The sequence below is a fragment of the Limanda limanda genome, chromosome 21, assembly GCF_963576545.1.
Source record: "Limanda limanda chromosome 21, fLimLim1.1, whole genome shotgun sequence".
In the NCBI taxonomy this organism is placed as follows: Eukaryota; Metazoa; Chordata; class Actinopteri; order Pleuronectiformes; family Pleuronectidae; genus Limanda; species Limanda limanda.
The window spans coordinates 2,995,396-3,279,992 of record NC_083656.1 but is presented as its reverse complement, the minus strand read 5'-3'; the positions used below and the strand labels follow the sequence as shown (position 1 = coordinate 3,279,992).

At 43.9% G+C, this 284,597-nt stretch overlaps 19 protein-coding genes across 20 annotated transcripts in view; 7 read left to right on the top strand and 12 right to left on the bottom strand.

Moving 5' to 3' along the window:
* Window positions 1-21,309: 21,309 nt before the first annotated feature.
* On the bottom strand, window positions 21,310-24,493 carry sost (sclerostin). Its single transcript, XM_061095481.1, has 2 exons — window positions 24,247-24,493; window positions 21,310-21,752 (listed from the first exon to the last, which is right to left on the bottom strand). The coding sequence occupies exons 1-2, from the start codon at window positions 24,491-24,493 to the stop codon at window positions 21,343-21,345; spliced, it is 657 nt and encodes a 218-aa protein (XP_060951464.1). The 3' UTR covers window positions 21,310-21,342.
* Window positions 24,494-41,493: 17,000 nt separating this feature from the next.
* On the bottom strand, window positions 41,494-50,905 carry dusp3a (dual specificity phosphatase 3a). The gene is made up of 3 exons (XM_061094753.1): window positions 50,724-50,905; window positions 45,350-45,582; window positions 41,494-41,723 (listed from the first exon to the last, which is right to left on the bottom strand). Exons 1-3 carry the CDS (start codon window positions 50,903-50,905, stop codon window positions 41,494-41,496), a joined length of 645 nt encoding a protein of 214 aa, XP_060950736.1.
* Window positions 50,906-54,830: 3,925 nt separating this feature from the next.
* On the bottom strand, window positions 54,831-58,534 carry LOC133027777 (tripartite motif-containing protein 16-like). Its single transcript, XM_061094894.1, has 2 exons — window positions 58,507-58,534; window positions 54,831-56,509 (listed from the first exon to the last, which is right to left on the bottom strand). Exons 1-2 carry the CDS (start codon window positions 58,532-58,534, stop codon window positions 54,831-54,833), a joined length of 1,707 nt encoding a protein of 568 aa, XP_060950877.1.
* A 5,969-nt stretch (window positions 58,535-64,503) lies between these two features.
* LOC133028165 (E3 ubiquitin/ISG15 ligase TRIM25-like) lies at window positions 64,504-72,174 on the bottom strand. Its single transcript, XM_061095360.1, has 2 exons — window positions 70,498-72,174; window positions 64,504-66,334 (listed from the first exon to the last, which is right to left on the bottom strand). The coding sequence occupies exons 1-2, from the start codon at window positions 72,172-72,174 to the stop codon at window positions 64,652-64,654; spliced, it is 3,360 nt and encodes a 1,119-aa protein (XP_060951343.1). The 3' UTR covers window positions 64,504-64,651.
* Window positions 72,175-89,069: 16,895 nt separating this feature from the next.
* Window positions 89,070-89,897, bottom strand: arl4d (ADP-ribosylation factor-like 4D). The gene has a single exon (XM_061095100.1). It carries the CDS (start codon window positions 89,781-89,783, stop codon window positions 89,178-89,180), a length of 606 nt encoding a protein of 201 aa, XP_060951083.1. The 5' UTR covers window positions 89,784-89,897; the 3' UTR covers window positions 89,070-89,177.
* A 1,451-nt stretch (window positions 89,898-91,348) lies between these two features.
* tmem106a (transmembrane protein 106A) lies at window positions 91,349-96,639 on the bottom strand. Its single transcript, XM_061094787.1, has 8 exons — window positions 96,497-96,639; window positions 94,953-95,136; window positions 94,700-94,763; window positions 93,751-93,904; window positions 92,892-93,032; window positions 92,768-92,811; window positions 92,601-92,654; window positions 91,349-91,910 (listed from the first exon to the last, which is right to left on the bottom strand). The coding sequence occupies exons 2-8, from the start codon at window positions 95,116-95,118 to the stop codon at window positions 91,793-91,795; spliced, it is 741 nt and encodes a 246-aa protein (XP_060950770.1). The 5' UTR covers window positions 95,119-95,136; window positions 96,497-96,639; the 3' UTR covers window positions 91,349-91,792.
* Window positions 96,640-97,227: 588 nt separating this feature from the next.
* On the bottom strand, window positions 97,228-108,150 carry nbr1a (NBR1 autophagy cargo receptor a). Its single transcript, XM_061094385.1, has 22 exons — window positions 107,952-108,150; window positions 107,528-107,590; window positions 107,389-107,407; window positions 106,714-106,736; window positions 106,326-106,508; window positions 106,061-106,144; window positions 105,708-105,961; window positions 105,321-105,440; window positions 104,791-105,090; window positions 104,285-104,444; window positions 103,659-103,907; window positions 103,469-103,570; window positions 103,177-103,252; window positions 102,913-103,023; window positions 102,629-102,808; window positions 102,332-102,499; window positions 102,092-102,234; window positions 101,344-101,816; window positions 101,010-101,095; window positions 100,817-100,904; window positions 100,542-100,641; window positions 97,228-98,792 (listed from the first exon to the last, which is right to left on the bottom strand). The coding sequence occupies exons 1-22, from the start codon at window positions 108,051-108,053 to the stop codon at window positions 98,604-98,606; spliced, it is 3,273 nt and encodes a 1,090-aa protein (XP_060950368.1). The 5' UTR covers window positions 108,054-108,150; the 3' UTR covers window positions 97,228-98,603.
* A 1,034-nt stretch (window positions 108,151-109,184) lies between these two features.
* On the top strand, window positions 109,185-113,517 carry psme3 (proteasome activator subunit 3). Its single transcript, XM_061094774.1, has 10 exons — window positions 109,185-109,325; window positions 110,467-110,499; window positions 110,611-110,673; window positions 110,790-110,894; window positions 111,008-111,056; window positions 111,179-111,297; window positions 111,549-111,685; window positions 111,835-111,889; window positions 112,553-112,639; window positions 112,762-113,517. The coding sequence occupies exons 1-10, from the start codon at window positions 109,284-109,286 to the stop codon at window positions 112,840-112,842; spliced, it is 771 nt and encodes a 256-aa protein (XP_060950757.1). The 5' UTR covers window positions 109,185-109,283; the 3' UTR covers window positions 112,843-113,517.
* A 1,333-nt stretch (window positions 113,518-114,850) lies between these two features.
* Window positions 114,851-117,896, bottom strand: g6pc1a.1 (glucose-6-phosphatase catalytic subunit 1a, tandem duplicate 1). Its single transcript, XM_061094718.1, has 5 exons — window positions 117,602-117,896; window positions 117,395-117,504; window positions 116,055-116,160; window positions 115,853-115,968; window positions 114,851-115,656 (listed from the first exon to the last, which is right to left on the bottom strand). The coding sequence occupies exons 1-5, from the start codon at window positions 117,817-117,819 to the stop codon at window positions 115,154-115,156; spliced, it is 1,053 nt and encodes a 350-aa protein (XP_060950701.1). The 5' UTR covers window positions 117,820-117,896; the 3' UTR covers window positions 114,851-115,153.
* A 1,289-nt stretch (window positions 117,897-119,185) lies between these two features.
* Window positions 119,186-121,947, top strand: g6pc1a.2 (glucose-6-phosphatase catalytic subunit 1a, tandem duplicate 2). The gene is made up of 5 exons (XM_061094557.1): window positions 119,186-119,509; window positions 119,604-119,713; window positions 120,183-120,303; window positions 120,632-120,747; window positions 121,036-121,947. The coding sequence occupies exons 1-5, from the start codon at window positions 119,277-119,279 to the stop codon at window positions 121,536-121,538; spliced, it is 1,083 nt and encodes a 360-aa protein (XP_060950540.1). The 5' UTR covers window positions 119,186-119,276; the 3' UTR covers window positions 121,539-121,947.
* A 1,070-nt stretch (window positions 121,948-123,017) lies between these two features.
* LOC133028043 (zinc finger protein ZFP2-like) lies at window positions 123,018-126,596 on the top strand. Its single transcript, XM_061095237.1, has 3 exons — window positions 123,018-123,201; window positions 124,602-124,784; window positions 124,867-126,596. Exons 1-3 carry the CDS (start codon window positions 123,093-123,095, stop codon window positions 126,405-126,407), a joined length of 1,833 nt encoding a protein of 610 aa, XP_060951220.1. The 5' UTR covers window positions 123,018-123,092; the 3' UTR covers window positions 126,408-126,596.
* Window positions 126,597-126,947: 351 nt separating this feature from the next.
* Window positions 126,948-203,502, bottom strand: LOC133027532 (ankyrin-3-like). The gene is made up of 51 exons (XM_061094556.1): window positions 203,386-203,502; window positions 187,404-187,505; window positions 186,934-187,032; window positions 185,174-185,272; window positions 183,416-183,514; window positions 180,495-180,680; window positions 179,656-179,679; window positions 178,363-178,461; window positions 177,542-177,640; window positions 177,218-177,316; window positions 176,817-177,014; window positions 175,533-175,631; window positions 174,425-174,523; window positions 173,373-173,471; window positions 172,982-173,179; window positions 172,441-172,539; window positions 171,219-171,317; window positions 170,144-170,341; window positions 169,163-169,261; window positions 168,645-168,743; window positions 168,418-168,516; window positions 168,079-168,174; window positions 167,591-167,663; window positions 167,187-167,246; window positions 165,820-165,855; window positions 162,628-162,751; window positions 158,804-158,906; window positions 158,206-158,250; window positions 157,669-157,775; window positions 157,152-157,184; window positions 155,801-156,025; window positions 152,552-152,706; window positions 151,703-151,914; window positions 151,416-151,623; window positions 151,187-151,283; window positions 150,865-151,093; window positions 150,636-150,761; window positions 149,984-150,106; window positions 149,437-149,463; window positions 148,756-148,837; window positions 141,320-147,565; window positions 138,108-138,182; window positions 136,461-136,592; window positions 136,211-136,354; window positions 131,740-132,403; window positions 131,445-131,622; window positions 131,086-131,169; window positions 129,939-130,022; window positions 129,450-129,698; window positions 128,640-128,711; window positions 126,948-128,433 (listed from the first exon to the last, which is right to left on the bottom strand). The coding sequence occupies exons 1-50, from the start codon at window positions 203,500-203,502 to the stop codon at window positions 128,664-128,666; spliced, it is 12,474 nt and encodes a 4,157-aa protein (XP_060950539.1). The 3' UTR covers window positions 126,948-128,433; window positions 128,640-128,663.
* A 24,886-nt stretch (window positions 203,503-228,388) lies between these two features.
* Window positions 228,389-235,710, bottom strand: acsl5 (acyl-CoA synthetase long chain family member 5). 2 transcript variants are annotated; one of them, XM_061094930.1, is made up of 20 exons: window positions 235,555-235,710; window positions 235,354-235,465; window positions 234,255-234,319; window positions 234,071-234,172; window positions 233,892-233,991; window positions 233,419-233,597; window positions 233,144-233,176; window positions 233,009-233,060; window positions 232,847-232,920; window positions 232,683-232,760; window positions 232,460-232,594; window positions 232,232-232,366; window positions 232,048-232,143; window positions 230,929-231,001; window positions 230,647-230,735; window positions 230,368-230,484; window positions 229,783-229,926; window positions 229,594-229,695; window positions 228,989-229,060; window positions 228,389-228,526 (listed from the first exon to the last, which is right to left on the bottom strand). In XM_061094930.1, exons 1-20 carry the CDS (start codon window positions 235,708-235,710, stop codon window positions 228,389-228,391), a joined length of 2,052 nt encoding a protein of 683 aa, XP_060950913.1. The 2 variants fall into 2 exon arrangements, with proteins under 2 accessions (XP_060950913.1, XP_060950914.1); XM_061094931.1 differs by lacking the exons at window positions 234,071-234,172; window positions 235,555-235,710 and having other exon boundaries at window positions 235,354-235,456.
* Window positions 235,711-238,342: 2,632 nt separating this feature from the next.
* On the top strand, window positions 238,343-247,890 carry gucy2g (guanylate cyclase 2g). Its single transcript, XM_061095359.1, has 22 exons — window positions 238,343-238,693; window positions 239,721-240,069; window positions 240,158-240,267; window positions 240,666-240,848; window positions 241,794-241,938; window positions 242,068-242,203; window positions 242,289-242,392; window positions 242,482-242,648; window positions 242,761-242,901; window positions 243,285-243,368; window positions 243,497-243,601; window positions 244,187-244,258; window positions 244,384-244,540; window positions 244,622-244,777; window positions 245,401-245,578; window positions 245,855-245,995; window positions 246,125-246,317; window positions 246,438-246,612; window positions 246,725-246,823; window positions 247,418-247,509; window positions 247,592-247,699; window positions 247,795-247,890. Exons 1-22 carry the CDS (start codon window positions 238,343-238,345, stop codon window positions 247,888-247,890), a joined length of 3,342 nt encoding a protein of 1,113 aa, XP_060951342.1.
* Window positions 247,891-248,270: 380 nt separating this feature from the next.
* On the bottom strand, window positions 248,271-251,767 carry tectb (tectorin beta). Its single transcript, XM_061095591.1, has 11 exons — window positions 251,701-251,767; window positions 251,414-251,604; window positions 250,992-251,143; window positions 250,809-250,881; window positions 250,559-250,662; window positions 250,359-250,442; window positions 250,119-250,281; window positions 249,923-250,001; window positions 249,587-249,619; window positions 249,151-249,192; window positions 248,271-248,290 (listed from the first exon to the last, which is right to left on the bottom strand). The coding sequence occupies exons 1-11, from the start codon at window positions 251,765-251,767 to the stop codon at window positions 248,271-248,273; spliced, it is 1,008 nt and encodes a 335-aa protein (XP_060951574.1).
* A 2,282-nt stretch (window positions 251,768-254,049) lies between these two features.
* On the bottom strand, window positions 254,050-254,903 carry LOC133027537 (dickkopf-related protein 3-like). Its single transcript, XM_061094563.1, has 3 exons — window positions 254,757-254,903; window positions 254,361-254,535; window positions 254,050-254,255 (listed from the first exon to the last, which is right to left on the bottom strand). Exons 1-3 carry the CDS (start codon window positions 254,901-254,903, stop codon window positions 254,050-254,052), a joined length of 528 nt encoding a protein of 175 aa, XP_060950546.1.
* A 5,798-nt stretch (window positions 254,904-260,701) lies between these two features.
* LOC133028163 (plexin domain-containing protein 1-like) lies at window positions 260,702-271,093 on the top strand. The gene is made up of 13 exons (XM_061095358.1): window positions 260,702-260,810; window positions 265,811-265,977; window positions 267,925-268,065; window positions 268,137-268,206; window positions 268,812-268,934; window positions 269,035-269,153; window positions 269,242-269,341; window positions 269,968-270,063; window positions 270,154-270,235; window positions 270,315-270,375; window positions 270,459-270,582; window positions 270,705-270,865; window positions 270,968-271,093. Exons 1-13 carry the CDS (start codon window positions 260,735-260,737, stop codon window positions 271,091-271,093), a joined length of 1,446 nt encoding a protein of 481 aa, XP_060951341.1. The 5' UTR covers window positions 260,702-260,734.
* A 72-nt stretch (window positions 271,094-271,165) lies between these two features.
* LOC133028162 (BTB/POZ domain-containing protein 17-like) lies at window positions 271,166-278,192 on the top strand. Its single transcript, XM_061095357.1, has 4 exons — window positions 271,166-271,322; window positions 273,894-274,034; window positions 275,735-276,029; window positions 277,118-278,192. Exons 1-4 carry the CDS (start codon window positions 271,166-271,168, stop codon window positions 278,190-278,192), a joined length of 1,668 nt encoding a protein of 555 aa, XP_060951340.1.
* A 2,550-nt stretch (window positions 278,193-280,742) lies between these two features.
* The window catches only part of LOC133027914 (dual specificity mitogen-activated protein kinase kinase 6), a 17,721-nt gene continuing 13,866 nt past the window's right edge, over window positions 280,743-284,597 (top strand). Inside the window, exon 1 of the mRNA XM_061095081.1 lies at window positions 280,743-281,056. Within this exon, the coding sequence (XP_060951064.1) occupies window positions 280,843-281,056 (214 nt within the window). The 5' untranslated portion in view covers window positions 280,743-280,842. The remainder of the gene's footprint in view (window positions 281,057-284,597) is intronic.

Genomic DNA, 284,597 nt, shown 5'->3' with positions numbered 1-284,597 from the left:
TGTTTATATTGTTTTATATTGTTGTTTAATGTATGATTGTTATTTATGTAAAGTGCACCAACCACACCAAGGCAATTTCCTGTTTGTGCAAATATACTTGGCAATTAAAAGAATTCTGATTCTGATTCCAATTTTAGAGTCTGTTAGCATAGGGGGTTGGATACCATGTGATTGACAGCTAGAACCATCCAATGGGAGCAGGCGTAGCATCGTGACTCGATGCCCAAACCACCTCCACTGTCCACGTTCGATATGAAGAAGCAGCGGTTCTACCTCACCCTCCCTCTGGAAGTCCGAACTTTCCACCCTATCTCCAAGAAAACACAGAGAAAACTCCACTTGTGTCCGTGACCTGGGTCTTTAGGTCACTGAGCAGAGCGGCTGACCACAGGTGACGGGTGGAACGTGGATCATGAACTCAATGTGAGACTGGACCACACACAATCAGCAAAACCCTCATTAGCAACAAATAAACACAGAGGAAAACCAGGTTTGCGTTGGTTATATATCATAAAATCTTATTCTGTTGTGTTTTACATGGGAGACACAGTGAGGAGTTTGCTGTTCTGTATTTCTAACGGCCTTTCTCTTCCTGTTTTTTCACCCAAATGTGCAAAAACCCCCTCTGGTGATTTACTGAGTGTCACAGAAGTCGTGATCTCTGGACTTCACCGACAGCCAGTGGCAGTAAAACACACTCCCCACATGTAACCCACCTCCTCCGCTAATGAAGCCCATAAACCAGACTGTTTGACAAGCAGCAAACACAGCTGAGAGCGCAGGCCGCTTTTTAATCGGGCCTCTGGAGGGAGAGCCTCACCTACGGGGTGGGGGGGGGAGAGGACCCCGGGACACTCGGGAAAATACATCAGGCACGACAGGGACGCCCGAGGTGCACGGCGTGAACCGGGACCTCGGCTGCACAGGTGCAGGATGGAGTCACCGGGACAGAGGTCAGAGGTCAGAGTCAGTTGGCTCTCGAGCTCTTTTCATGCCGAGTCAAATCGTGGAAGTGAAAAGGAATGATGTCATCCATCAGATGTGGTTACTGACCGCTGTTGTTACTGGGTTTGTTTCTCCGTGTGTTTATCGCTGAGGTAGCCGAGCAGCTTTTGTTGGAAGAAATGTAAAATACCTTAATAACCTCATATTTTAGAGCAGCTCTGGTAGCAGTAATTGCTGAAGTTTCAGATCAGACCGAGAGGCCAGCTGTTATTTATTATTGCCCTCAATAAATTTGTCTCTTCAGTTGCTATTTTATTACTTGGTTTTATCTTTTTTTTTTTTTTCCTGTTTTACGACTCCTGTGTTTAATTGCTGTGATACTAAAGTAAATTTTAACGAGCAAAAACACGCAGAGAAGAGAGGATTTGACACCGGACCTGAACCAGAACCGGACGTCATTCCTGTTTATTTAAACAAGCTCATTCCATTTCAAATGTCCCGACCTCGATCACGCTGCTATCGCCGCAGGGTTTCGGGTTTCCACTGATGTGAAGACATTTCTCCAAATTGTAGTCGAGATTCAGGACGTTTTTCAAAATCAAGGCTTATCCCTGCTATTGTGAAAGATTAATCAATTTCACATGGTGCAACAAAATCATTTAGAGCGAAGAAGAGAAACTCAGAGCTGCGAGATCCATTGGAAAATAAAGCACCAGATGCTGAACCACTCCGAGTCGCCGGCTGCCAACCGAGGGTTTAGGAGAATGATTCCCCGGCCGTTTTTCCCCCCTGATCTTGCAAGGAAAATAAAATCTCTCCTTGGCTGCAGATTAAGCATAAATAGAGGAGGGGGGGTCAACCTTGCTGAGGCCTTTTCATCATAATTTATCCTCCATCTGCCAAATCAATCAGCACCTCAGAGACACCCTGCTGGCCCCAGTCGCTCCTCATGCACATCGCAGCACCTCCCGATGCCCGCGGTGCAAAACGACACAACAAGCTGCTCTGACTTCACACCACAAGGTATCAGGGCCGAGCTGGAGGAGGTTTTAGTTTAGTTGTTTGAGAATTAAGAAGTAATATTAAGAGGAATGGAGCCATAATGTTAAGAGTCCACAACAAAGAAAGAACCACACAGACCTGAGGGAAACTGCATCTTTCCTGTAGGAGGAAATGTTTGGTTACAATTGTGACTTTACCTTATAATAATAAGAGTTTATTCTCAATTTTGACTTTATATTTGTTATATTACAAGTTAATTCTTGTAATATGAAAACTCTTTTTCGTGACACTGCAAGTTTCTTCACAATTACAACATTATGCTCATAAAATTACGAATTTTTCCCAAAATCGAAGCATATTTTATTTCACCATGGCCCTAATTCTCTTTAAACATTAATGCCTTGTCCACACTAACGCAGATATTTAGCAAAACAAACTTTTTCACCTTCATTTCAAGTTGCTACAACTGAGATTTTTACAAACCTCTTCCAAAGAGCAGATTTTCAAAAACTCACCCGTGTGCAAGAACGATTTTGGACAAGGTGACGAAACAGATGTTGAACAACTGTGAGCTAAAGACACAAGTAAATCAAAATGATGAGTTTGACTATTGTTTCCGTTTTGAAGTCACTGTGACCGAAGGAGAATGAGTTCACCGAGCGTGGGCCCAATCTTCTTCTCTGGTATTTGTCGGATTATTAACGTAGAATCATCGTGAGTTGGGGTTTTTCATCAATTGTGTGTGTTGAACTGGTTCAGTAGAAACAGGAGGAATCCGACGGCCCCCTCTTCCTCACGATGAACATACTTGTGTGACCCTGGATCCAACAGGGAGACAAACACACTTGCAAAACTCTTTTTCCTCCTCCCTCCGGTGATCTAAGGTTTCGACATTTGGACCGGGCTCTGTTGCTGCTCACAGGAGGACGCGTGTTTTTAATGGCGCAGACATCAGAGGTGTCCTGCGGCCTTTTGTCTTCCCCCCCCCCTCGCCTGTTGAACTTGTAACATGAAATCAGATGTTTGCGGAACGGAACATGTCGGATACTTTTGGCGAAACGATCCTCAGTGTTTCAAAGTGGATCCATCATGTTGAGCGTTTCAGAATCATATCCAACAGAAATGTGTCATTACAGCTAGGATTTATTAAATTGTGCTGATTCCGTCCTCTGGGCTCCTGGTGCCTGTGGGCAATGAAATATCCCAGGAAATATTTGGATTGCAGCCGGTTTGAAAGCAAAACATCGTCCCAACAGAATAAGACACATTTCAAATGTATGGGTTGAATTACACAGTGAGATCAGGTGCTATTTATCTGACACACAGTAGATTTAAGCGACCTATTGACCTTACATACGCATATAGACACAAATAAATATGCAGAACACGTATGAACACTGTTGGATAATGAGCCTCAGGGTCTTGGACTCGTTTGTATGTTTTACCTTTGTCCCCTTGTTGTACCCTCTCCCTGTAAGTGTGTGTGTGTGCTGGCTGGGCGTGACCTTCAGCTCAGGCTCCTCCCATCCATTGTCCTCCACACCTGTTGAACATCTGGAACCAGTTTGATCGTCACTTCTCTGCCACAGCGTCACTTCACCTCATGGAGCTCAGGCTGCAAACAATCCTGTTGTCTGCTCTTTTAATGTCTTTGTTTTTCGGTGCTTGCCAAAAATGTCAGCTTCTTCTAATCATATCGGTCTGTTCGCTGAAATGAAAACTTTTCTTTACAGGATAAACGATGCAGAACAGGTCTATTTGTGTTATAAACTGGAATCAAAGGTTTGATTTCTATGTTAATTTTAGGGTTTGATGTATTTTAAACTCGTTGTTCATCGTAAATCTTGGTTAAATTGTGAAATATCAAGCCTCGGTTATATTTCTTTGTCAATAACATCTTTAGAAATCGTATATATATATATTTATACGATCTGTTTCCATACAGTATCACTGCAGCTCCACTCTGGACCCTCTGTTCTCTGGACGCTCTGTTTCTCCTCATCCTCGCTTGTGGGTCATTTTCTCTCTGCAGGACATTCATTGTTTTATTACTGAGATTCAGCTTGTGTGTCTATAATCTGTTCTGCACATTGAGTCCAGCCATTCCACTAATCATAACACACACACACACACTCACACACACACACACACACACACACACACACACACACACACACACTCCATGCACTCTATAAAACCACATGCATGCATACAGACCAAATAAAGTATAACACGTGAAGCTGAGTGAAATTCAATGTTTTCTTGCCTCCTGAATCACATCTGCTCCACCAGCTCGTTCTTTCCTCTCCGTCCAATCACAACCTGACGACCTCACCTGCAGCCAATCACCTGTAAGCTGTCAAAGTTTAAAAAACGTCCTGTCATTCAGGCGTCGGCTCAGAACCACGATCTTCTGCACTTAACCTCCTTATTTTTGTTTGTTGCATTTCCGTGAAAGCTGTGATTTCCCTGTTACAGTGCTGAGCAGCTCTTTGCAGGCTCGGGGGGGCGTTTGCCTTCTCGTCTGCTGAGTGTTTGGTCTGTTTCATAACAAACCAGATTTTACAAGCGGAGCCCAATCGGCCCCCCCGGCAGACACACACCGTGCCAGGGAGTTGATAAAAAGCCTCGGTGTTTGGAGAACCCCTGAGATGCACTAATTGTTTGTTGACCTATTTACTTCATAATCATAACCCTCCTGTTATTTGAGGAATCCCAGCTGCGGAGGCATCGAGGGGAGGAGTCAGGACGTTCTTTGGGGACAGCTGTTCCAGCGCAGAGAGACGAGGGGACGGCGAGTCCTCTGCACTTTGTCTGTCAGGTGATCAGATCACAGACCAGAGGGTTAACAGGTCGCAGGCCACAAACCAGGAGCAGCATCAAAACAATAACTCATATTCTACCTTTTTTTAATTTGGTCTTATCACAATCGGTGGTTTCTTTTCTTTCTTTAATGTTAAGTAATATTGAAATATATTTAAAATTTGGGGACGCACTTAGATATAAGGTCTGTTTTCCATCCGTCCTGCGGAGACACCAGGAAATCAGTGTTCCCCAGTCAAAGAAATTAAATAACGTCCTGTACTGTAAAACGATTCTGATTTACACTTTGTTTTCAGATTAGATAAGATTTGTATAATTATTGAGCTCTGGACGTGTTGGCAGGACGGAGCCAGCTGCTTCCACTCTGTATGATAAGCTAAGCTAAGCAGCGGCTGGCTGTAGCTTATTTAGCTAAAGTAATTAAGATGGACGACGTTATACATTCAAAAGAGTGGAGCTGGGATCTTTTGACCGCCCCCTAGTGGCTGGCTGCAGTATAGGTCATATACCAGAGCTTTATTCTTGTAAGGGTATTTCTTCTGACTCACGATTGGTCGAGTGCTTGTGGAGTCGGACCCTCGCCTCTTCGGCTCCACACCACGATCACTACCGTGCAGATTCTGACTCCACTTGATGTCAGGGTTTCGTATCAGGGACATTTCATCTGAACTTCTGGATCGTCGGAGGAAGAGAAGACGTGTCCTCCATGTTTATTTAGTCTGGTTTATACGATCCCAGTACTTTACTTCCTTTTACATAACACCAAACGCTTATACATCTGACTTGATGCCAGCAGAGCTCTTGATGTCGTACTATCAGACGAAAGTGGATTAAACCAAGTATGCTCTTCCCTTTGAACCTTCTCCGCTTCACTCTCGCACACATGTGCCGGTCCTCTCTCTAGTTGCTGTCAGATGTGACATCCGATACCGCAGAGCCACTAAACATGGCGTCGTGCTCTAAGCCGCTGTGTGGCTGTGGAATATCTCCACTGAGTGACGTGATGGCGCTCAGCTTAAAGAGGACGGGAGACGGAGGAGGAGACGGAGGAGGAGATGGAGGAGGAGATGGAGGAGAGCCACTTAGGCGGCAGGAACAGGAGGCACCTGCACAGAGTCATGAGACAGCCTGTCCCGGGGCCCCGGTGGAGACTTATAGGTGCTGTCACGGGTCCAGGGCCGTGTCCTTAGTGTCACGCTGCATGATGGAGCCCAGAGAGAGGAGCTTTATCATCAGGCTGTTCCCCTCAGAGACCTGCCCTCCCTCCTCTCACTGGGCTGCAGGGAAGTGGTTCCACCAGAGGTTCAAACTATTGAGAAGGAAGGATGATAAGAATATATATATATATATATACATACAGCAACTATTAGGGACTTTTCTATTTTTCTTTTTTTCTTTTATGAGAATCTAAATCATTAGCATGGCTGTATTATGTTTATAAACTATTATTATTATTAACTAAAATTTTTAACTGCAGGCATGATTTAAAATGTTTAATTTAAATTAATAAAAACTTTTTAGATTTTTTCTCACTGTTTATTTATTCATGACTTATAACTGTGGACTTAAATTGTATTACTTTTAATTGATAACTTATTTGGCTTTATTTCCACTTATAACAACACACGTTATATGTATGAGATGTATTCTTCTCACTTATTAAAAACTGCAAACCTATTAGTTTATTGAAATGTGAGAAGCAGCAAAATACTATTCTCAATATCTTATAACTGTTGTATTATATAAAACATTATAATAATATGATATTAAAACATTGGTGCAACGTTTTGTGAGTTTTCATGAATCCTAAAGGTCTGAAATGTGTTTGTAAAATGAAAAGGTTCTAATACTTCAAGTTTCAACTACATAATGATGATGTCATAATCTTTCCTGATTTGGAAAATGATGCATTAGCTCTTCAGTAAATCCATTATGATTGATAGAATAATAAAAAAGTGTGAGGTGAAACCACTCGTGCGTCTAAATCGTTGCTGTTTACGAACGATGACTTCAGCCTGACGCCGAGGAGTAAAAAAAAATCCCCCCCGATATTAAATGTCAGGAAAGTGAAAGACGCAGCAGTTGTCTGAGGATGGAAACAGACTTAATGAAGCGTGTTCATTAATCAGGCTCCTGCTCCTGCCCAGTGGTGCGGTCCCGAGGAATCCCGGGCATGTGGAGTGTGGTTCTGAAGGAGTGGAAGCAGCCACCTCTTCACTCTCAGCAACACAAAGCCGTCAACTCCCTGAAGGATCCCGCTCCGCCCTCTGGGACCTGAAACCCGGGGAGACACCGAGAGGCCGTGGCATTCTGGGTATTTAATTAATCAGGACGAGGTGAAGATCAAACGGACGCCGCTGCTCCCACGACTGGGAGGGAACACACTGGAAACACACTGGAGGTTTGGAATTCAACTGGTTGAGATCTTTTGTTTTTCTTGCAGCCGCAGCAGAAAGTTTCTCTTTTTTTGCTTGTGATTGTGTTTTTCTTTGAGGTTTTTTTTTGAAAATAAAGTGATAAGTGATGATAACCAAACACATATCTGGGGCCGGCCCCTCTCCTGGTGAATGTTGGGCTTTATTGGTCCAGATGCATGTGTTTAAAAAGCTTGGGAATCTGCAGCACAGTCTAATTTCAACACCTGCGCTCCACTCCCTCATAAAAAGCACTTGGTTTCGCTCCCAGAGGTGAAGCCAGGGCACGGCCGACACCATCGCATCCCGTCGGGCCGCGAGCGCCGGCTTCACCACGCGGCCGGCGGACATTCCTCCCAGAAGGCATCTGTGATTGTCGTCATGGGCTCCGAGCGGCTCCGAGATGACCTCATGATTGCCGCGGTGATGGATGCTGAAAAGGCCTGAAACGGTTCAAGAGAATTGCTGCTTTTTTTTTCTCCTTTGTCTTTTTTGTGTCTAATTGATCGTGAAGCGATTCCACGTTGAGCTTTAATTGTTCAAAGATCTCAGTTCGTATTTAGCGTACGATTTTAAATGAGTCACAGCTGGAAGTCTGAACCCAAGCTTTGTGTCTTTGTTCCGTTGTTTCCATTTGATCTGGTTCGTTTTGGTTTCACATTGTCATTCACTAAATGATTGTATGAAACATACGTCCTGTCGTCATTACTAGGGTTGCAAAATTCCGGGAATATATAAAGTTGGAAACTTTCCATGGGAATTAACGGGAATATACGGGAATTAACGGGAATATACGGGAATTAACGGGAATAAACAGGAATTAACAGGAATAAACTGGAAATGTTGTGGGTAATTTATACTAACTGTATTTATCTTGTCATATACAGACATAAATATAAACATTTTGTATGTCATAGGCTGATTTGAGCCCTGAGGAAACTTTGGGCACTTGACTATATGCTTCTGCATCGTTGTGTCATTCTTAACATAGGTCTTTGCACAGTATTTGCAAATGTACACAGCCTTTCCTTCTACATTGGATGGGGTGAAATGTCTCCACACATGAGAGAGTGCACGTGGCATTGTTCTGTAGAATAAGATGAGAATAAAGTTTGTAAAAAAACACTAATGCAATGCCAGAGATATAAATAGTTAGCCAAACAATTGGAATCGTCTGTAAACATATTTTACAATTGATGGATGAATGAATGGAAATAGGCTAGATGAACAGATGAACAATCCTCAATCAGCATGCTAATATATTTTCCCAGTAATATCATTGAAACTTACCTGACTAGTCCTGCACACTACAGCAGGCCTCAATAGCCCTGCTGTAGAGTGAAGGATGCTGGGAGTTATCTGTGCATGTGATGGAAGAATGCACAGTGGAGGGTTGAAACTCAACGTTCCATACATCTTTAAAATAGAGTTTTGAATGATGTTTTTATTGCTCAGCGTTTAATTTGAGTTTTTTTTTTTTTTTTTTTCAAAATTCCCAAAATTCCCGAGCTAAACTTCCCATGGAAACTTTCTGGAAACTTTCCAGAAATTTACCGGAAACGTTCCGCCCCTTTGCAACCCTAGTCATCACCCACATGCGCTTCGTTTATCTCTACGAGTAATTGATTGGTTTGTAGACGGCTTGTGTCAGATGCTGTAATATCATGCTTTCTCTTTTTCATCTTTTGTTTAATGTCTCAACCGCCTCCAAAAAGTAACTATCCAAAAAAACAACACTGCAATCAAACCAAACCCCGGCTCAGTCTGATCCGGACCCTCGTGACCTCAAACTTAACTTTGGTTCCATAGAGTTGAGGAACCTTTCAGATACATTTAGAAAACCCGATGACCGACAATCCTCCTCAAATCCTTATTATTCTCAGCTGTAATAATGTTTTACCGTTTACAGACGATATAAAAGTCGCTGAGAGTCGAAAGTTCTTCTGATCCGATCGAAGCTTTTGTTCTTCACGATCTCGTCCTGCATCGACACCTGTGTGGCTGAAGATGTGTCCTCTCCGCCTAGATCGGCAGACTTATGTGCCCGAGGTGTGCACTAAAACTTTAAATGAAAAACCTGTTGACACGTCCACGGGGACCAGAAGGGGGGGGGGACGATGGGGGGGTGGGGGGGGGTCTTGAGGGTTCGCTGCTCTCTCCTCGGCTCAGCTGGTCCGATGGCTAACGGGCTGCCATGAGGTGTTTAATGGCTGTGTGAAGTTCCCACAGGGGGACGGCTGCTGGGAACATGGATGAATCCACCCCCCCAACCCCCCCCACCCTCCTCCTCCTCCTCCTCCTCCTCCTCCTCCTCCTCCTCCTCCTCCTCCTCCTCCTCCTCCTCCTCCTCCTCCTCCTCCCTCCTCCTCCTCCTGCTGCTCCACAAACACAGCTCCAGCCCAGTGATGGATGAAACAGGCCGGAGTCTAAACCTCCTCTCCTTATTTATGGGAGCAGAGAGCACTCCCCCCCCCCGTCTGTCCGCACACGGCAAAGTGAATGCCATTACATGTTGTGTTGGGGGGTGGGGGGTGGGGGGGGACATCTGACATTGAAATGAACTACACGCTTGTAACAGTTCTTCTTGAGATGGGAAGTGATCGCAGTTTGTAATGTGGACATTCCAGAGGTGGAAGCCGTGGAGCAGACCACCAGAGCGACCCGGGTCTGTTGTTCCCATCATCTGAGTCCTGAGGGCCGAGGACCTGGAGTCTTCACCGGGTCCTGGTGGACGAGGACCTGGAGTCTTCACCGGGTCCTGAGGGCCGAGGACCTGGAGTCTTCACCGGGTCCTGAGGGCCGAGGACCTGGAGTCTTCACCGGGTCCTGAGGGCCGAGGACCTGGAGACTTCACCGGGTCCTGAGGGCCGAGGACCTGGAGACTTCACCGGGTCCTGAGGCCCGAGGACCTGGAGTCTTCACCGGGTCCTGGTGGACGTGTGACTGTTAAACTTCTGATTCTAAACACACGTAAACAAGCTTCCTCCGCGACCTGGAGTGGGTTCTGACCCAGATAATCCACCGTCTGCACCAGAAGCCTTCAAAACATAGATGATGGTTGATGGCAGATTCGATAATCATGACGTTTTACCACGTTTAAATTGTTGTGGTGACTAGGGTTGCAAAATTCCGGGAATATTCAAAGTTGGGAAAACGGGAATAAACGGGAATATACGGGAATTAACGGGAATAAACTGGAAATGTTGCGGGAAATTTATAATAACTGTATTTACCTTGTCATATACGGACATAAATATAAACATTTTGTTGTGTCATAGGCTGATTTGAGCCCTGAGGAAACTTTGGGCACTTGACTATATGCTCCTGCATCGTTGTGTCATTCTTAACATAGGTCTTTGCACAGTATTTGCAAATGTACACAGCCTTTCCTTCTACATTGGATGGGGTGAAATGTCTCCACACATGAGAGAGTGCACGTGGCATTGTTCTGTAGAATAAGATGAGAAAAAAGTTTGTAAAAAAACACTAATGCAATGCCAGAGATATAAATAGTTAGCCAAACAATTGGAATCGTCTGTAAACATATTTTACAATTGATGGATAAATGAATGGAAATAGTCTAGATGAACAGATGAACAATCCTCAATCAGCATGCTAATATATTTTCCCAGTAATATCATGGAAACTTACCTGACTAGTCCTTCACTCTACAGCAGGCCTCAGTAGCCCTGCTGTAGAGTGAAGGATGCTGGGAGTGATCTGTGAATGTGATGGAAAGTTTCCAGAAAAATTTACCGGAAACTTTCCGCCCCTTTGCAACCCTAGTTGTGACCTTTCTAGCGTTGGTAAGTCAACAACTGTCTACTGAACAATAGCATTTTCCTCTCAAAGGTGTTGAATGAGGCTGAGGTCAGGGCTCTGTGCTGTTTGGATTATGATCTATACCAGGGGTCTTCAACGTTTTTCAGTTCAAGGACCCCAAACTGATGGAGAGATGGAGCAGGGACCCCCTACTATATATATATTGTAAAAAATTGTGTTTTATATTAAACTGGGCCTAGTGTTATGTATAAACACAGCTACCCTGTTATTGTGCATTCAATACTAAGCTATTCAAATAATACACGGGTTCATATATCCATATTTTTATTATTTTGTGTCGCTGAATGAAAGATGACGTCTTCTGCCTCCATTTATCCGTTCGCTACAATATGCTGGATTCATGTTAATGTGTATTTAAAACAATTTAAATTTGTCGAATTTTTTTTTTTACATTTAAAAAATATAAAAAAATTGTCTAATCAACTAAAAATGCAACAAGGACATTCTGCATTTTCTGGGTTCTGGACCAGATATCCACCGTCTGCACCGGAAGCCTTCAAAATATAGATGATGGTTGATGGCAGATTTGATAATTATGACATTTTACCACGTACAATTTGTTGTTGTGACCTTTCTAGCATCGGTAAAGTCAACAACTGTATACTGCACGATAACCTGGTGGTCCGCGACGGCATTGCAGGGGGTCCACGAAATTCGCTTTGATACTTCAACACATTTCCAGATTACTCTTGAATATCGTGAAAAATATCTAAAATAAGAAAAAATATGTCTAAAATAATATAAAGGTGCTGGTGATCATGAGGTTAAACTTAAGTAGGCCTCAATTGTTTGTGTGATATTGTATGATTATCATTTGTGACATATTCTGCATTACTTTGTCATCTTCCCTCTTCAGTTGTAGCCCCAGTTTATGTTGATTGTTATTAATCACCGTTACTTTAAAGTTCTCTCAACATGTCAGATACATACGTTATATATTGATGTTCATATGGTTCTGAGATGCAGTACAACTACAAACTGCATTTTAATTTTGTTTCCAATTCTTAAGCACTGAAAATCAACCGTTTTTGATGTTTTTTACACCGATTTTTCTAGATTTGTTTGAGGTTTTTAAATAAAACCAACATGGAAAACCAAATGTTAAAACTTCCTTCTATCCACATGCACACACAAACACACACACACACACACACACACACACACACACGTAGGCACATCAGTGGGCAGCAGATTACTTTCTAATAAGATGGTCCCTGGGACAAAACCAGTTGAAGACCCCTGATCTAAAGCATGGTGGTCTGATATTCTCCTGTGGCTCCATGTGTATTAGGAGGTTCCTCTAACCGGGACCTGGAGTCTCCTCACTCCTCCTGATGAGGGACTCGGCTGCAACAAGGACATTCTGCACTTTCTGGACGACACCAGAATCTGGAATTCCTTCACGCTCTGCAAATCAAACTATTGTTTTCAAACTTGGTGGAATGCGAGATAACAAAACACTGAAATTTTAATCAGAAAAGTATGACTGGAACTGTAAATTGTGCTGCTCTCGCTTATGAGTTCCAGTTCATCGCTTCAATAAGTGTTTCATCACCTTCCAGGCGGAGGCGGAGTCTGAAGCAGACGCAGAACACATCACTCACGTCGCAGCGATCGGGGGGGAACACGCTGTCTGTGCTCGGTGATGAACTGTTGACACAACAGCAGTCAGGTTTAATCCTCTGGATATATATTTTTGAATGTGCGTCGTTCGTGCCAAGCTGCGACAAAATATGATTGATGGTGTCATAAAGAGCTCGCTCCCATTGAAGTAGCTGTTCTCTTAAAGAAGGTGTTTGGCCTTGATGTCTGGCAGCCATGTTTCAACTGGCACTCAGGCATGTTATTCAGATTTGGTGGATTGAAAAAAAGAAAATGCTCGATTTCTGTAAGCAAAAATACTGCAGATGTGAGCGAGTTCTCTTCCAACGTCAGTGATACTTTGGGTTTTCTCTTAAAGTGCAGGGTTGTTTTTTTCTGTGATATTTGCTCAATTGAGGCACCAGTAGCACGAGATGGTTTTGTAATGAATTTAATTATCTCTGCTCCTCGAGGTCGCTTGCCCAGAAGCATCTGCTGAGTGGATCAGCTCGCTCCCTCCTCGGTGGAGGTAGAGGACACGGCGTTTCCCTCGTTCTCCTTTTCTGCTGACTCGGCTCGCCGGGACGAGAGACACGAGACGAACCCGAGGCCGGTGACACTCGGGTTCGTCTGAGGAAGAGTTAAGGAAACGACTGGAGCTCTTTCAGCCGTGTGGGAATAATATATCATGATTTGGGTTTTGGGTTTTTCGAGCTGAGAATTTGGAGACGATGCGAAGAAATGTTGTTTCAAACGGAAAAGCTCGACGAAGAGTAATAAAAAATACATTTTCTCATAGAGCCATTATGAACAATTAGGTTTAGCTGTCATAACTAATAGCCCTGCCCTCGCCTGAGAAGGTTCTCCCACCGCACGTTTCCCTGTGAGGAGAGTCCACTCGGTGTTTGATAGCCGTGCCCGACGATCAATTACACTTATGTCAAGACAATTCAGAGCTGCCAAGCGCAAATTATATAATTTTTTTGGTGGAAACAATTGAGTTTCTTAGGAAAATGTGATTTTACAGCATCATAAGTGTTGACAGATCCTCCCAGAATCATCTGTTTCACTCAAACAACCCCGACTCATCATGGGTTATTATTTCTAACCACAGAGAAACGACGTCGTCTCGGGGGCAGCTCCGTGCGTCCCGGGTCAGGACCGGGACACGGAGCCGAGGCGAGCGGATCCAGAGGCTCTTTGACATCTGATAAGGGCGGGAGAGCCGAATTGATCCCGATCTTAAATTTTCCTAAGCTGAGGAGATTGTGGAGATATGAGCCTCGGCCTCCGCTGGGTCGTGCACCCGTGGCCACACAGATAGGAAGCAATTTCCACTGCACTTTGGAGCTGATTGCACCGAGTTGGTCTGAGGGAGTCAGAATAACGGAGGAGGGGGGGGGATAAAGAGAGAGAGACTGTCGCCTGATAAATCGACAACAGGCTTCGCAAAGAAAACAGCTGGGGGGGGGGGAGTCCAGACGTAGTGACTTTGTAAATCTGTGCATGTATGAGGGTGGAAGATCTCAGGGATCTCACGACCTCCTCAGCTGAGGAACGATGGTACAAACATACAAACAGGCAGAAAGTAACCGTCCTGTTAGTGGGAGGAGCCATGAACCCTCAGGGGGAGGAGCATCTTGGGTTTGTTGTTCTGGTACGGAGGACGAGTCAATGTTTACTCCTCGATCCGGAGCTTCTGCGATGCTGGTGAGCAGAGCGTGGTGTCTGTGGGGTTCTCCAGGTCGCCCGCAGTGTAGCTCCTCCTCCAGGGGCCGTAGCCCCTCCTCCAGGGACAGTAGCTCCTCCTCCAGGGAGCGTAGCACCAGTGTGCAGCAGCGTGGTGATATAATACCACAGATATTATTTCAATTCCAACGAAGACAGAGATGCTGCTGTCGTTGGCCGGCTCCGGTCCTCAGAGCTTTGTCGTGATCAGAATCAGATGTAATGGCCCGAGACGGTTTTTAAATGAGTGTCAGCGAATGGGGGGGGATGGGGGGGTTGGGGGGGGGGATCACACTGCGATCAGCATCATTGCGGTTAGCGATGATGACATCGAGAAATTTGGGTTTGATTCACGATTCAGGATTTGAAATTGCGAGGAGAGGTTTTGGTTAGAGAGCGACTACTGCCCGTCGTAAATCAGTTTCTCATGGGCGGCGCAATCGGCGACGTGCCACGACCACGACCACGACCGCCGCCCACGCACAGACTGAGCTCCCGTTTAAAAAAAAAAAAAAAAAAATCAAAATCATACGCAGCAGATTTAATTGTCTGTCTTGCAGGAGGCCGGCTTTAACGACGCTCCTGTTCGGGTTGTTTTACAGAGGTGCCTGAAGGAAACCTTATTGAAAACATGCTGCAGGGTAAGTGTTCTGGGTGACCACCAGCATCGTGTGTGTGCGTGTGTGTGTGTGTGTGTGTGTGTGTGTGTGTGTGTGTGCGTGTGTGTGTGTGCGTGTGTGCCTGTGAGTGAGCACACGTGTGTTGCTTCGAGCATGTTCTCTGCAGGTCAGGCCAACGTGTGGATTTGTCGCTAAATTTGAAAACACAACTCCTGCCATTGCTCAATAAATTAGCTCCAACTGGAGGAGAATAAAAACAGACATTTATTTTTTTAGATTGTGACGAGAAGCAGCACTCAGAAGACATTCTGGTTCTCCGCCCTGGGAGGCGAGCGCCGGCTGGGCGGGGCTTGTGCGTAAAGACCCCCGGGTCAATGTTAAGTCACCTCATTAAATATGAATTAAATTAAATTTGCAGACGTCAAACGGCGCAAATTACGGAATCTGTCGTCAGCGCTGTAAACGTCTCGAACACGACGGGTCTGTGGTTTTCTTCGGTCGGACGTAATTCGACAACAGTTGTACGACCAGTTTTGTGATTATTAGCACATTAGAGTTTTGCTGTGGTTGAAGGGAAATTGTTGAATTTAGCTGTCACTGCTCGTGCTGCCAGATTCAACTTCTGATTGTTAATATAGAGATTTTAGTTTTTCGAGTTCGACTCATGTCCTGTCTGCTGACGTGGAGTAAACCCAGAAGTTTCCCTCCTACGTCTTCACTGTTCTACGTGTACGACAACACGTCAGATGTATACACACACACTTTAATTGCTTGTGTGTGTGGAAGGATCGAAACTTGCTTGAGTAAGTTTTCCTTGAGACGTCAGATCCGTTGACTTGAAGCTAATCACTGACTGACATGTTGTGCAAAGTCTTGTTGCTACACATGTTCTCGACTGGCCTGGACATGCCCTCTCGAAATAACACACATACACACACACACACACACACACACACACACACACACACACACACATCATGCAGTGTGTGGCAGTTACACCTGACCCTAAACTTTATCTCTTGGATTTCAGAGTCGTAAGAAGTTTACAAGACACTGAACCTTTGTGATTCTCCCATAAATATTTACACAGTTGCTTTTCATTCCTCGATTTTTTTTTCTATATCTCCGACTGAATCTTATTGTTTTGACATCGACTGAATGTTTTCATCGATGTCTCTGCGAGATGCATTCTCCAGAAGGTGCTGATTAAGGAAGGAAATGCCTTCTGCCTCCAGAACCTTGGAGCGCGCCGTGGCTGTTTAGAATTGTTTGTTGACGACGTGTGTTTCCTATCCTCCCGCACCTCCTGTTGTCCCGAGCACATGTGGTTGGCTCCCCCCCCCCCCCCCCCCCCCCCCCGGCTGCATGCCTGGCCTCAGCTGAGGGACCGAGGCTTACACGGCTCGGTAGAAGCGCCTGACCCGTGCCATGCTACCGTCCATCCCTACAGGAGAGAGAGTCGCCCCGGTCTGAATCCTCTCACAGCCCTGGGAGAGTCGACTCTCAGATCGGAGCACATCAGTGAGATTCATCTACGTCAGGGGTTTTCAACTGGTTTTGTCTCAGGGACCACCATTCTTATTAGAAAGTAATCCGCAGCCCACTGATGTGCCTATGCCCGCGTGCCTACGTGTGTGTGTGTGCGTGCATGTGGATAGAAGGAAGTTTTAACATTTGGTTTTCCATGTTGGTTTTATTTAAAAACCTCAAACAAATCTAGAAAAATCTGTGTAAAAACAACAAAAACGGTTGATTTTTCAGTGCTTAAGAATTGAAAACAAAATTAAAATGCAGTTTGTAGTTGTACTGCATCTCAGCACCATATGTTCATCAATATATAACGTTCATGACTTAAATGTACAGACATGTAGCTGACATGTTGAGAGAACGTTAAAGTAACGGTGATCAATAACAATCAACATAAACTGGGGCTACAACTGAAGAGGGAAGATGACAAAGTAATGCAGAATATGTCACAAATGATAATCACACAATATCACACAAACAATTAAGGCCTACTTAAGTTTAACCTCATGATCACCAGCACCTTTATATTATTTTAGACATATTTTTTTCTTATTTTAGATATTTTTCACGATATTCAAGAGTAATCTGGAAATGTGTGGAAATATCAAAGCGTATTTCGTGGACCCCCTGCAATGCCGTCGCGGACCACCAGGGGGCCGTGGACCCCCGGTTGAAAACCCCTGATCTACGTAGAGAGAAGCCGGCCGGACTCTGAAGTTAACGTAGGAGGACGTCTTCGGTCTCTCCTCCGTCCTGACCCCGGCTTCTCCCTCCTCTTCTCCCTCGGCTCGGAGGAAACTCGATCCACCTTCCAAAGCCGGCGTCGGAATCAGTTGAACTTTTTTTCCGCGTTCCTCGTCCCTTCAGGCCGCCAGACATCTCTTCTGGTTTCCATTTGTTTTACAGCTATTACTGCTTCATGACCTGATACGGGAGTGGTTGGCGACGCACACAAACATCCGTCTCTCTGATGACATCCCTCACTGTCCACATGTGTTTGACTGTAGCAATAATATCCGCTCCCGGAGAAGTGGGGCTGAAAAGGGCCTGGATGTTGAACTACCCCGGGTTGCTACCAGGGAGTGACTTTATGTAACCGGGGGCAACAAAGGTACGAATGTTATGTTTTTCTCGTCCTCCTCACTGAGAATGTTCTGTCTCCGGAAACCTCTTGGACTCTGTGCAGCAGCGTTGTTAAGCAACTGAAGTGCACGGGCAGCCGAGCAGAAACACTTAAAAGACGTTTATGTGGGTTTCGTTTTATTTGGTAGAGAAAGTGCTTCACATGCTGTGAATGTCACCTCCAGTCAGTTTCCACTGGAGCTTTCCTCAAGCCTGTTTGCACGACAGATACGTTCTGGAATTTAAAAAAAACACACGCATGCATCATCCAGCGTCTCTTTATTTGCAGATGATGAACGTTCGAGTCTCTGCGTCGGGCTCGTCTGAATCTGGCAGAACATCAGTTGAGTCTGTGTTGACAGAGGCTGAGTCCTTCAAGTGGCTGCTCCTCCAGAACAATGAGCTCGGGCCGCGTGAGGCCGAAGGGAGAGATTTCACCCAGCGAGTTCAGACGGGGGGGGAAAGCGACCGAAACACAAGTTCAGCCGGGAGACGTGGCGACAAGTCGATTATCACACGTTGCTGCGGGATTGCTGCTTCGGGGGGGGGGCGATTATCTAAAGAGCTTATCACTTGCAAGATAAAATAATTACAGATCGCACAGAGGGGTTGCTCATCTGGTGCAGCACTGACATTTCTCCCACTCCCACTTTAAGACAAAGGAAGCCACTTATAATTTGCTGTGGTCACTTTTATAAATACTTGTTGTAGAGTCAATTGTTTGAACTCTTGTCGTTGTGTGTAAACTAATTGAATCCTGTTTCTAGCACTTGTAACCCTGCATGGATCCAAAGCTCCGGACCTGTAACCTGCAATTATCTCCAAGTCAAATCCAGACTCGACCCGTGAACTCCCGACCCGTCAGCTGTGATTAAACACAAACTTAAACACTCGCATCCACTGGATTTCGGCCTCTTCCTTGTCGTCCAAGTCGTGTTCCTGGAAAATAATCCGTCAGAATCAGTGCAGCTGTCGTTGTGTTTCCTCGGCAACGATGTGCCTGGCGTGTTTGGAACATTTTGAACATTTTAACTTATTCACCACTTTTTGTCTTTCTGATCCATTTTGATGGACTCACTACTTCGCTGTTAGTTGTGACAGGTTGTGGAGTGAAGGGGTCAGAGGTCATGTTGTCGGCTTTTAACACTAAAACTACTTCTTACAGCTCAATCGGCTTCATTAAGGATGATTTTATATCATTAAAAATTATCATTTCAATTTCTGATCTCTCCAGGAATAAATAACATACTGTAATGTCCGTCCGAGTTTAATTCAATTTTACTTGTGCCATAACCATGAATTAAATTGAACTGGGTTGGGAACCAGGACCTCTGGTGCACCTCAGATTTGTAAGGGTCATTTATGGGTCGCAGTGTGTGTGTGTGTGTGTGTGTGTGTGTGTGTGTGTGTGTGTGTGTGTGTGTGTGTGTGTGTGTGTGTGTGTTTGTACAGTAACGCAGGGCAGATGCTTTGTCAGCATCGATATATTTAGTTACCGTTCACGTCCCGTGTTCTTGAGTTTCTTGGGAAACTTGTTGGGCGCTCGCTGCCTGAGTGAGAGCTCGGCATGTGTGTTCTCTCCTGGAAACCCGTGTTCGAGAACGACATGATGACCACACATTACGGATGATGTAGTGAAATGTAATACCGTCTTTTCTGCAGTGGCACAAGTTCCCAGTCAGTTTCTGCAGTGACTCTCTGTTCTGTGTTCACAGTGAGTTTATCCGACGCTCCGGGGGGAGCCTTTGTCCCTGTAATTAAAATTACACTTTGCATATAAACACCTCATTTAGCCGGTTACATTCTCAGCGCCTGGATCGTGTAACTCCAGTTCGACTGCTGCCGGCGAGCAGATATGACAAATAAAGCGAGGAGGGGAACGCATTTTTTTTGCAAATTCGCTGCACGTCGAGTTTGAAGCCTTGAGGGAGGAGAGGCAGAGAGGAATGAGTGACGGCTCCGGCTGCTACACACCCTCACAACACAAAGGAAAGCTGTGGTGGAAATCTCAAGAGTAAAGACTCCTCTTCTGTTGCAAAGCCGAGCAGACAAACCTCAACCTTCTAATTGGCTGAATTCCTCCGCGCAGACATCAGACGTCTAAATTTGGAGATTTTCCAAGCATGCACGCCCAAGCCAAAACTTTACTTGAACCCCACGTATTTAATATTTATATACACATTAATAACACGATATGATGCAGCTCTGCACGTGTATAATCACAGAAGGAGTTAAAACACTCTCACAGCTATTTTATTCTCAGTGCTGGATACAGTCGGATTAAATAAAAACACACGTTGAATATGAATAACAACAAAACAGCCGGTGCTTTCAAATATATCTGCCTTTACTTTATTCATGTACTGTACAGTATTTCATTTCCAAAGTCTCTATCACACTATATGACAATAATGGCTATCGTTTACTACAAAAAAGGTTGCATAAATAATTTAAATGTGGAAATAAAAAATAAATATGCAGTTCATTCTTTGAAGCCGTCCTTCTTTTGTGTCTGAAGAGAACAGCCTCCTGTAATTTTGAGGAGTCGATACAATGATTAAAAACTGAATTGCTGTTTTTCTTTTTGGGTTATTTCGGTTCCTATCTTTCCTGTCGGAGTTATTTACAGATCAGAGCCGAGTGGAGGTGTCTTGAATCTCGCAGGCTGACACAGAATTCTATTTTTTTTTTTTTGGATTTGGCTGTGAACGGTCGCTCGCTGCTCTGCTTGGCCCGATCCAGGAGAATTCCAGTGTGGGCGTGTTGGAGAGCGCTCTGCCCCGAGGTAACAGCACGACCACGCACAATCTCATGATGCCTCCTACACACATGTGCGCTTTCTGTGTGTGGTTCCAGCAAACAGGAACTGGCCGGAGGAAATGGCTTTTCATGACCTAGATCCTAACACCGGATTGGGCTCATTTGGTAATTAAGAGGAGTCACCGGAATGCCCAGCGCCCCCCTGTGGTGTTCTACGCTGCTTTCTCTCTCCTGACTCACTTCGCCTGGTCGTGGGAACGCCGGCTCGCTGTGACTGACAGGCCCGGTCGGGGTTGATGCGGCGTGGAGAGTGCGGTAGGTCTGTCCCGATGAGTGAGGCCTTTAGTGGGTTGTCGGGGGGGGGTGGGGGGGGGGTGCGTGGAGCCGGTGGCCTCTCCGAGACTGTCAACATCCCACCGCCAGAGCCCCCGAGCTGCCACCGTCTCGTCCACACGCGGCCAAGAGGAGATGGATTACAGCCAGTTTGGAGCGGAGGTTCCACCTTCCAGCTTCTCGCCGAGCGGCGCTGCAGCGGCGCTCTGCGTCCTCGGGATGTTTGTACAGATGGACTCGAGGGCTCGGGGAGCGTTTTAAATGAAATCAGTTTGAGTGGAAGAGAGAGAGAGAACGGGGTCCAGGGAGGTTCTGAGCTGTTGGGGCGATCAGACACTTGGTTTTGTATTATCCGTCGTGGCGCTGCCTCTCCGGACCGGTCGCCGCGGAGCCGAGCCCGGGCGCCGACTCGTCCCCTCATGCAAATAAGCAAAGTTCACAAATATGCTCACAGGTGCTGAAAACACAAACAGATGACTTAAAGTCAGCCCAGCAATTAGCTTATGGATTTGCTCTCTTTAAACTTGCATCGCCTCCGTATTTGGAGGAGATATGTTGGTTTGTGTGTCGTGTGTGTGTGTAGTGTGTGTGTGTGTGTGTGTGAATGTGCTTCAGTCTTTGTCCTCAGATGCTGCCGAGCTGCATCAGTACGAGTTTCCCACCAGCGGCGTGTTGTTCTTTTTCCGGTCCTGAGACAAGCGGCCGTGCTTCTTGCCGCGGTGCGTCTTCGGCACCTCCTTGGCCTCCGATTGGTTGTGGTGGGGCCTGAAGCGTTTGCACTTGCAGGAGGTGACCGCCCGGATTTTGTAAGTCCGCGTGTTGCCGTTGGGACACTGCAGCTGGACCCTCTGCGTCCGGGAGTGGGCCGGGATGCAGCGGTAGTCCGAGGCGCTGCTCCTCCACCACTTGCCGCGGACGATGGTGTTCGGCATGAGGTGGGCCGGCATGCACTGGCCCGAGCACACCAGCTCCCGGACGGGTTTGGCGCTGCGGCAGGATCCGTCGGTGATGTAACGGGTGGACCGCAGCTCCCTGCAGCTCAGCTCCGCGGCACCTGGGGGGGGGGGGGGGGGGGGGTGGGGAGAGCAGGATATCACGGTTACTCTCGTGGCGTCGGCCCAAAACAAACAGTTTGAAGTGCGGCACGCTGGAGTGGACAGGTTAACTGCTTCAGCTCTGTCACAGTTTCTCTGGTTCGGTTCATTCGGTGCAGGACTCATTTGCGTTTAACATTTCATCTGATACCCAGTGACACACAAAAAACATGTTCTTTCACAAATTCGACAATGTGTTTGTGTTTTTAGGTCCAGATTCGAGCCAGTGAGATCATATCAGAGTCCCTGAGTTGCCTTCGTGGTCCGATCATTAGCCGACGGTTCGGGCCTGACGAAGAAAAATCCAGCTGGCAGCAATCAGCTGATAGCAAATCCAGACCAGAGGACCATTAAACAGCTCAATCAAACCCTAATGGAGGTTTGGGCTGGAAGGGAAAAGCTGGCATTCAGCGCCGGCCCCTCAGGAAACGTATGTGGTGTCGGAAGAGTAAATAGCTGTCTGGTTATTTTAAGGCCGTGCTGCAACCGTACAGCTCCGAACACGCTGGACATCTGCCAGACTGATTTGAGACAACACACCCGGCCGGTAATCCTATCTCCCAGCCTCGGCTTCTCAACGGCCGCACGCATGAGTTACTGTTCTGCGTTTCTTTTCACAAGCAGCGCGTTTAAACAAAAGGGGGCAAACGGAACCGTCGGTTAAGAAATGATACACTCGGAGAGGGATCTGTTTTCCTCCGCGGCTTTCTTGGCCAGAGCAAGAGCTGAACAAAGGATTTATGTGAGGTGACTTCTCTGTTTTCGCCCCACGAGAATCGGATCTAGTGTTATTCTGCGGCCGCCGCTGACGGGACCGCAGGAGGACACGGCGTCAAACAGCACGCACTGGAAAGCCGTTTGCACCAGTTAGCACCGAATCTGAAAAAAACCACGTCAGGTTGTCTTGTTCTTGCGTTTTTTTTAATCCAGCTTCACATTCCCTGCTCTCGTCTGTCAGCCTGTAAAAAGAATGACGAATGAGGTCGGCCTGGAGAGGAACAGCCTCACACACACACTACACTACACACTACTGTACAGATGAGCTGCTGGTCTCCCCAGGAGAGAGAGTCGAGCCCTGGGAGAGGACTGGAGCCGGGCCAGGTACTGGTCAGAGCCTCGGGGACCAGGAGAAGCCGTCCCAGGACACGAGAGAATAATCCAGGAGGATTTCTGCCTCCCCGTGTGAAACCCAACACAAAGTTCTGCTCATCCGTATGAAAACAAGGAGGATGCTCATTTGATTTCAGCCGTTTTTTGGTCTTTGTATTTGCATCATGTGATTCCTGACGTCGTCAACAGACAGAAACGAGTCTCACTACCAGATCCTGATTTGTTAATCCCCCCCCCCCCATCAGCCGTGGTTATTGTAATGCACTCAATCATCTTCTCCTCTCATCCCCCCTATTTGAGTGGTCTTGATTTAAGTGAAGGCAACAACATCGCACCACCCGTCTTCACTCGGAGAGAACAAGTGTGAGATTATCCTACATCCACCTTCACATGGTCACAGGTGGGAATCATTCTCAAAGGGGGTGTTTAAGCATTTAAAAAGACAATTTCCCCAAAAAGACAAGTTCTCCTCTAGAAGAATCTGTGGCTTTTTTCTATTTAGGACATGTTGTTGCAATCAAATAGTTGTGTTGTAAGTAGAGCTTGACTAATGGTTTAAGGAGAGAAGGAAATAACCTGGAAGACAAACGCCCTGACGTCTCTGTGAATGCACCACTTCAGATCGTATACAGGGGAGGAAACCACAAGAATGTGTGTGTGTGCGCCGCTCTTCACCCTCAACTCAACAGATTGAGCAAGAAAACAGTTTCCTTCGGAGCAGAGCTGCTGGTGATCAGGAGCCGGAGTGAGAATTAAGTCAGATTCCCCAAAAGAAAGAAGAAGACGCAGGTTGAATTTCAGGGTTTTTAGTTGGGTTGTGTTGAATTCAACGTGTTTTTTTAATTATCTGTGATTTTAGGGGCAGATTTTATTATTTTTAATTAACTGAAAATAAGTAAATAAACATTTTATTCCTTCTGTGAAAAGAAAACCAAAGAACTGAAGACTGAGTCAATGATTCTTAGAAGTATAAATATTAAATTTCGATTTTTGGACGCATCACTGCCACTAAAATTAATCTAATGACAAATATTTTCTTTGACAAAAATCCCAAACTTAAACCTAAAGTTCTGAATATTGCAGGAGTTTAAATTCAATTCGTCCTCACTGAAAATGTTATTATAGAATTTGTCATGTTTCTTGTTAAAACCAAATGTTTGACTGATACTGACCCGAAACGTGTCCTGACATCTACGCGTAAAAGCTTCCAATAAAACCAGCTGACCCTTTTTAAAACCATTTTACGCACTTTTACGCACGATTAATTCTCGATCTTCTGCTTTTCATTTCCCTCTCTTTCCCAACATATTACACATGAAACATATTTCTCTACGGGATACTCACTGTAGGAGACTGTGTTCGCGTTCCTTCCCCCGGTCTTCGCCCTGTTATTCACGGTGTTATTTCGGCCGCTGCTCGCCGGCGGAAGGTTCGCGTCCTGTTGGGTCGTGCGGGTGTTTTCTCGGTACTCCGGTAAAATCTCCGTGGCGTCGTTTTTTATTCCCTTCCATCCCTTCACGACTGAGGAGCAGCATCCCTGGAGCAGCAGGAGCAAGGAGCTGGAGACCAGGAGGAGCACAGACACCTGCATGCTGCTGGGTCAGAGGAACGAGCCAAGGAGCAGGAGGAGGTGGAAGAAGAAGGAGAAGGAGGAGAAGACTGGCACTGGCACCTCCACACACTAGAGATAAACCCTCAGAGAAAGACAGAGGAGCGCTCGGTATTTAAGCTTTCACGCAAGTTTCGTCAAGACTGACAATTAAGTGCTTACACGAAGTGGGAGGGGTCGAACCTGGGAGAAGGATTCATTGAGGAGCGAGGAGGTGGGGAGGGATGGGTGCGTGCGCAAAGGGAGGAGAGGAGAGTTGTTAAAGGGAGGGAAAGGGTGAGAATAAAACAGGAGAGATGACAGAGAGATGAGAGGAGGGGAAATGATAAAAACAGAGGGGGGGGGTGGAGAAGGGAGAGGGAGAACAGTGATGAGAGGAAAAGAGCAGCAGTGGATGGAGGAGAGGGAATTAAAGAAAGAGGAATAGAGGAAAGGAGATGGAATAAAGGAGATGGAGGGGAAGAGGGGAAAGGAAAGGATGAAAGGGGGAAAGTGTGAGAATAAAATAGGAGAGAAGAAAGGGAAGAGGAAAAAGTGAGGAGAGAGGAGAAGAAGGATGCAAATAAGAGAATGGAGGAAATAGACGAGATGAGAAAACAGATGTGGAAAAGGAAATCAGAGGAAAGGGTGAGAATAAAATAGGAGACATTAAAAAGTGAGGTGAGATAAGGGGGGATGAGAGAAGAAGAAAAATAGAGGAGATGAAAGAAGAGAATATGGGGGAAAGGTGAAAATAGAATAGGGGATGAAGAGACAATAAGAGGAAAGTATACGAGGGGAAAGGGTGAACATAAAGCAGAAGAAAGAAGAGGAGAAAGTGAGGAGAGAAGAGAAGGATGTAAATAAGAGAATGGAGAAAATAGACGAGATGAGAAGGAGTAAAACAGATGTGGAAAACCGGATATGAAAGGAAAGGGTGAGAATAAAATAAGAGAAATTAAAAAGTGAGGTGAGATAAGGGGGGATGAGAGAAGAAGAAAAATAGAGAAGATGAAATAAGAGAATATGGGGGAAAGGTGAGAATAGAATAGGGGATGAAGAGAGAATAAGAGGAGAAGTATACGGAAAGGAAAAGGTGAATATAAAGCAGAAGAAAGAAGAGGAGAAAGTGAGGAGAGAGGAGAAGAAGGATGAAAATAAGAGATTAGAGAAAATAGATGAGAAGAGAAAGAAAACAGATGTGGAAAACAGGATATGAGAGGAAAGGGTAAGAATAAAATGGGAGACATTAAAAAGTGAGGTGAGATAAGGGGGGATGAGAGAAGAAGAAAAATAGAGAAGATGAAATAAGAGAATATGGGGGAAAGGTGAGAATAGAATAGGGGATGAAGATGGGATGAAGAGAGAATAAGAGGAGAAGAGTCAGGAGGGGAAAGGGTGAACATAAAGCAGAAGAAAGAAGAGGAGAAAGTGAGGAGAAGAAAAAGGAAGGGAGAGAGAATAAGAGGGGGAGGCGAGAGACAGAATGACAGAAGACGAGAGGACGATAAAGGTGAGCAGACTCTGAGGGGAGAGCAGGAGGAATGGGGGAGGAAAAGGAAGAAGAGGTGATGAGGAGGAGAAGGGGAGAAGGAGGAAGAGGAGATGAGAGGATAGAAGGAAAAAGAAGGGGGGAGGAAAAGGGAGAGAAACAGTGAATGTTGTCCTTGGAGTTAAGTGAACAAATGCATCTTCTCTCCCTTCTTAATGACTTCCGCTGCATGACGTGTCTCCAAAGCATTTCGGCTTCTTTCTTTTTTTTTTATGTTTTGTTCTGAAGTTTATTTTGGACCGAGTCTCAGGGCGAAGCAGAGGAACGAGGCTGTTCCACCACTGCAACATCCTCCCCCTGCACAAGTTCATCATCAATGCCTCCCACTCATTATACCCAGGGTTACACCTCTCAAACTATAATGACATCTTCAAAAATCTTCTTCCTTCTGCAGGAATCCTCTGACCTCTCACAAGCTGCTTTCACAGGGAGAAGACGATATTCCTCATCCTCGTATATCTGGTTTGAATAAGATGAAATGCAATTCGCTCTCCTCCAACTTTTCCTGGCATCCCGGTGGTTTGATGAGTGCTGACAGATGGAGGCTCTCTCACTCAAACACTGCCCTCTTCAGGGAGAATACACAAATCCTCTGAAGGGGAAATGATGGGATTAGAGTTCATTAGCATCAAAGTGGCCTCTTTAAATGTCCAGCTCTTTCTGCTGAGCAGGGGCAATTCAGAAGAATGGCTTTAGGGAGAAGAAAGAGCCGGGGACGTGGAGGGATTATCTTGGTCGATATCGTCTCTTTGACACATGTTGTACCCGATCATTTGTGGTAAGAGATGTCTCCATAATGATACTCGTCCGTCCAGATTTATTCAAGCCTCAAATCAGAGTCTGTAGCTGCAGCCAGCTGGTCGACCCATGGATAACGCTGAATTAAGAAGAATAACTTTGTAAAGATGAGGCCTAAATAACGTTGGTTTGTCAACAACATTATTCTTTTTCTTCCACAGGAAACTAACAACAGAACCGTTTGTTGTGGTCGACGTCTCGTTAAGTTAAAACGACAAAGAAACGACTTTCAGGCTTTGAGGAATTTCGGTTGTCACGTTCGATTCCTTTCTTTTTTGGGAGTTTTACCACAATGATGAATTGAACTGAAGTGATGTCAACCGATAGTTTAAAAAAGAACTGTGCTTAATCTGGAAAATGTTTATTTTTATCTGGTTTTTATGGTTCTGGCTATTGTCTAATAAAACATTATTGAGCAATATGCTATTTATTTTTAACCACGTTAGGGAAGAAGAAACAAACAATTTTGACATGTAATCACCCTGTAAAGTTGTTTTGTTTTCACATGTTAGCGAACGATTACAAAACATATGTCGGCAACACAAGCAGATTCAAGCCAGTTTCCACTAAATCCTGTTTTGGTTTTCTAGCTTCTTTTTGAAAAAAATTACTTTATGTAAATGTTCCCTTTAGCCAGTCGCTAATCTGATGTGGCGCTGGACATTTTACGTTAGCTAGCCATTGTTAGCTTAACCCATTCGTAATAACGCATTACACGTAATTTCATGCATCTTAACGAGTCCACAGACAGTAATTTGACGATGTATGTGACAAATTAAAAGACAGAAATGCTAATAAACAGTAGAAACTACAACTTGGTAAAGAGTGCAGCCATCTTTGATTTCGAAGTCCGGCCTGACGAAGCTCCTCCCACGTCCGAATGGTGTTAACGAGAGGCTGTAAATGTAATTGTACAGCTAGGTGATAACTCTGTGCGGGTTTGTTACACCCGAGCAATAACTTTTTACACATTGTAATTAGTTTTGTGAGAGATATTTGGTAAAAGCAAAGTTTAAACTCTCGTAAAGCGTCGGGTTCTTCAGCCGTCACGTGTCCAGGTAGAGCTCGGGACTGGAGAACGGCTGCAGAGGTTTTTCAGCGTGTGTGCTGCGCTGAACTTTGTCATTAAAAAATATAAAAATCTCTTCAAGCTGAGATCTGGCTGTTCACTAATTCTTCTTCAGATATATTTTATGACATTGGCAGCGGCTCGTATGACGCCGGAGAGCTCGTGGGAAGACGTTAGTGTTAATGAGCGATTTGGTCCCAGGGGCTGACGTCTGCCAACATGTGGAAAACACACGGACACGTTTCACACGGGATGAGACGACTAATAATCAACAGGTATCAAAGCTACGTTTTAAAGCTTATTACGTGTGTTTGAAGGAAAGTCAATCCTCCGTCTACTTGTCGTCTGAAATACGCAGAGAATGGTTCACGTTTGTATCGATTTGGCTTCTGCTGTAACTCTGATAAACTCTGATGTTGAGCATGATTCTCCTTCCGCGAGCCAAGAGGTTCACGAGTAACGAGAATAGACAGCTCTTCCCTCCTCTTGTCTCCAACCTTCCAGCTCTGAGGTCGTGCCAGACTCTGTTTTTTTTTTTTCCCTGAGCGATGGATGGTCCCACTGTCGACACGAAGCCAGCTCTGATTACAGACTTTCTCGCCGACACTGCGACGGATGTCAGTCACAGGCTTAATTTTAGAACTCTCTGGGTTGGAGCGCTGAGCCCTCGGGCCCCGGAGCCGTGTTGTTCGTCATGATAACAGCACGACGAGGCCCAAATAACAATCAGATGCTCACCAGATTGCAAAAGAGCCTCCAGCACTGCAGAGTCATTTGTTTTTTTATTTATGGAAATGGAGAAAAACTGTTTTCGGTCCATAAACCGACGGCTCCAGCTCCTCCTCCTCCCCCAGTGTTTGGTGGATTCATCGTTAAAGTGCTCGATCACACAGGTGAGGAGCTAATTCTCAGTTCCAGGCCCATGAAACTAAATACGCAGATTGTGTGGAAAACGCTGCAATATTTAACTGAGTTTGAGGGTAAATTATTCACAATGTGTCTGCTGCAATTATGCAAAAGGGATTTTTTAACCTTCTGGGTTATTTCCACACCGATCCCCAGGAAGATATTAGAGTCAAAGCTTTATGAAGCTAATAGTGATGCATTGTGAGAAGTGAACTGTGACCGAGCTAACATCAGGTAACATGGATCATTCTGAGTAAAATTATCATATTTCTTGAGCCCCTCAGTTGGAAAATGTTTTTTTTCTCCCATGTCATTATGGCTGAGTGTGTTTATAACGAGTCTCTGGGCCGAGGAAACTTCATATTGAGTTTCAGGAGAATCTCTCAGGTAGTGAAAGGTGGCATTAAATTTAAATTTTACACAATTCTTCGCATAAAGCTGTTTTTTGTGTTTATATATAAATCATCACTCCTGAATGCAATTTGATTTTAAAAGCTGTCAAAAACTGTTTATATATATATATTTAGAAACGCTTCCTATTTACAAATTGTTTGCTTCAAAAGTAAAAGAACTTGTCAAGTCTGATATGAACACATCTCAGATAAAGTTACAGACTATTCTAGAAAATCTGTGGTTTTATATCTACATTCATTGTTATCCAGATTTTTTTAGTATCTACATTTAACATCCCATCAGATATGGATAGATTCATCTCAATTCTTCAATTAGACCGAAATCACATTTGGACCTGAAACGTTTTCTCACCTCAAACTTGCACTTTTCATTTTAAATGTATCACTACTCCATGTTAGAGTGAAACTATCACTGGACTAAAATCCTCTTAAACTAGTTTTTGAGTTTTTGTTTCCTTTCTGGTCATTATTTGTCCAGAATCTAAGAAATCATAGATGACTCTGTACTGTAGAGGACTGAAGTTGATGGATTGCTTCGTGGACTCTGGACGTATATGAAAGTGTTTCAGAATTGGCCGAGCGGCGGCTCTGCTCTGCATCACTCTGTATATCCCACCGTGTGACGGGCTTCCTCCCTCACACCACCGATTTATCAACCCCTCGTATACACACGACTCTTTCCAGAACCAAATCTGTGCATTGTCGCATTAATTTAAATAATAAATCCACGTTCAGCTGGAGGAGAAAGTCCCAATCTTCTCCTCGTGCAACAGACTGAGGACACATGAGGGAAGAGAACGAAGGGGGACAACAAAGATTATGAAATGGATGATAGCTCAGGGTGGTGACAGTAATTAGTATTTTCGTTTTTCTTGACTTTGAGCCGTTGGCACCAAGCGTTCGTCTGCTCTGGAGGAGCGGGGGGGGGGGGGGGTCACCGGGAGTTGACCGACCGCTGCCGGCGAGCTCTCCCTGAGACGTGATAAGCCTCCAAGTCCAAAGTGGGATTCATCTTCCCCTCTGATCTCTCATGTGGTTTCCACACGGGGAAACCGGGGAGATTGAACCCTGGCTGTTATGAATCAGGATCCAGCCATTTCCATTGTTTGTCTTTGGGCTTTTCAGAGAAGCATCAAAATAGAAAGAACGCCCATTGAAACAGCCTCTCAGCCAGGGAGAGGGAGCTGTGGGATCGGGTCTGGCCAGACCTCAGAGACCACACTAAGCCGTCTGCTAACCAGGCCGAGCCGCTCGGCACACCGCTCACCACCGGCTCGCTGCCTGCCAGCCGGCCGCAGGTGCTATTCCCAGCAGCCGGAGGAATTAACCAGCAAGTGATCCGGCTGCACAAAGTCGATCTGTGTGTTTGTGTGTGTCTCTAACAAACACAAAACACAAAGACCCAAGATAATGCAATCGAACCATCTTCGGGTTCTTTTTTTAAGATCTACAGGGAATCGTCTGAAGTGTCCAAATCCAGTTTGGCAAGTTGAATGGTTCAAACTGGTTTTACTTGATCTCTTAACAAACCTCCATCAACGCCCTTCTTGAATTCAATGAATCTGCACCAGGTCGCACACACCCATAGACATCACTTCCCTTTTTTCTTTTTCAGATTTCAACAATCATTCATTCTTTTTCTGGGAAAACAGTAAAAAAGGATGAAAAACGCCCAATCTGAGAATGTTAAAGACGGTAATAACAGATTCCTTGATCCAGATTTGCACCAAACTTTTATGGGTTCTTTCCTCCTCCATAACAAATGTTTCGTGGTAATCTGAAACATAGTTTTTTTGTAATCTTGCTTCTACAAACAAACAAACAATAAGGAACAGAAAACATAACTTCTCCCTGCCTGCACCCTGGGTTGCTGATGTAATGGTGGATTTAGATTTAAATTTAGATTAAATCTGATATGAGAAGTTCACGTCTCCTCTAACTCATCTTAGTTCAGTCAAATACAGTCTCCCAGTCATCATGCATGTTCTCTGTAATGCTCTGTGTGCTGGTTACATACATTAACACTGTTGGACCATCAGGTGCCAAGAGAGGGATCGACAAGTATTTTAGCAAGCTGTAAAAAAAGTGATGTGTCTTATGAGAATATCAGTGGAAGTGATATATGAAGGTGTCAAAATCTGCTGCTGCTCCACTGAGACGCCCGCACATTTCCTCCTCACTGTCAAATCCCCCAGAATGCTTTGCGAGGTGTGTAAATTGAGCATGAAGGCAGCAGAAGGCTCAGCAGCAGGCTCCGTCTTTAGAGAATCTGCTGCAACTTTACATCCGTTTTACAAGATTAATAAAACAAGATAACGGGCACGTGAGAATAATCCGTCGCTTAATCTTTAAATTAGAGGTTAATTAGAAGCAGAGGCGGTTAAGGGGGGGGGGGGGGGGCTCGTGGTGTACAGGTGCTGCAGCTCCACGTGAGTCCCAGGCCCACCCACCCTGCAGCTCCTGGAGAAGGTCCAGCCATTTTTGTTCCTGTGCTGAAGCTTCTCTCTCCTGCAGCTCGTCACAGAGGCTGACCACACGTGTGCTGCTCTCCATCGAGACGCTCGCATGCATCGAACACATGAGCGTTCTCACGCCGCGGCCAAGAGGATGTGGCAGCCGACCATTCATTCGCTGCGCTTCGGAGAGACTGATTACTTCACGAGGAGAAGCTCGGGGTGGATCCGTGTGCACAGAGGAGCTGTGTGCTGAGCGTGATGTAAGAATACATAACGTGGACTCACACGGGCGTGCGCATATATTTAGGATAAATGAGGCGAGTGTGCTTATGACACCTTTATGATTCCTCACGAACAGGACGCGGCTTCACTTCCTGTCAAAACTGAAAAGAGGCCTTTTCTGAATAGGGTGAAAAAACCTTCACAGTGACTCAGGTGAACTTATTAAAAAACAAAACGTGACTAACAGGGAAATAACGCTCATAATGAATGAGCTGCTGCAGCGTGGAGCTCAGCAGGCGACGGTGTTATGAATGTGAGGCAGTTCACTTTGAGCAGGTGATGCTAAGTGAGTGGTACAGCCCATCTGGAGCAGCTTAACTCAAACGTTAAGACCAGAAACAGCCTCAACAATCCAGAGTTTTCTATCTGAGACCTCTCGTGAAAACTTATCTTCAATGGGAAACTTTCGTTCCATCACCGAAAGCGACTCGATGATCGCCGAGTCAGAGTCTCGTACTCGAGGTGACACGGCGGGTTGACGATGTGCAGCCCTTTGCAATTAAGTGCGGCTGCGAAATCTGTTTTACAGTCGAGGAACCAGGCCTGTGTTTCAACAATGTCGCCTGAAAAACTTTCCACAGTTATTAAACGTCCCCGTTTGCAACCGCAGCCACCGGCTCCCAATGAGCATGTTTTGGTTTGTGGTTGAGTTCAGGACATTGTTCCTTCCGCTGTAATCAATCGCTTCCCCGGTGAAGTTTGTCTCCTTGTTTCTTCGCCACAAACCAAGCACCTCCAGAGTCTTCCTCTCCGGCTCGTGTCTGTGCAGCTTGTTCTCCTCGTGTCTGCGTGGGTTTGATGTCTGAACGCTGGACGCTGCAGGACGCACACACGCACACAGCAAGTGCAGTGAAACACGGCCCGAGGGACGGAGATGAAACAGGCAGCACCACCACGGGCACAGGCGCTTGGAAGAGGATCTGAGGATCGCTCAGCTCCAGAGCTCGTTCTCTCTCTCTCCGTCTCCCTCGCTCGCCCTTGTTCTCAGCATTTCCTAATAATTAGTGCTGCGTCGCAGATGTGCATTTCTCCCTTTTCGCCCTCCTGTAATTCCATCCTCTCCCACCCTCCTCGGATGTGAATGTGGGATATTAGGATGAGGATTTAAAGGGGAACATCATATGCTTTCTATTTGATAAGGCCATTAAAAGAGAGAGCGAAGTTGAAAGAGGAATCGCCCATATGAGGAGGGAAGGGAGAAATTATAGGCAGGCATATTTGAGGACTATAATCATATTTTAAGGAGTTTGATGAACCCTAAACACGTAGGAGGAAAAAGAACAAGAAAAAGGCAATCAACTTCGATGGTTTCGAAATCGATGTGGACGTCAGCGAGCCCGGAGCAAATGAGTCAACAAGCAATAAAAGTTTCAAAGGGAACTGATAACTTCATATTTGCTGAGATTACGCTTCGTCGAGGTACAAATATCTGCAACTGATTGGAAATCAATGACTCATTTCCCTCGATAAACAAGAATCACACACGAGCTTCCAGCCACATTATTCACACAGGATGAGAGACTCTTTCATCTGCAGGATAAAGTCTGACTTTCTGAAAACGACGGTGATGTTTCCACCCCGAGTCAATAATTAAAGTGCCACCGGTGCACGTGACAAACAGGAAGTCGTCTGCGTGGATTCCGGCCTCGGGCCATAAATATTTAAAGCTGCACATAGCTGGAATAAATGGCACTTCATCACGCTGAGGCCTGCGAGCATTATTGATGAGATTTCAGAAACAAGCCTCCTGGATTCCTTCAAATAAACGGCAGAGTGGGACCTATAACCTGGAGCAACACATAATCCCTCCGTTTTGCTGCAGCTACTTCCTGTACCTGGAATGTTTCTCCGTCAGAATCAGACACCAGTTACCGACCTGCAGGCCCAGAGGTCTGGAGGTTTTTTAAAAAAGCAGGGATCCTGTTATCCACCTCCCCTTTTTCATACCACATCGATTTGAAAATTCCCAACTCGTAGCGGCGGTTTGAATCCAGCCAGAGCAGGGAGGAGGTCCCTGGTTAACTGGGGGCCCCTGAGGGACCACACAGCTGGCCGGCGGTAATTGGCGGTGCAGGAGGAGAAGGTAGGAGAGGGAGGGAGTCAGATTGGTTTGACCCCTCCTCGCTGACCCTTGCTGGACGCCACGCTGCGACGGCGCTCCATCGCAGGTGGGCGTCCGGGGCCTGTGGAACATAAAACAGCATTTGGACGTTTTTTCTCTGCTCTCCTCTCGCTCTGTCATCTCAGTCCCACTCCTGATGTCATTCCTGACTTTCTCTGACTCCCTCTGTTTCTCTCCGTTCCTCATTCGTCCTCATAGCAGAGTTTAAAGTGGAGTTCCAGCAGGTGTTTGCCTCCATCTAGTGGCGGAGCTGTGCAGCAGCACAAGAGAACTGAGGTCTGTGCTTCCAGTTTCCTCAACTGTGTCGTCATGGTTTGACTCTGATGTTCATGTGCTTGAACTAAAGGCGACCAGGGTTTTACTGTCAGGACCCTGAGGCCTGTTTCCAGCACTTAACCTGTTTTAAAATCACTGCTTAAACGTGTTTTTATGGGACAGACTTGATTTGAGGATTCAAAGACGAACTGATTAGAATCTGCTGGTGAAAGGTCAAGGTCACTGTGACCTTATGAAACCTGTTTTTACCTTGTGAATGTCAAGAGACAGAGAGCGAATCCTTTCAACTTTAGCAGAGATGTTCACGGATTAACTGTAGGACTTTAAACCATAAAGGTCAAAGGTCACGGAGGCCTCAGAAAACGTGTTTTGACTCTTGGACAATGTGTCTCGACACTTTGGCATCTGGAAAAATAGACATAAACTAGTTTAAAATATAAAACCCTTTCAAATGCACTTTAGAAGAAGAAAGACAAAAGATTATAGCCATACAGTTATAGTACAGAAGATCTACTCTCTGAACACTACAATAAAACTGTGATACTTTAATCTCCTCGAACTCAAACCCTTTGTTTCCTGGTCGTCACAGTAACAAACCACACGTGATCAGATGTTAATACCTCAGCCATTTATTTCTTTAACATAAGAAAGAAAGGGACTTCTCCAAGGTAAGAAAAAAAACATTGCAATTTAAAATCCAGTGCACTTCGTCAATGTCTCGTTCTGTGAAGGGAGCCGTCCCTTTCCTGCTGCGTGAAGTGAGATACACCAACTCAAAAACTTTATCTGTAAGGCTTTGGGTGGGGGGGGGTGGTCGTCTGGATGTCGGCGGCGGTGAAGAATGGACGTGTGAACCCACTCACAGCCGATCCTGCACCGCTACCCGAGCAGTGAGACGGATCCGAGACGAGTCGGCTGATTTGTGCTGGAACTCGGGCTTCAGAACGTTTGTCAGGACGGAGCCGGGAGACGATGACAGACCTGGAGTCGGATCTCTACCTGGGCCAAGCAGTGATTTCCGGTGTTTGTTTGAACGCCCTCAGGAGAACCAGATGAACGGGGCTCATTGCATCACGGGCAATTCGAAATAAGTTCAGCCAGATGGGTTTTCCATGATGTCAGATATCAACTGTCACTAACGGAGGGTTTTTAACGCGTCAGGCCTTTTGCCTACTGCAGCGCAGATGGCTGAGCTGCACCTCGTGGGAAAAGGAAAATCACAGGAAATGATTTGTAAGTCAATTTAATGTTCGTTTTTCTGTGATAAAGAACACGACTACCTGGCTCCGTGCTCGATGGTTTCAATCCCCGCTCTCTGCTCCGGTAACTCAGGTTTTTAAACAAGCACCGTGAATGAATCACAATTACAGCCTGGGCCCAGGTCCGGCTACTATTACGTTATAAACTCGTCCTGAAACAACAGGGATGATGACAATTAGCTGGAGAAGTAGGTCACAATCACACGTGTGCGGACAGCTCAGTTTCCAACGGTACAAAAAAAAACACCTTCTTTATTAGAAAAGCCAAAATAATAAACGTGGAATCAGCTTAAGTCCGTTGCAACGGGACAAATGGAAATAAAAAGGTCAAGAAAAAAATGCACTTTCAACGCTGAACACACACAACCGAACAACCTGTATATACTGTAATAGGCAAGTTATGACAGTAAAATGCAGCAATCCACATTTGCTTTAGTGCGTGTTACATACTCAGTATATATAACAATATACATCAATGGCATTTCACGTTTGACATTCCCGATAATACATAAACGTACCTGGAGTATAACCCACAAAGTGATGCTGGTACCTGGTTCAAAGAAACTTTACACTGACGATACATTTCACATATAGAAGAAGAAGAGAAACGTGAGGCTGGACCGAGACGATGTCAATCAGCAGTTAAAAAAAGAGATTTGTGCAAAAAACCACGAGATTTGTTGAACAGCAGGTGGCAGTGTTTGTCTGTTACTCAATGCATAAACTGGACTGGAGCCAGGAGGGCGGCCATGGTGGAAGTTTCCTGTTTGTCACTTTGATTTAACCTCAAAGAATAGAGCCAAATATGAGGGAGTAAAAAATGTCTGATCCCGATATAAAGGCCGATATACATGTTTTCCTTTTTTAAACTGCCAACGATTTGTAAGATGTCGTTTTCAAGAAGCTGTGGAAAAACACGTTATTTAGGTTTGAGATGTTACATCTGTAAAATCAAGGTTTTCACATCAGCAAACTTAAAAGCTGATACCGACCGATATATCTGTAAAAGGCTCATACTGGTCATTAAATCGTGGTTTGACAGAAAACTTCCACCGCGGCTTCCTCAGGAGCTCAGAGCCGTCGAAGGCTGAATCAATGAGCAGGTCGGTGCCGGCAGCTGAAGCTGTAGAGTACGGACCCTCGTCCCGGACCCTCGTCCCGGACCCTCGTCCCGGACCCTAACACGTACTGACGCTTAAAAACCAGACAGGACGTTTCCCAACTTGAGGAGAGTTAGTTGTTGCTTTTTCTAGTTTTCCAGAAGGAGGGCAGTATCGATGGAAACATTCAGATGAGTGAGACCTCAGTTCGTCTCTAAGACAACGGAGCCGATCGTAAACACGTACAAATGCTTTTTGCACAATACAGTCGGTCGCTTGGCACAATGTTGGTGTGTGTGTCGTCGGGCTCGGAGGTCAGAGGTTCTCTGACTGTAGAGTATTCCTTGTTTTATTGTCTATTTAAAAAAAGGGACAAGTGTTTGTGTGGTTTGGGGTTCGTGATAAGGTGATGGAGAGAATACAGAGCAATAGTTACGCTTGAAAACCGTCTCAGATCTGAACGACTGCTCCTGATTCCTCTGGTTTCAGGTGTTCGAGTGTTTGTGATGCTTCAGATCTGAGAGATTTTCCAGTGTGTGAGATGATGTAATGACAGGACGCCCCCTGCAGGAGACTCCGAGGAAGCAACTCCGACTCCGGGCTGACATAGAGAGAGAGGTCACAGCCCCACCGGACGTTTCAATGCATGTTCTCACAGGTTGGATTGTATATGAACTGATTTCTGTATAAACACGCAGCATGAAAATGGCTCCTCCGGCTCTTTTGCGGGAATTTCAGTCAGGCTTATTTGAAAAAATATAAGATAATAAATATACATCATCAGATAATTTGAACATTGATCGATTGTTTGGTCGATAAACATCAGAAAATAGTGAAATTAATAATTGTTTGACCGAAAGTCTGAAACCAAACAATGTTTAATTAATGTAATTTGATTAAAATTACTTTAACGATTAATTAATTAATTATAATATACTTAATTGTACAATGTGCGATGTCCTTAGTCTACAATGATTGCACAGCGCCCCCTGGTGGAGAGTCTGCAGCCTGCTTAGTGTAAACATATCACTTTTAAAAACACTGCATTGAAATGTGAAGTGTAGCTGGAGAATCACTTCTCTCTCAGAGCCGGAGTTCACATCCGTCAGGAGTGATCACCAGGGGACGCCGCAGAGTCCGGGGGTCTCAGGACGGACGTTAAATCCAGGTGTGAACGGGGACCCCCCCGAAAACTCCTGTCAGAAAAGAAAACTAATGTTCCGAAGCAGAACATGAGGAGATGATGAGGATGAGCTTTTCCTCGGCCGTGATGACGCAGTGACGTCATATTCAGGACGATCTCAGGACCTTTCAGCTGATGATGGATCAGCCTCTGGGGACAACGACCGATATTTTGGACCAATATTTGGACTACACTGTTTAGTCCTATATGTCAGGACGACATTTTAAGTAGCGTCCGGCCCCCGGATCTCGTCCCTCGGCTACAGACTCTGCGACATTCCGAATGATTCGCAGGTTAACCCGTTAGCATCCTATGCTGCCACCTGCATCTTGGTTGTTATGACGACTGAAACTTAAAAACCTGCGTAAACACAATTGACGTCATGCCCTCAGTTTCCCGGCTGAGCTCGCAAACCCCCCCCCCCCCCCCCCCCCGCCGTGGTCAGCGAGTTTTGCACAATTGCGATAGTTAAAAAAATATCACAATCACACAGAACACTGTACATGCACAGATCATATCTGAATATCAATGCACATGTAACTCACTGTGAAACCAAGTAATGGGAGTACTCTGTGATGTCATATACAAATATTATATGATATATTAGGACATACTGACAATACCTACACGTTATAGACACATTGCTCATACATTCATATATGTCAACACTTAAATATGTATATACAGTATACACGTATATATTCATATGTATACAGATATATATCCAAGGAGGAGTAAATAGTGCCATTAATGAGGTGAGACGACCTAGTTTCCGTTTCTTCTCTCCGTCACGCGAACGCTCCAGGATGTTTTATTCTGGAGGAATTTAAACTTGCGTCTGTGTTTTCAGTTTGAAAAGTTCAAACTGAAACTAACTTTTTACTTTCCATCGAAACGTCTCGAACAACAACGCCACAGTGACCGAGGGGCGGGGTTTTAAAAAAGCACCGCGTCACTTCCCCCGCCCCCGGCACGAGGTCGAGTTTACAGTGTTTACGCCCAGTACTAAATACAATGTCACTTAAAATGTACTTTTCAACTATATGCAACAACTACAGCCGGAATAGTCATATTTATATGTGATTACAATCTATATATCTGATGGGAGTATTGACATATATTGCAATGCTTTAATACGTACAAACGAAAAGAAGGCGTTCGACCCTGTGTGTGTGTGCGTAAAGTCAGACGTGTTAAATTACTGCACGACACAGACACACACACACACACTCCTCAGGGTGAGACAGGTGGTGTGTTGACCTCGGACTGGTTGTGTGGATGAACGGCGTCGGACCCGGGCCGAGCGGCCGCGTCGGGAACTGGCAGTGGACGACTCTGTGGCGTGATGACTGGAACTTCCAGGTGAAGGTGGCGACTTCCTCCTGCTTTCTAACACCTCAGGCCTCGAGTTCCAAGGTGGGTTAGGACTAAATGAGTTCTAACACGAGGAAATAACAACGGTGAAACTTGGGCGGAGGAAATAGTTGCTATTTCCGAAAATTCAGGCTTAGGGTTGCAAAGGGGCGGAAAGTTTCCGGTAAATTTCCGGAAACTTTCCGGAAACTTTCCACGGGAATATTAAGCTCGGGAATTTTGGGAATTTTGAAAAAAGACAAAACTATGCAAATTAAAAGGCTGAGCAATAAAAACATCATTCAAAACTCTATTTTAAAGATGTATGGAACGTTGAGTTTCAACCCTCCACTGTGCATTCTTCCATCACATGCACAGATAACTCCCAGCATGCTTCACTCTACAGCAGGGCTATTGAGGCCTGCTGTAGAGTGCAGGACTAGTCAGGTAAGTTTCCATGATATTACTGGGGAAAATATATCAGCATGCTGATTGAGGATTGTTCATCTGTTCATCTAGCCTATTTCCATTCATTTATCCATCAATTGTAAAATATGTTTACAGACGATTCCAATTGTTTGGCTAACTATTTATATCTCTGGCATTGCATTAGTGTTTTTTACAAACTTTTTTCTCATCTTATTCTACAGAACAATGCCACGTGCACTCTCTCATGTGTGGAGACATTTCACCCCATCCAATGTAGAAGGAAAGGCTGTGTACATTAGCAAATACTGTGCAAAGACCTATGTTAAGAATGACACAACGATGCAGAAGCATATAGTCAAGTGCCCAAAGTTTCCTCAGGGCTCAAATCAGCCTATAACAAAACAAAATGTTTATATTTATGTCTGTATATGACAAGGTAAATACAGTTAGTATAAATTACCCACAACATTTCCAGTTTATTCCTGTTTATTCCCGTTAATTCCCGTTAATTCCCGTTAATTCCCATGGAAAGTTTCCAACTTTGAAAATTCCCAGAATTTTGCAACCCTATTCAGGCTACATCCACACCAATACAGGTCAGTTTTAACGCATCCTTTTTACGATCTCCGTCCACACAAAAGTTTTAGCGTTGGTTGCTAGGTGACAGAAACGCTTTACGTTCACTGCTGGTAGTCGAGTTGTGACGGATAAAAACCAATCAGCAAGAGGATGCGTTTCCAAACACTACGGTTTCAAACTGAAACACATTCGGCAGCATTTGCAAACCTCTCAGTTTTTTAAATGAAAATCATTTACATCTAGAGCGAGATTAGACGCTGATATGGATTTTCAGATATGGATATCGCCTGATGTCGTTCATAATCATAATTTTTAACCTTAAACTCTTGTATTTTATAAAGTTTAACCGTAAACTTTCTTATAACTTTTTGTATAAAACGCATGGCTGCTGTTTGAGCCACCGCTTTCCAGCTCGAGGCCCGAAACTGAAATGAGTGAAGTTCTCCACAAAGCTGCAGTTTGACGGAACGTGTTTGTGAGTTTCTGTGTTTGTGCATTAAACATCTGTCCCTGCATACAGGACGACTTTAAAGACTGTGTGGGCAAACTGAACTCTAAGGGGCTTTTCTTTTAGTTTTCCTGGAATGTTTGGACTAATCCATATTTTGTCTTTAACGTTCGGCGTCAGCGACCTTCGATATCTTGGAGATTATTCGGAACCTAAAGAGAACTCCTGCTGGCGGAGACATCGCGGACATTCCCGGCAGTGGAAAAACTATGGAATGATTGTGCTATAATCTTGTATTTAAAAGTTTTTTCAGGATATTTTTTTTTGTATAAATCAGGTCAAAGTTTTTCACCGTCTGAACTTGTGGGAACTTGAGGAATGCTTAAAGTGGCTCAGCTCCAAAAAAGATAGAAACTTAGAGCTTTCAGGTGCGAGCGGTGAGACGTCTCCACATCTGTTCATGTAACAAAGGGGGGGGGGAGTATTTGAGAACACACTCTTTGTCGGAGAAGGCAGAGGACGGACGGATGCCCCCCCCCCCGCTGAGCGGCAGGGAGACGTGGACCAAAGAACCAGAAAAGAAACAGTGTGTTCATGTGTGTGTGTGAATGAGGATTAATTATCTACACAGATCGATGCATGTGTGTCTGTGATTCTGAATAATACCCCTGGTGGTCAGATGAGTGCTGGTTTAGTCTTGGGGGGGGGTGGGGTCAGTCTCCGAGAGCAGCTGAGGCATGATGGGAGGAGACGGGAGGGAGGGGGCGGTCTCTTAATATCATTTGGTCTTTAGTTTCCCCACCTCTCCGTTCAGCTTGCCCTCCTTCGCCAGCTTGTTGTTCAGCTGGGACAGCTGGCGCAGGAAGCCCTCGTTAGGGCCGATCTCTCGCTTGTTCCTCACGGTCGCCACCGCCAGCCGGGCGTCCATCTTGTGGCGGAGCATGAGGTAGGCGACGACCATGGTGGGGGAGCGGCTGTAGCCTTCTCTGCAGTGCACGTACACTTTGCCTGTAGGACACAGAGACAGAGACAAGACGATGTTATAGAAACGCACAAAGCTGGATTTACAGAGTCAAGACTAGCATCACTCTCCTGTAAGATTCATCTGATACAGATATATATTACAATATATCTGTATCATGATTAGGGTTGCAAAATTCCGGGGAATATTCAAAGTTGGAAACTTTCCATGGGAATTAACGGGAATTAACAGGAATAAACTGGAAATGTTGTGGGTAATTTATACTCACTGTATTTACCTTGTCATATACAGACATAAATATAAACATTTTGTTGGGTCATAGGCTGATTTGAGCCCTGAGGAAACTTTGGGCACTTGACTATATGCTTCAGCATCGTTGTGTCATTCTTAACATAGGTCTTTGCACAGTATTTGCAAATGTACACAGCCTTTCCTTCTACATTGGATGGGGTGAAATGTCTCCACACATGAGATAGTGCACGTGGCATTGTTCTGTAGAATAAGATGAGAAAAAAGTTTGTAAAAAAACACTTATGCAATGCTAGAGATATAAATAGTTAGCCAAACAATTGGAATCGTCTGTAAACATATTTTACAATTGATGGATAAATGAATGGAAATAGTCTAGATGAACAGATGAACAATCCTCAATCAGCATGATAATATATTTTCCCAGTAATATCATTGAAACTTACCTGACTAGTCCTGCACACTACAGCAGGCCTCAATAGCCCTGCTGTAGAGTGAAGCATGCTGGGAGTTATCTGTGCATGTGATGGAAGAATGCACAGTGGAGGGTTGAAACTCAACGTTCCATACATCTTTAAAATAGAGTTTTGAATGATGTTTTTATTGCTCAGCGTTTAATTTGCATAGTTTTTTTTTTTTTTCTAAATTCCCAAAATTCCCAAGCTTAACTTCCTATGTAAAGTTTCTGGAAAGTTTCCGGAAATTTACCAGAAACTTTCCGCCCCTTTGCAACCCTAATCATGATATCTTACAATATACCTGTATCATGGCTGCGTGTTGACATTTATCTGATTTAACACATGAAACATGTTTTCATTGTGTAAATATGAGGAATTGTGCAGGATTCCTACGTCATGGAGGATTTTCAGGACTGAAAAATAATAAATAAAACAAAAGGAGACAAAGGAGACAAAGGAGAGCAGGAGCCCGGGGAACATATGCTGTGAGCAAACTTGTCTAGCGAAGCAGTTTCTGAGCCAGAAGATGCAAATCCAGGACCTGACCTCTGCTGCCGACTCGGCAAAGTCAATCATCTTCACTGCAGCTTCATCTTCCATCGATTCCTCTTCCTGCGTCAAACAAGCAACGACTCTGTGCACACAACATGCATGTTCCCTGTGTTTGTGTTGTCAGCCCTGTTTGTGTTGTTTGTGTGTAACTTTCTTTAAAGATGGAACCTCAGGGGGGATTCCACTTGGCAGCTGATGTGTCGAGCTCAGGTCACATCTGCAGATTCTGCACTTTATCAGGAACCCAACACGGATCTGTGTCGCTCCCCTGGTGTAATCCTCACATCTCACGCCTCTCTGCTGTCATACATTATCCCTCCATCCTCTCCTCTTCTATCCTCTCCTCTCCTCCTCTATCCTCTCCTCTTCTAGCTCCCTCCGTCCTCTCCTATCCTCCTCTATCCTCTCCATCCTCTCCTTCACCTCCGTCCTCCGTCCTCTCCTTCTCCATCCTCTCCTCCTCCAAATATCCTTCACCTCCGTCCTCTGTCCTCTCCTCCTACTCAATCCTCTTCTCCTCTATCCTCTCCTCCTCCATCCTCTTCTATCCACCTCTGTCCCCTCCTTCTCTATCCTCTCCTCCTCCAAATATCCTTCACCTCCGTCCTCTGTCCTCTCCTCCTCCGTCCTCTCCTTCTCTATCCTCTCCCCCTCCATCCTCTCCTCCTCCATCCTCTCCTCCTCCTCCGTCCTCTGTCCTCTCCTCCTCCATCCTCTCCTCCTCCATCCTCTCCTCCGTCCTCTGTCCTCTCCTCCTCCATCCTCTCTTCCTCCGTCCTCTCCTCCTCCTCCTCCGTCCTCTGTCCTCTCCTCCTTCATCCTCTCCTCCTCCATCCTCTTCAATCCTCCTCCGTCCTCTCCTCCTCCTCCGTCCTCTGTCCTCTCCTCCTCCATCATCTCCTCCTCCATCATCTCCTCCTCCATCCTCTCCTCCTCCTCCGTCCTCTGTCCTCTCCTCCTCCATCCTCTCCTCCTCCATCCTCTCATCCTCCATCCTCTCCATCCTCTTCTATCCTCCTCCGTCCTGTCCTTCTCTATCCTCTCTTCCTCCATCCTCTCCTCCTCCTCCGTCCTCTGTCCTCTCCTCCTCCTCCGTCCTCTGTCCTCTCCTCCTCCATCCTCTCCTCCTCCATCATCTTCTTTCCTCCTCCGTCCTCTCCTTCTCTATCCTCTCCTCCTCCATCCTCTCCTCCTCCATCATCTTCTTTCCTCCTCCGTCCTCTCCTTCTCTATCCTCTCCTTCTCTATCCTCTCCTCCTCCATCCTCTCCTCCACCTCCGTCCTCCGTCCTCTCCTCCTCCTCCATCGTCTCCTCTCCTCTTCTATCCTCTCATCCTCCATCCTCTCCTCCATCCTCTCCTCCATTCTCTCCTCCTCCTCCATCCTTTCCTCCTCTGTCCTTTCCCGATGAGACAACCTCTTCAGTATCTAATCTCGCTCCCTGCCACAGATCAATGTGGATTCTACTGTATCCTCTTGTTAGACACACTGCGTCGCTCACCACCTGACAATTTCTCCTTCCTTCTCTTTTCTTCCCCTCTTCTTTTCTGTTTTATTCTTTCGTTCTTTCTTGTGCCTCCACCAACCCCTCCACTTTCCTGTCACTGTGACCTGTGAACCCCCCGAATCTAAACATTTGATCAGTGACTCTTAGTGAACATCTGTGCCACATGTGAGAGGATTCTCTCAAGACTCTCTATAGACCTGAAAGGAACGAGATTTGTTTTTCCTGCAGATTGAACGTGAGAGATTCTCATTATAAAACTGTACATAGATGCAGAAAGGGTTTGTAGACCTGAACAATCCCCACCGTAGCCTCGTGGCTTCATTAGATTCTCATGAACAATGCACCGAGGCAGATTCTCATTAAAATCCTGCAGCCGTGACCTTTCTCTGCTCAGAGCTGAGGGGTCAGAAAATGTCAAAGATAATGTTGCACACAGCACAACGGCAAACTCCAGCAGAACCAGGCAGCAGGAGGTGAGTTCTCCTGTTTCTGCTCCTCCTTCATCCTCCTCACTCCTTCACTCTCTCCTTACAGTACAGACGTCTCCTGGGATTAATCCTTTTAATCTGCTAAAAAATATTTAAAGATCAAATGTCTAATTCAAGACTAATTTCCCTTGTGATGACTTGTTTTATTGCGTTACCCAGAACAAAAGTGTCACAGCTTCTGTTTAGCACAACCAAGCTACTGTTTAAAAAAGAGGGCGGAGCTTCCGTGCTACAGGTGTGATGGGCGTGAGGGACATGATCTGATAACAGAATGTAGAGCACGGCTCAGGAGTGGGTCAGATTTAGCCTGAGACGCTCAGGACCGTCAGCATCATCTTCATCTTCATCATCATCTCCTGTGTCCCACATATCAATAAATGAATAATAAATAAACAAACCTTTTCCGTTATTGTGTGCTAGGGCCTTGTCGATAAACTCCGCCCCCTCCTCGAAGAAGGCACTGAGGATGAACTTCTCGGTGTCGTTGGCCTTGATGCCGTGGTACGTGATGCCCGTGCCGGTGTAGAACTCGGCGCAGGTGTTGACGTGCATGAAGGAGGTTCCCTCCGCCACGTTGAGGACGTGCGTCACGCCCAGTTTCTGCAGTCGCATGGCGTTCTGCGCCACGAACCTGCGAGGGCGAGACCAGGCACATGACCGCGGGTTAACAAGATGGAAACAAAACGCTAAAAACAAAGTTCATGTGCTCGTTAAAGAACTTCCTCTGATGGTGAAATAAAACCTGTTTGTGATGAGAACAAAGCAGAAGAACAGGAAGTGTCGGACAAATAACAGCAGGAACAATCACACCTGACAGATAGAACTCTGAGAGGAACACAACGCCTCAGCACTGTTTACTTTAAAGTGATATTCTAACAATGTAGGTTGCATCTTTTACGACGATGCTGCTGCTGCTGCTTCGTGCATTTGGCAGCGTCGCAGCATCTCTGGATCCGAGGCCAGATCCTGTAAATCTGCAGCTCGGTGCACAAGCAGCTCTACAGATTGTTTCTTACAACTGTGGTCGACCTGAGGCTGAATTACAGAGTAATGCACAGGTCTGATAATCTGTTACTGCAAAAACTGAAAATGCTATAAAGCTGAAGTGGGAGACGACACTGAACCTCAGAGAAATCAACACTGTTTGTCTTTTAAATAAATATTTAGTATTTACTAGTGTTTAAGGAGCTCATGTTTTTACACAAAAACTAAAGAACTGATTACACCCATTGAATTTTCATGCAAATCCAGATGAGGGGATGAATCCAGGATTATTCAAATAATTTCTAATTTAAAAAGCAAACACACATATTCCTAACAAGCAGTAACACAGGACTTGGCTGCTCTCGTCTGATTGGCCGAGTGCCTGTGTCCACTGCTGCGATCCAACCTGGCTGCCGGCACTGTCCATTGATTCTGAATGAAATGATTCTTTTCTATACGTTACATTAAAGTTTTATGAGGCATTTAGTGTCGCTAATTAACCGAATCGAATTTATGTTCAAACACAAAAAAAAAAAACATGCTGCAGCTGCTAAAGACATCTGATTCTCTCGTGGCTCAACACGTCAGAGATCGAATCACACCATCGCTGTGGATTCCAGGATAAAGAAAAATTTAAAAAGATTCTCATCTGTATTTGCTGTATTCGTATCTGAGCATCGTGAATCTCCAGGTAAATGGTAAATGGTAAATGGATTTGTATTTATATAGCGCTTTTCTAGTCTGATGAAGACCACTCAAAGCGCTTTACAGTACAGTTTCACATTCACCCATTCACACACACATTCATACAGTGCATCTACTTGCAGCACTTTGTTATTCTATGGGGGCTATTGAGGGTTCAGCATCTTGCCCAAGGACACTTCGGCATGCAGATGGTTCAGACTGGGGATCGAACCGCCGACCTTCAGGTTGGAGGATGACCACTCTACCCCTCAGCCAGAGCCGCCCAGGTGAAACATTGATGTGTGCGTTTGTTTTCGTGTCTGCTTCCAGTCGATATGAAGCGGGCGAGGCCGAGGTGACCCTGCAGCTCCCTGGAGGCGGCGGCCTGCAAAGCTCCCTCTGCAAGGACTAATCAAACCAATCCTGACGGCCACCATTTTGCTTTACCGCCACAGGGGGGAGGGACGCAGCGACCCACCAGCGACCCGCCTCCTCACGGGTCAGTACCGCTGCCATTTTACATGTTTGTGTGCATTTAGATTGAGTGTAAGCGGGTGAGCATGAATGATTGAACACGTGTTCAGCACTGGGTTCAGCCGATTCACACCCTCTCTTCCTCTCTACCTGGCCAGTCCCTACCTCCACTTCCTCCTCCTCTTCCTCACCCTCCTCCTCCTCCTCCTCACCCTGGGATCTGCAGTCCCACAACATCCATTATTAAAGAGCAGCTTCACAAAGAGCCAAAGTGTTCCTTGTGGCAAACAACCGCACCTCCGGTCCGTCCCTGAACTGCACACGGTGAGTTCAGAGTGCTGACGGCCACACATCTGAAAACACGGCGTTCAAGAGTTCAGGAAACATTGTGATTTATTTCTGGATGAGAGCTTCTCAGCGGCGGCTCACTTCAAGACGAGTGCTGTGGAAGTCAAAGTCTTATTGATCTGGATTTACCTCCATCAGAAGGGAGTTTTTACCCTTTTATCCCTATTTTATTTAATTTGTTTTTTGCGCCTCTGTTTGTACTTTTTTTATTTTACAACCCTTTGGTCGACTCTTAATATAAATGTGCTTTATAAATAAACTTGACTTGACCTGAAAAACACTCATTTAAAAAACACTCCACAGTAAAACTATATATACGGAGCTGAAGATGGTTAATGGGTTTGACTCCTGTGGGATCTGATGACTCATAACTGGAACTGTGCCCATTAACCTTTTTACATTTGACGAGTTTAATGGATATTCTTACGTACAGATTGTTTCTTTCCAATTCATGTAATTAGACTCCAACGTTTAGTATCAGTGCATTTGTTTAGATCTCATTTCCTCGACCTGCTACACGGTATGCATCAACAATCAATACGGCTTCTCTCTGGCTGAGCCGTTTGTGCGATCAGGTTTCTGTCCACTGGCCTTGTCTGGACCCTGTAGTAAGATGTACTTTAATATTAAAATACTCCACTAATGGCCTTTGATAAGAGACTGCAAAGCAAAACGCAGCTTTTCCTCCTAATCACTCGACATGATTCCTTCATCAGACATGAAGGCGTCACATCAGAGTCTCTGCTTCCCGCCTGCAGCCTCATGGCGCCCGGCGGCGTCCGGGCTCGGGAGTGCCAGCGCTTGCTTTGGAGACTTGGCCGAGCAGGTCGGGCTTTCAGATTGATTTTTGTAGAGGATCTGAGGTTCAGTAATGTTCATGTGTTTCTTCCTGCTCGCTCCCCGGGTCGCTTCTCTACCGTGAATCCATACAAGTCAGATTAAGGGCGGCTCTGTAAAAGCTTATATTACATTACGAGTCAGATAAAACGCATTTGGAAAGTGTGTTTCTTTCCCATCGCTGCTTCTTGACGTCTGTTCCGACAAATTTGACACTTGAAACCAGAAAATCAACATTTTAGAGACAAACCACAAATGTTATTGTTCAATTACCAACCTCAATAAAGGCATTCTGTTCTGTTCTAAATAAATATATAAGATTATAGTGTTTTCATTAGTGTTTAATCACCAAGTTGCATTGCCATGTTTCTACGGAAGCCAGAACGGACAAACTTAACACTGTCACAGTTGGTTGCAATCTGCCACCTCACCACTAGAGGCCACTAGTTCCTTCTCACTGGTCCTTAAATCTGCACCTGCTGTGATCATCGTTTAGCAAATAACTGTTGGAGTTTCGCGACAGAAGGAGCTGGAGACGCATCCTCCATCACCGACTTATTCATTCATACATAACTTTAATTTGAAGGTATGAACAAGCGTCGATTAGCAGCTGACGTGATTGAGGATTAAGTTGTGTTGTGTTTTTCTTTGTGTCTTTGTCTCGCGGGCGGACGATTCTTCTCGTACACGATCAAACACGTCGATGCTGGAAATACCAGGAACCGTTTTTTTATGGAATGCGGCGCTATAAATTCCTAAGGACTCGGCATGTTCATTACAAAACCAATAGCAGCCAACCACCGTGGATTTATGATTCTGCTTCTGCCTCGTGTGATATGAAATACAGGACAGCACATCCGCAGATACATCCGCTGCATGTGTGTTCGTTTGAGAGCTCAGCAAATCTCACAGCTTCATACAGCTGGTATATATATATATGACTGTTAATGTGATTAAACACAAAGAAAACAATGTGTTATTTATTCATGTCCGAAATCACTTGATATGGACATTTTCTGGACATTTTAGTCGTGGTTTTGGCAGGAAAAGCTCCAGAAAATATCCGAGGCAATAACCTAATAACCTGTCGCTGACACAATCTTGCTCCCCCGCTGATCCTGGCTCACTGTACACTTTAACAATAAACACTAATCTGAAGTTATTAGGACACGTGCAGCGCTTGAAGTTTACTCTAGATGTTATGAGACAAGTATTTAAATACATTCAGGACAAAATAGTGTGAGGAAGATCTCCTGCTGTGCTCACACATCGGATTCACACGACTCTCGGACATTTGGGTTCAGACATGCACCTCATCCGGAGAAAGTGTGGAGTACCACCGGAGTTCAGTGCATGTCTGATGAAGGTGAATATCTCCATCCTCTTCATCGCAGGAGCTTCTCCCTGAGTCCGGCTCTTTGTTCTCACACAGAAACAACACACTCCTGCTCCTGAGGGTGATGAAGAGGAGGAGCAGAGAGGATGGAGGGAATCTCACAGGAAACACGGCTCTCTGTGTCGCCACAACATTCCAGATCTTACAATATTTATGATTCTTGTTGTTATTGTTGCTTTTCCTCGAGCTGCGCGAGGCTCACTGTCAAGGACAACAACAACAACAAGAGCAACAACAACAACCGCCTGTTGTCGTGATGACAAAGTGGAGGCGCCACAACAACAAGCCCGCCCTGTGTGCGTGTGTGTGTGTGTGTGTGTGTGTGTGTGTGTGTGTGTGTGTGTGTGTGTGTGTGCAGACATGCGACACGGTCGTCATTGTCGTGTCTGGAGGAGGATGAAGATGAGGAGGAAGAGGAAGCGTCTGGGAGAAGCGGTCACCTGTCAGACATTATGGATAGAGGGATAGATAAAGGAGGAGGAGGAGGAGGAGGAGGAGGAGGAGGAAGGAGCGTCTGGGAGAAGCTCCTACCTGTCAGACATAATGGATAGAGGGATGGATGGAGGGATAGAGGAGGAGGAGGAGGAGAAAGAGAAGGAGGAGGAGGAGGAGGAGGAGGAGGAGGAGGAGGAGGAGGAGGAGGAGGAGGAGGAGGAGGAGGAGGAGGAAGAAGAGGAAGCGTCTGGGAGAAGCGGTCCTACCTGTCAGACATCTCACTATCTAGGGATGGATGGAGGGATAGATAAAGGAGGAAGAGGAGGGAGCGTCTGGGAGAAGCGACCTGTCAGACATTATGGATAGATGGAGGGATAGATGGAGGGATAGATGGAGGGATGGAGGAGGAGGAGGAGGAGGAGGAGGAAGAGGAGGAGGAGGAGGAGAAAGAGGAGGATGAAGAGGAGGGAGCGTCTGGGAGAACCGATCATACCTGTCAGACATTATGGAGGGATAGATGGAGGGATAGATGGAGGGATGGATAAAGGAGGAGGAGGAGGAGGAGGAAGAGGAGGAGGAGGAGGAGGAGAAGGAGGAGGAGGAGGGTGACTCACGCGTTCCCGATGAAGATCCTGGAGAACACCTCGTTGAAGTGCTGCGTCGGGAGGCTGTAGAAGCCGCTGCCGTCCGCCAGCAGCTCGTTGAGTTGCTGCACCGTCACCTCCCCGGTGGACGGGGCCGGGACGTCACACGGGGCGGGCGGGGGCTGTCTGCCGGGACTCAGGTGTTTCTTCATCGCTCCTCTTCTTCTCCTCTTCTTCTCCTTCTTCTTCTCCTTCTTCTTCCTCCGCTTCTGTCTTTCTCTCACCGACGCTCGCGCACATCCGGTGACATTCCCCGCTCCACCGGTTTGTTACCGAATCCGCCAAGCGTGTCGCGCTGGCAACAAGTGCTTCCGGTCAAACCCCTTCACAATAAAAGCGTAATCAGAATCAGAAGTATTTTATTGCCAAGTACGTTCACACATACAAGGAATTTGCTCTTGTTATTGGTGCATACAATGAACATAGAAACATAAAAACGCAATAAATACAACATGCATGGAGAGCAATAAAAAATGGGAAACCAGTATATATTTACTCAGTGGTGTATAAAGTACTTGAAAGCCATACTTGAGTAAAAGTACAGATATCTTACCTGAAAGTGACTTTGGTACAAGTAGAAGTCACCCGTCAGAAAATGACTTGAGTAAAAGTCTTAAATTAGCTTATATTAAAAGTACTTAAGTATCAAAAGTATCTGGTGTTGAAATGTACTTAAGTATCAAAAGTAAAAGTACAAGTACCAAAATTAAAAATGCAAAGTGCTTTTTATAGTAGTCCTATACAGACACAAAACAACCCAAAATGTTTCTCCTCAAGATTAATCTCAACTGACTGAAAAACTATAACAACAATATGAATATAATGTATATAATGTATAATTTTACAAATTTTGAACCCTAGATGAGAACGAGTAAAAGTAAAAAGTCATCAGGAAAAGAAGTACTCAAGAAAAGTACAGATATGTGAAAAATCTACTTAAGTACAGTAACGAAGTATTTCTACTTTGTTACTTCCCACCACTGTATTTACTCACTGTATACTTCTTATTTACTCACTTTTTACCAATATTTATACAAAGGAACATTTATTTTGAGATAAACATTTCTGAATAAAAATATATAAAAAATAAAAAATATAAAAAGTGAAGTAAAAAGTGAAATGTTAAATGCAAAACAGTTAATAGTGTCATATTGCAATATGCAATGTAATGCAGTATAATATAATATCATATGATATAATGTGTTAATTTACACATCCTAGAGGTGTGGGGGTGGAATAAAAGTCTGAGTCAGGTGGGGGTCCCGGGCCTTGTTGATAAGGCCAACTGCAGTCGGGAAGAAGCTGGTCTTGTGGCGGGAGGTTTTGGTCCTGATGGCCCGCAGCCTCCTGAGCTTCCACTGAGCTGCACTTTGTTTTTGTCTCTTTTTGTTTTAAAATGTCATCTTATTTTTTGATTTATTTTATCCTTTGGATGTTATTTCCTAACGAGGCATTTTGAAACGTCCCTTAAATAAAGTTATTATTGTGGTTATTAAAGGTTCAGTGTGCAGAGTTTAGTGACATCTAGTGGTGAAGTGAAATATTGCAGCTGAACACCCCTCACCTCAGCCTTCAGTAGCCTTCAGTTGTCATAAAAGCTCAAAAGGATAAGTTTGTCCAGTTTGGGGTACTGTAAAAAACATGGCAGCCTCCGTAGAGAGGACACACTCCCGATGTAAATATAAAGTATTTTAATATAAAGGCTCATTTAAGAGTAAAGAAAACCACAACTCGTACAATTTAGATAAAACACGCAGGTGAAAACATCATTAGGATTGTTTTTATATTTAATTTCTGCCAATAGAAGAATGTGACCTAAATCTAGCACGATTTCTCTAGAAACGATCAATAGAATCAGACTCTGTTGGTCCGGATGTTTTCTAGAACTTTTCCCTCGATGCCCCTTCGGACAATACGAAAGGAACATATCCGGGAAATTCACAGAAAGAAACTATCCAAATAAATGACTGAAGTCGTTATTACAAATGTTCAGTTTCAGGGCTTTTATTTTAAAGAAGTAATTCGTGCAGCTTCCTGGTTCGTTGTGTGTGGCTTGACTCTCTCTCCAGTGTCTCCAGCAGCAGAGCAGACACACCCCACCTCCAGCAGCAGACACTCCGGAGACTGTCCTGAACCTGAAGGGGACAACAGGGAGGACACCGTGCTGCCTTCAGGTGCAGCTCGTAACATCCTAACTTCACACAAAGCACATGTTTCATAACAACACACAGGTTTTTTATGCAGGACCTACAACATGTGGTCATTATAAACGTTAACCCTTAAAACAACAGAGTCTTCCTAAACTGTTAAAGTACTTTTAAACAACAAGATTTTAAAATAATATCTATTAAGACCTTTTATTTACCTTATAAAATCCAGATTTCAGTGTGATAATTGTAAATTATGATCATACCTGAAGGCAAAGGACAATCATAATAATACATGTTTCTCTCTTTGGGCTTTTGTATGAATTTTGATCTATGTTGTATATTATATCTGGACCCTGAGTCATATTATAATAGAATAATAATAGTAATAATAATAATAACAATTACAATAATGACAATAAACAATGTGTTTGTTATAGAATCGATCTATCATCTCATTAATCACCTTTTACCATAATAAAAAAAGGTTTAGTAGTATCTGGAAAATGCCTGAAGTTAAATATATTGTCTTTTTTCTTTCTGGAGTAAATCATTTCAAGCATTCGTCAGGAACCTAATCCTGAGTGTTTTTACCGTTTACTGTTTTAACTCTGCAGAAATTACAAAACCTCTTCAAGCAGTCAAGTTTATTTTGTTTGTTGAACCTCGGACAATTTTTAGGGTGAAGAAGATTTGATCAAATCCAGATTCTACCTGTACTACCCAGGACCGTCTGTCCGTGAGGTGACGACGTGAAACACTGAAGCAACACCACAAACTCGTTGGGAAGTTTCATCCTCATGAAAATCAACAGCACGATAAACAGAACGACCTCAAGTTGACAATATCTCCAATATGTGGCTTGTGTGTCAGGACTCAACTCAACATCTTCACTCTAAAAATTCACCAAACCATTATTTCTCCACTTCTTTAAATCTGTGTGACGAACTCTCTTCATCCAATGAGATCACAAACAAGATCTGGGTTTGAAAATTAGCGAGTGGAAGAAAACTTTGCTCATTTCTCTGCAAAGAAGCTGTTTTAGTGCAGAAAAGCTGCAAAGACAGAGACTGAACATAAAAATTAGGTTTGTGGAGTTTCAGGAGGAAACTGCCTCCATCAGTTTTGATTGATATCCTGGAATTAAGACAAAAGAACAGATTGGATTCATTCTTTATTTGAACTTTCAGCTTCTTCACACATTAGATTTGTATTGCTTTATACATATATAAGAGATTTAAATGTATAATCACATGTATAATAAACACATGTGATGAGAGCTGCAGAACAAACCCTCAGAGGGACTCGATCAGGACACTGTCCAATGGAACTGCTAGTTCAGATCAGGAAAATCTTAAAGAACAGAAACCTACGCAGCAGCAGATCAATAAGCTTGTTCACTAAATATGTAAATACAATATGGACAGACATCCCATAACACTGATGCTCTGTAAATCCAAACAGCGTGTAGTTGATCTGTTGGACATGATGAAGCTCTGAGGTCATTGATCATTTCATCAGTAAAGTCTGTTCAGTGACTCTTGTTCAGTGAGTTCTTGGAAACACAATCAGTTTTTTTCACCTCAATCTCACATGTGGAAAAGAAAAGAACAAATAATCAGCTCATTGATGAGAATCAGGATCAACACAGGTTCTAAAACATCACACAACCTGATTTCTACTTTGATTTAGAAAACAACAGCAACATCAGTTCATTCAAACACATTCATGTCAGTGTAATTATAAATTTCTGTCCTTACAAAGTGAGAACTAAATATGTGTGATAAAGGAAGGTCAGTGTTTGATTGAAAGCTGGTCTCAGTGCAGAGCAGAAACGTCACCATGACGAACTTTGATCAACAAACATGGAGACAAAAGAAGTTAAAGATTTACACACAGAATCTAAATCACTGCTTTTAATGACTCGAGTCTATTTGAGTTTACAGAACTCAGCTGTGGCTCCAGAACAATAAACCCAAACTCCAGCATAGAGCGGCTGAGTGAATGTGGTCTGGACTCTGTGGAGGAGAGTCATGGTGTCAGAGACGCTGTAGAAGGACAGAACACCTGCACTGTGATCCAGGTACACTCCGACTCTGGAGGACACAGGACCCAACACTGGAGTCTTGATCCTGTTGTAATGAAATATATAACTGTTTCTGTCACAATATAACGACCAAGATTTATCATTGTATCCAAATGCACATTCAAGTGAGAATACTGCTCTTCTAATAGTCTTGTATGTGACTGTTACATAAACTCCTCCCCCCTCCACCTCCACCTCCCAGTAACAACGTCCAGTCAGACTCTCTCTACTCAGGACCTGAGGCAAACCAGTGAATCTGTCTGGGTGATCAGAATAAGACTGAACTTCTCTCATCCATGTTACTTTTCTGTTTCCCTCAGATAATAACAGATATTTGTATGCTGTGTTTGGATCCAGTGTGATTTCCTGTGAATATTCTAAGAAGTCAGCTCTGGTCTCTGGCTCTGGTTGTGGCAGTAAAACATCCACTTGAAACACAATCTGTAAAATCTCCGTCTCTGTCTCACTCAGAATGTCCTGTAGTCGACCTCTGACCTGGGACAGAGCTGCTGTCACGTCCTCAAAGTACCTCAGAGGACGAATCCTGAAGCTGGATGAGTGTGTAGATTCACTGAGTGGTGACAGTGAGGGGTAGTTGTGTAGAAACTGGTTGTGATCCTCTGTGTCTGAGAGCTGCTTCAGTTCATGGTCTTTCCTCTTCAGCTCAGTGATCTCCTGCTCCAGTCTCTCCTGAAGCTCTCTGACTCGACTCACTTCAGTTTCCTGCTGGGATCTGATCTGCTGTTTCACATCAGAGCTTCTTTTCTCCAGCAGATGGATCATCTCAGTGAAGATCTCCTCACTGTCCTCCACTGCTTTATCAGCAGAGCCATTGACGGCCTCCTCCTCCTGTTGAAGCAGCTTCACGTCTTTCTCTGTGTCCTGGACTCTCTGCTGGATTGTTCGTCTCCTCAGCCCGAGCTCTCTCTGCCTCTCAGTTCTTTCTGCTGCAGCTGACACTGTGTCGTGGTCTTTATGTTCCTCCACAGAGCAGAGATAACAGATACACTGCTGATCAGTGCGGCAGAACATCTTCATCACCTCGTCGTGACGAGAGCAGATGTTCTCCTGGAGATTCTCCAATGGCTCCACCAGCTTGTGCTTCTTAAATGCAGCTGACTGAAGATGAAGCTGGAGGTGTTTTTCACAATAAGAGACCAAACAAACCAAACAGGACTTGAGAGCTTTCAGTTTTCTCCCAGTGCAGACATCACAGGCCACATCTTCAGGTCCAGCATAGCAGGGATCAGCAGGAGCAGCTTGGAGTCCAGTCTTCTTCAGCTCCTCCACTAAATCAGCTAACATGGTGCTTGTCTCCAGGACAGGCCTCAGTGTGAAGGTCTGTCTACACTGAGGGCAGCTGTAGCTTCCTCTCTCCTCCCCTTTATCCCAGTGGGTGTTAATACAGCTCTTACAGTAGCTGTGTCCACAGACAGTAGTCACCGGATCCTTCAGTAGATCCAGACAGATCGAACAGGAGAACCTTTCTCTGTCCAGTTGATTTTCTTGCTGCGCCATTTCAGCTGCTGCCAGAGACTTTAGAACAGATTCACTTCCTCTCAACACAACCAGATCTCTGCTCCTCCCTCTCTCATACACTCCATGCAGTGACTCAGCTCCCATACTTTACAGCTTGTTGTTCACTGGTTCTTACACAGACACACCTGTGAAGGGAGGAGACACAGAGATATCCTGACTGGGAGGAGCTGGTTGTGAGTTTTTATCTGTGTTATCACATCTCAAAGTGAATAGTTGCACTTTGAACTGTCACATTCAGCTCACAACAGCCCAGGTTGTAAGATACACATTCTTCAAAGTTTCCAGAAAAGTTAACGAATCTTTTCAATGGAATAAAAAACAACTTACAAAGGGCTTCACAAATAAAAAAAGACAAGTAAAAATACATTAAAACACACGTATGAAAGAGTCAAAGTATAAAAACACTACAGGAGACAGAAATGTAATCGTGACCACATTTAAAAAAATAGAATTAGATCAAATCGTGCTACGATAACAGCACGTTTGAAGTTTGGATTTAAAGGAAACTTCTGACTCAGCCTGCTATATTTCCTCAGGTCGTTTCAGAGACTCAGACACTGATTTCTAAAACTCTGTCTCCCTCAGTGTGAAGCTGAGCTGTTACAACAGCACATGCAGCCAGAGATGATACAGACTTACAGCAAAGTTAATGGCGTTCTAAAGAAGAACAATGACAAAGAGCAAAGGAACCATGTAAACAACTGTTCAGCTTTTATCAAAGAAAATGATAAACTGCTCAAACTGTTTCTATATAATTAGATTAGATTAGATTAGATTCAACTTTATTGTCATTGCACAGTACAAGTACACATGCAACGAAATGCAGTTTAGCGTCTAACCAGAAGTGCAAAAAAAAGGCAGTAAAGTGCAGAGTATTGTGCATATATTGCAGAGTATTGTGCATATTAAAGTGAAAATGTAATAAATAGGATCTGTACAGTAGAAATATATATGGAATACCAGACGTCCCTAACCTCTATCCAGACTCCGACCTTGTTGCAGCAGAGGATGTGGACATGCTTCCAGCTTACACCACTCCATATGTGGCAGCCAATATTCCATACTCCACGGCAAAATGTAAAAAGAAAAATTCATGGCCCTAAATGCAACCTCGCAAGCATCGAGAGTGGAAGTGGCTGCAGAAGATGAAACAACTGAGCAAAGACCATTGACATTCACTGATAAGGAAGAATCTACCACTTCATTTAACACACAAGTGTTGAGTGGGGGAGTGCAGAAAACAGGGCAATTTGAAGCATTTTTGAACCTATGTGTTTGTTATAAAATCGATCTATCATCTCATTAATCACCTTTTACCATAATAAGAAAAGGTTTAGTAGTATCTGGAAAATGCCTGAAGTTAAATATATTGTCTTTTTTCTTTCTGGAGTAAATCATTTCAAGCATTGGAATAGATATTTCCAAACGTTGAAAAACATGTCACTGGTTCAGTTTGTGTGATTTAGTGGCATCTAGTGGTGAAATGTAATATTGTAGCTGAATACCTCACCTCAGCCTTCAGTAGCCTTCAGTTGTCATAAAAACACAAAAAGATAAGTTTGTCCAGTCTGGGCTACTGTAAAAAACATGGCAGCCTCCGTAGAGAAGAACCGCTCCCGATGTAAATATAAAGCATTTAAATATAAAGTATTTAAATATAACAGCTCATTTAAGAGTAAAGAAAACCACAACTCGTACAATTTAAATCAAACACACAGTTGAAAACATCATTAGGGTTGTTTTTATATTTATATGTTTTTATATTCAATTTCTGCCAATAGATGAATTTGACCTAAATCTTACTCTGGACCTTTAACAGGAATTCAGCCAGTTGAGCAGATTTCAGAGCAGAATTGACGTCTGGTCGTTTTCTCTAGAAATTATCAATAAAGTCAGAGTCTGTTGGTCCGGAGGTTTTCTAGAACTTTTCCCTGCCTGCCCCTTCGAGAGAATACAGCAGGAACATATCCGGGAAATTCACAGCAAGCTAAGAAAATATCCAAATACATTTTTATTGTTGTTATTGTTATACATGTTCAGTTTCAGGGCTTTTATTTTAAAGAAGTAATTCGTGCAGCTTCCTGGTTCGTTGTGTGTGGCTTGACTCTCTCTCTCCAGTGTCTCCAGCAGCAGAGCAGACACACCCCACCTCCAGCAGCAGACACTCCGGAGACTGTCCTGAACCTGAAGGGGACAACAGGGAGGACACCGTGCTGCCTTCAGGTGCAGCTCGTAACATCCTAACTTCACACACAGCACATGTTTCATAACAACACACAGGTTTTTTATGCAGGACCTACAACATGTGGTCATTATAAACGTTAACCCTTAAAACAACAGAGTCTTCCTAAACTGTTAAAGTACTTTTAAACAACAAGATTTTAAAATAATATCTATTAAGACCTTTTATTTACTTTATAAAATCCAGATATCAGTGTGATCATTGTAAATTATATGATCATACCTGAAGGCAAAGGACAATCATAATAATACATGTTTCTCTCTTTGGGCTTTTGTATGAATTTTAATCTATGTTGTATATTATATCTGGACCCTGAGTCATATTATAATAGAATAATAATAGTAATAATAATAATAACAATTACAATAATGACAATAAACAATGTGTTTGTTATAGAATCGATCTATCATCTCATTAATCACCTTTTACCATAATAAAAAAAGGTTTAGTAGTATCTGGAAAATGCCTGAAGTTAAATATATTGTCATTTTTCTTTCTGGAGCAAATCATTTCAAGCATTCGTCAGGAACCTAATCCTGAGTGTTTTTACCGTTTACTGTTTTAACTCTGCAGAAATTACAAAACCTCTTCAAGCAGTCAAGTTTATTTTGTGGGTTAAACCTCGGACAATTTTTAGGATGAAGAAGATTTGATCAAATCTAGATTCTACCTGTACGACCCAGGACCGTCTGTCCGTGAGGTGACGACGTGAAACACTGAAGCAACACCACAAACTCGTTGGGAAGTTTCATCCTCATGAAAATCAACAGCACGATAAACGGAACGACCTCAAGTTGACAATATCTCAAATATGTGGCTTGTGTGTCAGGACTCAACTCAACATCTTCACTCTGAAACTTCACCAAACCATTATTTCTCCACTTCTTTAAATCTGTGTGACGAACTCTCTTCATCCAATGAGATCACAAACAAGATCTGGGTTTGAAAATTAGCGAGTGGAAGAAAACTTTGCTCATTTCTCTGCGATGAAGCTGTTTTAGTGCAGAAAAGCAGCAAAGACAGAGACTGAACATAAAAATTAGGTTTGTGGAGTTTCAGGAGGAAACTGCCTCAGTTATTCTCTCACAGGAGTTTCACTTTGTCTCCATCACACTGTAAGCCCGGACATCTACTGGGATGGAAAATTTAAGTTGAATGTACATAAAAAATTTAAGTATGATACCATTACTATCAGATGTAAGTCTATTCTACTAATTTGGAGTAGAATATACTAACATTTGTGAGTAATGAAGTTGGTGGATAATTTTAAGTGGAATATACAAAAATTCTTAAGTTTTGGTTGTATAAACTTGAGTTTTCAAGTCATGCTGTTACACACCCCGCGTCGTAGGTGGCGACGTGCACCTGTAAGGACGAAAACGACAACGAAGAAGAAGGTACCTTCTTCCCGCCTGTGCTTGCTGAAGAAGGTGAAGCTCTCCATGCGCGTGGATCGTGATGCTGCGTGTAGTACTAGGGACGGTTGTTTGTTTGAACGCGAGCTCACCGGACCTGTGCACCGGACGGACGGCGAAAGCGAGCGCACCGGACGGACGGGACACGGGAGCCGCCACGGACGAAGCGGGGGTCCCGCTTCTTTATCGGGCAGAGGAGAGAGGAAGGCGGTGGCGCAACGGCTGCGGTGCAGTTAGCTTAATCAGGTGAGTGCTAGATAGCTAATACTAGCGACGCCATTTTAGCTTACCTGCTACACATGGTGGAAAGCGTGTGTTTGAATTTGAAGTGGCTCTCGGTGAGACGTTAACCAGTCCATCGACATTTTTCATCTATTACTTACGTATTAATTACTCTAGGTGCAATGCAAACTTTTTTCATTGACAACTTTTTTTTGAAAATGCAGTGTTTGTCAGCACATGAAAGCATTAACTACATCTGTTTTATATTTTTCACTTAAGGGGCTGTTTGTGAGCAGTGAGGACCAGTCAAGACCAGTCAGGTACACATTTTCAGCTTTCACTTTTAGTTCCCCCCCCCAATAAATAATAGCATTTATACCCGTGACAAAGGCACCAATAAATGAATGTGTGACTCGGACATATTAATTTCCATAATGTAGGTTTGCTGATCAGAAAGGAACATTGCACAAACACTGACATGTGGCCTAAATGTCATCCATTTTAAAGAAACAGTCTGAAAATACCTAATTGGTATAAATAGAAATAGTTATATTTGTGAAATACCAGTCAAACTTAAATCAATTGTCTGTTTCTGTTTGGTATGCCACAGGAAAACTAAGACGATATGTTATTTGCTAAATACCTGTGTACCTGTCGCCAGGTTCTGGTAACAGAAATGATGAAGACGAAGCAGAATGCATCCCTTGTTATGAAAAAGATGGATATGACATTGGCACTTCGGAGAAAAGAAGTTGTCAAAAACAAGCCTCCCATCGACCAGATGTTACAGCGATGGCCAGCTCTTTTCACAGAAAGCCAGGTGTGTATGACTTGAGTGTTCACAAAAATGATTCAATGGCTTTGTGTCTTGTGTATTGTAGAAAAAAATACTCAGCACTAGGTTTTATATACGACCATCTAGGAGTGGTTAACCAAATCTGGTGTAAATGGTCACAGATTAGGTCATTCTAACATGGGCTCATACATTGTTTGCTTTGTAATATGTTTCAGGTCTATTGCGAGTTCAACCGAGTGGTGGGGCAGGGTCTCAGAGAGAACTTCTTTGATGCACTTGACCGTTTCTCTCCAAGCCTGATGGACCTCTTTAGGAAAAAGAGGGGCGTCACCGGCCAGATTTTGACTGACCTTCTCCATAAGACAAAGGTGAGTTGAAATGTCTACACCTCCTTCTTTCTTCCCTGCTCTTCAATTCTTTTCGGTCAATTTGCTCTCTGCTATCCTTTCCTTTTTCTCATCACTCTTCTTTCATCTCCATTGGTTAATCTTTGTCCTGCACTTTCCAGTGCTGGGAAATGCAGTAAGGGGATTGAAAAATTAAGACTATGCAGATATTAAATGAAAAAAACTTGACTATCCGTATTAACAAACTGTGTTTAATTGTTATATTCTACGTCCACTATCTTCCAGGTCAATGAGCCAACACACATAAGGTGCCTCATTCTTCGGGGATTGCCGGTCATCTTGGGGGATGATCCCAGTGCATTCTTCAGGAACTGCTCTGTAAGTAACTTAATTTGTTTTAAATGTTTGAGAGGCATAGGTTTTTTCATTTTAAGCCATTGTTAAAGACTGCTACACATTTTTTAAATAATTTGAATAGAATTGGACAATTTGGCTAAACAATTTGCAGTGCTGCTTTTATTCGTCATCATGCTTAAAAGATGTGGAAAAACTGCTCTCAGAAATTAAAGTCCTATTAGTCTTTCGATATTTGACTTTTTTAGGTGAGGCGTTCTGAGTGTGCTTGTTAAGGAGTTCGTGTACATTTCTGGGAGCAGTATTTGACATCTTTTCAGTATGACTGTGACTGAAGGCGGGTAAACTTGCCTGAGCTGACTAGCAGCAAAAAACACATAAGGTGTGTGAAGTCAGTTTAATCAGTTACTGTCTGTGCTGTTTATGTTGTGCAGCACTTTTCATATTACTCTACATAATCTAGGTTGCATAATTATGTCCTCTGCTTGTCTATTTGTTTCTTGCTCTGTTAGGATGTAAATGACAATGGCCCATACAGTCAAACTGCAGTGGGAATCATCTGCATGGATGAGGAAAATACAACTCCACTCAACCCATCCAAAGTAGGCATCATCTTGGAAGGGAGCGTGATGATGGACAACCTGGCAAACCTACCTCAGGCCTTCTGCATTCTTTTTGGACTACTTTATGCCCTGCACCTCGATTACCCTAAGTACATGAAAAACACTTTCAACTTTGTTCAGCAGGTAATGCTCGACCTTGGAAGAAGTGCGCTGACACCGAAAATGCAATCGCTGAAAAATCAGCTTGCATTGTAAAACACACACTCTCGCACTCTCGCTCTTCATATCTCTTTCTCTGTGATGCTCTTATGTTCCCACCTTGCCCTGCCAGTGTCTCGCTCTCTTTTTTCCTTCTGCTGCTGTTTAGCCCGAATCCAGAAGCGTCGGCAGTTTGTGCAGCGGCCCGTGTTTTGGATTATGGTGTGTGTGTTTGCATTTTTTTGTGCTACGTAAATGTAACGTAGATCTACATGTTTAAATGTTGCACATGTAGGAATACATGTTTGCAGTTTTGCACAGTTTGATGGCATTTTGTACAGTTTTATAGCATTTTGCACAGTTTTATGGCCTTATGCAGTTTTATGGCATTATGCACAGTTTTATGGCATTAGCACTGTTATGATGGTATTTGCACTATTGGCAGTGCTTGTTTTTTGATATTTGCACTGACCTCAGACTTTCACCTTTTCTACAGACTTTAATTTAAATGGTTTCAATAATTCTCTGTTAAATGCACTTTATCCTTATCACTGACGTCAAAGACCACATTGAAATGTTGTCTGGTGCGCATGTGCACGCATTTTTTCCATGTCTGAAGGCAAATGACTGCTGATATGTTGATTTACGCTAAGGCGTAAAAAGTTGTACTTTTTTTTGTTGTATTTCATGATCATTCCATTTTCTGTGGTTGTTCTAGCTACCAGCAGCACTGTTAGGTTTTAAAAGATAAAGTTTACCTGTTATTGTATGTTCAAATGAATAAAACTGAAAAATGTTACATTTTTGTCATTAAATTATTTTATCCTAGTTTAACAAATTCTAAAAGAAAAGAAAATATCTCACTTTAACTTAACAAAACTAAGTAGAGTAATAAGGAAGAGTATTTGATATCACAAATGATTTAAAGTTAAATCAACTCATTTTTTCAATTTACAAAACTTAACATTTTCAGGCCTATTTACCCAAATATTTTAAGTATATAAAATTACTGACTACAACTGTTTTTAAGTTAAATCGATTTTTCGCATTTAGTGCATTGAACTTAAAATAACAAGTTAAATCAACTCAAGTTTTCATTTTCCATTACTCAAATTTTTTAGGGCAACCTATTTCCTCAAATTTTTTAAGTAAACTCTACTACTCCGGGCTTACAGTGCAGTTTTGATTGATATCCTGGAATGAAGATAAAAGAACAGATTGGATTCATTCTTTATTTGAACTTTCAGCTTCTTCACACATTAGATTTGTTTTGCTTTATACATATATAAGAGATTTAAATGAATAGTCACATGTATAAGAAACACATGTGATGAGAGCTGCAGAACAAACCCTCAGAGGGACTCGATCAGGAAACACGCTAATGGAACTGCTAGTTCAGATCAGGAAAATCAAAAAGAACAGAAACCTACGCAGCAGCAGATCAATAGGCCCGTTCACTAAATATGTAAATACAATGAGGACAGACATCCCATAACACTGATGCTCTGTAAATCCAAACAGCGTGTAGTTGATCTGCTGGACATGATGAAGCTCTGAGGTCATTGATCATTTCATCAGTAAAGTCTGTTCAGTGACTCTTGTTCAGTGAGTTCATGGAAACACAATCAGTTTGTTTCACCTCAATCTCACATGTGGAAAAGAAAAAAGAACAAATAATCAGCTCATTGATGAGAATCAGGATCAACACAGGTTCTAAAACATCACACAACCTGATTTCTACTTTGATTTAGAAAACAAAAGCAACATCAGTTCTTTCAAACACATTCACGTCAGTGTAATTATACATTTCTGTCTTTACAAAGTGAGAACAAAATATTTGTGATAAAGGAAGGTCAGTGATTGATTGACAGCTGATCTCTGTGCGCAGCAGAAACGTCACCACGACGAACTTTGATCAACAACCATGGAGACAAAAGAAGTTAAAGATTTACACACAGAATCTAAATCACTGCTTTTAATGACTCGAGTCTATTTGAGTTTACAGAACTCAGCTGTGGATTCATAACCATAAACCCTAACTCCAGCATAGAGAGGCTGAGTGAATGTGGTCTGGACTCTGTGGAGGAGAGTCATGGTGTCAGAGACTCTGTAGAAGGACAGAACACCTGCACTGTGATCCAGGTACACTGCGACTCTGGAGGACACAGGACCTGCCACTGGAGTCTGGATGTTGTTGTAACAAAAGGTATAACTGTTTCTGTCACAATATAACATCCAAGATTTATCGTTGAATCCAAATCCATGTGAGTCTCCTGCTCTGCTGATATTCTTGTATGCGACTGCTACATGAACTCCTCTCACCTCCACCTCCACCTCCCAGTAACAACGTCCAGTCAGACTCTCTCTACTCAGGACCTGAGGCCAACCAGTGAATCTGTCTGGGTGATCAGAATAAGACTGATCTCCACACGTCCATGTTACTTTTCTGTTTCCCTCAGATAATAACAGACGCCTGTGTACTGTGTTTGGATCCATTGTGATTTCCTGTGAATACTCTAAGAAGTCAGCTCTGGTCTCTGGCTCTGGTTGTGGCAGTAAAACATCCACTTGAGACAGAATCTGTAAAATCTCTGTCTGTGTCTCACTCAGAATGTCCTGTAGTCGACCTCTGACCTGTGACAGAGCTGCTGTCTCGTCCTGAAAGTCCCTCAGAGGACGGAACCTGAAGCTGGATGAGTGTGTAGATCCACTGAGTGGTGACAGTGAGGGGTAGTTGTGTAGAAACTGGTTGTGATCCTCTGTGTCTGAGAGCTGCTTCAGTTCCTGGTCTTTCCTCTTCAGCTCAGTGATCTCCTGCTCCAGTCTCTCCTGAAGCTCTCTGACTCGACTCACTTCAGTTTCCTGCTGGGATCTGATCTGCTGCTTCACATCAGAGCTTCTTTTGTCCAGCAGGCGGCTCAGCTCAGTGAAGATCTCCTCACTGTGCTTCACTGCTTTATCAGCAGAGCCATTGATGGCCTCCTCCTCCTGTTGAAGCAGCTTCACATCTTTCTCTGTGTCCTGGACTCTCTGCTGGATTGTCTGTCTCCTCAGCCCGAGCTCTCTCTGCCTCTCAGTCCTTTCTGCTGCAGCTGTAACTGTGTCGTGGCCTTTATGTTCATCCACAGAGCAGAGATAACAGATACACTGCTGATCAGTGCGGCAGAACATCTCCATCACCTTATCGTGACTAGAGCAGATGTTCTCCTGGAGCTTCTCCGAGGGCTTCACCAGCTTGTGCTTCTTTAATGGAGCTGACTGAAGATGAGGCTGGAGGTGTTTTTCACAATAAGAGGCCAAACAATTCAAACAGGACTTGAGAGCTTTCAGTTTTCTCCCAGTGCAGACATCACAGGCCACATCTTCAGGTCCAGCATAGCAGTGATCAGCAGGAGCAGCTTGGAGTCCAGTCTTCTTCAGCTCCTCCACTAAATCAGCTAACATGGTGCTTTTCTCCAGGACAGGCCTCGGTGTGAAGGTCTGTCTACACTGAGGACAGCTGCTTCCTCTCTCCTCCCCTTTATCCCAGTGGGTGTTAATACAGCTCTTACAGTAGCTGTGTCCACAGACAGTAGTCACCGGATCCTTCAGTAGATCCAGACAAATCGAACAGGAGAATCTTTCTCTGTCCAGTTGATTTTCTTGCTGCGCCATTTCAGCTGCTGCCAGAGACTTTAGAACAGATTCACTTCCTCTGAACAGATACAGATCTCTGCTCCTCCCTCTCTCATACACTCCATGCAATGACTCAGCTCCCATACTTTACAGCTTGTTGTTCACTGGTTCTTCCACTGACACACCTGTGAAGGGAGGAGACACAGACATATCCTGACTGGGAGGAGCTGGTTGTGAGTTTTTATCTGTGTCATCACATCTCAAAGTGAATAGTTGCACTGGGAACTGAAACATTCAGCTCACAACAGCCCAGGTTGTAAGATACACATTCTTCAAAGTTTCCAGAGAAGTTAACGAATCTTTTCAATGGAATAAAAAACAACTTACAAAGGGCTTCACAAATAAAAAAAGACAAGTAAAAATACATTAAAACACACGTATGAAAGAGTCAAAGTATAAAAACACTACAGGAGACAGAAATGTAATCGTGACCTCATTTAAAAAAATAGAATTAGATCAAATCGTGCTACGATAACAGCTCGTTTGAAGTTTGGATTTAAAGGAAACTTCTGACTCAGCCTGCTATATTTCTTCAGGTCGTTTCAGAGACTCAGACACTGATTTCTAAAACTCTGTCTCCCTCAGTGTGAAGCTGAGCTGTTAAAACAGCACATGCAGCCAGAGATGATACAGACTTACAGCAAAGTTAATGGCGTTCTAAAGAAGAACAATGACAAAGAGCAAAGGAACCATGTAAACAACTGTTCAGCTTCTATCAAAGAAAATGATAAACTGCTCAAACTGTTTCTATATAATTAGATTAGATTAGATTAGATTCAACTTTATTGTCATTGCACAGTACAAGTACATATGCAACGAAATGCAGTTTAGCGTCAAACCAGAAGTGCAAAAAAAAGGCAGTAAAGTGCGGAGTATTGTGCATATATTGCAGAGTATTGTGCATATTAATGCAGAGTATTGTGCATATTAAAGTGAAAATGTAATAAATAGGATCTGTACAGTAGAAATATATATGGATTACCAGACGTCCCTAACCTCTATCCAGACTCCGACCTTGTTGCAGCGGAGGATGTGGACATGCTTCCAGCTTACACCACTCCATATGTGGCAGCCAATATTCCATATTCCACGGCAAAATGTAAAAAGAACAATTCATGGCCCTAAATGCAACCTCGCAAGCATCGAGAGTGGAAGTGGCTGCAGAAGATGAAACAACTGAGCAAAGACCATTGACATTCACTGATAAGGAAGAATCTACCACTTCATTTAACACACAAGTGTTGAGTGGGGGAGTGCAGAAAACAGGGCAATTTGAAGCATTTTTGAACCTATGTGTTTGTTATAAAATCGATCTATCATCTCATTAATCACCTTTTACCATAATAAGAAAAGGTTAAGTAGTATCTGGAAAATGCCTGAAGTTAAATATATTGTCTTTTTTCTTTCTGGAGCAAATCATTTCAAGCATTGAAATAGATATTTCCAAACGTTGAAAAACAAGTCACTGGTTCAGTTTGTGTGATTTAGTGGCATCTAGTGGTGAAATGTAATATTGTAGCTGAACACCCCTCACCTCAGCCTTCAGTAGCCTTCAGTTGTCATAAAAACACAAAAAGATAAGTTTGTCCAGTCTGGGCTACTGTAAAAAACATGGCAGCCTCCGTAGAGAAGAACCGCTCCCGATGTAAATATAAAGCATTTAAATATAAAGTATTTAAATATAACAGCTCATTTAAGAGTAACGAAAACCACAACTCGTACAATTTAAATCAAACACACAGTTGAAAACATCATTAGGGTTGTTTTTATATTTATATGTTTTTATATTCAATTTCTGCCAATAGATGAATTTGACCTAAATCTTACTCTGGACCTTTAACAGGAATTCAGCCAGTTGAGCAGATTTCAGAGCAGAATTGACGTCTGGTCGTTTTCTCTAGAAATTATCAATAAAGTCCGAGTCTGTTGGTCCGGAGGTTTTCTAGAACTTTTCCCTGCCCACCCCTTGGAGAGAATACAGCAGGAACATATCCGGGAAATTCACAGCAAGCAAAGAAAATATCCAAATACATTTTTATTGTTGTTATTGTTATACATGTTCAGTTTCAGGGCTTTTATTTTAAAGAAGTAATTCGTGCAGCTTCCTGGTTCGTTGTGTGTGGCTTGACTCTCTCTCTCCAGTGTCTCCAGCAGCAGAGCAGACACACCCCACCTCCAGCAGCAGACACTCCGGAGACTGTCCTGAACCTGAAGGGGACAACAGGGAGGACACCGTGCTGCCTTCAGGTGCAGCTCGTAACATCCTAACTTCACACACAGCACATGTTTCATAACAACACACAGGTTTTTTATGCAGGACCTACAACATGTGGTCATTATAAACGTTAACCCTTAAAACAACAGAGTCTTCCTAAACTGTTAAAGTACTTTTAAACAACAAGATTTTAAAATAATATCTATTAAGACCTTTTATTTACCTTATAAAATCCAGATTTCAGTGTGATAATTGTAAATTATATGATCATACCTAAAGGCAAAGGACAATCATAATAATACATGTTTCTCTCTTTGGGCTTTTGTATGAATTTTGATCTATGTTGTATATTATATCTGGACCCTGAGTCATATTATAATAGAATAATAATAGTAATAATAATAATAACAATTACAATAATGACAATAAACAATGTGTTTGTTATAGAATCGATCTATCATCTCATGAATCACCTTTTAGCATTATATAAAAAGGTTTAGTAGTATCTGGAAAATGCCTGAAGTTAAATATATTGTCTTTTTTCTTTCTGGAGCAAATCATTTCAAGCATTCGTCAGGAACCTAATCCTGAGTGTTTTTACCGTTTACTGTTTTAACTCTGCAGAAAATTACAAAACCTCTTCAAGCAGTCAAGTTTATTTTGTGGGTTAAACCTCGGACAATTTTTAGGATGAAGAAGATTTGATCAAATCTAGATTCTACCTGTACGACCCAGGACCGTCTGTCCGTGAGGTGACGACGTGAAACACTGAAGCAACACCACAAACTCGTTGGGAAGTTTCATCCTCATGAAAATCAACAGCACGATAAACGGAACGACCTCAAGTTGACAATATCTCCAATATGTGGCTTGTGTGTCAGGACTCAACTCAACATCTTCACTCTAAAAATTCACCAAACCATTATTTCTCCACTTCTTTAAATCTGTGTGACGAACTCTCTTCATCCAATGAGATCACAAACAAGATCTGGGTTTGAAAATTAGCGAGTGGAAGAAAACTTTGCTCATTTCTCTGCGATGAAGCTGTTTTAGTTTAGTTTGTGGAGTTTCAGGAGGAAACTGCCTCAGTTATTCTCTCACAGGAGTTTCACTTTGTCTCCATCAGTTTTGAATGAGATCCTGGAATGAAGACAAAAGAACAGACTGGATTTATTCTTTATTTCAACTTTCAGCCTCTTCACACATTATATTTGTATTGCTTTATACATGTATAAGAGATTTAAATGTATAATCACATGTATAAGAAACACATGTGATGAGAGCTGCAGAACAAACCCTCAGAGGGACTCGATCAGGACACTCTCCAATGGAACTGCTAGTTCAGATCAGGAAAATCAAAAATAATAGAAACCTACGCAGCAGCAGATCAATAAGCTTGTTCACTAAATATGTAAATACAATGAGGACAGACATCCCATAACACTGATGCTCTGTAAATCCAAACAGCGTGTAGTTGATCTGTTGGACATGATGAAGCTCTGAGGTCATTGATCATTTCATCAGTAAAGTCTGTGCAGTGACTCTTGTTCAGTGAGTTCATGGAAACACAATCAGTTTGTTTCACCTCAATCTCACATGTGGAAAAGAAAAGAACAAATAATCAGCTCGTTGATGAGAATCAGGATCAACACAGGTTCTAAAACATCACACAACCTGATTTCTACTTTGATTTAGAAAACAACAGCAACATCAGTTCTTTCAAACACATTCATGTCAGTGTAATTATAAATTTCTGTCTTTACAAAGTGAGAACTAAATATGTGTGATAAAGGAAGGTCAGTGATTGACTGACAGCTGATCTCTGTGCGCAGCAGAAACGTCACCACGACGAACTATGATCAACAACCACGGAGACAAAAGATGTTAAAGATTTACACACAGAATCTAAATCACTGCTTTTAATGACTCGAGTCTATTTGAGTTTACAGAACTCAGCTGTTACTCCATCACCATAAAGAACCCTAACTCCAGCATAGAGCGGCTGAGTGAATGTGGTCTGGACTCTGTGGAGGAGAGTCATGGTGTCAGAGACGCTGTAGAAGGACAGAACACCTGCACTGTGATCAAGGTACACTCCTACTCTGGAGGACCAAGGACCTGACACTGGAATGTCGATGTGGTTGTAATAAAATATATACCTGTTTCTGTCACAATATAACGACCAAGATTTATCGTTGAATCCAAATGTACATTCAAGTGAGCATACTGCTCTTCTGATATTCTTGTATGCCACTGCTACATAAACTCCTCCCCCCTCCATCTCCACCTCCATCTCCACCTCCCAGTAACAACGTCCAGTCAGACTCTCTCTACTCAGGACCTGCCAATGATGAGTGAATCTGTCTGGGTGATTAGAATAAGACAGATCTCTACCCGTCCCTGTTACTTTTCTGTTTCCCTCAGATAATAACAGACGTCTGTGTGCTGTGTTTGGATCCAGTGTGATTTCCTGTGAATATTTTAAGAAGTCAGCTCTGGTCTCTGGTTCTGGTTGTGGCAGTAAAACATCCACTTGAGACACAATCTGTAAAATCTCTGTCTCTGTCTCACTCAGAATGTCCTGTAGTCGACCTCTGACCTGGGACAGAGCTGCTGTCACGTCCTCAAAGTTCCTCAGAGGACGAATCCTGAAGCTGGATGAGTGTGTAGATTCACTGAGTGGTGACAGTGAGGGGTAGTTGTGTAGAAACTGGTTGTGATCCTCTGTGTCTGAGAGCTGCTTCAGTTCATGGTCTTTCCTCTTCAGCTCAGTGATCTCCTGCTCCAGTCTCTCCTGAAGCTCTCTGACTCGACTCACTTCAGTTTCCTGCTGGGATCTGATCTGCTGTTTCACATCAGAGCTTCTTTTCTCCAGCAGATGGATCATCTCAGTGAAGATCTCCTCACTGTCCTCCACTGCTTTATCAGCAGAGCCATTGACGGCCTCCTCCTCCTGTTGAAGCAGCTTCACGTCTTTCTCTGTGTCCTGGACTCTCTGCTGGATTGTTCGTCTCCTCAGCCCGAGCTCTCTCTGCCTCTCAGTTCTTTCTGCTGTAGCTGACACTGTGTCGTGGTCTTTATGTTCCTCCACAGAGCAGAGATAACAGATACACTGCTGATCAGTGCGGCAGAACATCTTCATCACCTCGTCGTGACGAGAGCAGATGTTCTCCTGGAGATTCTCCAATGGCTCCACCAAATTGTGCTTCTTAAATGCAGCTGACTGAAGATGAAGCTGGAGGTGTTTTTCACAATAAGAGACCAAACAAACCAAACAGGACTTGAGAGCTTTCAGTTTTCTCCCAGTGCAGACATCACAGGCCACATCTTCAGGTCCAGCATAGCAGTGATCAGCAGGAGCAGCTTGGAGTCCAGTCTTCTTCAGCTCCTCCACTAAATCAGCTAACATGGTGCTTTTCTCCAGGACAAGCCTCGGTGTGAAGGTCTGTCTACACTGAGGGCAGCTGTAGCTTCCTCTCTCCTCCCCTTTATCCCAGTGGGTGTTAATACAGCTCTTACAGTAGCTGTGTCCACAGACAGTAGTCACCGGATCCTTCAGTAGATCCAGACAAATCGAACAGGAGAACCTTTCTCTGTCCAGTTGATTTTCTTGCTGCGCCATTTCAGCTGCTGCCAGAGACTTTAGAACAGATTCACTTCCTCTGAACAGATACAGATCTCTGCTCCTCCCTCTCTCATACACTCCATGCAGTGACTCAGCTCCCATACTTTACAGCTTGTTGTTCACTGGTTCTTACACAGACACACCTGTGAAGGGAGGAGACACAGACATATCCTGACTGGGAGGAGCTGGTTGTGAGTTTTTATCTGTGTCATCACATCTCAAAGTGAATAGTTGCACTGGGAACTGTAACATTCAGCTCACAACAGCCCAGGTTGTAAGATACACATTCTTCAAAGTTTCCAGAGAAGTTAACGAATCTTTTCAATGGAATAAAAAACAACTTACAAAGGGCTTCACAAATAAAAAAAGACAAGTAAAAATACATTAAAACACACGTATGAAAGAGTCAAAGTATAAAAACACTACAGGTGACAGAAATGTAATCGTGACCTCATTTAAAAAAATAGAATTAGATCAAATCGTGCTACGATAACAGCTCATTTGAAGTTTGGATTTAAAGGAAACTTCTGACTCAGACTGCTATATTTCCTCAGGTCGTTTCAGAGACTCAGACACTGATTTCTAAAACTCTGTCTCCCTCAGTGTGAAGCTGAGGTGTTACAACAGCACATGCAGCCAGAGATGATACAGACTTACAGAAAAGTTAATGGCGTTCTAAAGAAGAACAATGACAAAGAGCAAAGGAACCATGTCAACAACTGTTCAGCTTCTATCAAAGAAAATGATAAACTGCTCAAACTGTTTCTATATAATTAGATTAGATTCAACTTTATTGTCATTGCACAGTACAAGTACATATGCAACGAAATGCAGTTTAGCGTCTAACCAGAAGTGCAAAAAAAAGGCAGTAAAGTGCAGAGTATTGTGCATATTAATGCAGAGTATTGTGCATATTAAAGTGAAAATGTAATAAATAGTATCTGTACAGTAGAAATATATATGGAATACCAGACGTCCCTAACCTCTATCCAGACTCCGACCTTGTTGCTGCGGAGAATGTGGAAATGCTTCCAGCTTACACCACTCCATATGTGGCAGCCAATATTCCATATTCCACGGCAAAATGTAAAAAGAACAATTCATGGCCCTAAATGCAACCTCGCAAGCACCGAGAGTGGAAGTGGCTGCAGAAGATGAAACAACTGAAGCATTTTTGAACCTATGTGTTTGTTATAAAATCGATCTATCATCTCATTAATCACCTTTTACCATAATAAAAAAAGGTTTAGTAGTATCTGGAAAATGCCTGAAGTTAAATATATTGTCTTTTTTCTTTCTGGAGCAAATCATTTCAAGCATTGCAATAAATATTTCCAAACGTTGAAAACCATATCACTGGTTCAGTTTGTGTGATTTAGTGGCATCTAGCGGTGAAGTTCTAAACTACAACCAGCTCAATCCTGCCTCAGTTCACATACATCCTGCAGGAGGCAGTGACTCTGTTCACCACTAGATGTCAGCACCAGCCTTTAAGATGCTGTTTATTACATCTCATGGAGCCAATAAACCTGAACTCTGAGGTGGAAATACTATTTATAAAACAGCATTTGTAGAAGAGCTGGGAGATAACATTTCACAACAGTCACTTTTCATAATTATCACAATAAACAGCACTTGTAGTATTTAGTTTTAAGTTCTGAACAAAGGAGAAAATACCATTATATAACATATTATGGTCTGGACATGAATGGAGCCTTTAGTTTGATGGTTTCTGTCACTCGACTTGTTTCTCTATTGTTGTCGTCTAAAATCCCACTGAGACCTGTCATGTGATCCTGTGTTAACACAATAAACGATATATAAGATACATGTGGTTTGACTTCCCTCAGATGCTCTTGACCCACTTCACTTACAGCCCCATGCCAGTCATCAGTTTTGTGTTTCCATGGCGATGTAAGGAGATGCGGTGGAATACCATGGCAACAACAGATCCTGGAAACTAAATTTGAGCTTCTTTTTTTAGGGGGGGGGGAGTTTCCTCTTCAGAATCTGTTCCAGCACAAACACGGACCTGGTCAGGACCAGCAGACTAAACGGGGACCGGAGCTCGGACCTGAGCAGGCTTCATTTCTGAGGCCCTGGTTCAGGTCAGAGGTCACAGGTGAAGGTGGCTGGTGACACGAAACCTGGTTCAATCTGTAAATCTGTAAATAATCAATTGATTTTCCTCCCAAGCTGATTTTTAAGGCGATCGAAGAACATTTTAACGTTTGGAGCAGATTTGATGAAAGGGGTTCATCTCGCTTCTTTTTATTACCCGTTTAAAAAAAGACAGAGAGAAACGTCTGAAACCATAAAGTGACATTAAGATGCACAGCAGCTGAATTAAAGGGGAGATTCTGAAATAGGACATAAGCACACACCCCATCTGGCTGAGGCAAGTCGACACTAAACATTGATTCAGTTGTGTTTTTATTGGCAGTTTCTCCCTCGTGAGGCCTCAGGACCGGTTAATCTGACGCCCACCACCTGAGTCCCTCTGCAAATCAGCTCAGTGACGGGAGGTGGAGTCATAATGAGATCAGAGAGGCACCGGGACCTGGCTAATATCTGCTATTAGCCAACCGTAATATAGAAAACCCCCCAAGTGGAGACTGTGAGAGGCTGATTAGAGCAACAACATCTGAGTCCCACCTGTAAATCTGTACATTTATAATATTTCAAACATTATCTTTTGTTGGAAATGATTAATTTCCCTTTTCCTTGTCACCAGAAATCTTTCCCCAGAGGAAACAAAGCAACTGTGGCTTGGAAATGGTTCCACAGCAATGCAGTGGATTCAGGAAATAATCAACAATCTACACTCGACATCGGAAAACAACAAAAATGAACTTTTTAAAAAGACTCTTTCCTCTGACACAGCTGCGACTCATTTCTCTTGATCATCTCCTGTGATGGATGCACCTGATTGGACGGGACCTGGACTCACTTGCTCCTATCAGGTCCTGCAGGTCACAGCCCTGAGGTCACAGCAGCGGCCTGCAGAGCTCGAGACTCAGAGCTGAGCTGCAAAACCTTTCTGCTGCTTATATATAAATTAGAATGTGGGTCTAGTCCTTTGCATGTGCACATCAAAAGAGCAGACACAGTCATTCTCAGGTCAAGGACTGAAATCCTCTCTGAAACCTGTGTGGGCGAAATATTAATACATCAATGTGTTTCCTTTTTATGATTTTATGCTTTCAAAATACCATTTTTAAATTCTCACTGTCCAGCAGAGGCCAAATACAGAATGAGCTCCAGGTTGGTTGTTGAGTTCCAAGAATATTCACGACCCCTGGGAACATTCAACCTTTTCTAGATTCAGTGTCGACTCTTCAGAGAGAATCTTCAGTAAGATCTCAAATAAAGTGTCCTCTCAAAGAGCTTTCTGGATGAAGGAGTTCCCCGCCCCAGCCTTTTCTTGATTATCCAGATGGTCTCTGCATGTGCTGTACTCCATCACTGAGAGCTGCCTCCTTACTCGCTCACGCCATTGTGATGCATATCTGCACGTGTGCCTTTTAGCGACGGGCTCTTTTCACAGCAGAGTCTCCATCAATCTGAGTTCCTTTCACTCCCAGTGACCACGGCCCAGTCCGGCTCGCCGCCCGAGGCTTTGTGGGACGTCAGCGGAAGGTTGTTTGTCTCGTGTCGGAGGATTTTCAACAAAAGAGGTTTTCACAGCAGGAGGTCGACGACAGAGCTGATGTGAGATGGATCAAACCATCTGCCGGCCGGACACCTGGATCCAGAGTGAGGAGAAGGAGCTGAGGTGAAAAGATCTCAAAGAAATATGAAGGAATACTCATACTTCTTATATAATAAAAATACTAATAATTCTAACACTACTGGGAAAATTAAACAAAACGCCAACCAAGTAGTACAACAAATTATAATACCACTTAAAACTAATACAAATTCAGAAAATTATATTAATAAGAAAATAATTTATATTGTAAGAAAAAATACAAAACAAATACTAGAAATAAGAATACTTTAAAATAGTAAAGATAAAAACAAATAATGCTACACAAAAAATACAAATACTAAAAAAAAAAAAAATAAATAAAATAGTGAAAGGTACATGTAGCCCTGTATAAAAACATTAGGATACAGTGCATAAAATGAATCTCAAAATAGCATAACAAATGTTGTATTAAAAGAGAAAGTTCATGATAATTAGATAAATTCATATTATTAAAAATAGTAGTTAGAATAAGGATAAATACGGGATACAATGTAATAAATATAATATGTACAGTTAATAAATTAAGCTATTCACAGTTAAAAAGTAAATCAATAAATAGATGTGTGGTTAAAAGGCTCTGTGATTGAGAAGACGAGAGACTTATTGATTTGAGTGCTTTTAATGTGAAATCTAACTTTTTCTCAGTTGTGTCAGTCATTCAGTTACTGCGTTTCTCATTGGGTAGTAGCAACTTCACAACCAATCCAAGTCATCCGTCTGGTATGGGGAGGGACATGAAAGATACAAACAATTGCAAAAGGTACAAATACTAAAAATTACTAGAAAATAATACAGAAATGAACTTCATCCCTATTGATCAACGTCACTGGTAACGATTAATATTCGATGACACAACCCAGAACAATCTGCAGCAACACAGAAACTACAGGACTGAACAGTGACGTGTGGAAATCAGAGTGATGTATATCAGCGGCTTTAAGAAGCAGGTCATGTATTTGTGGGTTTACATTTTCCCCGTGTAACCAGATTATCAGATTATTCAGCTGTGCATTGTCACAAGAATCATTGTGATATAACGTGACCCCGTGAAGATTATATAAGAACTTTTTTTCAAATCTAATTCAACACAGGAACATTGTCTAACAAGTCGGAAACATTGTCTTACATAAGGACCCATTATATATATATATATATTATCTCGTGATTCAAGAGCAACACACACACACACACCCTCTCTTCCTGGGGGTCATTATTTCAATCCGTCCGAACACAGATCCCCTCAGACAACACTCAGTTATCACATCGTCACTGTGGCTGAATGACATCGAGTCCAAAACGACAGGAGAGGCCAGAGTGAGAGAGACACACAAACATGTCGGCTGTGAAATCGCATTTTAGGAAAAAATGGAGGGGGGTGGGGGGCTGATGTTGTTTGTTTGTGGAGGATCTGACGCTGGAGGATGTTAATGAGTTCAACTCTGAGCGGAGCCTTGTTGGATAATCACGGCACGACCTTGTTTTTGTGAATTATGAAAAGTGGGTTTTTGAAACAGGATGAAAAAGATCTCTTCTCTGTTTTCTGCACGACATGAAGATCCCTAAAATATTCCTTTATATGACTTAATTTATAAAGTTAATAATTCATATGATTAGAAGGGAATCTGTGAAGATTGTAGAAATTACCACCAGATACAAAAGCTCAGTTTTCACAGGATGACAAAGTAAATGCAACGATGTTAAATTCTAGACGTCTCCATGTTAGTGAACGGGACATGGACCAAACTAACAAACGCACGTCAATTAAGAATATTTACAAGATGTATGTTTGAGTGTTGATGTTTCTGGTACGTTTGGTTTTAGTCGGTTATTTGATGCTGTAGAAACAGGTTGAAACTATAATGATTGACAGCTGAGACGTGATCAGTTGTGTATGTACGGTCTCAGACTCTGGATCCACCTTCTTGCTCCGAAGCGTTTATATCTGGAATATTTTAACCTTATTACACGAGAACAGAACCGATCCTGGTCTCTCTCTCTCCTCTCTCCCTCAGTGTTCACCCCCAACGCTCAGAGCTTGAGTCCGGTGCTGCAGGAGGTTTTCTCTTTTTCCCACGGTCGCCAAGTCTTGGGTTTTTCTCTAACTTTGCCTATGAGATAAAGTGTCTTGTGATTCTCAGCATTGTATATAATCCACCATCTTTAGTTCTGATCTACAGAACAGCTCCTTCTCTTGGGCCATTATCAGGCTGATTTTGTGCCTCTAAGACAAAAAGGAGTCGAGTTTTATCTCCTGATCTGAGCCGCACGAGTGTTTTATCCCTGTTTCTAGAGGAAGCTGCCAGATTCCCAGAGCAGCTCCGAACGGATTAATGGAGTTCCTCAGAGGCAGCGAGCGGCCCGTGTGATGGAGCTGTGATTAGCATTAGTCTACTGGGCAGCGCTCACTTCTATCTTTAGAGCCCTGCCAATCGGCGGCTGGATATAGCCGGCGAGACGTATCAACGTGTGGCTGAAGAAGATCAGCGTGTCACTGCTGCTGCCGAGGATTTAATTCCTCTTTAATTTAGCACTTAATGCTCACGTTTGTGCCAAATGTGATTAGTGAGATTTATATTTATAGAAAAAACACGACTGGCTGAGTAAATGCAGCTCAAATCCCGGCTGTGGGTCCGCTTGTCCACCGGTGTCGTGCATCCAGCGTCGAGCTCGGACTCGGATCACGAACACGCATGACTGAGGATCACTTGAGAAGATTAGAGGGAAGTTAGAAATGTATTTCCATCGCTGCAGGGCCGATAAGGAAGCAGGCGTTTTGCCATGTTGTTCTGTCTTCTTCATAAATCATGTGAGGGTTCGCAGGAGATGGTGGGAAAGAAAAGACGTTCAACATATTTGGAAATGCTGTTTATCCACGAGACAGGTGACAGAGTGAAACAGGAAGAAAAGAGAGAGAATATTTCTCCTCACGAAACACAGTGATACTTAAGGTCCAGACCACAGTTTGGCTCATCTCTCTCAACATCTATCTCCATATGAACGCAGATGAATTTAAAAAGCAGATGGTCGATGCATCTCTGTCCCGAAATCTTGTCCCTCACCTGCAAACGCTTCACATTCACATGCAGAATCTGAATGTAGAGAAATCTCAGGTCCTGCAGCACCTGGTGAAGGAAAGATGAAGTTTAACACAGAAAATATCCACATGCAACAAGTTAATCTACATTAATTTAAAGAGTTTTTGTCGTCTAATAACTAGACAGGATGCAGACAGTACAATACAACCTGTATAAAGTTCTCCTGCACTTCATAATTTGAATACTGTTTGAATTGCAAATCAACATTCGTCTGATGTCTGACCTGCACAGAGTAAAGTGAACAACCCCACAGACACATTGTATAATTCAGAAAATCAAACCTGCTTCTCTAACTTCTACAGAATAAATATTTATGATATATCAGCGTTGGATCAAATCTGTTCCTGCTCATTAAAACCTTTTGAAGAATCGTGCACGTTATCCCACAGACGCTCAGTTACCTGAGCTGAGGTTTGTGTCTCTGCTGATGATAACAGGCTCCTCGTGCACTCTTGCACTCGTGCACTCCACCGAGTGCCTGCGAGCACTGTGCTATCTTTAGCTGCTGTTGAAGCCTTTACCACTGGCCTCCTCTTCCTCCTCCTCTTCCTCCTCCTCCACCCACTCGTCCTCCTCCTCCGCTCCCCTCAGCCCACTGACTGGCTGCACGTGCCAACATGCACACTCATGCATGCTTGCACACAACCATCAAGCCCATGACTAACATACACACATGCACGCTGCATAGCTGTTACCGGGCAGATCGGTGGGAGCAACCTACTTCTGGGTCGACATGAGGCTGATGTTTGTTTGCTCCGTGCAGAGTGAGCGCCTGACTCTCGATTCCCCCCCCCCGAGTCGCCCTGGTTCCTGCCTGAAGCAGAGTCCTCAGCCTTCAGCTTCACAGGAGACACACATGCAGTAACTCTGATGGATGATGATTGTTGTAACCCGCTGCCTCGGCTTTTTATAGCAGGCCACATTTGTATTATTATTTTATTTGCTGTTATGCTACTGCAGATAATGGTGTGAGATGTATTCTGAGCTTGACGCCATTCGATTCGCTGTTAATACATTTTATTGTGTAGTATTACCAGGAGCTTTTGGCCAGGGACATTAGGGGCCCCTGGCAAAAGGGACATGGGAGGGAGGAGGCACAATCTATAATCTCTTCATGTCAAAATTATAAACAAAGTGCATAGTGTGATATGAATAATTAAATAAAGTTTAAGGGCAAACGACCGCACGTTCTAATCTGAAACCTAACTTCTAGAATCCTTCCCGAGTGTCACGGGGCCTCGTTAGGGAGTCGATGCAGTTTCCTGTACATTGTTGATCACAGGATTTTTAATGGGGGAGGGGGGGGGTCTCATGAAGTGGTCGTTGCTCTCATTCTCAAGAGGGGCCACAGGCAATTATCTGCCTTGTTTACCCTGTTGCAACGATAATAACCCTCTGTTGACTTGAGCGTTGGCCGACCCAGCAGGTCGACTCATTCTGGTAAAAGCAGCTCCTCGACTGGGATTAATCACAACAACACAATCTCATGTTTCTAACCAAACAATCCTAAACGAGTTAATCGCTGTTATTCCAGTTAATTGCTGCCATGCTGAGGTTTAGATGAGATCATTCAAACCTCAGCTTTTAACCCAATTAGGGTTTGGGACTGAAGAGGCTTTAGTGTAAACATGCATCAAGCTCTCAGCTCGTTTTCATCAGATCGATGCTAATTTATACAAATGTAAATAACAGGTCACATTGATATGACAAGAGTGAAGTCAAAACCTTGATCTGATTTTTACAGGGTGAATATCAGAGGATCAGTCTGTTGTCTGCGTTAAAATGAAGAATGTGGAGAATCTTGCAGTCGTACTATTTTATCGCTTCAAAGAAAGTGGAAAAGAAAGTCCTGGGTTTACAGGTTTTTCTGGATATTCTCCAAAATCTATTTTAAATCTCTCTCGGATCATACCTGTCAATTAAATATGAACCTGAGATATTTAGCTTAGCTTAGCATAAGACTGGAAACAAGGGGGGAGACATTGCTAATTAGCTCATTTCCCTAAGTGTGTTAGCTGCACAGCTGGAGTTTGTATTGAGCGACTCACTGCAGGACGGAGGTGAGTTTGACTAAAGGAGGAATCAAACCAGCAACCCTGAGATGCTAGACGTGTTTCTGCAGGTGAATTAATTAAGGGAATTCTCAAATCTTATCTCATGTACACTTGACATATCCTGCAGTGATTGTAATTGTTAGTTAACTTAACCATAGTATTTTATTGAATTGCCAAAACTGATTGTTTATGACCTTACCCTTGTATTACTGTATATGCATATTTATTTCATTCTTATTTATTTATTTTTTTCTTTTTATCAACTCTTCACTGTACCCTTGGCACCATTGTAAATGAGGGTCTTATTCCTCAATGTGTTTTCCGAGGCTTAAATAAATAATCAATCAATAAAGGAAGATAATCATTTGTACAGTCGTCGCATCGAATCGTTCATGAACAGGTAAAATCATTGTCTAATAAAGGTCATTTCACACAACAGAATGAGAGTTATTGGGGTCACCTGTAAATGTATCCCCCCCACCGCCCCTCCCTCCCTCCTACTCTCTGTTCCTGCACTGCAGTGTCTGTAGCTGTCAAACCGTGGCAGGTAACACGAGACGCACTTCCTCCGTCCTCCTGCTTCACCTCCTGAGCCTCGCTCCCCCGACGCAGGGCGAGCTGCAGCCCACAGGAAAGTCTTTCTCTCTCTCTCTCTCTCTCTCTCTCTCTCTTCGCTCGACGCTGCTCCTTTGCCTCCAGGAACAGAAACATCGGATTTAAATAACCACCGAAGAGAAATCACATCCTTCTGCTTAACCAATATTGAGTGTGTTTCTTTTTTTCCTGCTTTGACCTCCTGCTGTTTGTCCCTGCGTCCCATGTCCCATGTCCCAGTGTATGTGCTTTAACACAGATACAACTCAGCTGGTGAATAATGAATGAAAAGGCAAAATGTGCTCGCTACTGCTTTAACAGATCGACTGTACGTCCAAGTTCACGCTGTCGTCTGAGATCCTCTGCGTTTGCCTCAGTTTGCTCGAGTGTGACGGTTTATTCAGCTGAGGCGCTTTGTTTTTTTTGTTTTTTCACTGTTTCCCTCCGAGTTTCCATTCAGTTTTAATAAGTTCCTAATGAAAGAGGAGCAGCGGAAGCAATTCCAGTCAATCTCCTCCGCATCGTTACAGATCATTGGGCGCTCGTGTGCCATGGGACATATTCCAAAAAGCCTTCCCACACTGGCTTTCCATTTGCTTCCTCCCCTCCCTCTCCTTGAGAAATGTCCTGATGTCTTCTGGAGGGCATCCTGGTGTCATCAGCAAATAAATAAATAAGTGGAGAGGAAAAGAAAAGGTCCTTCTGCCAACTCTCTGCATTTCATGGTACTGCTCCACGTGAAGAAGACGTTTGGTGAAGCCCGAGGAGGAAGGACACGATCATAACTGTTATATTCTGTTCTTAAGATGAAAGAAATAGAGAATCTGTGAGAGAACTTATTCTGCTTTTTGGCTTTCTCAGAGAAATCCTCGGAGCGTTGGCATCCTTGTGGTGTCGTGGTTGAAGAAGAACAACATGTAATTACAATGTTGATTCCAGCGAGAAACCAGAGATTGAACGCTTTCCCGTCTTCTTCTGTAGCCAAACGTGAATTCTTTGAATCCCAGAATAACAGAAAAACAAGTTGTGAAAATGTAATAAAACTTTATAAACCCATACGAGACATTTATCAGAGAAATCATGTAATCTGTGGTTATTGGTAAAGCTAGTTTACTGTGGCTCCTGCAGTGGAATTTAAGAGGTTTTTAGCTTAATCACGGGCGCCCGATGAATCCTGGGAGACGTCGGATCGAGAAGGATCTACCCGGCAGAGCCACTGACACACATTAAATGAGCTGATGGTTCCGATCATGTTCCTCCTGCATGACTTTGTCCCACAGAACCACTCGATCACTGGGAGGAAGGACACGGGTCTGCATATGCTGGGTGTTAGCATCCATTAGCTCCCCCTGTCTAGACAGGACTTAAGGCTATTTGTGACCCGCTGGTCTCATTGCGCTGCTGATCCCTGGCACCGCTCCCAGTGTCAGGTCCGTCTAACGGGATTACAGCGACACTGGAGCACTTTGAGAACGTCAGTGAAGGACACACGGGTCAGAGGTGACGTAATTAAACAAGCAGATACTCTTCATTTCTATTCTCAGCCACAGAGGAGGAAACGTGCTGCATCACAAACCATGAAAGGGTCGGTGGTCAGGCTCATGGATGGAGAGTTAGCGTTTAGAGAAATCAAAAACCTGTGCCGAATCATTTTATTCTCTCTGGTCAGGTTGTCCTGCACAGTCCCTCAATGAAAACCTCCACCTACCCTGGTCTGGAGGGGGGGGGGAATGAAGTCTGGCCAACTCCAGCCCCTCACACAGTGAAATCTCTGATAGAACAACGTGCAGCAGCAACAAAAGGGACGTTGTGATGCCTTGTGAACGATGAACAATAAGGCCACTATGGAAGAGACCAGGCCCCAAATACCAGATCTGATCCGCATGGGTTCCCCTTCACAAACCCTTGGTGAAGATGCCTGGTTCTTCTGTCCACAGGGTTTCAGTCCATTGTTAACAGAGTCATTACTGAGACATTCTCAACTGAGGCTGGAAAACAGTTGAACCAGGATATTGTAATAATGTTTAGTGTTCTAGCCACAAAAAACTCATAAACTGCACGAAAGAGAAGAACATTTTCTAAACTGTTTTCAGATGTTCTTGGTGACAAAGAGCCGCAAGAAGATATTAAACATTTCTTCTCGTCTTGAACATTTTCAATTTTCTATCCATATCAGAAAACTGGCAAATATTCACATTTCAGAAGCTGAAAATGGGGATTATTTTTCAGAAATTTGCATCAGAATATTGATACATTAATAATGTTGCCAATTATTTTTCTGTCCACCAAAAAAACAACTTATTTCATTTTAGTGCTGAAGTGGTTTTCAGATGCTTGAGGGTCGGATTGGACCTGAGCCTGAAGCTCCTGGTGGAGGAAGAGACAGACATCAATCAATCAATCAATCAATCAAGAACCTCAAAGCTGGAGACAGTGTGTGGAGCTACAGAACATTTTCATTGTTTTTGTTAGTGTCTGCTTTGAATCTACACATTTCAGTAACTGTACAGGCAGAGTCTGTGTAATCTGGGTCTGCTGCTGCTGCACTGAGGCTCCGATGGGATTTTCAAGACCCTTTTTAATAATGGCCCTTATTTATGGCTCCATCCATCACGTTAAATCCTCCTACTCCAGTCGATGAAGCTCTCGATCTCAGATCCACCCTCTGCTGCAGTGACACAAATAAAAGCTCCTGGTCCGGCTCCTCACAGCAGGTCTGTGAAAGGCCCGTCTGGATTTAAACTGCAGTAATAACCGGGATTATCAGGAGCTGGTGGTCAGTGGGACCCCCGCTAGCTGGCAAGGGCCAGATGGGTTTCTGGGTAATCCTAGGATCGGATCAGGTGTAGACTTTTAGGGTGGGGGTGTGGATTCCTTGCTGTCATATTAAAACAAACAAGAATATGATAAGACCTTGACTACGTGCATAATTAAATAAATTAATTTATTAATTTATTAATTTATTTAATTATCGCCATTTTAGTGCTTTTTAACAAAAGACTGTCGAGAAAGATGGACGACGCGTCACCACTTCTTCAAACTCTCCAGAAAAGAAAAGACAGAACGATGAAAACTAATTTATTTGTGATGTATTTTGACTTCTTACTTCAGCCCATGTTCAAACTGCTTCCATCTCTGTATTCATCATTTATGAGATACAATAACCCAGCAGATGTTTAAAAGTGAAACCACATTATTTCATAAGCAAGATGAGGTTTTTTCTTGAATCCCGACTCTTTGAGACTTCACATGAAATCACTGTGAAGTCCTATTTATTTCCCTCCTGCAGCTTTTGCATGAGTTTGGTCATAAAGTTTGACTCATAATTAATATGCAGACCCTCCTTATGGCTCCAGTGAGCAGTGACCCAACCTTGAACCAGGGAGAGAATCACATGAATATGAATAAAGATGTGACATCATTTATTCACAAACAACATTCAAAAGCTGTTTTTCAGGATGAATAAAAGAGAAGATGGTGGCGCCCATATGTTTTGATGCAGCGTGACCTCAGAGGTAGAAGTGATTTGATTCAAGCACCTCATTCACTTTAACAACATCTTTTTTCACAACTAAGAAATATGACTCTCAGTGTAAACTCGTCATTCCCTCACAGCCCAGAGGAGGAGAGTCAGTTCGATGCGGTGAAACCGAGCTTCAGTTTCCTTTTCCACTTGTTCAGCCCCGCGGGCTCGGCTCTGAGCGAGTGGCGGCTTTACGACCTTTCGGGAATAAAAGCTAAAGCAACTAATCCGGCCCTGCGACCAAACATTGTCCCTTTTTAGAACCTTCACTCCAGCTCGAGCAATTAACACTTAAAACTGCCCGTCCCCTCGGCGACGTCAACAAGATCAACTTCCCAGAAACGACCTGATGGGAAGAGGCTTTTCCAGCGATTGACATCGATACCGACAGAAACGGAGGAAACAGGACAGAGGCTTAAACGTGAAGATTAAACCCAGACAGAGAGAAGGAGATAAAGAAGTGGAAAATAAAAAAGACAGAGACAGAGTGAGGTGGTGATCCGAGGATTCCAGTATTGATCGGAGCTCCTCTTTCTAATCTCCCTGCCCCCCCGGTAACCTCGGCTGGATTGGACATCCAGCCACAAAAAGCAATTTGACCCCCGCCGCTGCCCTCGCAGGTCACGCCTTAGTGACCGCTGACTGCAGGTTGCCATGGGGACAGCAAATGATGTCCCTAACCCTCAAGAGACGACAGAGACGTTTAGTGCTGTGATTTATCTGAGCTGTTTACACCGTGATTTTGAGATGTGATGGAAACATTATTGGTTTTTAGCCACGGAGCTCAGGACTTAGCTTCACAGATGGCGTTGTCAACATGGTTCGTCCACCTATTTGTTCTGGACTTTAATATCTCTCAACAACCATTGGATGGATAACCATGAAACAGATGTTCCTGATCCACAGAGGATGACTCCTACGACCTCGGATGAGCCCATGAGTTTAGTCCAGCTCATAGTTTGACACTTTAGACCACAACCGAGCGGCTGCAGGTAAAAGGATTTTGCAGAATCGGGCCTTTGCACCATTAATTTATGAGATTAACATTTCATTGTGACTGTCTCAACACCTTTTGGATGGATTTGCCGAGCTCAGCACGGAGCACAGATATGATGGGTCGATAGCAGCCTGTCCTCTGAATTCATACGTTTGCAGTGTGACTGGTTGAAACACTCCAGAGGTTCCCTGAGGGAGAGGGAAGCACTCGGCTCTTCTGCAGTTTGCTGTGTCTGCACCGAGCCGACAGTCGGACCAGGACATTTTTTGTATCCAGCAGGAAAATGGCAGAACGGAAATCGAAGTTTGATTGATTGATTGAATATTTATTTAAGCCTCGGAAAACACATTGAGGGATAAGACCCTCATTTTCAATGGTGCCGAGGGTCCAATAAAGAGTTGATACATTGAAGAGTTAATACATTGAATAACTAAGAAGTGAGCGTCTCATTAATAATTTGTCCACAGTTCAACAGGATGAGTCAAGGACTTGTTTGGGCATTAGTCTTATTTATTAACTTTTTTTCAATTCCTGCTCCTTTGCATTGGTTTCATTTTTGACAAGAACAGGAAGAGACGCTTGTTTTGTTCGTGTCCTTTGATCGACTTTGATGGAAATCTGTGTTTTTCAAGCCCTGAGGTGAAACTGTTTCCGATTTATGTCACGAGATCCCAGCGATGCACCTGTCTGTGCATGATCCCCCCCGCTCTAAGCCCTGACACATAATCCCAGAGGCTTCCCTCCCTCGTGCTGCCTGTCAGGCACCGTTAGAGCCTAGAAAACAGGAAGCAGGTATGAGCCGTGTGTGACAAACCTGCAAACAGAGGGTTCAGTAAAAGCATCCGAGTCGATCGGATGTGCAGAACGCTGCAGGTCCACAGATCCACGTCTCCTCGGCTTCCTCCTCTTTCACACCTCTTTTATTCTAGGAAGAGAATCTCAGTGGCAGAGTGTTTGGGTGTTTTTTCCCGTCGGCTGATTGAAACGACCACATGTCCACCGCGCCGCTCGGCTGTTCAAACCTCCGCTTCGCCATGCTAATGTATTCAGGGACCAGCTGCTGTGTCAAGATGATTCTGCAAAAGATATCCTTGAAAGTTTTTAATGAGCTCACCGTGGTGCATAATGGGGACGGAGAGGTCACCGGAGTCGGGAAGTACGAGCTGGTGTGCGCTTGCATGTGTGTGAGTGTAGGTGTGCAGGTCGCTTGCTATTTTACATGTGCCGGCATTTATCTCTGTGTTGACATTCAGCCCGAGGCGCCTGCTAACACTTGGCTTCTGATAAATCTGTCAGCGAACACATCAGATACTCAGCAAGGATATCATTCTCATGTGTAATATCCAGTCTTTTTGCTTCGTTTTGGTTCTCAACCATCTCCAGAATAAGAGTTTTGGGCTCTTTAACTGCACATGCTTCACTGTCTTCACCAGATTGTCACTAACTTCATCTCATAAAGAACAAAAACGCAAACAAAACAATTCACTGAGTTCAGTTAACTGCAGGATTTTCTCCTCAGAGTGAAGGGGAACAATCATCATCTATTTCCCAGGTCAAGTGACTTTGAAGCGGTCACGGATATTTATCTGCTCCAGCTCCAAAAGCAGTGATATAAACATGACGGGCTTGTTTGCTCCCATTTTCCATGTTGAGTCTGAAAATGTATTTTGCGTCCGACATTGCAAGAAACCAGGAGGTCACGTGTTTGTTTGCATCTACAACTCCAGGCATCTCTCACGTAAACAATCAGTGATTAAATTGTCAAAAAACATAGAACCACAAACTTCTGTAAGCAGGAGTCGTTCCTCTCAGAGTCACTGACGGACACCAGGTGATCTAACGACGACTTTGTGTGGTTCCGTCAAACTTGATCCCACAACACGACTGAACCACCTGACCTCTGAACCACCTCGCCACTGAATGATGCAATTACTGCATCAGCAGCTGGAGGGCAGGGGGGCCGGAATCAAAATAAATGGATTGTTTTGGCTTGTGGTCTGTGTGGGGGGGGAGGGGCAGTAAAGGAGGAGGAGGAGAAAACCTCACCCCCCCACCCCGACCCTTGAGACAGCCTAATTTGCTGATTCAGCCATAAATAGGGGGAGAGGGTCACAACTAAGGACTTCGATTTGTGTATGGAGGTCATCACATGTCAAATTATGATCAGACAAATTTTAAAACCTTGGCTAAAAAACAAATGTCAGAAAACATTTACACAAAAGATAATGACCAACATTATCATCATAGGTTTAACATTCACTTGCTTTTAGCTCCGTCTTTGGTCTCCACCACCTCCAGAAGAACATATTTAGAGCTGAACCTTGGTTAATAAAACAAATTTTGAATATCGCAGCTGTTCATAAACACAAACTTTGCTCCAGAAAAACTTTCTTTGGCCCGAATTCAATTAACCTCAGGATAGAGAGATAACAACGGACGTTCTGTGCAGTGTTTTGATTTATTAAGTCTTGTACAATTTGTATAAATACTATTGTTATAACAAATGAAACTTAACCTCTGTGGCCATAAGGGGAATGCACTTAGGATTAATTCAATAAAATATCATTTGGTGCTCCACCACAAAAGTCCCTCTGTCCAGCACAAAACACAAAGACGTGGCATAAATATTCTGGGAAGCGTCCGAACATCGTGGAACAAGCTGGTCAGTGGGGGGGGGGGGTAATCTGTGAAAGACATTTTAAACTTTCTCTTAACATGTGACATGGATTTCAACGTGTTCATATATTACTTCTATACGCTTCACAGGTTGGTTAGAAATCTTTAAAACGAGTGTAGAAATGCTCTTTCCCCAGAGCAGCTGCTTCAGTTATCATGAGTGAGTCCGTTTCTCTTGACCCTCCGGCCGCGGGTCGTTGTTGTTCTGTTGGCACTAATCGCTCGGCCATTAAAAGGGACCATTAGGCTTGGAAGTGTCCCAGCAGAGGATAAATCTGTCCAGGTAGTGTCCACAGTGTGAGTCCAGAGCTCATCTCTTCCTGTTCCTGTTGTGCTTCACCGTCTTCTTCCTCTTCACGATCATCTCGTACAGTTTCTCCAGGCCCGGCTGGAGCCCGTGGCCGTTGACGGCGCTGCAGCTCTGCACGTGATGCAGCGTGTACATGCTCAGCTCGTGGACGGACAGCAGCTTCTCCACCTCGCTGACGCACAAGGCCGAGTCCAGGTCCTGCTTGTTGGCCAGGATGAGCACGGGCACCCCCTGGTTCTCCGAGGTGCGGGTGATCTTGTGGAGCTCCACTTTGGCCTCCTCCATGCGCTCCTGCTCGGTGGAGTCCACCACGAATACGATCCCGTCCGTTCGCCGGGTGTACGACTTCCAGAGCGGGCGCAGCTTCTCCTGCCCGCCCACATCCCACACCTGGAAGTTGATGGCCCGGGACACCCCCACCGCCACCTTGACCTTCTCCGTGTTGAAGCCCTTGGTGGGGATGGTCTTCACGAACTCCTTCAGCTTGAGCCGGTAGAGGAGGGAGGTCTTGCCGGCCGAGTCGAGGCCGATCACCACCACGTGCAGCAGCTGGAAGTTTGGCAGGAAGGGCGTGTTGGGGGCGATGTCGGTCAGCTGGTTGCCCATGGCTCCAGCCGGCGGTTCACACCTCCTCCAGTGAGGTGAGGTGACAGATTCCTGGTTTAATCCTTTTCTCAGGGGATTGGCATTTGCTCCCTTGTCCTCGGAGGCAGACGGGACCAGACGGGACCTTATCAAAACACACACACACAGAGGCCGAGTTAACATTTAATGAGAAGACAATGGCTGCTTCAGGAGTGTTTGCTTATACAGCACAAGTGCTACTTCACACAGAGGAGACACACGGCAGATTGTGAGGCTTATCAGCAATGAGGCTCAAGAGCTTGATGCAATTTCCCTCCTATCAGCAGTTTCCTGCTGGGATCTCATACTTCACCGTCCCACACTGGTGATGATGGAGAACAACAAACCTCTCGGGGCTTTCGCTGCCACATTAAGGATCCGAAACAACAGTGGATTGGGAATCTGAGGTTATTTAGAGTCTTATTTGCTCAGGATAATCCTCTTTGGTCCGCTGACCCTGGAGGGGGGGGGGGGTGCATTGATTTCAGTGCAGTGGGTGGATCATAGTGGGATCTGTGTGTTTTACTGGTCCCACTCTGCAAACTGCTGCAGCAAAGAAACACTAATCCTGTTGTTGTTGACATCCTGATATCCATCAAGCACGTTTACACACGAGCCTGGACACTACTATCACCCTGCAGCTCAGAGGAGCATCGAGGTGAAAACACTGTTATGTCATGGAAGGTGGATTTTATTCTTCAGGGAATAAGAAGCCTGAGTTTTCCTCTTTCCTCTGCACGTCTACTTTGACTTGCGGGTTTTTTTTTCCATGCAGCAAATTAATTTGTGCAAGAACTTCAACATGGAGCAACCGACCAGACCTAAAAATACACTTTCCCCAGCTTCTACAGAAACACTGACACAAGCAGCTTCGTGCATATTCCAGTAAAAACCTTCTCACCTTCTACATGCGCAGTGAAAACATCATCCGCAGGAAATAAACAAGTCCATGGTCCTGGCTGCTCTCTGCTCCTCCTGCTCCTCCTGCTCCTGCTCCTGCTCCTGCTCCTGCTCCTGCTCCTGCTCCTGCTCCTGCTCCTGCTCCTGCTCCTGCTCCTGCTCCTGCTCCTGCTCCTCCTGCAGCTCTGACTGATCCGAGGCTCCGGGGAAAGACGCCTCCAGCCCAGCTGACGTCACCACGCCACCTGGACGGCCGAACCGCGCCCCCTGCCGGTCATCCTCAGCAGAGACAAGACACTGGAGCTTCTGCAGCTCTGCAGGCTGACGGGTCTGATTTAATTATTAGTTATGAATAATAACCCAGGAGAAATCTATTAAACATGTGAATATATCAAATTCATGAAGATTATATATGTATGCATATGTATAAAATGCACAAATTGTCTGTATGTATATGTTGAAATAATGAAACACATTTTACACGTTAAGGTAAATTTCAAAAAATTTCAAAAAAATGAATATTTTAAATGTTGCTAACTTCCTCTGGGAAATCAAATATTCACTGTTTTGAAACTGCAATAATCAAAAGAAACAGAAAATACTGAAGATGCTTGAGAAAGGAAACGACTACTTTTTAAATGCTGCAGTTTAATAAAGTACAAAAGATGATCAACAATCATATTTACACAATGTGTGTAATACTGCTATTAATACGTGGTGAAATCAGTTCAATTCGTCAAACTATACATAACTGAATTTAAAATGTGAATAGACAAATTTCCCATTTGGAAAGAAATTGGGCTCAATTATATGAGTTTACTTTGGCTGAAATACACATTTACAAGCAGGTCTCCAACAAATAAGAGAAACAATAACATTGACGCTAAAACAAAAGGGATTTTAACGAATTCACATTTTAAGATTATAACTCTGTAGCGATCACAAACAGCTGTTGTGTTGTTATGCTACGACAACGTACACAATGAGATAAAAGGCCTTTCCTCCGCTGTCATCGTTCACACGTCCACATTTCATACGAAAGAGATAAAGGTGACGCTGCCAGAATATTCATGACTTCACACGGCGACTTCTCACGTGGATCTCATCACAGGATGTGGGGTCGTTGAGTTGACGCCACAGTCGATGAACTCGAACGAGTTGACGGACAGCTGCTCCGTGTGGGACAGGTAGGAAATGTTCAGCGTCATCCTGGAGGAAAAGATCAGGAAAACAACATGATAAGCAGCTGGAGACGGAATCTGCTTCAGTGCAGCTTTAAAACATGAGGAAAAATATCTTCATTCCTCCACGCCAGCGACACCTAGTGGTCAGAGGCAGTATGTTTTGAAGTGTTGTCCACCTGTCACATGTTTTACCTTGTGAACACAATACCTCAGGAACATGTCCGGGAAATCCTTTCAAATTTGGAACAAACATTCACCTGGACTCACGGATTAACTGATTCAATTTCGGTGGTGAAAGGTCAAAGGTCACAGTGACCCCATATGAGTCTTGGAAAAAAATGTATGTAGCCTAAAACTGCTCTGGTTGGTGGAGGCATACAACTACTGGATAAAGATTATAAACAGGGAAGTGTGGATGAACTTTGTGAACTGTGGACAGGATATAAAAAGGAGTGATGCATCTTCACTTCCTCACACTTTACAAGAATGAAGCCAAACTGTCTCCACACCCTCGACTGATTACGAGTCAGTGTCAGCTGTCAATCATCACCTATCCCCTGTTTTCATATCATTAAATAACTATATAACATTTTTTTGGGGAGCTGTGACATCGTCCATCTTTATTAACACTTTATGGGTCAGATGCAAAAATATGTTTTAGTTTTAAATGACTCAAATCCACAAGCCTTCGTCTCAGATCGGGATCGACACTTACTGCAGCTCCAGGAACAGCGTGTGGATCTTGAAGGAGCTCGACTTGCAGTACGTGCTGGAGGAAACAAAACAGTCAACACGTGTCAACGATAACGGACGAAGCATCGGGTCGGTCTCTGTGTTTTTGAGTTAGAAGCTGTCATGTGCTCAGCTTGATTTCAAACTTACTTTAAGCCTGCGTCCTCGATGGGAAGGTTTATTTGAATGGTGTACTGCAGGAGTTAGAGACACAGACGTCAGGATATTTATCAACAAGCTTCTGTATTTCTGAATCCTCGAGTTGGAGACTCACAGATTTCTGCGACCGGGACGTGATGGCGGTGATGTTGGAGATCTTGGTCTTCGCCACCACGATGTCGGTGACCAGACCCTGGATGGTGAACCCGACGATCTGCACCGGGACGAAGTTCTCGTTGGTGATGTTGATGACGTTCTGGAGGGGAAAACGTGTCAGTGAACTTTGACCTTGCCATGTGACGCTGTTTTCACACGTCCAATAAAAAGACAGTGGCACAGACTTTAACGTACTTAATACACTGAATGTAATATATATACATATATATGCAGTATCTTTGAGTTATACTTGTATACACACATCTTAACGCTGACTTCTCTTTAGTAATAAAGTGGATTTTGATTTGCTGCGGTTGTTTTATAAAACACTCAACTTTTACTACTGCATTTAAACTGAATTCCTTTGCACTAAGTTTTTATGGATAATTTTACTGCTCATACTGTTGTAAAATGTTGTTTTGAAGCAACATTATGCAACTGTTTTTACCTTCTGCCCAACACAAGTGGCTGCAGGGGGCGCTGTTGCTCAGTGAAAGTTACACAGTGTTGCTTTAATAGTTTTATTTTCCTTTAAGGGGAAGTTTCACATCTTTGGAAAATGCATAATAAATTCGATCTGTTGTGGAGCGTTAAACGATTCTTATGTCCAAACCACAGTCTCTAAATAAAGATGGACAAAATGAAGCCAAAGTTTCTCAATCGCCCCCTGGTGGCTGGCTGCAGTATAGGTCATAAATCCCACCTCCTCCATGTTAGTGGATGGGACATGGACCAAACTGAAAAGGGGCTGAATATTGTCTGGTTCTCAACGGCAGCCGGTTCTTTCTCTTGAGATCTCCATGTGTCCTGTCACTTACTGTGACCTCCATGGCGACCATGCCGGGGGAGAAGTAGACCATGACCGACAGCACGGACACCGGAGTCAGGCTGACGCTCCGAGGGAAGAGGAAGAAGAGGACGAGGCAGCAGACCAGGAGGCACACCATCATGGACACGCACACATACTGCTTCCTGCAAACACGCACAACTCATGAGCATCACAGCAATGAAAACTGAAATCAGGTCAAATCAGGGAATGCAATATGATCAGAGTAACCTTTAAGCTAGGTAGTACATGTTTTAAGATATATCAATGTGTATATATGTATGTATTAGTACATAATATAATAGTGATTTCATTATTGTTTTATTATATTATTATATAGGTCAAAAAATCTTTAAGGTTGAGCTCATTTTTTTCACTGACGGAGTTCTCGAGTCTGGTCTCATGTACAGCTGACTCTCCTGCAGTGATTCTAACTGCTAGTTGACTTGGCCATAGTATTTTATACTGACGAATTGTTTTATACCTTGTATTACTGTATATATATATATATATATGCATATTTATTTAATTCTTATTTATTCAATGTATTAACTCTTCAATGTATCAACTCTTTATTGTACCCTCGGCACCATTGTAAATGAGGGTCTTATCCCTCAATGTGTTTTCCGAGGCTTAAATAAATATTCAATCAATCAAAATTATTATCAAGCTGGAGCAACTTTCAACTATTTCATATATAGCAGGGTAATTTAAACTGTAGTACTGTGTTATTAACCATCATATAAGACAGTAGTACATATATGTGATTAAATATCATGTACTTTATATATTTTATACAAGTAGGGTCGTGATTTGTAAAGCTGTAGTGAATAATATTGTGGAGTAGAAAGGTTAAGTAGCACAGGATGGAGTAAAAGCAGTAGTAGTAGACAAATAAATGTGAATACTAAAGTACACACACATGTTTGTGTATTCCTTACGTGCGTCTGGGTTTCAGCCGGACGTCGTTACACGCTATCACAGCCACGAGCTGATCTTTGTGACCTGTCCACACAAACACAGGAGTCAAGAGCAGCATCCTTCTGTAAACTTTGTCCTTTTCACCACAGAGCTGATGTGAAAGAACCAGGTCGGGGTTTCTCTGACCTAGTTCCTTTGTTCCTGGATGTGAACTGGAACTGTTGTGTGGGAGTTGCTGAGAAATGGATTTGCAATAAAGACAGAAACACAAACCTCTGGGAATTCGTCCGGTTCCTCGACACGTGGGGCAGGTTTCTCCTGTCGGGCTTTCAGTGATGGATCCGTACGGAGGAAACTGCTTCAGGGTTCTGGTCTTCTCCATCTCGTTGGTCAGCTCCGGGCCCGGAGTCATCAGGCCACTGAGTCCTGGTGAGTCCATGATGTTGAAGTATAAAGTCTGAATGAGAAGAGAAACCAGGAGAACTTTACCGAAGTTAAACCAACAGAACCTCTTGTCCTCCTTCCTTCGGAGCTCAGTCACCTTTGATACGAGTCACGCTCTGTAACAAAACCTTTACATGACCAATAAAAGCTCGTGGTCGCTCCACATGTCAGGATGTGAGTCAGCAGCAGGAGGAGGACGACAAAAAAAACACATTTATAGTGCAACACTTTTAGGACCAGGTGAGATTGGGTAAGTTTGGATTTTCTTAAAATTATCTCAACATTTCACCACAGTCACTTTCTTTAAAACATTCTGGGGTTTTTTTATCTTGAAAGCCTCAAAAACACGTTCGTTTTTTTGGATATCAACTAAAATATCTGGTTTATTAAAATATGTATTTACAGGATTTCTACTTGACCCCCGACCGACTTATCTCTTTGCTGATAAAAATCCCTGGTGTGAGCCTTTCACAGACATATTGGTGTCTGTGTTTATGTTTGATGATATGAACATTTTAATTTGACAGAATAAACAATTCAGAAAACATTTTTTTCTCTTGATTTCAAGTATTTGGTTATATTTGTGATCTTTTTATTCATAAAGTTTTTGGTTTAGCAGTTAAATCTCACGCCTCAGTTACATTTCTTTGTCATAAAAGTTTGATCACAACATTTTAATCGTTGCTTATAGTTTTTTAATATATATATTTATCGGTCAAAATATATCATCAGTTTTTTAATTCCTGATATTTGTATCTACATCGGTTTCCGAAAAACAGTTGTAATAATATAAAATTGATATTAATAATTCTACATTGTGCATGTTGCAACACACACACACACACACACACACAAACACACACACACACACACGTACACACACTTTCTAGGGAATAGAGAGATCCAGGAAATTCAGCACTGAGTTAGACGTAAACAACAAAAGTATAAACAATTTAATTTAAATAGCTGCAGATCAACAAAGCCTCTCATATTCTCTATTAGTTCCTAAGTTACAGTTCATTTGATACCGTTCACAGAATGAATAATTAATATTTCAATGTATAATCATGACGATGCATTTTGTCAAATGATCCCAGTTGCACAATATTTTTGTTTTTTATCTCGCTACTTCTGCTTTTATTTCAATGTAATTCTACAGATTCAGGTTTAAGACAGAAACTATGAAATTAAACTCTTCTAACGGTGAAAAAACAAGTTCCTATCAGGTCCCCTGAGGTTAAGTCCACAAATCTTGTTTGTCAGTGTGACACGTTTCTGTCCACAGAGTAAAACAAGGCCCACATGTCCCAGTTAAGCAGAAAGACTGGTTTCCCTCAGCATCTGAACCAGTGAAAGCTTCTCCACACACTCACCTCCCTGCACCACCTCAGAGTGAAGTCCAGATCTGTGGAGACATGAAGAGTCGTTTTCTTTACGATCGACAGTGGAAACACTTGTGTGTCTGCAGCAGGAACATCAGGTGGGAGGATCACTTCCTCCTTCTCGAAGTGAAAGCTCTGACAACACAGCAGGTCACATGTTCGACTTCCTTCAAGGAGACGTGTTCAGGCACAATTCAGTTTGAAATAAACGAATTAAAAAGTGGAACGCATGAAGGATAACAACTGTTTTTATTTTTTAAACCTTGTTTTTCCATTTCAGCTGCAAACACAACATTCAGAAACTAGAATTACTGTCCCAAGTAAAATTGTTTTAGCTTGTCAAGGATACTTAAAGAAAGTGAAAAGCAATATTCCTAGATTTGCTCCTTTGTCCTGATCCAGGCCAAATAGTTTTTTCTCTGACCTACATCAAGATATATATCTATATTAAGTTTCAAGAAACCCAGTGCAGTAGTTTCCATCAATCACTAATTGATCCTGGAGCTCTGAGGTTGTTTCCCGCTCAGCGATTCAGCCCTGAAGTGCACACAGGCAATTAAAACATGTGAAAGCTCATTCTGTGAAGAACGGCACAATCATAGGAGTGTGACCTCTGTGCTTGTGACATAATGTGACCCAGTACAGAATGAACCATGTGACAGACGTACAGTAGCGGGGGGGGCGTGAGCCAGACTCAGACGTTTCACATCAACAGACGAGAGGGATGTGCAAATAGTTTTATTGGTGGATCGACAGCTGACGGGTATTTGATGAATACACTCAGTGGCAGAAGAATGGTTTGACAAGCATAGTAGATATATTCAGATTTTGATCCTTTAAAATCGTGGAAAAATCATTCAACATAAGGAAATATGGTTCAAAAAAAATCCTCAACCGCACAAACAAAAACAAGGAGAATCAACTCAAACCATCGGAAACGTACGTTAAATTAAATCTACACACACACACACATTCACCACAAATAACATCAAACCAGCATATGTATATTTTGATAAATCCTCTGTAAAGGCCTTTTAATGAAACAGAATATACTTGGTTCCACTAAGAGATCATGGAATGTGTTGTTAGAGACGTCTACGCTTGGATCGGTGCTAAGTGGCGGTTGCTAGGGATCGACGCGTGGGATATGCCGGGGGGGGGGGGTGGGGTGGGGGTGGAGCCGCGACGCCAAGCGGACGTCTTCCACGGTGACGGTGCTAAGACACAAGGACACGACTCGTCTCTAAAGCCTCTACCTGTCATGCAGGCGTCTCCTAAGAAGCAAGAGTAGAAAAAACACCGGGGAGTCTGAACGGCGAACCCGTCCGGACGGTTACATTCCACATGTCAACGTCTAAAATAACAGTAAGAAAAAGATTGCATTGATTAGGCAGGTTTCACTACGAGAAAGTCGAGAAAAAGTCGGAAATATATATATATATATATATGTACGCGTGTTGTTCCAGCCGCTGCAGCTTCAGTAACGTCGCCTTTCAACGAGAGCTGGCTCTTCGGAAACACTTTTTTTTTAACGACATTCAACGATACTCACGCTCCGCTCCAGAGGAGGATCTAGCCGAGCCCGGACGAGACACGATTATTTTTCAGCGCAGAGGAAGCAGCTACGACAGCAACACGAAGATGAAGAGCAGAGTTACACACTTAATCCCTCCTACGTCCTTTATGACCCACACGGTAAAGTTGTGCGGCCCAGGTAAACAAGGCAGAGGTCGACCGCTATCCGTACGCATCTACACGTGTTTTCATATATATTTATGGTTAATTTCATCCAAATGTTGAAGCTAAATTAAAGGCAAGAGGCAGAAGAAGCCGTTCATGAGTATGTTTTATTCTAATCGATGGTTTACGAGGAGTAAATGCAGTTTTATTTGTTTTTTTATTGTTGTAACATTCTTGTCCTATTGGTCCGAATCAACGATCCACCCTGTCACTGAATCATAAATAGTTTTTCTCGTCTTTAAATAACTCAAAAAGGACATTGGAAAACCACACACAGGTCAAAATCTAAATATTCTCAAATACATTCCCTCCGACGACTGTGAGGTCACTTCCTCTCCCCCCCCCCTCTCCCCCCCCCTCAGTGCCGAGCCTCGACGGCTTCGTTCTGCCGCTCCTCGGCCATCTGCACCAGCTCGTTGACGGTGTGCAGCAGGCTGTAGCCGTGCTTCCTCAGCAGCCGCTGGTTGAGCCGATGGTCTCTGAAGCCCATCTCCAGCAGCATGGCCATCAGGGAGGGGTCCTGCCTGGTGGCCGGGTCGATGCCACGCTGGAGGAGAGAGAGAGAGAGAGAGAGACATGTTGAAGACGAGAGCGAGGAGGTAAATAAACGGCGAGAAGAAGGTGAAGGTTACTGCGGCTGCGTTTCAGCCTGAGATTAAACTAGTTTGATGGATTGAGCACAAAGAAAATCCCAGTGGTGTATAAAGTACTTGAAAGCCATACTTGAGTAAAAGTACAGATATCTTACTTGAAAGTGACTCGGGTAAAAGTAAAAGTCAACCATCAGAAAGTGACTTGAGTAAAAGTCTTAGAGTTGCTCATATTAAATGTACTTAAGTATCAAAAGTATCTGGTGTTGAAATGTACTTAAGTATCAAAAGTAAAAGTACAAGTACCAAAATTAAAAATGCTAAGTGCTTTTTATAGTAGGCCTATACAGACACAAAACAACCCAAAATTGTTCAGTTCAGGATTTATTTCAACTGACTGAAAAATTATAACAACACTATATATATAATGTATAATTTTAGAGAGAGAGAGAGAGAGAGAGAGAGAGAGAGAGAGAGAGAGAGAGAGAGAGAGAGAGAGAGAGAGAGAGAGAGAGAGAGAGAGAGAGAGAGAGAGAGAGAGAGAGAGAGAGAGAGAGAGAGAGAGAGAGAGAGAGAGAGAGAGAGAGAGAGAGAGAGAGAGAGAGAGAGGTGCACGTTCCACCAATCTCCGCTGCTCAAGTAACGAGCCAGTTTGGAGAATGTAAGAAGTAGAAAGTACAGATATTTGTGCTCAAATGTAGCGAGTAAAAGTTAAAAGTCGTCAGGAAAATAAATACTCAAGTAAAGTACAGATATGTGAAAAATCTACTTAAGTACAGTAACGAAGTATTTCTACTTTGTTACTTCCCACCACTGGAAAATCCTGTAAAATTCAAGCCTCAAACTACAGATGAGAAAACTTCTGTTTCCCCAGAACTTGTCTTGTCAGGCAGTAAATTCCCAAAGGCGTTGAGTTTGGCTCTGGAGAAGTTAACATATGTAGTTAGGAAGAAAGCTTCTCAACTTTACAGTATCTGGGAGATGTTTTTGGACTTTGTTAACGATGGTGACATTGAAGAGGCATTGGAAATGTGAAGTGACGAATCTGGTGTGAGGAATGTGTGCTGTGCTCTGTTTCTTGTTAGTGACTGAAATCTATTTTACATATTCAATTTTGTTTTAATTTAGTTTAAACAATTTAGTAGTTTCATTTTAATTTTTTTGTATTTGAATTTATGTTGGAATCATATCTTAGCAATTTCTGGGACTTTTGTAATATTTATTTCCATTTATGCTGCCATATGCTCAGGGTGGGGAAGGGTCTTGTATATATGTAAATTGATGTAAATGTATAAAACTATATGAAACCAATAAATATATGTTTTAAAAAAAAAAAAAATTCCCAAAGGCATCTGTCCCACCTCTACTCTCCAGTGTTCCCTCTTCTTTTAGCTCCATGTTTGGTCTCTACCTCCGACCGTCCCACTCTTCAGCTGCTCGACTCTACCTTCACCAGCTGGTCTCTACCTGCACCTGTAGTTTAATGCTCAATCACAGCTCATTTGGGGGAAATTATGCAAATGTGTTGAAATGATGCAAATGTGTTTGTGTTCGGACGCAGTTCCCACAAAGATCCTAAGACGGTTACAATGTGACACTTCACACGCTAGACACTTCTCAGTTTGGCTGTTGTGTAATGACTCTGTCCTTCTCTTGACGTCTTCCTGTGGAAGTTGGATTGATGTTCAGGCAGAGCTGTGATGTACCTGTATTGGGCAGTTTGGTCCAGTGAAGAGAGCCTTATAAGCGGACGCTGCCACAGAAAGAGCCCCCTTGACAAGTCCCTCAGTGATGCCTCCTTGGCCCCTGTGACGCAGACAGAGATGTGGTTACGCTGGGTTGTGTAATCGTGTTGTGAGGAACAATGTGTTCTAGTCTCCTGCTCTTTTTGTTTCTAAATGAGTTTAGTTTCGGTTCTGTTCCTCATTTTTGGTGAACGGAAGTTATTTTAACATTGTGTATAAATAAAGTTGACTCGCACCTTGGCTGCAGTGCGTTGCTGGGTCGGGGGTTGTACGTCTCGAAGGCACTGGAGGCGGAGCCTGCTGATCGGGACAGACCGGACGACACTGCAGAACAGACGAGGATATAACAACACACACATGAGAACACATGATGTGACAGGCTGACTTCCGGTCTTCAGAACAAAGCTCACACTGCGTTTCCCTTCTCACCGTTCAGATGGACCCGGGGCTGGCGCGGCTCGTACGGGTCACAGGCCGGAGGACTCGGGTCCTCGGCCAGGTACAGCGCCTCAGACCTGGAACAGGAAACAGTTTACAACAGTTAAAACAGTTAAAAACACCAGGCACAAGGGTTTGCTGGAAAATATGTAGCAGTACGGTACTGAAGAGAAGTGTTCACTGTCCATTTATGTAAGATGTTATTACCGTGTTGTTTGAGATGTGTATGTCGTCTTATCAGTGTGATAAATCTCTGATAGTTACTCTAAGTGTGATAAAAGACTTCTGAGCGACCGAGGACCATGTGACTGAGCCGCCGTCTCACCTGGGTGAGTAGAGAGCGGGCGGGGACAGCAGGGAGTCGACCAGAGTCGGCGGTGGCACCACCTCCGGGGTGAGAGTCACGGCGTCCAGAGTCTGAGACGCACACAGCATCTGGTTTATGCTGCCGTGGATCAGAGGGACGGGAGGAAGCCAGACCTCCACCGACAAATCCTCAGCCACGACCGCCTCAGACTCCTCCTCCTTCGTGCTCGGCGGCGCCGTCCTGCCCGGCTCGCAGTCAGACTCGTCCTCGTCGTCTTTCAGCTGCTGAGCGTCTGCAGCGGCTGTGGTCTCATCATCATCATCATCATCTTCTTCAGCAGCAGCAGCAGCAGCAGCAGCAGCAGCGATGTCAGGCTGCGACATGGCGGAACTGTACATGGACTCCCCCAGAGGACGGCTGGTGTCAAAGCAGTCTGGGAGGACGATGATGTAGTCGTCGCAGGAGGAGACGGAGGAGCTCTGGCTGCTGACCTGACGCACAGAGAGGGACATTCACAGACGTCATCACAGGAGAATGACAACAATAACACTCTTAACACATCATATCAGAGTGAAAACATTCTCCTGTCATAACTTCTCAAACAGAAATGAAGGCCTGTCCTAAATAAATGTCTCTGTAATGTCCACTGTCCCTTTAATTAATGTTACTGTCATCTCCTGCAACTATCTTTATATAACATGTTTATGATTTGTTTTCTTCATCAAAACGTAAAGTCAGAGGGAGAATAAGAAAGGTTCCATCTCACCTCATCCCAGTCTGCACCATCGTCTCTCTCGTCTTGAGTGACCTTCATGATCTGCATCTCGTCCAAAACCACGACTTCTTCATCCTCCAGATCACGACGTGAACTGGCGTGCAGGTTTTCAGTCACTGGTTCCTGGAGAAGAACTTTAAGTGGACAGAAAACAAATATGAGCATTGAAAATATTCATCACTGTTTGTGTATTTAAGGGGAAAATCCATCGTATCAGAAAGAATCTCTGACCCGGCCTCGTGTCCTCTTCTTGGCTGATCGGGTTGAGGCCTGTGTCCGGAGGCAGATCTGAACTCTCAAGTCTCTTAGCACCGAGATCCACGTTTCCTTCCTGGGGCTTCTCCAGCTTCTCGGCCTCCTCTGCTCTCTCAACGCAAAAGCTTGGACCGCGGGAAACAACTGAAGTGTTTTAGAGAAGAGAAAAACCTGAGCTGAGCAACCTTCAAACACAAAGCATCTATCGGATAATTCTCAGAACAGGTTTTTTGGTGATTGTGGAGATAGTTTAGAATACTGCCGTCTCCTCACGCTGTGGTTTGTGGTTCCTCTGATGCAGCCGGCGCAGGGGTCTGTGGTCGGGGGCTTCCTCCAGGGTCAGGGAGCGGATGACGGTCTCACAGAGGAACTGGGCTCCGCTGATCTCCTCCTTCTCCTCCTCCTCCTGGGTCACGAGCTCCAACATCTCCCTCGGCTGCCGCAGTTTCACTCCTGGTCGACACAGAACAAACTCTACTTTATATTCACCGCTACGTTTTTACATTTTAATTTCGTTGCATCTCCTCGTCCGTCAGTTTGTGACGTGTGTATCTTACCAAAAAGTGTTCTGACCCCTGTGAATTCTGTGTCTTCCTTTATTTGTGAAGTTATGGCCTTCTCCAGAAGTGGTGGATCATGGGGCAGAGGAGATATACAGGGCGTCAGATCTACAAATCAAGCAGAGGAAAAACAGCAGAGTCACTAAACTTGTGTTTCCATAGAAAGTGAAATGTAGCCTTAGTTTTACTGCAGTAACTTTGAAAGAATGGAAGTTAAAATAAGAATTGTCACATGTTAATGGAGAATTATACGTTTCTTACCAACAGGGGTGTTATTAGGAACTTTCTCCAACTCTTGAACTATATTTATATCCAACAACTCAAATGAGAGAAGATCCTAAAAGAAAAGCAGACACAGTCATTCAGAAGGTTTTCAGAATCTGCTCTGTGACATGTAAACAGGAATATGAACGGAACTTGAAGTCGAGTTAACATCTTCATGTCAATGTTCTGAATAAGGTTAATAGGTAGAATCTTGGTGTCCATGTAAACACAAAAGAAGCATTATAACGTGGTTTTGTGGTTGATGAGCGACGGAGCTGTGTGTGTGCACCTGTGCAGTCAGCAGGTCGACTGAGGGGAAGTAGAAATCCTCGGGATGGAGCTCGTCACACCCCAGCTCCATCTCCCTCTCCACTGTCCTCTCCTCCTCCTTCTGAAGCACAAACCAACGACATCGATTAGATGGACACAATCACGTCACCATTGCGGCCTTGCAGGGTGTCGCCAGGTCGCACACTTGCCAGTCTTTTGCTCTGATGTCCGGGTGTGTTGCGGCTGTTGCCGGGGTCGACCACGATGCTGCACCACACGCGCGGGCCGAACTGACACCCGCAGTGCGCCAGCCGCCAGTGGGAGGTGTACGTCCCCTCCATCACCGGAGCGACAAAGGCCACGCTGACCACGCCCATCTGTCCGGGGAGCAGCAAGGGGACCGGCACCTCCCTCTTCTTCTCCGACGCCAGGCCGAGGTTTCCCCACATGAACACTAGCTGAGTGCACGCACACACACACACAGAGAACACAAAATAGAAATATACACATGCGAAAAGGCACAGGGACAACGGCATGCAACTGAAGTTACACAACAGAAAACACGGTGACGTGAGGGACACACATAAACACACACACGCACTCAAACAAACACACACTCAAATAATGACAAAGACTTGAAAATCTGACTTAACAAACACAGATTCAACTTAATCCAAATGATAAACATGTCAGACATGAAGCTTTACTTGTATCAGAAAGGTGAGAAATCTTAGCTGGTGTTTGTGGGTAAGCATGAGCTGAGGAGGGTCTCAGAGAGAGAAGCAGGGGGCAGAGAGAGAGCAGAGCCTGTCCTCTCGGTGGGTGGGAGGGGTACCTTAGTCTCTGAGGTCCAGCTGATAGTGCCCGAGTTCCTCATCTTCCAGTACTTGATGAACTTGGTGCCAGGCTCCAGACGGGTGCCGTCAGGCAGATTTTCATCCAGAAACAAGGCAGCCATAGTGGGCACCAAAGACGCGTGCGAGACCCCGGGACCCCTAGTTTCAAGTGTACAGAGCATTGTTGAAAAAAGCCCTGGTTTCTCATAACACCCATCTCTTTTGTTCTCTACGAATCAAAAAAGCAGGACCCCAGAATATTTTTTTTTGCAGCTCAAAAGCATTTTTTTTTTTCTTAGAAAATCTATGAAGCAGCAGCAGTTTTCACATTGAGGTAGTTCCAACATTTCCACCACCCCAGAGCAGCCAGCGAAACACTTTTACAGACTAGATTACAAAGATGGCATATTTTGATTTCTTTCTTGGAAAAAAAAGAATTTTTTTGCATCCATGCTGGGTTCGAGGTACCCAGCACTGTCGGACGCCCATCCGGGGTGGCGCTTACTCTGGACTGGAGGCCTGGGGGTCGGGGACCGGGGCGGGGATGGGACCGTTGGCTGGGGCTGGACCTGAGGCTGTTTCTGAGTCAGCAGGGGGGGGCAGGGCTGGGACCTGGGTGGACGCAGAGGCCATGTTTGCCAGGTTGACTCTGCCTGAGGTAGAGGGCCCGCTCCACTGCGGCCCCCTCTTCTCCAGTCTCAGTTTCTTCTTGATTTCCTTCACTTCGGCTCTGAGCTGCCTCCTTTCTGCTTTGAGGCGCTGTCGCTCGGCCTTGCGCACTGTCCTGTCTCCTCGCCGTGGGAACCTGGTTTGAAATGTCATCAGGAACACCTATTTGTTGACTATCAAGAGTTTATTTTCCAAGAACAAGACACAGTCACACTCATAATTCGTGAATTACAGAAATCTGTTAGTAAAGACATGTTTGCAGTTATGCTTCGCAGCTAATTCTATTTCTATTCATGTAGAAGCAACAGCCTTCGCACTGCTAGCAAAAACAAAGAGGTGGGTTGGATTCGAGTCTTTGGCCTTTACCTTAACTCTCCAGACATCCCGTGCTCGGGGATGGAGAGAGGTGTCTTGGTTCTCACGAGGTTGTGGCTGGGGTCATGGCTGTGTCGGCACATCTCACACAGGATGCAGGACGGACACACACTGACGGAGAAGAAAGCAACAAAAACATGAATCCTCATAAAGCTGCTTAAAGAACACAGTGTCTGTAAAAACTGAACTCATAAAAGGTTCAAAGGTCCACAGAATCAATAAAAGTAAATAAGTGACAAACCATCTCCACTGTCACTTATTGATTCATAATTGTAAAATGTGCGTCACACTTAATCAAATGGTTTGAAAAACATACTTAATTGATTCGATCCACTTTCATCTAAATGCTGCTCATGACTTTAGATCTCCCGGGCCTACCTGCACTTGTACGCCCCTTCAGAGGTGAGTTTGTTACAGCTGCTGCAGTTTGGGGTGTAGCCAAGTGACCCGCTTGAGGTGGAGGGGCCCGGCCGGGGGCCTATGGGTCCCCCACTGGCCCCACTGGGCTCAGGGGGTCCTCCACTGGCCAGACTGGGCTCAGGGGGCCCATCAGAGGATTTGTGGGTGCAGCACTGGCCAGAAAAGTCACTGCACATCCTTTCAACGACCTCTTTCACCACTTCATCCTTGAACTATCAAACGAGAAGAGTTTGATTTAGAAGCTCAAAGCCAAAAAAACTGTTAAGTGTGTCACATGTAACAGAACAATTAGAAGTTAAATGAAACTTTACCTTTTCCATGTATGCTCTAAACCACATGGGAGGGGGCTCATCTTCTGGTTTGTTCCCCTTGTTGTCCTTTACTGGGACCTGCACCTAAAACACGAGATATCAGTTCATATAGAATATTTAAAGCAACAGGATTCAACAGCACCATCTGCAAGTGGTGATTAATTCTGTTCGGCTCCGTATCCAAGCGACGGAGTGTAAAGAAAAACAGAAACTACAAACAGATGCTGATAAACTGTTGAGGAAGAGAATCTGTTTGGTTGCTTACAGCTTCTCGCTCGGGGGTGACCTGCGTGCTCTTGTCCACAGTCTTGACCCTGGAGGGGTAAGGAGGGGCGGGTCGGAGGTCTCCTTTCAGCTCCTTCACCTCCGTCTTGACAGGGCCTCCGCAGGCCTGCCCTTTCATTTTGTACACGTTCATGTGCAACTGGTTCCCCTGCTTCTCTGCACTCTGAATGGAAAACAAGCACATAGCACCGGAGGCTGAAACCCGAATATGTAAAATGCAAACAACTCATGTATAGGAATGCGTTTGTTGCTATGTTATGACTCAATCGAGCCACACGGTGTAGGAGTGGCACATTTCTAATGTCAACATTGACATTTCTTCTTCTTTTGAAATGCTTGTGTTACATGCTGTTAAAGTCAGTGATTACCTTTATGGCTTCTTCATATTCATCTGAAATAAAAAACAAAATCAACAGTGAGTCGTTTGGACAATTGATTATCAACCAGTTAACATTTCTATATTCTGTAATTTACAGATAAAGCCTTGAATTTAATGTTTAGCTCACGTGTTTGTATTTGTGGCTTCTATCATTTTCACACGCAACAAAATTAGAGCTTTAGATAATTGTTCATGAAATGTGTTGAAAAACTCCCCAAATTGTCCTTTTAGCTAAAAATATTCAACATACTTTAACATAAAACTGGGGGGAAAATCCTTAATCTTCTCTCAGAACCAAAAGAGACGTATTCAAAATTGTGGCTTTGATAAACCAACTCTCGAATGTGTTAATCAAAGCAAAGATATCAGACAATTTTAAAATTTGAGATGCTTGAACCAGCAAAACAAATCAATTATAAACAAATATTGGTTTCTCTATTTTCTATATAGCTGCAGCTATTTTTATTATTGTGTGTATTTTATATCTCTAGTTGTTGCTTCTCTCTGTTTTTAACCTTAGTAAAGTGTCTTTGAACCTTGTTAAAAGCGTCATGTCAATCAAAGGTGGTTATTATCATTAGTAGTAGTAGTTATAACCCAATTATTAAATGACACATCTGTTAGTGTTTGTTCTAGAAGCAGGAAACATGGAGGACCACCTCACCTTGACTGTTGATGCAGATCTGAAAGAGGGAATGAGATCACAATGAGTAAAGCAACTTAAACCACGTGTTATTATGAACATGTAACAGCGCCTGGGGGGGTGGGGGGGTTGTGGGGGGGGGGGGTGGATGAGCTCTCACCTCCTCGTTGTCCTCATCAAAGTACTTCACCTGGAAGTGGTTGATCCCGAACGACGCTTTGATCTGAAACGTGGGTTCAAAGACACACACACGTCAAAGAGGCAGAACACGTGTTGTTGTTATTTTGTTTAAATCCATCACGTGTCCAAACATCTGTAAAAAGCCAGATTCCACAGCTGTCACATCTGGAATCAAAACTGCGCACAGATCGCGGTTGTTTTTTTATTTATACGTAATAATGTGACGCAGTGTGCGAGCTTTAGACCGAGATAAGACGTGTCGTGTCTGTCCTCAGTCCCCCGGAGGACAGCGCCTGTCCTTCGGCTGTTGACGTGTCGAGGCCCCGGCCTCCTGCGGTCCTGCTGTCGCCAAACTGCGCCAGCGTCTGCTAGCACGTTAGCATGTTAGCACGTTAGCATCTCACCCAGGCTTCCACGGACTCCCACTCCAGCTTGTCCAGGTCCTGCGCCAGGAATCTCTTCACGTTCCCCCGGAAGTTGACTTTGATGGTGACCGGGGGTCCCATGGTTCTGCGGCCCGGGGGGGCGGGCGGGCGATGCGCTGCGGTGACGGTGGCCTGTTCGATGCCCGCTGCCCTCGACCGTCTTCTCTTGTTTACATCGTCAGCTGCGTCGAGGAGCAAAATACGGTGACGTCGCCGCCGCTTCTTCTTCTTCGCAGATTGAAGGATTAAAGGCGCAGTACCGCCCCCTAGCGCAACTACTGGCAATCATTACAAATAATACCAAATAACAAGCCACACTATGCACAAATTAAGTACATAAAGTAATAATAATAGGTTAAATAATGCAATACAAATTAAATTATAAAATGTGAGTAATAGATTCAAGATTCAAGATTTTTTTTGTCAGATGAACAGAGATAACATGAAGTAGTCACTGTCAATGAAATGCTTGGGTCACACACTCTCTTTAAGCAATGCTCAGTAATTTCAACCCAAAAACATAAGTATAAATAGTATAAAATTTAATAAAAAATAATAAAATAGAATAACAATGAAATAGAATATCAAAAATTTAAAATAGAAAATAAAATATATACATCTAAATATATATCTTAACAGATGAATGTTCAGTTTGTGCAGTAGTGCAAATATTCAAATAGGCTTATTATGTTGCTGGTGCAAATATGCTATTTGTTACAGGGAAGTCAAAGTATTTAAATCAGAACCAGAATTCTTTTAATTGCCAAGTATATTTGCACATACAGGGAATTGCCTTGGTGTGGTTGGTGCATTGGACATAAAAACTACAATCGGACATAAGACAACTATATATACAGTAAGAACAATAAATACAAATTTTGAAAAGCTTCTGTAGCTATTTTTTTTACAATTTGAGAATTTGGAAATGTATTGATTGATATACATTATCAGTTCTGTAAAAGTTGGTTTCTATATTTGAATTTAGCTTTATGGATATCAAATTTTGTTTAAATAATTATTTATATAATAATAATTATTAATAATTAGAATAATTTACTTTTATTTTATATAACTCAGCTTTATTGTATTCAATGTTATTTTACGTTATTTGATTTGTTTATTTGATTATCCCTGACGGTAGTTTCGTCTGTTTCCGGGACACGCGCCGTGAAAGCGGTGCATCACGTCGCGCCTCGATGTCGTCATCACTAAGCACCGCAAAGTGTGGCTGACAAGCAGCGAGCTGCCCGTACACAGGTGTGAGTTTGATGCCGTTGGGACCCCCGCTGTCCGCCCGCTCGACCCCAAAAGATGTCTTCACTGCTCAAGGTGGACAGTGCAATCAAAACCAAGGTGAGACCTCCTCCCGCACCCCACGCACCGCCACGCACCGCCCCGCAGCCGGGCTCCATTCTGCTCGGCTAGCTCCGTTAGCCTCCCGGTTGTAGCATGCTGTGCGATGCTAACGGGGGCTAACCGGCCCGTGTCCCGCATGTCCCGCAGGATCATGGGTCACGTCTCCCGCACAGGAGCCGTGTCACAGTGACGCGAACCCCCCCACGAGGAGTAGGGGAGGGGGGGAGACAAGTCCACGTTGCGGCCCCGCGTGTGTCTGAGGAACTGCGGGTTGTGCGGGGGGGAGCACATGCGTGGAGCCTGCGGGCCGTTAGCCGCTAAGCTAGCTGCGGTGCTACCGGCGTCAGGTTACCTTGGGTTCTAACGGTCCCCGGGTTCTATTCATCCACTGACAGTTCAAATACTGCCTTTAAATAAATGAAGTGTAATCTGAGAGTCTAACGAAGATATTCACAACTATACTTATTAAACCTGCACATGGATCTACAGTCAAAATTACCTACATGCCGCTTTTACTGGTTTTATTGATTTATATATGTTTACACCTTTTATACCTGGAGAGAGAAACTTAACATGTTATTGTACCTGATCACAATACAAATTTATATCTGTGAATTTGAATATAAATGACACGTATACAAAATATGTAGAACATAAACATGAAAGAATAAATGGATCAAAAATGTAGTTAATCTCAAATGATATCAGTCAACAAAAATATACTAAAATGAAAGTAGCAGCAAAATGTTTATTTTATGTTTTGATGGAATATCTTCTGTAGGTTTTTGCTGTTTTATTTACATCAAAGCTGTATAACATATCATAGTGTAAATCATCTTAATTTAATTGTTGTGATGTTTCAAGTCCAAGTCTTTTCCTCAGACCTCTGACTGATAAACAGAAAGTCGCCATCTTAATATCCCATAATTCATGTTTACAAACATTTGACAAGTTCATGGCTGTTTTTCATTGCAGTCCCAACCTACATCACACTTGTGTTGTTTCGGAGCAGGTGGTGATAGTCAGGGGTCTCTTCAGCTCTTTGCCTCTGTGAAGGGTCTTTATTTCTGAAGGGTAAAGGTTAATCTGTCCATTGTTCGTGTCGGTCTGATATCTTGATTCTTCTCTCTGTTTACAGGTCGATGCATTCCGTGAACGTATCACTTCAGAAGTAAGTTTCTCACCTGTAAAATAAGTGTTTAACGATAATTATTACACACAGTTTTTCTTAAACTGTTTGGTTTTTCAGCATCTCTCATTTACACGTTTGCTTCTCTTTCAGGCCGAGGAACTAGTGGCAGCTTTTTTCCCAAAGAAGTTACTGGAGCTCGATCACTTCCTGAAGGTCAGTGACGTGTTCACCCAGAAAAAACACATTGTAGAGTCTCGCATCTGTGAACTGGTTTTAACCGAATACATAATAATGGTTTAGCCAAATATCTCATCCTTGTTGTCCTATAGGATCCAATCATCAACATCACTGAGCTGAAGGAGATCCACTCGGATATAAACCTGACGGTGCCGGACCCCATCCTGCTCTCAAACCTGCATGACGGACTAGACGCGGTGCGGCTCCATCTTTCAAGTTTAATTCAATCCTCAAATACGGTAACTGTAGTTACTGTGTGTAGAGTGTAAGCTGAGTTAACTGGGACTAAACGTGTTTTTATGTGTTACAGCAAAATGCCAAAAAGAGGAAGCTGGAGGATGGAGGTGGGGATGACATGGGTGAGTGTGCAGCTGTTAAAGCTTTTTACCTTCATAGAAGATTTGACATCAACCGTCTATAATAATCTTCTCTGCTCCTCATATGTTTAAAATGGCTTCGCTCTCTCCTCTCTGTCTCCCAGTGACTGGCACCAAGGTGTTCGTCATGCCTGGTGGGATGATGAAGAGCAACGCAAACCTTGTTGATCTCATTGAAAAGGTCAAGCCGGAGATCAGGACACTGATAGAGAAATGTAACACAGTAAGTAACGTCTTGAAACGTGTGTAATATTAAAGAAGACTTTCACTTAACAAAGGAAAAACCACACACAAGTTTAAGGGGAGAACAAAGAGCTGATTCAGAACTTACTCCACAGAATATTTACTTTTATTCTTACCTGTAGTTAAACATTGATTTTAGTTTTAAGCTGTAACTTCTTTTGCTGCTAATCATTTAGACTTGACTGATGGCATTCTAGATGTTGCATTCCTCAGTTTCCTTTTCTCCTGCAGGTCAAGATGTGGGTCCAGCTGCTCATCCCAAGGATAGAGGACGGCAACAACTTCGGTGTGTCGATCCAGGAGGAGACGGTAGCTGAGCTCCGGACAGTCGAGGGGGAGGCGGCATCTTACCTCGACCAGATATCAAGGTTTACAGAGATTCTTATTGTCCTTTTGTTGTACATGCTACAGTCAGAAAGATGGAGCTGCTCCTTAACATCTGTAGTTTGTTCTGTTTTTTGTGATTTTATAAGAAAGATTTCACCCGTTTAATATTTTCTGTCTCCTTTCCTCGCAGATACTACATCACAAGGGCCAAGCTGGTTTCCAAAATAGCTAAATATCCCCATGTGGTAAGTAAACATTTTAAAATACTGAGTATTAAACAAAGAATGCAGTAAAAGTCTGTACAACGGTGTACATGCAACAGCTCACTTATTCTATAGTGTCTCATGTTTGCGATGTAAGTCCAGTACAATTTTGTTATTAATTAAATGTATAATACTCTTGTTCCTGAGAGCTGCAGTAAATGTACATACAAATGTTGAAGCAAATTCCAGAATGCAAAGCAGCCCTTCCCTTTCCACAGACCACATGCTTTCCCTGTATTGATGATGCTAAGCTAAAGATAGCTGCAGTGGTCTCCAGCAAATCTTTACGTTGTATTATCAAACCTCCTGTTCATTGAGAAGCTGCTGAAGTTAGTTATTTAACAGTTTTGATTCACGTTAGGTTTAAGCGTTTGAGCGTAAGCTGCAGATTTGAATTTTAAATACATTTTCAAACTTTGGCTCAGTTTTGGAATGAATCACCAACTGAGTGAACAGTGTTGGAATCTCACTAATCAACAAAATATTTTGGAATTCAGCACCACTGGTTCTTTCCTCTGATTGCCTGTGTTACCGTGGCAGCAGAGGCAGAAAAGTTGAATTAATGAAAATATCATGTTTCTGTTGAATGTGATGTAACTGTATTATAAAGTCGTATATTAATGTACAAATCACCTTTGTCTTCAGGAGGACTATCGGCGCACAGTAACCGAGATCGATGAGAAGGAATACATCAGTCTGAAGATCATAGTCTCTGAGCTCAGAAATCAATACGTACGTACAGATCTTTATTCTTTAACTTTATTAATAACACTCAGCTTACGTGTGATTTCATGTATCTTGACATGCGTAGCTTTTCCCTCATGATCACAAAGTTTTTTTCCTTTCCACTGAAGGTAACGTTACATGATATGATCCTGAAGAACATTGAGAAGATCAAGAGGCCTCGAAGCAGTAACGCCGAAGCCCTGTACTGATGTTCCCCCTGCCCCCCCGTCCCCTCGCTGTCGAGCCACAGTAGCCCGGCCCCCGGTCCACAGGACGACAACTACACATTCACCGACTTCAGTTCAAATCAACAACGCTCTTTGCAGAAACGTAGCCTCACACATGGACACAACACACAGGTTTCATTTTCGTTTTCTGTTTTTTTTCTGTTTGTTTTAATTGTAAAATATTTTTCTTGTTTTAAACCCATTGAAGACAAAAAAAATATTCTCCCGGAAAAAAGAGGGAGTGGATAATAAAATGTGTTTTTTAATTTTAATTAAACATTTGGTCCTCACAACTTTGTGAAGTCGCTTCATTCGTGGATCCTTAAGGAAGGAATTAAAAAAAGGTTCAGAGCAGTTGTCTGTGCTGCTTCAGTGAATGTCGGTTACTTTTTCTTCATTCGTCTCCTGTTGTGTCTCCTGTTGTGTCTCCTGGACGATGGTTGTTCACAGGAGACGCAACACGAGCCGTTGTGTTTGTTGTTATTTTTTTTCTCCGAATGTCGTCTTCACATTACACATTATAGTCATGATAAATATGATTATTAAGCTGGTTGTAGGTTTCACAGACTTGCTGGTTTTCAGTGAAAATTCATGTAAGTCACCAAAGCATCTGTTCTGTCGCGTCATTGATTATTGAATAAAACATTTTTTGATAAAGATGTTGAATATTTTGTGTGGCTGCAAACATTTTTAATGAAATATCAGATACTTGTTTGTGTCCAGATGCTCATACACACAGTTCTAGTAACTGAACTTTTATATAACTCATTACAACCAGAGATTATTTAAATTCTGTGAATTCAAAAATGATTAAAGTACAGAATCATTATCCCCAGAATGAGTTTTAATTATCAGAAGTACCTGAACATGCTCAGAAAACCTTCCCCTGAGTTGACTTTGTTTGTTCACACAGATTCATCCACGTGTTCACAGCATTTCATCGCTGTAGCTGCTTTATCTGCTTGCGACACTAGTTCCCAGCATCAGGGTCACAAGATAAACATGAAGGGGGATGAGAGGGTTCATGGGAGAGGACAGAAAAAATAATGAAATTCTGCAACTCAAATTCATTCATTTATAAAACATATATTTAATATTTGACCACTTTGAGCCTCAAACTATTATTTACCTTCGCTACCTGAGAGGTTTGGAGGGGAGATGCGTCTTTAGGTGCAATATAAGCAACTAGATACTGCTTTTTAAAGACCAGAAACCTGGGAACTTGGTTTTAGATGAGTTAAAAACACAAAAAATACAATAAACAATATATAACTGATTTGTTTGGTTGATTTCCCAGCCATTGAGCTGCTTCGCTGGTGAAAATAAAGACTCTGACCCAAATATACTGAATTTCATTGTAGGTGTATTTTATTAAATTGTGTTTTACGTGTGACTTCAGGTTGGAATCACTGTTCTACTCACATGAACTTCATCTGACAAAGAAGGTGGATTTTGTTGTTTTTCCTATTGACACCGACTGTAATGAGATTAAAATCTGCAAACCTGACAAAAACATCCAGTTTGAGCCGACTGTCGTAAATGTAAACAGCAGAGTGTTGCTCAATGTTCTTGACGCAGTTGTAACGTCTGATCCCCCCCCCCCTCCCCTGTGTCTGTAGCACACACCCACAGAGCAGCCGGCCCGCACACACCAGCACCATCTAGATTAATCTCTAAGAGATAAGCACCGGAAAAGGTTTAGGTGGCTGAAAAGGAGACCGCGGTTATTATGTCATCAAACGGTTTCACCTTGGATCCCACGTGTTGTCTGCGACGATCTTTGCCCTTTGACCCCGTGCGTCTCCTCTGGAAGCTCGTGGCGGAGGTGAAAGGCAGAGTGGCTCCTCTGTGGGCCTGAGTGGCGGGAGCATGCTTGAGTTAATATTTAATGGTTGTTCTTTCCTGAGAATTAATCAGTTTCAGTCTTACATGTTCAGAAAAAACCTGATGGGAACCTGAATACCGTTGAATATCACGACTCTTTCAAAGGTTAGTTTCAATTGCATCGTTTATTCGTCACATGAGCTGAAAGAGAACAGAAAGTTTCCCTGAGGAGCTCTGTGTATTTGTAGAAAAATATTTGTTTTACATCAATATCAATATGGAAAACTTCTCTCTTTGTTAAACTGATATCCAACCTCTCATCTAATTCCTATTCAGCAGGAATGTAAATATTCCTACAGTTAAAGATCTGCAGGCCTGCACCGTAACTTCAGGGACCAAAATGAACGTCCTTTATGAGAAGAAACAATCCTTGTAGAAAACTAAACTAATAATTGATATTTGAGCTTGATTAAAAGTTCTTCTCCTCTTTCTTTCCCTTGCAGATCCTGCTCAGAGCCGACGGCACCACGGTGGTCGGGATGAGAAGTGCAACGGCGTTCTTTCCGAAAGACAGGAAATAGAAAGTCAGGTGGTTCTCCGAGGAGAACGTCCATCCGTCCAGCAGCTGAAGCAGGAGCAAAGAGATAATAATACATCCGGCCTTGGAAGCAGCACTTCTGTTCTTCCTGTCGCTGGGAAGCGGCGAGTGCAGGCCCAGGCCCAGGCCCAGCAGGCTGCCCATGTTCCGCAGGAGGCTGGCGAAGGGCGTGCTGTCCATGTGGACCCACTCGGGCCTCATGCACCACCTGTGGGCTTTCTCAAGGGTCCAGAGCAGGTCCACACCCAGAGCCGTGAGCAGGAGGTAGAAGCCCACAGCGAAGGAGGTCAAGCAGACGGTGCTGATGAAGTATCTGCTCATGCTGGCGCTGGAGATCCATTTCTCCTTAGAGACAACTGCAGCTACGAGGACACCTGACACACAAACAGAAGCAGGTGCATCGAAATAAATCACAGCCGTAGAAGAAGAACTCACATCATGAAAAAACAGTTCAAATAGATCGGTTTTACTTGAGTAGGAATACAGATGTGTTAACAGAAAAATGTGTTGCACCAGTTATAAAACAGGACCCTGAGTTCACGTGGTCCAGATGTGTTGGTCCAGACTAACCTGTGATGACTCCAGCGATCACCTGGTGTGGGAAGTGTGCGGCCATGTAGACCCTCGAGGTGCAGACCACCAGCGCCACCAGGCCCATCAGCAGCCACAGGCCCATCTGCAGGAACCTGACAGGGAGGGAACGAACGCTGAAGGTGAGCAAACGGTCCCCAGAGGCTCAGAGGCGTGGATCATTGCGATAACACAGACTCACTTGAACAGTAAAGGTGGACATCGCCGCTCTGTGGCCATGGAGAGCAGCGCCGTGACCATCACGTACCAGACGCCAGCCGCTGCCATGGCGTGACCCGACGGACTTCCTGCAAGAACACACGCTTACTTTGACAGATGAAAACAGGCTTATGAGTATAATGAATCACACAAAGGTCACTGATATGTAAAATATCAATAGAAACAGGTTTCGTGAGAAAATCAATTTTGGGATTTATTATAACTCCACTGTGCATTGTCCTATCACCACCAAACTTCTGTCACATGATCAGAGTCCAAGCCTGAACAGCTCGATGTGTCAACATGTCCTCAGTGTCGTAGCGCCACCTATTGTTACGCCATGAAACAGGAAGTCAGGACTCACAGTTTGTTGTTAAATTCTGCTTTAATGGTTCTAACTACACAAAGTCACTAAACGGAGGTAAGATGTAGTTGCTACTCGCCACGGTCACATAAAGTTCTGCTAGCCTAGCTAACCTAGCAGGTTGTGTTCATTTTTAGTCAGCTAATGTAAACCCGTAAATACGGGTGCACTGAAGATTGTATTTTGCGAAGATAAGCCCAGTGGACCAGCATGTCTGAGAGTCATGCAGAAAATGTCTCAGCTATTGGTCATTCATCTGTTGTGCCATTATGGTCTTTTCCTCAATTTAGATTCCTGTTGAGGTGAATAAACTCTGAATATTATAAGATAAAAGAATAACGCTTGTTTGTGAGCTACTATCGAACTCCACTCAGGCTTTATATAACAGAACACTTCAAGGGATTTAATATCATTGTCAGTGGTTGTAGATTCCTTTGATGTCTTAGACTGTTGCAAATGTGAACGATTTATTCTACCTGAAGAGAAACAAGATAGATCTATCATGTCCTGATAGCGCCACCTACTGCCAAAAAGCAGTAAGCCTGTTTTACATCTTTAATTCGATTTACACAAAATTTTAACCGATATTTTCAACAATAACTCATTATGGACTATTAATCTGCTGACTATTTTCTTTCTATTCAATCAATTGATGAATGACGTGTGAGTATGGAGTGTCAGAAAGTATCTTGTGTAAAAGCACTTAGATATTTTCCCCAGTCCGAACTGCTGACAACCAGGTGGTGTTATATAAAATAATTTGCTGATTAAAATCACTATGAGAGGCCGAAGGTTGTGGAGTTTATAACTAATTTATCTGGTTGGAGATTATGTTCATTCATGCAGGGGAAACCTGGAACGCTTCAGATAATATGAGGAAACAAATAAACGAAGGGCAATCGTTCATCAAGCCGAATACATCTGATCACACGGGGATCCAGCTGTGTTCGGTTCTCTACCTGGTCCAGTCTCACATGTGATGGGGAACTGCTGCAGGAAAGGAACCGGATCTGCTCCGTAGAACCGGGTCTCGTGCACCCACCAGTAAGGTCTCTCCCCGAAGAGAACCCTGGAGAAACCAACAAGACTCAAACTACCACTCTCTCTCCCTCTCTTTAAGTTTGTTTTCTCAACGTGGACTTCCCTATCAGATGAGGAGAGTTTACCATTTCAGGACCAAGTTGAGCCAGTCTCCGATCACAGCCACCCAGATGAGCCTGAGGCCCGTGTCCCTCCGCAGGTGGAACCAGACCGGGAACCAGCAGAAGAACGTGGTGTGCAGGTCGGCCACCGCGGACGCCAGGTGGAACACCCCCCCGTAGCTGCTGTACGAGGTCTGCAGGTGGACGGCCAGCTCAACCCCCCAGCTGTGGAGGAGATCCATGATGCACTGGAGTCTGAGGCTGGTGTTGGTTAGGTCCAGCTTCTCTCAGGCTGCACCCCCACCCCTTGCTCTGCCACTGTGTGATCCCCACTGGACTTTACTCAAGGCTGGCCCATTTGTTTGCCTTTTGGACACCACTGACGGTTCCTTCACCTTTAACCCCCCCCCCGAGGCCAAATTCCATCATTACAGAAATCTGCTGCCAACCGTTGTTTCTAGGAAAATCTCTTTTTTTGCTGTGATCAGTGAAAGAGAAACGTAGCTTGTGTTCCCACAGTGAGCCAGCTGCTTGTGAAATCCATCGATCTCGGCCCACGTTTTATCTGCTGCGTCACATCAGGAGCGTTTGTCCTGTTTCCTCTTTTCCTTCTGCTTAATGAGGGAACGACAATCATGACCAACGTGTCCCAGGGAACCAGATAAACGATGGATGAGTCCCCCGTCAGACGGAGGAGCCACTTGTGTTCGACCTGCAACCGGCCAATCTGCTTCTCCTGTGTTATCACCGACTTTCTGCACCGCTCCGACTCACTTAATCATTGATGTCCTTATGCAACCTACAACTGGGTTACTCCACCGTTCTGAGAGGTGCCATGTTTTCACCAAATCATCGAGAAAACTATTACATAACTGGGAAATTATTACTCGCAGGGGGTTGAATGCATGGAGCGGAAGTGATATGGAAAAACATCATCCTCACAGTCACAGTTAAATTCACCAGATTCATATTTGCACACGAATGCTTTTCATCAGGATGCATGAATTATTCTCTGAAAATCGCACAAAATGCCACATTCCTCCACAAAATGTCATATTGTGTTTTATTGCATAATCCTGCTGACAAACACACAAATTAGAAAAGCACTAAGAACAGTTCATAGATCTGCAGACACTCATCTAGATCCATGAATTTGTCCCGGTTCTTTCCTGATGTTGCATCCCTCCAGCAAGTTTCATGGTCATATGTCCTGTAGTTTGTGTTTAATCCTGCAAACTAATAGACAAACAAAAAGAAAGAACAACCTCCTTGGCAGAGGTAAACATCCTACTAGTCTAAACCCACTCAGTCAAAGAAATAAAGAATGTGACGTTCAGTAATATATTGTGGTTACAGCCTTGATAGAAGCTTTTTGTTTGCAGATGGTTGGTTTGATCCTCTCTATGTTTCTTAAGTACAGTAGTTCAGTGAGACAGATACCGATTGACGTTTTTCTCTCATGCTATCTTTCCCTCTTGTTTGTGTGACAGACCTCCCAAACTCTCCTGACTCCCGGTGTTTTATTGCACATGTGCAAGGTCCAAAGATCAGCGTGAGCATGCGTTTGGGTGGTGGGTCCCTCTGGTATAAAACCAACCAGCTGTGTCACTGATAGCAACAGTCCCTCTTCCTTTTTTTTTGGTCTAACTCGCTCGCTCTTCTCCAGACGGACGTTTCTCCCCCTGCTGCAGACGCCCAGATGCTCAGCGCCGTCATGGACGCCCTGCAGGGCTTCGGGGTGAGCACCACCCACTACCTGCAGACCAACTACCAGGACGCCCAGGGCCTGTTCCTCTGGGTGTCCTGGGCGGCCGACCTCAGGAACACCTTCTTCATCTTCTTCCCACTGTGGTTTCACCTGCGAGCCTCCGTGGGCATCAAGCTCATCTGGGTGGCCGTGATCGGGGACTGGCTGAACTTGGTGTTTAAATGGTGAGACGGAGTAACTCTTTGACTTTGTGGGATTAAATATTAGTTCTCTTTTCTGAAGATTGTAACTGAGGCTGTGTTTGTGTTTTTCCTGCAGGATTCTGTTCGGGGAGAGGCCGTACTGGTGGGTCCACGAGACGGCTCACTATGCAAACACCGTCCCCCCTCACATCGAGCAGTACCCCATGACCTGTGAGACTGGGCCAGGTGAGAAATCCCACTTCACCCGCATGCATGGATGTATAAAAACAACCAGTCATTCCCACTCTTCACATATTATTTCCACATTATTACTTTTCTGTGTTTAAACACAAGTTCATTTACAATCAGCTGCAAAATTGAAAATACAATTTGTGACTTTTGGACAGTTGCAGGTTTTTAATCCGCTGTTGTCCTATTAAGATTTTGTCTATCATGTGTTGGGAGAAGTGAAAAATCATTTTGAAAGTATTTAAAGTTCCATTTCCATCCATTATAACTGTTTAAATGCACATTTATGAATCAGGACATCATCAAAACCTATTTACAGTATTAAATGTAAAAGTATTTGTCCCCTGTAACAGACCGACCATCCTGAGACGATGTGTTTTCACACCCGTCTCTCTTAATAATGCAAAGGAAAGTTCTGTCTGTCACCCAGCCTTGAGTTGAGTTAATCAGCCTCTGATCTCCCCAGGCAGCCCCTCCGGTCACGCCATGGGAGCCGCTGGTGTCTACTACACGCTGGTGACCTCCATCCTCGCCCTCATGATCAGCAAGAAGAAATATGGAAGCAAGAAATCCACCAACAGAGACTGGTGAGTGGTCTCAGGGGTCTGAGAGAATCACTTTGTTGTCCTGCGGCTTGTTTTCCACTCAGAGCTTATCACTGTGGACACACTATCTCTCCCCTGGTTGATCATTGACTCCCCAGAATCCCAATCTTTACACATGGCTTGTTTTGACGTCCAGGCAGCAGAAGTTCTCATGATAAGCACAGAAAAACCGTGTTAATTGTTTTACGGCTTTGAAAATGTGGACTTGCTTGTCGTGGGGCAAGAAGCTTACAGCATCAAGCATCTTCTGTCTCCTGATAACATTTGTATTTCCTCTGATGTAATCTGTTCACATGTGTTTTTTGGGCAGGTACCTGAAGGCCGTTCTGTGGACGCTGTTCTGGGGAGTCCAGGTGTGTGTGTGTCTCTCCCGGGTCTTCATCGCCGCCCACTTTCCCCACCAGGTCGTTTGCGGGGTTATCTCAGGTCAGTGTGGACGTCATGTCAGTAGACGATGGGATAACAAATTAGAATAATGGGAAAAGTGAAAGGTTTGGTTTCAGAAGTCAGGACTTTGGTGGATTTGATGTTAAAGCTTGTGACTCGCCTTTTCCATAACAAGAAAATGTGTTTATTGATACCTGATACTTTCTGATCTCATCATTACTAACTGTAAATAAAATGGCAGGCTCTATGCTGCCTGGGAGACAACACCCGGGGGGTGAATAATTTGTTCAACATTGACCTGGGCTTTCCAACACGTGTTTCTCTCAGGTATGATCGTGGCTGAAGCCTTCAACCGAACCCAGTGGATCTACAGCGCCAGCATGAAGAAGTACTTCTACACCGTCCTCTGCTTGACCTCCTTCGCTGTGGGCTTCTACCTCCTGCTCAAGGCTCTGGGTGTGGACCTGCTCTGGACCCTGGAGAAAGCCCACAAGTGGTGCGTGAGGCCCGAGTGGGTCCACATGGACAGCACGCCCTTCGCCAGCCTCCTGCGGAACATGGGCACGCTGTTCGGCCTCGGCCTGGGCCTGCACTCGCCGCTCTACACCGAGACCAAGAGGAGCAGCAGCAAGGTGATGAAGGCGGGCTGCGTCATCAGCTCCCTGCTCCTGCTGCACCTCTTCGACTCCTTCAAGCCCCCAACGCACACCGCCTCCCTCTACTACCTGCTGTCCTTCTGCAAGAGCGCCGCCGTGCCCCTGGTCACCGTCAGCATCATCCCGTACTGCGTGCACCGAGCCCTGAGCCTGCAGAACAGGAAGGCAGCGTGAGCAGTGGATCAGATCATAAAAGACTGATGAAAGTGCGAGAGTCTCTTCCGCTGATCCTCGGGAGAAACAGAGGAGATCAACGAGAGAGATTGTCACTGGCGCCTTTTGAACACTGAACTGTGTGTGTGACATTATGTGGAAAGCACTATCCAGGACGCCCGGCAGCACTTCCAGAGACATATTCTGAACTTATTCAACAAAACCACGATTATTGGACAAACAATCCACGCGAGTCACTGTTTGTGTTTTCAGCCGCTGTGTTGAAACTCAGTCGAAAGGACAATATCGCTCACGCACAGCTTTGGTGTGTTGTTTCCAGTGTAACAATAATGTATTTTTAAATGTTACATAAAATATTTTTGAGACAGTTTTGAATATTTTATAATAAAAATCATGAAAATGTATCAAATGAGCTGGTGTGTGTTTTACTGCATCTCACAAGGACACTGGACTATAATGTAATTTCCTTTATTCAACATTTACTGATATTTAACCACATATTCATCACATATTCAGATGTTTTACTAAATAGTAAAAGTACCACAGTAAAGAAAAATACTTGATGAATGTTTGACCTTTTACCTGCTTCAGACTGAGAGAACAACTGGAGCAAAGGTTTCAGTTTGACCCTTTAACCTTTGACCCAGCTTCATTTACTCTTGTAATCGGAGCAGCGAGGACACAGATGCACACACGTCATACTTCTGTGTGTTGGGGAACAAAAGGCCGAAGGTGTGAGCCAAACATTCAATATTTGTCTGTTTGTGTTTTTGCAGGAACGCACACGTGACACCGACGTGTGTCACAGATGTTTAGTGACCCAGAAAGTCACGCGACCCTTAATGCAAACAACCTTCACATAGGAAAAGACTCACTAATATGTTTATAGGTGACTGCGTGTGAGAATAATTGTTTTTTACTTTTGTCTATTTCCTCCTTTTTATCTGTCTTGTAGATGCATTAATAACTTTTACTTAAACCTGATCCCATTGAGATAAAGTAGAGTAAATCAAGCAGGAAGAAAAACAAAGCATGTGTACAAGAGAACATAGATATTACAAAAGTACACAGCAAATTAATGGAGACATAAAGATCTGTCACAATCAATCAATCACTTGTTCAATTTTTGTTTATCAAAAAATAAAATGTAATATGTGTATATGGTTTCTAAAAACATGTTCAAACTTTACTTTTGTCTCTAAACAATTATATATAATCTATATGCTCACAATGTGTTCTTTCTGTTTCTAAAAACTGTGCAACATGTTTATTTTTGTGTCTAGAGAATATTCAATATGTTTATTATAGCTGTTTTCTAAAAAAATATGTAATATGTTTATTTCTGTTTCTAACGGAGCTTGATTTAATACCGGAGTACTCGCAGGGGGGCGCTGTGGGGCCGAGCAGCTGATTCTCACCCAGACGGGAAGAGGTGGACCGGAAGTGATCTGCAGAGACCCTGTGTGTGTTGAGGTGAGAATCAACCTGAGGCTGAAGGTGTGAGTGGATGTGAGGAAGAGGAGGAAGAGGAGGAAGAGGAGGAAGAGGAGCATCATGTCGGGGCTGCAGCTGATGAAGAGTCACAGACTGAGAGCTGCTGCTCAGCAGATAGTGAACGTACTGCAGAGGAGGATGATGAAGATGATGAAGATGATGAACACTGGTTTGTAAATGTTCTTCTGTTCATGTTTCAGTTCAACAACCCAAAGCTTCTTATCAAACAGTTTATCTGATTCAAATATTCATTAAAATCCCTGAGAAGGTTTTTAAAATCTTAAATCTTAAATACAACAGTTCTCTCTCATGTTTATTCATATAAATCGATTCTTTTCTACTATTGAAGGGTTGATTTGTGTGTTTTTATTGATTTCTTGACTATTTAATTAGTTCTTTGCTCTTTAAAATGTCAGAAAATATTAAAACATGTTTAGAAGTCTGAGGCGACGTCTTTAAAAGTCTGTGATTGGATGAAAGATTCTGTGAAGCAGCAAATATTCTCATTTTGACTTATTTTTTCATAAAAAGAAAGATATAAATAAATGATCGATAGGGTTTCCATAAATGTTCTTCTGTTCATGTTTCAGTTCAACAACCAAAAAGCTTCTTATCAAACAGTTTATCTGATTCAAATATTCATTAATATCCCTGAGAAGGTTTTTAAAATCTTTAGTTTTAAATACAACAGGAGTTCTCTCTCATGTTTATTCATATTAATCGATTCTTTTCTATTATTGAAGGATTGATTCGTGTCTTTTTATTGATTTCTTGACTATTTAATTACTTATTTTTTCTTTAAGATATCTTAAAAATATCAAAACAAGTTTCTCAGCCTGAGGCGTCACCTTTAAAAATCTGTGATTGGATGAAAGATTCAGTGAAGCAGCAAATATTCTCATTTTGACTTATTTTTCCATAAAAAGAAAGATATAAATAAATAATCAATATGGTTTCCATAAATGTTCTTCTGTTAATGTTTCAGTTCAACAACCAAAAGCTTCTTATCAAACAGTTTATCTGATTCAAATATTCATTAATATCCCTGAGAAGGTTTTTAAATACAACAGGAGTTCTCTCTCATGTTTATTCATATAAATCGATTATTTTCTATTATTGAAGGGTTGATTTGTGTCGTTTTATTGATTTCTTGACTATTTAATTACTTATTTTTTCTTTAAAATATCTTAAAAATATCAAAACAAGTTTCTCAGCCTGAGGCGTCGCCTTTAAAAATCTGTGATTGGATGAAAGATTCAGTGAAGCAGCAAATATTCTCATTTTGACTTATTTTTCCATAAAAAGAAAGACATAAATAAATGATCAATATGGTTTCCATAAATGTTTGTGTCAGTTAACTAATTGATTGTGAATTGTTGAAGTGTGACAGTTGCCACAAAGATTTGATGATTATCTTTCCACAAATTAAAACATTTAAAAACTAGTCAAACCCAAATATATCCTGCATTTTGAAAACTGTGCGTGCAGCTGAATTATTTTTGACATTCCGGACACTGAGAGTTATTTTCAGATTCTATTTTATTGTTTTTTAACGTGTACTTCCTACAGAATGGTCAGCCGAGCACCAGAGGGCCGTCGTGCAGAAGCGATTGTCGGTTGTCGCCGACGACATCGTCAGGATCCTGGAGGAAATGATGAGTGAATATGAGGCGGATGTTTCCCGTTCCCATGACGACGGCGAGCAGCAGCGGCGTCTGCTGGACGTCACGTTGAAAACAGAGACGGACTCGGGTACGTTTCACACAAGTCAAATGTATTTATTATTTGCTCACACACTGTATCTTGATGCTGAACTCTCCGACCTCCTCCTCAGATCGACTCCCTGGGTCGGACGTTTCCTCTGAGCAGCAGAGACCTGAGCAGGAAACATCCGGTTTAGGGCGGTTTAAAGACGCGTCCACGGAGACGGACTCTGAGGTCTCACATCTTCACCCAACACCAACGCTGGAGAAGGGCACCTCCACGCTGATGGAAGCAGAGACTCGCAGGGAGCAGTGTGTGCTGCCACCTAGTGACCGGGAGGTCCTGTCGTCGAAAGACTCAGAAGCTGGGAGTGAAAACAACGACAGCAAGAAAGAGCTGAATGAGAAAACTCTGAAATCAGACACGAGAAGAACTTTTCCGAGCCTGAGACAAAGCCATGGGGCCATGGGGCCAATAAAAACGCACACAAGGAAAAACACGACAACAGACAGCAGTCAGACTACAGGACAGAGCTGCTGCAGAGTGTGTGGAAAGTTCTTCCGCTACAAACGCTCTTTTCTGAAACACGTTCTCCTGCACGAGCACAGCGCCGACCTGTGTGGAGTCTGTGGGAAACGCCTGGAGGCCGACACCAGCCTCAGGCTTCATTTACAAACCCACAGGGAGGAGAACATCTGCAGAGTCCAAGCAAGCGACAAACTGTCGGAGGCAGAAGCCGAGAGCAACGTGGGCGACAGCGACGAGGAGTGGAAGGAAAGCGAAGGAAGTGACAGCGAGGACGCGGACAGCGATAGAGATGAGACCAAAAAACAAAGGACGCCAACAAAAAGTCACGCGTCAAACAAACCCAAAAAGCCGAGGTACCAGGATTTACCTCACGTGAAGCACTGCTGCAAAGTGTGCGGCAGGTCCTTCTGCTACCGAGCCTCTTTCCTGAAGCACGTGCAGGAAGACGAGATGGACACGGAGCTTTGCGGCGTCTGCGGGAAGCGGTTTCCCACGGAGGAGAACCTGAGGCTTCACCTGCAGACCTACATCAGATCCAACGACTGTGAGGTCTGCGGCAAACACTTCGACGGCCACCAGCAGCTGGAGATGCACATGAGAACGCACACGGGCGAGAAGCCGTACATCTGCAGCGTGTGCGGCAAAGCCTTCGCTCAGAACGGGAACCTGATGGGTCACATGAGGCGGCACACGGGCGAGAGGCCGTACGTCTGCAGCGTCTGCGCTCAGGGCTTCAGCTCCAAAGAGAGCATGAGGGATCACGTGCGAATCCACACCGGGGAGAAACCCTTTCTGTGCAGCATCTGCGGGAAAGGATTCCGACAGAGAGGGACCCTGAAGACGCACACGATGGTCCACACGGGCGACTTCCCGCACCGATGCATCATCTGCGACAAGAAGTTCTTCAAGAGCGGCGGGCTGAAGATCCACATGAGGTCTCACACGGGGGAGAAGCCGTTCCTCTGCAACATCTGTGGGAAGAGCTTCACTGCAAACAGCTCGCTCAGCAAACACATGGGCGTGCACGAGAGAGAGCGAGCGCACGGCTGCAGAGTGAGAGACAGACGGACCTCCAGGGACGAGGATCTGAAGAGACAAGTCCAGACTCACGGGGACGAAGCTGCCCAGGTGACCAGTCTTTAACGCTGAGTCACAGACGGACGGGAAACCAGAAAACTGACTGACATCGGCATGGAAGGATAAAAATATCATTGGTTTTAAGATTCTGTTTCCCATCTTTCTACCTTCTTATAAATGTCCGTACAATGTCACAGTTTAAATTTGAGTTATAATCATGGAACAGCTTTTATCATATTTGTATTTGACATACAATGGTGCAACAGTTTATTATTTACAAATAATAAATAAATGCAGGAAACTCTTTGAGTCTTTAAAGTTTTTTTTGATTCCACAATGTCCCTCAGTGGTTTTCACACCCAACAGAACCTGTTACGTTATGAAAACACATTTAAATTCTCCAGATCCACATTTTCATTCAGAAATAATTAAAGAACAGACAGTTTGATGAGTTATCTTAAGTTCGTTAAAAGTAATCGGATACATTATGTGATCATTTAGTTACCTCCACACTTTCTTTGATACATTCGCTGTTTAGGTTTGTCCTCATTGAAAATATGAACCTATAAAACAATTGACAGGGAGAAACCAGACAGACTCACAGACTTGTAGTTTAAACACAATTTATTTTTCTGCTTAAATAATTACTTGGATCATCCAGTGTAAGCTATGTCGGTTCATCATACATGTCGGTACCAGATTTATCATCAACAATGGATTCTTACGGTGGCTTCGTATGAAAAATAAAATAAAACAGATTTACACAAGAACAGAAAATCCGATATTTTAAATGTTTGATCAACACTGATTTATTTTGTGGTGATTTTAGTCGTTAATAAAAAGGATCAGCTGCGAGTGACGGGGCTAAAAAACACAATCCTCTGTTCTAGTGTAAAATGAAATAAAGATAGAAATCATCAAACCGTCAAAATAAAACAGTCCCCTTGTTAAAAAACCACAGCAGACGTAAAAGCCGACACTCACTTCTAGTGTGATAGACGAGATACAGGAAGAGGTTTTATTAAATGTCACACACACGGGGCTGCGGGGCTGCGGGGGGGTTGGAGTGCAGGTTACGTTCAGGGACACTCCGTAACTTGCTGAAGCGTAAAAATGAAGCTTTGTTATCTTGCTGCTTGGGTGCGGAGTGTGTGTGTGTGTGTTATAAAAAAATAAAAACAGTAATAGATGACAGGTGGTTGAGTTATTGTGACAGAATTACCAGATCCTATGACAGTGCTTTGAATTAGGGCAGAAACTAAAGTAAAAGCGTTAAAGTAACCCGACGTCACATGCAGCAACATCATCATTTGTCCGACGACCATGTTCCACAGACGCAGCGGGAGAAGCTGTTAAAGAAACGTCCGTTTGAAATCAAGCAGGTTTTTTTTTGTTGTTGTCCCATTTGTTTCCCATAGAGTTTTGTTTACCGGTTTCCTTCGGGACGAGCACGTCAGGTACAAACGCATCCACTCTGCCAAGCTTCAACTCAAATCAGTGCATAAACAATCTGTGAAGCTACTGATTTTCTTTTTTTTTAAAAGATTTTTATACAGTGTCATTTATATACAAGAAAATCCCCCCCCTCCCCATTTACTATTATATTTCTTTTTTTTAAATTTTTTTAAAAGAACAACGTGGTACAGCCCAACACGGGGGGGTCCAGGAGGAGAAAATAGACCATATAAGGCGAGTGTCTGAGAGAAATAGAGAGAGAGAGAGAGAGAGAATCGCACGTCTTCCTGTTCTTTTAGTTTTCTTCCCCGTCGACGTCGTCTTTGGCCGCAGACGATTCGCGTTCGTTTCGTGAAAGACGAAAGAAAGTTCCAGCTCACGTCCGGCGTGCGTGTCCTTCGGTGGCGTCGCCTCCGGGACGGTGAGTGAGTGAGTTTGGTGACATGCTCATGCGAAATCAAAAGGAAAGAAACTTGTTTTTGCGTCGTCTCGTGGAAGGAGACCATGCGTTGTGGAGGGGAAGCGTCAGACACGTGGTTTGGCTGATTGACAAGGCGTCGTCTTTGTTTTTTCAGGGACTCGAGTCCGTTTCTCCTCCGAAGGGCGAGTGTGGCGTCGCAGGTGGACGTCCGAGGACCTGGAGGAGAGAAGAGATCACACGTTTTAAAATCTGCAAAATGGATTAAGGCAAAACAGGTGACTTCAGAGGGCATTTTGACCTTGATCTGTGACCTTTTCCCGCCAAAATCAAGTGAATGTTTGTACATAATTTGAAGAAATTCCCTCTAGACGTCGTGTTCACAACAATCGTACGAATGAATGACCCAGAAAGAAGCTTCTCACCAGGTTCAGTTCAGAGCTCCGCCGTTAGGACTGACTCTTCTTCCCTTGTTTCTTGTTGCCGCCGTTTCCAGACTTGAGAAAGACACACAAATAGGTAAAAAGAGACGGAAAGAAGAAAAGAAAAACGTTAGCGAGGTCCTAAATATGACGGAGGTGTGTTAGTGAAGCAGATTCAGCGTCGACAAACCACAGGCTGGAGAAGAGTGAAAAGACAAGAAGGAAGAAAGTTAAAACGACCTTTAAAACGTCTCCAAACCTTGGACTGTAAATAAAGATGGACGACATGACAGCTACACAAAAGTGAAGCCAAATCATCTTGATCACCCCCTAGTGGCTGGCTGCAGTATAGGTCGTAAGCTCCTCCATATTAGTTGATTTAGTTGTATCACCCTGTACTGTACCATGTACTTGTTTGATGGAGACACGTCGTCCATCTTTATTTACAGTCTACGTTCAGAACGGAATCAAACACACGCTCACATCACTTTGTGTTAAAAGGGAGAAAAAACAAGGGAAACGTTTGTAATATTAGTAATTTTCAGGTCCAATCCACAAGCTGACGAGGCTGTTGGTGGACGTGGTAACACTAACTGCTGCAGTGCACTACAGAGGGAACACACAACGCGATACAACCACTGCAAACTACACAACAACGACCCTGCAGCTCTGTCTCAACACCTCCTCAGGCCGAGCTGGGTGTGAGTCCGGTGACAGTTCGGTGATTGAAACAGACGACGGCTTCATGCAGGTGAAAGTGAATCCAGAGAAAAGCTCGGCGGACTAAGTTAGACGCTCGGTTCTAACGCCAACCTCGGGTTTCCCTCTCTGCGCCTCCTCTCCAGACCTCTCCGCCTTGTGGCCCTGTCTGGAGCGCTTCCCTCTCTTCTTGCCCTTCCCCCCGGAGGCTCCTGCGCCAGGAGAAGGAGAAGCAGCGTCTGCTCCACCTGTTGCTACACCAGCACCAGCACCACCAGTAGCACCAACACCACCAGCACCAGCATCACCAGCGGCTTCTCTTTCCTCTGAGGTGACCACACGACGCACAACCTTTCTTATCACCTGTAGGGGGCAGAAGCATGTCAGGGGGGGGGGAAGCAGGAATTTGTGAGGAGAAATAATAGACAGAAGGATGAGGGATGGTAAATTAGAGTGTGAGAGGTGTGCGTTCAAGTGTCTTGGTGGTACACTAGTGTGTGTGTGTGTGTGTGTGTGTGTGTGTGTGTGTGTGTGTGTGTGTGTGTGTGTGTCTGTTTGTGTGAAATGTGGAAGGTGGAGGGTGGAGGGTGATGATGAGGTTACTTTTCTGGTGACCAGATTCCCGTCTTCATCTGTGAACTTCTCCTCCGTCACAGACTCTCCAGGAATGTTTCTGGCCTCCTCTCCCTGAGGTGAAGGTTTGAATGAAGATGGAGGGATGGGTGAGGAGGAGGATGGAGGGATGGAGGGAGGGATGGGTGAGGAGGAGGAGGTAGGGAAGCACGGAGGGGTGAAGGTAAAAAGTAAGGAGGTGTATTTAATGGGCGATTCAGAGATTTGATTGACAGACTTTAGCATGCCTGCAACAGCTGCTGTGAAAATGAAGAATCAGTGGATTTTCATTCATCAACAAAAATAGATTCTGCTCTGTTTTTCTGAAATGAACAACATGGCTCAATCTCCTTGTGATTTCCATCTGAACAAAATAAATAATCCATAATCCACCAGCCAGGAAGCAAAACCAAACAGCAAACACCAGGGCAGGTTGTGTAGTGACTCACAGCAACAGGCAGTGAGTAGCACTTCATGCCACAAACACAAACACACACTGTCTGGCTCCTTTTAAATCTCTCTTAAAGCAACACTATATAACTGTTACTGAACAACAGCGCCCTCTGCATCCACACAACTGGAAGGTGGAAATTACCCATGAACCCCGGCTTCCTGAAGCAGAAACTTTCACTCACTGAACCATCAAAGTTGTGTTCTATTTGGAAACTGCTATTATATTGTAAAAAATTGTGTAGTGTTGCTTTAATGACTAATTTATGAAAGTGTGCGATCTCAGCACTTTATCCTCTCTGATTTGCTAAATCTATTTCCATTTATCTTCATAACATTTAGTTTGTATCTTCCTGTAAACTTTTCCACATCGGTCTGAACATAAAAACTATTTAATAATATTGGGACTAACAGTAAAAGCTCTTATTCACACAGTTGAAATGAAAATCCACTTTGACACGTTCATTTGTCGTCACACTGACTCACAAACACTTCAGCTGCAAACAAACACGCTACAAAAAACATCTGTGCAAACACAACGCAGCAGGAAACGTCTCTGTTCGTCTCCGTGACTCATTCGGCTTCACACAACGCACACGGAGGCATGGAGCTTAATGCGAGCGCACTGCACACCGACTCCCGCTCTGCACACACCGGGTCGCACACACACCGGGTCGCACACACACACCTTGAGGATGACCCGTCTGCGGAACACCCGGGTGGTGACAGTGGTCTCCTCGTCAGAGCTGGACTCCTCAGCTCTGACTCTCCCCTGACGAGCAGCGCAACATTAATGTGTGTTTGTGTGTCAGTTTAACACTTTGTGAGATTCCTTTTTTACAGGAGACATATCATGCTCCTATTACAGATTCATCATTTCAATAAGGGGAAAGGTTTTCATGCTGCAATCTTCAGAAAACATCACTTTCCTCAGACTGTGCATTGCTGCAGCTCTTCTTGTCAGCCTCTGTCTGAAACTCTTGGTTTTACTCTCTTCACATTTGCACATATTTCATAAAATACTCTGTCTTGACCTTTGACTCTCACCTGGACTTTGTGCTGGGACCTGTCTCCGGCCTCGTCCCGTCCTCTGCTTGGTCCCGCGGTGCTGCTCTCCTCCTTCCTCTTGGCCTCCTTCTCCTTAGCTACGTCACTGTGACCTCCGTTCTGTCTGGAGGTCGGAGGAGGCGCCGGCTCCTCCAGTGAATCTGCCAGACTGTCAGGGCTGGTGGGTGTAAAACACAGACAGGAGATTTATTGAGCCTCGATCAGAAACCTGCTGCTCTGACACTAAACGCTGGTGTGTAAATCTGAAGCCTGACGGGACGAAGCCGCCTCCTACCTCCCGCCCATGGCGCCGTGCTGTGCTGATGCCTCTGCGGCTGCGTCGGACGTCTCTCCTCTCCAACCTGGAACTGAACACACTACTTTTTCTGCTTGCCGCACTTGTTCCAGGATGGCGTTCACCCTCTCCTCCGTCATCTCCTCGTCCTCCAGGCCTCCCTCCAGCTTGATGTCCTCCAGCAGACTCTGCAGCCTCTCCTGGGTCATCTCCTCCTCCTCTTCTTCCTCTTCATCCTGCCGTCCGTTTCCGAACAGAGAGTCGGAGGCAGCGCCTGCTTCTTGGCGTTCCTCCAAAGCAACATCTCGCCCGGCCTCCGTCCCGTTTCCTGATTTCTCTACTGTTCTTCTGTCATTACCATAAGAAGCCACTCCCGTCGTCTCTTCCTCTCTTTCTCCGGCGGTCAGGCTGGTGTCTTCTGCCCCAACGATGGGGGGCTCCGGGGCACAGGGGTCAGGGCCCTGGGCGACGGTCGGGGGGGTGCTGCTGGAGGTACTGGTGGTCTGTGTGAGCGAGAGGTCGCTAGGTCTAGTGAGCGTGGTCTTGCTAGGGGAGTCTACGCTAAATTCGCCTTCGCTAAAGAAGCCTTCTGAGCGCAGCGGGGTGGGGGGCTGGTAGTTCAGGTCTGTGGGGGTTTGCAGCTCCAGATCTATATTGTGGTACCCTGGGTGGATGGCAGGAGTAGAGGATTAGAGGATGAGGGGGTCGAAGAGGGGGGAGAGATAAACAAAGAGGGGAGGGAAAGGAGGAGGGGAAGGAGAGGTAGAGTGGTGGTGAGGTGATGGAATGAGAAACACTTGGAACATCTAAAGGTGCCATTTGTTCAAAAGTCACACAGGTTCGATCCCAAAACAGTTTGAAAGCTTCTCAGTGTAAACGAGCTGTGAACACAACACGGACAAACGCACTTTATAAAGTTAAAGTTGCCAATTTTACACATCCTGCAGACGTGAGTTCTATCAACATTAGAGGTTCAGACCATAAACTCCTCAGGAAAAAGTTCATTGACGTTATAAATCAAGTGAGAAGTAGAGTTATGAAGTATTTTCAAAGCAGTGGAGTCGCCCTCTGCTGGCCATTCGAGAGGATGTAGTTTCAGGCATTGGCTTCACTTTCGAAGAGAGTTTAGAACAGAGTGAATATTGAACCAGCATTTATCCGGTGGTCAGAATCACAACTTGCTAACGTTGCTTGATGTCTGCAGGATGTGTAAGTTGACATGTCAGCGTTCAGAGCTCATAGAGACCAGTACACAGTGTTAAGTGCTGCTTTGAGGGTTTTCCTCATGGGAACCTGTGTGTGACAGCTGAACCATCACAGCAGGGACGACACATGATCACATCACAAGAAGATGGAAACAGAAATGAAAGTCAATAGAAAATATAGAATAGAAACTTCACATATACTGTTTTTTTTTTGGGTGGAAAATTCATAAAATCAATCAGGTCGCCTGCAAAAGTTCCTCATGAAGTAAAGGGAGTTCCCGACTTTGTCAGAAAAGATCTTAACTTAAGACCCGGAGTCTTCGAGCTCTTTAAAACTCTTTTAAATCGGCTCGACAGTTTCTGCAGCTAACGAGCAAAAGCTGGAGACGAATCCAGGTAAATTAGTCGTGTTGATTTACACAAAGAGGCAGAAGAGGAGAAGGCGTCTAAATGTAAACCTCAGGGACAGAGTGATCCCGTCTGAAGTAACGAGGGACTCCCGGGGGTAGGGGGGAGGGAGGAGGTGAGGCAGGAAGTGAAGGGGGAGGAGGACAGTGGTGATGTAGAGGAGGAGGAGGAAGAAGAGGAGAAGTAGGGAGAAAGGTCGGAGGAAGAGAGGATGCACAGATTAATGAGGTAGACGGGGGAGTCGAAGGGGGAGAATGGGGAACGTTAACAGAAGGAGAAGATGGAAAAGGGGGAGAGGAAGGAGCGGGTGAGGGGAGGGGGGTGCAAGAAGAGGGAGGAGGTGGAGGTGGAGGTGATTTTGCAGGTGCAGGATTGGGAGGAGGGCGAAGAACGAGAGGAGGAAGGGAGGAAGGTGGAGGAGAAAAGGGCAGATGGAGGGAAGAGGGAGGAAGGTGAGGAGGAGAGAAGAACAAGGAGAAGCTAACAGGAGGAGGGGAGGAGGGGGGAGGAGAGGAGTAACACAAGGTGTAGAAGTGAGGGAGGACGGGAGCGACAGGCTGGACGTAGACAGGAGGTGTCGAGGGGGGGGACGGGAAGTAAAAGACGGAGGAGGGAGGAGAGGAGGAGGTGATGGAGGTAGAGGAGGGAGTAGCAGCAGGGAGAGGAGAGGCGGGCTGAGACGTTTGAGGACACGGGAGGAGCGTAGGAGATCTGAGAATCTTGGGAACTACGTCAGTTATCACACAGAAAAGAATAACAAATGAAAACAGACACAGAACAGGTGTTAGACGAGACTCGGATGAAGAGACAAACGTGAGCATGTAGAAAACCAGTTAATGTGCAGACAGTGGAGTGAACATGTGAGAGAGAAGCTGCAGAAGCGGAGAGACACTCACGGGATCTGCTTATCTCAGCTAAGATAAGCAAGAAAAGAGCCTTAAGGTGGAGAGCAGCAGAAACAGAGTGAAACCCACACAGCGTCCGTGAATCAGCAAATGTTAGCCTTTGTTAGCGGTGGTGTGGTTATTTGCTTTCGGGAGTTAGCCACTAAGAAGCAAGGGAAGAAGAGGAGGAAGAGGAGGAAGAGGAGGAGGAGGCTGCTGGCGTCAAAGCAGGAGAAGCTGCAGCGGAGCGCCGGGGGCCGGGAGGCTCGGAGGAACCCAGGAGACGACAGCTACAGAACAAGCTGACAGCAGTGACACAGAAGCGGAATCATACACTTTGAGAAAAAAAGGGCGTTTCGTTTTCAACCCTCTTGAAGTGTCACCGGAGGCCGAGCACGTCCTCGTCAGCGTGAGCCTCACGGAGACACCCGGGGACGAGTTGAAAAGGCTCCACCCGTTTGAAAGTGTGCTAAAAGTGTATTGTTATAAAAAGCCGACAACATCCCAACAGGCAGCCTCTCACACAAAAAGCCAGAGCCATGCATCGTATATCTGTTTGTCTGTTAAATGTCGGGTTCATCTGGACACGAAGATCATCTTTGTTTCAGGTTTGGTCGAAGCAATCGTTTCACTGATCCTTGTGTTCAGATGACCTTTTAAAAAACCTGATTTGCAACGAGGACCATTTCAGATATTTGCCTGGATTAGAGACATTATTATAATGTATATATCGTTTGATATTTGGGCAAATTGGTAAGTCCAGCTATAGCTAATCACACTTTTTGTTTGTAGTTTACTTCTGGATGTACAATGTTCATACTGAGGTGAACGTAGACATGTGATGATTCTGAATAACAAGCGTCTTTTGTCCAAGAAAAGAAAAGGAAAGATAAAATATTCTTTGAGAAGAGACATATGATGATTTTTCAAAGTCCCTTAATTGAACAATGTGATATAAATATGATCTGTACACATATGTAAGTACCCTAACTGCTGAGTAACTACACAGCTCAAGTACAGCTCCAGTGGCTCAGACGTCATGTGATAACTTTGCCTCAGAGCCTGAAACCCTTGTTCCAGAGTGACAGGCAGGCTGCTTCATGAAATGTATATTTTATATATATAATAATATAATCACGTTTTCCTCAGCGTTCTGAAATCGTCCTCATTGGATCCGTCAAAATCAGAGAAAGAAATATAGTGACTGCCACATTCAATTTTCATTTCAGAGGAAAGAGAGAAATACAGAAAGAGGGATGAAAGGACTTCATACTGGTTAAAAGCAAGCATGCCATTACTATAGATTAGTTAGGATTAGTTTTTTGTTAAGTGTTTAAATAGCATCTGACACAAATCGATCACAGGGAATAAATTTGAAACCTGTAAGGTGCAGATAAACATGTGGAGCCGGTGTCCTAACCCAACTGAAAAATGTGCTTCAGTGGTTGTTTCAGCAATGAGATCGTCGACATTGTTCAGATGGGACAGAAGCACCAGTTAACTGGCAGCTTATTTTCGTCAGGATCATGCTTTTTTTCGGACATTTTAACACATAATAAAAAAAAGTCTCATGCACCCAAACTGGTACAGACTTTCCTGCACTTATCTATATATCAATAAGTCTACATATAGATATATAGATAATCACCCGAATATCTTTATCACTTTCCATTCATGTTCCAGTGACTGAGTGCTACGGATTAACTGCCCAGCGTTGGAGAAACTAACAAACCAACTGGAGTGACTGCATCATGACGACGACTCGACTGCTTCTATCGGCTGAAGGTCCGTTCACTAGGAGCTCAGTGAACCTGCTTTTTTCTATCAGCTCCTAATTTACTTCCACTGCTCGGTTAAGCCTGATTGGTTCTGGGTTTGTTTCCTGACTGTCTGGCTGAGAGAGGAGGTGAAGAAGGGTGAAGGGATAGACTGAGAGATAGACTGAGAGTTCAGCTAGGGTGGGCTACACTTTACCATCGGACTGATCCGGGAATACTGCGTTATCATCGGCAAAGCAGCGTGTGCCTGAAATGTTACCGTAGTCAAATATGGGCCCTTCCAGCAAAGTCACAATATCCAACCGATTGATCTTAGTCAGCACCGCAGTTAAAGCGTCCGCTGCAGGGAGAAGCAGAGACATCACATCAGGGCCTCGACACATTAAATACAAGTAGACCTGGATATGAAACGACAACACACACACAAACACACACACGCTGCTTACTTGTGGCATTTTTACCATCCCTGTGCACCCATTTCTTTAGGAGCATGAAACTCTGCGCTGTGAGGGAATTGGGGTTTTCCACTCGGATGAAGTTGATTTCATCCACAGGGAATTCCATCTCCCTGGCCAGCTCTGCAACAAACAGCCACAATGAAACAAAATTATTATTTTTCTGGAGAAAGTCAAAAGAGAAAGTCTAATTTCTAGTGAGATCAATTTCTACACTGTCTTTTATCAACCGTCAAGTGACAAATGTTCTTTGTAAGTGACTGAAAATCAAAAACACCACTGCTATCCTCCCTTTTGGTTTGAACTGTGTGATAGTGTGTTATATAAGATCAAATAAATATACTGATCTTGTAAGTATTAATAATGCACAAATACTGAGTCTGTATTTAAGTATGAAACATATAAATTAGTTATGTGGAGAAAGCCTGAGAGAGAGAAGAGGAAAAAACATATATCCAATAGTTCTGTGTGTCATAATTGGTCCTTTTTGGATTTTCTTTAGATTCTTTCTTTCCCTTTGTCTTTCTTCACATGTTCTATAAACATAATACTAGAAGATGTACGTGTTTGAAATCAGGGCTGTCTGGTTACCCCCCATAGGGATCAGCTAAACGTTATCTGATGTAACTGTAGCACACACTTTCCCTTGTGTTTATTTCATTCGTGCTTGTTCACTAAATAATTACCGCTGCCAAACCCAGTGTGAAGGAAATGAGGGAGTGAACCTTGTTCAGACGAGCGCTGTAAATCTATAAACCCTGAGAACATAATGTTCAGCAGATCTGCTTGTTTCCCTGCAGCTCTGCAACAAGCAACACGCGTTAAATATGGATTAGCATCCTTTCCCCCGACAGAGCACTCACTTACAAGTACTCACACTCGCGCACACTTTAGAGGATGACAGCGCAACCCACTCACACACATGCACGCAGGCGTGGGGCCGTGCTGCAGTGCAGGTGGAGGCTCGGACTGAACTGCAGAGGCCACACCCTTATCTCCACAATAAACTGTGTGCAGAAATACCATCACTCTGTCGCTCTTAGAAACACTCCAACGCAAAGCTAGAGGCTAAATACACGTCTATACAACCGTTTAACTATTCAAATAAATAACACATGGATTATTTTATAAATGTTTTGGGGCTTTACTCCAAATATGTCTCTGATTAGATTTCACAAATTAGATTAAAAAGTTCCACAGCAATTTGAGGTTTTGTAATTCTCCTGTAATTTCCTCCTGGGATGTTGAATGTGTATTGATGATGATGATGATGATGATGATGATGTACAGTTTGTGACTAACACTAGTGCACTATCACTGCAGCACTGCTGAGTCAAGCCGTTCTATACCAGACGTCCACCAGATGGCAACAAACACTGTGAAACTGCTCGTTTGAGGGTTGGACTGAATCCAGCTGATTCATGCACACTGGGCGTTCTGTATAGTTCACAAGATGAATCCTCCCTGTTAGAAACCATCAGTATCGTATCCAGTGCAACGACTGGAAATGAATAAAAGTGCGTGAGTTTGAGTTTTAATTCCAACGCTGCAGCTTTTTTTCTTTTTGTTCTGATTTCCATAATAAAATAATAAATTCTGCTCGGTGCTTGTTCTTGTGGTCGACGTGTGTGAACTCACCGGTCCAGCTGAGTCCGAGGTGGTCGGCCACGATGGCCATGCGGAGGTCTGTCCTCTCACAGGGACTCTGAGGGCCTGTGAGCAGGGAGGGGGGGGCAGGACACAAACAGTTAAATGAGGTTCTTATAAAATGGCTGCAGAGGGGAGCAATAATATTTGATGGGAAAAAAAGAGATTGGGATTGTGAACTAAAGTCTGATGTGGGCTGTTTATATAGATGTGGTGTCATTATCCACACTGAAGACCTGTGGGTGGAGCTCTTTGTAAATAAGATGAGTTTCTGCCTCTTTTGCCATTTTCTGAGGAGATTTTAATGTTTAACACAAAGACCAACTTTAGCTCACTGTCCCATGATTCACCTTTAAAAAAAAAAAGACAGATTTTCTGGCCAGACAATCCTCGATGATTCGGTTTAGATACGAATGTTTGTTTATGGGAAATTATTTAGACACTGGAAAGCATAAATATACTTGTTTGTAGTTATTTTCTAGCTGAAGAGAGATTCATATTAAAGGAGACATATTCAAAAACTGAATAATCAACTCTCATCTGCCTGTTCAATATGAAGCTGGAGCAAGGACATGGCTTAGCTTAGCTTAGCATTAAGACTGGAGACACATGGAAACAGCTAGCCTGGTTCTGTCTAAAGCTAAAAACAACCCAGCACATTACCACCACAAACTATATGTTATATCTAGAAACTAAACCATTACTAAGTCCTGAGAATTGCAGTAATCCTATTTTTGGGCTAACACTATGCAGCATAAATGAGAACGCTGATTTTTACAAAATACAATCACGAGCACGAGGATCTGTGAGGCCAGAAAAGAAAAGAAGAACAAAAATCACACTTTCACAGTAAAATGTATGATGTCCAGTAGAATTAGTATTAGTAGAAGTAAGAGTTCAGCGTCAGAGACTCTGGTTTCACATCACTAGCAACAAACGATCTACCACCAGGCAACATTCCCTCCCACTGGAAAAAAACAATTCACGACCTTAAACTTGTAATCAAAAGAAATCCAGCGGCACAAGTTTTTTTTTTTTCCCACCAGCGTAGAATCGACTCCGTCCCGTGCGGCTGACGCTCACGATGATTGTCAAGTTTAGTCGCTGAATTGTTTTCGCAGTGAACTCAGAGAGCAAAGGTTCCACCCAATAATATCTACAGACCAGGCAGGCAGACCAAAAACACACACAAGGTCATATTCTTCCCAGACGGTCATTTACAAGTCGGTCTTACTCAGGTCTAGAGTGGAGGTGAGGGGGGTGTGGTGTCGTGTGGTGAGATGCAGAACTACCTGAGTCTTGGTGTGGTATGAAACTGAGCATCTAAACTCGTGTGCTTATTTGAAAACCGATGCTGACACTGACTGATATTGCACTTCCTCTACCTGACCAGAGAAATCACTGTTGTCCGTAGTAAAGCTTTCATTATTTCTAAGAGGTCAAAAAGTAAGACGCTAACTGATTTTGAGTATTTCTCCTCCAGTCGCTGACTCTCCGTGTTGTAGCCTCTACGTCTAAGTCAGACAGCACAGGACACAGATAACAAGAATGACAGGAAGAAGTGACAGCTACACTCACGTCACATCACAAATCACCCACAACGGCTACATGCATCTCACTGAGAAAGATAGAGTAGAACAAGTTTTTAGAAAGAGTTTACAAACTAGTCTGGTTCTCCGTGACAGGAGCCTTGATTGGTTGATCAACCTGACTCCCTTCCTCCTTCTGCTCTTGCTCCTTTTCTCCAAGTGTCCGCCTACTCTTCCTCCTCCTCCTCCTCCTCATCTCACTGCTGGCCTGCTCAACCTCAGCTTTCACATCTCTAGCAGATGGTGTTGGTGTGGTGGTGGAGGTGGAGGTAGAGGTGCGTGAAGGGCAGGAGCTTCTAGAGGCTCTAGATGGCTCTGACAGGGACGTGTTCCTGGTCGTGCTGAGGCTGCAGCTCTCTTCGTCCTCAATGGGCTGTGTTTTCCCCCCTAAGCTTGTTTCAGCCTCCTTGGGAAGAGTCTGCTTCAAATCACTGGTTCCCTGGCTGCTACCAGACCTTGGTCTTAAGGTTTTTGAGACCACAACACTGTTTCTCCTCCCAGTCTCCATTGTGCTACTTCTACCTGGGACTACCTCAGTGCTGGATCTGCTTTTAGTTTTCTGTTTACTACCCTTAGTAGTTTTAACGCTTCTATCACAAACCGCAGATTTTATACTAACCTGCTTCTGTGCCTGAGAACATATGGGGTATTTAATGGCTTTCATTACTGGGATTCTAGATTTAGGAGATAAATCCCCAAAGGGGTCTGATCTTTCCCTGACTCTATGCATTGCCTGTTTCCTTTCTTTGAATTTAACAACATTTCCTTGTGCCTTGTCTTTCACTATTGGTCGACTAAGGCTGCATAGTTTGTGGCTAGACGCCCTCACTGGTAACCTAGACTTGCATATCTGGGGTTTGACATTTATGGCTCTTGTATTTTTTATTGCTACATTAGAACAAGCCCTGGCTTCCCTGCTGTTCACGTCTAGCTGCTTGAAGGATGCTTCTATCCTGCTTATCTCCTGCTGTCCTGATGAGGACAAGTTGAACACGTGACTGCCAGCCCCAACGACGTCTGAGTGGTCAGAATGGGAGACAGGTATATTGCTACTGGTATTTCTACTCTGGGGATTGCTTATCAGTTGTGAAGGTGCAGAAAAATGATCTGTGCTTTGGTAGTCGGGGATCTGATTACCTGAGGTCCAATCCAAATCCTCTCTTTGCTTGGACATACCTGAAGGAAGTGTGTGATTTGAATAATAATCTGTCATGTGTGACGCATTAAAACTAGAACAATCTATATAGTTTGAGGTTACAGAAAAATAACTATCTACAACTGAGCCTGAGTTCATGTCATGAGAATTATTAAAGGTGCCAGTTCTACATTTACAACTGCTATCTGAAGACTCAGAGGGTTTATCAGAGGACGACTTGAGTCCTGTTCTAAAAGTGGAGAATTTCAGATCAGTGTTGGAAGTCGAGCCTCTGCATGTGCTGTAGATTGCGGCCGGATTTGATATTTCTAGCTGGACAGTGGTCGTCTGAATAGAGACTTGAGGGACTGCTGAGGTATCTGTAGGATCCTGAGTACTAAACTGGTTTCTGTCTTGTGAGGAGGCATCTATCTCATAGTCCCTGACACTGTATCTACCCGCCGAGTAGCAATGCTCACCAATCTGAAAAAACTGCAGCCTCTCTTCCACCATGTCCCTCTTGCTCATGTCAATTGCACCACTGCGTGTCATCTCAAACATCTTCCCTTCATGGAAGGGGAATGGATTCGGCTCGCTCGTCGGTGTGCTATCGTCCGTCGGCGTTCGGGCCGGGGTAGTGTCGGGTGTGGTGGCCTGAGACTGTTCATCCACTGCTAGTCCAAAAGGCTTAGGCTCACCACTGCTATCCCGTGTCTCTCCCATGTCAACGACTTCCTCCGCTCCACCTTTACTGGGCCAGGGGTCAAAGTCCAGCCCCTTGGTGGCAACAGTCTTAAAAGGAGAGTTAAATTCCTCCTCTAACTTATAACTAAAGTAAGTGTCTGAAAACCCCTCTTTATCTGAGGGTTTTAGTTCCTGACCTTTAACCCCACCGTTAGTAAACTCATCAGGATTTCCTCCATTTAAGGGGGTATCTTTTGGGCAAGCATCCTTTGGACATTCTTCTGGGGTTTTCTCCTCCTCAATAACTTCCAGTTTGGACTGGGGGAAACAGCGGTCCGAGGACCTAAATGTGTCTGTCGCCCACACATCTCTCCGGCTGTCGGGAAGACCAAACAGCCGTAGATCCGCCTGCTCACAGAGGCCGTCGTCCTCATCCTGAAGTTCATATCCGTCTAAGGAGTCTATCTCTGTTGCATCTGTGTCATGAGAAAATTCAGCTGTTGTGGCTATTGAACAGTCTGTTATTGATTGGTCGTTTCCATTCTGTTCATAATCATCGTCCTCTACTTTGCCATTAGAACCATTGGAGCCATTGGTCGCACCATTCAGTTCTTTGCTATTTCCATTTTTGTCGGGTTTTTTAGATTTCAATTCGCTCTCCTTCTTCTTGGCCTCCTCGTCCTCCTGCTTAAAACCTAATTTCCTACAGGGAATTGTCTGGTAGATTGACTTATCATCTTCATCATTTGACTGACTGTCATCTGATCCGGGGGGGACTGGGGAAGGGGGTACAATTCGTATAATGGGTTCGGTCAGATGCAGATGCTTGTCATGTTCTTCTTGTAAGTTAACCTCCATCATTTCTGAATCAGCCTCCGACGAGGCACAGGAACCTTTCCTCTCTGAGTCTGATATTTCTGAAGTTGAGTCCAGAGGGGGAGGGGGAGGGAACTCAATATATGCAATACCTTTGTCCTTTGAGACTTCTTGATGCTCCTGCCCAGTTATATCATATTGTCCACCATTGCTTGCTTCTTGCTGGTTGAACAGTATTGCTAATTCCTGACGGTTATCATTCATTTCCATTTCTTGCTTATTAGCATTAGCCAGGTCTGCTATGGTGCTAGCTTTCCTTTCTGGCAGGGCCTCTGTAAAAGAGAAAACAGTGTTGCTTTGTTCATCCCCCTCCGATTCCTCAGATAACTCCAGGATGGGGCTGGGTTTCCCCGGTATGAATCCCATGAAGCCATCAGTGGTCCTGGTCATGAGGTCATAGCTGACTTCCTCAGAGCTGGGGGTCTCGGGGGTAAGGGGGCTTTTCCCTGAGCTGTCTATGAACGACACCTGTTCGAGCGTGTCATCATCTGGGCTTATGGGGCTGAGGGCTGAGTTTGAATTCTGTTTGACAGTGTACAGTGCTCCTTTCGCCTCCCTCTCCGCTTGCCTGCCCACCTGGACACTGACGTACACCGGTAGCGTTTTAATACCCTTGAAGTTCTCTTTGGTTGTTATCGCAGCTGGAGGAGTGAGGACATTCTCCAGCGTTTCTCTAGGGCTCGTGAGATTATTGGAGTTGGAATCTCTGAGTGCATTATCTAGAATTTCGATGGATAGATTTTCATTTGTCTTTTGCGGGGTTGTCTCAAGACTCATCTGCACTTTGCTTTTCGCTAATGTCGGTATCTGTGAGGGTTTGGTTACGGTCTGTTTCTTTGCGAGGTCACTTTCTGCTGTAGAGGAGGCTTTTCTCACAGGAATTTGAGAATCTGTCTTTTTTCTGAGATTTTTGTTTAACGGTTCCTCACCATCTTTTTTGGGAAGCTCAGCTACTAACTCTTTGGATGCTGACTCACTTTTTGTGATTTGTTGATATCTCTTAGTATTACTATCTATAAGTTTGTCAGGATGAACAATAGGTGTCTGAACTTTCTGACCTTTATTGCTTTCTTTAATTTCCTGAGAAACACTGGAATGAATCTCTCTCGCTTTAGTAGTTGCTTTGTGAAACTCAACTTCACTAGTTTGTCTTTGGATAGAAGCCTCTGGGATTCTGTTATTTGAAGGTTTGTCTCCTGTATGTTTTGGGACTTGAGGTGTGGGCGTTAGAGAAGGTTTACTCCTATCTAATGTAGCACATTTGTCCTTTTCAACATCATTTTTCATGCTATCCTCTTCTGATTTTTCAGACACATTTGACGCTTTTCCTCCTGCAAAAAACTGTAAAACGGGAAGTTTGCTCTCCTGTAGTTTTTTAACTGAAGGTTTCGGCTGCACCGGAGGAGGAATTTTTCTCGGACTAGACTGACTTTGTTTCTGAGCGTCAGATTCAAATTTCATCCTCACAGAACTGACGTTGGATGTTGATTTTACGTGGGAGGGAGAAGACGGTGCAGACTCACTGGTCTTAGTTTGTTGTGTGATTTTACTATCACTCATACTAGACTGCACTGTTCTTTGAGGGCTGCTTGGTAAGCTACAACTTTTCTTTTCAGTTATTATTTTTACAACTGAGGGCTCTCTGACTTTGCTTTTACCTTCTTCCTCTGCCCTAGGTTTCTGTTGTATTTTCTCAGGGCTACCGCAGGCTGAACTAGGCCAAGATCTGTTCTCCTTTATCTCCCGTCTCACAGGCTTTTTCTCAGGGGACTGCAACTCATCGTTGAGCTTCTCAGTTTTGTCTCGGAAGAACTGTGATACCTCACTGAGTTTTTCTTCAGCTTCCTTAACAGTTTGGTCGACCCTATCCTCATAAAGGAGCTTATCCCTGCTTCTGTCATGTTTATCCTCAGTAAATCTCATCCACACTGCATGCTTGGGGCTACCCGGTTCTGTGGAGTAATGAAGCACTGTCACCTTGTCAAACTGAGATGGGTCATCCCTGTGCACGAATTTTCCAGATTTAGCCGACCCATCTTTTGATGACTTAGAGACAAACTCTCTTTTGGGGCTTCCTCGCTGCTGACTCATGCTATTAGAGCTATGGCTACCAATCTCTTCTGAAATAAATTGGTGGTTTCTGTCAGTCATCCCTGTTGTATCCTCTGTGTCAGAGTGAGACAGGGAAGACGCATCAAGTTTTTCTGACAGAAGCATTTTCTCTGCATACTTATATGACTCTCCTCTGATCTCTGACAGCTCATCATCACAGTATTCTATGGATTGCTGACTCAATAGTTTAAGGGCTTTATAAGAATCATCTGCCATCAGCTGAGCGGAGCTTGGACGACTGTCTTCCTCGTGTGACACCGGGGTGTTAACTCTGGATGTTTCCAGAAAAGTCGGCAGGGATTCTTCGGCAGTAAGCTCCTCTTCTTCCTGTTGGACCTCATCGTAATCACCAAGTTCCTTAATTCCACGATCCCCTTTGTAGACATAAAGCTCCGGGTGTTTTTTAGTTTCCCTAAAAATAACCTCAGTCGGCTCGGCTGTGCTGTGGCCCTTTTCAATATGAACCTCAATTATTCTTTCCACTTTTGGTTTAGATTTACTGTCTCTGTCTAGAAATCTGGGAGTCAACTCATCGCCCTTGACAGAATCCTGACTAGCCTTGTGTTCAAAAAGCCCGGCCAGCTCTTTAGATGGGTCCCTCCCTGACTGGAAAGCTTTCATGATATCTCTGACCGACATACCTTCCTCTATCATCTCAGCAGCATCGGTCAGTTGGGGCTTGTGATAGACCATTCTAGTGGTAGTAGTAATATGAGTTTCCTCTTTGAGACACATGCTTTTGTTCATCATGGAGTCCTCCTCTGGTATTTTCAACTGTAAGGCTTTGGTGCAGTTTGATGAAGCTGCATCTAGAGCTAAAGAAGGGGGGGCATATGCAGCCTCCTCCATGAGTAGAGGCTCAAAAGGATCATCAGGATGCTCATAGCTCCTGATGTGGACCACCTCGGTCCTGGTCTCAGTGACACAGGGAGGGATAGGGGAGTCTGTGAATAAAGGCTTTGGTCCAGTGCTCTCTGCGCTCTGAGGAGCGGAGGGTGTCTTTTCACTCCTCGTCTCAAACCCACTGTCTGACAGGGGACTCTTATCTTGCTCGTGAGACAGGTCCTCAGGAGACTCCAAAATAGACTCCGAACCTTGATATGACTCTGTAAGTTTGCTTAGGTCCTTCTCTGAGGGAGACCGTAGCATGCCTGAGACTGGTGGAGGCATTTTGAGTTTGTGCTCTTGTATGGACATAGATGGCTTGAGAACACGTTTCTGTTTCTCTTCGCCTTCCCTTCTTGCCTCCTCCTCATACCGACATTTCAATTCGTTCATTTTGGAGACAGAGTTGGCCCCTGTGTCATTTGTTAAATAATCTACTACTTTGGCCAAATCTAAGTCTCTGCTTGACATGGAGTGTTGCCTGAGACGGAGTGTGTTTTCCTCGAATGGAGGGTAAAAGTCTGCGAAAGCACTATTTTGTGCTTCATCAAGCTCATCTTTGGAAAATTCCTCCCATTCATCCTCTGACTCTCTCTCTCTACTGACAATGGTCCTACGTTCACACACAATATCTTGCTGTAATATCTCACTGACTTTTGCTAAATCTTCTTTCACTTTCTCCACTAAGGTAAATGGCTCGTCATCCTCTAGCTTGGGCTCTTTTGGAGTTCCAGTACGTGAAGTCTGAACAGTTTTGGCGGCTGTCTGTGTGTCTGTCTGTAAGATAGCTGTCATTCTCATCAGATCCTCTTTCATGTCAGCTACATCTTTTAATATCTCCTGGTTGGAAGTTGCTGTTGGGTGGATGATGGCTGGTGTGATAAATGGTGGGGATTTCAATTGGGAATTGATTTTTGTTGTGGTGAGACATGAAGACAAAGAGGACGATGGGAAGGAGGCATGAGGGGAATCCGGCAGTGCCATTTTGAGAGATCCTGGCCCTGATCTGACAGGAGTCTCTGGGATCATGTTGAGCAACGAATACACCGGCACAGTCACTGTATTAGATGAAACTGTGGAGTTGGAAGAAGAAGCTCCAGATCTCAGAGAACCATAAGCAGAGCTTGCTGTTGCAGATCTACGTGAGGAGGACCGTGATTTAAGAGTGCCATAACCCGAAACAGAGCACGTGTCCATAGCTTCATTTATAGCCGCACTGACACCAGACGTTGCCGCATGGGTGGTGGCCTGGATCCTCTCCTGCAGACTGCAACTCCTCTCAGAGGGAATACGAGAAGAGGAGGAGGAGGATGGTGTAGAGGAGGAGGAGGAAGGGTATTTAACAGGTGAAACTGATCCATTCATCATTTCTGAATACATTTCTGAGGAAGCAATGGTTGTTTGCCCATTTGAGGAGAGAGACGAGAGGGTGGATCTCCCTCCTTGGGATGAAAGTGTTGAATCGCCACAGGTTTTCAAAGAAGACATGCTGGAGATGCTTTTAACAGAGGGAAGGTTAGATGTCCCTGGTTCTGGCACAACTGTGGAGCCATGGGTAGTTTTAAAAGGCAGATTAGCATTGTACATGTTGTAAAGTGTCTTTGGTGATGCTGGAGCAGTAATGGGAGCTGAGGACCTCTCTGACACAGAACCATTGGGTATTGAGTGAAGTGGGGAAGTCCGTGATGTGTAAGCGGAAGCGAGGTTCTTGATAGAAGCTGGATCTGTCGCAGGCTTATGGGGACTTCCAGAGGACACGAGGCTGGCAGATCCCTGGACAGGGTACTGACCCTGCTGGACAACGGTTTTAATGGGCGAAGGCATAGTCCTGTAGGACCTGATGGGGGATGAGTTCACTTTGTCACTAAATGATTTAACTGGGGATGACAGGTTAGGTGGTGCTGGTGGAGCTCCCAGGGTGGCTTTGATAGTTGCAGCGCATGCAGGTGATGGGGAGGCGAGGGGCCAGGTCGATCTCATTGGAGAAGCAGCTGGTGAGGCTGAATCGGTATAGCTGAGGGAACCCCCCAGTCCGATGTGCTTCGTCTGACCAGGGACGGTAATAGGAGCAGTCGACCACGGTGGGAAAGGTCTGGTTGGAAAGACAGGTTTGTGAGGGTAACCAGCAGGCAGTGTTCTTGCGGCTGCGCTTCGCTCAACTGCAGCTTCTTCAGATGAGATTGTAGAAATAATAGTGAAGAAGGAATGGAAAAAAGAATCAAAAGAATGTGGAATAGTAAAGGTAACCAAAAATTATGTTGGGGAAGGGAAAGGAAGATAAAAAAAGTGAAAGAAGAGATCAGAGGAGGAAGAGTAGGTCAGTGACGCAGTCCTGGTATCAAGGAAGGAAAAACAGCAGTTTTAAGAAGTGCTATGAAAGGAAAATGTTGTGTTCCTGTGTGATTGGCGATTGGAGGATGACTCAAAGAGCAACAGCAACAACATGATGAATAAACTGAACAAAGCACAATCAGCAGCAAAGTAAAACACCCGAGACAATGGGATAAAACTGACTAGACTGACAACAGAACAATGGAAAAACAGATGAACCAGGAACAACACAAAACAACTTTTTTTTTCTGTGGATTTCAGATGATATTGTATTGTATGGATTCTGGCTCTAATTCCAATCTGGTCTTAAAGTGCCTTTTATCTGTTTGGTCCAACACCATGATGACAGATTCCCCAAAGACAATTTGGAAACTATCATACAACAGAGCCTAGGGCTGCAGAAGTCTACATTGTCTATTTATTACGTAAAAAAACAAAATATAACAAAAAAGATTTGGCCCATTTTGTCATGCAAGATCCATAACAACTGGTGACAAGCAGAGAGTGTGAAAAACTGAAAAGACAAACCTGAAAAAAAGCCAAACTCAAGACCACCTCACATGCACTTTGTCCCACAAATCGCTGCTAAGTCTCAAAGCCAAAAAAAGAGCTTTAACCCCTTGAAATTTTACTTTGACCCCCTTTCAAAAGGCCCATTCACATTGTGGTCGCAAGTCAAAGAACTTCTTTTTGATGTTGCTGCATTTTGACTTCATATAACTCAGCAATGGAAACAAACCCAGAAAGAGTACAACTCATAATGTGGGCAAGCACAGCACAACAACTCAAAAACAACGCATTGACCCATGCAAGAATATGTACCATGTCATTAACAAGCATGTGGACAGTGCAGGTCATGTAGGATGAGAAATATGCATTGATTCCATTAGGTCACATCTATCTACATACTGATCACGCATTTTACAGGTTAAGTAAAAGTATTAATACTGTAAACTCACTAATTCCCGGTAACTCGGCATACTTATATATTCATCAAAGGGTTTGTTAGTGAAAATGTTAAACTCACTCAGTGCAGGCTCGGCCAGATAGCTGTAGCGCTTACGTAAGGCTAGAGATGCAAAGGTATGACGTCGCTCTGGCTTTTCAGTCTGCAACAATAGTAAACAACACAAAATCCTTTCAGTTCCCGGTCACCCTGTGTTGTTTAACGCTGCCAAACGGGCAACATTAGGACCTTATCATATAAAATTAAAGCACATCCAATAACCTGCGTTAGCTGATATTAACATAACAACAAAACCAGTTTTTAATAGCAGCAAACTCTTCTTTAACAGTATTTACTGCACTTCAGTCTACAGCTCTAAAGTGCTGCTTACAGTAAGTGTAAGCGAGTTAAGCCAAGCTTGTCAAAGTTTTAAGGACTTAAAGGAGTAAATAATCAACTTTAAATTAATGTGAAAGGTTAAATCTTGACTGAAAAACAAAGGAACTTAAGTATTTATAATCTTAAAAAGCCATTTATATCACGTAATGTAGAACGCAAAGAATATCGCACTAGACATTAATCATATCTTTTCATATCTATAATACAGTATATCATGCAAAATTGAGCGGCTTTAGGTTGCTATGATCAAGGAAAGCTTTTATTTCCTTCGGAGAAGCGGAAAGAATAAGGCTATGATGAGCAGAGCAGGGCCACTAGAGATCTGGCGCAGAGGACAGCACATGGTGGGGGGGTGTGGTTTACCTCATCCTCGGCATCTGACTCCATTTCCTGGTTCCCAAGATGCATTGCAGAAACGGAGGGGGAGTAACATAAGATGGAAAGCAGGGGGGAAAAGAAACATCAGGATGTGAAAAAGGAGTGAGTGACAGAAGCAACAACTCAGAAGCCACTTCAGCAAATGAAAAAATGAAATAAAACACCAAACACACACCAAAGTAAGAAAAAGAGAGCAAAGCGCCAACGTTCAGGAGCGAGAGAACAGCAAATGAAGTCAAGCCACAAAAAGCCAGCCGGAGAATCAAAAGAAGCCCTCAGCCAAAAAGCAAGTCACCCAAATCAAAAGATAGGAATATAATGAAACAGCCAATGATAAGAATCCACAGCTTAAAAAATTCCAATAGACACAGAGAGAAGCTTTAAACAGATAAAAGACACGGAGGCGGCAGTTTGGCCAAAGTCTTTCTCTGTCTTTCATCGTTCGGTGTTATTGGGGATGAAACTACCCTGAACAGTATGAGTATGGTCATGGAGGGTGAAGACAGAGAATGGTGAGTTCACGCCGCCTTACCTTCTTCACCGCAGGAAGCGTGATGTTCAGGTTGCACACGGCCGTCTGCGGGACACCTTTTATGCTCTTACACTCTTTGAGGAAAGTGAGACGACCGCAGGGCTCCTGGCTCGGGTCCCTCACCTGGAGGGAGAACATTACCTCATGTTGCTGGTGCGTTTAAAAGGTAGTAGTCACTGCTGATCAGTTGACCCACAGAAAGTAATCAGGGATTCTTTTTATTAGATTAACTTGCAGCAAAGGATTGATTACGGATTCAATTAAGTTAACGGGTCAATCGTTGCGGTTAACTAGCTGTGGCGAGGGGAACTAGGTCACACCCTGTGGATCGGGTCGATTACACTTAAAGCTTGTGTGGGAACTAGTACTAGAATAATCACAGCAATAAAATCCAACATCCTGCTGCAGAACATTTTACTGTCCCCTATTGTCTCGTCTCCTATTTGTAATTTGAATGCAAGATATGAATAGGTTATATTAGATCTGTCCACTTGCGAGTGGATCTCTCAGGACGGCTGTTTATACAAAGTCTGAACAGAGCGACAACAAAGCGTCTCTTTTTTGTCATGTTGATTTAGAGATCGACCTTCCACCCTGAGGAGGATGTGATGAAGACGACGCTGGTGACAGAGTGTGTTTGTTTTGGCGGTACCTTGACGCAGAAGGGCAAACGGTTCTCCTTGAAGGCGTAGAAGTTGAGAACTAACTGCTGACCAGACTTAGTCAGAGGAGACAAGTTTCCGTAGCAGTCCACGTAGATGGGCCTGCCCTCCAGAACCTGAGGGAGCCCATCGACAACAGTGAGAACCACATTCAAAGTCCTACAAGGCAATGCAATTTGTAGATATTGAATTGCTGATAAACCACAGATGAATGTTCACCTCTATGTCTTTGCTCCTGGCCACCTCCTCAAAGTTCTCCTGCTGCTCCAGGGTCTTATCCACCTTGTCGTCCGTCATGCAGAAGCACCTCAGCCTGGACTCCACCGGGTCATTCATCTTAGCGAACACTACGAACTTGGCCATGTAGGGCACGCAGATCAGCTCCCTGTACAGCTGCATGGCCAAACCCACCGTCTCCGGGATCTGGTGACAGTCGGCCAACCAGAACCTGTACAAGTGACACAAACCATGAAGAACATCGCACACACACACACAGATAGAAAGCAACAGACAAAGTGGGTTTCTTGTTGTGTTGTCGGACCTGGCAGAAACATTGGTGGTGAAGGAGACGCAGTCACTGATGAAGGTGAGAGGAGTTGTGCCGGTGATGTCTTCCCATTGTGCCGGGGACGTTCCACCTGGAAGAAAGTCACAGGTCAAACATCCTGAAGACAATGTGATCGATCGTTCTTTGTCCGGGAAACACCTCTACGTTACAACTTTTGTGTGTTTGCTTTCTGTTCTTTTATATGTATGTACATCACCCTCACCTGTGATGCTGCAGAGAAGGCGAAGGCAGGGGGTGCTGTCTCCCTTGTAGCCATTGGAAAGCCCCTCCCCCGAGAGGGGCGGGACTGGGATTGTCATGGTGATGGGCTTGTGGAACTTCCGTCTCCTGGGCTCCACGGTAACGATAGGACTGAAGGTTGCTCGGTTACCAAGGATTTTCTTAACAGTCTCATCGGGAACCGGTTGAGCCTGAGAGAGACGAAGCAGCGTTCAATGAGAGACGTGTGTTTGCTGCTAATGCTAATTCTACTGTTATCCCTCAACTCACCTGCAGTCCAACTTTGATCTTCTTGGTTAGCGCCCCCTCAGGAAAGGAGGCCTGAACCAATGGGACGCTCCGGCTGCACAGGGTCCCGCCCTCTGGTCCCATGTGATTGGTCTCCTGTCTGATCCGAGACACCACAGCAAAGTACTGAGGGAAGTCCTTAGTGACGATGCGGCAAATCCTCTTCCTCTCCAGCTCATCGGCACTGTCCAGTTCTTCGGGGGGAAGAAGACACAGTTATTATTCATCATTATTAATTTGACTTGAGTATTACTGTGTCTAAAACCAAGATAAAAGGATATCAGAGGACTTGAGGCTAAAACCTGACGCAGCTTCGACTGAATGGCGTCAATTGCGGAAACTTGGATGTTACTTCAACTTTATTGGATTCTGCTGCAACACTGTTTACCCCTGAAACTCCAAAGTGTTTTGTGGACTCAAACACTTCATGTTTGATTCCACAAATCATCAAGTCAGTAATAACAACTGTACAGAAACTCATGGAAATTGTTGATTGGTTTTGTGTCACGTGGTTGACAATAAGAAATATTTGCTAGGGGGAAAATTACAACCTTTTTTGTTTATTTAGATTTTTCAATCACATCCCTGACGACAAAGGATATTTGTAAGGAAATTAAACTTCATTTGGATTTTTACTCTTGACAATAACAGATATTTGATGAAAAAAGGAACTTATGAATTATGAACTTTGAATAAAACTTCAAAAGCCTGATAATAAAGGACACTACGCCTCCATCGGCATAGTGGTGAATAGATAATGAGTGAATTTAAACTATTCCTTTAAAGCTTGCAGGTGTGACACTGAAGGACATTGTCTTTTGTCTGCTTTACCTTCATCCATCCCGTTCAGCAGCTGGTTGAGGTCGTCGTTCTTACAGTCGTACAGATGCTCCTTCCAGGTTTCTCCGTTCTCGCTGCGCAGCAGGATCAGCTCTCGCTCCTGGCCCCGCATCGAGCCAAAGTGAGGGATCTCCACTATCACTGGCCTAGTGAGGTACATGTCATGGAGAAACGGTCAGCGACAAGTAAAGTAAACCACCACAAAAGAGTTGTCCCTTACACTTTGTCTTTAGAATCTGACCTGAGCATGTGAGAGTAAGTAAGATTCAAAACAAAACTAAAGCAAATTGAATTTATTATCTCTGATCTTAAAACCTTCCAATAAAGACAAATGTGAATCAGGAGCGTTCGAGGGGTATGAACGGACTGTGGTCCTGCTGGTGACAGTGTTGCTTCGTAATGAAAGCTGTGGCGGTGCTGCGGCTCAATGGGACGTTCACAGTGCAGGTCATGGCTCAACGTGACGTGACGACACACATGAAATGGACGGAGGAGTGGGAGGAGAAAGCTGCACAGCCCTTACTCAAAAGACAAGGCAAGACAGCAACACAAGAGAGAAGGATGGACGTACTCTAGCATGAGGACCGTGTGGTGTTAGGGTCGCTCAGAGTAGAGTAGAAGAGAATTAAATACCCACTGTGGAGGTACCAGAGGAAATATATCAAGTCACCACCAAAAAGACAATCGCAAAATGATTATTATTATAGAAGCTACTTTTATTTTGTCTCTATGACGATGTCCTACATGGCTGAACCCTCCTTTCTCATATGAATCAATAGGGCGTAACCACCAATTTAAATGTCTCTGGAAGTGATTGACACACAAAGTACACGATGAGATGACGTAGAGCTGATCTTGAAGGTGACGTAAAGAAAGGATGGGAAGCAGGATGATGCTGGACTTGACGATGAAAGAGGCTCATGCCCAACAAGCGCAGTCCAGTCCAAACAGCCAATCAAAACCTCTACTTTCAGTGATGTCAGAGGCCCACTGAAAGCCCATGGCATCAAAACATACGATGGTCTCGAAATGAAAGTAACTGCAATGGATTTAAAACTATATTGTGTAGTTTTAGGAAGAACTTTACTATTTGTCTCTCCCTGTAGATAAGTTATTGAGGCTAAAATGAATTGACTGTGGTGCACCCGTCTTCAGCTCATGGTAAATACAAGTGTGTTCCTGACTAACTGTTAGTTCTCCTCGGTTTAAAGCAACACTATGAAACTTTTTACTTTACCTTAAACCAGCAGCTTCAAAATGTGTTTGATGTAACCAGACTGTGGCGGCCTGCCATGTTCTACCGTCCATAAAGTTGTTACCATCCAAGCAGACACCTGTACCTGTTTCTTCTCACCATGTAGACCACTTAATTGCTTGGTCACGGAGCCGAACACGCGTGGAGACAGGGGGCGCTGTTGCTCAGTAAAAGTCACATAGTGTTGCTTTAAAATGATCAGAAAGTTGTGAGTACGAATCCTCACTATTGATTTCTTCCCAAAACTACGTGGCAACCATATCTTATTAATGCTGAATCCCAGAAAATCAAAGTCAACGTAGATGGGTAAAATAATCAAATCCATCAGCATGAATCAGCCTCGGTCATGTTGCTTCCTTAACGGGAGGTACAATAGGGAGAGGAGCAGGGGGTGGGAGTGGGGTTGAGGGAGTTGGGGGGTGCTATGTTTGGTTCCTACCCAACAAATCTAGTTCCTCTGGGTCCCAGCTGTAGCACTGGACTAACCAGGCTCTCGCCTTCATTAAGGGCTGGCAGCTTTCTGGGAAGATGGAGTTTACTGCGTCCGCAAAATAGTGAAACACACATATACACAAAAACACACACACTGTGTAAGAGCACACACCACTGAAGTGTAGTTTCAGTAATGAGATGATTTATGACCCGCCCTCCTTTATGGACGTCAGTTATGGCAACTACTCGCAGATACTATATTCATACCATGGCAACTGAGAATCCTTGATTTGGATTGGCTGACAGGAGTGGAGTTATTTTTAGTAACTGCACTGTACAACCCGACACCTCTGATGACAGAGCTTGTTAGTTAAATGACAACGCCCCTATTGACCTGTGGGTAGAGACAGTGTGGCTTAGTTACAGAACTCGGATCAGGGGTTATTTACGTAACCAACAAAATATAGAATAGACCAGCAGCTGCTCAGTGAGAACCACGTGGATTCAATTGTGTTTTGAAACAACAACCTGGTGGACGTCAGGTCTGAGCATAGACTCTGAATGTAGATGGATGTTGTGTTTCCATCTCCTCCCAATGCACAAAAAATGAAGCCAAAATATCCCGGATATGAAAGCTGCCAATCGCGAATCGGTATCAAGGTCACATGGATACAAGCACTCAACCAATCAGTCAGTCTGAGCTGTCAATCATCACGTCTCACACTGTTTTTATAGCATCAAATAACTAATTAAAACCAAAACTTATCCGAAACACCAACATCTGAACAAATGTCAGTTTGATGAGAACTAAGAGAAATGACAGAAACCATCTTTGATAAATGTATCTGATGAGTTCAGTTTAAATATCTGTAATTTGCAGCCTGTGTTATTATAATTACTATATATATGTGAAGTTTGTGTCTGGAGCCAAGTTCAGAAACATCTGGTTAGTGTTTGGAAAATATTTTAACTTTAAATGTTTTCACCCCTGTCTGTCTGTCTGTCTGTTTGTTTGTTTGTAAGCAATATTAAACACAAACTGATTTGGGTCACAAAAGAACCGGGGGGCGGATCCAGGACATTTTGTTATTGTGAGACAGGGCGTTGTTTGACATTTTCACCATTTTCCCTGGGAAAATTTCATAATTCATAATTCATGAACTGATATCTATGAGCTTGATTGAATCTAAGGAGACTGTTGGGCGTTGGCTGAGCTCTGAGCTCGACTGAGTGACGCTCTAGGAATGTAAATGATAAAGTGAAGTTTACATCAGATAGAGATGCTGCCTGTACTTTGTCAAACACAGCTGGACGACTTGCTTTAGGGTGAACATACGGTAACAATTACTCTTAAACTGCAGGTTAAACTGCAGATATCACTGCTCAACAAACAAACACACACACACATACACACACACATTCAAATCTGAACGCGGATGGCAGGAAATGAAGATGGCCAGAAGCGGAGGAGATGTCACCGAACCAAGGTGCAGAAAAATGAGCAGTTCAGCAAAAGGCCAAAAAAAACGGTGAGATTTCAAATAAAGTCTCACCCGAGGAACTGAGCTCCGGCCGGACCGACCTCGACCAATCGGCTGGCCAGGCCTTCTCCTTCCACCATGGGAGGAGGCGACGCCAGCTTGTGCCTCTTCACCAGGCGACACGTGATCCTGGTGGGCGCCGTGCACTTCCTGGGCGGGATGATGATGCGCATGCCGTTGTGGCGACTTCCTCTCATGGAGCCGCCCCTGGCGTCGACCATGAAGCTGACCAGGAACCTGCGGGAGCACGAGAGAGGAAGAGAAGAGGAAGAGACAAAGAGTGATAGAGAGAGAGAGAGAGAGAAACAGTGAAGAAGAGACAGGAGATAAAAGTGGGGGGAGGAAAAAAGATAACCAGAGAGGGACGGAATGGAAAAAGAAGTAAAAAATATACAATAACGTTAGTTGAACGGCAGTAACTGATGGAGAGAGAGGAGCTTCCCATGCTGTGATCCTCGAAACACACACAACGTATATTTGTGTGAGCAAAATAGAAGAGAACAGATGTGAGAGGAGGTTTCTGTGTTGGTACGACTGCAGAGGTGGAAAATTAAAAAAACACAAGCAGAAAGTGAATATTCTTAAATGAATGTTCCTGCGTGTTTCAGCCGAGACGCCAACACAGAAGCCTCCAGTGAAATCCTGAACTGAACCAGAGGGTTCTATAGATCTGTGTGTGTCACTCATTTCATTTAAAGGAGGAAATCACATCACATACACACACACACACACACACACACACACACACACACACACACACACACACACACACACACACACACACACACACACACACACACACACACACACACACACACACATGCAATCTGGTAACTCAGGTGTTGTGTTAGTTTGTTTGTTTCTGATGAACAAAGAGCGACCGAGCAGAGATTCTCTAAGATTATTAAAACACAGACGAACACGAGTTGGGAAATATTCATCTAGAACAGCGTGATATTTAACTGGCTACTATTTCTATTTTAAATCTACGTTAACGGATCCGAGTAGATCGTAAAAACATCTGGATCCAGCTGTCAACGAGTTCACGTCACTCCAATCACATCAAAGTCTCACTCTGATCTGTCATAAGCTGTTTTCAGACACAAACTGAAGTCCTGATATTTTTCCTGAACTTTTTTCGAACTCGACTCGATCAATTTCCTGCTTCTATGTTCTTTCATTTTCTGGAGTTCACGTCTGAAAACAGCCACAGACTCACAAGGATCTCTGAACACACACAAACACACGTGGAGTCGGAAACAACACAGTTCACACGTGAGGATAAACAAACACTGATGTTATGAGTGACCACACGGGGGGGGGGTGGTGGTGATAAAGAGGGCGACCAATCACAGTCAATCACCTGCTGTCGTACTGCGGGAGCGGAGAGGAAAAACTGCAGGATGGACGACAAAGCAACGCAGGAGTGACAGGTCAACAACTGAGCTCTGGCATTGAGAGAAGCACTGAGAAGACGAGTGAGGCCTTCAGAGGCCGGGAGTTCGATACCGACAAGAGTCACACTTTAAAGATAACACACGACCACAGAGGATGAAGAGACACGGCTGCGGATGGGACGCCGTTTTCTCGAGGGGGAATAAAAATGATGAAGAGAGAACTAGCAAGACAGAGAGAGAGACAGACAGACAGACAGACAGAGAGACAGAGAGAGAGACAGACAGACAGACAGACAGACAGACAGACAGACAGACAGACAGACAGACAGACAGACAGACAGACAGACAGACAGACAGACAGACAGACAGACAGACAGACAGACAGACAGACAGACAGACAGACAGACAGACAGACAGACAGACAGACAGACAGACAGACAGACAGACGTTTCTTCACACGTCCATCCTCTCACACACGCTCACCCAGAATGTATCGGCGAGGAGACGAGGTTGACGTTGTCCAGAGCGTCTCCCGTCCAGCTGTACCTCCTCAGAGACTCGCTGTCAAAGTCCTTGGCCACCGCCAAGTGCTGCGGGGGGGAGGAGGAAGAGGAGGAGGAAGAGGAGGAGGAGAAACAGAACATTTCAAAGAGTGAGGTAAACGCACAAGTGTTTGAGAGGTAGGAGAAATGACACGTGAATATGTGAAGACATCAAATAATGACTTCATGCACTGAAATAAATAAAAAGAAAGTGAAACACCTGATATGTGACATCACAGTGCTCCACATTAGAAAACAAAATCAAATTCTATCCAAATAATCAACTTTTAAAAGAATAAAGTCACAAATTTAAAGATGGAAGGATGGGAACCAACATCTGATGACTCAGTTCACGTCACAATAATGAACCGATACGCATGCTGTAATATAAACTGCAACTACTGAACTGAAAAAATAATAAAATGGAATCCGAGAGGCACGTTGTCACATGCACTGAGAGAAGCACAGGAACATCTACCTTGTTGTGATGCTCTAGAAAGAAAGACTTTTCCTTACGGAGCATCTGCAGCGAGCGTGAGAAGAGACGAGCTGATGTTTAGCAGCAGCTACATCCACAAATCATTCATCACAACACATTGTGTGTCACTGGATGTTACACATCTACCAAAGACGACACACACGTGCTGGAGCTCCGATCTCCTGCTACTGTTTCTAAACACAACTCAAATCAGGAGCTGGAGCAGGAGGAGGAGAAGTTGATGGGAAACTTTCCACGATAACTTTCACCTGCTTTACTTCAAGTGTAATTTTGCTGCATCCATACAGTTAAGTGGGCCACTGGAGTAATCCTTATTAGATAGCAGCACCCAACCGCTAATCTCATTTCCTCTTTCAGTGATATGTAACTGGATTGGTCGTCTTTATGTCATGTCTAAGAGGATTGGTGAACCGCTCGGCTTCTGGCGCAGCACCAGGGCAGCTTTGGCTCATTTGGAAAACAGAAGTGTGTCTCTTATGACGAGTTAATGACCTGCAGATTATTCACCCGAGAGAGAAACACCGACTCACGGAGAGAAGCAAATAGACACGAAGCACGTGGGACTTTAAATACGTACCATCTCCTTATTGGGCGCCAGCATCTCCTCGATCATCATGCTGTCCCGGGTGAAGGAGCTGCGGTTCAGCGTGTTGGACCTATCAGAACTGAAGGAACGCAGGCTTGGTGTGGTTGCCGTAGCAGTCACGGGGTTACCAAGACAACAGTCACAATGATGGAGAAGGGGGGTGAGGAGGAGGTGGGGAGTCGGGGAGGGGATGAAAGTGAACAGAAAAAACAAAAACAAACACAAACACATTAAAACGCATGCAGCTTCCAGGAACCTGACTGTGTGTCCACAACAGCAACCACAAGAAAGATCCTCTGTGGGAATTCAAGACAAAATCCAAAGATTGAAATAAACTAGAGTGTCAAAAAACATCTTAAGGAACTAGATAAACTCCAGAAATACTGATAAAATGCAGCTGTACGACAATCAATGAACGTTTATTCTTATAATAACAATCTTTATTAGTCTTTCAGTTTGAGAGCAGGACCGTTTTGTGACGCTCTCTCTCACTCGACTCACATTCCCTGTGCTCCAGCTTCAGCTCTTCTCCTCACGCTGCTCTGTGCCTGGGACATGTCTGCTGGCAGGTTCTGCTAAACCAATAGAACGCCAGGACAAGTGAAGCTGTCCCGCCCTCGTTGTGGGGGGTTATTTAATTTGTCTCTAAACCAGACTTGTTCTCACATCCCAGGAGCAGACATTTCACCCGTGCAGAGGAGCAGCGCTGGACTCCATCTCTCAAACTGAAAGACTACGCTCTGGAAGGAAAGATGGAGAATAGATTTTCCCGTCTTCACCTGAACTCATCACACCAGCACCTGGTCTGAAGGTCCTGAGTGAGGCAGCTTATGGAAGTTAAGCAGATTACTGTATGATGGACAATGGACGCTGCACTGCCAGCTGCTATTGGCCGTCATGATGAAATGATTTGCAGATGCTGAGCTGAATTTTTTTTGAGGATAAATCCAAGTTTGTGTCCCCTTGCGTTTTCCTGATGTTGTTTTGTTTATGAAGAGCATTCCTCAGCAGTGACGAATGTTCCACAGCTACAACATCGATATAAAATAATGCAAATAAATAAGTCTGTGCTCAGAGGGAAGTTCTCTGCAACACAACGTGACGAAAACATTCTCTAATTGCAATATGTCAAAGCAATGGAAGCTGAATTATGTTCTTCTTCATTGTGGAAGATAGAATTTGTTCTCAGAGTTGAACGATAATATTTGTTTCTGCCAGTTTGAAGGCTGAGCTGAATACGTGAGGAATAAATACACGTTTGATTGGACAGACTAACAACAGCGTTGACCTGATATACCACCGCATTTTCACCAAAGTAAATATATATAAACAACAATTTACTGCATATCATTTACTACACTAATTACTACACACTCCACCACGTCCCCCTGGCGTCCCTGAGGTGAAGCCATTCTTGTTTTGCGTGTGTTGTTGTATTTCTAGACTTGAGGCATGTCTCTCTGGATGTTTTTGGGCTTTCTCTCTTCTAAAGATATAAATTTAAGACATTTAAAGACCATAATGGATGAAATTTAGAACAATTACGAAATGAGATATTCTTGTTTAAACTTCATGTGTTCCTCTAACAAACCTCTCTGGTATTACGTGTTTAATAAAATATTTCCACTATTAAAACTATAGTCTTAGTTTTTGTATTCAAAGTATAGATCCCTCTGAAGAGACCCAGTGTTTGACACACAGGACACATGGTTTACATTATGGCTCCTGTCTGATCTTTGTCATAAAGTCTACGACACTAAACTGACGAAGGCAAAGCAAATATCAGCTCAGGTCCCTGGAAGCTCGGCAGAGGAAACATATTCCACACAGAAACCAAAATGATGCAAAGCTCCACCTTTTGTGGCAAACGCACAAAAAACCCAGGCGTGAATGACACAGTCGCCACAGTCAGAACACACAAAGCAAACACAACATTCACTGCAAGCAAAGATGGAGAAGTCTCTTCAAAGAACCACAGGACGCGAGCGACGACACAGCGACTGATGTCAACACACAACAGTGCTCAAATAAAAACACAACAACTGCTCCAAATCATTGAGTTAGTAGTCAAACACACACACGGGAAATATGTGTTACACTGGGCCACAAAGTCATGATATCGATAGCGACTGGGGTCTGGGGGGGGGGTGGGGGTGGGGGGTGCAGGGCAGGGGGAGGTGGCAGGAGGAGTACGGGTGGGGGGTGGGGGGGTAGGGAGGCCTCTTCATGCCTTCAGCCTTACCTGACTTTGGGACTAACGATAAGAATGGACATGAGGAGAGAATAAAAGATCGTGAACAAACAGAGGTCTGGAGAGAGAGATGCAGAGAGGAGAGGAAGCCGGAGGAGAGATGCAGGCTGGTCGAGTGATGACTGGGGGGGCGGGGGGGTCCTAAAGTCCAATATATAGCTATAAACCTGATCTTAATACTCAATATGTCGAATTTAACCATTAATTCAATAGTCGTGAAGAGGGAGGAGTTATTTCACGTCTTTGTATAAATTAAAATATTTGAAGATTGGACAGACACAAAAATCTACTGTCAAAATACAAAAAAACAATAAATAATAAAAGACACAAGCCTCTGTCTTTAAACACACTTTGACACACTTCAAAAATTATGTACACTTAAATAATTATCATCTTATAAAGTCTTTACGGCAAAAGTAATAAAAAACAATAAGTCTTATCAAATAATCCAGCAGCAGCGTCACTGTGTTGAGGATCAAATTAAAATTAAACTTTAAAAATAGACTTGCGCTGACATGAAGCCCCCCCCCCATCTCTCAAATCTATAGGTTTACCTTTTGTAATGTTGAACAGAATAATGCAAATTCACAAAAATGTATATTCTAATATTCTAATATTCGATAATTCTCCTAAACTGACTGAACTGGAAGTCGTTTGAATTGGTTGAACCGGTTCTCAGCTGGGGTTAGCCCCCCCACCCCCCCCCCACACACACACACACTCACACACATTCACACTCCCAGTCCAACAGAGTGTGTTGATCTAACCCAGCGCTCAAGGCCACGCAATCGAACATGCTTCTAATTTCCTGTGGCTCAGTGTCCATGTGTGTCACCCCTCAGATATTCAATAACCCCCCCCACCCCACCCCCCCTCCACAGCGCGGTGCACAAGGGTCGATATCCTGGTGCAAGCACAGAAGAGTTACAGCCACAGACCGTGTGTCCACCGTGACGTCCCACTAACAAAGTAACACAACATCTGAATAATGACATTTAAGCTGCAACACAACTTCACATAAGACTGATTTTAAAAAGAACTGCTGTTTCTACTCTTTGGGAACATGTCTTTTTTAGAGGAGGAGCTTCCAAAACACATCTTGTATTTCATGAGTCCCTCATCCTGTAAATCACTGGATGACAATGTGAACTAAACAGTAGCTTAAAGCTCTAAAGGCTCATCTAAGCTCTTTGTTGGATATGAAAACAGACAGAGATTCATAATGAGCCTTAAGCTGACTAAAGAAGAAAGTCTCCCACATGTCTAACTGTTGGTAAATCTACGTTAAACCACAAACCCTCAGTATAAATAATGACAAACACAGGCACATACCAGTGATATGTCAAATCCTACAACTAATTCTTTAGTAAACCTCCCTCTGTTTTGGACTTTTCGGCTCTTTCAGGACAGTTTGCTGTTGGTGAATCTGCTCTCAGACCCTTTGAACCATTAGAATGACTGTACTTTTGATTTGAATGCTGCTTTGACTTTAGTCTTTACACAATCATCTGTCAAGCTCATAGATCATAACATGTCTTTGTGGAGTGGGCGGAGTCTCTCTTACCTCTGTGACCGGGCCCCGACGCTGAAGCCCATGTAGCCCTCCTGAGGGAGCGAGTCGTCCCCCAGCTCCCGCAGGTCCTGGGGGGCCAGATACTTATCTGTGTCCCCCGTCATGGCATCGTCACCTGGGGGGGGGGGGGTCCAAACACACAGGGACAAGACAGGTCAGGAAGAGAATGCACAGGTTGTCCCCTCCACGTGAGACTCTCAACATCTAACTGTCTCTACTGTCTCGTGCTGACGTGTTGCGGTCGGATCAATGCAGCCTTTGCCCGGAGGCGGCTTTTCCAGCTCAGCTCTGCTCCAACAAACACACACAAACAAAAGTCACTAAAAAGCGTTTGAGTCCCAATGCCGCAAACACCAAACACGCCAAGAGCAAACAGGAAGGAGAGCTGCTGTCGGTGACCTTTGCACGACAGGTTAGTTCAAGGAGCAGAAGCAGTTTAAGCTCTTTACATAATTTTTAAAAAACAAAGTGAACCTAAGGTGGAGTTTGTGCAGGTTCCACTGACAGCTTCATCTTTCTATATCTACAGAACCAGACGTACACTCCAGGCCTAGTGGCTGCCTGCATTATAGTTCATCAACTGCAGCTCCTCCATGTTAGTGGATGGGACGTGGACCAACCGAGACATTTTCTGTCGACCAGCGGAGAATCTAATATCACTCTTCTTCTTCTTTTCGATCTAACAATTTCTTAATGTTCCAGGACTTAACGGAATAAAAACGATTTGCTTATGAGTCAAATTCCAAGTTCAAAGTCCTAATTTTGACTCCAAATGCAAAGTCAGCAATAAAATATTAGTATAGTTACAGTATATTGGTAGATTAGATATTTAGAATATGAAATGCCGGAAGCAAATTGAAACCAAATGGAACAACACTGGAAACTGGAAACTAGATCAATTATCGGAGCAAGAGGAAGACTTTACTTTAGCCATCAAGTCGTTACTGTTATTGAATTATTATATTATTATTATTATATTATAAAAACAAAGTGAACCTAAGGTGGAGTTTGTGCAGGTTCCACTGACGGCTTCATCTTTCTATATCTACACAACCAGAGACGTACGCTCCAGGCCTGCAGCAGGAACAGGGTCAGCAGCGTGTGAATCCCCCCCCCCCCGGCTGTCCTGCAGGTCCGAGGCCTCCTGAGGAACCGGTGAGCGCCGGGTTGAAAGGGAGATGGGTGGAGAGTTGAAAGGGGGAGGGGGGGGGGGGGGAGAGGGGAGCAAGTGCACGCAGGCGGAGAAACCAAGGGGGGAAAGAAAAGGAAGGAATTCCAGCGACCACAAAGCAGCAGAGACCCCCGGCAGCACCCCATCCCTCCCTGTCCCCTCTCGCCCCCTGCTGCTGCTGCACCCCTCCCCCCTGAAACTTTCTCTCTCTCTCTCTCTCTCTCTCACACACACACACACACACACACACTCATTTACTTTACAGACCCCATCTGGTGACATTCCAGCCCATTCTCCGGCAAAAGGAAAAAGCAGAATCCCCTCGTGAGCGAGCCAGCGACTCACCTCCGGCTTTGAAGCACTTCATCCAGCCGCTCGTCCAGTGTGCAGGAGTTCACCCTCAGCTAACTTTTCTCCCTTCAACTCTCTCTCTCTCTCTCTCTCTCTCTCGCTCTCTCCCTCGCTCTCCCTATCTCTCGCTCTCGCTCTCTCTCTGCATACACTGTCTATCTCTCTTTCACAGCCCGGCGCTCACACAAACAGATCAGCTTTCTCCCGCCTACCAACCCTGCTCTAGGATTATCCACTCTGTGTGTGTGTGTGTGTGTGTGTGTGTGTGTGTGTGTGTGTGTGTGTGTGTGTGTGTGTGTGTGTGTGTGTGTGTGTGTGAACAGACACCTACATCTCACTGCAGGACAGAAATAGCAAGTGGGTGTGTTGCAGACCAAGTTGTCGAACATCTGAACTCTGCTGTGTCTATAGATGACCACACACACACACACACACACACACACACACACACACACACACACACACACACACAAACACACAACTTCATACTGTAAATCCTGTTCTACCTCTTTCATGTCTTCCCTCTCCATCTTCCTTCGCTGTTAAAATCCAACAGCTTGTGTTTGTTTATTTGGCACCTTTGCAGAAACTCGTAGATACACACGGATCTAATTTTAAAAAACAACGTCCGCTTGTGTTTGTGTTGCCACCACAGCAGCTGTCGGGGTCTAAATAATAGACTGTAAATACAGATGGACGACGTGGTTACTAGAAAGTGAAGAATAATCATCTTGATCACCCCCTAGTGGCTGGCTGCATTATAGGTCATAAACTGCAGCCCCCTCCATGTTAGTGCTTGAGACGTGGACCAACTGAGACATTTTCTGTCGACCAGCAGAGAATCTAATATCATTCTTCTTCTTCTTTTCGATCTAACAATTTATTAATGTTCCAGGACTTAACGGAATAAAAACGATTTGCCTATGAGTAAAATTCAAGTTAAAAGTCCTAATTTTGACTCCAAATGCAAAGTCATCAATAAAAGATTAGTATATTTACAGTATATTGTTAGATTAGATATTTATAATATGAAATTCCGGAAGCAAAGTGAAACCAAATGGAACAACACTGGAAACTAGAATCTAGATCAATTATCGGAGCAAGTGGAAGACTTTACTTTAGCCATCAAGTCGTAACTGTTATTGAATTATTAATACTGAAATTATTCCGATGCTTCAGATTTTATGGGCCTATCAAATATTAATTAACTTTATAACTGGAAAAAGTCCACAACAGTTTAGGAAAGGTTTCACAGGGTTCGTTGTCCGGTCAGATTTCGATCAAGGACTGTGTGTGTGTGTGTGTGTGTGTGTGTGTGTGTGTGTGTGTGTGTGTGTGTGTGTGTGTGTGTGTCTGTGTGTGTGTGTGTCACTTGAGATGTTAATCATTGCTGTTACTCCCCTGGTATGTGAGCCTATGTGTGTGTGTGTGTGTGTGTGTGTGTGTATTTTTGGAAGAGAAATTAAAGATGGACACTCCACTGGAGCTCCACAACAAAAACAACAACAGCAACAAGTCGCACACAGAACTTCAGAGTGATGGCAAAACCATGCACGGAAAATACACAAATCAAATACACACGAGTTTAGTTCAGCTGCACCACTTCAGACGGTTTATTAGTGTTAGTTGCGGTGACGTCACCATTTCGTTTGGGAACTTACAGGAATAGTTGATGCAGATATTTCCAACATCCATCTCTGTTTGAACAAAGCAGAAAAACACCTTCAAGCGTTGAATTTTGGATTTTTTGTCGTCTGGGTTCAACTTTCAGAACAAAATAAATACTTTTGATATCATGAACGAAGGAATATTAGTGACTGCAACATACGGTACAACTCTTTAACTTAATTATGACTTATTGTACAGATTCCACTTCTGTCGTTGTCTCTTCTGCAAACATCTAAACCAACTGGAAAACAAATCTGGAGTTTCTGGCCTGTCCCTCGTGTGATTTACTACCAACTTATCTCAAAGAACATACTGTGTTTCCTTCAATAACTCTATAATAATGATGACATGAACTACGGAGAACCCCTGGGCTCTAACCTCAAACCCTCTGCCTTCTTCTTTTTATATTTAACCACCTAGTTTGCAGGCCATAATATTGAACATATATAAATATAAATGACAGCAGGAGAGAATAATCTCTGACCATTAGAAACAATGACACGCCTGGTTATGTCATGATATCTGTCCACACACATCTGTAACTACTGTAGGAAAGTAAACAGTTCCTCTGAGTGAATGTGGATTTCTGCAGGCTGTGACATTTAGCATCTATGAAAACTGCAGAAGGCGAGAGGCATGTGACCACCTAAAAAAAGAAAGCCGACTCTTTTTCAGCATCACTGCACACGGCTCAGCACCAGAGGACAGTGAAACAAACTATTGATTTGAAAAATATCAATAAATCAAATCCTGGGTTTCCCCAACCCCTCCCCCATCTGCATATTATTAGGGACAGGCGGTACAAACGTTCATATTCAGCTGCTACTGGGCCAGAAGAGGAAAACACACACACACACTCACACACACAGACACACACACACGTTGCACACACTCCAGCAGCTGACACCATGTTTGCTTTGGCCCGAATGTGTGAAACTACAATGGCTGCATCATCAACAAGCCTTCTGCGAAGACAAAGGATCAAGTGTGTGTGCAGACGACTCTCTGTGACGTGAAAAGAAAAATCTGCTACGCGCTCCCCGACGCCATATGCAGACAGTTGGCATGGCAACCAACAGAAAGGCATATTCCCCTGGATTTTGAGGCATGACAATACTGGGAGGCTTTACAACCCCACCAGCACGACAGAGCGGGAAGAGGAAACTGAAAGAGCTCGAGTGAAGTGAGAGGCGTCACGTGCGGAGAAGAAAAAAGGATTTAGAAGCGTCCCTGGTCAAATTAGGCACAGATAAATCCGACGGCAATAATGAAGGACATTAAAAACTGACATGCAGAATGAAGCCAGGAGAGAGAAGTGAAGATTTAAATAACATAACAGTAAAGAAAAATAATAAAATACCTTCTTCCACATCAGATAAATAGTCCTCTGTGATCATTTCGGGGACATTGGCTTTACGGACTGTGTGAGTGGGATGGAGGAGAGGGTTAGAGGGACAAAATGAAACCAGGTAATATGGAAAATCAGATCTAGAAATAAAAAAATCATAGGCAGGAAATTAAGTAAAATCAACAATGTGAGTAAAGTAAATTAAAACAATGTCTTTGTCTATGTAACTTCTAGAAATCAAAGAATAAAAGCTTCATCAAGATGGAACTTAGATGTCAAATGATGAAGTTAAAATGAACTAAAATTGTGATGAATGTCTTATTGTTATTTTCAGCCTGGCAGCTGTTTTGATGATTGTTAAGTGATTCAGATTCACACTCGGCTGTAGTAAAGAGCCTGTGAAGGAGAATCCTCACCTTCGTCGTCGGACATGTCCAACACCTCGTTCATCGTCTCTGGAACGTTCATCCGGTGCTTCTCCGTCACCGTCTGTCAGGCAGAGACCAGACGGTCACATGGGCAGAGAATCCACTAGAGACTTGGAAACTACACTTTACTTTAAGAGTAGTTAACATTTAATATACTTAACTTTAAATAAAGGTCACATGAAATACCATTAATCTGTGAAGCACTTTGAAAACATGTTTCTACAAGAGCTTGAGATATAAAGTATATTATTGTCAATTTATATATATTATAGAGTTTTAAAGTACTCAAAACACTGATCTGTGAAAGGCTGATTTTAAATTTTAATATTTCCATGTCCCCACCCGTCCTTTCTTCCTACAGAGCCTGTCTTTGAAAAAAAGGCATATAAAGATATATAAGTAAAACATGTGCTGTTGTACACAAGTTGTACATGATCATACTTTCTATTAGATAAGTTGCTGCATCACATTCGTACCTGAGTGGTCAGAGTTTCCTCTGTGACCACTTTGAGTGTGTCCACCACAGAGATGTAGCCGAGCCTCCGGGCGATGGACAGAGCACTGTTTCCATTCTGGACAAAAAAGACACAAAGTGATGAAGGTGAGACCTCCTCTTCCTCTTAGAGTGAAGACGACTCATATGTTCACTGTGATGTGCTATTTTTAAATATATTCGGCACTTTGGCTAGAAACCAGAACAGATTACAAGCATCGAAGTTCAAGAGCAACATACAAATTTAATGCATTAGATGTGTAAAGCGTAGCAAGTGACTGTGTGTGTTTATGTGTGTGTGTGTGTGTCTGTGTGTACTCACAGTGGTGAGCTCGTTGGGCGAAGCTCCGTGATGCAGCAGTAAGTTGATGATGTGTGTGTGTCCCTGCTGTGCAGCCTGGTGCAGAGGAGAGTAACCGTTCTGCAGAGGAGGTGAAGAAAGTAAAAGAAGTTCATCCTTCGTCTTCAAGTTGACGTCTTTGTTGATGACTCCCCTTTTACATCCTGAGAGTTTTGTATTTGTATTTTGTATAAACTTGAAATGGTTACCTTGGTCTTGGCGTTGACCTTCGCCTGGTTTTTCAGGAGGAAGTTGACCATCTTCACGTTGCCATAGTGACAGGCCACATGAAGAGGAGTGTATCCCAGCTGATGACACAGAAAACACATCGATGAAATGTGTTCAGCAAAGAAACAGTTGTAGATCTTCGCCAACCAGCGCAGTTTATGTCTACATACATTTTTAGCTTTTTACTTTGACCTTTGACCTTTGACCTTTGAGCACTGAACTCAATTCATCTTTGAGTCCATGTGACAACTGATCAAAAGCTGAAGACATTTCCTCAAGCTGATCTTCAGATGGCGCGTTCAAGAAAAACTAAATCTGATTTTGTTAGGCCACCATGACCTTGACCTTTGACCTCTGGCTACCAAACTCAAATCAGATAATCCTCGAGTCAACGTGAATGTTTGGACCAAATTTGAAGATACTCCCTTACTGAGTTCTGGGGATATCGTGTTCACAAGGCAAAGCAAGTGGCTACTCAAGGAGATATCTGTATCACTACCTTGGTCTCAGGGTCAACAGTCGCTCCCTGGTTCACTAAGACCTCGGCCACGTTGACTTTATCCTCCTGGGCCGCCAGGTGGAGCGGAGTCAGACCGGACTGAGGGAGACAGAGAAGCAGGTGAATACACAAAAAGAATAAATAAACTCAAAGCCAAAAGAAAGAATCCACAAAATAAGACACTAACAGTGAAACACACTGTAAACATCACTTCCAAGTCATAAGAACTAGGGACGGGAATCGGCAGGGACCTCCCGATACGATACTATCACGATACTTAGGTGGCGATACGATATGTATTGCGATTCTCTAAGTATTGCGATTCGATATTACGATTTCCTGGGATTTCTTTTGGTTATTTTTTTTTTTTTAAATACTGGACCATGGAAAAATGTTGAATCATACCTTCAAATACAACACAGTCAAATTCACTTAGAGCTTTACAAGTTTTATTTCAAATATTAACATTAACTTAATGACTGCCGGGCAGCCAATAGAGAAAAGAAATAAAAATGTGCCCTATTATTGTATAGCCCCTGTCAACTGCACACAAACTGACAGATTAAGAAATGTATGCCACTTAGGCTACTTTTAAACAATAAATAAAAGGTAAATTAAATAGAATGAATAAAAGTTTACTTAAAGTATAAACTTTGAAATAAACAAAAAGTAGGCTATTGTTGTTTGCATGTAGGCGATGCAAAGCTAGTGCTTGGGTATGTTTAGATTCTTGTTCAAAAACAAGAGCTGGTCAACATGCTCTGGGGTGATGTTGCTCCTCCCATATATCCCCCCCCCCTGTATAAACCAATAAATATGTTTTTAATATCGATTTGGGAGGCAGCATGGCGATTTAAAATTGTCATTCACAAGAATGGCGATTTGTAACTGAATCGATTTTTTCCCCCATCCCTAATAAGAACCACATCTGCACACACACCTGCACACGGACTCACACCTGCAGCGGTGGCAGATCTTTACCTTGTTGCCCGTGTCGATGGGAGCGTCTCGGGCCAGCAGCAGCGTCACGATGTCCACGTTCCCTTCCTGCGCGGCGAGGTGCAGAGGAGTGATGCCCTGCCGCGTCACCGTGTTGGTGGAGGCGCCGTACTCCAGCAGCGTGGTGGCGATCTCCATCTGGTTCTTCTTCGCCGCGATGTGGAGCGGCGTGTAACCGTTCTGGGCACCGGGAAACAAACACATGATTATTTGTTCTGTTTTCTTTCACACAATCGTCCAGTCACAGACTTCCATCCTTTATTTATACCGCTTATCCTTATAGGGTCGTAGGGAAGCTGAGCCAATCACAGCGGACGTTGGACGCCAGCCGGCGACAAACAACCATTCACACACACACACTCTTTAAATAAATTTTAATGAAATACTCTGATTATCTTGTGTGTTATGCTTCATTAATGATATCTCCACCAATGAGGTTGTGTTATTATTGATTATTGTTTGTTTGTTATTTAGTTAGATTTAGAAAAACTTCTGGACGGATTTTCACAAAACTTGGTGGAAGGATATTTACAAACTGATTTATGAGTTTCAAAAATTTGTTGTAGCTACAAAAAAAAAAAATCTAGATCTAGTGAATTTTATCAGGAGACTGTTGGTTCTTAGCTTTGAATTCTATTCTTAAAATGTGATTTATTAATGTGCAGAAAACCAAATGTTACCACCTAGAGATTCTGGGTTTTACAATTAAAATCCAAATAATTGATTAAGAAAAACTATTGACGTGAAAAATGAAGAGAGGGTTTATTGAATATTCCATCAGGGAGAAAACAGCTAATGGAGCTGATTTCACCAGCAGCTCTATCTGTAGAAACGCCTTTCGACCAGCCAATCACGTCGCAGCGCTGGGATATGGAACGTACAGTGTAATTGCATGTGGGTGAGTGAAAGTAGGTCAACCCGCTTTCACCCCGAGCCAAAGAGAGAGGGAGGTTTTGGTGCATCAGTGCACTAAAGACCATTGAATTTCACCTCTCTCACACACACACACACACAGACACACACACACAGACACACACACACACACTTTATCTCTTACCTTCGCAGCAGCGTGCGGCGAGGCTCCCTGGTTGAGCAGGAGCAGCGCCACCTTCTGGTTATCATAGTGCGCTGCCACATGCAGTGGAGTTAGTCCACTCTGAACACACACGTACACAAACCAGCATTGTTAGGCGGTGATTTATAAACAGTGTTTGTGTAGTTGTGATGGAGGAGGAGCCTCGGGATCGAGTTTAACCAGCGGTGAGTCGACTCAGCTGTCAATCATCACGTTTAACCCGAGGGTTTAACAGCATCGAATAACTAGTAACGTCACTTCATGCTCTCCTCTGATTGGTCGGCTTGTAACGGTGAGTTGTTCAGGAGCAAATTGTGACAATTTATCACCAAACATCTAAATCAAAACATTCATGACCACCATTTTGGATTTACGACAAAAGATTTAACCACGTTTATCGCACAGTTACCTCCCAGAAAAGTGAAACGTCGTATAATATGGAGATTTTTAACAAACTGTTAAATCTGTGCGTAAATGGAAAACTGAGCTTTTGGGAAATGATGATGTCACAGTTAACTTCATACTGTTGCTTATATAGATATATATAAAGACTAGATGTCTCGTTCGACGGAGCCGGACGTCCGCACATGGCGGCCATCTTGCTAGGGGGCAGCTCGCTCACCCATAACATTGTGTTGGTAAATAACCATAACTTGCTCAATTTTCAACTGATTTTTAAATGATCTGGTTTGTTATAAACGTCAGAGATGTAGTTATGACACTGCATAAATTATTCAATTTTTTAGAAAATAACATAATTATTCATAAGTATGCAGTGTCACATCTACCTCTCTGACGTTTATAACAAACCAGATCGTTTAAAAATCGGTTGAAAATTGAGCAAGTTATGGTTATTTACCACTACCAACACAATGTTATGGGTGAGCGAGATGCCCCCTAGCAAGATGGCCGCCATGTGCGGACGTTCATCTCCGTTGGCCGCCAACGCAGACGAGACATCTAGTCTTTATATATACATCTATGGTTGCTTAGACCTCAGTGTTCTTCTTTGGTATTTGACGAATTGTCGGAGCAGACTTTATCGCCCCCTGCTGGCCCACATGCTTGTTCGTTTATCATCTCAGACAGTGAGGCTGTAAACTTGCCTTTGCTAATAGATCTATGGTAGGAGCTCTCACACACTCAATCTGTTTTTATCGCTCTATCATTCTCTCTCTCGCCGTTGATTAGAAACAGGATGTACCTTCCCAGCGGCGTCGGCCGGAGCGCTCTTCTGCAGCAGCAGGTTTGCGACCTCGATCTTCCCGTACTTTGCTGCCACATGTAAAGGAGTGAAGCCTTTCTGCAGACACACGGCAGGAGAGGGAGGAATATTAAAAACAAACGTTAAACAGAATCTAATCTGAGTCTAAACACTTCCATCACTTCACCCGCTCCTTTTATTTCTGCTCAGTGGAACCACATGTGTTTGATCGGCTCATTTGCAGTTTTATGTCGTGACAACATGCAGAACTCATGAACTTGGGAATGACGACACACAACATGACACAACGGGGTGTGGACACAAGACGTGTGTTACATCAGATTCTTCAGCTCTGAGGCAACGCTGGTTCGTGACCGGGTTCAAAATGAGCTGTGGTGTGTGTGTGTGAATAATAAGAGATGTAAGAGTTGAAGCAGGACTTTTACTCGCACTGCTATGAAGTAATCTGATTACCTCTTCCACTCAAGAATACTATACTACTTACTATCTCTACGTGACACAATCTTTATCTCATATCTACCTTGGTGGTAACGCCCTGACTCGCTCCCTGGTCCAGCAGCGTGGCGGCCACGTCCCGGTGTCCCTCCCGGGCGGCGAGGTGCAGCGGCGTGTACCCGGAGCTGGTGGTGGCGTCCGGGTGCGCCCCGTTGGCGAGCAGCTGGAGGATGATGTCCTGTTTACCGAGGCGGCTCGAGATGTGCAGCGGCGTCTGGTCGTCCTGGAGAGGGAGGGGTTTTAAAATCTCATCAAACGAAGTAATGATATTAATATATTAACAGAATATCTACGGACACAAAATCATTTTCTCTTACAAAAGGGACAGTTGAAACACACACACACACACACACTATTTTCTGTTTGATGAATGACAGGTGAGTTTTGTCTGAGGTCAAAGGTCAGGCGTGGTCTACCTTGGCCTTGGCGTCCACTCGAGCTCCGTTCTGGACGAGGTATCGAACCACGTTTGATTGTCCCGCCCTCGCCGCCATGTGGAGCGCCGTCTCCCCCCTCTGCAACACACACACACACACACACACACACACACACACACACACACACACACACACACACACACACACACACACACACACAGACACACACACACACACACACACACACACACAGACACACACAGACACACACACACACACACACACACACACACAGACACACACAGACACACACAGACACACACAGACACACACACACACACACAGACACACACACACACACACACACACACACAGAAGGAACGAAAGAAAGGGAGGGATTAAAAGTACTTCCAAAGTTTCCCTTCTTCCTCCTGTTAGAGGAGCAGAGACCCCCCCCCCTCCTTCCCCCCCCCCTTTTCCCCCTACACCATAATGACGTCCTGTAATGCTCCGTTTCTACGGCAACCTGGCCACAGCCACGGCGTGGGCGCCCAAATACTTGAGGTTGAAGAGTTGACTGTGCTGTGCTCTTCTTCCCCCTCTGTGTTTGCTCACCCTCTTTCTTTCTCTCTCTCCACCCCCCCACCTCTCCCTCTCTTCTCCTTGACATTAAACATGATTTAAGCGTTAACGTGTTCGCCAGCGGAGTAACGACGAGTGCTGATGGACGCCATGGCGTTCATGCAGCCGTGTGGTCTCTCCTGCACAGATCCTCTCTAACAACGGAAACCTAGAGGTTGGTTTCTATGACACAATGGAGGATAAAAATACTAGAAGAGGAAAGTAAAGATTCTCCATTACAAGTCGAGAGCCTCGGTTTTTAAAAACCACCTGGTGGCAAATTAAATACACAACATTGATCACCAAGAACACACAGACGCTTGTTCAGCAGTTCTACACAAATACTAGTTTTCATTTGGAGTTTCTTTGTGTCCATTTGTACAGCAGGAAATATTAATACACATCTTTATTGCATCGTTTATTCTATAAATAAAAGTTTCCAATTGAACCTATAAAATAGAAGAACTCACCACATTGCTTGTGTTTGGTGAAGCTCCGTGGTTGATCAGCTGGTGGACGATGTTTTCATGTCCCATAAATGCAGCGACGTGGATCGGAGTCAGACCCGACTGCAGAATCACAACCAGAGGAATATTAATAGTAAGAATAATAGTAGAACGATAATAATCTGTTAGTATAAATATCTACAATCTTTACGACCGGATCTTAAAGATTTATGGTTTTAAGAATGAGCTGCAGACAGTTTCAGTTCATGCTTTGAATGAAACGATGCACCTCCTGTTTGCACACACAGATTTATAATCAGCCTTAAAGATAACGTCTCCTACGAACTCAGATCACAGTGCTGTGTGTTAAATTAAGAAATCACTCTCGTAGCTCTGTTTTGGTCTCTACCGGCTCCAGAGGAAACGTCTCTTTAGCTGCTAATTGCTTCACTATGTCTGTGACTGTGTTCGTCGGCTGTTCACCTCTGAGCACATGTTGCACTGAAAACAGAAAACGACACAGTGACAGTGAAACGACAAAGTGACAAACACACAACGAGCTGAGTGTCGCTCTTTGTGTGTTAGCAGAAGCTTCATCGCTACGAGAGGACGTAGCCTCAGGTAGAGATTACCTCACCACCACGGTATTATTGACTTGATTTAAGAAAATAAGACTTATTAAATCTTATAATACTTCTGTAGATTAACTTTTGTGTGCAGTATTTAGAATGTAATTCTTCAAGGGAACTCCAGCTGTCAGACAAATGAAATAACGATAAAAATAAAGCACTTTTCCAGGCAAAGTTACAAAGAACTTTAAAACAATTAAAAAACTTAAAAGACAGAAAGAAGAATAATCAAATTCATTTTTAACAGGTGGAAAAAGAGGAGAAGAAGTGAAGTGAAGTCGTATCATCTTTGGGATTAATTTAGAGGAATAGAAAGTTTTCTGCTGAAGCACAAACCTTTCACCCAGATTAAAAAACTACACAGACAGAAAACCTGTCGACCTTTTTCTCGTGATGCTCCGGGAAATTCCAGATCAAGTTGCTTTAACTCCATCTTTTTTCTCCACTTACATGCCACACACACACACACACACACACACACACACACACTCACACACACGTACCTCTGTGACGGCCTGGATGGATGCTCCATGCTTCAGAAGCAGCTCCATCACCTTCACTCGGTTCTTCTTACAGGCGATGTGCAGCGGCGTGAAACCATTCTGCAACACGAGGGAGAAACATACATTCAAAAGTGTGTGTGTGTGTGTGTGTGTGTGTGTGTGTGTAGATGTCTGTGCAGAGCTGGTGCACGACAACATGGAAAATACAGTAAAAAGGGGAGGGTGGTGGGGGGGAATCCTTCTTTTCCTTCATCCCCCCCCTCTCTTACCCCTCTTTTCTTTCACTCTTCCTCTCAAACCAGACGCCGTTAAAACAAAAATAAAAAGCGCGCGGCACCGAAATAGAAACTTTTCTTTACGACTCACTCTCGTCTCGCCAGCTCACACACTCCTCCCCCCTCCTCCTCCCCCTTTCCTCCCCCGTCTTACTCTCCTGACTTTGAGGTTTCTGCTTCGATCCTATGACTTCATTTTCCCCTTTTGCTCATTCTCTCTCTCTCTCTCTCTCTGGCAGTAAAGTCCCGGCGCTCTAACCACACCCAGCTTCTCCCGTTACAGAGCGGAGATGGTTGTCTTCACGCCAGAGACAGAGACAGAGACAGCGGCTGCAAAGTCTCTCTCTGCCTCCTCCTCTGCTTCCTCTCACGTCCTCTCTCTCTCCTCTCATGTTCTGTCTCTTCTCTTCTCCATTTGAATCCTTCATCTATCTCTTTTTAACGTGAGGAACCAAAACGTAGGGATGAAGGAGGAGGAGAGGAAAGAGTGGAGGGAGAGAGAGGAAATGACTTGAAAGGAGGGAGGAAATCTTTGGTCAGTTGGGAGATGAAATCATCAAAACCCGATTTCGTCACTGAAACCTTAGATTCGGGTCTCTGCTGCAGGAATTCACCTTCTTTTCTTTCTACTTTAAGAGAAAACAGAAACACTTTACTTCCTCTCTTCTCTCTTTTCATACATGCACCTTCTCACATGAACCTGGTGGCTATTTCATGTTGTTTAAATGAGCTTTAACGTTAAAGGTTAAACGTCTAAATCTGTTCCTTTAATGTTAAAACTATAGAGGGTAAATACACAGTGATGTAAAAATAAACTTCTTCTTCCAGAGTTTCAAGGAGAAAGAAAGTCATTAATCATCTCAGTGTGAAAAGGAACGAGAGGAAGAGAAAAGTTGGAGAAACTGTTTTATCCAGCTCAAGAACCAACTTGGAATCAATCTATTGATTTGATTTAAACCCCTTAACTTTGTAATTATGACTAAAAGCCCAGAGTCTTATCGATCCTCACCAGAGCCTTGGCGTTGGGGTTGGCCTTCTTGTCCACGATGACCTTGGCGACCTTGTAGTGTCCGCAGTGCGCCGCTACGTGCAGCGCCGTCAGGTAGTCGTTGGTCACGTCGTCCACGGGAACCTCGTGGTGCAGCAGCAGCTGGACGCAGTTCAGGTGGTCGCCTTGCGTCGCCATGTGGAGCGGAGACAACCCGTTCTGGAGGGAAAAAAGAGGAAGTAGATTAGAAAACAATGGATTTGGAAGTTCGCTGTGACCTTGACCTTTGACCTTCTACAACCAAACTCTAATCAGTTCTTCCTTGGGTCCAACTGAACGTTTGTACCAAATTGGAAGAAGTTCCCTCAAGGCGTTCTGGAGATGTTTGGAAAACGTGAATATACAACAGGAGGAAATCGAACCTTGGTCTTGGATAGTATCGGAGCTCCTCTGTCCAGCAGCATCTCCACCACCTGCTCGTGACCACTCCGAGCTCCACAGTGAAGAGGAGTCAGACCGTCCTGGGAGAATCAAACACAAACAGCAGCTTCAGCTTCAGTCTCACTGCAGAAGAGCCATCGCTCCACAGCCACAGGTCGATTTGAGGATTCCATCACATTTATACAATCACGTGTTTGTCTGAGACGCTGAAGAAAAACCTTCAGCTGCTTCTGACACCTTGTAAGTGTAGATATTAAATAGGTGCGTGTGTCTGTGTGTGTGTGTGTGTGTCTGTGTGTGTGTACCTTGGTCCGTGCATCTATCTTGCCCCCCCTCTCCAGCAGCAGTCGCACCATGTTGCCGTTCCCTCGTTTGGACGCCACGTGCATCGGCGTGATGTCGTTCTGAAGAGAGAGAAATCGATCCATTAGGTTTTTAATTTGTTGATAACTTCAGAACTGATGATTCTGAAACTTGGAGTCGAGGATTGGGAAACGGGCCAAGAACCAACCCATTCAATTCTGGCCCGGATGCAGACAAATGGGCCGATCCTGGACCTTTTTATTACCTTCTTTGGCATCGTGAGATACAGCGTTTCGTTGTGTTGACATTCTTGTTGATTTCTTAAGAGATAAATTCATTGGTCTTTATGAAATTGGTTCATCTTGACGGAATTTTAATGGAACTGTGACTGAGGTATTCTAATTTATCAACGCACTGATTGACATTAATTAAAACACTATAATTTACATTTACAAACTCCCAGAATCCCCTGCAACGAGCTACAGGATCCTATAGAGCAAAGACACAGGAGCGACAAGCACAGCTGCACACACACACAGACACACACACACACACACACACACACACACACACACACACACACACACACACACACACACACACACACACACACACACACACACACACACACACACACACACACACACACACACACACACACACACACACACACACACACACACACACACAGCTATAGATTCCTGCCCTCTAGTGTGAGAGTGTTGGAGTGGTTGCAGCAGTTCTCCTTTCAAAAGGCCTGTTAGAGAGAGAGTGTGTGTGTGTGTGTGTGTGTGTGTGTGTGTGTGTGTGTGTGTGTACCTACCCTCGCCTTGAAGTCCACAGCTGCTCCCCTGTTCAGCAGCAGCGTTGCCACGTTGATGTTTCCGTAGTGAGCCGCGATGTGAAGAGGAGTGAAGCCGCTCTGAAGGACGAGAGACAAACCAGAAACAGAATCACTCAACGGGAGAAGAGGAGAAAGTGACCTGACGAGCCGTGAGCAAAGCATGATGGGACATCGCATACAGCAGCGGGTTGGCCGACAGCGGAGCAAAGCAAACCAGCACAGCATCAGGTCCAACATGCTCTGAAAGTTCAGACATGTGAGACTCTCTGCTCACTTTACCCAAGCAGCACTATCTTACCTTTGACCTTAAAACAGCAGCTTCAATAAAATGAGTTTTAAAGGTTCAGAGTTAATTGGCGGGTTTCTTATATTTCTTCTATTTTTGAAAAAGTCATGTGAACCAGGGTTAAAGAAGATAAAATAAATAAAAATATAAACAAACCTGTCAAATAAAAAAAACATGCAGAGTTTGTGAATCTGGGAAAATGCAAACTCTGGGTGTCCAATTTTTCTTTTCCTATAAATGTAACAGGATAAATGTAACAATCTAACAGGATTAAAACAACATGCAGGTGAACATGCTTCTGTATTAGTGACATAGAGTCTAGATAGAATTGGCTGCTTTAATGAAACCGACACAAACAACTTTAAAATATGAAACTCAAACAATCTGAGAAGGTTGTTGTGAACTGTGTGATTCTTTGATCCATAAGACCAAAAAATATATAGATTTTGTAAATAAGTGAAGACTGAGGTGACTGTTTACGTATGAAACATATAAATTAGCCAGTTAAGTGGAGAAGGCCTGAGCGAAGAGAAAATAAGCTTTTATTTGTTATAGAAAAGTAACTGCTTCCTTCTTTTCTTCTCGTTTTGTATTTGAAATAAGAGAAAAGGACCAAAAGCAGCAAACGACTGCAAACACACAAATCAAAGTAGAAAAGCGAAGCAGGCTTAAAACAACAAGGCACAGGAGGTGAAACAGCAAAAGCATTCGTGCCAGCAGACAGAAAGCTTTGGCTCTGCATGACCGTGAGTGAAGGAAGAGGAGAGGAGAGGAGGAGGAGGAGGAGGAGGAGGAGGAGGAGGAGGAGGAGGAGGAGGAGGAGGAGGAGGAGGAGGAGGAGGAGGAGGAAGAGGAAAAGGAGAGGAGAGGAGAGGAGAGGAAGAGGAAGAGGAAGAGGAGAGGAGAGGTGAGGAGAGGAGAGGAGAGAAGAAGAGAGGAAGAGGAGAGGAGAGGAAGAGAAGAGAAGAGGAGAAGTAGAGATGTACCTCTGTTGTTCTATTCACCATCATCTAGAAGGGAAAAAGGAACAAGGGGAGCGGTAGGGCAAGAAAAACGAATAGAGGGAGGAGGAGGAGAGAATGGGGTGGTTAGTGCACCACAACAAAAACACCACCACCACCACCAACAAGAACAACAAAAATACCAACATAAACACCAACAACAACAACATAAACAACGATGCCATGGCTGCACCAAGCTGCAGGATGAACATGTGGGAATGAACTCATAGAAAACGACTGGATGAGGGAATCTGCTTCATCGTCTCTGATTTCTTCTACATTAATATCTCAGCTAATAAAAACAACCTTGTTCATTATCCTGAGACTTTGAGCTTTTTTTTTTGAGCCCAGAGATTTAAATACGATTTCTTAAGGGACAAAAACATGTCAGAAAACGTCTCCTTTTGTTTTGGGGCTGAAGTATGATAGCAATATCGATATTTAATGAGAAAATCGTCATAATATTATGAGAACAAAATCATAATTGAGAAGAAACGTAATATAATGAGAATGAAGTTGTAATTTAACAACAAAAAAAAATCCTAATATGAGGAAAAGGTCGAAATATTACGAGAATTGAGTCATTATTTAAAGAGGAAAGTCATAAAATGATGATAATATTTATAATATTATGAGAATGAAGTCATTATTAAAAGAGGAAAAATATTAAGAGAGTTTTTCAATGAATAAAATAACTCAAACACTGGTTTGGTGAATATGAGTCGTGTCCATAATTCAAGAAGCTGCAAAGAACCAGAACATAAATAAAGAGAATGACTTCCTGTCTGACAGCAGGTCATCATGGGAGCTGTAGTCCCGCCTACCTTGGACTCCACGTCGGCGTTGTGGTCGGTCTGGAGGAGGAGGGCGGCGGCCTTGGTGTCGTCCTTCCGTGCGGCGATGTGCAACGCCGGGAGGCGGACCTTCCCCTTGGTGTCGTTCTCCAGCAGGAGGGAAACCACCTGGTCGTGGCCTTGCTGCAGCGCCACCGCCAGGGGAGTGAACCCGTCCTGAGAAACACAAACACACAAACACACACAGTCACACACCTTCATGCAATTTTTGGAAAGCGACCAAGTGGAAATTAATGAGTGAAACAGAATAAAATAGCAGCACCTAATGGGACATATATTATTTGTAACTAACTAATATTGTGAATAAGAGAACGTTATTTTATCTAGGCTATGATTTGATTGATTGGAATTTTATTTTATCTATTTGTATTTGTATAACTGTCTTTATTTACTTCAATTTATTCTTAAATTATATATATGTATTTTTTTATAAATTTTTGTATTATTATTTTATTTAATCTTATTTTAAGTTATTTGATTTCTGCCTCTTTTTCTTTACCCTGAGTGTTTGATTGTGGGTTGGGGGGTGTTCATAAACGTTTGTATGTTTATAAATGTTTGAATGTATGTTTCTTATATGTAAAACTTAATAAATATATTGTTAAAAAAAAACAAAAAACACACACAGTCACTGACTCTGTGGGACGACTGGAGTGAAGCTGCAAAGTCTTGAAACTTTGGACATGTCAACATTTCCATATTTTATGGTTCTCAGGTATGCATGTGGCAAAATGGCTCCATAGCGCCCCCTACAACACTAAATGAAACAACCCCCAGCGCATTTCACCTTCATGTATGAAATGAGGTCGAATCATGTGTTAAAAATCTCACACATTGTTTAATCAGCTCCAAAAGTCACATGTTCGTTGTGAATCCCAGGCTGAAGACCTACAAATTCCAATAAACAGTTAAAGTGATCGCGCCACCTGCTGGCAACTCAAATAAAAGCTCTCCCAAAAACACACACCATGGAATACAGCTGGCTAACATGCTAATGTTGAGTAGACGATATTCATCATTGCCACAGCACTGAATGTGTGTGTGTGTCTGTGCGTGTGTGTGTGTGTGTGTGTGTGCGTGCGTGCGTGTGTGCACAGGATGTCGACTGTCTGGATAAAACTAATTCAGCATCATCATCACAGCCACACATCAAAGCAGATACTCCCCATGGAGACAGGGGCTGAACAGCTCACACACAAATCTGTCGACACACACACACACACACACACACACACACACACACACACACACACACACACACACACACACACATACACACACACATAAATTCAAGTGCATAAATTTAGCCATTTGAAGAATTTCTAGAGTGATAAGTCGTCTCACAGCTGCTCTGCCTTGTGTTTCATCATCTTCATCAGAGATTCAGGAGAAAACAAAACCAGTTTAACGTCCTAAAAATACCTCGACACACAACAGCAGCAAACAAAAAGACACACTAACTAAAATCTACAATCTGAAGGACAAACAGTGACACAGCAAATTGTCTCAAACCTCAAAAACCGCAACATAAATAAATGAATCTATGTTTTACATGTATGATTCTTTTAACGTGACTTTTAAAACCATGAACTTTCATATCAAACAGCCTGAAAAACGCAGCAGAGAAAATATTGAGGACAAATGTGGATTTAACTTATTCTAATGTTTTACAGTTTCTGCCTTGTGTCATCAAAATCACAATATACGGAATAACAGAAAGATCGAGACATAAAATCCAAGAAAACAAGGAGTTTCTAATCTATTCAGCCTCGTGTTATTCTGAAATACAGAAATATGAATTATTCAACACTGGGAGTTTCTTCCAACATGGATATACATTCCCCAACATGAATAATTCATCCTGTCTCCCACCGGAGGAGGAAAGTAGGAGGACGGGCAGACGAGAAGGAGGCAGACAGCAGGAGGAACGATGGAGGTGGAGAAAAATACGAGATGAGAGGAGAAGACGAGCAGGGAGGAGAGAGAAGGAGATGAAAGGAGGAAGAGGAAGAGGAAGAGAAGGAAGAAGAGGAAGAGAAGGAGGAAGAGGAAGCCATGGGGTGTTGTCGTATATTCAGAAAACACAAGCGGCTGCGTCACGAGACAAAAGTCACGTAGCTGAACAAAATAACAACCATGTTGCTTTGTTGTGACTTCTGAATTTCTTTTTTAATAATATATAATACATTTTTTAAATATTTGAAGTTTTATAAATAAATGAATTTAAATTGTAATTTTTTTAATGTATTAAATTATTTATTTCTACATTTATTTATTTTGAATAACACTTTTATTGGAACTAAACGTTTAATAAATAATAAATGAATGCATAAATACATTTATTAATTAATGTAAAAATACAGAAACTGCTTTTTAAATTTTTTTATTTAATCACTAATTTTCACATATATTTATTTTTAGATTTATTGTTTAGTAAATATATAAATAAATAAATTAACTAAGTCAGGAATACAGAAACAACCTTTTTCATACACATCTATTTATGAATACATAATCATGTGTCTTTCATAGCCTGGAGTAATTCTACCAACTTGCAAACCCTGTGGTTGTCTTAGTTGAACTATAAGCAACACTGCCCCCTCACGATCTCCAGTGGTACTGCTGTGCTCTGTCGAGTGTGTAAACTTTCAGGCGACGAGCACAAACACACACAGGATGAAGTTTATTGTTTGAAACGTTGAAGATAAATAAACCTTCAGTCTGGATGAGTCAGCACCTATTTACCACCTGCCCCCCCGAGTCGTGAGGCTGCAGTGTAATTACAGGAGGAGGAAAGAGGGGTGTGGCCTGAGGGTAGTTATCAGAGGCTCAGTACTGTAAACAGCAGTTAAAGTGTGTTTGTACAGTTAATGATGTGTGTGTGTGTTTACCTCGGTGGCGATGCTCTGACTGGAGCCGTGGTCCAATAAGTACTGGACCACGACCATGTGGTTCTCCTGCGCCGCCATGTAGAGCGGAGTGAAGCCATTCTAGTGGAGGAGAGAAGACAGAGCCATCATCATCATCATCATCATCATCTCCATCATTATCATCATTTCTGTGTTTTCAACAATGAGGTGATCACATCTGAGACTAAACAGTCTGAGCTTCACCGCTCAACACAGGAATAAAAACTGAAGTCTCTCGTAATTACAACTGGTTCATACAAACACGCCATAACACACGTATCATGTGACACCTCACACACACACATGGCGTGCACGTGTAAAGAGGAATTGCAGGAATAATAATATACGTAGGTCGTCTCCTCCGCATACAAACAGTTGTATTATTGTAAAATGCAGAATTTAACTGCATTTTGTTAGCAAAGACAACAGTTTCTTCCTGGAGAGGGTCATGTGATGGGAGCCTGACCAATCAGCAAAGGTTACATGTGAGTTGTGAGTGTGAACGTCGTCTGTAGGTGTCAGGCTTCACCTCAAGCTTTACGAAAACCAAGGGGCATTGAAACTTTCTCCCCTTGTCCAACTGCAGCTCTGTCGCTAGGCAACAGCGGAGAGGGAGGGACGAGCTGGTGACGCAAATCACAGAAATCCTTCGTAGAGGAGACGTCTCGTTTTGGTTCGGCCTTCGCTCTCTGTCTGTCTGTGTGTCCCCTGAAGAGACACAGCTTGGACGTCCTGACTCTAAAGTATTGTGTGTATGATAATCTATAACCTCATCAATATTTCTGCTTGCACTAACGAGCTGTGTTGATAATCTGCTCTGTAGGGAAATGGAATTCTTGCACTAATGTCATTAAGTATCTTGATTTTTCATGGATGTAATTTCATTAAAAACGAATTTGCTCCATCATGATATATTGCTACGGTTGTTATTGTATTATAGCCGGGACCTTTTCTCTCTGTCCTCTACAGCTGCATATAGACTCTGTGAGGATCATGAAGTACAAACTGTCACCTCGGCACATACCTCACACCTGATAAGAGCGGAGATAAGAGGTGTAGGTGTGTGTGTGTGCGTGTGTGTGTGTGTGTGTGTGTGTGTGTGTGTGTGTGTGGCCATGAAAACAGATCACCACAGCAACACAAATACCCAAAATCCACTTTAGCATTGAAAATAAATCTCTTCCTCCTCCTCTGTTCTTTCTATTTCTCTTATCGTGTCACATATTTCATTTGAAGTTCAAAGTCAGAAACTCGGCTGTGATCAAGGACAAATAAATCACATCCGCAGTTTTTTGACCACATCAACATTTCAGAGGATTAAAGCAACGACTGACTAACGAAACATGATTCTGTTTCCTGTCAAAGAAGGAAATTAGTCCAAAATATCACAGATACGACGCTGCCATCTTGTGCTTTTTGCTGTCATTTGGAGCCAGTGTCATTGACCACATTCAAAACATGAAAACGGTGTGTGTGTGTGTGTGTGTGTGTGTGTGTGTGTGTGTGTGTGTATGTGTGTGTGTGTGTGTGTGCTGTGTGTGTGTGTGTGCTGTGTCAGCAGCTCTGCCATGCTGCCTGGCCCATATTCAGTAGCCAACTATCACACACACACGCACACTGCTCTCCAATTGTGAAAATATCTTTGTAGGAAATCGATGTGTGAGTCTGTGCGCTCATACAGATGAATATGTGTGTGTGTGTGTGTGTGTGTGTGTGTGTGTGTGTGTGTGTGTGTGTTACCTGAGACTGTGCATTGACGTTGGCTCCGTGAGTCACCAGCTCCTTCACCACGTCCGTCTGTCCGGCGAGAGAAGCTATGTGCAGCGCTGTGTTTCCTTTCTGCTTGAGAAACATGATAAACATCTGATTACAAACGTGAAGTAGTTTTTTGTAGTTTATATGAGTCCGGTGCAGATTCAGTGTAAGTGCATTGTTATTTCCCTCGAGGTCACCGTGACCTTTGACCTTTGACCACTGAAATGGAATCAGTTGATCTTTGAGTCCAAGTCACAACTGGCCAAAATCCAAAGACATAGAGAAATGTTCAACATGCTCACAAATCTACTCCGTTAACCTGTGATTTCTAAAGTCCTTCTTGAGATATCACGTTTACAACAATGTGACGTAGAACCTGAAACCAACACGGCCTCCGGCCTCTGGCTTTCCACTGGAGTGGAGACAGACAGGAGTTTGTAATGAGAGAAAGTTTCAGGCACTGAGCCTGTTCCTGATGCACCTGTTGAGTTTGTGTCAGCGAGCAGCAGCTGTCGCCTTGTGGTCGCTGCCGCCGCCGCCGACACTGGAATCTCCACGTTTACAATCTCGACTTAACTTCTTCCTTCTTCTCACGCTTCTAAGCTACGTTAGAAAACACCGTTAACCTTCCTGGCCCAACATTTCCCATGATTCATTGTGCTTCAGTGTTTTTCAAAGAAGTAATGGCGGCAACAAGTGAGGCGAAAACATCAGGAGTATTTTAAAATGTTAGTTCTCAATCGAAACAGGTAAAGGTAAAACAAGTTGTAAAATATCTGGTTTTCAACATTTTTAATCAACCGATTAAACCGATTTTCATCTGTAGCTTTGTTGCTAGGCGACGGCTATAACCCGACATGCAATAGGAAGACTAGACCATCTTATTTCCATTTCTTTCAGGTTCATGAAAACCAAACGTAACAGTGCAGACCATAGATATCATATATAAAGACTAGATGTCTCGTTCGACGGAGCCGGACGTCACCACATGGCGGCCATCTTGCTAGGGGGCATCTCGCTCACCCATAACATTGTGTTGGTAGTGGTAAATAACCATAACTTGCTCAATTTTCAACCGATTTTTAAACATCCGGTTTGTTATAAACGTCAGAGATGTAGATATGACACTGCATACATTATTAATTTTTTTTAGAAAATAACATAATGATTCATAAGTATGCAGTGTCATATCTACATCTTTGACGTTTATAACAAACCGGATGTTTAAAAATCGGTTGAAAATTGAGCAAGTTATGGTTATTTACCACTACCAACACAGTGTTATGGGTGAGCGAGCTGCCCCCTAGCAAGATGGCCGCCATGTGCGGACGTCCGGCTCCGTCGAACGAGACATCTAGTCTTTATTTATGATATCTATGGAACAGACAGGTTCATTTTTAAAAACCGTTTGGGGTCGAGGTGATTTACAGGCGTGGCCATGTAACTGCACATCGCCGGGTTCAGTCGCACATAATTAGATGCACCACCCAGTGCAAGTGGAAAACACTGTCATGCAAACGCCAAAACACGTTGTTTCCTTCCACTAAATCACGCCGCTCCACCTCGGTGCAAACACACAAACCGTTTATCTCTTTAACTGCTGCTCCGGCAGTGTGACTTTGAGAAGGAGCTGACGCAGCAAAATCCAGTGTGTGTGTGAATTCATGCATAGGCCGGGTGAGCCACTGTGTGTGTGTGTGTGTGTGTGTGTATGTGTGTGTGTTAGACTCCCGGGTGGCACAAACCTTGGTTGCTGCGTCCACGTTGGCGCCCTGCTTGATGAGTTCAGCCACCACCTCCACGTGTCCCTCCTTTGAGGCCAGATGAAGAGCGTTCAGGCCGTTCTGGAGACGAGAAGGAATTTTAAAAGCAACATAAGGGGAATAATTAGATCCTGAACATTCTGACTCTCTCCCTTTAAATAGCTGAGGACGTGTTTTCTCTATCAGACTCTTACACTCGCTGCTTTTACAGCTGCACTGAACGGACATTTTCCTGAATTATTCCCAAGAGGTCGGTTACACGTGAGAACAAAGCAGGAAAATGTTCTTCCAGTTTACAGACGTGTACAGATGTGTTTTCTGAATATTGAAGCATGTAAACCTTTCACAGTTATAACACTAGTTTAGATGTTGATGTCTCCTTCAAGTGACGACTGGTATCAGCGTCGTGACTGGAAGATTCCTGCTTCCACACAAAATGCACGAGCTCGTACCTGATTGCATATGTTGATGTCGACTCCATTTTTCAGGTAGTCCAAAGCTTTCTCCAGGTTCCCGGCCCGAGCTGATCGCAGATAACAGGCATTTATATCCGTCTGCAGGAGAACACAGAAAGAGAAGGTTGGTCATCTCGACCTCAGCAGCACTGAACGCTGACGAGAACGAAAAAACCAGGAAACATAACAACCTGCTCGTCTCTAAGAGAAAAATTCCAAATCTCCTTTTTGCAACGAAGCAAATACGACATCTGGGAGCTTGTTCCAGGCTGTTTAACATATTTCAGAAATAGGAAGCAAATATTTAAATGTATTTATGAGTCATTCAATCCCTCTGAATCCCTGCGACGAGAGATGAGCTGAATTTAAACCCCTTGAGGTTTGTACATTAACTCAAAAAACAACAGGATCAGGCTGAAGGAGGAACACAGTAATTTGCAGTCAACCTGCAGTCATCAGGCCGAGCAAAGGGAAGTAAATACGCCGCGTGTGCAGATGTTTAGAGGAGTCTGTGAGGACGTCAGGGTGCGGCCGGGCGTACGACTGGGTGCAGACGTGAGTGTGGATGATGAAGCCGGGTGGAAACACACGGGAAAGACACAGACAAGCAGGAGTCAGTGTGTGTCTCTGATTTCATGATTGCAGTGCAGTGCTACAGGCCACCACACCCAGTCAGAGAGAGAGAGCACAGGATGGGAACTCTCCAGTTACACTGTGCTGCTGGTAACCTGCAAGATCCTCTAGCAAGTGCACACACACACACACAAACACACACACACACACACACACACACACACACACACACACACACACACACAGACACACAAGGCAGTGCACAGTCAGTAACAGGACGACAGTGTCATTTCAGAGGTCGCTTGTTTTCACCTTTGCAGTCGTGCTCCTTCACAAACCAGCTGCTTGTTGGTTGCAGGGAACTGAACAAATATTAACCTCGTGAAAAATGTCACAAGCTGATTCACAGAGTTACAAGGACGAGCATCACTGACGAACACGCAGGATGAAACACCCGAAAACAGGGAAGGAACAAAAGAGGTGGTTTAATTTACGTATTATTATAAGTAATATAGTACTATTACTGCAGTTTCAGAAAGAAAAGCTGGAACCAGCATCACCACAACCTGAACAACAGCCCAGTCCTAACAGGCTGGTTCAGAACAGACTCTGCAGGAGTTCAATTACATTTCAAATAAATCATTTGAAACATTTTGAAAGCAGAAAGTGAGTTCATGTAATAATAAGAGAGAGAATGATGATAATCCACCTCAACCTCCCCTGATAATCAATATATGATAACTGATTTCCATCATATAAGGAAACTGCAAACTTTAAAAGAAAAAGAAAGGAAAGAAACATTAATAATTTATGTTGTAAAGGGTTTGAAGTTGATGCTTATGAGCCTGAGACTGTGATTATTGTGTATCTATTGTATATGTTGTGAGCATCTAAACTGCAAGAGATTCTTTTTTGTTTGTCATTTAGATTTTCCGTCCTAAACTATTCAAGATCCTCGTCTGAATTTTTTTTGTCATCTCAATAATTGTCTTATGTCGTTGTCCTGCTCACTGCTCCATGATCCATGATCCATGATCCATGTTATCGTAGACAGATTGTCGGCCAAAGCTGATCGCTGAGCTCACTTCCCCACACAGTGAATGGATGTTATCGCAGTTCGACATCACACACACACAGACACACACACACACACACACACACACACACACACACACACACACACACACACACACACACACACACACACACACACACACACACACACACACACACACACACACACACACACACACACACACACACACACACACACACACACACACACACAGTGTGTTTTGGGTGTCAGCATCCAGTCAGTGGTGCGGAGACGAGGGGGCTTACTGACTGTCAGACTGGGACCATGACATCACACACACACAAGTTTATTAAATCACTGAGTATTTCACAAAATAAATACATATTATTAATATTTATGATCATTATTACTGGTACTATCGTTATTATTATTGGTAATACTTTGCTTTAGCTTCCTTTATCAGTATTTATATAGAAATACAGTGGTTTTAAAGAGATAACAACTGTAAATCCTCATGTGGATGAAAATGAAGGAAGCTCCTCCAACACAGATAAAGAATGATTATGATCTTGTTCAGGTTAAGACAATCAGAGCTAGGTGTTTACATGGCAGCTTCTGATTCAGACTATTGGCTTCATCGGGTTGATATCAGATTATTGGTGTCCGTGTAATGTCAGTCAAAAGACAAACACACAACATGACGTTCAGACAGAAACGTCAAACACCTGACTGATGAAGGGAACCTCTAATTTCTACGTTCCTACTGGATTCAAGTGAGAACAAGAACAAGAGTCCGGATCAGTGACGGGATGTTTACATCTATGTGAAGAGGATTAAACAGTGTTTGGGTTTCAGTGCTGAGGAGAAAACTCTCGTTCAGAAGTTTCAACAAATGACTGAGGAAAGAAAAACTGAGTGAAACACGAGGAAAGACAAAGGAAAGAGATGAAGATACAGAGATGCAGAGGAGCTGTTGACTATCAATAGGCAGCACAGTGCACGTATGTATATATATAAGCTACATGATCCTATGGAAGCCATTCCACGACTAAATTAGATCCAGTTAAAAATGTCTTCTATTCAATCGGATGCTCGAGCTGTGTAACACATCCCATAGCGTCTTTAACACTGTGAACAACCTTTGGAAGTTTGACGTTAACTCTTCAGTTTTCAAGAAAAGTTGCATGAAATAATATTAAAACAAAGTTTGGTCAAACTATAAAAGAAAATCTCATTTGAGGTGAATAAACTGTATTTATATAAAATGACATAAAAGCTCATATGAATGATAAGAAACCAAAACTATTAGATTTATAAAAACAATAAAGTCACATACATCCATTCACACAGTCATATCATCACATATCATTCTCACAGCATGTTGAGGAACCGCTGACCAGAAGGTCCTGACCCCGGCCGGAACCTGAATATACAGGGAATCGCTCTAATCCAAGGTTTTATGTTTGCATTTTCTGTTGTTTTCAGGTCAACGTGACACAAAAAACTAAGTTAGTTCCATAAAATGCTCAAAACTCATATTGAGGTGAGCATATTCAACTTTTAGTTTTTACGTTAAACTTCTGTTTCCGTGTCCACATTCCAGCTGAAGACGTTAATCTGCAACAGTGAAGGACGATAAATCCTTCAAACGTTTTCCAGCTTCGTACTCGTGAGACAAACCAAACATTTAACAAAACTAAACCTGCTTCTGCACCGAATATCTTAAGGTTTTCATCTCTCCTGTAATCTGTTAAATTGTGTGTTTATTAAAACAAGATGGTTTAATAACAGATTAGCACGGAAAGTGGTGGATATACAGGATTTGAATCACCTCCTCCAAGGAGGTAATGTTTCAGTCTGTAAATTAGAGGGATTATTCACAAACTCCTGGACAGATTACTTGGTAAAGGACGGTTTGGGTCGGGGGAAGAACATATTATGTAGCAGATCCAGGATTTTCTTTATCTTTGCAAAATACAGTGTTTTTTGACATTAACATTGATTTCTCAGAGAATAATAATCAGGCATGTTTAGTGGACTGATATCTCTAAGTGTGTGAAATTTGGCGCAGCTTGAATGACTTCTAAGGGACAATCAGTGGAGGTGTGAGATCGACTGAGTGACATTCACGTTTTAAAACAGATTTTCTTACAGAATGAACCCATGCTCTCGAAAAACTCCGGATCCAAACATCGGATCTTTTTCAACCCCAGAGAGAACTCACTGGTAACAGCAGAGTTGTTAAGTGAAACTTTATTTACCCGGGAGAGAAATGCAAAGAATGCGACAGTCGCTCTTTTTCCACGACTCGCTCATACAGTTACACACATTCCGACAGAGGAGCTGCCCCCAGCCGCCTGCACCGGGGGGGGGGGCAGAGAGTGTGACATGACACCACACGTCCATTCAATGAAACACTCCTTCAAATCTGATTATATATTAACACCTGGGTACGTTAAATTCACATCCTCCTGGGGATTCTTTTCCAAAGTGCCACTTCAGCTCTGACCCACGACCATGTCACACATCAGCACGTTCACGAGACGTTAGAAAATCAGCTGATTTAAAAAACCTCTGCTTCTTCCCACATCTCTTCCTCTTCTCTTTCCCTGGATTTCTCTCCTTTTTGCTCTTTCATTCTCCGTTTTGGTGGAAACACACAGAGCATGCGCTGCAGTCCAAGGTCAGGTGCTCCCATTCACACGGCTGCAACATGGAACTGGGGCCACAGCAAAGTGCACAGGCTCCTCTGCACATAACAAACAACAGGAGGTATAGATGTGTAACAACAGTGAGCCAGGACTCAGTCCTATACTCACACACACACACACACACACAGACACACACACTGTGTATAAACACGCACACTGCAGCAGAGTGGTGCAGCAGAGTTGCAACAGCCACCCGTCCCATCCACGACCACCGCCGACCCCCCCCCACCCACCCACAGCCTCTAACCTCCCACAACCTGTCCCACAACATGTGTCCCGTCTCCGGACCCGTGACCGCCGTCGGCACACGCCACCATCAGCTGAGCACCTCTGAGTCTGGTTTAGAGGTGATGCAGAGACCGGGATATGGGGGGTGGGTGGTGGGGTGAGGAGGGGGGGGCAGGTGAGCGTGCCGACAGTCCGGCGTCATCTCTAAAGTGCAGCAAGGACTTACTTCTGCCAGGTAGTCCGCTGCCTCCTCCACGGCCATGTTCCCCTCGGCCCGCAGCTCGGAGTGTGAAACCTGAGCACTCAATTACTGTGGCAGCTCGAGCCTCAGCCTGATGGGGGGGCAAGGGAGGCGAGGGGGGAGGGACGGGACTGTGTGAGAGGGAGGGGTGAGGGAGAGGCCGAGAGGGAAAGGCTATGTGTGTGTGTGTGTGTGAGAGAGAGAGAGAGAGGTGAGAGAGAGGGGAGAGAGAGAGGGAGATAGGGGCATTATGTCACAGCTAAAAATACCTGGCTCAGAGTGAGAAAGTCCAGAGCATGGAGGAGGAGGAGGAGGAGGAGGAGGAGGAGGAGGAGGAGGAGGAGGAGGAGGAGGAGGAGGAGGAGGAGGAGGAGGAGGAGGAGGAGGAGGAGGAGGAGGAGGAGGAGGAGGAGGAGGAGGAGGAGGGAGGAAGGAGGAGGAGGAGGAGGGAGGAAGGGGGGAGGCAGACGAGTTCCGGCGTTAATCTCAAACCAACTCTCACCGGATCAGACGCTGCTCTGAGTGTGTCAGTCGGCCAGCTGAGTTTGAAAATGAAAACATGAAACTTTTTACCAACTTCCACTGACTTTACAGATTCATAACAAACAGACGACAGCTCTAATGTTGGCAAATGTTTACTTTACTTTACATCTAACTATAAGAATAGATGAAAAGATGATGCACCTGATGATCCAGACCAGTCCTCCTCCTTCTCTGTTGGCTCAGAGTCGCAGGGATACAAGATAAATCTGTGAAGTTTTACACTTTTCCTACCTCTAATATAAGCAAAATCATCGGATAGGCACTTTGACCTCTGACCTGAGTAAAGTGCAGCTCCAGTAAAAGCACTTTTAAGAGTTTTCTCTAAAGCCGTTCTCAGGCACGGAGGATCTCCAGGTTTTTCACTTCACACGTGTACAACGCAGTAAGAGATTCTCCACTCCAGAGAAAGTTCTCCACCACAAACAAAGTTCAGGTCACGTTAGATCCAAACTGTTCCAGGCTGTGCTACCGGTTCGCAGTGGAAGGGCCTGACTATTCCCTTAAAACCAAGACCCTGAAGAACAGACCAGTAGATGAATAGAAGAAGAGTCTCAACCAGAATTTAAGGTCCATGAAATAGGCCGGACCAGCTGATGATATTCTAGAGTATTTCTCTGACCCTATGATCCTGCAGAGGATTTCCTGATGTATCTCATTCATAATTTAATGCTTTTATCAGGCCGGCAGCTGATAAAAAAAAAATGTCTCAAAAGAAAGTAGGTCTGCAACTGACAACAACGATTTATGGATTATCAAACACGGCCGCAGATGATTTATCTGTTAATCGACGAATCGCTCGAGTGCTTCGGCTTTAGAGGAGGTGGAGAGGAATCTGCCTCAACTTCCACCGCAGGTACGAGGAGGAAGAAATGCAAAGGAGTTCACCGTGAAATACAAACAATGGTGTCTCACACACACATACACACACACACACACACACACACACACACACACATGCACACACACACACACACACACACACACACAGACACACACACATACACACGCACACACATCTCGGTTTAATGATCCGTCTTTGGTGTTTTATGACATCTGTGAACGGAGGGAGAAAGGATAACAGCCAGTTGAGGGAGAAGAGAAGGGTTGTTGCCATGGCAACCAAAGCTCCTAAATTCCCAGGGTTGGCTGGGATGGATGTATGGAAGCTTCCAGTGTGTGTGTGTGTGTGTGTGTGTGTGTGTGTGTGTGTGTGTGTGTGTGTGTGTGTGTTTGTTTGTACTCGTTTTTGTTTAAAGGACCTCTTCCAGTATTAACCCTGGCTTCGTCGGTACCAGTTGACCTCATGGGGACCGGATCCTGATGAAGCTAAACGACAGTTCTGAGCGACTGGTAAACTTCAGAGGTCAGATGTGAACTGTGGTTAACGTTAGGGTCACGCGTGAACTGGTCAAGGTTAACGTTAGAGATATGAATGGAAGTCAAAGCAAAGTCCTGACCTTCTCCCTAAAACCCTAAAACCCTTAAACCCTAAAACCCAGTCTGAACCCCAGACAAGCCTCTGAATTTGTAAGAACCAGAGAAAATGTCCTCACAAGGATGGTATTGAACCAGAATTGGCTTCATAACTATAGATAGACACACACACACACTCAAAGACAGACAGACAGACACACACACACACACACTGTTCACTGTCCTCTATCAGTCCCTAGTGGTCCCTCGGTAGTACTACATCAACTGCAGCAGGAGACAGAAGCATTTTGACTCACATGTTTAAAAAACACCAGGAAACGTCTTGTCACGGTTTGTTATAAAGAAAAGTGACGACAGAGGAAAGTAGAGGAAACTAATTATCATTTGTGTTATTAATATTTAGTCAAATGTTTTCATGAGAACAGCTGAAGCTCAATTTATTGTGTTTCTTTCTGTCATCAACAGAGAATGGGTCAGACTAAAGCGAAGTATCTGTGTGTGTGTGTGTGTGTGTGTGTGTGTGTGAGTGTGTGTGTGTGTGTGTGTGTGTGTGTGTGTGTGCGTGTGTGTGTGTCTGTGTGTGTGTGTGTGTGCGTGTGTGTGTATTGTCCTGCCCCTGACGAGCTGTTGTCGAGTGCTGCCATCTGATTGGCCGCTCGGCTACTGCAGTCTCAGTGTTTTCACAGCACTTGAGCTACAGATGGAGAGGAGGATAAAAAAACAAAACACACACAGCGCACAAACTCCTCTTCACCTCCTTCTCCTCTGTCGTTCATTTCTCATTCCTATCGCATCTGAAAGCGACGGAATCAGAGATCAGAGATTCAGCCTCGTGTGTTTTTCTCTGAGACGTAGAAACTCTGCTCGCTCGTCCCTGGATGACGGAGGCTGACGTCGCTGCTGTGTGTTGATGTACGGTTGTGCACCCTGTCTATGTGTGAGTGTGTGTTTGTGGTGTCTGGTCAGCAGGTTGACACACTGCCCCGCCCACAGAGGAAACAGAAACACCCACAGACGGAGGTGGACGCCCTCTCCGCTCCGTCTCTTCTACATGCGTGTGTCCAAATTCTACAAAAGACAAAGTGGAGACAGACGTATGACGGAGACGGGAATCCAGCAGCTTCTGTGCGGCTGCTCTGTTAATCTCTTCTGACAGCGAGGAGAGATGCTCATGAATAAATTAACATCTGCCCGAGACCAGAAGCCCACACGGTGCACTAACAGGGACGTGCACTGCAGTGAGAGTGTGGTGCATGGGACTGGTTCTACCACTGTGTGTGTGAGGACAGACGACAGGACAGCTCCTGTAAAGTGAAGCCAAAGCGTCTCCATCGCACCCTGGTGGCCGGCTGCAGTAGGTGCCACAAACACCTCCTCCTCCTCCATGATAGTAGATGGGACGTGAGCTGGTGAAGTACACCTCAAATCAAAAGTTTCCAAATATGTTTTCTGTCTTTATCTATGTGTTGTTAGAAATGTTCCGACTTCTGTATTTAAAGGTTCAGTGTGTAGAATGTAGTGACATCTAGTGGTGAAGTGTCATTTTGCACCTGAACACGCCCTCATCTCCCCCTCCCCTTCCAAACATAACATAACATCAGTCTGGGCTACTGTAAAAAACATGGTGGCCTCTGTAGAGAGGACTTGCTTCTTTTGTAAATATTAATAACTAATATCTATGTAACTGATTTAGTGCAGCTTCTGGAAACGTTCTAGTTTTTTTGTTTTGTTCGTCTAAACATGTTTGACAAGTTCAAATACTACGAGTTTTAACTGAAGCTGAAATGTGTCCTTGAATATTGAAAGTAAACCGCAGGAACATTTTCTTATCTGCATTTAGAAACTTGTGACTCAGGTGTTACACACTTTTATTATTGTAGAGTCTCTTTATCCCTATAGTGGCTGACGAGGGGGTGCATAGACACACATATAGATATATATAGAGAGAGAGAGTGGGAGGGAGGGAGGGCGAGTAGGGAATTGTGTAAATGAGGACAGTGTTTTTTGGCTCAAACCAAATACTGTTTGAATCCCCTGAGGTCTCTGCGACTCGTGGGCAGAACCGAAATGAAACGAACCCTTAAAAACCTCACGACACGAGGCAGAGAATCCAGCTCTGGCTCATCATGAAGAGAATAAAAACCACAAAGCGATGCCCATCAGGACCGGTGCAGCCAAGTGATTCATTTGTCAGGAATGAGACACATGTGGAAAACCAGTGATAAATTATTCCCAGCATCACAAACTCTGCAGAACATCTCTGCAGCGTATATTTCATGCAGCTCTGCGGGAGAAGGCCTGGGGAAGATTTGCAGGCTCAGAAATGAGGCTGGTGAGAGTTTTATCGGAATGAATGGGAGGAAGTGTTGGATCCTACAGAACCTGCCCGGGCGCCGCCTGGTCGTCTATCACCAGGGAAGCAGGTCGGACGCACAGACAGGTATTCACCTCCCCTCGGAGATTTACATCCTGAGGATAATTCACCTCAAAACGCAGGAAACTGAAGCACACAGAGGAAACACACAGAGCTGATACACACATTCTGACATTTAGCATGACTTAAACCCTCAGAGGACATAAATGTGTCTCCGGGCTCATGTCCATCCTGGAGAAATATACGTAGATCTGCTTATAAATCAGCTAGAAGAGCACTGGGAGCACAAACCTCCACCAGGACCAGTAGCTTTCACAAATAGATCTGCTAATCACACGGATCTGCACCAGATTTCACCTGTTCATAGATATTAGCCGTCTGCTCATCAGGAGCCTCCGGTCGTCTGACACACGTCTGCTCTCGGTCCCAAGAGACAAAACTCAACATGGAGAAGCAGCTTTCACTGTCTCTGCTCCACATGTGGAACAAGCTCCTAGAGAATCTCCGTTCTTTTAATTTAATGCCGTAAGAACGTTCCTGTTTACATCTGCCTTTTATTAAATTAAACAATCACTCATTTCTTACACATTGCTGATAATTTCCCTCTTTTATTTCTTATTGTATTTGTTTATTGTCTGGGTAACTCTTAATTTCTTTTTAAATACTTAAATGTCTTGTGCTGCTTTTACAATTTGTTGTGATGCTGTTTATGTTTTATATTTTAAAGCACTTTGAGTTGCCTCGCTGTTAAAATGTGCTACAACTAATAAACTTGCTTTGCCAGATTATCGTGAATATCAATTCAAATTGTAATTTTTCACAAAGCAAAGATCAAACGCAATATCACGTTGCCCCATTATGCAAAATGCAAATACACAGTGTAAGAGTATTATAAACAGTGGCCTCTTTTCTGTTGCTGTTGGGATTTTCTATCTGTAGAATCACAAGTGAAAAACCCTTCACGCTCTCTGACATGTTTACTGTATCATCTGAGACTTTCTGGCATCTTCATACGACTGCTACAATTCACCAGGAACAACAATGAGCTCCTGAACACGTGAGCACGTCTCAGTTGTGTCTCTTCAATAAGAAGAGGAGGGAACTTAAGCCTCGAGTCGGTGAAACATCTTCTCTCCAGCGTTTGTCTCCAGGAACAATCCAGAGATTAAGAGCTTACTGCTGTTGGGAAACGCCCACAGCGGCTTCCGGAGCAGAACATGAAATATAGAATATCTGCCATCGCCGAGGAAGAGCACTGCAGCTCGAGCACCCGTTACAAGACTGAAGACGCTTTCATACACAAAGAGTCGGATCTGGAGGTTCTCCGGAGTTCACCTTCCACAAATCAACCCTTCCACAAAAGAACTAGAGCTGCACGGGCAATAAATCAATCAACATCAATAAATCTAAATTGCTTTAAGCATTTGTCAGAGGTAAAACGCATCTCATATGTCCTTCACTCAGACAAATGAGTCTTCAAACGCAAGAGAAGTAATAATGTGACTTTTATCGTGATAATTACTGATGATAAATGTTTATCTGGATATAATTTTGGGGCAATTTCGCTCAATCACAGGAAGGAAATCAATGCTCGGCTGCATTAGTCACAACTAGACTCTGATAGAGCAAAACACGAGAAGGGTTCAGTGGAATGAGAAGACAGGGTGTGAAAGAGAGAGAGAGAGAGTGTGTGTGTGTGTGTGTGTGTGTGTGTGTGTGTGTGTGTGTGTGTGTGTGTGTGTGTGTGTGTGTGTGTGTGTGTGTGTAAATGACTGGTGTGTCCCAGTTCTTCTCGGTGTTGATCTTCCACTGCGGAGGAGGAGAGAGAGGGGAGCTGCGGGGGAAGAGGAGGATAAAAAGCAGAACTAACAACATCCTCATCTCCTCCATCTCTGTCTCTCTCTCTCTCCCCCTCTCTCTTGTTCCCTCCTCTTTCCCTGACACTCGTCCGCTCCCCCTCTCCATCGACTGTTCCCCTTCATCTCCCTCCATCTCCCTCTGTACGCATTCTCTCATTCCCCTTCATTTTGATTCGATTCTTCCCCTCATCCTATCTCTTTTTTGCAGAATGTAGCGGACGGGTTTCCTCTCCCCCCCCCACATCCCCCGTGCACCCCCCTCCTCGTCTTCCCCCATCCACCAATCACGATGCTGGACGGGCTCTGCACCAATCCCGTGGCCCAGCAACCCCCCCCCCAGTGCTCCAGTGAGCGCTGTAGCCAGGTGCTGCGAGGACGACATGGAACTCCACTTTTCCTCCAGCCTTCACCTCCTCTGGAGCTCCTCTCCTCCTCCATCCCTTCACTTTCCTCTCCTCCTCCATTCCTCCTCCATCCCTTCGCTTTCCTCTCATCTCTTCTCCAGCTGCCGTTAGGTTACTTCTCTCAGACTCTGTCACCATCAGGTCGTCAGAATCTGCTGCTCCAGCTCCTGGACGATCTTTTTTAATCTCAACAATATCAAAACCAATCACTTTTAATTTAATTCTCCTGACAGAAATAAATTCATTTTCTTCAGCGTGTCATTGTGGGACGAGGAGAGAAAAGGAACCATAGAGTCACATCTTCTCATTTAACTAATGATTATTTACATTATTGATTTATCTGCCTTTTTTTCTTTCTAGAATGAATCAATTTGATTGATATCTTGAGGGAAAACACTGACCTACTCTTATCATCTACAATATAAATAAATGTGAAGCATTTGAAAATAATCATTAAAAGTTTTCTTTGTTTCCTTCAAACATGTTATTTGAATATAAAGTCTGTTTATGCAGAGCAGAGAGAGGAAAGAGAAGAACTGAATATTTTCACTGTGGACGAGTCGAAGACAAAGAGACGTCGACCTCACGACCAATGAGGAGGCTTCAAATATGAATCCTGGCTTAAATAAGTGTCGGGGGATTAATGTGGTAACGATGGCTGGTCTCAAGGGACCTCTCTGTGTGTGTGTGTGTGTGTGTGTGTGTGTGTGTGTGTGTGTGTGTGTGTGTGTGTGTTTGTGTGTGTGTGTGTAAACCCCCCCTACTCCCAGAAGCAGAAGTGTGGCAGAACAATACAACCTCCTGCCAGCTGACAGAGATGTCGTGAGAAGGGGAGGCGAGAGGAGAAGGAGGGGAGGAGGTGCCAAACATAAAGAGAGATGAAGAGGGAGGAGGGAAGGGGGGGGGCTGAAGAGAGAACTGTGTCTTTCCCTAAAATAATCCAACATTCCCTCAAGCTGATTATAAAGATATCACATTCAAGAATAAACATAATCATACTTTGTGACGCCACCAGGACTTTGACCTTTCACCTTTAAACACCAAAATTATATCAATTCATCCTCGAGTCCAAGTGAATGTTTGATCCAGATTTGGATAAATTCCCTCAAGACGTTCTAGAGAAATCACACTCACAAGAATGGGACAGATGGAGCCCCCCCAACCCGGCCTCTGGAAGTGTTACTTCCATCCTCAGGTAGAACCCCACTGTTGTAATCCAGCTGAGTGTGTGTGTGCATGTTGTGTGTGAGTGTGTGAGAGTGTTTAATTTCAGTCAGAGGTCACGCTGGAGGTCAGGCGGACTCACGCCACCGTCTGGACTCACGCCATCACTACAAGCCCCGCCTCCAGGAGAGTAAAGGAAGGGGCGAGCGATGGGAAACGAGGCCAACATCTGAGACGGAGCCGGTTTCACTTCTCTGCCTCGGAGACGTCGGGTTCAAACCACCGAGTTTGTCCCGTTGCCAACTCCGCTCGTTGCCGGGGGCCGCGTCAGCCAATGAGAGGTCAGCGCCACAGACGGCTTTACTGCACACGTATAAATATTAGTGTTACGGCGCTTTTAAAAGGAGCAGGAGAAGAGGGTAAAAGACTGTGAGACGTGATTCCCGCTGCGAGTCCATCAGGCTCCCAGTCGTGAACATGGCTTCTACAGATCAACAGCATGTGGCTAATGGCTCTAATGGCAACTGCCACTGGTTTCATTGCTGCTCGTAATGTGTTTTTGCTTTTCCAGCTTCCAGTAAGAAGCATCAACACGTCACACTGCACACGGCACGTGATGCATTATTAAATCAGTCTGAAGCTCAAGGTGCATGCTGAGGAATCGCTGCTGCTCAGAGTCAGGGTCTTAAAAAGTCATGATGAAGGAAAGTGGGTGTGAGACGCAGAAAGAAGAGGAAGTGCACAAAATACCACAAAATACCACAAAGTACCAGATAGATAGAGATAGATCATAAAAATGACAATTGGTGATTTTCTCAAGTCTAGTATATCATCAAAACCGAACTTATCAGAAACACTTGAGCCAACATCAGTTTCATAAGAACTTCCTAAAATGGCAAAACCCATCTATAAGAATTCTTTTGACTTTTCAACTTGTCCCATCTGCTAACATCAAGGAGGCGGGGTTTATGACCTGTAGCCAATCAAGACGCTTCGACCTGAACCATCCTGTCGTCCATCTTTACGCACAGTGGACGGTTCCGACTCCGATTCGAACCACACTTTCACAAAAAAAGGACATATACATGGATTTCGCTCGCTGACATTTTCTTTCGGAGAACGAGCTTGAGAGGAAAGTGCAGAAGAAACACAGGGAGAGACTTTGAACATCGACCCGGACGTCTAATGCAGCTCAGTGTCTGTTGTCTGACGGGAGAGTGGGAGAGAGAGAGAGAGAGAGAGAGAGAGAGAGAGAGAGAGAGAGAGAGAGAGAGAGAGAGAGAGAGAGAGAGAGAGAGAGAGAGAGACAGAGACAGAGACAGAGACAGAGAAAGCGAGAGTAGTGGAAAAGAAAAGATTGGTAATTGAGGTGATGTGATCCGAGGAGAGTGAGGATATTTTTTGCACCTCGGTGCCAAGACTCGTCCCGGGGCAGACGGAGCTATAGATTTACATTGAATGAGCCGGGGATAGATGATATCCCCTCCACGGCGTTACACTACAAACACCGGGAAACTGCTGATAACACCCGACACACACACACACACGAGAACACATACTGTATATATACGTTACTACAGCAACACCTCCCTCACCTGTTGCCTCTATAAGGACCCTACCCAGTGAAGCCGTGAACACACAGGGTTCATTATCAGATTGAGTCGTCAAGGTCATATTTCAGCGTTTCTGCTTCATCAATGTCAAAAGTAAGAGGAAGAAGAAAGAGAAGCTCCGCCTTGAATTTCTTTTTAAACCCACGATCGTTCTCGTTTGTCAGTTTGACGCAAAGATCTACAGGAGGCTTAAAAGGATTAATGTTCTCTGATCCCTTTCAAATCGATATTTCTAATTTCAAAATTTGGATGCTGAGCAGATTCTTTATGATCTGATTGAGATTAGTTAGATTCTCAGTCCCATTCAAAGTCTGAAAGCAAATGTTTACATGTTAATGTGTCACTGCAAATTGCAGTAAATCTGCTTTCACTGAACTCCTCTGATATTCTGACGTTCTCTGGAGGAGCTGGACGTGAGAACGCTAAAGTCCGAGTAACGTCCAGGACGATACAGCAGGAGAACATCCAGTCGAGAGAAGAGCCAAAAGAACACAAATATCTCGTAGACGACTTTGACGAAGACGAGGAGATTCAAGAGCTTCTGACCACGAGGGGAGAAACTAGAACACGTGATCTCCTCCTGCCTCCTTCCTGCTGCGCCACACCTCGCTCCACCTCGAGTTTCTGTGGAGAATCTTCTGCTGCTTTACTCCCAGAAATGTGGAGCAAAGCTATAAAGAAGTCTAAGAGGAGAATACTCTATTGAAGTAACTCTCGTGAGTAAAGTACTTAAGTTTGAGTTTCCACCACTGAACATGAGAGAATTCAGATCAGAATAAAAAATAAAAATTGCAGTTTTATTTGACTTCCTCCCAAAACCACAGGGAGTCTCCAGTTGTCGTGACCTTGATGGACGTGAGGTCACTGGTATTGACTCTTTGTGACAGGTGGCGAACGCCGAGCTAACGATGGCCTCAGGCGGGTCCACATCCACGCACACACACACACACACACACACACACACACACACGCACACACACACGGACAAACACAAATAATTGGAAGCAAGTTTCGACAAAATGATTCAAACACCGAAGCGTCGTTGTCTGAAATGTTAATATTTTCCAGACGTCATCGTCACGGCAACAGGACGGGTATTGATTGGAACTCAGACCCATCGATCACCTAATGGATGATTGTGTGTGAATGTGTGTGTCAAGTCTTAACTTTGTCCTTGCACGGTGACGTTCTACACACACACACACACACAAACACACAAACACACAACCCACACTAGCCGCAGGGTGTGACTGCCGATGATTGTCGCCTCCTCTCCTCCCCTGAACTCACACCTCTCACGTCACAACTCTATTTATTTGAGTGACACAGTGGAGAGAGGGGGGGGGACACATTATAAAGCTACACAAAATTATTTTTTAAAAGAACTAAAAACTCGTATTTTTGGTGTCTCACATCGTATTAATAGGAACAGCGCTGCCCGTCCTCCATCGCTGGTTCCTTTCATCTTTTCATTTCTTTTTCCTGTTCTCACTCTCTCTCCTCATCCATCTCCCTCTGTCTTTTTCACACCACCCACCCACCCCCCCCCGGTATTCCCAGTGGGACCACCCTCCTTATCCCGCCGGGTGTGCATGTGTGTGTGTGTCTGTGTGTGTGTGTGTGTGTGTGTGCTGCATCATGACAAAAGACAATCCTCTCACTCTCTCTCTCTCTCTCTGTCTGTCTCTCTCGCCCTGTGTCAGCTCCGTGCTCTCATTCCTCCATCACTTTCCAGCTTCCTTCTCCAAACTCCTCACCCTCCCTCCTCCCTCCTCCTCCCCCCCTCTCTCTTTCTCTACCTTTCTCTTTGCTTCGCGAGTCTTCTTCCTGGCCGCCTTCTTCTTCTCCTTCTCGTCCTCCACAGCATTGATGTTCTCGTCCGCCCTTTTCTTTATCTGCGAGGCGGCGTGCGCCATGCTGCTCCGGCCCAATTAATCCTCACAGGTGGGAAACAAGGGGAGGAGGGATGGATGGAGGGATGGAGGGATGAATGGAGGGTGGACTCCAAGTCTTCCCCTTCAACCTTTTCTCTCCTCTTAGCTCCCAATGATCTTTTTGGTTCCTCCGCTCCTCAGCTGAGGTTCTGTCAGAGAGGGAGTCCTCACAAGTATGAGAGAGGCAGACGGATGTTCCTCTCCTCTTTTACAAGATCCCCCTCTTTCTTTTGTTCCTTATCTTCCTCGGCAGCGATCCACAGACGCTCAGGTCCAGTCTGGGGCCGGACAGAACCAGGACATAATCCTCCAGCGCTCAGAAGGCAGCTGCTCAAAACTGTGCAAAATAAGTGCAGCAAATACAAAAACAAATCATCTGTGTGATCCTCAGTCGGGTTGAGTCCTCTTGATTTAAGAAAAATGTATAAAAACCAGGAATGTTAATGGAGCTCCAGGGTTTCAGGTGTCCAGCCCCTAGCCCAGCGGAGAGCTCTGTGGTCTGGGTGAAGGTTCTGGTCCAGCTGCCGGCTTCACTGGTTCCTCCAGCTGGATCCCTGCACCTGAGCCAGAGCCATCCTCTATGTACACACACACTCACACACTCACACACTCCGTGACTGAACAGGAGGGATCTGACAGAGGAAAGGAGGTTGAGATCGGAGGAGGAGGAGGAGGAGGGTGGGGTGAGAGAGGAGGGGTGAGAGAGCAGCAGGAGGAGTGAGGGAGGGATGGATGGATACCTCCGCTCCGCACCGGCTGCTTACGACTGAGAGATAAAGAGAGAGAGTGAGAGAGCGAGCGAGCGCAGCACAAACACACGCTGGGTGTCCAGGACAACACACAGTGCAGCCATCAGGCTCCTGGTGGGAAACTTACTTCACTGCGTGTGCTCTCTGATCAATAAATAAACATCAAGCTGAATCTTTTACCCACTTAAATTCACTTTCATTGGTTTCTTATTCAGAAAATCTAAAAATAATGTGAAATCTTGACACCCTGAGTGTTCGTAGACGCACATTTTAATGTGTTTGTTTGTACAAAAATAACCCTGAAATAATTGTGGATAGACGTCAGTTGGACACAGATCTAAACGCTCCCTTGTGCACCAACGCCATGCCTCCTGTCCGCTAACATGGAGGAGGCTGGGTTTATGAACGATACTGCAGCCAGCCACCAGGAGGCAATCAAGAAGTCGGGACCCCCCCCCCCCCCCTTTGTTGCTAATTTTTCACAGTAACGTGAGTTTTTCTGTATTTGAGGGTCTGAGGATTAAAAGTGTGGAGTAAATTATGATTTCTGCACAATTAGCTATGTTTAAGGAAAACATCTGACTTTAATTGATTTTTTAAGAAGAAAATCCAGTTTCTGACAAATAGATTTTTTTTCTTTGATCCAGTGTGAAACCAGTTTAAAACCAGTCAACCCATAAAGCTCCACGTGACAGTCTTTGTGTTCAGGGTGCGATGTGATTGGTCTCTGCATGTTTCCAGTGAGTGAGCTCAGCTCTACACTGCAGCCTTTCAATATTTACAACATGGGAGAGGGGACGGGGGTTTGCATGACAAGGACATGTGACACAGAACCTCCTCTCCATTGGCTGTCTGGGATGAGAAAAGAGACGTCATTGGCTGCTCGGGAAGGGAAGGTCCCACCCACAAAACGACAATAACAAAGGGGAGAGCTGGAGAAGATGAGGCCAAGGCGAAGATAGAAAAGGTTTTTACAAAGGAAAATGCCCACAGATAATTAGGTATCATCCACGTCTTAGAGAAGAGGCCAAACCCCAACCTAAGACCTAAAGACAGTAATATTTAAATTCACTAGATCGGGAATAATATGTGGATCTGAACACACACAAAAATATTAAGATCCAAGAATGATTCCCTGGGAAATCAAAGCAAACGTCACAAAACAATGTTAAAATAAGAAATAAAATCTTGGTTCTTCCCCAAAGATTCGTGGAAATCAGTCCAAGTAGTTTTTGCATAATCTTTTTGCAGATGTTACAATGACTGCACATCTGCACGGAGTAGCTGTTTAAAAGCAGCAGGTAGTGATAATTATTGTATCATATGTTTAGACACTTTTAATCTTTTAAGCTCTTTTAAACAGAGTTAACTTGAAGTGTCGTTCACAATCTTCAGGAGCTTATTTTGCTAAATTTTCTTTTAAATCTGAATGAATTTAAAGCCACATGTTCCATTAAGTAGAAAAGTCCCGGTTGCTCATTCACTGGGCAAACGTCCGTCCCTGCACCATTAATAAGTATCTGTGGGAGTCTGACTTCAGATTGGATTTATTAGACTAATCCCTCATTATCTCCGTCTGTAAGAGGAGCTTATGAAGGAGGTGTTTTAGTCCTGAAACGACTTGTGTCTGTCCTGAAACAGGGATTAACAGCAGGTGACATCTCGCTACATGGATCAGACATTTAAAACTGGCCTCACAATAAGACGTCTGAAGGTTCAGAGAACTGATGAGAACTCTGATGACATCACACGTTCTTCCATCTCTGTCTATTGTCTACAGCTCTCATCCTTAAAGACTTTAAGAGGAAAGAGATCCTTCCTGAAAGAATTTCACCAATATATTTATTACAAAGTCTGACGTCCAATAGCAACAAAATTTGCTTCAAATTGTTTTTGTTTATTTTCTCGTCTGACCCACAGAAACATAAAGAAATAGGACATTTAGGATTTTGGTTTAATAAAAAGATGTAAACAATAAATTCAGTTATTGTCATTTTTTGTTGATGGATCTATTGAAAATGTAAATATATTGATGATTATAATTACAAATAACGAAATAAAACAAATAAAAAAATTAATATTTTAATTCTGGTATTTATCATGATTCTTCCTATGGTGTTTGGCTCCCTCTAGTGGCCAAAGAGGAGTCTCGTCGTCTTTTTATTACACAGTTGAGGTTAAACCTTTAAGTTTTAGTTTGTTAGTCCAGTTGTTAATGATTAATTATTGATTAATTATTGACTTATTGGTCAGTGAATCATGGAGAGCTGGACGCAAATACCTTAGAAGTTACAGACAGGGACTGTGTGTGTGTTTGTGTGTGTGTGTGTGTGTGTGTGTGTGTGTGTGTGTGTGTGTGTGTGTGTGTGTGCGTGTGTGTGCATGTATGTGCATGTGTGTGTGCGTGTGTCTGCTCTTCACACAGTGCATAACGTACTAGGTGCAGTTGACCACTTGAGGGCAGCATTACACAGACATAAAAAGCCTCACATTGCAAAAGTTGAAGAGTGAAGCTGTTAGAAACACCAGTGGGGGGGGGGGGGGGGATTACAACATCACCACTTCAGCACCACATCGTTTGCTTTGCCTTTAAAGAGCAACTCATGGGATTAATTCAGTCCCGCGTGGTTCCCATAATCCACTTGAAGCCGAGGGACTTTAAAAGCAACATTTTATTTTTCATGCTGTTAATTGAGTTTCAGTCTCTACAGCCCGATGTCCCGCTCGTTTCTCCTACATTAAGTCCCACCACATCCTGATAGCTCGTCCAATTAGACGCAATTAAGATGCTCTCAACCGACGGCTTCACCATGAAGCTGAGCTCCAGTTAGAAACAACGGAGTTTGAGGATGTCCATGCCCACGATTCATGCAGCTTTGTGAATTACTGTTCTTCTTAAACATGAATATCTAATCCAGTCTGATCACAGAGAGTCTTTGGTCTCTGGAGAGGCAGATACAGAATTCAGCGACGACAACACACAAAGGAAATGCACACAAATACAAAATATGCTGACAAGGCGAAAGTTTTACTTTGCCGGAGCCAGAAAATGTATTTAAGACGAGAGGAAAGTGGAAATCTGAGCTGAGCTGGAAGGAAATAAAACCATCAGGCTGCAGATTTCACTACAGATGCATCAGAATGAGAAAGAAAAGGATCTTAAAATGAATGTAGGTTAAAAAAAAAAAAGGGACTGTTTTAATATTTTCATTGCACTAAGTGCGTCTGTGTGTGTGTGTGTGTGTGTGTGTGTGTGTGTGTGTGTGTGTGTGTGTGTGTGTGTGTGTGTGTGTGTGTGTGTGCGTCTGTGTGTGTGTGTGTGTGTGTGTGTGTGTGTGTGTGTGTGTGTCTGTGTGTCTGTGTCTGTTTGTGTGTGTAAGTGGATGCCAGCACATTTTGAGCCAGGTCATTAAAAGGCTGTGAGATGCTTCTGCTTCTTCAGTCTTTAAAACCCTAAGTGACTGAAACCTTCTGATGTTGAACAAGTGGAAACTCAGTGTGTGAGAGACGTTGTGTTTAAAAAGACGGACGACACATCTGTGCTTCCTCCCACTGTCTAAATACACCCCCCCCCCCCCCCCCCCTAATAAACACACAGTTCAGCCCTTGAGGGGACGCTGGGCTGTCAGATCCAAGACGTGCTCTTATTGTTGAGACACGACGTCGCCTCCGTCCTCGCCGTCTGTCTCCTAGTCTCTGTCTGTCTGTCTCACCTCTTCCTGTCTCATTCTCTCCACTCTGACAAAGCAGAATCCTCATTTCTGAAACAGGGATTCTACACATGGAAATAAAAACACACATCAGAGCTTCTCTCACACACAGACACACACACGGTCAGGATGCTGGCTGAAGCCGGCTGGCCTGCAGGAATCAGTCGGGCAGATTGGATCATGGGAGTTTGGGCGTGGCCGGGCCCAGACAGCCCATAAAAGAATTAGCGTCCATTAGGAACACGGCTGAGTTCTTGTTAGTGGAAGTCGTACGTCTTCCCTCTGCTTCCGTCTTCCACCGGCGCCGCGGCTCGGATGTCAAAGCACAGAACCGAACAACCACACTCCGAACCCAAAGCTCCTGCTACTCCGAGACGTGAGGAAGACGAGGAGGACGTCAGGTCGGAAAGACGAGGAAGAGGAAGAGAGTAAAGGGTTGTGTGCACACGGGGGGAAAAGGTCAACTCTGTCATCACTGCACGCCAGTGACTCGGCCCTGTGGTGTCGCTGTGGCCCAACACAACAATGAGTCTGGTGTTACTGGTGAGGGCACATCAACCTCAGCACAGACAGCAGGTGACCCCCCCCCCACTCGGGTGAGAGCAGGACGCCACTTCAGGGGCGAGAACGGGGGATGAAAGAGGGTTTATCGATAGAGAGAGAGAGAGAGAGAGAGAGACCGTTTCAGCCACTTGATAAACTCCAGTGAGAGAAACTGTTCACGTGTGTGTGTGTTAAGGGGGGGCGGTTCTTTATTTTTCATGCACCCGTCCGTCTGTCGGAGGTCAACTCCGGTCTCCTGCTGGCACTCTGCCGGCTGTCTCCACGGCAACCAGATACACGAGCCACAAATAGCACTCACGAGCAGAGTATCCCTTCGCCGCACCGGCGCCACATCACACCACATCACGCTCCGTCACGTGACCACATCCCTCCACAGCAGATAGATCTTTTTAAGAATGGAGTGTGTTCAAAACAACTTTCAATATTGTTTTTTAAAACATATTCAACGTTGTACATAACAACGGGGACATTACAGCTCTGTGCACTTACATCTGGGGTTGATAAGAGCGGGGGGGGGGGCAATTCATGGGTAGAAAAGGAGCTACAGGATTTAATACATTTGTAAATACTGAAATATTAGAGCTCGATCGACTTCTTAATTAATAATAATTAATAAAAAATTGGCTGATATGAGCAATTCATAGACATATGGTATCACTTGGTGTTAACTGATATGCTTCAATATGAAAACTTTTATTTTATAGAATAAACAAGGCATACAAAATACATTTATGTTTAGTTTTAAATAGAGACAAAGTAAATTTTCCTTATTCCAAATCTATTTACTTGGAAAATGTTGTGTTTTCTTTTCATTTTATAGTTATTAATAATATATTTTATGGTTAAACTGTCAAGCTTCTAATACACTTTGTGTCCTTATCATAAGAGTTTGAAGATGACATCTAAGTTTGTATGTGTATCAGTTGATTAAATATTGGTATTAAACCATATTTCACTCCCTAATATGAAAAATGTCCCAAAATCACGTCCCTATATTTAAATTCATCACAGAAACCGTTTTTAGGATTTAGAACAGTTTTTCAATGTACACAATATTTATTTTCAACATATCAGTTTGGTGATTTATATATTTGAACACCAATTAGCTGTCACCTTAGCAACAGCCACTCTTAATGGGATCCAAGGAAGAAAAGATCCCTTTGCATTGACTGTTTTATTCAGATTAAACTGAAACTGCCTGAAAACATGAACATAATTCACTGTGTCTACTGGGTCTCCTCATCACAACCATGTTATTCTGCCTAGTAACAAGATGATGGGTTATTTGATGATTGGTTTTTGAGGATTAACATTGTAGAAGTCGCACTTATCACCGGCCAATAACTATTAGAGATTAGAAAACCTCCTGGAGGAAGATCTGAAGTGACACTGGAGTTAAATAGTTCATTACACTTTCATCTGGTCGTCTACGGAGAGCAAATCCCTGTGTGTGTGTGTGTGTGTGTGCGTGTGTGTCTGTGTGTGTGTGTGTGTCTGTGTGTGTTCTGAAGCTCTACTCTAATCCATGTGGAATGATAACCCTCCCTGACATTTTAAAGGTTAATTAGACATGAACTTTCCATTATAGACACTGAGAGCTCATCCTAATCCGTGCACACACACACACACACACACACACACACACACACACACACACACACACACACACACACACACACACACACACACACACACACAAACGCAGCGAGCATACTCGAGGCTCAACAGGATGCAGCCTCTTCAGGACGGGTATCCTGACCTGACTCGGGCGGGCATGTTCGGGAGAGCTATGCAAATGACCCGGTGATGACACCTTGGCCGGCTGTCATGGCAACGCGTCAAGAAGCAGGCATGTGGCCGCTGGCACGGGATGGAGGAAGAGGAGGAAGAGGAGGAAGAGGAGGAAGAGGAGGAGGTATAGGAATAAAAAGAGAGAATGAGAGATGAGGGAGTGGAAGACGGGGATGAGAAATAAAAAGAGCAGAAGGTGAAGGAGGAGAGAAGAGAGAGGAAGAAGGTTCACCATCAGGTGAAGAGGTCACTGGGTCTGTCTGTGTTTATTCCTTGTTCCTCATTTTTCTCTCTGGATCTCCTGCTGGGTTCAGAGATTCTCCACAGCTTCTACAAGGAGGTTCTCATGTGGACATTTCTTTCTTTCTGAAAACATCTCGGGGTTGTGAAAATGTCACAGATACAGAAGCTCCACTGATCAACATCAGGATTTAATCAGAGTATTTAATGAGCCACCAGAAGTTCAGCTGAGTTTACATCACGAGGTCACGTCCACGCATGAACAATATTAGCGGTGTCATTAATATCGTGTTTTATTTTTTGAGGTGACCGTGCACTCAGCTCGGAAATGTGGTGTTTACAGCAACTAATTATTTTTATTGTACACGAGTGCTGTTTTTGTGCTGATTTTACAAAGTGGATAAATGTGTGTGTGTGTGTGTGTGTGTGTGTGTGTGTGTGTGTGTTGAAACAGTAACAGGCAGTGGGTGCTTTGCGTCTTTGATTGTGTTTTACAAGCTTTGCTGTAGTCTTGTAACATGACATGATTGACAGTGAATCACTTAACTGTAAATACACAGACTTCCCTTGTTACGCAAACACACACACACACACACACACACACACACACTAACACACACACACACTAACACACACACACATCGATGACGTGCGTCTCAGTGTGTGTGAGGAACAGTCATGGTGTTTCCAGCAGGCGATCTGCCAGTGCTCTCAATGTCCTGCTCCAGAAACCCTTCTGCCGTCTGCCTTTCCTCATCCTCTTCATCCTCCTCTTCCTCCTCATCCTCCTCTTCCTCCTCTTCCTCCTCATCCTCCTCTTCCTCCTCTTCCTCCTCTTCCTCCTCATCCTCCTCATCCTCCTCTTCCTCCTCATCCTCCTCTTCCTCCTCTTCATCCTCTTCCTCCTCATCCTCCTCTTCCTCCTCTTCCTCCTCTTCCTCCTCTTCCTCCTTTTCCGCCTCATCCTCCTCATCCTCCACATTTCATTCGTATTTGTGCACATCTTCTAAAAGTTATCGACGGATATATGAGTTACAGACGTAACGGAGCAGTACCACTAGAAATCGTCAGGGGGCAGTGTAGTCAATAGTTCAAACAAGACAATCAAAGACACGTGGAATAAATGTCAACAATAGCTGAACTTCTTTGAGGACACACTTTGAGTTTGTAAGGTCGCTAAACTTTACGCAGGACTCACACACACACATGTGGAGGCAGCTCCTCAAAAGTGAAGCCAAATCATCCTGATCACCCCCTAGTGGCTGGCTGCAGTATAGGCTTTAATAGATGGGACATGGACCAAACCAAAGAAAAAATCAAAGTTCGCAATAAATAACTATTTCCCAACATGGTTTCTGTCAATTTAAGTCGCTCTTATAAAACAGATGCTGGTTCAGTAGCTGAAATTGGATAAAGAAGCTGAAACCAGCAGCTCCTCAGGATATAGAAACCACTGTGAGGATGCTGGGAAAGAAAGAGGAGGAGAATCTGAGGGGAGGAGAAAAGGAGCTAAAGAGAGAAAATGATACTTGGGAGAAATAAGTGTGTGTCGGGGGGATGACTGGATGAAAAACAGTGACTAATATAACGGGAAGCAGATGGATGCTTCCCCTCAACCCATGACATCACCCTCTGCTCAGCCCCCGTTGCCATGGCCACAGTCACAGTAACCGTGTGACACTTTCACCCGAGCGCCATCCCTCCACGCCAGGCTCCGGTCGCTTTCCTCCGAATGGCGTCGGGCCTGTTTTATTCGAACCCAACCCACAGGTGATCTACTATCTGATTACAGAGCCCCTAATATTTCTGCCCTGAAGTCACGAATGCACTCTGGAGATGGAGCCGGTCGTCGACCCCCGAGTTGGGAAGCGTACGCTAGAGGGTGGAGCTCCCGTTTTGCTGGAGTCGGTATCGAACAGTGATCTATAGCTGACTCTCTGCCAGTGTTTCTGCAAACCGCGGCTCGTTCCGAGGCGGCCGCTGCTTAGTCAGTCCCTCCGACATTAAGCTAATTCCACAGCTACACGGACATTTGTGCACAATTGACGATTCTCTTCAGTCTTTGACACAAAGTAGTACGAGAGGAAGCTTTCTCTCAGCAGGGACCTGATTCAGCGCTGGTATTTATTACAGTGATTCCTGCTTCACCGGCTCCAGACTTCACACAAAGATCGATCTCAATATAACTAAACGAGCCTTGGGAACAAGCTATAAAAATGACAACTAGCTAAAAATGTGCACCATTGTACAGAAAACACCTTTTATCCCTGCCATTAAAAGATATTTATATTTTTGTCCCTCGCACATACTCGTTACCTTTCACAACCCAGAAGCACTGAGAGTTGAGCAATCAGCAGCTTTATTCTCTTAATATTACAACTTTATCCTTGATATCTTTTCTTCAACATCGTCCTAATACACCGCCACAGGATCGGTAGTTGATAAAATCACAGTTATTAGAGGAAAAGAAAAAGCTCTGCAGTCCTGAGTTCTAGTAAACTGCTGAACGAGGCAAACGCAGCAAATTTACATTTGGAACCGAACCAGTCTCACTTTTTCTCCTTCGTAGTCTCGACTGAAATCCTGTTAATCTGTTTTAGTGCACATTCTGAACCTGTTTGTTCTGTGTTGATGCTGCAGAGCGACTTCTGATTTATTCCTCGTGTTTAGCGAGTCGTCCTCAAACTCTTTCTACAATCTATTTTCACTTTTTATACTTTGTGTGCAGAGCTTTATATAAACAGTCTAACTTCATCCTACCTGGTCCATTGTGCATCCATGCAACCAGTTTTATCCTCAATTATCACGGGTGTTTCTTATATATATAAATTTGAATGATTCACTAAACTGCAGTTCTGTTTTCATACTTTGCATTTCGACTATTTCAGATTCACAATCTATAGTCCACAGTGACATCTTTTCAAAAATAAAGGCTCTGTAATTCAGCTCGATGTAAAGACCTTTAGCAACAAAAACAAATGTTGTGCTTTTACTTTGTAGACCAGTTGCTTAAGAGGAGGTGAATGATACGTTGAGATTGAAATAGTCCAATGGGCCGGCTGCCAGTGTCCGACTGTGGTTCACTTGAGGACGAAGGAGAAGACACGATGAACTCAGTTGAACGTATATATCACTTGTCCAAATTGCACAGAATTCAATACGGCAACTACTTAGGCCCTGAACTATTCACAAGCCAAATGAGTGGAAGACAAGATGGACGGGCCGTGAGATATTCTACAGAGTGTGTGTGTGTTTGTGTTTTTGTGTGTGTGTGTGTGTGTGTGTGTGTGTGTGTGTGTGTGTGTGTGTGTGTGTGTGTGTCTGTGTGTGTTTGAACGAGCCACAGACCAGAGCTCCCATCCTGTTCCTGTGAAGTGAGAATTAGAGCCAAGCGCAGCATTCTGCTCCACGGCTGCATCAGCAAAATACACAATATGTTGGCTCTCAGGGACCTCGCTGGCAGAACCCGCACCCCAAAGAATATCATCAGCTTCATTATTCTCCTCTCTTTGGCTGGAATATATCTCTCCACACAATACATGAGGAAGAGGGAGAGAGGATTGCCGCATGATGCAAAAGGAAGAACCTGCAGAGTTGCAGTCGGCGTCTGGCAACTGGTTTCTGAAAGGCCAAAATGAAACTGTACCCATGAGCTTTGCCTGTGTATCCTAGATACAGGATACTTGGATCATTACATTCTGTGTGTGTGGGATTTGCTTTTTAGATAGAAACTAGAATGAGTCCTTCAATTAGGCTCTTGAACTTCCACGTGTATTATTCCACCTACTGTGACCTTTTCAACAAAGAAGAACCATGAAACCCTTAAAATCATATTTTGAAAAATGGTCAGAGAACCAACTAACACCTGCAAACATCTGGCTTCTGTGTTTGTGACGTCAAACATGACTCACTGAGGGCGGAGACAAAAAGGTACAACTGCTCCACTGGCAGTGGGACAGGAGTCGAGTCGCTTCTCCTTAAAATCGAGAGGGACCAGTTTGAGGTATTCTGGGTAAAGGTTTTCTAGGGAGGAGACCCCGGGGAAGATCCAGGATTTACTGGAGAGACAACGCATCCCATCTGGCGTGGGAACACCTAGAGGATCCTCCAGGAGGAGAAGGAAAGCACAGCTGGGTGGAGGGACGTCTGGAACGCCGTTTCAAACCGTGGCTCGAGTATAACATTGCCGACTTTCTGAGCAAGCCAGCAGAATTTTCAGAATGAGCGTCTCATCAGTTAATGTTTCACTCTGCAGCCGACACTTCCTGCTTTCAGAGAAGGGCCCGGTGCCCGGTGCCCGGCGCCCATACCGCGCCGTGGACCCAACTCTCGTAATAAAGTGCCGGAGGAGTCATCAGGTTTCTCTGGCAATGTCTGTCTCAACAGGAATGGTGAGCCGTGCACGACGGCAGCCAGATCCACGCTCGCAAACTGCTGTGCACCGGGCATTCCAGCCGGGATCACAGCCCGGTGTAGAGTAACCTGTCTGACATCACCCGCCCCCCCCCCTCTGGAAGACCAGGAAGCTCAGTCCAGAGGGGAATTAACACAATGTCGCCTGAAACTATTACAAACAAGTTCAAAGTCTGTTCAACAGTCGAAAAGACCTTAAATACCAAATTTGGGCCATTTAAAAAAATGTAAACAGGAGGAATTATAATAACTTAGTGCCTAGTGTCTATTATTTTAAAATAAAAGTGTTTTGGGGATATCTTGTCGCAACATTAATCCTACATTGTCCACAAATGACTCAAAACCACCGATGTCAAACTGGTGATGACGCTAAAGGATAAATCCTCTGGGAACCATGAATGTCTTTATCTACAGGTGAGAATACTTTCACGAATTTGAATTTCCACCTCTTGTTTTCTTACCCTGCACTTTGTCTACATCAGGTTCCCAGTGAGCTGGAGCTGAACCACTTCATATTGAAAGCATTGACAGTATTGACGTTGGAGAGGGTGTGGGTTGAACATGACTGAACGTGGGCAGTCGTGTTACATAAGCAACCGTTCACTTCTCTCACTGAAACAGCAGAAAAACAAAGACGCACCTCCATCCAGCAGATGTGGAGGTTTTATTTCTGGGTACATATCGTGTTGCGTTCAGGATTTCGATTCATTAATCTCGATAATGAGCACGAACATTCACTCTGTGGCAGTTAAAATCATGTTTTTTAAATCAAATCAAATCAAAAATCAGCAGATTCCAGCAGTTGTTTGTGGATTTGATGGCGTGGACATGGCTGCTCTCTGCTGAGGCGTCTCTCAGAAACTCGTCCCCCTCCTCGGTTACAGGACTCGACCCGACGGGCCTTGAGTTACAAAGCAAAAATGTAAAGTGCATAGCAGGGCTGCGTATGTTGAGTTTGTCTTTCACCTCTGAGACCCGGGTTCGTCCGGCTCAGCGTATTCAACATGAATATCTCCACTTGATATTTAATGAGGCTGCACGACATCTCTCCACCTGATGACTAACTTCCTCAGCTCCAACTGGGCTCTCTCGCTGCCTCCCTCTCCCAGCGGGTCGGTGGTTGTCATAGTTACTCCATTAACACACCTGCTAAGCTCTTGGGCCCCCCCACCTGTCTCCCACTCTCCCTCCCTTCTCTGTAATCGTCACAGACATGTAATGACAGCTGAGGCAGAAAAATGTGCTGTGATAAGAATGTATTCATAAAGTCAAATATAATAATGAAGAGTCTCAGTGATATTTTCAATTTGTTTCAAAGCAAAAAATTAAAAATCTAGATGCTGCAAAATAGTTTAAATGTTTTAGTATTACTAAGTTTAATGGAATAAAAAGACTTTGAAGGACGTCTGATGTTTTTCTGAATCGTCTTTTCACCATTTGAGTTTCGACTGGAGCTTTTTATTCACGGCCTCCTGAACTTATTTCCTCTCGACAGCCGATAACACCTCAATTCATAATCTCCTGATATTATTTCATCCAGATTCTCTGTGTCCCAACCAACAGGTGGAGAGTGAAAGTGACGCTTCTCTCAATCCAACAACAGGTTGCTGTCGTTTTTCACTTTCTCTGCTCTTCTCCTGATCTCTCTTTGTATCTTGTCTACTAATTCGTTTTTAGATCCTTCCCACTATATTAATCTTTATTAATCTTCCTTTCCCTGAAACCCGAGCCCTCACTCTCCTTTTCCTTTTCACCATCTCCTCTACTCCTCTTTCCCTTTTCCTTCCTTTTCTCCCCAGACTGTCTCTTCTCCATAGGTCCCTCATCAGTCTCGGTCGTGAGGTTCCAGCTCTAGTCTCTCTCTCGCTCTCTCTCTCTACTTAATCACTTTATTCCCTCTATTCCGTCCCCTCCTCACTTTGCTTCCCTTCTTCCTTCATCCCGTCTCTCTCCTTCTCTAATATTCTGCTCCTTTCTCTCTCTTCCCCTTCTTTCCTCTCTGCAGCGTCGTCTTAAATAATTCAATTACAGAAAGAATCATTAATCTCAGCGCTAATACGACGTCTCAAAAAGGACCTGGCAAGGATATTAAAAGATGAACTAAATCATGTAGACTCTGTTGTTGTCTTCTTAATCTGCTGGAAGAACCAAAAGCACCTGTTGCACAGTGTGTGGTTGTGTGTGTGTGTGTGTGTGTGTGTGTACAGGGAGACAATTAAGAACAGCTGACTAGACGTGAACCTTAAGGTGCTTAGCCAGCAGCCTTTTTCACAGCAGTAAAGAACATGCACACTGATGTATGAACGCACAACAACACACACTACTGGAGCGGACTTTACCAGATCAGAGGAGAAATTAAATTAACGGAAACGCAACTTTAGTCCATGAACGTTAGCGGCCGTGCTGAGTTAGCTCGACCTCTAAGTAAACGATGTTACACAACTTGTATTGACCAAACAATAACTTGGCTTCAGTACAGGAACACCGAGCCTTATCTGGACAAAACTATTGTGTAAGCACACACACAACTGGCTCAGCGACAGGAAAGGCCCTCAGGTACACTTTAAGGTAGAAGTCACTGGAAATGGAACATGTACATGTTTATCAAAAGGGTATAAAAGCTGTAGATGTTGTAATAAACTGACTCTTGCATTGCAAATCAGCCTCTTTGTATCATTCATGAGAAATTGTGTCCAACAACTTGTCAAGTACAGGTAGACACAGCTCACCTAGGTGATGACGACAGGACGTACACTTACACTACACAACTAACTGAGAGTAAACTTTAAGATCATTGAGCTTTGGAATCTTTGTCCAACACGGACATTACGTCATGTATGATGTTTTTGTGTCAGAGAGTGTTTGGTGTTGTGTTGTTTTGGTATACACATAAACAAAGACAAAACACACACACAAGACTCCACCCACCATCTCATGTAGAAACTATAAATAATAAGGTCTTTGTCGAGCACGAGAAAAACAACATTTTAAAATCACCGAACGAGGAATTTACCGCATCACCATCACGACGATATGATGATTTCCCGTTGGCCAGGATCCATCACAGATGTAACCCAGAGAAGAACTGATGATGTCACTCTGCTGAAAAGTGTTGATTCATTTCCAGACATCAACTCTCTCTCTCTCTCTCCTGCACGTCTCCATCTTCTTCTTCCTCTCGTCTTATTCTTCCTATTTTCACTTTCACCTCCCGTCCGACTCCCCTCCTCCTTCAGCCCCTTTATGCTTTGTCATCTTTTAACTTCTCATCCTTTCATTTTCTGTTTCTTATCTCTCCCTCTTTCTTTTATAGCATTAACAGGAACGTATGTCCAAATCCACACATAGGAGGTTTCTCATCGACATCCTCATATCGCAAATAATAGAAAAATAAAAGCAACATGTACACGAGGAACATGAAAGAGTCTGTGACCAAATCACCAGGAAACAGAGGCTGACGGCACCAACGAGCTTCTCCCACCAACAAAACCACACAAGCACAACATCCAAAGGTGTAAAATGCACATGTTAAAAATCAAACCACACGTATGTTGGGAATTAATCATCTCTAACTTTTTAAAAGCCCAGATTTCCTGTCTGATTGAATCTGGGCTGACACCAGGTTGTTTACAAACTCAGGCTTCATCTCTCTTTTACCTTCTTTCCTTTCTTCTTGCGATGAGCCGACTTCCCCGTAGCCTTCTCTTTAACCTCCTCGCTCATCTCAGCAGCTGTGGGAGTGTGTGTGTGTGTGTGTGTGTGTGTGTGTGTGTGTGTGTGTGTGTCCCAAACAGCTGTGTGTACAAGTCCAAAAAGGGGTTTTCTGTTTTTTTAATCCAGCATGGATGAGCGGAGAGTAGTGGAGCGGCGGCCACTCTCAACGTGCACAGCCACCGACTCGCTCAGCTCCTCACACCCACTTTCACACACTCGCACTCACACTCTCACAGACACACTCGCACACACACTCACAGACACACTCACAGACACACACACAGACACACACTGTCCGTGAGGAGAGGAGCCAACAAGGCTGCCCAGCTGGAGCGATGGAGAGACGCACATTCTCACTTTCTCTCTGTCATTGTGTATTTCAGACTCTCTCTCTCTCTCTCTCCTTCTCTCTCTCCTCCCTCTCTCTCTCTCTCTCTCTCTCACACACACACACACACAGACAGACACACACGTACCTGTCTGTGGCTGTGGTTTCCTCCCACACACTCAACAAGTGAGAGCGGAGCAGCAACAAGCTACGGGGGCTTGAATATTAATAACAATCAATACCATCTTAATGGCAGTGTGTGTGTGCGTGTGTGTGCTTGTGTGTGCGTGTGTGTGTGTGTGTGTGTCAGTGTGTGTGTAACTGTAGGCTAAGACAACAGCTCTCTAATGAAGGAGGCGACAGCGCTTATTCATCAGGGGAGAAGAGAATTGAGCGATGGATTTCTATTGGTCAAGCTGTCACCTCCACCTCCACGTCTCCCAGATCAATGACAGAAAAACCTCTGGTGGCAGATTACTGTGGATTATTGCTGTGTGTGTCTGTCTGTGTGTGTTGTGAGTGGATTATAACAATGTGAGCCCTGTACAATTAAAACTGTCTCGTCCACTGAGGATTGTATCTGTCACTGTCGCTCTCTCACTCACCAAACTGAAATAAGCTTTACTAGAGTAAAAAGATATCTGTGTGAAATCAAAGTGCAGAGGAACGTGCTGTGTCACTCGGGTCTTCTGGAGTCGAGGTGAGTCGCTGCTCTGTGTCTGGAGAGAGACGAGCTTTCAAGTTCTGCTCCAACTCTTCCTAACTGTACTGAAGAGCTCGCGCTGACATCTGGTGGCCACTGCCTGCTACGACAACAACAACCTAAAATCCTCCAACAGGATGACACAGATGCTCTGAGGAAATTAGAATGAGAGTTGAGATCTTTAATATTACTAAAAATTGAATTACACATAATGAAAAATCTCTGCTACAAGTAAAAATGCTGCACGCAAACGTTTCTTGATATAAAAGCACAAATATCAGCAGCAGAATCTACATTATAAGTGTTATAATTATCTCTCACTATATATTATCTATTTGTATACGTCTCTATTTGTCTCACTGATGCATTCATGTGAAAGAAGCATTTCAAAATGTTAAGTTAAGCTGCATTTAAACAATTAATAAATCAACACTAGACGATTTATGAGATGATAAATATGTACAAGAAATAAACATGTTCAAGTACGATATATTTTTATATACATCCCTTATGTCGGCCCCTAAAAAAATTCATGTTGTCGGGCTCTATAGTAAAAAACTATATTCTTATCTCTTTGCTGATGTATGAGCTGCTCTCAGCTCGTGTCTCGTCACCAGACACTGAACTGTCGTCTGCTTCCACACAACTCCGTCTCTTTGTACGTCGCTGTCTCTCTGATACGTCTCATCATTGCTCCGGCTACATTCAATATGACAGCCCGAAACCAACACACACACACACACACACACAAACACACACACACACAGAGAGTAATGTTCCTCTGAACGGATGCGTCCATGCACCCGGAGGTAACACAATACTTTTACAGCTCGTGTTCTCGGCCATTAAAGGCCTACAAGGGAGTGGCTCTCTAACTCCAGGGTAAGTGCTCCATAACTGTGAATGATAATAGGCTCAGTGAGCCGGTGGTTACAGGAGAGACGGGCTGGGAACACTGGGTCACTAATGGGACTGGGTGGGGAGACACACACATGTAGGTAGGTATTTAAATGATTCTGGATAATTTCAGTTTATGATTTATTTCAGAGAGCGAGAGGAGAAGGAGGAGAAGGAGGAGGAGAAGAAGAAGAAGAAGAAGAAGAAGAAGAAGAAGAAGAAGAAGAAGAAGAAGAAGAAGAAGAAGAAGAAGAAGAAGAAGAAGAAGAAGAAGAAGAAGAAGAAGAAGAAGAAGAAGAAGAAGAAGAAGAAGAAGAAGAAGAAGAAGAAGAAGAAGAAGAAGAAGAAGAAGAAGAAGAAGAAGAAGACCGCCCGTCTATATTTATCTCTGTGTTTACACTGGGAGGTTTGTGTGTGACATTCCTCAACGCAGCGACGACTATCACAGACGGACAGAACGCTGATGTTTGGGAGGTTTGTGTCAGAAAGTGTGTGAATCAATTGGAAGATGAGTGTGTGCGCGTGTGTATGTGTGAGTGTGTCTGTGTGTGTGTCGCTTTTTCCAGAGCTTTCAACTACACTTCAGTGGATCCAGTTTTCATGAGCTGCTTTCAGAGCTGCACTGAAAATCTCCTGAAATTATCCAGAGTCAGACTGTGAGAATTTCCAGAACTTAAGCAGCGACTGACACGTGATTGGTCGAGCACGTGTATCGACAGAACCTCGATATTGCAGCTCAACTCCACGGTTGCACAGACTCCGCCTCCAAATTATGTCACCGGCGCAAGATGGCGGCCCCCCGTGGAGACGTGGTGATTCTGCACAGTGACAATCGTTCACTCTGATCCGGGTCAGTTTGACGTGTGTCACATGTTTATCCTCTGAGGTCCTGATGCATCACAAAATGCAGAATTACCTCAAGAAAACAATCCTCTCATTTGTCTTAACTCTTCCACAAATTAATTCAAAAAGACTCTGCGTTCGGGAGCAAACCACCGGGCCTGTGCCTGCTTGTCTGAGTCGTCGTTATCTACGTCAAACACTCACACTATCACCGCTGGTAAAACAACACACTGATAGGAGATAAAGGCCTGAACGGGTGCAAGCGGTGTGCCACAGCAACACCGAGGGTTCGATTCTAACCGATGGACAGTCTCAAATCGGACACTAAGAAAAGGATCAACATTTTTTTTTGGGAGACAATAAAAAAAAACATATCTGCGTGAACATTTTTTTATGAATACTCATCGGAATGTGTGTCTGTCTGTGTGTGTGTGCGTGTGTGTGTGTGTGTGTGTGTGTGTGTGTGTGAACTTGTCAGGTGCTGTTCTTCACTGAGGCCTGTGATGTGCGTTTCCCACACAGGAAGTGAGATAGCAGTAACTGGCCGTGGGTTCGTAGTGACAGAGACGCTGATGTGAGCTAAAGAGCTAAAGAGCTAAAGAGCTGTAACTACAGGGAAACTGTTTCCTGTGACTCTGACCCACGACTCTGTGATGCTCTTCATGTAATAACAGTTTCAAACCATAGAATTTAAAACCCTCTGCACTCTTTGTTCTGCAGCACAAACCCATTTACCCCAACACACCTTTTTCAGCACAGGTGTGAACGTGTCGCATGCAGCCTAGGGTTAGAAATTATATATTACATATTCCTAAATTTGTTGTTCAGCTCATATCCAGATCTGCTGGGGCAGTTGTGAGATTTAAAGGTGAGTTTTAAGGTTTGCAATTAGTTAAATCTAGTTCTTTTCCTCAGGTCAGAACAATCCAAATATTTAATAACAAAAAAAATTGAAATATCTTTATTTCAACTTTGGCTCATTCAAACTATCAGGGATCTTCCCGGCTTATGAATGAGATCTTTGGATGGAGTCGTCATAATCAGCAGCCAGGAGAAAATTAGTCTCGGTTGGTATTTGGTTGCCAGGGCATCGCCATGGCAAAGGATGAATCCCCATGGTGACAACCATAACGTTGCATGATGACACCACGGTAAACTGGGAGAGCTGCGTTGGACGAGCCAATCACATGTCTCAGTCTCACACTGATCCCGAGAGTTTCACCCACTTTCTTAAAGAGTCGTGGAAACAGATGCTCTGGAATAACTCAAGAAATCAAGTTCTCGTACTTTGCATCAGACGAGTAACGAAGACATAGACTATAGAATTTTTGGACATAATTGCATTTAAATGTTGTTATAAATGTTGTTATAAATGTGATGCAATAAACAGAACCAATGTGAGTCTCATGAGTTTGTTTCAAAGAAAGTGAACATTTTGAATCGGGAGAATCTACCAGTGTGGTTCTACGTCTATAACCGACCAATCACAGAGTCAACGAACACTTGCAAAGTGAAAGAGTCTCATTTACACACAGAAAAGGAGGAGGAGGAGGAATCCCCCCCTCTCCACACACACACACACACACGCACAAACACTTCCACTGAGAAAGAGCAGACACACAAACACCATTTACAAAAGAGACAGACTCTCCCTCCTCTCCTGATTTACAATCCATCTTTGTTTCGGGACCGGCGCTCTCGCACAATGCTAATGGCTGAGAAAAGGACACAGTTCCACGCCTAACATGGTCTCATCGCCAAACCCCCCCCCCCCCATCAGCTGCAGGGTGACACAACCAGAGCTGGAAAGTTGGATTGTGACTCGCTTTCTACCCACTTCAGCTCTCACACAAGTCCAATCTCACGTTAGTATCTTCATCCTGGAAGCCGGATTGTTATTGTTGTTTAGGATCTTATTCTGCTGCGGCTACAGAAACATAAGATGCTCTCATTTTGTTTTATTCTTCAGTGCCTCCAAAGCTGTTTTTAATAGGAGATGTGATGTTTTCTCTGTGTTTCTTTTGTTATAAAAGGTGTTTAGAGAATAAAAAAGTTCTGCAAAAAAGTTTAAAAAGCCCAAAGTCTGGAGCTTCTGCCTCAGATTTAAGTCGTGGAGTGTGATTGTGTGATATCTCACATCACTACCGGTCTGGTTCCTCGATGGCCACTCGCACTGAGGAAACCATTCACACGAACGCTGAGCCACAGTCGTCCCAGGAACGAGGGTCAGCTGATGCACTGTGACTCACTGAAATGGAACAAGCGTAGAAAACACACAACCTAGACTGTACAACGCACGAGTGTCAGCCGGTGCACTGACCCCGGACCCGAGTCATCATCACTGCTCACACACTGGAACTCATTCATTCCTTCTCTCCTTTCAGCGGGCAGATGTTCAGGCAGATGCAGATGTTTTGTCAAGTCACTGCACTGCCAACCCCACAGAGTCACTTTCAATTCGTTCTGACCCGAGAATCCAAACGATCCTGAAGCTAAGGATGACTAATCGAGCAGCAGCAGGAGGTTTTTTAAATATGTCACTGGTTCCAGCGTCTTTCTTTAAGGGATTTACTGGTTTTATTTGCTTTGTATGATAACATAACGACTACTTTGGGGTTTTAGAACGTTGCTTCAAGAAAGAAACTGAGACAATTGGGTCTGGACATTTGTCTGTGTACATTAGCTTCAAATCAGCGACAGAGCTCGTCCACTCCGCTGTGCATCGGCCAATCGGCTCGCTGCTCCCTCACTGTGAGGAACTGACTTCACCTCGGTTAAGAAGACGATGTCTATATGTAATATGTGATTAAGGTTTCTTTAGGAAGCTGGATCCGGGATGTGGGTGGTTTGTGTTTGGGGTAGTTTTATTTTATTTTATTCATTTATGTTATTTTATTTTATTTCCCTGTGCTTTTATTACATACATATGTTATTGTTTTTGTATTAATGACCTATTGTATATTTGTGTTTGTTTATTTAATATTTTCATATATATATTTTTTTTCTATTTTATTATTTGACTTATTCCTAGTTATTATTTTTCCTTTATTGTTTACCTTTGTGTGTCTATATACATTGACAGGTATGAGTACATGTGAATATATATTTTGTTATTGATTACTGTAACATTGATCTGTACCTTGCTACATTTCTCAGTAAAATAAAAAGTTGATCACAAAAAAAAAAAAAGAAGACGATGTCTAATAACCATCTTCGACTCTGGGGTTTAGTTTAATATTCGTTGCACTTATTTATTGCACTTCCATGTAGCACACAATTAGTTTTTTTTAGGCTACTTGTACATGCATGATTCCTGCTGTTGTGCGTTTGTTCCCTCGCGGTCGAACGCACTTATTGTTCGATGCTTTGGATTAAAAGAGTCGGCTCGATGTAATGTGATGAAATGTGATGCACCTGTTGTCCGGGACTCGACGGCATCAACCACACAACAGCTCGTCTCTTCTGCACGAACAAACACTGATTCACCACAGCCGAGGTCATGTTAGCTCATGTCACCACAATACCCCCCCCCCTGCAGCACGCTGACTCAGCTCAACTGGACTTTTCTCATTACAATGAAAAGGCAGAACCCATAACCTGACTAAGCAGAACTTCAGCGGTCACCAGAGCTGTTTGTTATTTTGTGTGATTGTTGCAAAGTGAAGCATCAGAGCAACGATCATAACTAAGGATTCCTCTGGACCGGACAGGAAGTGTTCTGTTTTCCACTCTGTGTGTGTTCATCCTCTGTGTGTGTGTGTGTGTGTGTGTGTGTGTGTGACGCCTCTTTTACTGTTCCGGTTACTGATTAATCAGCATTTATAAAGACAACTATTGTGACCCTGACACCGCTGACGTGTCTTTATCTCCAGCTTTCACATCCCGATCATAATAATCATATTTTACAACCAGTCTAACCAGCTGCACCTGTCACGCCCCACCGGGTCGTCCAATTACGTTCTGCCAGGGACATGGGCGGAGTCTCGCTGATGTTTGCTCTGCCACAATAAACCTTCTGTTGACACCGGCTTCTTACAACCACTGACACTGAAACCACCTTCCTCTTCCCATTACGAGCCGTGGTAAACCATTAATGGACAGATGGGAGGGGCCACAGACAGATGAGGCAGCACAGCTCAAAGACACACGGAAGGTTTTCTATGAAACGTTTTCAAATATGCAAAAGATTGTATACAGATTTCTACATGATGGAAGCAAACTGGAAATCAAGTCGAATCATTTACATCCTATTAGAAAAGTGTGAGTTGAGGTGTCCAGCATCGTTACATCATTTTAATTTGAATGTATGAATGTAAATTGTTATTAAAAAAGCCCTCCATCACATTTCAACAATATAAACCAAAGACAAATATGTAACATTGGCCTCTATGGGTCTCACAAAAAGAAAAGACCTGATGACATGGTGAAGCAGCGTGAGATCATGGGAGTTTTCTTCACCACCATGTTTTAGAAAAAATGTAAACCTACTTATTTGAAAGGAATTTCAGGAAATAGCAATTTTCATTGTTACATTCATTCATTACAATTAATGGGGGAAAATGCATCCAATCCAATAATCTATAAGTATAGTTTGGGTAAGTTACAGTAATTCAAGTGAAGACAGATGTGTCCAGTGTCATTTCATGAAGTCACATCTGCAAATGCTGTAAAAGTTAATAGTTGATTGATCGACTATTAAAGTTATTGCTCATCGATCAATCGACTGATAAATGATTCTGCTGATTATGACTGGAAACAACAACACAACCTTTTTATGACAAGTAAAAGCAGATTTGAATGCGTAGATATCAGGTTTTTTCTCAACACATTTCATACCCTACAACAATGAATGGAAACCAATGACCACCTGAAAGAATATGATAAAAAATATCATCTATAAATGTATAATATCAATTATAAATGACCACAAATGATATTTGTAGATGATTTGTATACGAGACTAGAACCAGGCTGATGAACAAACACATCGGTGAGGTCCTGTCAATATCCAAGTTAATGTTCAACCTTTTACAGCTAGTGGTTTATTAATAGAGTTATTATGGGATAGTTGTGAAGTACATGTGTCCATTCCTTGAATTAAAGAATTGTTCTGTGACGTGAAAGCTCTGATATTAGAACAGATAATTTTCCAAAGCACTGATCACAAACTGAAACATTAACCAACACGTGTCTTTTCCACAGTTTCTCTGCAGAAAGAGAAACGAAAGTTCAGGGAACGAAGCGGCCGCAGCTTCAGGGAACAGCCCCCAGAGAAAAGATCCGCACGACCCCCGCACCCGACCCCCTGCTGTGCTGAGGGTCCCAGCTGCATGGAGCTCACCTGTTCCGCTCGGTCACCTGCGGAGGAGGAGGAGGAGGAGGAGGAAGCCATGTTGTTGTCGGAGGAGTCTCAGGTGAGTCCGGATCTGATCAGCGAGGCTCGATCCCGGCGGAGAAGCGATCCAGAGGCGGAGACATGTGTCCACAGACCCGCACGCACCGCACGTCCCGCACGCAGGTCCCGCAAACTGAGGCCGAAGAGACCGGTTGGGAAAGTCCAGGTGGAGCCGAGCGGGTTCCAGCTGCAGCTCCCGGAGACAGAGTGGAGGGAGGAACCACCAGGGGGCGCTATGAGCCGTCTGTCCCTCCCTTTTACAGTTAGATACAGTGTATACAGTTATAGAGTCCATGGTCGCTTCTCAGTGTAACTCAGTGTATTAATATTAATTAACATGTATTCATAAAAACAATGTGGTATATTATATTTCCCTGAGTGTATACAGTTATATACAGTTATATATAGTTGTATTCAAATAGAACAAATCTTTCACTTTATATCTGTATATCCTCATCAATCAAAATGAAAAACTCACTAAGTACCAAAATAGTTAATTCATCTCTAAATAACGACACTTTTTATTGTAAATATTATCGTAAAAATTCTTAAATTGATGACATTCAATCAAAGTCAAAATGAGAAAGATTCTCAAAAACCTTTTAATAGTAAAGACTGAATATCTCAAGATTATGACCTAGAATCTCAACATAATGGGAAACATTCTCAAAATAATCACTAACATAACTACATTTTGAATGTGACTTAATGTGTCTAAATTAATTTCTCAAAATATGGGGAACTTATTTATTATCCTGTAATTATAAAGTGAAACATCTTAAAACTTTATTTCTCCAGGTTATACGGTAACAGTAGGAAGCGTAGATTCCTGTAATGCCTTCTCTGAAACACACGGGGGCAGTGTTGACTCAGAAAGGTTTTTACAGAAGTTATTGTTGTTGGACAGATTTCTGTCTCTGATTTACACCAAATATGATTCTTCTTCCAAACACGTTCAGCTCAAGTCACAATTCTCACTCATTTTAAATTGTTTTATTCATCGTTGTGTTGTTTGTGTTGATTCTGGAGGACATACAGTAGATTCCACTAATGTTGAATAACATTGTGTTACACAGAAATGTTATTTAACACAACCTCACACTGGAAATATTGCTGGAACACTTGACTCATCTATATTTACAAGTATTCAGCCTTTTATGACTCATTCCCTTTTTTTTGCTCTGAGGCACTTGGAAGAGTTTTCATACTTGATTGCTGTATATTTATTTTGGAAATAGTTATTACTGTATATTTATGAAGTGCTTCCTCAGTATGTGTGGAGCGGACGTGATGCAGCCAGCAGACGTGTGTCCAGCTCAGCTCCAGACGGCAGTGCTTCAGGGGGAAGATGAGTTTAACAGAACCTCCCGGTCTCAGGTGACTCACTCCTCTGCAATGTCTCTCTCGTTATTTACTCGACATCCAGAAAGGATGACGGCACAAGAGGTGAATTTCAGGAGAGAAATAAAAAGAAGAGATCGACCAGAACAGGTTGAGTTGGTGGTTTGGGTTCATTTGTGTTTATTGGAGGTCGGAGTACAGTTTGTCGATCTGTGGCTGGAAGAGAATTTTGAGCTCGTTCCTCTTGGCCTTGAGTGTGGGGGTCAACAGGCCGTTCTCGATGGTGAACTGCTCTGGGTGGAGGTAAACGTCTTTCACCTGCGTCAGGGAGGAAGAGGAGGAAGAGGAGGAAGAGGAGGAAGAGGAGGAAGAGGAGGAAGAGGAGGAAGAGGAGGAAGAGGAGGAGAGCAAAGGTCACACGTTAAGAGAGAAATATGGCATTAATATTCCTGTTCATGTCTTACAAGAGCAAAGCCTGATTTTGCATGAAGCACAGATAGATGTACAGATCTAGGACTGGGCCTTCATGACCATCAGAGACATTTATTTCAACTGCTCATTTTGACCACTAGAGGGGAAACTGAACCAGGTTTAGAGAAGTCTGTAGCACCAGAAAAAAGAAAGTCTGCTCAAAAAGTTAAACGACCTAAAGTTTCAGTTTACAAGTTGAGCTTTTCTTCTCTAAATGGAGAAATAAGTTTTATAAAAGCTAAATATGTTCTTGTAATTGTAGAACAACAACACCCGTTTCCTTTTGGGAGTTAGTAAAGAAGCTGTTACCTGCTCAAAGGACTTGAGACCTGCTTCTTTTCCCAGTCTGGTCATGTCTGAAAGAATTGCCTTCTTAATTTCCTGTGAACAGAAAATTCAATGTTTAAATCATCACAATAAATAATTCTAAAGCTTAGGAAATGATACAGTTCCAATTTCTCAATATTCCACCAGGTTTGCAGACCGGAAGGTTTTACCGCAAACATGAAGGATTTATACTTTCATTGGCTTCTTTTTGTGTTTTCTATACATATTCCTGGGTAGAAAAGTCAAACTGAAACTGATCAGTCAGCTTGTTTTATGATTAATAAACTATAGATACCACGCCTGAGGCTGAACGCCTCCACTAACATGCGCAGTTTCAGTCGACATCATGATGCATGAAGACCCTGACCTTGACCTTTGACCCCCACAATCTAATCAGTTCATCTTCAATGCAGTTTCTTCAATTTTGTCAAAAACATTGACTTGGAGTCAAGGTGTTGATGTGATACATTCACAAGCCCAAAACACATGTATTGTAAGGTCAAAGTGGACTTGACTCTCGACCACCAGAATTAAAATAATTAAAATTAGTGAATATTTATACAGGTCGGACAAGATGTAAATATTACCGTGCGTTTGCAGAGTTCTTCCACGGAGCCGGTGCAGCCCAGACTTTTGCCCAAGTCGGGCAGGACGTCAGGATCCGGGACCACGACGGCGACCAGGCAGGACTTCACACAGAGAACAAACAGTCTTATTATGGAATAGAGGGACAGACAGAGAGAGAGAGAGTAGCTGAGGACAAAGGTTTAACTTACCTGTAGACTGTCTCCGTGCACAAACACCTGGGCCACAGGTCCACTGCGTATGTAAGCATTCTCAATCCTCTCCGGTGCGATGTACTCGCCCTGAGCCAGCTTGAAGATGTTCTTCTTCCGGTCAATAATCTTCAGAACTCCACTCTGTCATCAAACAGGCAAATAAAGGAAGATAACTTAAATATAATACGTATAATTCTTCATTTAAAGGTCTAATTTAAATTTATAGTAACAGAATGTAACATTGTTTGTCTTTTTATTGCGTAATTTCCCCTTTACAGTCGGGGAAAACGTCAAATGACGAAGTAAAAAAACACGGCTATGTGACCCCTAGTGGCTGAAGTTACTGATTATATTGTCATATCAGACATTTTTTTCAATGCAAAATAAAGAAAGGAAATGTTAAATGAAACTTCTCGTTAAAAAAAGTACTTGATTCCACTTTGTAACTTTCATCAAGCACTCGACACAAACACTTGAGGTGCGTCCGGTCTCCAGCCCTGGAGTTTGTGTTTTTCATCAATCTGCTGACTCATTAACATCTAGTGATGGTGGTGGTGGTGGTGCCGGCCTGGCTTTCCTTACCGGAAGCCATTTTCCAATGTCTCCTGTGTGGAGCCAACCGTTCTCATCCAAAGCCTCGGCTGTTTTCTCTGGATCTTTCAAGTATCCTCTGAACACATTTAAACCTTTGATACAGACCTGGAAATCAAGAAACAGACAGGAGTGAGGTGAAGCTTTTAAATGTGGACTTCATTAAAAACTGATGTTGGATTGTAGGCGGGCGTGCATTTGGCGTTGGTGTCTCTTTGAAAGAACCGGTTCATTTGGTTGATGCTCTAATATTATTTTGAGAAAACGTACCTCTCCTTCTCCATTGGAGGCGAAATAGTTCATTTCTTCGACATCCACCAACTTCACAATATTACAGGGCAGCGGCGCCCCGACGTGGCCTGTGGACGAGGGAATTTGGTCACGAACCAACACATGGATAACAAAACTATAACGTGATTTCTGTACATACAAGAAGCAAAATTATCAATCTGTGTTGGAGCTTTTAAAACATATAAAACAAGTGATTTATAGAAGAGGTCAGGTTCATATTGATTCAAACAGTCGCTGGTTGAACTCAAGTCGCGTCTGTACCTGAGGTGGCGTCACCGGGCATGGTGAAGGTGCAGCCGGCCGTGCACTCTGTCTGACCGTACGCCTCGAAGAGCTGAGGGACCAATCAGAGCGGAGAGAGAAGCGTGTGAACTGAATTAAGCTTTTTTCAATATTTAGTTTTGGGGCATTTCAGCTTTATTGAGAGGACAGTTGAAGCTTGAGATGAGGAGAGGGAATCATCGGGGAAGACAAACAGATATACAGCTGGATCTAGGGTTGCAAAAGGGCGGAAAGTTTCCGGTTAATTTCCAGAAACTTTCCACGGGAATATTAAGCTCGGGAATTTTGGGAATTAAAAAAAAAAAAAACTATCCAAAAACTTCCATCACATGCAACTGGACTAGCCAGGTAAGTTTCCATGATATTACTGGGGACAATATAGTAGCATGCTTATTGAGGATTGTTCATCTGTTCATCTAGCCTATTTCCATTCATTTATCCATCAATTGTAAAATATATTTACAGACGATTCCAATTGTTTGGCTAACTATTTATATCTCTGGTATTGCATTAGTGTTTTTTTACAAACTTTTTTCTCATCTTATTCTACTATCTCATGTGTGGAGACATTTCACCCCATCTAATGTAGAAGGAAAGGCTGTGTACATTTGCAAATACTGTGCAAAGACCTATGTTAAGAATGACACAACGATGCAGAAGCATATAGTCAAGTGCCCAAAGTTTCCTCAGGGCTCAAATCAGCCTATGACACAACAAAATGTTTATATTTATGTCTGTAAATGACAAGGTAAATACCGTTAGTATAAATTACCCACAACATTTCCAGTTTATTCCCGTTAATTCCCGTTAATTCCCGTATATTCCCGATAATTCCCGTTAATTTCCGTTAATTCCCATGGAAAGTTTCCAACTTTGAATATTCCCGGAATTTTGCAACCCTAGCTGGATCACAACCAAAAATGCTGCCACTGCCGGAGGAATCGAACCTCAGATTGAAGTTGTTCTAAGCATTTGAACCCACAAGTAATTTCAACCACCAGACGGTGGAAACACAATCTCCTTGGAAGCGGTAACAACAGATAACCAGGACTAAAAACACAATCTGAAGAGTGCATGACAGCGAACTCTGTCCCTCACCTGACAGCCCAGAGCCGCCCTGAGGAAGTTGAGGACAGAGGGAGATATGGGAGCTGCTCCCGTCACCATCACCCTCACCCGTCCACCCAGAGACTCCTGCAGTCAAAGTCAAGCACATTTACCTTTCAGGGAATTTGTGCTTTTGTTGTTGCGTATTGTGCGTTTGTGTGGACGGAAGCCGAACCTGGACTTTGTGGAAGATCAGCTTGTCCCAGATGCTGTTCTTCCTGATGATTCCCTCCTTGACTTCAGCGAATTTCCGCTCCACCGCGAAGTTCAGGAGCCATTTCTTGAAGGGGGTCGCGGCGCCGCTCTGGACCTGGAGACCAAACAGGGAAATTGCTGCGTTTTAAATAAAATAAAAAAGCACAGAGCACACGAGAGGAACGAGGCGGCTGTGGTTTCCACCGACCTTGTCATAGACCCGGTTGAGGAGTCGAGGAACTACGGGGAAAACGGTCGGCTTCAGGGTCTTCATGTCATCCGGCAGCAGTCGGATGTCTCCCTGGAAGAAGCCCACCCTCGCCCCGGCACCGTAAACCACCGTCTGCAAGATCAGAGGATTCAAAAAACACAGTGAGGGATGTTCTGACGTCGTGTGGATGCAGAAACCTCTTTTATAACCGAGCTCTTACCTGCACCACTCTCTCAAACATGTGAGCTAAAGGCAGGAACGAGATGCTCACGTCCTGCGTGTTTGGAACAAATGACGACTGTGGGAAACAGAAGCAGAAGATCCAGTTACCTCCTCGACAACACACACTCAACGGGACAGGACTCATATCCATCACTCAGGTACCTCAAAGGTTGTAATGACACCTGCAGCATTAGAGACCACGTTCTCGTGGGTCAACATGGCTCCTTTAGGGTTTCCTGACAACGACATACAGGAATATAAGGTTTAAATTAATAAACTAGAAACGTGTAAAGGTCGTCATTTAAGTGATATAACACAATTTACCTGTAGTTCCACTGGTGAAGCAAACAATACTCAGGTCCTCTGGCTTCGGTGGCTGTGTGGACATGGCAGCAAATTAGGAAAATGCAGTTTGTTCAATTAAAAAAACAAATAAACAAATCATGAAAATAAACTTACGATTGGAATTTGACGATTACTTTCCCCCAGATCCTGAAGAACAAAAGAAAACAAGTTTGTGCTTCTTCTCCATAGCAACAGTTCCTCATTCTTAAAAAGACACCAGTGTCCATTTGTGTCTTCAGCTTTGGATTTGTCTCTCTCTTTATTCAATGGTTTGGTCTTTCAGTTTTTTGTAACCCATTTGTCAAAACTAAACCTGGTATCCCATTGGTCGGGAACTTGAACTGAATGACCCAGCTGTTGATTAATAAGCGATGATCTGCAGGTTTTACCTCCAGATCCTTCATAGAAACGATGTCCACCCCACACGTGGTTCCTCTCGTCACCAACTCGGACTTGAAATCATCCATGACGACGATGGTCTTGAGAACAGGACTCAGGCCTTTCTCCCGGTTCTGCAGCAGCGTTTCCACTTTGCTTTGATTGTCACAAATCACAGTGGAGATCTCGGCTGAAAGAAGAAAAAGGTCGAGGTTGTAGTGTTTAAGATTCAGAGTAAAAGAAACAGCATCTATAAAAAGCAAGACTAGATTTGAATCGTCTAATGAATTGCCCAGATATTGAAAAGCAAAATGAAAGCACAGATTGAAGGAGGAGGGGTGTGGGGGGGGAGGTGTGATGAAAAAGAGAAGAGATAAGCGCACACTTGATAAAAAATCCCTTCGGGGACCAGCGAGTTACTCGACTCAGATCCAACTCTTGTCATTAGCAGCATTAGCAGCGTGCACAGAGAAGCTCCAATTACCTCGGTCGATAATGAACACCAGGGCCTCAGGACCCAGGGTGTCGTACAGGGGGACCACCACCATGGAGTAGGTGTAACAAGCCAGTTCACCGATAATCCACTGCCAGTGACACACAGCAAAGGTTAGGGCACGTCAAGAAATGATCTCTTTCACGTATTAAAATAAAGACGTCACTCACTTCAGGTCTGTTCTGAGCGAAGATGCCGACGAAGGTGTCGGTGTTTGGCTTCAGGCCTCGGTGGAGGAGGCCCGACCCCAGGTGCTCCGCCCGCTCTATCACCTTCACCCAGGAAAACACACGTCAGCTGGAAGTCACAGCAGATCATTTTCACCACGTTCTACCTTTCTCTCTGGTGATTTACCTGTTTGTACTTCAGCCACTGGTACGGCTGTCCAGGCTTCCTGCTGCCCAGGCACGGTCCGTTACCTGCAGACGAGACGCAGGGCCCACGTCAAACTACACCTTCTGCATCAGAGGAGTTTAATACTTTGCACTTGAGCTCTAATTTGCTTTATGCAGTTTATTTTGTGTGAATGTCTCGTCATGATTTCTACAAGAGTTTGTTGGAGACTCCAGTAGATTTAGATGTTTTGATTTATCATGAGCGGAAATAGGTTTGTTTTCTTTTCAAGAGCCAGAAAGCCAGAGAATCTGCTCCAGGGCTCGTTATTTACCATCTTATATAAAGTTTGTTTACTCTTGTTGGAATTTCAAACTTTTTAACTATAGGTTGTGTCTGATTGAACTCCAACCAAATAAAGATAGACGCATTTCAAATTATATTTGTACTCTTACCAAATAAAGATAGGAACAGTTTTAGCTAGATATTATACTATTTTAATAACTGTTTCTGCTTAGTGTTAATAATGGATCTTTTTCCTTGTTCTAATACTTAACTTCTGATATTAAAGGCTTATTCCCTTGGATTCATTCAACATCATATAGAGTTGCAGGAGCTGTCTGATAAAGTTCTCGAGGTCGGACAGAGTGACGTTGTTGACTTAATAATGTATGCTTCTTTGGTTTCGAGGATCCGAATGTTTACACAGTCAGGATTGTTTTGATGAAGCAGAAAACATAATAATCTTTTCTCCAATTGTAAACACCTTTGGCCGACATTGCATCTGCTGGTTCAAGGTCTTTTATGAAGTAAACAGGTTGCCTAGCAACTATAGCGTCATTGGGAGTGTCTACCTTTTCACATCCGTATTCCAAAAGCCAGGAGGATGGATTACGCCTGCGCACTTCCGAGGAGGAGGAACGAAGATCTACTGCTATAAAATAGACAGACGCCGGATGTTCAGCGCGCTCTGATACAACTAACGTACTGGAAGACCATTGCTTTGCTGTAACCTGTTCATTGCTCTCCTAAATAAATTCTTGATTGAACAAACCGAGTTCGACTCGTCTTCTCTTAAAGAATAAAAGAACACGCTTTAACACTCTGTACACAAACTCACCTGAAACTCTGAGCCCTCTCTGAAACACCTCGTACAGAGTCTTAGCGTCGTCATCGCAGCACGAGATCAGGTTGTCGTTCCCTTCGAGCAAAGCCGTCTTTCTCGCTCCATCCTGAGGACGTGAGGCAGAAGCACACACAGAAATATGATAGTAATTTGAACTATTTAATCACCACACTACAAAATCCATCAGCTCTTCACCTTGATCCCCAGCGTCTGGTGTTGGAGGTCGGCGGGCGCTCGGAGGGGGCTGGGCCGCGTGTTGAGGTAAAACAAGGTGGCCGCTGCCAGGGCGAGCAGGGAGAAGATGGCCGACGTCGGGAGAGGAGAGAACAGCACCTGGAACAGGAAGTCCATGGTGCCAAGTCTGCAGGGACGCACAGAAACACTCAATTAAGATTCACCCACAGGTTTCAGTCTTAAAATACATCAGACAACACATTCAGTCCTCTTATGCAACTGGGAGCTGCTTCCATCTCCGGGGTCACGGCTGAGGTCGAAGTCGACGCTGCTTGTGCAACAATGAGCTGATTCTTAATCGCACCGAGATAGAGTCGCACCAATAAACGTGTAAACACAAAACAATACGTCCGCACGCGCAGCGACAGAAGCACCAATGAGGGCAGAGCATTAATATGCATGAGCAACAGGTGAAGATAGTGAGTCTGCACATTGAATTTCTTCATCTCAGACACATTAGGTCATAATAGTGAAATATAAACTGAAGGAAATATGAATTACGGCAAATAGTAGCATTTAAATTGCATTTTAATCAATTCTATAGAGCTGCTGGTGGAACTCTATTCTACCTACCAAGCTATAACAGAAAAATAAAAAAAAATCCCACAGTTTGTAAGAATTGATCCTGAAGATACGATTAAAGTGTCAGATTTCCTACCTGCAGTTAGTGGTCGGCTCCCGGTCGACAGGCGGTGAGAGGTGTTGTGTTCACAGCAGATTCTCCTCTGCTGCTCTGAGGTGAGACACACGAGCAAAACCCATAAAATCACTGATTAGAGGGAAAGGAACCTTTGAACCTTTGAGCCACCATCACTTCCACTGATAAAAGAACAAAACGTGTCATCGTATTGAAAGTGTAATTTGTGCAATTTACCTTTAAGATTTATCTCTGATTAAAGAGTAGATAAAGTTTAGAATGTGTCCGAGGCCGAGATGCTGCAGCTGATGAAAGGTCAATGTCCTTATCTGATGCGAAACGAGTTCAAAGGCTTCACGTTTAAAAAGTGAATGCAGGGGAAAAGGTCAAGACTCAAGTTTCTGCAAAATGTTTGAAGTTTTCATGAGACGAGTTTCAATGACTTGGAAATTCAACTGCTGCAGAAAGCTGGAAATGATTTCAACCATTATTATTAAATTAAAACATTTCCTAAAACATGACCTGAAGCCGGGTGTTGCACCCTCACCTGTTAAGGAATTCAGCTTTTTATTTTAAAGTAAAATTCTGGTATGATTTGAATACACACAGGTGATCAAATATTGAGTCTTTTAAAAGTTGCCTTGTCTAACAGGATGTGTAAAACCTTCCTGACATTAAAGACTAACTTTTAAAAAAAAATCTTATTATCTCTTGACAACTTGAGGTGAATGACAGACGACATTTCTCCTCTCTGAGTTTTATAACGTTCACACGGACACACAGCTGGACGTCAACATGTTTTCATGCATGTGTGAATGATTGAAATCAGCAGGACGTGAGGTGAAGGTAAAGGTTCATTAGGAGAAGCTCTGAGACGCTACCTGGTGGGATTAGCTCGGGTGGGGGGGGGGCTCAGGCTGAGCACAGATCCCCGGGGACCAGGCCGCTGATCGCAGCAACACCACTAATGTCGCCTGGGCCGACCTGTCGCCATTAGCACCAGAGAAGTGCTCAGAGGTGTGAGGAGCTGCTGCAGGAGCAAGGCCCGGCCTGCCTCTCTGCTCCGGCAGCAGTTCACACCTGCACGTCGGCTTGAAAACATTTCCTTAATTAAATGAACCCTCATTCTTTAAATCAGTCGTGTTGCTCTTCCTCCTCCTCCTCCTCCTCCTCCTCCTCCTCCTCCTCCTCCTCCTCCTCCTCCTCCTCCTCCTCCTCCTCTGCAGATCCTAAAACACTACGATGAACTTTGACCCTGGATTTATGAGCCATTTCAGTGGTGATACAGAACCTTTGATATTTACTGATCAATAATTGATAACATCTGATCAAGGACAAAATCTGCCTGAATTATATCAGTCAAACAAGATTTAATGTACTTTACAAAGATTAAATAGGTGTATATATATATATATATATATATATATATATATATATATATATATATATATATATATATATATATATATATATTTTAGGACTATAGACACAAATTTAAGATTAAATTATTATAAATGATTATAGTTTAAAAAGTTACCATATATACAGTATGTTTAATAGTCCCAACCCAAAGCTTAATTTATAAATATAGAAAAAATTATCAATATTATTAATTTAAGTATATATACGTGTTTTATATATAACTTTTTTACGTTGTAATAATGTACAAAAAAAGATACATACATAAAACCTGTGCTCTATAAACGACCCAAAGCTTAAATTATACATTCAGTGAATTAAAAATTGTTTTGAACTCCAAGAAACTGAACATTTGTCATTTTTTTGACAAAAGGAATAATTCAAAGATTTTTATTGTTGCAGCTCTAATACAAATTAAATTATAGCCTTAATGAATGAATAGGATCAATGTTTTGGGGAAGGTCGTCCTTCGGTGTTCTGAGGACAATCAACTATATTAAAGATGGAGTCCCAGAGGAAGTGAGAGATGAGTTGATGCCTCCAGGAACCTCCCACTCTCCTCCACACATTTACATCACCTCCTCCCTGACCAACTGCCCAGCATCACCAGGGAGGTGGAGGTGTATTTAAACCCTGTAGAACCAAGGGACTCGAAGGATGAGAGGGATGACAAGGGCGGTTTATTCTTCTGGCATGAGCCACACGTTGGCGCTTCATGTCACTTTGGTGTTAACTGCTGCTGCTGCTTTGGCTGCTGTGGCTGACAACAGCACAAATGGCTCTCACCATTACAAGCTGATCATTGGCTTCCAGGCTCCCTGGAACATGTCCTTCCCCTTCAGCGCCCAGCGCCTGGGCTCGGCCATACAGATCGCCGTGGAGAAGGTGAACACCAATCCTGCCTTCGTGGGCAACTTCTCTCTGGATTTTGTGTTCACGGACACAGACTGTAATCCCAAACTGTCCCTGGGAGGCTTCATCCACCAGGTGTGGAAGGAGAACGTGTCCGCACTGTTCGGTCCAGCTTGTCCAGGAGAGGCCGAGGTACGAGTCACTGCGAGGGGACGTGTGTAAATATGGAAAATTACTATTTATGCACTGGACTGTGTCACTTTTTTTAGAGACTGAACCAAGGAAGCAACCGTTTTCTGTCCTTGGGGTCGTCAGGTTAAACATCCAGTTGAAATTTGAGTGGAAAGTTTGTTGTAACTTTCTGATAAAGCAACACACAAAGGATGTATAGGCTCAAATTCATGGTTGATGAATCCCTAACGAGTGTTTCCGTGATCAGTTAATGAGCAACTTTTTTGAAAGTCATTATTCTCTTGTTTTTTAGCTCTTTAGTGACACATCTTCAGGGGCCTGTTATCTGGCTGCAGGGATAATGTACAGTCGCATTATTATTTAAAACATGTAATTAGAACCATAACAATCCACATTTACTTAGTTTTAAAGTAATTAAATAAGTAAATAATTGATTGCACAATATTAAGTCTGTAGTTGTGAATGCAAGAAGTTTATTAATTAACTTTAATCCAGATGATCAGCAGCTATTTTCATTTTCCAGAGGATTAGTGGTCCAGAGGATGTTCCACAACCTGGCAATACAGGATTAATCACATATATGATGTAGTAATCAACAATAAATCAATCAATTACAGCTTATAAAGCATTAATAAGTGGATAGATAGATAGATAGATAGACAGATAGATAGATAGATAGATAGATAGATAGATAGATAGATAGATAGATAGATAGATAGATAGATAGATAGATAGATAGATAGATAGATAGATAGATAGATAGATAGATAGATAGATAGATAGATAGATAGATAGATAGATAGATAGATAGATAGATAGATAGATAGATAGATAGATAGATAGATAGATAGATAGATAGATAGATAGATAGATAGATAGATAGATAGATAGATAGATAGATAGATAGATAGATAGATAGATAGATAGATAGATAGATAGATAGATAGATAGATAGATAGATAGATAGATAGATAGATAGTATTTTAAAAATGATGCTATGTCTCTTTGGAATACTGCTGGTTTTCAGGTGACTGGTCTCATCGCCTCGGCGTGGAACATCCCCATGTTCGGGTTCGTGGGACAATCGTCCAAAATCGACAACAGGGGCATCTATGACTCCTACATCAAAATCGTGCCCCCTCTGAAAAGAAGCTCGGAGGTGCTGGTGAAGACGTTGGAGTTCTTCGGCTGGAGTCACGTGGCGATGATCGGAGGAGGGCTGGAGTCGAACACCTGGGACAAAGTGGACGCCCTGTGGAAAACGGTGGAGGATCCACTGAGAGCCAAATTCAAACTGACGGAAGCCGTCCAGTTCGACACCAGCAACCCTCAGCTGGTCAACAGGAACATCAAGTACATCTCCACAGTGGCCAGAGGTGAGAGGACCAGTGCTGGTGTGAGCGTCCGCCACATGTTACCAGGTGTTCACCTCTGATTTCTGCCGTGCCCCCCCCCGTCCTCCAGTGATCGTGGTGCTCTCCAACCGAGAGGACGCCACGGCCCTGCTGCTGGAGGCCGAGCGACAGGGGCTCATGAAGGGAGACTACGTCTTCTTCCTGGTGCAGCACTTTGAGGTCAGTGGAGGCGTGGTGAGTACAGCTTTGATAACACAGTTACACAGGGGTGGGATTCAAAAACATTGGAATAGCTGTGGTCATTTAAATATTTATTTACGCTGGTTTACATTATTTTCTATCAAATTCCATCATTTTAAATCTCTACATATGTTTTAGACTCTTTTATGGTCGTTTTTTATCTCTTCATGATACTTTAACATCATTTTCTATATTTTAATAGTTATTTTACATGATTTACTCTGTTTTTAATAATTTCACGTATTTACCATCACTTTATAGTGGTTTTACAACATTGTATAGCCAATTTGTATCTCTTAAACCATAAATAGAGACAAACAGTCCTCCATAGCTTCTTAATAACCTGTTTTCCTTGTGTCATATTAATCTTCTTCCAGGATAACTTGTGGAAATATGCCCTGAACAGCACGATGAGCCAAAGCTCACGCAGAGCTTTTGACATGGCCTTTGTCATCGGCCAGAAATCCTACGAAGGCCACGAGTACAACAACTTCTTTGAGCAGGTTTTCCAAAGACTGAAAGGAAACCCATTCAGGAGCAACCTGACATCTGTGAGAGAGGTGAGCACCCATGGTAGTCACATGTGTGAAGAACATATCATAACGATGTACTGCAATACTTTCTCTTTCATTCTACTAAACAGACCAATCACAGGAAGCATGAGTTTATATGTAGGGTTGCAAAATTCCGGGAATATTCAAAGTTGGAAACTTTCCATGGGAATTAACGGGAATTAACAGGAATTAACGGGAATTTCCGGGAATTAACGGGAATTAACGGGAATAAACTGGAAATGTTGTGGGTAATTTATACTAACTGTATTTACCTTGTCATATACAGACATAAATATAAACATTTTGTTGTGTCATAGGCTGATTTGAGCCCTGAGGAAACTTTGGGCACTTGACTATATGCTTCTGCATCGTTGTGTCATTCTTAACATAGGTCTTTGCACAGTATTTGCAAACGTACACAGCCTTTCCTTCTACATTGGATGAGGTGAAATGTCTCCACACATGAGATAGTGCACGTGGCATTGTTCTGTAGAATAAGATGAGAAAAAAGTTTGTAAAAAAAAAAATGCAATGCCAGAGATATAAATAGTTAGCCAAACAATTGGAATAGTGTGTAAACATATTTTATAATTGATGGATAAATGAATGGAAATAGGCTAGATGAACAGATGAACAATCCTCAATCAGCATGCTAATATATTTTCCCAGTAATATCATGGAAACTTCCCTGACTAGTCCTGCACTCTACAGCAAGCCTCAATAGCCCTGCTGTAGAGTGAAGCATGCTGGGAGTTATCTGTGCATGTGATGGAAGAATGCACAGTGGAGGGTTGAAACACATCTTTAAAATAGAGTTTTGAATGATGTTTTTATTGCTCAGAGTTTAATTTGCATTTTTTTTTTTTTTTCAAAATTCCCAAAATTCCCGAGCTTAATATTCCCGTGGAAAGTTTCCTTTGCAACCCTATTTATATGTATTTGATATTTCAGGTGAGCCCGTACTCGACCTACCTGCACGACGCAGTGCTTCTCTACGCGATGGGGCTGAAGGAGACCATCAAGGACAGGAAAGACCCTCATGACGGACGGCAGCTGCTGCAGAGGCTGAAGAATAAAAACAACATTCGGTTTTACGGTTGGTTTCTGAGAATCTGTCGTTGTGCTCGTCTTTAATCACCTGAAGGATTCATTGCACAAAAACAACTAAAGGGATTTTTCACGCAACTCAAAACATAATATTCCCAATAACGGTTTGTGATCCCAGGTGCGTCGGGACTTGTCCACTTTGACGAGGAGGGGGAGAGAAATCTGGACTATTCCATTTATGACCTGCAGTACACAGGAGACCGCATCAAGTTTGTGCCCATTCTGAATTTCGACAGTGAAACCAAAACCATCCGGTAAGAAACACTTTTCTACCATCAACATTTGACTTTTAACTGAAATATGAAATAATCCAACTCCATTGCAATTTTCTAATTCCAGGCCAACTTCCCTGTTCTCCTCCGTGGTTTGGCCCAAAGGACGAATTCCCTCAGATAAACCAGAGTGTGGCTTCAACAACGAGTTCTGTGAATGGCTGTACAACGGTGAACTGACTTTCCCGAAATGATTCCTTTCAGAACCAAGACCATCCACACACAAGCTAACCCCCACCCGCCCCTCTCATTATCCACAGACATCGCCCTGCTGGCCCTGCTGGTGACCTTCCCAGTCATCGGGGTTCTGGGAGTTCTGTGCATCGGGTTCCTCAGTCTGCAGAAGATCCGGCTCCAGACCAGACTGGACGACTCCTGCTGGTGGCTCATCGACTACAGCGACATCACCATCATCCGGGAGCTCTCTGTACGGACACTAACTCATGATGTGTCACTGGGTTCAGATCGAAGAAGAAGAAAAAAAATGCCAGTTAGTGCGATTGTGTTGATGTTGGGTTGTGTGTTTGTGTCTCCTCCAGGGAAATCAGGCTTTATCCCTGACGACCACGGGCAGCCACAGTGGCAGCGGCTGCTCTAAGTCCATTTTCTCCGGCAACAGCTACGGCCTGATGGACAAGACGGGGAGAGAACACATCTTCACCACCATAGGGCTCTACCAGGTAGTAGTTTTGTTCAGAGTTTAAATCACAGAAGCACAAAAAAAAACCCCGACTCTTCTGACTTACTGATCTTACTGACGTCAGTAAACATTTTCCTGAGAAGTTTCTGGTCTGGATCTCTAGTTTCAATCTTCAGATTGAGAATCAAACAGACGATATAGTTTCTGCCAATTTTAATAAAACCAGTTACGTGTCTAATCAATGTATAATGTGGGACGTGTTTTTAGATAAGCACTGAAACGGGTTAATGTTGATATATACAGCTCTAATCTATGGAACCTCTTTTTCCATTGTTGCAGAATAAGAATGTCGTCATACAGGATCGTCTGTTAAATTACACGTCATTCCTGTTTACACTAATCTTTCTTTCCATTTCCATTCAGGGGAATCAAGTGGCCATCAAGTACATCAAGAACCCTGTGAGCTGTAATCTCCAGAAACCTTCAGTTATCAGAGAGTTCAGTGAGGTACACAGTTCAGAAAACATAAATTAATGCTAAATAAGTGCATTAAAATGATATTGGAGACAAAACGAATCTTAAGGTTTTAAAAGATGTTTAGTTTGTGCCTGAGTGTTTGAATCTCTTCAAGACAGATGAAGGAGATGAAACATGAGAACCTGGTGCAGTTCTTTGGAGCCTGCATCGAGCCGCCCAACGTGTGTCTGATCATGCAGTACTGCAAGAAAGGAAGTCTGAAGGTCTGTGCTGCTTCCTGTACCTGATACTACTTTGTTACAATACTTTAGATATGAGATAACTGATTTTTGCATGACATATGACAGATATATATATATTTTTTTTTTATTACAAATATGTTTATTGAGCTTTTTATATATTGACATAACAACAATAAAACAACACTCAGTACAACATTGGTCTACACAGTCTATACATACTTACAACTCACATTCACCCAATCAGTACAATGACAACAAGATAAAGATAAAGAGCCTAAGGCTAGCCGAGGACAACATTCGAGAGCACTGAAGCCACTGTAGAGCTGGAAAAGTGAAGTAATGGAGTCCAAATGTTTATAAACTGTCCCTCTGAAGAGTGAAGCAGACAGGTCAGGTACTCAAGGGGAAAACATTCCATAATTATCTTGTGCCAGATCGATTTAGTGGGGGGTTTGTCGCTTATCCAAGACAAAAAGATATTCTTCCTTGCTGCATATGTGAGGATATTATACAGTCTGGCAGCGTTGGCATCCACATTGTATCCTATATCTTGTTTTATTCCTCAATAATCACATTTACTCTTTGGTTTTGCTCTGCTTCCTACAGGATGTTTTAAAGACTTCAGATGTTGAGCTGGACGCGATGTTTAAACTCTCCTTTGCTTATGACATTGTAAATGTGAGTCTGGGTACTATGCAGTTTATTTTAAGTATTTCTATTGGTTCCAGAGGTTTTGACCAGTTTCCTGCCTTATACATGGTCAAATTTAATCTATTGTCTATTGTGTGTAATTTGTGAATCAGGGAATGGAGTTCATCCACAAGAGCAGCCTGAGATTTCATGGAAACCTGAGGCCCAGCACGTGTCTGGTGGACAGTCGACTGCAGATCAAACTGTCCGGCTTCGGATTGTCGGAGTTTAAAAACAACATCATGCCAGTGGAGACGGTCAATTATGAAGGTCAGTGTGTGGAAGCACAGTTTCAAAACAAATATATTAATGATTGTCACAGCACGATTCCAACCTGACCGTTCTCTGCAGAGATGTACTGGACCGCCCCTGAGCTCCTGATCCAAGTCGGCCTCCAGAGCAACGGGACGCCCAAAGGTGACGTCTACAGCTTCTCCATCATCATGTGGGAGCTCATGTACAACTCAAAGGCCGGTCCATACCCTGACGTCAACCTGGAGCCCAAAGGTGAGGCAGAGATACTCAGATCAGGTTTAACAATCTCTTTTCTTTATGTAATCCTGCTAAATATCAGGAGGCTGCGGGCCATCAGGACCAAAACCTCCCGCCACAAGACCAGCTTCTTCCCGACTGCAGTGGGCCTTATCAACAAAGCCCGGGACCCCCACCTGACTCGGAATTTTATTCCACCCCCACACAGGATGTGTTAAATTAACACATTATATCATATCATATTATATTATACTGCATTACATTGCATATTGCAATATGACACTGTTAACTGTTTTGCATTTAGCATTTCACTTTTTACTTCACTCTTTATATTTTTTATATATTTTTATTCAGAAATGTTTATCTCAAAATAAATGTTACTTTGTATAAATATTGGTAAAAAGTGAGTAAATAAGAAGTAAACAGTGAGTAAATATATACTGGTTTCCCATTTTTTATTGCTCTCCTATGTATGTTGTATTTATTGCGTTGTTATGTTTCTATGTTCATTGTTTGCACCATTAACCAGAGCAAATTCCTTGTATGTGTGAACGTACTTGGCAATAAAATACTTCTGATTCTGATTCTGATTCTGACATCTATTACTCACTTCAATTGCTGCTTCTTGTTTCCTTCAGAGATTATCATGCAGTTGCGGACCCCTTTCGAAGGGGAGCCCCTGCGCCCCTGGCTCTCTGACGAGCTGTGTGACGCGAGCATCAACTTGCTGCTCCACGCCTGCTGGAGTGAAAACGCCGACCACCGACCTCCGTTTGGCTCGATACGGAGACAGCTGAGGGACACCAGCCCGGACAGGTCACTATTCAGATAGGAGTGTTTCTTATCCATAAGGTGCCTCATGAGAAATAGATCCCAACATCTCCCATTTGGTTTAAATCTAGTTACTGCTTTAACTTTACTTACAAGAAAGTTCAGAGACAGGATTTATCAAATTATCTACTTGGATCTGGTTAAAAAACTTGTTCCTTTGCCAATAGATTTGATTTCCACAGAATTTTATTGAACATTTTAATATTTCCTTAAAAACAAACTCGTCCAGAAAGTGCTTATCGTGATTTTTCTGTGCTGCAGTCATGCAAACATCCTGGACAACATGGTGGATAAGTTGGAGAAATATGCAAATCACTTGGAGGATGTGGTGGAGGAGAGGACCAATCAGCTGACAGCAGAGAAGGCCCGTGCAGACAAGCTTCTCTCCAGCATGTTGCCAAGGTAACGCCCGATGTAAACGTTTCAAAAATGCTCAATATGTGTTTTGCTGTGTCGTTAAAATCCAGCCTCCTCCACCAGCTGACTGAGCTTCACCTCCGTTGACCGGTGCTGTTGTTTCCATGGTCGCAGGTACATCGCAGACGAGCTGATGGCCGGGAAGTCGGTGGCGCCGCAGAGCTACGAGATGGTCACCATCTTCTTCTCCGACATCGTGGGCTTCACCTCCATGTGCTCGGTCAGCTCTGCGATGGAGGTGGTCACGTTCCTCAACGACCTCTACAGCCTCTTCGACGACATCATCAAGATGTACGATGTCTACAAAGTGAGTGAAAGAACAAAAACAAGAGTAAACTTTGTCTGTCTTGTGTGTCAGATTCTTTTTACGTAGTTTTTCATTTAGTTCTTCCAACAGTCACTTTAAACACCTTCTCATGTTTTCCAGGTGGAAACGATAGGCGATGCGTACATGGTGGCCAGCGGGCTGCCCATCAGCAACGGCTTCAAGCACGCTCTGGAGATCTGCACGATGGCGCTGCACTTCCTGAGCGCCATCAAGGTCTTCAGGATCCATCACATGCCCACGGAGAAACTCGCCATTCGCATCGGGATACACTCCGGTTAGTGACGGCGCCAACAGATGGATCCCGTGTCCGATGGACGATCGATTGATTGATTGATTGAGTGATTAAATTTAAAAATGTGTATTCAGCTGTGTTGTGGGTTCCGTAGGTCCTGTGGTTGCAGGAGTGGTCGGCACCACCATGCCTCGCTACTGTCTGTTCGGAGACACGGTGAACATGGCGTCTCGGATGGAGAGTAACAGCCTACGTGAGTGAACTGAGGGTTTATTATTATACTGAGTGATAATTGTTCACGTGGGATATCTCTTTTTTTTAAATCGCCTTATTCACTCTCATTTTGAAGCTGCTTCTGTTTGGTAAAAGCTGCAAATTGTTGCTTAAAAGTCATATACTTCTTATTGCCACACACTGCCACACATCCTCCTCCAACCACTGATCATTGGAACATTTGCACTACTGTTACTTATTTTTACTACTCTATAACCCCGCCTATAGTGTATTCATATTTATATATATTTTTATTTTTTATCCTGCTCATAGTGTATTCATCGTCCTTATATCTTACAATTCCTGTTAATACTGCAATATTCCATATATATTTCTACTGTACAGATCTTATTTATTTACATTTTCACTTTAATATGCACAAAACTCTGCACTTTTACTGCCTTTTTTTGCACTTCTGGTTAGATCCTAACTGCATTTCGTTGTATATGTACTTGTACTGTACAATGACAATAAAGTTGAATCTAATCTAATCTAATCTAAATTAACAGCTATTTAAGTTTTCAGCTTTCCTCAGTGCTTAGTGCTTTAATAAATGTCTGTTTCCCCCCCCCAGCCCTGAAGATTCACATATCTCAGTGCACTGCAGACATTCTGCTCCAGGTGGGATCGTTTGAGATGGAGGAGAGAGGAGAAATCGAAATGAAGGTGAGTCCCAGTCGGAGTCTGCACACTGACGGGACCGCCTGTTGTGTTTGACATGAACTTCACCAGTTTGTGTCCATCACAGGGAAAAGGGTGTCACAAGACCTTCTGGCTGCTGAGCAAGAAAGACTTCAACCCTCCTCTCTTTGCTCACGGCTTTCCACCAGCGGAGGGATTCAAACTACACCCCGAGGTACAGCTACAGATCAAACACAAGAGCCACACATTACACTGCTTTATTCTATGTAAACCTGTGTTTTGACCTGTTTTTGATCTTCTCTGCTGAAGAAACCATGTTTGAACAGGTCCACTGAGAAAAGGGCCCACAAGATCCTGAACAAAGCTCACATGACGGACATCGAGACTCCTACGGTGCACATCTGAGGAACAAGCCCATGTTCCGACCAGAATTTGGAGACATTTTGCAGGAATGTCCGGAGATGACGATCCCATAGGTCTCACTTGGTAAAGAGAGTGTTTCCTCCACTTGTGAAGAGGACGGGAGAGAAGAGGTGGAACGAGACTGAAACGCTGAGGTCGTGGGAAGCAAAAAGAGCCTGGATCCCAGCACTCGTAGCTTCAGACTCGAGTGGAAGATGATTTATGATCTCAATTCTTTGGGTAAAGTTACACCTCTACCCTTTCATATAGGATCATTTAATGTCATGCAACTATGAGTTGTCTCCTTACGCACCAAAGTGCACGGAGTCGAGCTGTTTTAACGCAACTTTGTGATAATATCCATCATCCACTTCAGCACGGTTTCAGTTGAGCACATTTCTACCTCCACTAAAGACAAAATTTCCTTTTTCAAAGTCCTGATTCTTATGATAATGTACATTTATGACTTTTTTCTCCAAATATGATGACTTGTTCCCCCTTGTATCGTGCCTACTTCTCCATCGTAGTTTGGAAACCATAGACGATGAATTCATGTTTATTGAAATTATTATTCTAAAAACATTTCACAACTGAGCTTCATCAATCCATCAATCAAATCACATTAAACTGCACTCACATGTAGATATCAGTCCTCTCAATGTGCCTGATTCCCTCAGAAATTTGTCAAAATGTCACCAATAAAAAAAACACATCTCACATTGTTTAAAATAGTGATTTTAAAACTTTCCATTTGTCTGGATCTAACCCATAATGTGATGTTTTCTTTTGTTGACCCTTGTTCCAGACCAATAGATCTCTTGATAATCTGTTCAGTTCTTCTTTGCTTCATCCTGCTGACCATCAAAGACACAAAGACACAAATAGACAGAAAAAACATGACCTATTCAGATAAATCCAATTCTTCTACCATCATTTGATTGGTTGTTGTTGTGTTGAACTGCTGACAGGGTGAAACTAAAACAAAAATCACATATGGAACTTGTTTTAATTTACACATCAGGTTTATTGGAAAGCAGTAAAATCATGTTTATAAAATTCAAACTTTAAATCCAGAGTATTAATAACTGTGTTAATTACAAAAAATACCTGTGAGATTATGAGAAAAGTCCTTTTGAGAGTGTGGGAGGAATGTGCTGATCTGCTCCCTGAGACCCGGGTATGTTTGGGTTTATGGAAATGAATATTGTACGGATGAGAATTAAGTTTTGAGAACACAAGTACTCAGTTTATCCAAAACACAACAGGAGTTTATCAGGAGCAGCAGCAGGATGAGGAGCGATGAGCCTGTGTGGAGAAGGAGGAAGAATATAAATACTATAAAAACCTCACGATTTGACAGCTGAGACTGACTTGAAATTGTTTTTCATATCCGGGGGAACTTTGGGATTGTTTCTGGGAAGCGGGAGAAAGTAAAGACAACGTCGTGCATCTGTTTGTGGAGTTTATGGATCAGCAGCAGTTTTCAAAGTTGTGTGTTTCAGAGAAAAACTCAAAGACAGCAGCGTAGATTTAACAGCATGAACGATCCATCCCATATATACAGAAAACATGTTGACATGTCGGAATAAAAGAAAAACAATCATAGGGGACTTACACTTTCATTTCATCCTACATATGGTTCTGAACTTAAGGAGTTAATATCCATTTTCATCACAGTCGTTTCATCACATTTAATTACCTGGTTTGTGTCCGTTATTGGAAGATCCGTAACCTGTCGAGCGATAACAACACTGTTCATCACAGTAAACACATTAAAACATTACAGCATCTTAGCACAGGTAGGTATTTATTTATTTATTCAAGGTGTTATTGAGAGGTTGCGTTCACAAGACTCAAAATGTGTCTTGTGTGGTCACAGTGACCTTAACTGTGGACCACCAAAAATCTGATCAGGTCATCCTTGATACCAACTGAACATTTGTACCATATTGTAGGACATTCTTCTAAGGGTTTTTGAGGTATCGTGTTCACAACACTGGGACGTATTGACAACCTGGAAACACAAAGCTTGTACCTTTAATTTGAAACTCAGCCGTGAGGATCCCCCCACTCGGATCTGCCTCAGCTGACAGACTTCTCTCAATGCAGGGGGTCTTCAGGAGATAAACACAGGCATTAGTTCAAACTGCTGCTCATGTCTGCTTGCTTCGAAAAGGTTTTGCAGTATTTTAATGTTTAATATCATAAAGTTTTAAAGGTTTTGAACTCACAGGCTGACAGACGAGCCTGTCGGCATCACACACGTGCACTTCACAGTGCAGCCACACGGTGGAAACCTTCTCCAGCCGTTGGAAGCGGAAGGAGTTGAACTTGAACGTGGAGCGGCTGTCTTTGGCGTTCTCAAAGATAGACACAGTGTTGTCGGAGGAGCAGCTGCAGGGGAATTATTTTATCTATTACCACGAGGAAGTGGAATCTTTACTCTCTCTGAAGTTGATTTATTGAACTACCTGTTGATGATGAGACTCCACCTCTTCCTGTCTGTCGAGTACGGGCTCGGAGTGGCCCAGCAGTTGTTTATCACAACTTTAAATCTGAGTGTTAGACCACAAACATGGATCAGAAATTTGGGAACATCTGACCTCCAAAATTAATAACAATGAAAGGTATGAAAATATTTCTCTTAATGTTTAATGATTATCTGGAAAACCTGCTGCTGAGTCCTTTTGCTTCAATCCCGATGAAAACTTCAGAGCCGATCTCAGAAGTGTCGATCACATAGGGAGCGTCCTTGGAGTACAGGAACTTTGAATTCTAGAAAAAAATCATCGCTTGTCTTGACCAAAACACACCCACACACCAAATACCTACATTTCTATATAGTCAAAATATATCATCACTTCATTAAACACGTCGGCAAAGGCTTCCACTGGAGGAAGAGCACCTGAGCAGCTACTCACCGTGAACACGCTCATAGACAACTGAGATCTAAACGTGCCTAAACTCCCGTTGTTGACATAAACTGTAGCCACTCTGGAAAAAGCAAAGGGTTTAGTAAAAACGCTGCAAGTCATTGGGTCAGAATGCACACGTGGTGCACGTGGTGACTGCGGCCCCCCCCCGCGCCCCGGGCCGATGCTTACCTCTGGCTGAAGACTGCGTTATTTACCAGGTAGGCGGCTCGGTACATGCAGCTGAAGGTGTAGTTGACCGGCTGGTTCCTGACCGTGAGGGAGGTGTCGTTGGACACGATGGAGTTGTAGAAGATGTACTTTGGGTCTTTGCCGGGCATGTACTGAGGAGGAGAGTGGTTCAGAGCATCAGAGGGAATAGTTTTGAATTTGAATATCATTTATATGTGACGTTTACTGAGCAACAGCGCCCCCTGCCGCCACAATTAATATGTTTATCGATATGTTGAGTGGAGTTCTGACCCATCTGGACAGTGGATGGCAGGTATCTCAAAACATAACGGCAGCAGATTGCAGATGCCACTGGAGGTTAATAGAGAAATCTATTCTTTCTATGGGTGCACTGACCCTTGAACGCCCGCGTGCCGTCTCACCTCGGACTGTGTGCCGCAGTACGAGTGGTTCTTAGGGGTCAGGTCCGTGATGATGAAGCGGAAGTATCCCGGGCTGTGTATTCCAGTGTAGCAGATCCCCCCCAGGGATAACTGCTCTATCTCCCAGCCGTACGGGCACTCTGGGACATTGGCGATGATGGCGTTGGGGAAACACGACACCATGACATAGTCTGAAAGGAGACACAGATGAAGAGCTTTACTCTCCTCACTCTTAAAGGTTTTGGGTGTTTTGTAGCTAACGTATATCTGTACCACTTGGTTGTTACCTGCTTTCTGGGGCGGGCAGGTCCAGGCAACAGGCAGCAGCATCAGCAGCACACCAAGAGAGGCCATAGTGAGACGCTGCAGAGGAAAGAATTAGGAAACATCTCAGGGTATAAGCCGATAGCGAACTCTAACCCTCTGTCCTAAATCTGTCATGAATAACTCACCTGTGGCGAAAGCAGGTTGTCTGATATCAGAGGATCGTCATGGTTCCTCAGGTCAGCAGCTCTAACATCACGACAACCCGACGGGGGATTATATACCATCACCCCCCCCCCCCCCCCGCCCCCTTCAGTCGAACCCCCCCCTGGTTTAAGAGCTCTATTGTGGGTCTGTTCACAAAAGCTCTCTGTGCTCCTCAGACATTGACTTTCAAATGAAGCGGGTCTCACAGGATCAGCACTCAGGAGCTGAAATCACCTCTAGATACGAGCATTGAGAAAGTCAACGGAGACGATACAGTTATGACTCGTAGGTGGGCTGTGGATGGATCTCAATAGCAACAACATCTAGAGTCATACGTGAAAGTTTGCTCAAGTAGTTAATCCACACAAATCCCTGGTTGGAACTATTATGTCTTTGGCAAACTCTGGGATATTTACCCAGTTTCCACTTTGAGCACGGAGCCTGAGGTCGGTACAGACACAGACCACCCGGCCCGTGCTCTCTGTGCAACAGGACAAAATGTTCAGGAACAGAAAACCATTTATGAGGCTAAATAGTGCAAACACACGAGTAAGGATAGCATCAAAATGTGATGCTATCTCAGATGAAAGCACACACTCGTAACTTGTGTTGGACATGATGGCAGCAAGCAGTAAAATCAGGTTTCTCACAGTCTGGTGCCGAAATGTTTATGACATTTTTTGGTCTTGTGGCTTTAGGTTTCAGCCGAGAGCTTGTCCTACTCTTTCTGTTCTAAAGTGAATTTGAAATTTGGATTGACTTTTAAAATGACCTCAACGGGAAAAGAACAACCACATTTAATTGAAATCGCACCAATGAAGTTGTTTCCAGTTCACAGCATCTAATAGCTCCCGTCTCGGAGATAAAGGTGTAAAACGATAGCGAGGAGGTGAGACACTAAACTCCTTCACAGGACAATTCCAGTCACCCAACGAGTGAAGGGACCAGCTCCAGGTGATTAGCATCCCAATGGAGCGCCAGGGGAGTTCGTAAGGGGCAGTCCGAGGAAGATACCAATCTAAGAAGGGGTCAGGGGACCGCTAGCGTTACAGCATCTGCCGGCCGTGACAATCAGGACCCACCGGATTCCTCCAGGTTATGTAACGACGGCCTGCAATCTGAGAAACGTGTTCGGAGGGAGATGGAGTCTGTCGGTCAGAGAGAAATCCTGCATCTGAAATCCTTCCTCTGAGGTCAGAGGGTTCATCTAAACCTGAAAGCTGAAAAACAGAGGCTGTTTGGTTTCAGTTCTTAAAGTGACAAACCTCAGAGAAGAGGTTTTAGTCCCTGTATTACAAATTAGAAAACCTAAATTAACATTTTCATTGTTTTACAGAAGTTCAGTGTGTTGAGTTCAACAATATTAAATATTTTATGTACATCATTTACTGTGTAATATAGATAAGAGGCTTAAGAGTCTTACTCAAGCAAAAATACTAAAATACTTCATGTAAACTGTGGAAAACATCTTTTTATTTGAGTTTACTGTGTTTACTGTATATTTATTATACTGCTGCATGAACCTTTACTTTTTACGTGTGTTTTTTATGGATTAGGAAAAGATGCAGCGATTGCAGCGGGAAGTTGTGAAAAACAAATTGCAGAATAATAGTTTTTTTTTAAAAGAGATCTTTTTATTATTTAAACAGGAACAGATAAACTCACAGATCACAAAATGCACGAGGAGGTTGAGCTCTGCTACAGTAGTGCTTTAGGCAGAATTAGCAAAATTGCTCTAAAATCATATTTGGAAACATATACATTTCTTTATATACAATCATATACAACATATGTACATAATAAATAACTTGATGAGGCCGGACTCAGGCTTTGGGAGCTTGACAGGTCCAACTAGTTCGTCCTGGCTGGTAAATAAAATCCCTCCTGAAAGACAAACAGGTCGAGGTTAAGAAAAGTTTAGAAAATCCAACTTGTTCATGAAAATCCAACAGAGTTATCATAAGCTGGACTCTGAGGATTTGTGTTAAAGCTCATTTAACAGTTGCACATGTGAATAAATGCTGAATATTGCTTATAAATGTTAAAGTTTTTAGTCTTAAAAGTTGTTCTTTTCCATGTGAGTCATGTTGGAGAGATGTTTCAGGACCTGTTTTACATTTAAAGAAATCTGAGTAAGGTTGCAGGAAGCGGTTTGTTTGCTGTACTCACTCCCTCCTGTGTGGAGCACTGTTGTCCCGGCACAGCAGCCCCTCGTCACACGGGCAGATCTGGTTGATGCTGAACGCCAGGCCGCCGTCCGGCACGTAGCAGCTCTCTCCACCAATCAGACGCCTCTTGCACACCTGCTCCCCGTGGTGTCGGGCGCAGCACATGGACGCCCCGCAGTCCCGGTCCACTTTACATCTGGCACCTGGACGCAGCAGAACCTCAGTTATTTTAGGGTCAGATTTTAAAATCTATATAAAGTTTTATTTCTAGATTTGTATTTTCACCCTGTTGATTGGTGCACTCGTACCTTCCTGTCCGTTGGGAATGCTGCGGTGACACTTGCCGAACATGCAGCTGAGGCCCCGGACGCACTGGGCGTCCCGGCGACAGTAGTGGCTCTCTCCTCGCAGAGGGACGCACAGGCCAAAGTGGCGGTCGCAGGAGAAGCCCCGCCCACACGTCCTGTCGTGGTCGCACAGAGCCTGAAGAGAAGAGGGAGATGAAGTGAATATTTATGAAGATGTTCAATCGTGATTGGAAGTTTAAAACTCCTGCACATGGCTAAAAACTGTCTTTAAGATATTCTATGTTAGCTCAAATGTTATACCCTTAAGAAGAATTCTCTGAGGCTTAAATAAAGATTTGATTAGGTTAACAGAAACTTTATGAAGTTCATATACATGCACAGTATCTGGTATCTTACCATGGTTGGTTTGGAGATGTGAGATCCTTCTCTGAGTGCTCCATCTTTGGGGGAGCTCTGGGGCATGTTGAGCATCCAGGCCCAAATACGAGCTTCGGCCGAGGAGACGCACAGAACCAGGACGAGCATCCACAGGTTCCCCGACATGTCCAACACCCGCGGAAAAAATAATGGAGCAAGAGGAAGATAAACCAGAAAAACACCTAAGGAAAAGGTGATTCTTAAAGTCACTGGTCTGTGACTTAACGGTCGAAGAAAATCCCAAAGTCCAAACCCTCCAGTGATCGTGTAGAGAGTGAACTGAAGGATCCGTGCAGCGGTTGTTCTGCCTCCTGCTCCAGCTCCACTTTTATTGGTCCCCCACAGCCCCCCCACTGGGCTTGTTTGTCCAAGCACCAGGGTAGGAGGAGACAATTAGTTGTTAATGGATTAACTAAATTGCCCAGGTTACCCCCCGCAGCCAGAGGACAGTGGCGAAGTGACCAGTCGTGGAGCTGGGAGAAAGGGAGCGAGGGGAGCTGGGCCTGGGGGGGGTGTGGAGGGGGGGCGGACGGACGTGACGGACGGACAATGGAGCCGAGACAAGCGCCACCTCCGCGTGGTTATCTACGCCAGACAAACAAATGAGGAGGACAAAAGCTGGCGAATGCATGACATGGTCCGCTGCTCCCTGACTGACAGGTAGAGTCACTGTGGGCCCCGGACCCCCGAACACTGAGCAAACACTCCTGGCCCCCGGCCCTATCCCACTCCGGACCCCCTGCTGGGAACAATTTGCAGAAGTGCACCCAGTAGACGACCCCATGATCTCATTAAATGTGATTACCATCAGCCATTAGTTCTCAGGGGGAGGGGGGGGGGGACGAGTTGCTCCAGGGAAACAACAAGATTTTGTTTTTTCATTTTCCAAAATCTCTCTACTTGCCTGAAACAAATCAGACCAGACTCACAACCAATATAATAAAGAACATAATGACTCCCGTTTTCAAATTCCAGATTCGGCCTTGAGCGAAAAAAACAAGACAAAGAAAAAGTGAAATGACAGTTTAGCTCCAGATATGGCGGTAAAGTCAAAGTTCAACTTGTATGGTTGAGGACGTGTGTGAAGGATTTCTTTCTTTATGTTTAAAACACTTTTCCTTCCCCTGAATTTCATCTGTTAAATTCCTCATCGTTGATATTTAAAAACGACTCAGGACAGCTGGTCAGAGTCTGAAGGTTAACGTGCATTAATGATCCTATGAGAGGAGATTTTACAGGATTTTATTCTAGAAAGATATCATTGGGACAATAGTTTACTGTTATACTGGTATACTTGACACTGGTTTCTAGAGAAGCACAGTAGACTAACGTTTAAAACCCCTTTTACCCTCAACCCTAAACAAGACTGTGTCACTTCTTCAGTTAAGAGAGTTGATCAATTATTATTATTATTTATTATTATACAATTATCCTCGAGCTTTAGAGCAGGAACGTCGATATAGTTTTTCCTATTCTGAGATTCTTAAATAAATACAGGTCCTGGTGTGGGAGGTGTCAGTGGGAGACGAGTGTAACTTGGTTTATTTAGCAGTAAACAGACATGGCTGTCTTCTAGAAAATGTGTTTCTATACAACTGATTAGTTTTGTGAAAACAAATGGAATTGACGTCTGGATTTTGTTCCCAGTCTGAATCCCAGAAGTTCCCTCTTCCTGGGATGGAAGCTCTGGCTGGACGAGTGGTGGACGGAGCTCAGGACTCTGAGATCTTCACCGTGTGCAACCAGCTTCTGTCTCCACTCCGACCGTCAGGAATAGCTTAAACGTTAGCATTCACTGCTTCATTTACATTCAGACCCAGATGCCGGGGTTAATTGTGGGTAATTTACATGTTGTCAGCGGCAGACAGCGCAGATGGGTTACGGAGATTTTGGCGGCTCTGCACCTATCTCAGCTCCAGGTAGTTAAGTCCTTATCAAAACAGGCTAACACAGACTAATGACGTAATTGGCGGTCAATTAGTAGCACAATAGCAGCAACCGGCTCAATTAGCAATATGTAAACACACGTTGCATCGCAATTATGCAACCGAGGATCTGCGGACATTAATGATTCAGATTCGTGTGTATTGAGGATTTTTTGTGATACCGTTGGGAATAAGTTCAACTTTTAAAATCAACGTCCAACCGATGTACACATACTTTGAAAAGTCAAAGTTCCACGGATCCCTCACACAGAACTGGTTCTGATTGGAGGCTGCGTTTACTATTTTCTACTTCAGGCTTTATATTCACGAGTTAAAGCCCCAATAATGTTATTTCTAATGCATTTGTTTCTCTCTAACTTTGGTTCTGTATCTCTTCTACTCGTTTTGACTTTTTAAGTTGTATAACTTGGAGTTACCTGAAGAACCGTATGTAAGAACCTGTAAAAGCAGAGAATCACATTTGTTGTTAAAAACCCAGAACTCTGAGAAGTCAAATTTTGTCTACGAAACACATTGAAAACAAAGAATTGGTCAAGGCCTTGTGCAATAAAAGAAAAACAGGAAGTTTGAGTCATGAAGATTTATGAGACTCATCATCATTCGTCAGATTTGACACATTTTGCAACATGGCCTTTGTTTTATTACTGAAACACAAAACCTTAAATCAAATCTCTCACAGATGAATTCTTCTTTCCTTCAGACTGTTTTTAAAACCTAAAAACAACTCCTCAAGCTCCGCCTCCCAACCTCTTCCCTTATCACGTCGCTCTAACGCGTACTACTTGTTCTACGTCCGTACTTACAGCAACATCTCCCCCCCGCTGGTGACCCAGTGCCAGCAGCAGATAACGGTCTCCAACAGTCCTCAACACGCTCACCCAGTGTTAATGACTCTGCTAATGACGTCCGTAATGAATGTGCTGTCACAATCAACATTGCTGGGTGGGTCTTACAATTATGGAGGGCCGGCAACAATGGGCCGGGTGATGTGTGGTCATTGTAATGGACCTTGACCCCCCACAGGGCGAGGTGAATGGTGGAGGGCACGAGGAGTCTGCTGCTCCAGCTCCACAACAACATGTTCCGAGCAGGAATTGGACGGAACACGGGTCCCAGAGGGAAAGTGTCTTCAAGGAACTGGGGAAATATGAGGTTAACGTCTTGTGAGGTTGTGTTTTTACTTGTGTTTGTTTTTCTGTTTGGGTTTTAACTCTAACACACTCTCAGTTCTCTAAACGACTTCCCTAATTCCCATTACTACGATGTTGTAAAGCCGGAAACAGCTTCTCTTGCTTATTTCATCCTCCAGGGGCCCAGGGTTCCTCTACATTATGTTATAAATAATTTAAGATGATGTTTTTACGAAACACATTAATGAATCACTTTCAATTCAAACTTTGAGAAGGACACAGACCTGTAGCTCAGAGATGTCATTGGGAATACCTCATTGGTTGTTAAAGAGAGGGGGGGGGGGGGGTAAAGGGTGTCAGCCCTCCGGGGCCCCCCCTCTTGGCCTGGGGCCCCAAGCAGTTGCCTGTTCACTAGCTGCACCTCTGGCAATAACATTTACTTTACTCATGAGTTATTTCTAAACTCCACCGATGAACCAGTAACCAAGTTAACGTCACCACCACAGTTTGGTTATTGTCGGTCTTTGTAGACTGGTCATTGCTGCTTTGTTATTGTTCATTTAAAAGCGATTTTTTTTTTTTTTTAAATGCTGTAAAATGTTTTATTTTCTAAACCAGAAAACACTGGAAACTAAAGTGTTGATTTACACCAAAATGTCTTGATTGGGATTCATTTAACGAGGCCAAAAACTCTGAAGAAAACCTTTACGTGTAATGGTTTGTCTGGTTTCCAGTAACGGTAATAAGCCTTTTGAGTCACAACCAACTTCCCATCTGTCCTTTGTACTTATTTAGACACAGTGGTGATTATGCTGCAAAAAAAACACATTCCTTAAAAGGACATAAAATTAGCTAATTCCAAGATAAAAAACGGAGGAAATAAATTCACTTATCTAGTCGTTTGAAATAACCTCAAATAAAATCCAGTGTTCCACTTTGGCGTGAGATGTTTGAACTGTATTTCTGGTAAGGTCGACATGATGTTCTGTTTCCAATTGGAACCGAAGAGTGTGACTCGCTCTGTAATGGGAAACAGCCCGGAGTTGTCTTTGTGCCAGGGCAAAGAAAACAAAACCAGAAAAGGAAAACAAGAAAGGGACAAGACGCACATTTGGAGCAAGGGTCACTGGTGGCCAGTGGTCGGGAACTGGGACATTTCCAGTTGATGATATTGTTTTAATTACAACAAAACTCTGCAACTGCTCAGGGATTAAAGGATTAACCATCCAGAGAGATTGTTCCCCTTCCACCTTGTATAACACAATTTTGACAACTCTTTTCAATTTTCAATAAAGGTTGATACGATATGTGTAAATCTGAAGTAAATATTTATAGATTGAACATAAAGATGGACGACATGACAGATGCAGAACATGTTATTTCACAATATAAAAATGGAAAGGTCATGATGAACAGCTGAGACTCATTTGGAATCCGTCGCCTGATCGACAGCTGCAGATAGAAGGAAAATGTCGGCATTCAGATCTGGAATATTTTGGCTTCATATCTGTACAGTGGGAGGAAGTGGAGTGTCATGTACCTTTATTTACAGTCTGTGGTGACGCTCATACTTCATGCACAGTGATGGTATGTGTTGAGTGCACATGTGAGCACATCTGTCCAGAGAAGAAGACACAGAACGACTGCAGGAGCCAGACTCTGTTCTTACTACGCTGATAAACTCCTGGTTATTAACTTGAATAAATCTAATAAACATCGTGAAAACAAACATTTCAACATGTCAACCTTTTCCCAATTATTGGTTCTTCCAAGGGTACAGATAATAAAATCCTATTTTAATCATGATCATACAGCTGGGTTCAAAAATTAAGTCCAGAAACATCCAGTCAGCTTTTGACTTCAGGCCACGGCTGAGTCAGGAGGAGATTCTGAGTTTTGGCAAAGTCACGAAACCAGTAAATGTTCTTTTAATGAACCTCGCCCATCACATCGACTGGGAGGAAGTTATTCGGAAGAACTTTATCGTCCCACTGGATCCATAAAAACCAGCTGAGCTCCTCCACATTGAAGTCATCGTGTTACAGGACGACAAACATGATCTAATTTTAGGAGGAATCATAAATCAGAGTGTGTGTTGTGCAGTGGTCTTTCATCTGGAGGGTCAGTGTGATCTGAAGTGAAACATGTCCATCTCCTCAAAGTCATCACAACCAAAAACAAGCACACAAACACACACGTTGCATTAATCTGTGTTAACTTCCTCCACACAAACCTCGGGTGAATCTCTCCTCAACATGACAACGTTTAACGATCACATTTGTTTTGGTTCAACAAGCTTCCACATGGGGGAGACACGCTCCTCCCAATCCCCACTCAGCCTCTTCTGGGTTTGAAAAGGAAGAAAAAACAAAAAAAAATGGAAGAAACACATAAATATTTCCTCTTTGGGGAAGTCGTACAAAAAATTGAGAGAGAGAGAGAGAGAGAGAAACAGAAAAACAAAGGAAAGAGGCAGCAGGAGGTGCACGGAGGAGGGAGTGAGGAGAGACTTCAAGGAGACACTGAGCAATGAAAACATAACTGTTGGCTCTGCGACTCCTCAGCTGTGTGTCAGCTCTCTTCCCACCGAGGAGCCGTCAGCACACGAGTCACTGTGAGGGCCAAACGAGGACGGACGGCCGAGGAGAGAGGAGGGAGAAGAGAGGAGAGAGAAGGAGCAGCAGACCTTCGCTGAGGTGAGGAGGAGAAACCAGTTGTGAGGGAGAGCAGAGGCGACCGAAGAGGGGGGAGAGCGGAGGAGTGAGGGGCCCCTGCTATTCCAGCGAAGAGCGAGGGGGTGAAGGAGGAGAAGACGACATAGAAGAAGAAGAAGAGAGGAGAGATACAGAGTCGGGGAAGGAGGGAGACGAGTCGGCTGGACATGGGGCTCTGTGCTGTTCTCCTCATCTGTCTCTCCCAGGCGGAGCTGGGGCGAGCGTGGGCTCCAGAGCACGAAGGTAGGAAGCAAACACACACACACAGGTGCTGGCATGTTCTCTGATATCTGCAGGATGCATTTCAACTTGCATCTGCTGCACCGAGAAGCTCGCTGAAGGTGAAAAGGAAATCTGACCTGGATTCCTCGCCACAAACTCTGGAAACAGACAGAGCTGAAATGTTTTTTAAGGCACCTTTTCCTTTTTGTGTGTGTGCTCACATGTGTGTGCGTGGAGTTTAACAGGTCCCCGGACATTTCTCTCTGTCAGTCGCAGGAAGCAGATGAAATGTTGTGAGCTGCAGGTCTGGAAATTCTTAGTGGGCCATTTCATAACCTCTGTTTTCCAGATTTTTGAAAGAGAAATCATGTGTCTGGTGTTTTCGTTTGGTCTCGAAAACACAACGAGCACGTGATGGGAAATCCCGGATTCTGAGCAAATAAGTGCTTGAGGTTAAGAAGGATTTCATTCCAGCTCACTCAATGACAGCAGCAGCTGAGTCTAGGCTTTTAAGTTTAGTTGAAGTTTGTCTCTTTTATCCTTTTTGTGCATCTCCATCACCAGCATCCCATCTCTGTGTGTGTGTGTGTGTGTGTGCATGTATTTTTATTCTCCTTGGAGATGCATTATTTTTAGCCAGCCCTGGTTCTTCCTCTGCTCCTCCTCCTCCTCCACCTCCTCCTCCTCTGACAATCAGCGGTGCTCCAGTTTCTCTGGCCTCTCCTGTGGTCCCAGTTCCTCTGATCAGGGGCCCGGCTCTGCAGAGGACAACCTGACACACTGCGCACGGGCTGGAGACTCACAACCCCGCCAACGTTACACAACTTAAAGTGCAGCAAAACGTCCGTATTCGCTTTCACCACGAAAACACACTAAAGTCAGCGATTCAGCTCGAGCTGTCATACCCACACCTGAACAGCAGGGGCGCTATTTTTTGGAACAACCCTTCGCTAAGTAGGTGTTTCAAAAGGGACCTGGGGGCCCCTGCAAAAACCAATGATACTTACGGTAGAGGATTAGGGCCACTGTGGAAACAACAAGTGAGTTTCTGAGTTTGAACTCAGAATTCTGACTTTTTTCTCAGAATTCTGACTTCAATCTCAGAATTCTGACTTTATTCTGAGTTTAACCTCAGAGCTCACTTGTTTTTTCCACAGTGGCCCTAATCCTCTTCCGTAGATACCAAATCATATCATTCCAATATTCAAACTAGAAAAGCACACAGCGCAGACAGTCCACCTAAATTCAATCAAGCTGCACTAACTTTCACACACTCAGCTAATTATTTTCATCCAGATCCATGATTCATTCCGTGGGAAATCTGTGAAAACATCTCCAAGTAACAGGTTACTATACCCGCCCCCTGATTGGATCTGCAGCCACAATTGAACATGTTCGTTCCTGACGCATGACACAACCTTATAGCACGTTTAGTTTTTGCGTAACACCTCCAGACAAACTCAGATGAAAACAGAGCTAATAACTGGCAGAAGAATTGATTTGACCAAAATAAAATCCTATCGTGAAAACTACTATAAACTGTAAGACTGTAAATATTGCAACACTAAAACCAGACATGTCCTCTGCATCCAAAAATGGAAAACCAGTTCCAAATGTTAACAGAAAACATTCCATGACAGTTCATCAGTTAAATCAAACAATTTATAAACTCGGAATTTGATTCAAGTCCATTATTTATATTCGCGCTACATTGTTCTTTCTCTTTCCGGGATCTTATCGGCCCGGCTGCCAGTGTTTGTGATTGTGTGTTATGGTTACTGCTGTTCCTCGGACTGGAAGGTGCCAAATCACTTCCTCCCACGCCGTGAGCGCCGGGCTGGTTGGAACAGATCACCAGAGAAAACCAGTGCATTGAGCTGCAGTGACTCACAGAGCAGTGACCTTGCAGAGCGAGTCTCCTGCCAGCAGACTGCAGGTGCTCAGCTGATACCTGCTCTGCTCTTCATCCAGCTCCACTTCACAGGGTCGGGACTGTGCATCTTGAGATGTAATCACTTCTTCGTCCCAGTTGTGTTCGGATGGCACACGTTGCTTCTCTCTCTTTATCCGTCTGAAGCACAGATGTTGGGCCTTTCGCTCTCTGTTCGCTGGGCCTGCGGATAAATCTTCCTTCCTTCCAGAGACCAAGTGCACGCGGCGCCCTCCATGTATCCACATCTCGCCTAATCCTCAAAGTGCTGTAACTTTTACCTGGAAAGAGGAAATTCATTTTTCACAAAAGCTGAACAGGCCCGAAAAAAATGTTATGTGGTTTCAGAAGTTGTCTGATCAATGACAGAAGAGTGAAGACTCATTTATGTACGAACAGAGATTCAAGATTCAAGATTCAAGATTTTATTGTCAAATGAACAGAGATAACATGAAGCAGTCACTGTCAATGAAATACTTGGGTCACAGGCTCTCTGTAAGCAATGCTCAGTCATTTCAACCCAAAAAAATAAAATAAAAATAGAATTAGTATATAATGGAATAAAAAAGAATAAAATAGAATAACAATAAAATAGAATATCAAAAATTTTAAATAGAAAATAAAATATATATATCTAAATATATATCTTTACAGCTGAAGAGAAAAACAGAGCAACAATAGTTCAATTTGTGAGTAGTGCAATATTCAAATATGCTTATGTCGAGAGAGCGAGCGTTTCTGACATCAACAGGTGGCGATGGAGGAGGAGCCAGAAGCAAAACAACCTCCTAAGGCTCCTCACAAGGTTTCATCACTGTTGGATTTTCTTCCTCGTGACCATTGATCGTCTCGCTTGAGCTATTCGCCACACGGCCCCGCCCCCTCCACGGTTTCCGTTTCTTCTGTTTTGTCCATAATCGTAAACTTTCAGAAAACGTGCACAAAAATTAACGTGATGTACGAAACAGAAAGAATCGGTCTGTTTACCCGATGTTGAGCACAAATGAGGCAATACCACCGACGATAAACAGCTTGAATTTTGCAGGAGATACTAAAACGAGGAATGACAGGTCACAGAGCAACTGGCAAAAGAAAAACAGAGAGCGAGAGATCAGAAGGGAAACCAGTGAGTGGGAGACGGCTGATGGAGGAACACAATCGGTTTATCTATAGCTCACTGTACACGGCTCAAGATGCTGTGTCCTAGTTTGATTCTGAGACCCAGCAGGTGGTTGCTGCAATGCAGACACACTCCTCTTTACATGTAAGTGTTAAACCTGCAGGATTAGAGGTGTCATCCACACACATGGATTAAATATGAAGGATTAAACAGCAGGAAATTGGCCGACGCACCAAAGCAAATTGACTCCACACAGGAGGGTAACAGGAGGAATCTAAAATTAGAGGACAGTCAGAATCATTTCCATGCATTTTATTCCCATATAGGAAAAGGCACGACAGCGTGTGTTTACGATTTATCACATCTGTCGCTGTCGTTTGATTTTTCATTCCCAGTTTCAAAGTCCAGAGGATGTTTTCCCGCAGGTTTCACGTTCACATGTGTCTGCCAGACACGTTCTCCTGAGGTCAGCTCAGCTCCAGTGCTTACGTAAAGCCCACTCGTGAACTCTCCGTAGCCCCCTTTCTGTTGGAGGTTCATCAAGGGCCCACGTGCAGATAGTTAAGAGATGTTCCAGGAAAGAAAACAAGTTCGACACTCACAAAGTTTGACAATCTGAAAGTTTGGAGAGGGAGTTGAATTCACTGGACAAGTAAACTAAACTTCTCAGCTGCTTTCAGAAAGCAAATGTCCGAGTTAGACGCTGCTGATATTTTCCAAAACCCTTTTTCTTCCAGACCCCATTAAAATACCAGTAAAGTGTCCTCATGTGTCCTCATGAGTGTTGACGCTACTCTTACTCGTAAAGTGAAAAACACAAACATCGCAGATATCTCGGGACGAAGACGCGAACAAAGATGTCAACTTGAAAACCCGACGTCGGTGTCAATGTGTTGTAAACAAAATCACATGATCACATCTGCAGAACTCCTTGTCCTGCCTCCTGCTTTTCCTGATATTGTGACCTGGACTTCTATGAATTCCTATGAATTCTTCATATGTGAAATTGAACTTTCTGAACATCTTCCAGAGTTTGAGTCTGAAAACAGCTGTTAAGAAACTGATGCATTGTCTCCAATCAGCCTCCTCATCCTCCTCCTCTTCCTCCTCTTCATCTCTTCCCCCTGATGTTTGACGCCTCCTCAGCTGTTTTGTGATGAAGATGCTGCAAACCTGACCCGATTAAAGGCCTCTGGTTCAGAAGCTCAGGAAATAGCTTCCAGTGCAGCGTAATCAAACCAGAGCTCTGATTAGATCCATCTCCCCGGAGGGTGAATTAAACCTCTTTCCGTTTCTCGGCTCTATTTTTCTCCAACAACAGAAAATTCCCTTTCATTCGGGCTGAGGTGTAGATTTCTGAGAGCAGAGAAGAGACAACATTTGGATTAAGATGATGAAATTCCACTGACCAGTGTCTAAGGTTGTGGAAATCCCCCGACTAGGTGTCTCACTGCTGTGACCTTGGCAACAGGGACGGACACAGAGGAGGATGTGATGTCTTTTTTCATATTACGTTTTATGAAGCACCTCTTTGTTTTAGTTCTGGCTTTTTTGGAACTTGCGGCCGGTTGTTCCATTTTGAGCAACCGTGCTTGTTGTGTAAACTCTGCAGAGCTTATTATTATAAAGACTCAAAGGCAACTCCAGTCTGAGAATTTTCATTATTTCAAATCTCAAGATGAATTTCCACCACAATGCTGAGGTGGTTATATGTTATAACCACCTCAGCACTTCTGGTTTCAGCATTTCCTCAGATTTCAGTGAATGCATTACGATTTTAATTGAAAAAAAAACTCAAGACCGAAATGAGGAAACCAAAGAAAAGTGATTCATGGTTTCTAAATACTTTGGTCAAATGTTCTCACCACAATTCTTAAAATAATAACTAACTTGTGTCATTTCCCTCTTCGGGGGGGGGGGGGGGGGCTGACGTGTGAGTGTTGACACTGACCTGAGGCCTTCTTCTTCCAGATGCAGCGACTTCTCTGCAGACAGATGGGGGTCCGTCCGGGTTCCACTCAGCCAGGGGGGGGCAGGCGACCTCCCACAGACACAGAGAGGCCCGCAGCTCGCCGGATGGAGGCGGGGGGGAAGGAGTCGATATCAGCCCCCTGCCCATCAACATGACACGTATCTTGGTGAGATCCAAACAACCGACACCTTCACTTCCTGCTTCCCTTAACCTTCATCCACACAACCACGTTTTCATTTAAAAAACACATCCACTCTGCTACGGCTACGTTTTGAAAACTCGTCTGCGTTTCAGTCCGGAGGAAACAGACCCTCACAACCACTCGGGTCTTTTAAGGTCATGAAATACCCCCAGTGATTCGTCAGGCTCCCATCACATGACCCCTTATAGAAGAAACCCACTGGAATCAGCCTCGGCTCCCAGTGCATCGTGCATAGTCCACCACAGGTGTTTCTGAGCTGATGTCTTTGCTAACAGCTGTTTAATTCTGTATTTTACAACAATACAAAAGTTTACATTTGTAGGAGACGAGCTACTGTTTTACTTTATCTGTTTGTCGGAGCAATTCCCATGAACACCGGCTCGTGCATGCCAGGTGGACGAGAGGGGTCGTGGATTCAAACTGATGAATGGCCAAAACACAGATGTGGACAGTGATCGTTTGAAAACTCTGTTGTGTAACTGTATCTTAATCAGATTTGTAAACGTGTAAAAACTGGGGGAAAAACTTCAGCTTGAGTGAAGGTCAATAGTTGCAGACATCACCTTTCCTTTCTCTGTGTGTGTGTGTGTGTGTGTGTGTGTGTGTGTGTGTGTGTGTGTGTCTGTGTGTCTGTGTGTGTGTGTGTGTGTTTGATCAAGTGCCTCTGATGACGTTTGACTTGTCTCTCTCTTGAATCAGTCTCAGTAAAATTCAACCCAAATAAATCACGTCGTACTTTTTTTTCCCTCTCTCTCTGCAAATTAAATAGAAAACAGACGACAGCCTCCCGCTGCCAACTTACAGTGTTTGCTTTAGCATGTGCACAGGCGTGTGCTTGTGGATGACTCACTTGGACAAGATCTCGAGCAGCCCTGTGTGTGTTTGTGTGTGTGTGTGTATGTGTGTGTGTGTGTGTGTGTGTGTCTGGTGTGGGTCTAATCCCAGTTTCCGAGATCCTCCATCTCTCCTCCACTGGGAATCTCTTCGATAAATCAGTCAGCTGTGAGGGAAAAGTACTTGATTGTTCCCATCTCCTCACCTAGAGATCCCCCCCCACCACCACCACCACCACCACCACCACCACCACCCCCTTCTGGAGGAACCACAGCAGCGGCGATGGAGGAGGAAAGTGGGTCACGTTCTGTATGTGGAGCAGCCAGAGAGAGCGCTGCATTTAACTGCTCCACTTTCCGAGGCTAAACCCCAGAACCATTGCTCTCTGTCACCCTGAACTGTGGCATCCATTAATAACGCCATCAAGACGGGATGCGTGTTCAAAGACACAGGCCCCTGGTTGTCTGTTATTTACAATGTGTAAACAGCTCCCCCAAGTGGACAAATACAGACATAGATGTGGGACTAAAGTCCTCCTAGGTCCCAGTGCAGTGGTTCCCAATGTGGTCTCCCCTCATGACCTCTTTTGATTGGTTGTTTGTCTTTCCACTACCCAGAAATGAAGCCTAAATATCCCGATACGAAACCTGCCATCTTGCTTAATTGGAGCTCGACCAATCACGAGTCGGTCTCAGCTGTCAATCATGCTGTTTCACCACGTTCCTATTGCATCGAATAACAAATTAGAAATAGACTCACTGGAATAATTGGCATTTGAAAGTACATCGTTGTGATAAAGACCGAAAATGGCATATTTTGACTTTTTAGGTCTATGTCCCATTTAGTAACATGGAGGAGGCCGGGTGTGTGACCTCGATTAGTTTGAGGTTCATTTCTAGATAATCATTTCACTTTGAATCTCAAATTGTGATTTGACATTTGTTAAGTTGTGGAATCCCTGATCCTTTCTGCATTGTAAAGGAAAACGACTGAACCATGAATCCAAACCACGTCACCATGACACAGATTCTTCTGAAAACTTTACTTTCCTGACGCGTGGCCTCTTTCTGTCAGCAGGACTCCCACAGGTACTACAGATGGCAGAGCTTCGGTCCGACAGACACACGCACCGAGGAGCTGTGGGTGGACATGAATGCCTTCCACACCAGCCAAGTCCGAATCCACGGCATTCTGTCCAACGCTCATCGCCAGGCAGCGGTGAGAGGAGCACGCACTCGCTCGCCAGCGTCTGATTGAACCGTGTCTGATGCTCTCTCTCTTTCCAACAGAGGGTGGCGCTGTCTTTCGATTTCCCCTTTTACGGACACAGCTTGAGACAAATTATCGTAGCGACCGGGGGTGAGTCTGACTTCACATCACTCGATATCCCAGCAGCTCCTCAGAACAGGAGACTCAACCTGCACCCAGGCACTGAATCACTTTGTCCTCCTCAGGGGAAATATGCAGGCGTACCAGACCATAATATATCTCATTACATGTAAATGCCTTCATCTTTACTTTCTGATGATTTTAATTGATGTGCGTGTCCTACATTCTTTTAATAGTAAGAGGATTGAGTTGTTTGTTGATTCTATGTCATTGCTTCTGTTCCACAAAATGTTTTTTTCACAGTGATGTTTGTGACTTTATACGTCTTGACTAACAGCCACAAACACATTGTACGCTAAAGTAGATTGTTATTATATGAACGACAACCAGCTCATCGCAAACACTGAGAGATTGTGTGTATGAAACTATTTAAAATATGAATGTACAGGCCGAGCATCAAGTCTAACAAGAACAGCAAGTTTCATTCAAAAGTTACAGGGACAGACATGAATAAAAAGCCTCAGATGCACCAAAGAAACGAAAACTCTTGATTTAAAAGATATAAAAGTTGTAGCAGACAATAGTAGATTAGTTTTCTTCATTTTGCATTGTGCCTGTGTCTCTGCCCCCCCCAGGGTTCATCTTCATGGGGGAGGTCACTCACCGGATGCTCACCGCCACGCAGTACGTCGCCCCCCTCATGGCCAACTTTGACCCCAGCTTCTCCAAAAACTCCACCGTGAGATACTTGGACAACGGTAAATAAACCACCGGTGCTCCGGGGTGGTGAGGTCAGCGGTACATGACCTCACATGAGAGCTGCCGGACGTGTCTGACTCTGTGTCTCGCTCTGCTCAGGGAATCTGTTCGTGGTGCAGTGGGACAAGGTGCGGCTAAAAGACCGAGAGGCTGAAGGAGCGTTCACCTTCCAGGCCGCCCTCCACCGGAACGGCACCATCGCTTTCAACTACAGGGATGTAAGTTCTGAGCCGTTTCCATCATTCATTGATGCACTTTCTGGCGGGTCGGGTTTATCCGACCGATGAAGCTCTTCTTCTTCTTCAGATCCCCTTACCAGTCGAGCAAATCAACTCCACCGAGCATCCGGTGAAGGTGGGACTGTCTGATGCTTTCATGGCATCGCTCCCCTCCGGTCAGGCCTCAGGTCAGCTCAGCAAAAACCCTTTCCAGATTTCAAAACTTAGTTTAAAACTGTCTTTTTTAAATGATGCCACATTTATTTTTCTTGATATTGTGACATATCAGCACTTCTCAGTTGTTTCACTTGTTCAGAAATGACACAGGTTATTGTTATGTTGCCATGACATAGTTTGTCCACTAGAGAGTGCTGCTGAGTTTATTTCTCACCTGTTAAATAATGCCCAGTACATCGAACTCTTTAATGTCCAGATTTTAAACATTATAAAAGAATACAAAGGTGTCTGTAATAACAGATATATAATTGAAGTACAAAGAGGAGAAATGAGCCCATGAACAAATACCAAAGAAAAGTCAGTGGTTCGGTCACTTTTTCCAAAAGGTTTTAGAGAGTTTGACATGACGCCCAATTCATACTAATATATTCAGAATGGAAAGATTTATGAGATGGTACGTCCTGCCCCTGAACCATATTTTCCATCATGTCGCAACATATGAAGGTTTAGTCTGATCTTCTCTCCGGATTTTATTCTTTTATGATTTATGATTCATTCTGGATGTTCTGTAAATACCCGAGAAGCCTTTTAAACACAGCACTTGGTTACACACTCACATTGTACATGTCTGTTGAAGGACCGAAGCAGTATTCCATCTACGAGTACAATCGTGTGGAGATCAACACGACGAGCCTCGGGAACGGATCTGCCTTCGAGTTCACTCCTCTACCCAGCAAGTATTCTTACAAACTGAGCTTTGCATGACGGCCGAGGCCTGGTGCTTCCTCCCTCTGACTCCTCTCTGTGTCCCCCCCCCCTCCAGCTTGTCTCCAGCACACGTCCTGCGACATCTGCCTAACATCCAACCTGACAAGCGGCTGCGGCTGGTGCAACACACTCCAACGGTAAGAGGAGACTCAAGAGTTATGTTGCAGCGACGCCCCCCGGACAGCTCGTCTCATTTATGTTCCCGCTGGGTTTCAGATGTTCCGACAGTATCGACCGACACAGACAAGAGTGGTTTGACTATAACTGCCCCGAGCAGGTGAGACACAGAGCAGAGACATGAGGGTGGGTTTTGGAATTGTTTGGAGGTTTTCTGAGTCGTTCCTGTTGGTTTTCACTCAGGCTAAAGGCTCATGTGAGGACTACAACCCGATTCTACCCGAGGGATCGATGAGCTCCTTCAACCTCACCTCCCCTGGTCCGACACCTTCTTCAGCACCGCTCGAGGTTCAGCCGACCACTAGTGGTGAGTTTCACTGGAGCTAGAACCTAGAGGAAAACCCGGAGTCGTAAAAACAATTCATAATATAAATCCCTAATTTAAATTCCCTCCAAGACACCAACAATCTCTGCTTTCCTTTCTTTCAGATCTACAGACGAGTCCTCCAAAGCACAATGGGATAACAGAGAACACAGCCATCATAGCAGGCGTGGTGGCTGCCCTGGTTCTGCTGGTAGCGTTGACCTTACTGGCCGTCTACTACATCAACACGCACCCCACAGTTGCTCCACCCTTCTACCTCATGCAGGTGAAACAAAGACCCCCCACACACGCACACCACAGTTACACAAACCTTGTCGAGTCAACCATTTGTTTTGTGTCTTTATCGGCTGCTCTCTGTCGTTTGTAGCGACGCACCAACAACTACTGGCCCTCCATGAAGTTCCACAACCAGGGCTGCGACTCCAGCTACGCTGAGGTCGAGCTCGGGGGTCACGAAAAGGACGGTTTCATCGAAGCGGAGCAGTGCATCTAAGGGTCCTGGACGTGCACGACCGGGTCGGAGGAAGGACTCCATCTTGAAGACGGTAACGCGACGACAACCAGGATGAACGTGGACGATCAGGCAGACCAGCGACACTCCGACAGCCGGACGCTGTTCACTAACTGCTGTCGCAGCTCGTTCTCTGTGTGTCTTGCTCTCTGCCCATCACACACGGAGCAGAGGTCATATCATCCAAGTGTCGGAGGGTCTGAAGCCAACGGTACAGAAATGATGAGAAGCAAATGTGTAACTGTACAGAACCCACGGATCCGAGGGGAAGTCAGGGAACGGATCGAACTCGCCTTCATACTGCAAACAGCTCAACCTAACTTTGTGTCTTTGTCTTTTCCATGAAACTTCTACGTGAGCAATGATTGGTTCATAAAATGTTATATCTTTGTGGACTACAACAGATATTTAGCAATATAACTGATAGTGACTATAATGATCATCTTGAACTTCTCTGGAGATGTGTGGATTGTTGCGGATGAATTTTAGAGGCGTCGAGTTGTGAGAGTTTTCGTTGAACCTTTTCTGTTTAAATGTCTTATAATAAAAGCTGGTGGTGAGTGTTGAAATTAATCTCTTGAGAACAAATGGTGCAGATCAACTTTCACAATGATCGAAATCACGAGTTGGCTTAAGTTTACTAAAGCTGAATGAAGAAACAAATATTCCATTAAAAGAAAATTCTACAGCAATTATGACAATTGATAATTTATTTGTTCAAGTTTCCCAAATATTACATATATGAGAGTAAAAATGCTGAATTTACCGTCCAAAATCCAACAGTGTTTTATTTTAGACAGGTTCAGGTTCATATGCAGCGACAGATGCAACTTTAAATATCATATTATACTATATTTTAAGTGTTGGTAACTGGTAAGACCAGGGAAGTCTGAGTTAGATCAATTACAAGTTATACCTCCTCACTGCACTTGTACAATACATCATCATTACATCAGTATTTATTGTATTCACTGAAAATTATATAGAGATAATTATTGATATCATCTGATGTTTCATTATTCGTCCAAAACATACCGAAGCTTTGACGCTCGAACAAACAAACTCAATCTGCTGCAGCTGCAGAAAACACGAGTTCTGAGATTAGAGATCATCAGTCACACTCACGAACAAGAGTCAAACAATCAGTGAAGAGAAGAAGAAGAAAAAACGTAAATTAAATAAACTGTTGGATTATTTCACTTTCACTTTTCCTTTCATTCTTTTACATTTTGTTCACATTCTGATACTCATCTGTTTTGTGTCGAACTATTTTTGTAAAACTCATCATTTAATGTTTCATCAGTTGAGTTATTAAGATTTTACAGATTGAAAAACTCAGTAGTTTCATGTTTGTATCTGAAATGAAGCTGCTGATCAGATGCAGCTGTTCTGTCCTCTAGTGGACATGGGCTGTAATTACAAGTAGTTTCATCTTTGCGTTCGAGTGCAGCTTCTCTCTGTGGACCCACACAGACACACACACTCTCGCTCACACACGCACACACACATACACACACACATACACACACGCACACACAACCTCGCGCGCACACGCACACACACATACACACACACATACACACACGCACACACAACCTCGCGCGCACACGCACACACACACACACACACACACACATACACACATACACTCTCACACACACACACACACACACAAGCACGCACATACACACACACACACAGAAAATTTTATTTCAATATTTTTTGATACACATGGATATTTTTTTGTCCTGTAAAATGTTGTTCCACTGAAAATGAGTCACATCAAAATGTCAGGATTTCCATGGGCTGCACAAATATCAACTCTGAATTTAAACCTTTTTTACATTTCTGTAAATGCTAATGTGAGAAGCACAAATCTAAACAGCCTCGGTTCATTGTCTGTAAAGAAGCTTCGAGAAGTTCAGGAGCAAACCGATGATTTCTGGACTTTACGTAAACAAACTCTTAAAAAAACAAAAACTTTCTCACGACATTTGCTGCCAAAATAAAATTAACATTAACTAAATATTTTGAGTTTTATCAAGAAAAACTTAAAGTCGCGTTCACAGAAAAACTACAATGAAGCAAACATGTTTTCCCACCACAGGTCACTGGTTTGTCTGAGCCGCTCCAGTCAGAGTCAGACTGGGACAGAGGAACTCATCCTGTGTCACCATCGATTCCGGTGCACGTGATCCGTGCACACAACACGCCAACAACACGCCAACAACACGCACCAGACACCAGGAAACTCATCGTACATTCACACGTTTCACCGCCGCAGCTTTGAACGTCTGAGTTTCTCCTGAACAGACTTTTGGTTTGTGAGTTTTCGTCTCTTCAAAGAACAACAATCAGGACTTTTGTTCTGAATCGTGGAACAATAGAAATATTGATTGTGTAACTGAATCCCCCCCTCCCCCTCCCCCCCCGATGAATCGTGCTTTGGCCCGAGGCCGTGGATAAATTGCTTGTGTTGCTGTGTCACGCACATGTGTGTAACTGGGTGAACACACTGACACACAAACTGCTGCTGAACTCTCAACACTGCTGGGAGAATGTCAGGAAGTGAAATGTGTCCGGACGTCTGTCTCACCTGCAGACGTCAGGACAGATCCAGATGTTTGTCTCTCACATCTGTCCCCCCCCCCCCCCCCGGGTCGATGCAGCGTTGATACCCAAGGATAGGAAAGTCAGAATCAAAGTGGTAGTCATGGAAACAAGCCAGGCCTGTTTCCACCCACTGATCGATGAAGTTCTCCTCCCTCCTGGTCCTCCACAGCCGAGCGGACAGGAGCAGGAACCAGACGAGGACGGACACGAGAAGAAGAAGAAGACGAAGAAGAAGAAGACAGAGAGAAGATGGTGAAGCTTCTGGTTCAGCTGCTTCTGACTCTGAGTCTGCAGGAGGCCGCTGCTGCAGGTGAGAATAGACGACCCCACTGATCAGGGGTCAGATCATCTGAGGGGGGGGGGGGTCACTATGAATCTGTTGGTTTGGATGATGCTCAACAGTAGAAGAGCCTTTGGTGGGATTTCAAACTGATGGATTTCTCCTCATAGAACTAAATGTGTCACTATTTGTGTTTCTAAAAGTTTGGTTCAGCCAAATTACAGAAAAACATATATAACACTGAACAAGTTTGTAGGTTTAAGGTTAATATTTTAAGATCTGATAATTATTTTCTATCTGTGAAATTTTTATTTCATTTATGTGCAGCTCTAATACTTTGTTTTATTTTCTGTTTACATTGTACGTTTTACTTCCTATCTCAAAACACAGTAGCTGCAGGTTGATAAAATCAAATCAGGTTTTAAAATGTCAGTTTAAAAAAGATTTTGTGAAATATTTACTTCATCTGCCAAAAAAAAATCACATTTCACATTTGTAGGATCAGGATATTTATGCTGCAGTAAAATAGTTTGGTTACAATAAGTATTTATTCTGAATTTTACAAGTTTTTAAAAAAGATTCTCAACTTCATCCTGTAATTTTCAGATTTTTGTATTTGATTAGAATTCAATCGAATCAAAGGACGTTGTTGGTCTTTGCCTGACACACGAGTTTCCTTTTTCCTACGTCCACAACATTTACACAAACATGAAACAAACACGTTTCCACGGCGACTTTCAGGAAACAGGAAGTTTCAAATATTAATCAAGAATCAGAAAGAGGAACAAAACTTTGGTGAATCAAGAAACAACTACTCTACTGTGTGTGTGTGTGTGTGTGTGTGTGTGTGTGTGTGTGTGTGTGTGTGTGTGTGTGTGTGTGTGTGTGTGTGTGTGTGTGTGTGTGTGTGTGTGTGTGTGTCAGAATCAGAATCAGAATTCTTTTAATTGCCAAGTATATATTCACATACAGGAAATTGCTTTGGTGTGGTTGGTGCACATAAATAAATTGAATCAGACATTGTGTGTGCCTGTGTGTGTGTGTGTGTGTGTGTGTGTGTGTGTGTGTGTGTGTGTGTGTGTGTGTGTGTGCGCTACAACCTCTTTAATTAAACGTGACCCACAATCCCTCATTAACCAGACGCTCCGGAGCCTCTGGACGGATCGATGACTCGTATCGATCTGAACGACACTGACCCACAATCTGCCCTAAAAACACACAACTGTCACTTCTGATCCTACAAGAAACTGAACCTTTGATTTGAAACTGTCTGATCCAAAACTCTTATTTGAAGAACGTCTTATTTAGAGTAAAATTCCCCATCACCATGTTAAGAGGGAGTAAGGGTCTCGTTCAGTGGTCCCAGTACATTGTGAAGATATCAGCTCAATGGTGTTTTTTTATTCTACAGACACTGAAACATTGCTTCAGCTCTGCTTGATTTGTTACAAACTGGAATTTGTTTTGAGTATATATTCTGTGTATGTTTACTTTAATGTCTGACTCCGACATAAAAAATAACAGCAAAGCAAGCAGTCTTATACCATTCATTTATACATTTCAAAAGAAAAAATACATCTGAAGAGACAAATCCAAACTTAAAATAAAACAGTAGATCTTAAAATACGTATATTTCTGCAATGTGGGTGAACTGAGCCTTAATGTTCTCAGGATTACGAATGTAAACATGTCATCACACACATGCTCCTCCGTCCTCTGCCTCCCACCAGGGATGCTGAAGGTGGACGCGGCCCAGGACGGAGGCGCGGGCGGGGGGGACACCATCAGCCACTCGCTGACCCTGGTGCAGCGCCTGGAGGCCCTGCTGCTCCAGGGCAACGGCAGCGACGTGTCCCTGCGGGTGGAGACGCCGAGCGGAGACGAGGTGAAGAAGATCCAGGCTCACTCCCTGGTGCTGTCGCTGCAGAGCCCCATGTTCGAGGAGCTGCTGCTGAGCCGCAACAGCAGCACGCTGGTGCTGAAGGAGAACGCCGACTGTGCCGCCGTGTTCGACAAGTTCATCAGGTGAGAGGTCAGGTCTCCGGCCCTGGAGGTCACGTCCACCCTCTGCTTCGCGCCGAGGTGTCACGCCCTCCGGTGGGATCAGCTCGAACTGCAGAGCTGCAAAGGATCGATGAGGATCCCACGCAGCGAGCAGAGTCGATGAAGCTCCCGTGGCGCCGCAGCGAGACGTCCAGGAGCCGCAGCGCAGGTCGATGGTTTAATCCATTTGATCCTCGACGCTGATGAGGCTGAGATGAATCTGAACTCAAATGAAGAGAGCAGCTGTGAAGAGCTGCAGGGAAACGACTTGTTAAAACTGCACCAAATCAAACGTAGAATGAGAAATGAATCAGATGATGAAGGAAGTGATTTAGCCTCTTTCAGCTCATTGAGCTAGTTGAGCGTTTAGCTGCTAAAGATTCAGATGATGATTTTCAGAGAAAAATAACTGATTCATATTCACTCCAGTGGGGTTTTAATGTCGTCCTGTGTCGGCTGCAATCATTTTGATATGTTAATGTATATTAGGGTTTTGTTTCCGGCTTGTCAGTGGGTTATACTGCCCCCAAGTGGGCAAAAAACTAACTGCAGCAGCTTTAAATATGGCCAACAAACCGCCAAGCATAGATTTATATATAAAGACTAGATGTCTCGTTCGACGGAGCCGGACGTCCGCACTTGGCGGCCATCTTGCTAGGGGGCATCTCGCTCACCCATAACATTGTGTTGGTAGTGGTGAATAACCATAACTTGCTTAATTTTCAACCGATTTTTAAACGGCATGTGCGGACGTTCGTCTCCGTTGGCCGGCAACGCAGACGAGACATCTAGTCTTTTTATATGATATCTATGCCGCCAAGGCCCAAAAGTTACGAAACCACATTGAAATCTTTCCTGACCTGAGAAATCAATGATACTTGGTCCAGATCCACCAGCGTGTCTCATCCCAGGCATCAGTCGGAGGTGAAAACATAACCTCCTTGGCGGAGCTAATAACTTGAGGCGTCGTTTCAGACTAAATCAGCTCGATCTGTGTTCACTGCGTGTTTCCATGTGACAGGAAGTGAGTCTGATTGGGTGCAACATGTGCTGCTTCTCTCTCCGTGCAGGTATCTGTACTGTGGCGAGCTGTCTCTGCGTCTGGACCAGGCCACGCCCCTACACAAGCTGGCCTCTAAGTACCAGGTGCTGAGTCTCCAGCAGGGCGTCACCCAGTACATGACCCAGAACCTGGCCCGGGACTCGCCCTCCGGCCACGTGGCGGGCTGGCACGAGTACGCCGTGCTGGCCGGGGACGTGACCCTGCGGGACAGCTGCCTCCAGTACCTGGCGTGGAACCTGTCGTCGGTGCTGCAGAGCGGCGAGTGGGTGACCATCAGCAGCCGGCTGCTCATGGCGCTGCTGCAGCGCTCCGACCTCATCCTGCAGAGCGAGATGGAGCTCTTCGCCGCCCTGGAGGCCTGGATCATCCAGAACCAGCCGGACGGCCTGACGGCGGAGAACGCCCTGAGGGCCGTGCGTTACGCCATGATGCCGCCCAAGGAGCTGTTCCGCCTGCAGACCCAGTCCCCGGTGCTGGCCCGCTACCAGGAGTCGGTGCGGGACCTGCTCTACATGTCCTACCAGTTCCACTCCGCCTCGCCGCTGCACATGGCCAAGTACTTTGACGTGAACTGCAGCCTCTTCGTGCCCAGGAACTACCTGTCCTCCCTGTGGGGCTCGCCATGGATCATCAACAACCCCACGCGGGACGACCGCAGCACCAGCTTCCAGACGCAGCTGGGGCCCAGCGGCCACGACGCCAGCAAGCGGGTGACCTGGAACGCCATGTTCTCCCCCCGCTGGTTACCCCTCAGCATGAGGCCCATGTACACGGACACGGGCGCCATGCAGCCGACCCGTGTGGAGGGGGGGCGCCCTCGCATCATCATCACCCCTGCCACGTCCAGCGCCGACTTCGCCGGGGTGAACTTCCAGAAGACGGTGCTGGTGATGGCCCGGCAGCAGGGGAAGCAGATGGTGAGACACGTCTACAACTTCCACCAGAGCACCGAGGAGAACGGAGACTTCCTGGCCGAGGCCGACCTTCACCGCCGGACGTCTGAATACCTGATCGACAGCTCGCTCTCCCTCCACATCGTGGTGAAGCCGCTTTACCAAACCCTCATAACCATCAAGAACTGAGCCTCTTCCTCCCTCCTCTTCCTCCCTCCCCCTCCTCCCCTGTGACCTCCTGACCTCTCCTCTCGGAAACCACAGCTCAGGTGATGTGTGTCAAATCACAACGTGTCTCTGTCAGGATGAGGCCGGTGATTTGTGGATTCATCCACCGCTGAAAATAGTCCCTGACAACCATCTGATTTCCTGCAGGTTGAGTCACTTCCTCCAGAAGCTGCAGCGCTCGGCTACCGAGCTGCTTTTAAAGAATCGTTGGTTTTGGTCTCTTCCTGTGATTTGTTGACCTCAGCCTTGTCCTTGATACTTGAGTTTTGGTTCCTGTCACTTCTTGTTCTTTGCATCTAGTTTGATTTGTAGGTTTTTTATATGTATTGGTGCTAAAACGCCCCATTTACAGCGAAGGGGTCCCAGTCAGCCAGAGCCCAGGAAACAGTGACTCAGTGGTTTCAGAGGAGTTTGTTTCATATATAATCTTTATTTCAACTGCAGTTTATCAACATCAACTTATTTTTGCTGCTGCATCACTGAAATATCCGTTTTATAAAAACATCTGAAAATCTTTTACTTTCCAAACAAACTCATCTCAGTAGGAACCTGCAGGTTTGAACTTCGATCTGTAAATCACAACATCATTTGTTTCTGGGCATGTTTTTACTTTTTGCTTAATCTTAATTAATTCATATAACCACAATAGATGTTAGGAGACTTTGTCACGAGTTCATTATTGTGTTTGATATTTAGATTCACTGTTGCATTAATCAATGGAAACTGATAATAAAGATTTTTACTAAAGTTTTGAAAGTAAACTGAACTTTTGTGTGATTTCCTGGATTCAGAGTCTGTGAGAAAATCTGTTCTCCAATCCAACGATTCAGGGAAAATGAGAAAAACCTCGGAGGGAGAAACAAAAGTGAAACTTCGACGGAACAGATGACAAAATAATAAAATATACAATTATACAGAATGACTCCTCCCAGTGTTAAAGTATTATTATATTATTATAATTTGTGTACAACAGGATAATTGATCAGTTTAAGGATTTAATCTTCATATTCGAAAGCGAGAGAAGAAGAAGTACAAACTTGTTAAATCATTATTAGTCCTTATCTTATACTTAACCAGCTTTCTACATATCTATAAATATATCGTTTGCCTTTTTATAATGTACCAAACATAAATATAAATATATATGTTCACAAACTCATACACCTATGAAACTAAAATCAAAACATAAATTCGTATTGTTTTTTTGTTTTTTTTAATGCTTTTGAAAGTCTTTATTAACCAGAGTGGTGGCAAAAATTAAAAGTATTTTTTTTTTTTAACTTAAGTTTTTATTAAACTTTTCTTAGGCATGGTACATGGCAAATTAAACATGTTTCTTTATACAGGAACAAGTAGTATTCTGTAGAATTGACTCTAATAACAGACTTCGCACATATTTGTCTCAAAAATAGGCAGCTATTACAAAACAAAGTGAGTACAAAATGATATCCACTCATACCTTCATTGCATATCTGCACACCCCACCATACATGATATAGCATACATATATAGACATGTTGCTGAGGTATACAGTATTAGATAGATAGATAGATAGATAGATAGATAGATAGATAGATAGATAGATAGATAGATAGATAGATAGATAGATAGATAGATAGATAGATAGATAGATAGATAGATAGATAGATAGATAGATAGATAGATAGATAGATAGATAGATTACTTTATTCATCCCCGAAGGGAAATTAAGTTGTCAAAGCAGCCGGTATATTTGAATACAATAAAATACAATACAATAGAATAAAATAAAAATTATTGAGGTAGAAAGAATAAAAAACAGAAGCACAAGATAAAATAAAATAAAATAGGTAGATAAGGTGCAGTGGCAAGATGATGGTAATAGTACTGATGATATGATGGTAATGTTATTGTTAGACAGTATATAAAAATAGTACAGTATATATAGTATATAATATAACATAGTATATATTTATATATAATAGTAATTATACCAATATAAAAGCAGTATATAGTAATAATGGCAGCAACAGTATATATAATAATAATAGTAATAGTGATATAATAATAGTAATTATAACATGTACACATGTATAAATATGTGTATATAGACTTATGTATACAAAGAATATTCAGAGAGTATGATATAATATATGATATATAGTAGAGGTATGAATATGAATATAAGTATTTTACTATACAATAGGTAATATAATATACTATGAGTGTAAGAATATGTAGACAGAGTGTGCAAAAGACAATATTACTGTATAAAATGATATATAATATCAGTATGGTTTATATGAACAACATATCACATATGATGTGAAGTAAGTGTTTCACTTTGGAGAAACACAGCAAAACAATAACAGCAGAGTCCTAGTGGGGATCATTATTCAAACACATTCGTATTGTTATTTATTCGACGGTGTCACATCAGCCAGGTCGAAAACAACACAGAGGAGCATAGGACTGCGTTTCCCAGCATGCTTTGCGGCGGCAGCAGGAAGCGCTGGCTCTCGCAGGGACTCGCACGGATCCGAGCGAGCAGCTGAGCAGGTCCGGGCCCATCATGTAACCGCTGCGGAACATTTTGCACATTTTACGCCTTTTCGCGACGCCTGCGGATCGCATGCACTCGTCCCCTCGCCCCGTGCACGCACACGCACGCCCCGCACGCACGCAGGCTCCAGGTGCACGCGCATCGAGGCTCGGGTTCTGCATCTCTGTTGCACAACGAGCCGCTGAAGCGATGGAGGGAGGGAGCGAGAAGGAAGGCAAAGTCTTTTGTGCCTCCCCTCCCCCTCCTCACCCGAGCAGAGGGGAAATGTCTCAGCCGAAGGGAGGTAAGAGCAGCACACGCACCCGTGCACGCACACACACACACACACACAATCACGGCTGCACGGGCTGCAACGTGCACGGCTGCAGCCCGTGCATGTGGAAGTTACACGGTTTTCAAGGGTCAGCTGCATTTCCTGTTTCAGATTCTTCCTCTTTGCACAGTTCCTGGTGAGGCGGTGCTGCTGCGCGTCCGCGTGCGCGTGCACTCGCACCGCCGCTGCACACGCACGCGCACGGAGCCTCCACCAGTCACAAGGTGGACGACGCGCACGCGCTTTACGACCAACTCTGCACGAGTTGATGCAAGGCGCGTGCACGGCTGCAGAAATGCGTGGTTTCTGGTGCAGGGGGTCGACGTGTTGAGTTGTGTTGTGTTGTGTTGTGATGTGTTGTGTTGTGTTGTGTTGAGTTGTGATGGATTGTGATGTGTTGTGTTGTGTTGTGACGTGTTGACCTGCAGCTGTCAGCGCTCAGGTCTGTTTGCTTCATGGGACACAAACTGAAAATCTAATTATAGACTGAGCTGAGAGCTTTAAGGTGGTGAGTTCAGGGGCAGGGGCTTCTCTGGGATTTTACACCACAAGGCTCCACTCTGTGCAGGGACCTGCACCACAATCAGGTTGACACACACACAAGGTATTTGCTGTGGTTTGTCGTGCATGAAGAATATTAATATAAAATCTAAGAAACACTAGAAAAAGGATTGTGCAATATAAACATGGTATATTTCTGCAGTATGCACGGAGGCCGAGAGAAAGTAAAGAAGAAGAAAACACATGCAAAGAGAAGGAACTTCATCAATCTATCAACACACAAAAGTCACAACACATGCAAATACAGAAACCCACTGCAAACAGTGAAGACGACAATGGAAATGTTTTCAGGGGACACGAAGAAGTGACGGACCTGCTGCAGCTCAGTGCTTCGTGAAGAAGAAGAACCACAGCAGGTGCATCACTGGTTTGTGTCCCCGGGAAACGCTTCCGTTCTTTGCATGTGTTGTTTTTGGTCCTGGCGACTCGCAGCCTCCTGCCAGAGGGAAGTGATCCTGAGAGTTCACGTGCAGGTGTGAGGAGTCTCAGAGTCTGATGCAGTGGAGGAGGTGGGGGTGGAGTCGATGGAGGAGGTGGGGATGGAGTCGATGGAGGAGGTGGAGATGGAGGAGGTGGGGATGTATTCGATGGAGGAGGTGGGGATGGACTCCATGGAGGAGGTGGGGATGGACTCGATGGAGGAGGTGGGGATGGACTCGATGGAGGAGGTGGGGATGGACTCGATGGAGTCGATGGAGGAGGTGGGGATGGACTCGATGGAGGAGGTGGGGATGGACTCGATGGAGGAGGTGGGGATGGACTCGATGGAGGAGGTGGGGATGGACTCGATGGAGGAGGTGGGGATGGACTCGATGGAGGAGGTGGGGATGGAGTCGATGGAGTCGATGGAGGAGGTGGGGATGGAGTCGATGGAGGAGGTGGGGATGGACTCGATGGAGGAGGTGGGGATGGAGTCGATGGAGGAGGTGGGGATGGACTCGATGGAGGAGGTGGGGATGGACTCGATGGAGGAGGTGGGGATGGACTCGATGGAGGAGGTGGGGATGGACTCGATGGAGGAGGTGGGGATGGACTCGATGGAGGAGGTGGGGATGGACCTGATGGAGGAGGTGTTGACCTTCACACAGGCTGTGGCAGGTTGAACTTCTGATGCTGCTGCAGGAGCTGCATCCTTCTCCTGCTCCTCTGGTGAACGTGTGTGTGTAGAACCCATGGTTGTGCAGCTACATAGAAGCTTGTGTGAACTTCTTCTCCGTTGCACCACAGGAGCCGAGAGGAACCGTCCCTGCAGCTTCAGATCCTCAGCGACGGCCGGAGGGAGAAAGAAAACTGCTGTAATATCGATTTCAATAGATCGATTCAGGCAAAGATTTCAAGCGTTTGCTGCTTAATGCTTCAAACGTGATGATGTAATGATTTTCTGTTCATCTAGCCTATTTCCATTAATTTATCATCAATTGTAAAATATGTTTACAGACGATTGCAATTGGTTGACTATTTATATCATTATTTCACCCCATCCAATGTAGAAGGAAAGGCTGTGTACATTGCAAATACTGTGCAAAGACCTATGTTAAGAATGACACAAAGATGCAGAAGCATATAGTCAAGTGCCCAAAGTTTCCTCAGGGCTCAAGTCAGCCTATGACACAACAAAATGTTTATATTTATGTCTGTACATGACAAGGTAAATACAGTTAGTATAAATTACCCACAACATTTCCAGTTTATTCCTGTTAATTCCCGTTAATTTCCGTATATTCCCGTTTATTGCCGTTAATTCCCGTTTATTCCCGTTAATTCCCGTTAATTCCCATGGAAAGTTTCCAACTTTGAATATTCCTGGAATTTTGCAACCCTAGTCAGCAGCGACGGTTTTAATCGATTTATCGTTTCCTCAGCTGCTGAAAGCTTGAGACTGAAAAGCAGCTCGTGCACGGGGAAGCTCGTGCACTTGGAAGCTCGTGTGTCACACTTTGACCCGAACTACAACAACAGGACCGAGGAGGAAACGTCGCCGCAGCCTCCGAGGCTCCGATCATCTGTGAGCGCAGGAGGAAAAAAAAACAGCTGCAGCCGAGTGAGAGCCGCTCGGGCGATGTTCCTCCCTCCTCTGTGTTTTCCAAGAAGTCCAAAGTGAGAGTGGTTCATTGCACAACATGCAAAACACACACACGTGTACATGCACACTGTGTACAGGACATGAACAGGTAGAGAGAGGGAGAGAGAGAGAGAGATGGTCAGATCCTGTTTGTGTGGAGCAGTCGTCCTCCACAGAGAAGCTGGGTCACGTCAACCTGCTCCTGTTGTTGTGATTCACACTCACACAGTTTCTATTTCCTCTGTTGTAAATGATCGAGTCTCTTTGATTCACTGAAGCTGCAGAAAACATTCGATTCATCGACTCGTCACTTTATCAAGTTCCTGCAAATCAGAACAAAACGGACTCGGCAACAGAATCTGTCACATTTAGGTCAAATAAATCAAAGCGTGAATCCTTAATGAGAGAAAAACAACATTTCGTTGATTAAGCGATAAAAAAGATTGTGATTTGTGAGAGTTTGCAGATTTGTTTTTTGTCTTATGTGTAAATTCAATATTGATTTAGACAATTTCGTCCAGCTGACGAACAGATGTTTCAGATATTTCCTCTGAGGTGTTGGTGGAGACCAAAACGGAGCAAAAAGGAGAAGGAGAGCTTATATTCACAGAGTCGCTTGGATTAGAAAGAAATCCGTTAATGCAAGTTAGAAATATTAAAGAATTTCTGAGGCCCTGGAGAAGCTAAATTTCTTAAATGTTCAATGTTTTGTTTTTTGTCTGAAACTTACAAAAGAGGAAATGAGGAAGAATTTGATTTAAACCAGATTTGAAACCCGACTGGACGCCGGCTGGAGTTCTGCTCCCGGACAGTTTGTGAGACGTTGTGTAACAGACTCACTTGTGTGATCGGAGTAAGCCACCGAGGTTTGACTCGCAGCTCGGCCCC

Coding starts and splice junctions, on each gene's coding strand:
- sost (XM_061095481.1), bottom strand. CDS start 24,493: ATGCAGGTGTCTGTGCTCCTCCTGGTCTCCAGCTCCTTGCTCCTGCTG. Junction 21,753..24,246: donor CGCGAACACAGTCTCCTACA/GTGAGTATCCCG, acceptor CCCCCCCCCCAG/GTGCCGCGGAGCTGAGCTGC.
- dusp3a (XM_061094753.1), bottom strand. CDS start 50,905: ATGAAGAAACACCTGAGTCCCGGCAGACAGCCCCCGCCCGCCCCGTGT. Junction 45,583..50,723: donor AGGATCTTCATCGGGAACGC/GTGAGTCACCCT, acceptor TCGCCCTCGCAG/GTTCGTGGCGCAGAACGCCA. Junction 41,724..45,349: donor AGCACACAATAACGGAAAAG/GTTTGTTTATTT, acceptor TGTGTCCTACAG/GCAAAGTGTACGTGCACTGC.
- LOC133027777 (XM_061094894.1), bottom strand. CDS start 58,534: ATGTATTTGGATATTTTCTTAGCTTGCT. Junction 56,510..58,506: donor GGATATTTTCTTAGCTTGCT/GTGAATTTCCCG, acceptor CTCTGGCAGCAG/CTGAAATGGCGCAGCAAGAA.
- LOC133028165 (XM_061095360.1), bottom strand. CDS start 72,174: ATGGCGCAGCAAGAAAATCAACTGGACAGAGAAAGGTTCTCCTGTTCG. Junction 66,335..70,497: donor GAGTAACAGCTGAGTTCTGT/AAACTCAAATAG, acceptor TCTGTTCTAAAG/TCTCTGGCAGCAGCTGAAAT.
- arl4d (XM_061095100.1), bottom strand. CDS start 89,783: ATGGGCAACCAGCTGACCGACATCGCCCCCAACACGCCCTTCCTGCCA.
- tmem106a (XM_061094787.1), bottom strand. CDS start 95,118: ATGGACTCACCAGGACTCAGTGGCCTGATGACTCCGGGCCCGGAGCTG. Junction 94,764..94,952: donor AACCGGACGAATTCCCAGAG/GTTTGTGTTTCT, acceptor TTGTGTGGACAG/GTCACAAAGATCAGCTCGTG. Junction 93,033..93,750: donor TGGTCGCCATGGAGGTCACA/GTAAGTGACAGG, acceptor TTTCCCCTCCAG/AACGTCATCAACATCACCAA.
- nbr1a (XM_061094385.1), bottom strand. CDS start 108,053: ATGGGACCCCCGGTCACCATCAAAGTCAACTTCCGGGGGAACGTGAAG. Junction 106,509..106,713: donor AATATGAAGAAGCCATAAAG/GTAATCACTGAC, acceptor TTTTCCATTCAG/AGTGCAGAGAAGCAGGGGAA. Junction 100,905..101,009: donor GCCCCGGGTCCATCTGAACG/GTGAGAAGGGAA, acceptor TCTGTTCTGCAG/TGTCGTCCGGTCTGTCCCGA.
- psme3 (XM_061094774.1), top strand. CDS start 109,284: ATGTCTTCACTGCTCAAGGTGGACAGTGCAATCAAAACCAAG. Junction 110,500..110,610: donor GTGAACGTATCACTTCAGAA/GTAAGTTTCTCA, acceptor CTTCTCTTTCAG/GCCGAGGAACTAGTGGCAGC. Junction 110,895..111,007: donor TGCATGACGGACTAGACGCG/GTGCGGCTCCAT, acceptor TATGTGTTACAG/CAAAATGCCAAAAAGAGGAA.
- g6pc1a.1 (XM_061094718.1), bottom strand. CDS start 117,819: ATGGATCTCCTCCACAGCTGGGGGGTTGAGCTGGCCGTCCACCTGCAG. Junction 117,505..117,601: donor CTCAACTTGGTCCTGAAATG/GTAAACTCTCCT, acceptor TGGTTTCTCCAG/GGTTCTCTTCGGGGAGAGAC. Junction 116,161..117,394: donor CACATGTGAGACTGGACCAG/GTAGAGAACCGA, acceptor GTGTTCTTGCAG/GAAGTCCGTCGGGTCACGCC.
- g6pc1a.2 (XM_061094557.1), top strand. CDS start 119,277: ATGCTCAGCGCCGTCATGGACGCCCTGCAGGGCTTCGGGGTGAGCACC. Junction 119,714..120,182: donor GACCTGTGAGACTGGGCCAG/GTGAGAAATCCC, acceptor TGATCTCCCCAG/GCAGCCCCTCCGGTCACGCC. Junction 120,748..121,035: donor CGTTTGCGGGGTTATCTCAG/GTCAGTGTGGAC, acceptor TGTTTCTCTCAG/GTATGATCGTGGCTGAAGCC.
- LOC133028043 (XM_061095237.1), top strand. CDS start 123,093: ATGTCGGGGCTGCAGCTGATGAAGAGTCACAGACTGAGAGCTGCTGCT. Junction 123,202..124,601: donor GATGAAGATGATGAACACTG/GTTTGTAAATGT, acceptor TACTTCCTACAG/AATGGTCAGCCGAGCACCAG. Junction 124,785..124,866: donor GAAAACAGAGACGGACTCGG/GTACGTTTCACA, acceptor CCTCCTCCTCAG/ATCGACTCCCTGGGTCGGAC.
- LOC133027532 (XM_061094556.1), bottom strand. CDS start 203,502: ATGGCGCACGCCGCCTCGCAGATAAAGAAAAGGGCGGACGAGAACATC. Junction 177,317..177,541: donor AGATAGATGCACGGACCAAG/GTACACACACAC, acceptor TGATTCTCCCAG/GACGGTCTGACTCCTCTTCA. Junction 149,464..149,983: donor CGCTTCCTGCGGTGAAGAAG/GTAAGGCGGCGT, acceptor CTTGGGAACCAG/GAAATGGAGTCAGATGCCGA.
- acsl5 (XM_061094930.1), bottom strand. CDS start 235,710: ATGGACTTCCTGTTCCAGGTGCTGTTCTCTCCTCTCCCGACGTCGGCC. Junction 233,992..234,070: donor TCGCTCAGAACAGACCTGAA/GTGAGTGACGTC, acceptor TGTCACTGGCAG/TGGATTATCGGTGAACTGGC. Junction 230,485..230,646: donor CCTCCAATGGAGAAGGAGAG/GTACGTTTTCTC, acceptor CTTGATTTCCAG/GTCTGTATCAAAGGTTTAAA.
- gucy2g (XM_061095359.1), top strand. CDS start 238,343: ATGAGCCACACGTTGGCGCTTCATGTCACTTTGGTGTTAACTGCTGCT. Junction 242,393..242,481: donor CTGTGAATGGCTGTACAACG/GTGAACTGACTT, acceptor CATTATCCACAG/ACATCGCCCTGCTGGCCCTG. Junction 245,996..246,124: donor CTCTCCAGCATGTTGCCAAG/GTAACGCCCGAT, acceptor CCATGGTCGCAG/GTACATCGCAGACGAGCTGA.
- tectb (XM_061095591.1), bottom strand. CDS start 251,767: ATGGCCTCTCTTGGTGTGCTGCTGATGCTGCTGCCTGTTGCCTGGACC. Junction 250,282..250,358: donor TGGAGTCTCATCATCAACAG/GTAGTTCAATAA, acceptor ATTCCCCTGCAG/CTGCTCCTCCGACAACACTG. Junction 248,291..249,150: donor GCTGCTCCTGATAAACTCCT/GTTGTGTTTTGG, acceptor TCTTTAGTGGAG/GTAGAAATGTGCTCAACTGA.
- LOC133027537 (XM_061094563.1), bottom strand. CDS start 254,903: ATGTCGGGGAACCTGTGGATGCTCGTCCTGGTTCTGTGCGTCTCCTCG. Junction 254,536..254,756: donor ACATCTCCAAACCAACCATG/GTAAGATACCAG, acceptor TCTTCTCTTCAG/GCTCTGTGCGACCACGACAG. Junction 254,256..254,360: donor CATTCCCAACGGACAGGAAG/GTACGAGTGCAC, acceptor TGCTGCGTCCAG/GTGCCAGATGTAAAGTGGAC.
- LOC133028163 (XM_061095358.1), top strand. CDS start 260,735: ATGGGGCTCTGTGCTGTTCTCCTCATCTGTCTCTCCCAGGCGGAGCTG. Junction 268,066..268,136: donor ACGCTCATCGCCAGGCAGCG/GTGAGAGGAGCA, acceptor TCTTTCCAACAG/AGGGTGGCGCTGTCTTTCGA. Junction 270,376..270,458: donor ACTATAACTGCCCCGAGCAG/GTGAGACACAGA, acceptor GTTTTCACTCAG/GCTAAAGGCTCATGTGAGGA.
- LOC133028162 (XM_061095357.1), top strand. CDS start 271,166: ATGAACGTGGACGATCAGGCAGACCAGCGACACTCCGACAGCCGGACG. Junction 271,323..273,893: donor CGGAGGGTCTGAAGCCAACG/GTACAGAAATGA, acceptor GGTCCTCCACAG/CCGAGCGGACAGGAGCAGGA. Junction 274,035..275,734: donor GCAGGAGGCCGCTGCTGCAG/GTGAGAATAGAC, acceptor GCCTCCCACCAG/GGATGCTGAAGGTGGACGCG.